This window comes from Dermacentor andersoni, chromosome 5 (genome assembly GCF_023375885.2).
Source record: "Dermacentor andersoni chromosome 5, qqDerAnde1_hic_scaffold, whole genome shotgun sequence".
Lineage (NCBI taxonomy): Eukaryota > Metazoa > Arthropoda > Arachnida > Ixodida > Ixodidae > Dermacentor > Dermacentor andersoni.
Genome location: NC_092818.1, coordinates 51,168,855 through 51,457,212, shown reverse-complemented (window position 1 = coordinate 51,457,212; position 288,358 = coordinate 51,168,855). Strand labels below are relative to the sequence as shown.

At 48.6% G+C, this 288,358-nt stretch overlaps 1 protein-coding gene and 2 pseudogenes across 1 annotated transcript; 2 read left to right on the top strand and 1 right to left on the bottom strand.

Moving 5' to 3' along the window:
• Positions 1–72,126: 72,126 nt before the first annotated feature.
• Positions 72,127–285,343, bottom strand: Vang (Strabismus domain-containing protein Vang). The gene is made up of 6 exons (XM_050177609.3): positions 284,266–285,343; positions 162,848–162,919; positions 108,443–109,506; positions 101,064–101,144; positions 98,685–98,883; positions 72,127–79,274 (listed from the first exon to the last, which is right to left on the bottom strand). Exons 3-6 carry the CDS (start codon positions 109,445–109,447, stop codon positions 78,847–78,849), a joined length of 1,713 nt encoding a protein of 570 aa, XP_050033566.1. The 5' UTR covers positions 109,448–109,506; positions 162,848–162,919; positions 284,266–285,343; the 3' UTR covers positions 72,127–78,846.
• LOC140218388 (uncharacterized) lies at positions 85,181–88,238 on the top strand (annotated as a pseudogene).
• LOC140218465 (uncharacterized) lies at positions 88,532–90,540 on the top strand (annotated as a pseudogene).
• Positions 285,344–288,358: the final 3,015 nt, after the last annotated feature.

Here is a 288,358-nt window from a genome sequence, read left to right as displayed (position 1 = left end):
AATCGCAAAATGAGGCACTTGGCGCCGAAGCGTACGGGACGCTGGAACTTTCGACGTATCCGAGAGAAGGTCGAGCAGAGATGCAGTCCAGGGATCATTACGCTGTACAGCAGCGATAGTGTCAACGTCCAGAGAGGATAATGTGCACTCCCAGGGGGAGTCATGACTGGCCTTCGGGGGAAGCGGTGGTCGGGATAGCGCGTCAGCGTCGGAGTGCTTTCGGCCGGAACGGTGCACCACGCGGATGTCGTATTCTTGGATTCGCAATGCCCAGCGGGCAAGGCGGCCCGATGGATCTTTGAGCGTCGACAGCCAACATAGTGCGTAATGGTCGGTCACTACGTCAAACGATCGGCCGTATAAATATGGGCGAAACTTGCCAAGCGCCCACACAATGGCCAAACACTCCTTTTCTGTAACGCTGTAATTGGTCTCCGCCTTGGTTAACATGCGACTCGCGTATGCGACGACGTATTCTGGGTGGCCAGGTTGACGCTGGGCCAACACAGCGCCAAGGCCTACACCGCTTGCATCGGTATGGATTTCGGTTGGCGCTTGTGGGTCAAAATGGCGAAGAATGGGTGGCGTCGTGAGAAGACGGCGCAAGGTTGTGAAGGCGTCGTCACACTCTGGAGACCATGATGAGAGATCTCTAGCGCCACCAAGGAGCTGCGTGAGAGGCGATATAATTGGCGCAAAATTTCGAACGAATCGCCGGAAGTAAGAGCAGAGGCCGATAAAACTGCGTAGCTCTTCATAGCAGTAGGTTTTGGGAACGCAGTAACAGCACGTAGCTTCTCGGGATCCGGGCGAATGCCCTCCTTTGACACGACATGGCCAAAAATTGTTAGCTGACGAACAGCAAATCTACACTTCTTCAAGTTAAGTTGCAACCCGGCGTTGGTCAAGCAAGTGAGTACGCGCTGGAGGTGTGTTGGGAAATCAGGGGCGAACACCACAATGTCGTCAAGATAGCAAAGACATATTTTCCATTTGATGCCACGCAGAACATTATCCATCATTCTTTCGAACGTAGCAGGTGCGTTGCAAAGTCCGAAAGGCATGACGGTGAATTCATACAAGCCGTCTGGTGTAACAAAGGCAGTTTTCGGGTGATCGGCCTCTCCCATCGGAACCTGCCAGTAGCCTGACCACAAATCCAGCGAAGAAAAGAACTCGGCTCCCTGCAAACAGTCCAGAGCATCATCGATGCGTGGTAATGGGTAGACGACCTTCAACGTGATCTTGTTCAACCGCTGAAAGTCAACACAGAAGCGGATGGAAACGTCTTTCTTTGTGACGAGGACCACGGGAGAGGCCCATGGGCTTTGGGCAGGTTGAATGACGCCTCGACGGAGCATGTCATCGACCTGGTCTGCAATGACGCGACGTTCCGTAGCGGACACGCGATATGGTCTTTGTCGCAGGGGTGAGTGAGTGCCAGTGTCGATGTAATGCTTGACTGTCGATGCACGGCCAAGAGAGGTTTGCGCAACGTCGAAAGAAAGGCGGAAGTGCTGAAGGATTGCGCCAAGTTGAGATCGCTGCGAAGGCGTCAGATCTTCGGCGATGAATGGGCTGAACACACCAGTCGATGTTGAGTCTGGTACGGAGAGGGCACTCAGTTCATGGGCGGCAGTAGAAGACACTTCGTTGAGGACGGAGACAATTCGTGTTGAGTCGACCGACTCGACGTAACCAAGGCATTCGCGGCGGAGCAGTGATAGCGGCAATGAAAGATGATTGTAAATGGGCGTCGTGCTCACACCCGCGGCAAGGTCAAGAGCTGCAAAGGGCAAAGGAAGCGCTTTTCGGGTAACAAAGTGATGAGAGGGCATGAGGAAGACCGTCCCATCGAATATGGTACTACAGAAGACTGGTACGAATGCTGACGAGCACGGGGGGATACAGGTGTCTTCTTTCACGACAATTTTAGCGGCAGGATGAGCATCGACGGAGGCCAGGTCACCAAGGTGGAAAAGTTCAATCTCAGCCCGAGCGCAATTGATGATGGCATTGTGGCGTGACAGAAAATCCCATCCTAGAATAACGGCGTGGGAGCACGATGAAAGAACTATGAATTCAATCGTGTACAAAACGTCCTGTATGATCACACGGCCAGTACAAGCCGCGGTAGGGTGAATGGGTTGAGCACTCGCCGTTCGGAGCGACAATCCAGTCAGAGACGTCGTCACTTTACGTAGCGAACGGCAAAACCTGGCATCCATAAATGAAATAGCGGCACCGGTATCGACTAAGGCGACTGTAGCGACATCTTCGATAAGCACATCAATGACATTGGCAGGTAAAGGAGGAGGACTTCGGCATGTCGACACTTGCGCAGTTCTTGCCTCAGGAACTGCGTCGTCTAGTTTCCCTCTTCGTTAGAGACGGGTCGTCGACGCATAGGGGAAAGCGATCGACGACGTGGGGAGGGTGACCGGAGGCGTTCGAAGCGAGGACGGCGATCAGTCTGGGAGCGAGCTGGTGATGGGTCGAAAGGTCCGTAAGGCGCATTTGAATCAGGCGGCACGTAGGGCTCTCGGCGATCGTCATCGAACGCCTGCGAGCAGCGGCGGCAGAACCTTGCGACATGACCAGGACACCTACATGCGAAGCATATAGGGCGATTGTCCGGCGTACGCCACGGGTTAGCGACGGCAGTGGTGGCCCAGGGGACGGGAGGTGGAGGGCGGTGCACAGGTTGCTGAAAGCGACGCACGGGCAAAGTGCGAGGGGCCATTGCAGCAACCGTAGCATAGGTGACTGGTGTAGCCACGGCATCCTGCTGGTGAACAGCCGGCAGCGCTCCCGCGACCTCTTCATGGATCACGTTACGGATATGAGACGGCAAAGTGCTGGCAGACTCCTGAGTGACGGACACCAGAGATAGCTGTCGTGCGACTTCTTCGCGGACGAAATCCTTGATTTGCGTTATCAGGGAGGCTTGTTCTGGGCCGGTGGTAAGGCTGCAGAGTGATGCCGCATTTGGTGTGGGATGTCGCCTTGTCAGAGCTCGCTCCTTACGCAATTCATCATAGCTCTGGCACAAGCTGATGACGTCGCCAACAGTGCGCGGGTCCTTGGCCAGAAGCATTTCGAACGCGTCATCGTCGATTCCCGTCATGACGTGCTTGATCTTTTCTGCTTCCGTCATGGCAGCGTTCACGCGCCTGCACAAATCGAGAACGTCTTCTATATAGCTGGTGAATGTCTCACCCGTGTCCTGTGCGCGTGTACGCAAACGCTGCTCGGCTCGGAGTTTCCTGACGGCGGGTCGGTCAAACACTTCTGTAATCGACGTCTTGAGCGCCGACCACGTTCGGATATCCCTTTCATGATTTCTGAACCAGAGACTGGCCACGCCCGCGAGGTAGAATGAGACGTAAGCCAGCTCGTCCGAGTCATTCCATTTGTTGTGAACGCTCACCCGTTCGTAGGACGACAGCCACTCTTCAATGTCTTTGTCGTCGGTTCCGCTGAAGATGGGAGGCTCCCGCTGGCAAACGGTGCCAGCGCAAGGGACGGGTGGCGATGGAAGAGTCTGCTGGTCGGCGTCCGGCATGGCAGAGGGTAGCGTCCGAGAACGGAGTTCCAGGATGGTAGAGTGGAACGTTACCCCGCACCTCCACCACTTATAAAGGAGGTTTATTGGGGTTCGTAGCGACCGCTGGTTCTACGGTGCACCGAGCACAGTCCCCGAGCTCGAGCCCCTGCTGCGCGCTTGATGCTGCCGATGCTGCTGACTGCGCGCACGTTCCTCATCTTCCTTACAGTATGTATGTATGTATGTATGTACGTATGTATGTATGTATGTATGTATGTATGTATGTATGTATGTATGTATGTATGTATGTATGTATGTATGCTTGTTTGTATGCATCCGTTATCTGGCTTGCCTGTGTAACTGGGTAGATCGGTGTCAAAATGGTAGCGCATCGGTTTGCTGTGCTGATGTAAGTAGGTTCGAAACGAACCACCGCACAAACTGGAGCACTGAGTATGTGGCAAAGTTTACATACGTGCAGCTCAACGATCCTTATCACACCGACATGGGTCCCTGTGGACGCAAGAGTGGGTAGGTACCGCTGTTCTAAGAAAATCTTTGACGCCAACTTGGAGTACTGAGTATGTGCCACTCGGTCTGCATTGGTCTCCGATGAACCCCTTTTATACGAACTTGAGTCACCGGGTATGTGGGAATAGGCTTGTGTCGCTCTTTATTGAACGTCTTTGACGTTCATTAAAGATCTTGGGTAACTAGTTATGGGTCACTGCGAATGTGCCTCTCTACAATGACAACAAAGATACCTCCGATTTCTTAGATGTAGAGTAAAATCGAACCTACGTCATAAATGCTCCTGAAGGTCAGCAATCCGACGCATTAGCAGGCTGCACCGCAAGTGCACTGGCTACGTAGCGCTTTTCAATTAACGCCTTTCACGCCAACACGCTAGCAAGCAGCACCATGAATGTGCTGGGCATGCACTGCTCTTCAACGAGTCTCTCCTCAACTTGAGTTACTCAGTATGGGCCACTGAGTGAGCGGCCGCGTTTGCAGGCAGCGGCGCGCCAGTGTTCTCGTCTCGGATGCCACGCGCGGACATCCAGGCAGTGCCACGAGATAAAAGAGTGAGAGAGAGAGAGAGAGAGAGAGTGGGAGAGAGAGAGAGTGGGAGAGAAGAACCAGGTTGCGCGTCGCGCGTTTCGCAGCATTCGCACAGCACACACTGGCGCGCTATGCATTTCGGTGGCATGGCGCAGGCTTCGTGGCGAGGCCGATAGGTGGCGCCCAATGTTCATAGGGAAGCGCGAAAGAGATGTCCCGCTGCATTAGAGGCCTCATACGTAATTCGTTTCGAAGGTGGCAGCACTATGTGTCGCTAGATTGGTTCAATGCGAACGCATTCCCGTTGACTACCGCCGTGAGATGAGTTCTGCTATTTCTTTTTCTGGTTATTTACCAATAAAGCGCGTACTAGAAAGTGATTTCTTAACGGTTCGAAATGTTTTACGTATGCGCCCGGTTTCAGTCAATCACTTGAACATTTTATCAAACTCAAGTAACATTTCTTGAAAAATGTTAAAATCATGCAAGTCTACTCATTCTAAGTGCTTCCCATCTTTCTGCAAAATATTTAGAGCGCTCTACTCTGGCCGGTGCCTGGAACATTGGGAGCGATCTTCGTTTCTAAAACATGCAACCACTGTTCACCCACGAATACCCTCGTATGTTACTTACAAGAACTCTAAATAAAATTGCAGACTACATTATATAGACCTCATTAATTGAATTTCGGCAGAACAGTTCATTCGTTAATATTTAATGACCACAAACATGGGGCGTTATAACGTAAAGCTATTCCAAACTTTTCTATTCCAATTCTGCAATCAGCCCTCCGCGATTGGTCAAAAACTTTTTTGAAACACCTTCCACTTCGCCTGTCTTACACGCGACGTCACGAAAACCGCAATAGCTCCCCTTCTAATATGACGTGTACGCACTGATTATGCATGATTTGACCGAACAAAGGAAAAATTGTTAGTTCTGATTCGACGCCTTTTCGCCATTAGCCCTCGGCTATTGGTAAAAGCTTTCGGGCTGCACCCACTTGACCAGCCTGTCACGCGACGTCACAAAACCGCAAAAACTCACACGTCAAAGTGACGTGAATGCGTTAAAGATGCATTATTATGCTGAACAAAACTGAAATTTCTTCTGAATAGCCCCAGGCTGCCCCGATCCGAAAGGAATAAAAGATGGCTGCCGCCGATCGCTCAGGCACTGGCTACTCGCACCTGCCGGAGAGCATGGGTTTATTTGCGTACAATAAAACTTCTTGCGTGGCCGTGTCACGTTCTCGAGCTCTTTCATCAAGTTTATGACCTCACTCTTCCAACTCTTCTTTGCTTACGATCCGTTTTAGCGGCATTCTTAAGCTTTAGTTGCATGCCGCCGCGATTTTCGAACAGCCACCGCAAGCTAAGTAAGGGAAAGCGGACCAATCGAAAACACCGGCGCCACCTTCTTTATGCGGTTATCGATTTTCAGTGCACTGGCTTGGCCCCATGGAATCCCGCTCCCCTTGAGCGTTCTCCTCGCCTGTTGTCAGCCAACTAGATAAGACAAGCCGCTCAGTGCAGGCAATGTTATTTGTTTTTAAAGCAAACAAAAGTGTCGTCCTATAAATGAGGAGAGCGTTGGATTGGTTTGTTCAGACAAAAAAAAATTAAATATGGGGTTTTACGTGCCAAAACCACTTTCTGATTATGAGGCACTCCGTAGTGGAGGATTCCGGAAATATCGACCATCTGGGGTTCTTTAACGTGCACCTAAATCTAAGTTCACGGGTGTTTTCGCATTTCCCCCCATCGAAATGCGGCCGCCGTGGCCGGGATTCGATCCTGCGACCTCGTGCTCAGCCGCCTAACACCATAGCCACTGAGCAACCACGGTTGGTCCGTGTTGAGACAACCCTGCGGGTCACCGCCCGATGCTTGCGTCGGCAGTTAGCAAATTTGACGTCAGGAGATTGGAATAAAAGCATATTGTAATAGTTTTACGTTATAGGGCCCATGGTTTCAGAAAGAAGATTCCTTGTGCAACACAACAGCTCTCTTTTACGAACAATCGTTTAAACCAGTTTGACCAGGTGTGCCACATTGAACGAATATTGCTCAACTTCTCCAAAGGCATCAACATGTTATTGAACTGCGAAGCTACTGTCAATCATACTGTGTCCCACAAGGATCGTTCCTTGGACACCTGCTTTTCCTTATTTGTAGCATCAATCTCCCCATCTGTAAAACTCGAACATCTAATAAATGTTGTGGCAATGACTGTAATTCAACCTAAGGTGGATAACATAGCTGATTACCACAGACTGCAAGAACACCCTAAACATACGTCCTTTTGTTTTATCAGATCACTCATCTACCTAAATATCACAAAGTGCGAAGGAATCCCAAGGAATATTTTACCGTAACAGTTCCAAGAACTGCACACTTTTTCCTAATGCTCTTACATCGTTACACAAAAAAGCTTAAGTGTTGTTATTTTAAAGGAACCTATTTGACGTCTGCAAATTTGCAATGTTATCGATAGCAGAAACTGCATGCTTGCTTATTTATGCTGTAATTTTTCTGAAACACCTTCGTCAGTAGAGCTAAAACTCTACAAAGCACTTGTCGGCACTTAAGTTGAATGCGCGTTGCGTTTTTTTTTTTTTCGTCTACTCACGCAATATTTGTGTTTCATATTTGAAATACGCTATTTGATTGCCCGAGCTATCATCGCACCGTAAAGGCCTCCGTCTTTGTTTGTGTCATTAAATTCTTGGATGCAACACCGGTATAAAAGAATACTTTTTTTCCACTCCCCATCAAAGCCTCGTCTTTCTCTGATGGCGCGTTTAGTATAGGTGTGCTCTCCATGCCCCACTAACTTATACTAACTCTCGTACTTGTTCATGTTTTTTTTTTTCAGTTGCCGTTCTCTTCAGGCTCACAAATGTTATAAAGCTACCGCTCAGTGCAACACGCGCCTTCTTGTATCGCAATTTCCTCTGATGCTCTCGCTGAATCTACAGCGAGGCAACCGCCTCTAATGAGACGCTGGCGTGACTGGCATAGTTTTGTAAATTTGGAACGCACGCGAGCACCAGCGATAGTGCAGGAATCTACGGCGATTGTCGTGGAAATAGCCGAGTAACTCGAGCTGTAGCTTGAATTTCGTAGACCGATGACTGTGCTCGCCACTATCTTTGTGCTTTAGGTGTCTCTTGCATTCCGAGCACAAGCCCTTCCAATAAGGCGTTAAATTTGTAACTCGCAGTTGTGCTACTGCCTCGCTATTCATGGTTACTGCAATGCAACAAAATACTCTTTTATTCCGAAAGCCAGCATGCTATGGAACCACCTACTGGCTTCGATCATAGCCATTACTGACAGTGAGCAATTCATAAGAGCCCATACGCGATGCGAACTGTCTGTTGTATTTTTCCTCTTGCTTTTATTGCACTGCGTAGAGTTGTTCCTCACTCCACCCTTTAATCGTTCCGGACCTTGCAAGTGTCCTTCTTAAAGAAAATAAATAACTGAAGCGCTAAGTTTTCAAATAGTGCTTGGTATTTTTGCTGGATAATCACGCAATTCATATTCCTTATCGCTCGATTGTTCTTGTGAAATAATGTTTAACTTTGTTTTTGCTTCGAAGTTAAGATGCTCGCCCTCGGCAGCTTATAACGAGCTCGAGTTTGCCTGATGCATGTTCAGACAGCAGACATGGTCCTACTTTGGAACTTTGGGTATTTACATATCTGTACGTGACAATGGTCGAGGCTTGGGCTCGTTGGTTGTTCGTAATTAAAACCACGTACAGTGCGAAGGACTTAACGACGGGTACTGCGCTGTATGTCGTCACTATTTGTTCTCGTCCTTCGCGCTGTACGTAGTTTTATGTCTGTGTGTTAGACAGTGGCATCACTTTCCTCTTTTGATTTGCCACTGAAGCTGTTACAAGCAGCCCTTTACACATGTTTGTTGTTAGAATCACGTTGCTACGCGACCACGCAAGTCTGAGAAATATTTATACTGTCATTGCATCTTCGTGTTTTATCATTTTAAGAAATCTGCCCCAGCTCTACTCTCAGCCAAAAACGATTTCTTTTTTCTCATTATAATCTGAAAGGCTACAAAAATTGTTTTCTCCGATACATCTTGCTCAGCGTTTGTTGACAACATGCTGACATATACTTAATGAAACACGGGGGCGTGTATGCGATGAAAGATCTTGAAAAATCTAAGTTTGCAGTTCGATTTGGGCAAGCGTCGCTCCCATTCTGTTTTGTTTTGGTACTCAACTTGAGAATAGAGTGGCGCCAGCTTTGTTTTCAAATTTCTGCTTCCGTAATCGCGTTGCTACGTGACCGCTGGGAAAAACATGGCTCCAAGGATCAATCAAACAATCTTCATTTATTCAGAAAATCTGGATGGCCTTGAGGGCTAGAAGCCGCTCAAGGCAGCTTGACTGTGTCCCCGAAGACCGTTACATTGGCAGCAAGCGACGTTCCTTCTACAATTATACAGCCGGGAAAATGAAAGTAAACATGCCACAACTACTATGGATGGATGTTGGCACTTACGACGATAGCATATTTAAAAAAAGAAGCACACCAAATGTTAACGAAGCACAAATAAATTGACCATCCTAATATACGTACTCTCAACGAACGAAAAGTATTTGTAGCTGAAAATAACCAAGCAAAATTAACTATGAAGCATACAAGAACGGAAATTCAGGAGACATATCGCGAAAAATTGGATCAGACAGACTAATTAATATCTACTCAGGCAAAAAAGGTAAAAACAGTACATAAATAAGGCGTAAATGTCTCATTCCAATAATCGCAACGTGAAAGCTATTGTCCACGACATGTAACAAACATTCGGCCCAATTGTCGGTGCGTAGTAGTCGTTTCTGGAAATTCATTCAAAATTAATGGTAAGTTGACATGAAGTGCTTGTAAACAGTAGTTAATTCGGAAACGAGGTACGAAACATGAGGAAGTTTGTCGCCTACGCGTATTAGTGTTATTAGCTTTCAAGCATGCTATCGTCGCAACGAATTTTTTATAAGTCTTTTTAAAAGATCTTAAACCCGAAATTTATACAGGTATGTAAAATTCAGTATGTCTTTCGAATCCAGAAATGACGCAGTTTGGAGAGGTGAATGAAATTTATTTTCTGCGGCTGTTCAACATTTTCTATTTTGGCAATGACCGAGTGCACTTTCGGCTGGAAACAGAAAACTTTTCTGGAGTTCACTAAACCATTTCAAATCAGAAAATATGAGGCGAAATGTGCTTGTCTGCGTTACATCATTTGCTTCAGATTGACTGACTATCTGTATATTCAAATACTGGTTGAGTAATCGCTACGCATCTTCATAGTAAAGTGTAACGGTGGTGGTGGTGGTAACAACTCTATTGACAATCCGGCAAATTCGTGGCCTGGGCCTAGGCCACCCCCGAGGAGGTCCGGAGATCCTGTCTCCTCACCGCCTCACGGGCTTGCTGGATGACCCATAGTTGATTTTCTAGGTTTGAGCTGCGCAACGCGGCCGTCCATCGCGCCGCAGCTTCATCTGGGGAAACTGCCTTTTCTCTGAATATAAACTCACATTCCCAGAGAATGTGTCTAAGAGATGCGTGAGCCCTGCCGCATAGTTTGCAGTTATCGTCTGAGTAGATGTCCAGATATATCCTCCTGAGATGGACGGGGTTGGGGAAGGTCTTTGTTTGTAGCTGCCTCCAGTCTACCGCTTGGGCCCTGTCGAGTTTGGGGTTAGAGGGCGGATAAACACGCCTGAAGTTTTGATAAAATTTTGTAATATCACAGTACCTGGTCATTCTGTCCCTCTCTGTCCATGCCTCCGTTGGATTTCCAACCCCAATAGAGGATCCTTCTACGCAGGCGCGGAATGTGAGACCTCGCGCTACGCGGTGGACCTCCTCGTTGAGGTGGGTACGGGGGTGTCGGGGGACGTGTGAGCCGGGAACCATATAATGTGTCGTTCGTCCGTCTCCTCGGAGGTGACATAGTTCGCGTTGGCTTTGAGTATAGCCTCAACCTTCGGCGAAATTCTGCCTTGTACATAGTTTCTGACCGCCATCTGCGAGTCACTGAGTACGTATCTGCAACTGGGGTTAACGATGGCTAGGGCTATCGCCACCTCTTCCGCTACCTCAGGGTTTTTGCCACGTATACTACAAGAACTGACCAATTGTTTGTCGTTTGTCGTATTGGGGACGGCCACTGCGAAAGCACGTCGATCCTCGTATTCTGCAGCGTCTACGTACAGCGCTTCCTTGTCCCTACCGAAGGCTTGGAGTAAAGCCTTGGCTCTACTCTCTCTTCGACCCTTATTGGATTCGGGGCTTATGTTCTTGGGTATATTAGCCACCTGCAGCTTTTCCCTGATCGCGCTTGGAAGGAATGTCTTGTCGTCGTGCTGCTTGTAATAACTTATCCTGGGTTTGTCCAGGACGCTCCTGCCCGTTCGTGTCTTCGCTAGTCTCTCGAGTTGCGAGATTTGGTGTGCCTCAATTAACTCTTCGAGCGTGTTGTGGACGCCCAGCTGTAGCAGAAGTTCCGTGCTGGTGCTGTCTGGAAGGCCCCGTGCCATCGTGTGTGCTCGTCTAATGAGGGTGTTCAGTTTGCCATATTCGGCCGCGTACCAGTTGTGGTAGGCGGCCACATAGGTAATGTGGCTAATAACGAAGGAGTGTATGAATCTGACGACGTTTGCCTCCCTCATATCCTGATTGATGTCTGTTGGTGATTCTTCTGATGAGCCTCATCGCGTTCTTGATTTTAGTCTCCAAATGCCTGACCGTTTCTCCGTTGTTGCCGTGCGATTCTATGATGAGTCCGAGCAGCACCTGAATCTGCTTAACCCTGGGTATTTCTTGTCCGTCTTTGGTGCGTACGCAAATTTCTTCGTATGCAGCATGCTGGATGTAAGTCTTGGGGGGTCTTCCCCTAAGCGTCGGGCGGTAGAGGAGGAGTTCTGATCTTTCTAGCGAGTAGACGAGACCGGTTCCGACGAGGTACTCTTCCACCACCTCGGCCGTGGTCTGTAATCGCTGTTCGATTTCTCCGTCGCTTCCCTCGGACACCCAGATCGTAATATGTCGTCAGCGTATATTGTGTGATGCACTCCCTCGATGACGCTGAGGCGCTCGGGGAGGCCGATCATAATGAGATTAAAGAGCATCGGTCAGATGACCGAGCCTTGAGGGGTGCCGACGCTGCCTGTGTTCCTGTCTTTGGATGCGAGTTTGCCCAGTGATATGGAGACTTTCCTGTTTGTGAGGAAATCCTGAACATAGCTGTACGCTCGGTTTCCTAGATAGAGTGCGGCAATTCTGCGTAGTATGGCTGCGTGAGCCGCGTTGTCGAAGGCTTTCTTGAGGTCTAATCCTAGAATGGCCCTGGCACCTCTTGTCTTGTTGTCGAGTATCTGGTGCTTGATTTGCAACAGTGCATCCTGCGTGGAGAGATGAGCTCGAAACCCAAGCATGGTGTCCGGATACGCTTCCACGTCGTCCAAGTGTTCGTTGATCCGGGTGAGGAAGGCGTGCTCCATCAACTTGCCGACGCACGACGTAAGGGATATTGGTCGAAGGTTGGCCAGGTCTGGGGGTTTCGCTGGTTTGGGGATGAGCACCATTTTTGCTCTTTTCCACTGGTCGCGGATGCGTCCTCGGGTCCAGCAATCGTTAATGTACTTGGTCAGTTCGAAGATGGTCTTGTTGTCCAAGTTACGAAGGGTCTTATTAGTTGCGTCGTCCGGTTCCGGGGCCGACTTGCTGTTTAGCTTTTGCAAAGCGGCCCGGATTTCCGCCTCGCCAAAGTCTCTGTCCAGAGTTAAATTGGGTTTTCCCGCGTATTCCCCGTGTTGAATAGTCGGGCTATGCGGGGCGTATCTGTCGCAGAGTTCAGAAAGGATTTCTTCCTCGTCCTTGGCGTGTGTGTGTATTAGCTTGCGCATGGCTTCTCTATGTGTTGCCTGGGTCTTGGTCGGGTATAGCAGCTGTCGGAGCAGGCGCCATCTGTGACCGGTGCCAATCCGTCCGTCCATCTCGTTGCCGATCTCATCCCATTGTTGTTTACTAAGAGTTTCGCAGTGTTCTTCTATTTGTTTATTGAGTAAAGCTATGCGTTTTCTCAACTTCCTATTGTGTGTTTGTTTCTGCCACCTGGCTTGAAGCGATCGTTCGGCCTCCCACCTGTGCACCAGGCGGCTGTCGATCTTTTCGACGGGATGTTCTGGCGTCACGGTCTTTGTTACTTTATTGACGTCAGCCATCACTTTTTCGGCCCATTGTTGAATGTCTCTGATAGGCGCGTGCGTCATTCCGGCTCGATTCTTGCGGAACTGGTCCCAGTCCATCCATTTGAAGGTTTTGTTGGGTTCGATCTTTAAATTCTCCAATAATTTTGTTTCGAGAATTCTGTGGTCAATACCAAGGTCTTCGAACGTGTTATTCCACTTCGCTCCTCTCGCCCTGTTCCCATTCTGGTGGGGGAGTTGTGGTCGGTGATGAGGGTCAGGCCTGTCTCCTGTATATCCTGCCATAAAGCCTTGCCTTTGGCTCTCCTATAGGCATAGCCCCACGCTCCGTGCGGGGCGTTAAAATCTCCCCCGATTAGTAGGGGATGGGAGCCCGCAATATCGGTGGCCCTCCTAAAGAGAGTTAGGAAGCGCTGTCGTATGTGCGCAGGGTTGCTGTATAGATTGAGGATAAGCGTGCTGCATTATCTCTTGCTTTTGAGTATAATTTCTACAAATACTTGTTCAATCTGCGCCACCTTAATGTCGTGATGAACGACCAGTAAGCCTTTCCTGACCAAAGTAGTTACCGCTTGGTTCTCCCCCGATGGGGGACCGATGGCTTGGTAACCAGGTAGTTTTGCTAATTCGTGTGTCTTTTGTAGCATTATTACATCGGGTTTCGATTTGCTTTTAAGGTGTTGTTGCAGGATCGCTTCTTTTGCGGCGTAACTCCTGCAATTCCACTGACATATCGTAAGCGCGCCTCTTTTACCGTGCTTGCCTATTTTGATCTTGTCGTGAGGTGGAGGTCTGAACGACCCCAGATGCTGCTGCAGTGTTTACAGTGGTGTCGTGGAATTGATTAGATGCGACCCCAGTTATGGGGACCCCTGCGGTAGTAACTGGCTGCAGTTTGGCTACCCTAAGACTTAAGTTGGCCACGTTGCTTTCGAATTTGTCAAGTCTCGACATTATGGTCGAGACCGCCAGCGTGAGGCTGCCGACGGCTTCCGCTTGTTCTTTGAGTACATTTTGCATTTCTGTTAATTTCTGCCCTAGGTCTGCCAGTTGTGATCCGGTTTGGCTGCTAACGGTTGGAGCCTTTCTGTTAGGTGGCGGAGGGTTGTTGTCCTCCTCCATGCTATTATTAAGGGTTACTGCAGCTGCACCTGCACTACAAGTACTCAGACGGGGAGATATCTCCACCCTTCGACTATTCTTAAGATCCTGAATTTCTCTCGTGAGGTGTGAGATTAATTCTCTCAACTGCGCATTTTCCCGTCTCATTTCTGCTATTTCCATAGAAGCTGCAGTCTCCTCAGTTCCACCGCGGCGCGACGAGCCTTTGACCGCGTCTGCCCAGCTCACCTTGTTGGTGGCCTCTTCTACCGCCGGGCCGGCTCCGCTGCGGCGGGACCGCGAACGCGTATGGCTCCTGGATCTGGTTCGGGCCGGTGCGGGTGTGCGGCTCCGTGATCTGGACTTTCTGGTTCTCGAGCGGGCCTTCGAGCGTGAACGGGGCCTGGTCTCTCGGGAAGGGCATCCAACTCATTCCCTCGTAGCCTCCGATGCTAGGAATTCTTCCTGTTGTCGTTGTCTTTCCCAACGTCGTCTCTTGACTATATATGGCGTCTTGAAGCGAGCCTTGCAATTCTTATCGGCCGTTAAGTGCTCACCCTCACAAAGTTGGCAAAGGGGGTTGCACAGGTGGTCAAGACCTGGGTTGGCCATGCCGCAACCTCTACAGATGCGGTCCTGCGGACTGGGGCACCCGTCCATGCGGTGGCCCAATCTGCCGCATTGGAAGCACAGCTCAAGTTTTCATTTCATTTTCATTTTATTTCCTTAAAGTTGAAGGGGTATTACATAAGGGGTGGGTACATACATACATAAAAAATTGAAGGCCATATTTTTATTACAGGGTAAGATAATTTGTTACGGTGTTTAAAAATGTGCTAGGACAGGTTATGACTGTGATTTCGTTGGAAAGGCCGTTCCAGTCTGTTGCTGCTCGAAAAAAGAATGAAGACGAAAACGTGACAGTGCGTGTAGGTGGGCGCGCGACTTGTTGCGGGTGACCGGTGCGGCTGGATATGCGTGCCGGGGGGAGAATGTATGGTGCTTTGCCAAGTGAGCTGTAAAAGAACTTGTGAAAAAGACAAAGACTAGCAATGCGGCGGCGAGATGCGAGCAATGATAAGCCATATTCTTTTTTTAGTGCCGATATACTGATGTTGTAGGAGTACTTAGAATGAATAAATCTTGCAGCTCGATTTTGAAGCGATTCCAGTTGATTGATGAGATATACTTGACGAGGGTGCCAAATGGGGGATGCATATTCTAATTTCGCCCTGACGAGAGACTGATAGGCTAGTAATTTTACATGTTGAGGGGCGTGGCGCAAGTGGCGTTTTAAAAACCCGAGTGTTTTGTTAGCAGATGAAATGATGTTCATAATGTGCGTTTCCCAGGTTAAATCACTACAAAGGGTTACTCCGAGATATTTGTAAGAAGGAACTAATTCAAGGTTAACGCCAGCAATTTTGTACGAGAAAACAAGTGGATTTCTGCGGCGGTGGAAGGAGACAGTCTTACATTTGTTAGGGTTTAGTTCCATTAGCCAAAGGTTACACCATTCCTGTACACTTCGCAGGTCGTTTTGAAGGGAGGTGTTATCGGAAACGCTGTTAATTTTACGATAAATTACACAATCGTCTGCAAACATACGGATGTTAGAAGATACATGCATTGGTAGGTCATTAATGTAAATTAGAAATAGTAGTGGACCAAGGACTGACCCTTGGGGTACGCCTGAGGTTACAGGGGTAGAGTTAGATGCTTGATTGTTGACAAAGACTGATTGTGAACGGTTACTTAAGAATTCTTTAATCCATGCTAAGATATTGGTATTCAGATGTAATGCGGCAAGTTTTAGTAGTAGACGCTCATGAGGAACTTTGTCAAAAGCTTTGGCGAAATCTAGGAAGATGGCGTCAGTCTGGAAGTTAGAGTCAAGGTTTACATGCAGGTCGTGTACGAACATAGCTAGCTGCGTTTCGCAGGAAAAACCTTTTCTGAAGCCATGCTGCGCAGGATGAAAAAAAATGGTTGGCATCAAGGAAGTCCATGATATGTGTGTAGATGATATGTTCAAGGATTTTGCAGGGTACACCGGTTAATGAGACGGGGCGATAATTTAATGGGGAGTGTTTGTTGCCCGATTTGTGAACTGGAACGACCTTTCCGTGCTTCCAACCTGGAGGCAGCAGGCCTGTTGAAACTGACTGTGAAAATAGAAGACAGAGATATCCTGCACAAATATGTTCAGTGTTTTTTAGAAGTTTAGACGTAATGTCGTCCACACCAGCTGCCGATGAAAGTTTGATATTGTCTATGAGGGATGTAATGCCGGATGGAAAAAATGTAATAGGTGGCATGGTACATTGAAAGTTCGCATGAGGAATAGAAAATGACATTTCAGTTTCTTGTGTAAATACTGACGCAAAGGTTGCGTTAAACAAGTGAGCGCATTCAGCGTCGTTTAGGGAATCACCTGATTCACTTGATAAGGTAATAGATCGCGTGTCGTGTGGGCTTAAGACTTGCCAGAATTTTTTTGGGTCGTTCTTAAGCATGTTCGGCACATCAGAATAAAAGAATGAGCGTTTGGCATGAAGTATGGCTTCCAGATAGGCAGTTTCAGCGGCTTTGTATTTTTTCCATGCTTCAGGGGTGTTACGGGACTTAGCTGCTCGGAAGAGACGTTTTTTCTTGTTTTCTAATCGCTTCAGTGCTTTATTGAACCAGGGTTGGGCTGAATTGGAATGAATGCTAATTTGGAGAATGCATTTGCCAACTAAATTGTTTAGTTTCTCTTTGAAAATTTGCCACTTTTCGCCCATGGTATGACAAGGAAAGGCACTTGCAAAACTGGGGTAAAATTGCGTTAGTTCATGATTAATTGCTTCATAATTGCCCTTTTCATACAAGCGAATAGTCTTTTTAACAGTCGGGGTGAAAACGGGTTTAAACGGGAAGTTGTTTTCTGTACAACGCGCACCTGATGAGTGCGCCTCCGTAGCGGACGAAGGAGGGAACTTTCAGTCCGGAAAACAGCACGATAACCGTGATGGTATTGCTGAGTCGTTTCGCAGCGATTGCCGCAGGATTCTTGGGGGTAACGACTTGGGCGGTGATGTCCCGGGGTCAATCTTCGAGAGGTATACCCCTGATGACTCCTTTGGAAGTTAAGTCGGGTGCCGATTCATATGCGTTGGTCTCATAGGCCTGGCCGTTGACCACAAGGCGCTCGACTCTTCGGTATCGGTCTGCGTTGGCTTCACTGGGGGTACTCACTACGATAATGTTCTGTTGTACGTTGAGGCACACAGTGTCGTCTTCCCAGTGCTCCCCGGGTATGCCAGCAGCTTGGTAGACGCACGAAGCTACTCGGGCCACCCCTAATACGCCAATCTTGAGGCCTTCTTTGGACGGATGATAATCTTGAAATTATCCTTCGGTAGATATGGCATGCGGCTGGCCTTGATTAACTGCTGTTTCAGCTTCTGCTCGCGCTTCTGCTTCCTTCCGCCGGTGCCGAGGGGGGGGGGGGGGGGGGGGGGGAGACTGCTCGGCTTGCTTTTTCGAGCCGCCGGTTCTCCAGCCCGTGTCGGCCTCGAATTCTTCTGGAGAAATGTTCTACCCTTGCACGAGAACCTCCATTTCTTCCGTCTGCGAGCGAGCGTGGGCGCGCGCCACGTGTACTCTTTTTTTCGCAGATGCGCCTATAGGCCTAGGCTCGCGGCAGCCACCGCCGTGGCTGCCGGTGTGGCACAGACGAAAATTTGGCGTAGAAGTTCAAAAAATGGAATTCCCACCTTGAAGTTGGTATCGGAAGAATATTGGTAAATTTCTGCATGAGATGGTAGCAAAAACTGCGTGATTTTCGGTGACTTCCCTGCGAAATCATTGAACGAAGACGGAGCCGACGTGAAGTGCATCTGCTTTCTTCGGCCACCTCTTCTTCTTCCGAATGTAAAGGAAGAAAAATTTTTTTTTTTCATTGTGATAAGCTCCTCCAAGCTCTCTGGACAAGCTGACGGCGCACTATCAAAGTAAACACATCGAGCCTTCAACGTTATTTTTCTTGGTAAAGAAACCTCAGTTTCTTTACCACACCTTGCGTCGATCCCAATATTTAGTTTCTGAGGCGTCCTTATTCAAGGACCCTCCCTTACCGTACGCCAGACGCGAAGCTACCTTCACGATTTCTTCCTGAATTCCTTGTGTATACACAAACACGTTACCTCACTACACCCCAATGAGGTGAAGCAACAGTGATTCAGCAACGTATATTCCCACGTGATACTTTCAGTGAGCAGTATCTATGACGTGACGATCGTCAGTGCCATCGATGTCAGCCCGAACTTGGCGCCGGCTCAGAAGGAGCATCTCTTGTGTTATTTGGGCTTGTTCAAAGATTTTTTTGCTTGAATACACAGAGTACAACCGACTTCGCTCACGAACCACCGAATCTTCGCTGATCCGACAGTGATACCTGTGCACCGACCTGCCTGACGGGTTTGCCAAAAGGAACAAGATGGCATTCGTAGCCAAGTCAAGCAATTGCTCGAAGACGACTTTATACAACCTTCAACTAGACCACGGGCATCAGCGGTTGTGTTTGTGAAAAAGAAAGACGGTAACCTGCACTTATCTGTGGAGTACAGCATACATAAACACGTCACAAAAAAGGCGTTTAACCATTGCCCCGCATCGAGACTCCATAGATATTCTCCGGAATGCCTTCTATTCTTCGTGCATGGACTTGCGAAGCGACTATTGGTAGATTGAAATGGATGAGCGCGACCGTGAAACGACTGTCTTTATTACACGAGGCGGACCACCCAAGTTGAAGGTCCTGCCATTCTGCCTATGTCCAGCGCCCGCAACTTTGACGAATCATGAACACTGTCTTATCTGGCCTGAAGTGACGATCTTGCCTCGTGTATCTAGACGACGTCGTAGTCTCGTCTACGATGTTTGAAGAGCACATCGAGCGAATTAAAACGTCTGAAACGACTTTACTAAACTGCCTGTGGGTGGTGTCACTTCATGTTGGCAGGCCGCTATACGGGAGCGCGGTGCGATGGTATGGACGCCGTTTCGCGAAACTAGAGAGGTTTAGAATAGAACGACAAAAAGCTGAGCTAGTTGGTAGGGATTCATTATGCAAAAAGTTGAGGCGTTCAGACAGGACACAAGAGAAGAGAAGTGGACAACACGAACGCCGACTATCAACTGAAGGGAGCACTGAGACCAAAGAAGAAAGAAGACACAAAACTCATCTGCGCAAGCTCTGGAATGGTATCACCACGTGTCAGTCGAGTACATGTGCCGGTCTACGTGAGAGATAGCTGTTAAGGCACTTAATCTCTTCCTTATGTAAAGTAATCAAAGGCTGACTCACGCACAGACTTCCACCATTATAGATATGCCATGCCTCTACCATAAGACGCGTATCTTCATTCTTGTGCCTGTACAATATCGTGCATTCATCTAACTCTGGCGTGCAGTTACAATCTACGCAATGTAGGGAAAGATTAGAAGATCCACCAGTTAACGAGCTTTTATGTTCCATTAGCCTCTGACTGATCCTGCATGCACAAAATGAGCTCCATTTTTAATGCACAGGTCCGGCACCTATTAGAAGCCGGTTACACTAGCGTAGCAGTGGCCACTGTGGCTAAACGCCTAAAGAAGTTGGTATCGAGGGGGACGGACGTGATTACAGAAAGCAGTAATTGCAAAAAATAGTAGCGGCTATTCCGTACATTCATTCAGTATCGCACAGGCTTAAAAACGTTGCGAGTACATATGATGTTAAAGGGACACTAAAGTTTACCAGAAAGTCAAGTTAAAGTGATAAAGCAATAGAACGTCTAAGGCGTCAATATAATCGCGAACAGAGCTTTAGTAACCGAGAAATTTAGGTAAATGCATGACACGATTTGAGACCCCTCAGCGACATCCGGTACTAGCCCGATGACGAAAGCACTCCTCATCATAATTTATGTCACTAGTACTCAGCTACTCGTATTAAGAAGATCATTTCATTAGATTATGAGACGGAAGAAAATGCTACTTGTCTACTTCTATTCGATTGTAAGAAAAAATAACAGTTTGACGTTACCCTTGAGTAGTATGGGTGATCGAAAGGTTTTGTTTTTGCTCGACTCTGCGCGCTCGACTTTGCACCGCGCGCGCTTCGGAGTTTCAGTTGTTTCTTTAACGCGTCGTGCTGCGGTGGTCCTGCTGGCTCGCGAAACTTGCATTTGGAACAAGCAGTGAGAATGCCACGTCCATGTGACGTCGTGGGATACGCGAACGGTCTGCGGAACTTGACCAAGGGCAGTTGCAACGGCGAATCCAACGTTACTTATCACTGTGTGCCAACGAGTGAACCTCTCCGTTCGAAGTGGTTAAGTGCCGTGCCTCTGCCACAGCGCGCTGGCAAAGAGCCGAGAAATCACGTAGTGTGCTCGCTGCACTTTCGTCCAGAGGATTACGAGTTCAACGCCGACATACTGAAGTCGCGTGAAGTGCCTTTCAAAGCAGACCGTCGTCGTTGTAGTACGTAACGACGCCGGCAGCGCGAGCCCTCAACAGCAGGTCACGTTCATCAGTGCTTAAATCGCTGAACTCGAGCCCAGCATCGCGAGCTAATGTGTCGTTGTCAGGGTCATCCATTGCAACGAGCGTCGAAGTTGGCGTCAGGGAATAAAGAACCAGCTTATCGTCGTGCGCTTTCCCTTCCGCTAGCCACCACAGTTCCGCTTTCGCGCTACTGTCGGCTCTGTCTTGGCTCTGTTTCTGGCCGCGCGTTTGCGTTTTGTGCAGAAAAGCCGTAGCGCCGTATGCGGGAGCCGTTTTTCTATGGTTCACGGAGGAAGGAAACTAAGGAGAGGCCCCGACGTCACTCTTTGTGAAGCTAAAGTGAAACCGGAAGTTGGCGTTGCTCATGGCGTTGCTCCGCCTATCGGGCCAGCTCTCCTCGCTTGTTTACATTTCTCGCGAAACCGTACCGCGCTGCGCGCAACCCTGCTGCTCAGACCCGCGCGCTCCACAGCAATACTAAGCAATCGTTAGCACGTTAGCATGATTCCGCCAAGGAGGGCAAAATTTCCCGCGGATATTCCTTCGTCCGTAGCCATTGCCGTGGCGCGGTACATTGCGTACAGCGTTGCATGCGCGTTCATTTCACGAACTTTAGTTCCTCCTGTCCCACTTGGCCACAACAGCATCCGGTAGAGTACGGTCCAGATAACGCAGCGCCACAAAACACGGAGACCAACGCAAACATGCCCGCACGGCACCTCTGCCACGGTACGAAACCTACGGAGCAACACGTGTGAGCGCACAGAACAATAACAAAGCCGCCATTGTGGCCCGAAAGGCGGGGCCACTACAGCAAAGAAATAAAAAACAGCAAAAAAGAGGAGAGCCTACTACGTCATTTCCTCCACACTTTTCTCCTAGCGCGCGGAGGGGGTAGGGCCTCTCCTCAGTTTCCTTCCTCCATGCTATGGTTTTACTCACCGGCGGCTCAACGTCACTATGAGACCATGACGTCAATACTCCTCGATCGGAGGGCGGGGGATTTGAACTGTGCTAGAGGTACGCGGACGCTTCAGAACGCATTTTCTCTTAAAATAAGTCTCTTCTTCGCACGAAACAAGAGTTTCGAGGCTTCTGGGATTGTATTTCAACAGTCCACGTAGACAATATTAACCTTTAGTGTCCCTTTAATGTTCCTTTCACTGCTCCCAATAAGCTAGGTAAGATATGCGCTGCCGTGCAGACGAAAAAGGAGCAGGTAAAAGGCAAAAAAGGAACAGATATTTGTCCTGTGAAGCAAAGAACAACACTTTTAGTGACTGTCGTATGCGTGTCGTTTATAAAGTTCCCTTTAGCTGTGGCCAGTTCTACGTAGGGCGAACCGGGCGATGTATCAATCAAAGGCTAACGGAACTTAAAAGGTGGTTAACCGTTGGATCGCCTTCTAATCTTTTCTTACATTGCCAAGATTGTAACCGCATGTCAGAATTATATGAATGCGCGATATTGTACAGGCACAAGAATGAAGATACGCGTCTTATGGTAGAATCATGACATATCTATAATGGTGGAAGTGCGTGCGTGAGTCAGCCTTCGATTACTTTACATAAGGAAGAGATTAAGTGCCTTAACAGCTATCTCTCACGTAGAACGGCACATGTACCCGACTGACACGTGGTGGTACCATTCCAAAGCTTGCGCAAATGAGTTTTGTGTCTTTTCTTCTTTTCGCCTCAGTGCTCCCTTCAGTTGATAGTTGGCGTTCGTGTTGTCCACTTCTCTTGTGTCCTGTTTGTACGCCTCACCTTTTTGCATAAGGTTTAGAACAACGCAAAATGATAGTTTTAGTACAGCGCGAGGTCCTTGCGTTAGGTTTAGCTTGCGACGCTACCCTAGACCTATGGCGCACTGCAGAGCTAGTGCCTTGAAATGAGGGAAGCTAGTGGAATACTGTACCATAAGGGCAAGTGACTGCGCTGCCGCCTAAAGTGTGAAGCTGCATGTTTAAGTGCCTTTCTGCCAAGTGTCGTAAGTGATTATTCGTGTTTATAAAATGTTCGCCTGAGGTATTGTTTGGCAAACAGCACGCACCGCACCAACAAGACGCTGCTCTTCCGGGATATGCTGATCATCAAACGTCTGTTCTGGTGCTAGGTATGCGAAATACATATTACGAGTATGGCTGCATTCTCTTTAGATTTGTGTCGAAATGCTTCCACAGTAAGACATAAGTGACCACTCGTAGCTGGTTCTGAGAACCATTCCTGATTTTCCGGCGCTGAAGGCCCCAAAAAATCAGAGTACGCGTAACAGAGTACGCTACAATAGCTTTTCTCCGAGGTACTCGGCGACCAACGACTGTCACAACTCCTTCACCGGTTGCGTCATCGGTTGGGTGGTCACTCCGCAAGCAAAAGCCAGCTTCCAATTTTGCGGGAGCTGTTCTAGTAACGACTCCCACACTTTGCCCGCATGTTACTGGCGAGTTGCGTCCAGTATAATATCGATCGGCTAGCTGCACTCTCTGCCCGCATATCCGTCTGCTCGTCTTCGGCACAGCTACCTATCGCCGCTGCGAAAGCCTCAAAGCAAGGAGACCGGCTCTCGCCCCTAGAGGAAGCAGTTGACCACCTTACCAGTGCACTGTCCAAGCTGACGACTGGGAGCAACATTGACGATCAACTTCGGCGCAAGCATTCGGCTTCGCAGTCTCACAGTGCACCTAGAGACTCGCAACGGCAGTTCTGCCGGTACCAGCGCTGCTTTCGCGAACAAGCAAGTCACTGCACACAGCCCTTTTCATGGACGAAAAAAGCACCGGCCAGTCACTAAAGGTGACATGCGACGTCGTCCCTCGCGCAATACGCCTATTCTTCGTATTCGACCGCATCAACGGCACCTGCCTCCTCGTCGACACCGTAGCCGAGCTGTCTATCGTTCCCACCACGGCCGCATATCGCTAACATGGCAAGTCCACACCCACGCTCCACGCAGTGAACAACACAACACGATAGCATGGGCTGCAGGCTGCTGGGCTTCTTAAAGCGCCTCAAACCGGGAGAAGCTCGCTACAGCATATTCGGGTGGAAAATGTTGGTAATGTATTGCGCTGTCAAGCATTTCTGTTTTGCCCCTCAAGAGGGTTGCAATGTCGGCTTGTTGGTAATGCATCTTCAAGGGGGGTATGGTAGCGCGATTGAAAGACGGGACAAAAGAAGACACAAAGGGACACACACAGCGCTGTGTGTGTCCCTTTGTGTCTTCTTTTGTCCCGTCTTTGAATTGCGCTACCATACCCCCCTTGAAGTTGCCCTTCAAGGCTGTAGCTTTCACATTACAATCGACCAGAACCCGTTAACCTTCGTTTTCAAGAACCACAGTTCCTTGTACTTAGAACTTGAACTATGCAACTTTCTTTTATCTCCGAATTTTCCAGAGACATCCGCCATACCTGTGGGTCCAAAAATCAGGCAGCTGACGCACTGTCGCGGATCGGTACTGGGCCGGCTGGCCCTGTGGATTTGCAAACTCTAGCCTTCGAGAACTGCGGGTGTAAGGATTCTGTCGGAAATCACAGTGCCTCCGTTTGGCGAAAGTAGGGAGGCCGCTTCAACCTCTCTTGCATCCCCTATGTATTCAGAGGATCTAGCTACTCCAACTAACCCACCAACGCCGATTTCACAGCCAGTCCCCATGGAGATACCAGAGCCTACTGAAGCTGATCCTATGCCTAGTTTAGCGACGCGCGTCACCCGGCTGGAGCAACTTCTTCACACTTTCACCCCATTACTCGAGCAACAGATTGTGCATCCGGCCTCTACTGGGGATCGTCTTACACGCCTTGAAGTTTGAAGAGACAATTACAAAACTGACAGACACTCTAGCCGAACTCGTATCTCACCGATTAAAACGGGGGCAACGCCTTCCTTTAGCGAGGTGCAGATCAATTGCATCACGCCAGGTTAGCCCAAGTTTTAGTGATGGCGAAGTGTCATTCGCAGGTACCTGCCACGCCAAGCGCCTATTCGGAACTGACAGCGTGGCAGTGGATTAGCCGTAGCTTAAGGAAGAAGCATGGCAGCCCCATACACTTTCTTAAAACGCACGTTTCTCCACCATACGTCATATTTATTCTGGAACCCCGCCCCCTTCCTAGTATACCGGGAGATGCAGTATATGCTGCATATAGAGATCCCAATTACGACCACCTTGTGGCTATGCTAGCCAGTCGTGCACATGCGGTGGTAGACTTTTTATTGGATAACCAACGTATTCTACATGTCCTGCTTTAGCTTCCAACCTGCGCCCGCCAGCGCAGAACGCGGCTTTTCCACCTGCTTAATGTCTATAGCCGCCCCCAAGAACGCCATGCACGTTTCGACACATAGTATGAAGCAACGCAGTGTAAGGATCGAGGCACACTAATTGCGGATTATTCCTACACCCCTCATACCACTTGATGATATCCTCATGACACATCCAACGCTTCAAGCTCTACACTTTGATCGAGCAGCACAATCTGACTTACTGATTCGTCGGCACCAACTCGTCTTGGCACAAGCATTTCTCCAGACACGTGCGAAGATCTTACCTTTTATCAGAGCCATCACTCCGGCGCTTTCCACATCTTTGGCGAGCACTTAGGAAGTAAGAACTAAATCACTGCTACCTGAAATAATCAAAAGACTTTGTGGGGGAGGCCCGCCAGATCGAACAACCGCACTGACCTGCCTTCCTTGAATCCTCTTGTACCACTTCAGCAACCGACACGCTCACCCATTGGGTGCACCCACTGCAATCTAGCCGAGATCTTCACACGCGCAGCCTCACCAAAACGCCAGATGCACCAGACATAGATGGCCACCTTGCCCACTTATTGGAAGCGCGCCGTAGCTTAACGAAATGGTGGCGCAGCCAGCATCATAACAGGAAACTGAGGTGGCGCATCACACAGCTTTCTGCCGAGGCAGTCCGTTACCTGGGGAGCCTTACCAGTCAAAAGTGGCACTCACTTTGTGAAAAACTACATGGCAATCTCAGTACTGCGCGTACCTGGTCTCTGCTACGCCACCTAATAGAGCCCGGCCAAGCAAAATCAGAGAAATCCAGGATGATTACACAATTTCTCCACACAGCTGACATTCCAGACTCAGAATGCCGCGTCAGTTTCGACGTCGTTATTTCCCGCCACCAGACATGCCCCGATATGCGGACTAAACAGGTCCTCCCAACTCACGCGCTTATCTAAACGCGTCTCTAAGTGTCACTGAGATTCGCGCAGTGCTCACCGGCATTCGCCGTAACACATCCCCTCGTCCCGACCGGATCCGGAATTTGTTACTCTATAGCACTCTGATTCTGACATAAATGAACTTACGACTTAATTGCATGAGGTATGGAATCTGGTATCTTACCAAAAGAGTGAAAAGAGGCCACAGTCGTTCTGATTCCCAAGACCGGAAAACCCCTCTCCTTAGAGAACATGCACCCGATTCCTCTCGCCTTGAGCATCGGCAAGCCGCTCGAGAAAATTGTGCAGCTCCGCCTACAAAGACTTCACTCTGACACCTGCGCGCTTCCCGACACCCTTTTTGGCTATCGTGGTCCACCTCAAACACGATGTCGTAGACTTAACAAGTTCTGCACAATACCTGGCCGTATTAGCAATAGACCTCAAGGCGGCATTGGATATCCTCCCACGATTTGATATTTAGCAGTTAGCAGCTAGTGGCTGTGGTGCGAATGAGTACAACTATAACCAAAACATTCTTCGTGATCGAAATGCCTACCTTGCACTCGGTGATCTCCGCTCCCCTACTGAACCTGTATCAAATCGCGGCACTTGGCAAGGCTCCAGCTATCTACACTTCCATTCAACCTTGCCGTGCGAGGTCACCCTCTCCTCCTCGATCGGATCTCGGATGTTCGTCATGCGCTTTACGCAGACGATATTACAGTCTGTGCTACAACAAGCTCCTTGTGACAAACTGAAACCCAACTGCAGGAATCGCCTGCCACCATCGAGCAATACGTCCGGCGTGGTCTCACATGTTCCCTGCCAAGTCGAAGCTGCTTGTCGTCCCAAAACACGCTCGCGGACAGACAGACTTGTCGCTTAATATTACCTTTAATGCGAAACTCGTTCCACATAAATCATTCATAAGGGTGCTTGGTTTCACTTTACAAGCCAACGCCAAAACAACACATACCCTCTGCCAACTCACCATCAAATGCAACCAAATCATGCGTATGCTTCGGTGGGTGTCTAACCCCCGTGATGTGTTTAAACAGGCTGATGCCTTACACAATGTACAAGCCTTAATACACTCATGCCTACTTTACCACCTAATTTATCGCAACCTAACTCGCGCTGAACGGAAACAACTGCCTAACCTACAAAGGAAAATGCAGAAACTTGCAAGTGGTCTCCCTTCGCACACGGCTATTATTAACCTCGAATGACTAAGGGGCCACTAACACTTTAGACAAACTTATACAAGCTCTCCAGGCCTCCGAACTGACACGCTTGGGTTTCACAACCCGGGGAAGGAATCTCCCTATTTCACTAGGTTACCCACCCAGTACTGCTGTCGTTACATCCATCACTCTTTCCCCTGCAGCTCTTGACAAGTTTACGGTATCTCCTATACCCTAACATATGCACCCTACTGGCCATACTGACCGCTGCGACCATCAGTCGCGTTACTTTCGGCGCGAATAACCCGTGGGCTGCATCGCTGCTCGTTCGCTCTTCACTGATTCCAGCCCAGCGGATGAACCTGGAGGAGTCATAGTAGTACTGGACTCGGGTCTCATTACCGTATTCGAAGTCTGTGAACGTAACTTGACCGATGTCTCTCTCCTGGAAGAACGCGCGATTGCTAGGCCAATCCTTTCCACCTCTTTTCTCCCTCCTTCTATACCCAATAATATTCTCACAGACTCCCAAACACTTTGTGGGCGTTTTCCTGCTAACACTTTGCCTTCTACCACCACGTTCATGCTCGAACCCTTCCTATCATCCACCTCGCACACTTTTCAGTCGGTCTGGGTGTCTGCGCATGCAGCGATCCCTGGTAATGAGCGCGCTAATGGGCTGGGCCGAGAACTCGCACGCCGAGCCGCTGGGTATCGCTATGCCGTCATCCCACCGTAACCTTACTCGTATGCATCCCAACTTGCTGAGATACGCTTAACTCGCCAACGCTACCCCTACCTCATTCTTCCCTTACTTGCCATAGTCTGCCTGTTGGCGACAACTACAGACGAATAGTTTCCCGGCGCCCCTTTTCTACTCCTACCTCTACCCATCCCGTGGCCTAGCTAAATGCCCGAAGTGTGACGACCACCCCAGCCTACTACGCCGTAATAATGTTCACACACTTAAGCGTGTTTTCTTGTCACACTGGTAACATCCTTACCCTTAGGGCCTTACGAAAATTCATAGAGAGCAACAACGGACCTCAAACTAGACGGGCAATGATAAAAGACGTAGTCGAAAACATGTAATCATTCTGACAGCCTTGGGTGCACAGAATTATTCGACAGGAGAGTTTCATATTTCTCCCTGAGAAATTCACTTGTCGGATATTTCTGTGTGCCCAAGGCTGTCAGAATAATTAGATAGTTTTCAACTACGTCTTTTGTCATCGCACTTCAAGTTAGAGCTCCGTGGTCGGCCTCTATAAATGTTTATAAGGCCCTAACAGTGAAGGTGACCAGTGCGACAAGACACCCTGAATAGATATGCTCTGGCTTTGCCAAGACATTCCCAACGTTCCTCCCACCCTACCTCCTGGGAGGAGCGGCTCACCGACACGAGGGTGACTGACTGGCCAGCAATGGCTGGCCGACCGTGCCCGTGCCGTGCCTGGTACCTAAGGGGCCCCGGACTAAGGGCTCCATCTTCGAGGTACAACTGGTCTCCAAGATCTTGCAGGAAAGTTTATTCATTCGAACACAACGTCTTTCTTGTTTGGGCTCTGTCGTGAGCACCCATACTTATCTTTTATGTAGTAGTCCATGGCGCTTTGCACATCCTGAGGACTTAAACGAGGCTTCTTATGTGAATCAGTGGTTGTCCACACGCCGTGCTTCTTACGCGAACTTCGTGCCATGTGATTCATGTACTTTGACAAACTTGGCATGACGGCCTGGATATCTTGCGGATCAATGTACGCAGGCAGAAATGTCAACATTTGTAGGTGCTCTTGATAAAATGTAGACACTGCGTAGGCTTTCCTCAAGCTTCCCAACCATTTAAGGCAATCATCACAATCGTTCCTTGAGGGTTCAGGCCTGTCGGCTCTCCTTAAAAGAGCGCGGACCTCTCTCTGATCGAATGTTGATGCATACAGCGCTTTCAATTTCCCTCTGCCCCTTTATTTTAGCGCAATCATTTCTTTGTCTTTAAAAAACACGACTTGGGGGCCTCAAGGATGAAACGTCAGCGAACTATATGTGCGTGTTAAGCTCGCCGACCGTCTCGTCGTCGGGGACGAAGACGTCACTGGTGCTTGTTGCAAATGTGCTCGCTGCCAATTCACGAGGAATATCAGCCGCTGTACAAAAGTGACAAACTACGCGAGTGTATGTCGTTCAGTTCTTTTTTTTTTCTTTCCGGAAGCACTGTTCACCGACAGCAGATACCTAATTATTGCCATTAGGCAGAACTCAGAAGAGAAGGAGGCATGTCCTGGTCTTACAGTTTCTCAAGAAATTCTCATTTCTGTACGGTGTATCACTCTCCCAAAACACAGTATTTTGACATTTGTAACACTGTTCCCATAAAAATCATGGTACATGCTTTGTCGTGATATTTTTCCTCGGTCCTCAGGGAACAAATTGGGTTATGCTAAATGAGATGGAGAGGGTGTCCTTTTTATACATATTTTGCTACAAAGTAACCTTTTTCTAACCTGCATGTTCTGAATAAAATGAATTATACTTTAAAAACACCTTCGTCATCCGGCTGTCGTCACGCCGTTGTCGGCCAACATTCATCGCCACACCATTAGTCTCATGTCGCCGTCATCACACTGTCGGTGTTATACCATCGTCATCATTTAACAATTGCCATTGCATTGTCGTCATGCCGCCTTTATCCTTTTTTTGACGTCATTCCTTTTACGTCATTTCATCATCGTCACTGCATCGGTGTCATAGAGTCGCCGTCATGCTTTCATGCCCAGGGGTGGTTTTGGCAAACAAATGTCATAGCGAAGTAGGATGATACCATAGTATGTCGCATACAGCCGAAGCAACAGAATTATTACAATGACCTCTACTCGAGAAAGTGACTTTAGTGACTTGAGAAATACGGTGCGTCGCTACATTGTTCGAATGCTAATTGTATTGCCCTCGACTGTTATAGTAAGACGAGGCCTGCTGTAATTCTTCATACCTTCACGTGACCATATACCTGGTCTCCATTGCCCAGACATGGAGCCGCCCAAGACGAAAAGGAAAGTGCTCAACTTCGAAGGAAGGGTGGACATAATTCAAGCTGTGAGAAGTGGACGCCAGACATGCGAACGCAGCCGCCCAACATGTCCCGGCCAGCCCTCTTTAAACTATATTAAAAGGAAAGCACGCCAAGGTGCCGCTTCGTCTGGGAGCGTATCCAAGAAAGACAACTGGAAGACCACGCCACACGAGAAGCTGAATGAACCCCTCTTTACGTGGTTTATGGATAGGCGAGCGAAGAAAGTTCCGCTGACTTAAGAAGTGGTGCAACAGAAACCACGTAGTTTTGCCTGCTTGCACGGGTACCAGGAGTTCAAAGCGAATCCAGGCTGGTTCTCAGGGTTTAAAAATTATACACTATTGTCGGAAAACTCTAATTGGGCGAGTTCAGCAGTGTGAACCGGGCGGGAGACGGTGAGCGGTTATCGGAGAACGTGCCAGAGATTGTACGAAGCTATGCCCCTGAAGCCAAATGCAGTGCCGACGAGAGCAGCTTTCTTCATCAAATGCTGCCTAGTAAGACATTCTCATGGAAAGGGGAAACTTGCCACGGTGGCAAAGAGAGCGAACAAAGACTGACGCTCTTGGTGTGCGTTCACATGGATGCGCACGGTAAGGGCTTGATCATCGGCAAAAGCGCGAAGCTACGGTGCCTTAAAGCTTTAAAGGAGCTTTTCGCGGAGTACGCCTCGAACACCAAAGCGCGGATGATCCGCACTATTTCTTCAAAGTGGCTGAAAGAATTCGACGACAATGTGCACGGCCCGGAAAGGAAGGTGTGCCTTCTGCTGGACAATTGCAAGGCGCACCATGTCTTGGAGGGGCAGTTGAACCAGTGCAGTGCTACGCTACTCTCCCCCAAGCAAGCCTCCGTCATGGAGCTCCTGGACCAAGGGATCATTAGCAGTCGTTTGTGCACCGACAAACGCACGGTGATAGACATACTGCTCATCTTGGAGCTGAAGCGAGACAAAAATCGAAGTTTTTATGGCGATCGACATGGTGGAGGCATCCTGGAGACTAACAAGGCATTCGATCATCGTCGATTGCTTCAGGCATGCCGGATTCGAAGCGACCACTGCCGCGCTCCCCCCCCCCCCCCACCCCAATCCCTATAAGACGGCTTCCAGTTCCTGGAAACAGCTTCGCCAGCTGGACGAGGTGGCTGCAGACTTGAGCTTCGAAGACTTTCTAAGGGCAGATACCGACGCAGGCGTGAACACAATGGAAGGCTCAGATGACGAAAATATTGTCCAGCTCATCACCGGTGCACCAGAGTAGTCGAAACATGTAGACGATGCGGAAGACCCCGAATATCCTGTGCTCACTCCAAGCGAAGTGACTGACGGCATCAATCTCTTGAGGCGGTTTGCTGGGACTCACGTGGGAACCGAGGACGCATTGCAAGCACTTGGGGGCTATGAGAATTGAATGCAAGGTAGGTAATATTTGATGATCGACGCATTGATAATGCACAACACTGCATGGTTCTAACAACAAACCAACGAAGCAAATACAATCAGACACACGCAGGACGATGCATGCGCACACTTACAATCATGTTATTCAGAATGAGAAAACAATGGACGCTTATGTCGAGAAGGAATGAAAAAGAAAACTATGAAACACGAATGCTTCCTTTATAAAAACGTCAGTTATAGAAAAGCCCGCCTCTATAAGAAAAAAATTGAGTCGCCATCCTGGCCCTGCGGAAGTGGGCATCCAGTGAAGCTGTTGAAAACCATCACTACAACTGCTGAAGGGGTTATGCAGTCCTTTAATGCCCAATTCCTGCTCTGGTGCATTATGCAGCCACAGGAGAATGTGGATGTGCGGACTTCCCCTGTGCTGGAATTCCACGGCACTGCGACCAGCGGCAGGCCGCCGCCGCTGGTCGCACTGGCATTCTTTTTCCCCTCTGTCACTCCTCGCCTTCACACTACTGCTCGAAAGTTCTAACTATGCGTCGCCTGTCCATAGTGGTGCTAAAACAATAATGAAATCAGTTGCCAGGCTGGTTTGTTCTAAATACGAGAGGCTAGTGACGCCACTTTCCACGTCGCACGCTGCCGTAGCGTGCCAGCTTGCGCAACAGAAATCTTTATTGGGAAACGTATGCGGGAAGCGCTACGTGCTTCGCGATGTTAGCTGGAGAGCCTTACCAACAATTATGTGTGGATGCTTGTTTCATGCTTGTTCTTTATTGAAACGAACGCTGTTCTGTATGTTGTGTGCGTGACACGGAAGAAAAAAAAATTAAATAATGGAGTTTCACGTGCCAAAACCACCATCTGATTATGAGACGTGCTGTAGTGGGGAACTCCGGATATTTTGACCACCTGGCGTTCTTTAACGTGCACCTAAATCTAAGCACACGGGTGTTTTCGCCCTCTCGAAATGTAGCCGCCGTGGCCGGGATTCTATCCCGCGACTTTGTGCTTAGCAGCCCAACACCACAGCCACAAGGCAACCATGGTGGTGGCGTGATACGAACTAGTCTGTGCACTTATCATTTAAGTGCTGGAGGGATTTTTTTTTTTCCTGTGAAGACGCAGCGAAAAAATTCCGACCAACTCGAAGCTAACAGCTTCGCTGCAAAATGTAAAAGCGTGTGCTTTCGCGTGACGGTGGCAGTCAAATCGGAAAGCGAAACGGCTGGCGGAGGGTGCGGGTAAGGCAGAAAAGCGGAGACCTCATGCGGCGGCTGAAAAGTTCAATGCATGGCACTACTTTAAAAGGCTGAGGGATTGTGAGATGTTCTACTTCAACGGTGGCTGCATTTGACTTGGCTGAGCGCGGCCACGCGGGCCCCATGTTTAAGTATAGGAGTACAGCGTCTAGGTGCTCCGATGGCTGATAGCTTCGTGTACACTGTGTTCTCGACACTTAGGTCATGTTGATGCGAGAGGCAGCGCTAGGGTAAAGTCACTCGCTGCTGCTGCCGCTCTTCCTCACGCCAACTTTTTAACAGCGAGTGTCCGTGCTCATCGAGTGCAGTGTATTTGTTTTGCCTGTGCGCGCGGAAACTATACTTGGTAATTTACTTGGTAAAGAATTGTTTATGAGTTTACGCGGCTGATGAAAGCTACTATTTTTACTTCATGTAGCTGTCTATCAATTTGCTATCGCAGTCGATGCTCCACGTTTCTGATAAAACTGCGACCTTTTATTTTTTAGGCGGAGTATGCATTTTCTAGTGTTCTAAATTAAAACCTTCGTAGAGAACAGTAATTTTGCAGATCTTCGCTTGATCTTTGCGCACAAATAAGTATATATCGCGTCTTTTGAATGTGGATGAAATAGTCGGTACAAAGAGCGATGTGCGTGTCGGATTGTGTTTTCATTGAACGCACCTTGCTAGTAGCGTGGCAGCGCCGAGTTCGCATCCATAAGCAGCACTTGTTTTTTGGAAAGTGATTCTATTTAGAGGTATGCACGTTCTAGGCAAAATTGCACGTAAATGAGTCACAGTTCTACAACAAGACGCATTGAAAGATATGGTGTTTTAGGAACAAGAAGCACCAACTTTTTGCCATTGGCCAATTCTAGATTATACGAAAGCAGAGGATTGTGCTGACATTTGTTTTCGGCCCTCTGAATACAAAAATAAAAACTAGGTTTGCACGGATCATGCATGTGTGCCAATCGGGTCACAAGATTTGATGCACCCAGAGGAAACTAGAAATATCACAAAACATATTGAAGACTGCGCATCGCCTACAGCGTGCCCACTATGCTGACGGCTACGAAGAAATTTTCGAGCGAGCCGAATGACATCAAGCTTAAATAAACAATGACTCCTTCAGAAAGACATGCGCTTGTTCAGGATGAGCACCGTGCTTCTGATCCCATAGTAAAGCTTCGCGCTGTTTTTGCAGATTTCTGCACTGGAACAAGTGATGATGAAGTTCGTTATATGCGTTAGGCTACGTCACACATGGTGCGAATCTGACTGCATTTTCGCACTTGCGACTTCGCAGATGCGGCAAATGGGCTGTCAGACCCTTCGTGCGTGCGATTTTTCTATGTTCGTAGTGCTAAACTTGTACGTGAAAGCGCACATGCGGACTACGGGGAACCAATCACAACGACCATCGGAGATACTTCACTGTGGCCTTCTTACTTAATTTTGTTTTGATAAAGTATAGCTCTCAAACACAAACAAACGAAAGCAGTTTCTAAGTTGCTTTATTTTTTTCTTACCGAAGCAAACTGACACCAAGAATAATTCAGTACTCCGCTAGGTACTCGAAAATGCGAAAATCGCAGCTGCCGCCCTGGGTCCATATGAAACGATAATGCAAAGTTCGCATTTGCGGAAATCGTAGCTGCGCAAAAGGCAGTGTAAAATCACACCACGTGGCGCGGGCTTAACAGAAGACAATGCCACGTAGATCTACTTCATTTCGCGGTGGTCTGTCTTCACCGCGCCACTCGTGTCAAATTAGGTCACTAGGAGAATTCGCATGAACCTAGCCTGCGTCGCCTGAGTGAATGGCAGGGCCTTGTGCTTCTGTGTAGGAGGGCGAGATTACCGCTTCCTGCGGTTGCATGCCGGTGGCCGAATGTAATAACACTTTAAGAAAGATCGATAATGGGCCAAAATTGGTTGTCAGATGCACTCGCATAGCTGGCGCTAAGAATACAAATACGAAACATCGACTTTTTTTCGTTCCTGTAGTCCTTGTGTTGTCTGCAACACAACAAAAACGCTCGTGTAAGGTGGTTCATGTACATGGCAAAGAACCGGATGTGGCCGAAATTATTCTGCAGTCTGCATCTGCAGCGCCGCTAAAAGCCCACTTTGCAGTTGCGTGATGCTCTAACTTACAGTTTAGTATATAATGAGTTTTAATGAGAAAGCATTATATGTCCTATGAGGCAGAAAATCCGGCGGGATCAAGCGATGTTACCAAAGATTGCCGGCGACGTAAACAGTTAAATGACGTAAAACATTCGTCGGATGGGCGGCAAATTTCGCAGGGAGGTTCCTGTCAGCAGGAGAAATTAAGAGCTTTGAAAAGAAAATTTGGCACATCGGGGTAAAGGTGGGAATCGAACCCAGGCCTGCAGGGCGCGAGACGAGCACGATGCCCTTATACCACGGCGGCTATGTAGATCTGACTGACTGAAATTGTGCGTAGTACGTGCGTCATTGCATACGTCCGGTCGCAGCCATCAGGATGCGAAGTTAGAGTAAGGTGACTTAGGGTGAAGTAAACTGGCATGAAGGGGAATTAAAGTGGATCAAGGTTGAATAAAGTGAATTAAGGTTGGTCCCAATTAGAGCAAGGTGGATTAACGTAAAATTGTTAAGGACACGTGAAATTGATGACGTCAAATACCATTGTCACGTGATAATTAAAAATGAAATTACTTCCCAGGTGCTCATGTGTAACGTCACACCATGTGTCACGTTATGATGCACATCAAGAAGCAATCACAATGTCGATGAGTTCTGATTGGTTGTGGTCCGGTTATTAATGAACGGGGCGAAAGGAAAGCGAAGAATGGAGCGCAAACACGTTGTAGTACTTCAGAAATCTTTCACGATGATGACTTAGAGAAGACACGATGCATTTGCATTGGAATCAGATAAGAATACTTTGGTGACTGTCAATTCTCAGTTGTAGCTCGGAGCAGCCTATAGATGGACGGTAACACAAGCGTACAGCGGCAAGCTCCCGAGTTCTAGATACGCGCACCAGTGATAAGCGATGGCGGTCCGCCGACCTGCATGTCTGGCCGCTTCACTAAAAGTGAAATAACTTGCATAACTAAAAGAAGGCTTGCATGCAGACCAGCAGCTCTTGGTTGCGCAAGAAGCCGTCAACGCCTTTGTGTACTTGCGATCATGCTTGCTTCAATTTATTCGAACGTATGAGGTGTGTAGTTGTCATTATAAGCGCGCAAAACAGTTTTCCTTAATTTCCTGCTTGAAAACTTCCTTTGACCGTTTTTTTCTTTTTCAGGATTAAGTGATCACAGTATGTGGATGAAGCGCATACCTTCTGGCCGTAAACAGCGGTGCAAGCGAATAAAAATTGACAGTAGTCGTTTTGCAATGGTGGTACATCCACAAGTAAGCACAGTGCTAAGCGAATCATGCGTCAACGAACAGAAAGCGTGTTCGTCTACATCCTTTCAGTGCCCGTCGGGCGATGAAGTTGTTTATTTCCGAAAGGAAATTCCGGTGCGAATAATGCCGTGTTCACGATTCCGACATTTCACACCGGTTCCGTCGGTCTCCTTGTATACGTGGTGGATTGTCGCTTGTCGATTGGTCGATGTGAGCACGTGGCACCTGCGGTAAGTCGTATCTCCCGCTGGCGCATTGCCACGCGTTCACCTGTGGTGATAGCGCATCCGTGACGTCAGAGCCCTTCCCCATAACTCGGCCAGCATGGAGCGGTCAACACATATATAAGCTTTTCCTGTAGCATCGATGGCGCAGTTTGCTCTCTGCATGTGCGTGGCGTCCATTCCAACGGGTACGATGATCACCCTGGGTGTCGGCAGGGTTCGCTGCCACGCGTTCGCTGCCATGACAGTGTTCCTGGTGCTAGCCGCAGTGACGGGAGTGCAAGCTCGCTGCCCTCCCAGGTCGGGTCTCTTGAGTACCTGCGACTACACCGTATGCTCCCCCGCGGGGTGCGCTGCCCAGGGTATGGAGTGCTGCCCGAAACCGTGCGGTGGAAGCTGGTGCGTCAAAGGTACGGTCAACTGTTTACTGAACCACGATTGACTGATCCACTGGGTTTAGCATTTCAAAACATAGTGTGTTATGAGCGATGGCATATCGAGGGCTTTATATTAACTTTGAAGGATTGATACTCTTGAGCGTTCACTTAGACTTAAGCGCACGAATGTTTTCTGTGCCGTTTACATCGGAATTTGGCCGGCGAATCGAGCCTGCGCGTCGCTCAGCTGCAGAGCGCCGCAGCCAATGAGCTAACGTAGCGCTTGGTACGGTGCATTGTGGGAAGCTATTGCGAAGGCCTAGAGAGGTACGTCTATTCCGATGAATTGTGCCTGCTGTTACGGAAGTGATCCGGACTGAAATAACGATCACTTCCTGTGACACCGTTTTAATGTGTTAGCGAGCGCTGCTTCGGGCACCACGGCTTGCCTTGGCGCCTTAGTGAACTTCGAAATTCAGCGTCGAATCGTCCTTGCGCATGTCACTATAGTTTGGAGTTGTAAGCATTGCCTATTGCACGTAATATTGACGCGTGTACTTATCTTTATCGGGCGACGACGTTTCGCCGCCTAACAAGTGTTATCGCACAGCGCGGGACGCGCCTGCATGTATCCGAAGTTTCTGGCAAGTTATCGATGCTTCTATTCGCTGTCTGTTGTCGCCGAACCTTGCGTTATCTGATTTCATCGCCTGCCGCGAATGGTGTAGAACTTTGTGGAAGGCACGCGGGTCCCAACGATTAGTCTGGAACGTTCGATGACTGTTGTATAAAAGCAGCCGACGCGCTTGACCCGCTGATCAGATTTTCGACGATCGCCGACTGTGTTCGCCGCTATCATTGTGCTATAAGTGTAGCCTGTTTTGAGGGCACAGGTTCGCCCAATAAAATTTAGTTTTGTCGTTCACAGTATTGCTACTGTGTTCTTCAGCGTCACCACCACGTGACAATATTCCAAACGCTTTGAATCCACACTGCCTTGCATTCGGCGTTAGCGTTGTGACGTGCACTCTTTTTATAACTTTAGTTGAAAAATATGTCCCCTGTAGGTGGCGCAGTGCCATCAGATAAAACTGATTTTCATGTTGCACTGATAGAAACCTTTCGATGCCAAAGCATCACATGTCCCATGAAGCGTCAAATCCGGCGTCTGTAGCAGTGAATCTTCACCTGAATTCCTACTGCCTGCGGCGCCACGTCAGCTGCGCGCCTCGACGGATCAGAACAGGGCAAATGAAACAGCTGCCGCCGTAGGGTGTTGCGTGAGGGGAGCAGACGTCGCAGGGACGCCACGGCACCTTCACTCGCGGAAGTCTGCCTTATCCGCACACGCTCTGGTTTACGTTCAAACTTTGCCTCGGTAATTCCTATGAAGAAATTGATGTGTGATGATAGCCGAAAGGAAATATTGGCTGAGGTTTAACGCCTGTAAACATAGTTATAACGGCTCAAGGGCTGTGCACACAGTGTTTCATTAAAGATAGGCCACAACCTTTTACACACGCCGCTAAGCGGGTTGTCCGTGAAATCGCGGCGAAGCCTGGCCGTCGCAGTCGAACTTGCCAGAGCCGAAGGGTGCGGTTCGTCAAACGTTTATTGTGGGTGCCCTTGCTTGTATCCACGGCTTCGTCTCCTTCTCCTTGTTGTTCATGTTTGTGAACGACGGCGGTGGTTGCAGCAGCTTGGATCTTGGCACGCTTCCGCGTTTGGTAAGCGTCTCTATAACGTGCTGACCTCGCCTCCCTTTGCTGCGGTTTTCTGCAGGCAACTTTGCCTTTGCTTGAGTTTTCGCAGCCTGCCATCTAGCTATATCTAGCGGATGGCCGCACTCAGCCTGTCGCTTGCGGTGAAGCGCCCGCAAAGACGGCCCAGACGGCACGCCATCCATGGCAAGACAGCCCACTGAGTGAGCAAGCGCCGGCGAAGCAGCTAAACTCTCGCTTGTCGCGTGGTGCCGCAGCGGCAAGGCTCCGCAAGGTTGCCACCCATCTTCTCAGCGGATCACGTGGCGTGACGTCACACCTGCCACACTTGCGCTTCGGCGGCTCAAGGTCATTGCGACACGATGAATTATTTTGTGAGACATGGCGTAGTGGAGCTTTTGCTGTCAGAGGTTGGCGGTGGTGAGTTTCGAACTTACGACCCCACCCTCAGAAGGCGAGTGTCTTACCCACTGGGTTAAATTAGCGCCTCCTAGACTTGGGTGTCTCCCATTATATTCTATGGCAGTTCGTCAAAGTAGAATGGCGTCACAGATTAGAATCTATGGCAGTTAATCAAAGTAGAACGACGTCTAAGATCGCAGTGCCCCGGCCTTGGCCAAACGTCTCAACGCACTCGTTTGCCCGCGAGGAGTTCATATTTAGAAGCAACGTTCAACGGCGTTCAATACGACATTAACTTTCGCATTCACGCAAAGCTAAGCAGGTTACAGCTAAATTCATATAGTCTAGCATAACTACATATGCGTTGCCAGAACTTGCAGCTATCCATGCCGCTGACGTACGTCACCGAAAAGTCGACACAGAAATCGGTCATATTTTGTAACTCTAAGGCAGCTCTTCACAGTATAAAGTCTGCATTACATCGCCGAATTTACGAGTAGATGGTATCCGACATCAGGGAAGTACACCACCATGCTCCGGAAATGGGGCACATCATCTTTTAGTGAATTCCTGCTCAATGTGGCATCGTTTGGCAATGACTTTGCTGACAGCGCTGGCCGGTCTGCCCACGCACACACCCAGACATGTCCAATACTTTTGGCGAGGTCGCGCACTGCCAGGGAACTTCGCCACCTTGCACGCAAAGGCCACAAGCTTTCTGTAGTGCAATTGTCGATTGCATAAGCTGAACCGCTCGCTACTGCTACAACTCCCATCTAGCCTTTCCCGTGGCGAAATAACCTTTGATTTGCCGCTTGTGGCTGGGCGTGCATTCACGTGCACTCCCTCCTATCGTATGGGAATGACCTAGAGCGCAGTGTACGACTCCTGTAGGTGCGAGGAAACCATCGAGCACCTATTATGCACGTACCCTCGCTACGACGTCCAACGCCTCTCTCTCATTCCAACTTTAAACCGACTCTACTCGAGACTGTTCTCTGAGTCAAAGATACTCGCACGGTGCCAGCACCCGTCACTGGCCCAAAAAGTGATTCCTGCACTAGTACACTGCTTGAAGTGCACCGGCTAAGAGACCGCTTATAGTGTCCCTGCGCATCCTCCCATGTGCACTCTGTGCTCACTCGCCCCCTCTTCCCCTCTTTCTATTCCCCTTTTACTAATCCCCAGTGTAGGGTAGCAAACCGGGCGCTCGTCTGGTTGACCTCCCTGCCTTTCCTCTCCTTGCTCTATCTGTCCGTATGTAGACTCTTAGCCATACTCAGTGATCCAAGTTGTATGCTAGCTTATCTCACTAGGTATTCAAGGTACGCACTGGCTGCTGTGTTGCCGAGCGTACAATGTGATCTAGAATTTGCTGCTGGCCACCGTCTGGCCTCTTGAGAACTTGTCAGTTGGTTTGTGCCAACTGGGTATGTACCCGAACAGACAACTTCGATACTGCCTGCATTATATTGGCATCTGGTCATCCTTAACCAATCACCCAGAATGGACGTCGTGAGGCAACACAGGGGGCATGCAGACTTAATATATTAAAGCGATAGCGCCCAATGCACGTCGAAAGTGGCCAATTGTTAAATCGCCATTTAAATACGTATCCGCAGCGGCGTCTTCGCTAGATGGCGCAGCATGCTCAGAGCGAATCGCGATCGAGGAGCCTGGCTCCAGTACGCTCCTCATACCTGATGGCGCTCCATGTGCCTCATTCGACGAACCATCTTACTGTGCCCATACTTCGCCCAAAGAAGCCACTCTCCGCCCAGGAGTTTTAAGAACGCAAACACAGCCGTCGATATGCGATGGAGCCGGCGAAGGCCCGCGTCACTCGCTTGCGGCAAATGTGGTCGAGCAACCATCAGCGTCAGGGTGCCGAATCGAGCAAAGGTCTCAATTATGTAACACAAAAACAAAATTGTAACGCATTCATCATTAGAAAGATTTTAATCGCATTAACGTGGCCAACCGTCTCCGAATAATGGGTACGTGCCCAACTTCTTTAGCGAGTACCCCGGCCAATTTTGATAGCAAAATCATGTCTGTAGCGCAAAAAGCGTGAGACCATTCCCATAGGAATGCATGTGGCTCCATAGAATACACATAGGGTTGGGATGGGCCAACTTTAATTTGGGAACGAGTCAACGAAAATTTGGGGATTAGATGGGTGTGGACGAACTTGAAATTGCGGAAACAAAACCAGCAACTAAGTATCAGCAGAGCCAAATAATGCTGCACATTAGGAAACAATAGTCCGAATTTCTGTAGGTTTTTATTTACACATGACGATAAACATACAATTCTGCATCTGGGTCATCGTTTCCTTTTTCTGTATTTGTGACTAAGAAAGGATCGATTCTCTCGTATTCCTTCGTTCTCGGCTTTCACGAAATTGATGCAGAGCGCGGAATTCTTTCGAAAAAGATTAGTGCTTAGTTTCAATGTAGGAGTTGGTGTTACTCTGAGCCGCTTTTAAATAAATCAATATTATGGCTTTCTAATTAGGTAATAGGTCACTTTATCTTCTACAAGCACCACCCGTCTTTTTGTTTTCTAGAATTATTTCTTTCGACTAAAAATGTGGTTGAGCTCTCTTCAGGTTTCGATAAGAATGTTTTCGATTCTGCTTTACCTTTGGCTGCAAAAATGTTCAATACGTCGTCTCTAGTGGAGCGCAAGGGCTTTAATATTTCATTATTGAGCAGGCCGTAATGACGGACGTAATAAACTCGCGGATGGCAAATATTTGACCGGAAGATCCGCCAAGCTTCTCGAAGAGCCAGCCAGGCTGAATCAGCTCATGCATATCGTAAATGTGGTCAGGGCTCTCTTTATTGCAATTCTTTTATCGTTTCTAGGTCGCTTTTCTTAGTTGTACACAATAGGAAGCAGTATTTCCACGCGAAAACATTTTTTTTTTCTTGTTGACGTAGGAAATTTTACAGCAAAAATACTGGATCCTGCCCTAGATAAATACAAACTACAAAAAGAACGTTTTAGCAATGACGGGCATCGTGTCAAGTAAAAGTGGCACATGCGAACTGGGCCAGGTGCATGCAGCGTTTTACAGCAAAAATACTGGATCCTGCCCTAGATAAATACAAACTACAAAAAGAACGTTTTAGCAATGACGGGCATCGTGTCAAGTAAAAGTGGCACATGCGAACTGGGCCAGGTGCATGCAGCGTGCATGCACGTGAGGTTGACATCCTTCACAAGACGATCCGAAATGCGCATTACGCTGCTCCACCCACGCCAAATGAAACGTTTGTGCGATGCTACGGGTGAGCCACGTATAACAAGTTCTGTGCTTTAAACCGAAGGTCTTGCGAGTGACTTCTGGAAAATTGCGCGTTGGAACTAATGTAAATGCTCTTCCGCATAAGATGGGCACAAGAACAAACTGGTGGCTGCACGGTAAACGGGTGCCACTACTCAGATTCTACGCTACACGTGCAAAATACGCTCACCCAGCATAACAAACATCTTGGTAACAATGTTCTTGACGCAAGAAACAGCCAAATCATCTCTGCAGAGAAAAGGAAACAAATTACCCCACGAGCGAGCCGGCGCGTGGAAAAGCGTGGAGGGGGGGAGCGTAACCAGATGCGCATGAGCGGCCCAGCATTAACGTCTCTATGGAAATGGGATGCGTGGACACAACCCCGTAGATGTATGATAAGCTGCCTTTGAGGTGCAAATCGCTACGCCACCTGGCGGGTGGTCAGACCCATGCTTGCTTGGCCACGAAATGGCTCGATTGTCCGCTCTTTACGTAGGTATGTTCCTCTATGCTTTATACCCTTCAGACAAGTAGGTGAAATTGTTCGCACTGTGAGTCTTTTCTTTTTCGTCGGTGAGTATACTTAGCTGCTTGAACTTTGACTGGCGAACTGCCACATTGCCTAGGCTGTCACCGCTTGGGCCTAGGTGCCACAAACCATGGCACGCAAACCATTACGTTAAAGTGATGTCTAGTACATCGTTTGGACCTAGCACTAGATGTACCACTGCGTAAAAAAAATACACAGCAATGCCTCTATCCCATAATAAAATGTACTGCGGTGATAGGAAAGCTTTTGTAACTTTCTGATTGCGCACAAGCCCAGACACCACAACCTTTACCTAATAGCTGAACTTTGCTTCCTTCAATAGAACGCAAGTTGGTGAAGGATTTTTCAAAGTGTAACATTAGACAACCTTACGGTATAATATTGTTGAAATGATATTCGTTTTCCCCTCATTTCGCACTATTCCAGGTATAGGTCCGCCACCCGAATTCTCCGAGATCTGTCCACCAGTGTTTACTTGGGCCCAGGACTGCCTTGAGCCGAGGAATAACACTACTTGTGAACAACTGAACTGCCTCAAGGTGGGATCCATCTGCTGCCGCAATGGCTGCAAGGAAAACTACTGCTACCTCGTTCCTGGGAGTTCCAAGTGAGGCCCTCGGTTACCGCTAGCCACGCCAAGCTCCTTCTCGACACTTTATCAGAATAAACAACCGTTTGACACGCTCGTCAATCTTCCGCTTGCCAGGCATGTTCTGTGGCAATGTGTATGCGTTTACTTGTGCTGAAATCTCGGTACACTATAGGTTGCGTTTCGTTATCACAGGGCTCCTTGGTTGATAACTCTAGCCTTTGCACACTTCTCAAGGAACCTTCGAAGTCATTCTGCATTGATGCGGCCGCCATATAATTTATTCTTCATGAATCTTGCCTACTAGGCGATCGCGCGTGTACATTCAGCTAGTGACTTGGGGCTCCATTCTTGACAACGTCACATTTTTTTCCACGCGTGACGTAGGCGCAACGTGTTCGAAATGGCGCTGATGTCGCCATTTTGCTTCGTTACGTGACACAAACAAGACGTTTCGCCTAAGAAACTGAAATGGGGGCACTAAGTCTAACTTTCTTGATCAAGCAAAACGGTTTCTCTCGTTAAAACTCGGATAGCTGAAAGCCTATGAATATTCTGTCGAAAACGCTTCTCACTTCCGTCGTCTGCTTCGTACAAGCCGTCGTCTGCTTCATGAGCGAGAATGCGTGTCGCTGAGAAACGGAATGAATAATCGAATATTGGCGCCAACGCGCTCGTGTTCTACCTTGAGACGGCATACGCGACCGACCATGGTGATGAGCGCACGTTCGAGGCATCATTACACAGCTTTAGTTTAGCGTTTGCAACCGAACGTAAACGCATTACGTACGTAATGAAAAAGCGTCGTCCTCACTGCGCATGCTCCGCACGTTATTGGGTTTCTGTAGTTTACGAATGATATGGTAACCTACGTTATTTGGTGAATTTAACGTGCGTAATCTTTACGGACGATAAGAAATGGCGTTGTCGAACCGGGCGGCACCCATGGCTCCCACTTCACCGTGAATTCTCGTGATGGCTGCGCTCTCACTCGTTCATTGCCACTAACTGTTTAAATGAGCTTTCGCTTCCTCTAAACTCGCCTTAAGCGCTACTCATGAGTACATAGGGCGTCCAACTTCTGAAACCGTTGGGCAATTCCAGCGTCTGTTAGCCTGACGAGATGCGTCATGAGAACGACTGGATGCGTGCTAATTGATTGTCTTGTCTTGAGTGGGTTTGACAAAACTGAAAGTAGCTGGCGTCGCAATGGTAACGTGATTTTCTTGTTGGCAAACAGTTTAGAAATGAAGCCTGTACTAGCAACAGGTGTGGCACGCTTGAGGTTCACTGAGAAAGACGATTTAGCTCTTTGCCGTGGAGTGAATGGTTCCAGCCCGCTTCGAAATCCATCAAAAAGAGAAGACATTGCGAGAAGCATGGAACTTGAGATGAAGAAGGTGCCCAGCGGAAGACCCCTACGTGAAAGATGCAAGCTTCTGCTATGACATTTCACCAAGAACGACCGCTCATATCTTCGAAAGTAAGTGGCAACTTTAATTCTGCAGTATATAAACACCCACAAAAAACGTGTTTATTCGCGTCCCATGTGTTCTTCTGATCAAGTGAAAACTGTGCATGTTAAAAAGTTCTAGGTCAGGCTCTGAGGAATAATATGCGGAGAAAGAGTAGCTACTGCAAGGAATTTCCGAGCTTGCCGCCGAAATAGGTCTAGTAACTGGAGAACGGAGATTATCGAATGCGTCACAGCGCTAAAAAGCGGCTGCGGTCAAGCATGGTGTGGCCGCAGCTTTGCAGTCATCTCAATGACTTGCGCGTACGTATTTCTTGGTTTACAGTGCTTGTAAAATCATTAGTGAGCAGCTTTTTTCGAAATCTCGCAGATAGAATGGCTACAGAAACCAGGCCCACGTATCGGAATCTCCCAACCGCTACAGTCGGCACAGACGGCACAGCTGCGAACCACGATGGAACTTCACCTGTACAGTTTGACAATTGGTGTATGTAATTCTCCTTGTCAGCGCTTAGCTTAATAAGCGAGGTGGTTTCCAGAGTTTTAAAGGATGCATTATGAATTTTTTTGTTAGCGTGGGCGCAATATGCATGAACCGTGCACGCGCACTTAGCTTGGCTCTAAAGCTACAAAAGAGCCAAACGAATGTACCGTCGCATCCCACTGAGTCGCCTTGACAACGGAACAAGAGCTGTGTTCCGCTTTCCTCTACCCCTAATATCATTGTGTGCAAGAACACTGGCGTTCCCTCTGAGCGACTGTTCGCTACTTGTTAGAGTGCACTTGCTTGAGGCCGACTGTAAACGCTTCGCTTACGGGTGGCCGAAGATAAACTTAACCTTAAGCAAGTAAACAACTGATATCGAGTAAGGTGATATTAATACGCGAAACGTCATTCTTCCGGCGTCCGTTGCTGTGTCGTCATACACTGATAACCTCACGTTAATCGTACAATATCATCTCACAGTTCATGTTTTTCTTTACTTGGTTTGGGCTCGGTTTATCTTGCGCTGCACTACATAACTGTGTATTTTGTGTTCTTAGACTTAAGCAATTAAAATGCAGATACTTTTTATGACTTAAGAGTCCTACTTCATCGGTAAATTAGTAATTTGTGCTGTGCGGGAGGTGCATGACTTAGTGAAGCACACAAAGGTACATACGGGCTTTCCTGTATGTGTTTGTCTGCCTCACTGAGTCCTGGGATTCTAGCGTATCCAGCTGTCTTTTCTATGCTGAATATTTATTCCACCACCTGTAAGCCTCTTGGACACCTGCGCCAGCTCCTATTGCCGGGACCGAGCAGAATGGGCCCTCCGATCTCGCATTCAGAAACACAGTGAGAGTGTGGCTACGTATGTGGAAGACATAGTGCGTCTCTTCAAGCGAGTTGACCCTACCATGTCTGAAGACGAGAAGCTGCGTCACTTGATGCGAGGTGTGAAAGAGAAGCTTTTTGGTGGTCTCATTCGTAGCCCGCCCAAAACGGTTGCAGAGTTTCTCTCTGAAGCCGTCACCATGGAGAAGGCCCTGCACCAGCGCTCTCACCAGTACGATCTGCAAGTGAACCTCTCCTCTGCTACCAGTGGACTAGGAGCTCTCACGACTGACGTTGAGTCACTTCGCGATATTCATCATCATCATCAGCCTAGTTACGCCCACTGTAGGGCAAAGGCCTCTCCCATACTTCTCCAACTACCCCAGTCATGTACTAATTGTGGCCACGTTGTCCCTGCAAACGTCTTAATGTCATCCGCCCACCTAACTTTCTGCCGCCCCCTACTACTCTTCCCTTCCCTTGGAATCCAGTCCGTAACCCTTATGGTGCATCCAGACGAAGGACCGAATCCGGATTTTTAGCGGAGGCGGACGACTATGCCACGGACCGTCCGGATGCAAGCGCATCCACACGGCGGACGAGGCCCTAGCTGACGACAGCGCCACAGAGCCGGATTACTCTCGACCGCAGCCTCTGCGCTGGCTAGCAGCAGTCTGGTCTGAGAGTTTCTTCCGCGAATTGTGAGAGTGTTCGACAAAATGGAGGCCGGCAGAAAGCGACGTTTGGCCGCGATGGCTGTTGTTGTCAGAGATTGACGAGGACTTTGATTTGCTTCCACGAAAACGGCGTTGTTGGCGGAAAGACTGGGTGGGAAGGAAAAAATTGGGGATCCAGAACCTGCTCTACGAAGAGCTCCTGAAGTCTGACCTCGACGAATACCGGAGGCTACTTCGTGTAAGCAGAGAGCAGTTTCTGCAACTGCTGTCACGCGTGGGACCCCGCATACGAAGGGAGGATACCGTTATGCGCCGTACTATATCGGCGGAAACACGGCTGCAGGTGCCGACACTGCGGTACCTTGCTTCAGGTAAGTGTCACACGTTTCGAAGTTATTACGGAGAGCGCCGTGGTAAATGTATATCGGTTGAAAACTGAGCTTGGTGCTGATCGAAGGCCGCTACACAAGTGTGTTGAAGCGCGCTCGTGTGGTAGCGTACGAGCTGAATCGCACCCGAAATATCCAATGCAGATCCAGAGGGTTCGCGTGGAAGGGGTATCACGAGTAAACACAAGTTTTGTACGGCCGTGCTGTCCGCACCGACTTTTTGCATAAACATGCATGAGCTAATATTGACCTGTTTAAACTTAACTACGCCAGTGAGCGCGATTGCTTTTGGCTGATACTGTATTCATTTACTGCTCTGAAACAGCCAGATATCATATGTATTTGTTGTACACTTCCTACTTTTTTTGTAGTCTGCTCGCGAACAGTTCACTGGGATTTCTTTTTTATTTTTTTAATTACAGGAGAGAGTCACTATTCCCTGAGCCGACAGTTTAGGCTCGGTCATTCAAGTGTGAATGACATTATACATGAAACATGTATTGCCATTTACGAGGAACTGGGAAGCAACTTTATAAGAACACCCCGCACGGAGGAGGAATGGAAATATGTGAAATAAAAGGCGGCGTCATCGCACAAGTTCATTGTTCAATAGACGTGAACGGCACCAGGAGCTACGAACCACTGAAACCACGCGCCAGCAAACGGACTGATGTTTACTGCAATGCGGCTGTCCTCGAGCAGGAGAGAAGTGTACTGGTTGCCAGACACTTTTCTCCTGGCCAGTTCAAGCTGCAGCTTTACCCCGCCAGAATCTGGATGTGAAAAACGGGTTGGCGTTATCCGTCCGCGCCGCTCACGGAAGAGGCGCGGACGAAGCACATCGCTGATGTGAGGTCACGTGACGCGCCCTCCGGCCCTGCACATCCGGATTCGGTCCTTCGTCTGGATGCACCATTAATAACCATCGGTTATCTTCCCTCCTCATTACATGTCCGGCTCATGCCCATATCTTTTTCTCGATTTCAACTAAGATGTCATTTACCCGCGTTTGTTCCCTCACCCAATCTGCTCTTTTCTTATCCCTTAACGTTACACCTATCATTCTTCTTTCCATAGCTCGTTGCGTCGTCCTCAATTTGAGCAGAACCCTTTTCGTAAGCTTCCAGGTTTCTGCCCCATAGGTGAGCACTGGTAAGACACAGCTGTTAAACACTTTCCTCTTGAGGGATAGTGGCAACCTGCTGTTCACGATTTGAGAATGCCTGCAAAATGCACCCCAGCCCATTCTTATTCTTCTGGTTATTTCAGTCTCATGATCCGGATCCGTGGTCACTACCTGCCCTAAGTAGATGTATTCCCTTACCATTTCCAGTGCTTCGCTACCTATCGTAAACTGCTGTTCTCTTCCGAGACTGTTAAACATTACTTTAGTTTTCTGCAGATTAATTTTCAGACCCACCCTTCTGCTTTGCCTCTCCAGGTCAGTGAGCATGCATTGCAATTGGTCTCCTGAGTTACTAAGCAAGGCAATATCATCAGTGAATCGCAAGTTGCTAAGGTATTCTCCATCAACTTTTATCCCCAATTCTTCCCACTCCAGGTCTCTGAATACCTCCTGTAAACATGCTGTGAATAGCATTGGAGGTATCGTATCTCCCTGTCTGACGCCTTTCTTTATTGCGATTTTGTTGCTTTCTTTGTGGAGGATTACGGTGGCTGTGGAACCGCTATAGATATCTTCCAGTATCTTTACATATGGCTCATCTACACCCTGATTTCGTAGTGCCTTCATGACTGCTGAGGTTTCGACTGAATCAAATGCTTTTTCGTAATCAATGAAGGCTATATATAAGGGTTGGTTATATTCCGCACATTTCTCTACACCTGATTGATAGTGTGAATATGGTCTATTGTTGAGTAGCCTTTACGGAATCCTGCCTGGTCCTTTGGTTGACAGCAGTCTAAGGTATTCCTGATTCTATTTGCGATTACCTTAGTAAATACTTTGCAGGCAACGGACAGTAAGCTGATCGGTCTATAATTTTTCAAGTCTTTGGCGTCCCCTTTCTTATGGATTAGGATTATGTTAGCGTTGTTCCAAGATTCCGGTACGTTCGAGGTCATGAGGCATTGTGTATATAGGGCGGCCAATCTTTCTAGGACAGTGTTCCCACCATCCTTCAACAAATCTGCTGTTACCTGATCCTCCCCAGCTGCCTTCCCCCTTTGCATAGCTCCCAATGCGTTCTTTACCTCTTCCGGTCTTACTTGTGGGATTTCAAGTTCCTCTAGACTATTCTCTCTCACCTTATCGTCGTTGGTGTTACTGGTACTGTATAAATCTATAAAACTCTTCAGCCACTTGAACTATCTCATCCATATTAGTAACGATATTGCCGGCTTTGTCTCTTAACGCACACATCTGATTCTTGCCTATTCCTAGTTTCTTCTTCACTGCTTTTAGGCTTCCTCCGTTCCTGAGAGCCTGTTCAATTCTATTCATATTATAGTTCCTTATGTCGGCTGTCTTACGCTTGTTGATTAACTTAGAAAGTTCTGCCAGTTCTATTCTAGCTGTAGGGTTAGAGGCTTTCATACATTGGCGTTTCTTGATCAGATCTTTCGTCTCCTGCGATAGCTTACTGGTTTCCTGTTTAACGGCGTGACCACCGACTTCTATTGCGCGCTCCTTAATGATGCCCATAAGATTGTCGTTCATTCCTTCAACACTATGGTCCTCTTCCTGGGTTAAAGCCGAATACCTGTTCTGTAGCTTGATCCGGAATTCCTCTAGTTTCCCTCTTACCGCTAACTCATTGATTGGCTTCTTATGTACCAGTTTCTTCCGTTCCCTCCTCAAATCAAGGCTAATTCGAGTTCTTACCATCCTATGGTCACTGCAGCGCACCTTGCCGAGCACGTCTACATCTTGTATGATGCCAGGGTTCGCGCAGAGTATGAAGTCGATTTCATTTCTAGTCTCACCATTCGGGCTCCTCCACGTCCACTTTCGGCTAACCCGCTTGCGGGAAAAGGTATTCATTATCCGCATATTATTCTGTTCTGCAAACTCTACTAATAACTCTCCTCTGCTATTCCTAGAGCCTATGCCATTTTCCCCCACTGACTTGTTTCCGGCCTGCTTCTTGCCTACCCTGGCATTGAAATCGCCCATCAGTATACTGTATTTTGTTTTGACTGTACCCATCGCCGATTCCACGTCTTCATAGAAGCTTTCGACTTCCTGGTCATCATGACTACATGTAGGGGCGTAGACCTGTACAACCTTCATTTTGTACCTCTTATTAAGTTTCACAACAAGACATGCCACCCTCTCGTTAATGCTATAGAATTCCTGTATGTTACCAGCTATGTTCTTATTAATCAGGAATCCGACTCCTATCTCGTCTCTCTGCTAAGCCCCGGTAGCACAGGACGTGCCCACTTTTTAGCACTGTATATGCTTCTTTTGGCCTCCTAACTTCACTGAGCCCTATTATATCCCATTTACTGCCCTCTAATTCCTCCAATAGCACTGCTAGACTCGCCTCACTAGATAACGTTCTAGCGTTAAACGTTGCCAGGTTCATATTCCAATGGCGGCCTGTCCGGAGCCAGGGATTCTTAGCACCCTCTGCAGCGTCGTAGGTCTGACCACCGCCGTGGTCAGTTGCTTCGCAGCTGCTGGGGACTGAGGGCCGGGGTTTGATTGTTGTGTTCCTATAGAAGGTTGTGGCCAAGTACTGCACCAGGGTGGCCAATCCTGCTCTGGTGAGAGAGTACGTTACCGGTCCTGGTCACCGGGATCAGGCCGCACTCCAGGCCTGTTTGTGCAATTTTCTCAACACACGGTTTTTTTTTTGTATTTTCCGGTGGAGAATTGTGCGGCCCGGGATTTGAATCACGGTCCTCTTGCACGGGAGGCGGATACTCTACCGTCCCCGCAGGAGTTAAATTAAAAATTAAATTATGGGATTTTACGTGACAAAACCACTTTCTGATTATGAGGCACGCCGTAGTGGAGGACTCCGGAAATTTCGACCACCTGGGGTTCTTTAACGTGCACCTAAATCTAGGTACACGGGTGTTTTCGCATTTCGCCCCTATCGAAATGCGGCCGTCGTGGCCGGGATCCGATCCCGCGACCTCGTGCTCAGCAGTCTAACACCGTAGCTACTGAGTAACCACTGCGGGTCCCGCAGGAGTTGTACGCCTCATTTAACCTACAGTGGTGCCCTATTTGATCAGTCAAGGTGGACTAATCTGAGCTCGGTTATACCGCACGGATGGCACTCGGCTAGAGAACCTGGTATTTATGCCCTGCACATGTGTGGCCATACATAACTGAAGATATATATCTTTCTTTTTTTATTTTAGGAGAACAAATGTTTACGTAAATGTATGTAAATGTATGTAAACATTTACATACAAATGCGATTCAAGCTGGCCATAGCCTGAATGTTTTTTGTGGTTGCCATCGCATGTCACAAAGAACCAGCCGGTTCAGTGAACTTTATGCAGCCAAAGCAGCTTGGTGTTGAAACTTGACATTTATTGGAACACTTGCAGCTTGTGTTTAGCGATGAAACATCTTGAATGCTCCCTTGAAGACCTGGCACACGTTTACACATTTTGTAGCTCTTGCACATCACCATCTGAAAGAAATATTTATATGCATTCAGTAAAAAAAGCCATCACTACTTCATACAAGCAATGCTACTTCTACATCATACAGATACTGGTGTATCAGTAGTTTCGATACACATAATACAGCGTGACCTGATGTAAAGCCAAAACTTCCCTTGAGCAGAAGCTATCGGCCGCATAAAGAGTATGCAATGACAAATAACTCCTGCTTAGCACTAACTACGGCTTTTAGTATGAGTAGATCACGACACAACTGACCACTGAGATAGCAGTGTTATATATCAAAAACCTCGCAAGGTACATTTTTCTGGTCAAGTATTCAGAAGTCAGATCCTATTTCATGTACCCTTGTATGTGGTCAACGTTTTGTGCAAATTTGAATGCCTACGTAAGAAAGTGGCGAACAAGTTTCATTATGAGCACGACTTGATCGAATGTGCCTGTAACAGTGGGCGTAGCTACATGTACACACAAATGTCCATTAATTGTCATATTTACGACTGAACCGAAAATCTTGCACCGATATCTTTTTAATTCAGATCATGTTTTATCCGAAGCTCATCTTCTGAATTCTGCATCACTAACACTATCAGCAGAGTTCGTGCTCTAATCTTTTCTAATAAAAAAAATTTCAGACTTATAACGTATGAGCTGTCTCATGTTTTGTAGCTCTTGTACATCATCTAATCTTTATGCCTACATATGGCTATTATGACAGAGCTTTTTTTTTAATTTTGTTGCCTTAATATAGCCTCCATACGGAACAAGTTTGGGAATATGCACTTGCAGTGCAAGCACGCCCTGTATGCGTTTCTGTTACACGTTAGGCAGAGCTACAGATGCCTGCTAGTACACGCTTCGTACTTCTATGTGCTATTCAATGCACAAGTCTTGCACGACACTGGTTCATCATATTGGCAGGTGTACTCGTTTATCCTTTTCTCGGTAACTACACCCACCCGCTAGCAACTTAAATATATAGCTCAGCGCAAGACGCGCCTGCGTGATTGTAACTTACTCGAATGTTATCATTGGTTCTATTTGTTGTGTATATATGTTCTCGCTGAACCTAGAGTAATCAGATTGTATGCGCGATATGAATTGTGTAGTACTTTCTGGAAGTAATGCGGGCACCAACGATTACGACTGAACCTTCGGCAAGTGATGTAAAAAGAACGAAGCATTTGACTCGCAGATAATGGGGCTCAAAAACAAGCACCAAACTCGCAAACATTGATGTGTACAAACGTCGATCACGTAGAACACTTGAGTCAATGACACTGTGCTGCAGTATTGACACCTTTGTGATAAAGAACCACTTGCACTCGAAACATAACTAAGTTAGATATATAATCACCTCCAAATGGTAGAATCAAGACCAGGGAAAACGGCGCACGTCAATCCACACACGATGGGTCCACAAAGCCGCGTAGTCGGTGTTAAAAACAGGTGCCATCCGTTGGCCTGTAATCCTGCCGCCTTCGAAAGGTGAAAATGTCCAACACTAATACTACATAAATGAGGTTACCAATGACACCACAGGTTCCTTTTGAAAAATCTTCACAACTGTGCACGCCTCGCTCCATGCCTCGCTCGACTAGCTAGCTGTTAAGAGCGTTTTGGTTGAACGTGTTTATGCTCAGCAGCTGAGCGGAACGTAAGTGGGCTAGTGGAGCGACGAACACGGTCCGCTTAAAAGCTGCCCGAGCGGAGCATGCTGCGCAGCGCTTTGGTTAACGTTGGCATCAGAAAGGATTGGATTGGTTGCAGAAAGCAAGCTTGCTGGCTATCACGTGGCGTTCCCCTAGACGGCGCTTTATTTCCAATTCGATAAAATGGACCGGTAACGCCTTACAAGCGCACGTCTAGATACTTCATGGACAAATAAGTTATATATATATACATATAAATTATATATATATATATATATATATATATATATATATATATATATATATATATATATATATATATATATATATATATATATATAAGGAAAATATAAACGCCTATTGATCACTTTTATGCAGTAAAACGTGTGTATATATATAGTAAGGTGCCTGGTGGTGGTCTCGTGCGGACGATGCCCTCTAGGTAAGCGCATATTCCCCCACATATTTTAAGAGGTTCAATACTTACAACCATCTGTCTCGCAAACCATATTTATTTCAAGGGAATTTTCCACGTCTCAGTAATTTCTCTCGTCGTATTCGAGTGCTGATTGCCGTGTTATAGTTCGTTAACGAAGCTTTCCCCTCAAGTCTAAATATTTTAAGGCAGTTTGTCGTGTGCGTATCATGGCCACGCACGCTTATATCGCCTTCCGTTTCTCTACCACGGTTGCGCTTTAAAACCACGGCGCTGCAAGTTTGCTTCAGAGACTTTCCTTTCCTTCCCACTTCTCCGCCCTTAAACTGGCTCTCTCAACTACTACACGCAGAGACAAAGCAACAGCGCACGCATTAGATCCCATAGATGAGATGAATATTTAAAATTATTATTAGGGTTATCATTATATTCGAGTGCTGATTGCCGTGCTATCGTTTGCTAACGAAGCTTTCCCTCAAGTCTAAATATTTTAAGGCAGTTTGTCGTGTGCGTATCATGGCCACGCACGCTTATATCGCCTTCCGTTTCTCTACCACGGGATGCGCTTTAAAACCACGGCGCTGTAATTTTGCTTCAGAGACTTTCCTTCCCTCCCTTCTTCTCCGCCCTTAAACTGGCTCTCTTAACTACTACACACAGAACAAAGCAACAGCGCGCGCATTAGATCCCATAGATGAGATGAATATTTACAATTAGTATTAGGGTTATAATTATATTCGAGTGCTGATTGCTGTGCTATCGTTTGTTACCGAAGCTTTCCCTCAAGTCTAAATATTTTAAGGCAGTTTGTCGTGTGCGTATCATGGCTACGCACGCTTATATCGCATTCCGTTTCTCTACCACGGGTGCGCTTTAAAACCACGGCGCTGCAGTTTTTGCTTTTCTTTTCTTTCTTCTTCTCCGCCCTTAAACTGGCTCTCTTAACTATACTACACGCAGAGACAAAGCAACAGCGCGCGCATGCGATCCCATAGATGAGATGAATATATATATATATATATAGAAAACTATCAGTCATAGCTCTCGTAGTATAGCCCTCTGGGCCGTTTCTTTTTTTTTTCGAAAGTAGTCCTATTAGGTTTATTATAATTACACGAAGGTATTTCGCCCTCATCAGCAGCAGTCCTTGGTATAGTTATTCTGGCGGCTAGCTTCCCACGCTATGCGTGCCGCCATCGCACCTGGTTAAGCTTTTCCTAGACGCTAGAGTTATGCTTTGTCCGCGCAACCTTGAGCGATCGGAAAGCGTGTTTCCCCCTCTTGGCCGGCGGAGAAGGGAGGCTTCGTTCCGGCCGCGAAGCTCTCCACATCTCTGTAAGGTGCCTTGTGGATGTCTCGTGCTGACGATGCCCTCTCGGTGAGCGCATATTTCCCCCCTCATCTTTTAAGAGGTTCAATACATACAAGCATTTGTCTCGCACACCAGATTTTTTTCAAGGGAATTTTCCACGTCTCAGTAATTTCTCTCGTCGTATTCGAGTGCTGATTGCCGTGTTATAGTTTGTTAACGAAGCTTTCCCCTCAAGTCTAAATATTTTAAGGCAGTTTGTCGTGTGCGTATCATGGCCACGCACGCTTATGTCGCCTTCCGTTTCTCTACCACGGTTGCGCTTTAAAACCACGACGCTGCAAGTTTGCTTCACAGACTTTCCTTTCCTTCCCACTTCTCCGCCCTTAAACTGGCTCTCTCAACTACTACACGCAGAGACAAAGCAACAGCGTGCGCATTAGATCCCATAGATGAGATGAATATTTACAATTATTATTAGGGTTATAATTATATTCGAGTGCTGATTGCCGTGCTATGGTTTGCTAACGAAGCTTTCCCTCAAGTCTAAATATTCTAAGGCAGTTTGTCGTGTGCGTATCATGGCCACGCACGCTTATATCGCCTTCCGTTTCTCTACCACGGGATGCGCTTTAAAACCACGGCGCTGTAATTTTGCTTCGGAGACTTTCCTTCCCTCCCTTCTTCTCCGCCCTTAAACTGGCTCTCTTAACTACTACACACAGAACAAAGCAACAGCGCGCGCATTAGATCCCATAGATGAGATGAATATTTACAATTAGTATTAGGGTTATAATTATATTCGAGTGCTGATTGCTGTGATATCGTTTGTTACCGAAGCTTTCCCTCAAGTCTAAATATTTTAAGGCAGTTTGTCGTGTGCGTATCATGGCTACGCACGCTTATATCGCATTCCGTTTCTCTACCACGGGTGCGCTTTAAAACCACGGCGCTGCAGTTTTTGCTTTTCTTTTCTTTCTTCTTCTCCGCCCTTAAACTGGCTCTCTTAACTATACTACACGCAGAGACAAAGCAACAGCGCGCGCATGCGATCCCATAGATGAGATGAATATATATATATATATATATAGAAAACTATCAGTCATAGCTCTCGTAGTATAGCCCTATGGGCCGTTTCTTTTTTTTTTTTTTTCGAAAGTAGTCCTATTAGGTTTACTATAATTACACGAAGGTATTTCGCCCTCATCAGCAGCAGTCCTTGGTATAGTTATTCTGGCGGCTAGCTTCCCACGCTATGCGTGCCGCCATCGCACCTGGTTAAGCTTTTCCTAGACGCTAGAGTTATGCTTTGTCCGCGCAACCTTGAGCGATCGGAAAGCGCGTTTCCCCCTCTTGGCCGGCGGAGAAGGGAGGCTTCGTTCCGGCCGCGAAGCTCTCCACATCTCTGTAAGGTGCCTTGTGGATGTCTCGTTCTGACGATGCCCTCTCGGTGAGCGCATATTTCCCCCCTCATCTTTTAAGAGGTTCAATACATACAAGCATTTGTCTCGCACACCAGATTTTTTTCAAGGGAATTTTCCACGTCTCAGTAATTTCTCTCGTCGTATTCGAGTGCTGATTGCCGTGTTATAGTTTGTTAACGAAGCTTTCCCCTCAAGTCTAAATATTTTAAGGCAGTTTGTCGTGTGCGTATCATGGCCACGCACGCTTATGTCGCCTTCCGTTTCTCTACCACGGTTGCGCTTTAAAACCACGACGCTGCAAGTTTGCTTCACAGACTTTCCTTTCCTTCCCACTTCTCCGCCCTTAAACTGGCTCTCTCAACTACTACACGCAGAGACAAAGCAACAGCGTGCGCATTAGATCCCATAGATGAGATGAATATTTACAATTATTATTAGGGTTATAATTATATTCGAGTGCTGATTGCCGTGCTATGGTTTGCTAACGAAGCTTTCCCTCAAGTCTAAATATTCTAAGGCAGTTTGTCGTGTGCGTATCATGGCCACGCACGCTTATATCGCCTTCCGTTTCTCTACCACGGGATGCGCTTTAAAACCACGGCGCTGTAATTTTGCTTCGGAGACTTTCCTTCCCTCCCTTCTTCTCCGCCCTTAAACTGGCTCTCTTAACTACTACACACAGAACAAAGCAACAGCGCGCGCATTAGATCCCATAGATGAGATGAATATTTACAATTAGTATTAGGGTTATAATTATATTCGAGTGCTGATTGCTGTGATATCGTTTGTTACCGAAGCTTTCCCTCAAGTCTAAATATTTTAAGGCAGTTTGTCGTGTGCGTATCATGGCTACGCACGCTTATATCGCATTCCGTTTCTCTACCACGGGTGCGCTTTAAAACCACGGCGCTGCAGTTTTTGCTTTTCTTTTCTTTCTTCTTCTCCGCCCTTAAACTGGCTCTCTTAACTATACTACACGCAGAGACAAAGCAACAGCGCGCGCATGCGATCCCATAGATGAGATGAATATATATATATATATATATAGAAAACTATCAGTCATAGCTCTCGTAGTATAGCCCTATGGGCCGTTTCTTTTTTTTTTTTTTTTCGAAAGTAGTCCTATTAGGTTTACTATAATTACACGAAGGTATTTCGCCCTCATCAGCAGCAGTCCTTGGTATAGTTATTCTGGCGGCTAGCTTCCCACGCTATGCGTGCCGCCATCGCACCTGGTTAAGCTTTTCCTAGACGCTAGAGTTATGCTTTGTCCGCGCAACCTTGAGCGATCGGAAAGCGCGTTTCCCCCTCTTGGCCGGCGGAGAAGGGAGGCTTCGTTCCGGCCGCGAAGCTCTCCACATCTCTGTAAGGTGCCTTGTGGATGTCTCGTGCTGACGATGCCCTCTCGGTGAGCGCATATTTCCCCCCTCATCTTTTAAGAGGTTCAATACATACAAGCATTTGTCTCGCAAACCAGATTTATTTCAAGGGAATTTTCCACGTCTCAGTAATTTCTCTCGTCGTATTCGAGTGCTGATTGCCGTGTTATAGTTTGTTAACGAAGCTTTCCCCTCAAGTCTAAATATTTTAAGGCAGTTTGTCGTGCGCGTATCATGGCCACGCACGCTTATGTCGCCTTCCGTTTCTCTACCACGGTTGCGCTTTAAAACCACGACGCTGCATGTTTGTTTCACAGACTTTCCTTTCCTTCCCACTTCTCCGCCCTTAAACTGGCTCTCTCAACTACTACACGCAGAGACAAAGCAACAGCGTGCGCATTAGATCCCATAGATGAGATGAATATTTACAATTATTATTAGGGTTATAATTATATTCGAGTGCTGATTGCCGTGCTATCGTTAGCTAACGAAGCTTTCCCTCAAGTCTAAATATTCTAAGGCAGTTTGTCGTGTGCGTATCATGGCCACGCACGCTTATATCGCCTTCAGTTTCTCTACCACGGGATGCGCTTTAAAACCACGGCGCTGTAATTTTGCTTCGGAGACTTTCCTTCCCTCCCTTCTTCTCCGCCCTTAAACTGGCTCTCTTAACTACTACACACAGAACAAAGCAACAGCGCGCGCATTAGATCCCATAGATGAGATGAATATTTACAATTAGTATTAGGGTTATAATTATATTCGAGTGCTTATTGCTGTGCTATCGTTTGTTACCGAAGCTTTCCCTCAAGTCTAAATATTTTAAGGCAGTTTGTCGTGTGCGTATCATGGCTACGCACGCTTATATCGCATTCCGTTTCTCTACCACGGGTGCGCTTTAAAACCACGGCGCTGCAGTTTTTGCTTTTCTTTTCTTTCTTCTTCTCCGCCCTTAAACTGGCTCTCTTAACTATACTACACGCAGAGACAAAGCAACAGCGCGCGCATGCGATCCCATAGATGAGATGAATATATATATATATATATATATATATATAGAAAACTATCAGTCATAGCTCTCGTAGTATAGCCCTATGGGCCGTTTCTTTTTTTTTTTTTTTCGAAAGTAGTCCTATTAGGTTTATTATAATTACACGAAGGTATTTCGCCCTCATCAGCAGCAGTCCTTGGTATAGTTATTCTGGCGGCTAGCTTCCCACGCTATGCGTGCCGCCATCGCACCTGGTTAAGCTTTTCCTAGACGCTAGAGTTATGCTTTGTCCGCGCAACCTTGAGCGATCGGAAAGCGCGTTTCCCCCTCTTGGCCGGCGGAGAAGGGAGGCTTCGTTCCGGCCGCGAAGCTCTCCACATCTCTGTAAGGTGCCTTGTGGATGTCTCGTGCTGACGATGCCCTCTCGGTGAGCGCATATTTCCCCCCTCATCTTTTAAGAGGTTCAATACATACAAGCATTTGTCTCGCAAACCAGATTTTTTTCAAGGGAATTTTCCACGTCTCAGTAATTTCTCTCGTCGTATTCGAGTGCTGATTGCCGTGTTATAGTTTGTTAACGAAGCTTTCCCTCAAGTCTAAATATTCTAAGGCAGTTTGTCGTGTGCGTATCATGGCCACGCACGCTTATATCGCCTTCCGTTTCTCTACCACGGGATGCGCTTTAAAACCACGGCGCTGTAATTTTGCTTCGGAGACTTTCCTTCCCTCCCTTCTTCTCCGCCCTTAAACTGGCTCTCTCAACTACTACACACAGAACAAAGCAACAGCGCGCGCATTAGATCCCATAGATGAGATGAATATTTACAATTAGTATTAGGGTTATAATTATATTCGAGTGCTGATTGCTGTGCTATCGTTTGTTACCGAAGCTTTCCCTCAAGTCTAAATATTTTAAGGCAGTTTGTCGTGTGCGTATCATGGCTACGCACGCTTATATCGCATTCCGTTTCTCTACCACGGGTGCGCTTTAAAACCACGGCGCTGCAGTTTTTGCTTTTCTTTTCGTTCTTCTTCTCCGCCCTTAAACTGGCTCTCTTAACTATACTACACGCAGAGACAAAGCAACAGCGCGCGCATGCGATCCCATAGATGAGATGAATATATATATATATATATATATATATATATATATATATAGAAAACTATCAGTCATAGCTCTCGTAGTATAGCCCTCTGGGCCGTTTCTTTTTTTTTCGAAAGTAGTCCTATTAGGGTTATTATAATTACACGAAGGTATTTCGCCCTCATCAGCAGCAGTCCTTGGTATAGTTATTCTGGCGGCTAGCTTCCCACGCTATGCGTGCCGCCATCGCACCTGGTTGAGCTTTTCCTAGACGCTAGAGTTATGCTTTGTCCGCGCAACCTTGAGCGATCGGAAAGCGCGTTTCCCCCTCTTGGCCGGCGGAGAAGGGAGGCGTCGTTCCGGCCGCGAAGCTCTCCACATCTCTGTAAGGTGCCTTGTGGATGTCTCGTGCTGACGATGCCCTCTCGGTGAGCGCATATTTCCCCCCTCATCTTTTAAGAGGTTCAATACATACAAGCATTTGTCTCGCAAACCAGATTTTTTTCAAGGGAATTTTCCACGTCTGAGTAATTTCTCTCGTCGTATTCGAGTGCTGATTGCCGTGTTATAGTTTGTTAACGAAGCTTTCCCTCAAGTCTAAATATTTTAAGGCAGTTTGTCGTGTGCGTATCATGGCCACGCACGCTTATGTCGCCTTCCCTTTTTCTTTCTTTTTTTTTCTTTCTTTTAATGTCTTTTCCTTTATTTTATCACTGTACGGGAACCTTCCTAAAAAAAAAAAAAGAGCAAGATATATATCTTCAAATATGTATGGCCTCACACTCACATGTGCAGGTCATAAATACCAGGTTCTCTAGCCGAGTGCCATCCATGCGGTATAACCGAGCTCAGATTGGTCCACCTTGACTGACCAAATAGGGCACCACTGTAGGTTAAATGAGGCGTACAACTCCTGCGGGACCCGCCGTGGTTGCTCAGTGGTTATGGTGTTAGACTGCTGAGCACGAGGTCGCGGGATCGGACCCCGACCACGGCGGCCGCATTTCGATGGGGGCGAAATGCGAAAACACCCGTGTACTTAGAATTGGGTGCACGTTAAAGAACCCCAGGTGGTCGAAATTTTCGGAGTCCTCCACTACGGCGTGCATAATCAGAAAGTGGTTTTGTCACGTAAAACCCCATAAATTAATTTTTAATTTAACTCCTACGGGGACGGTAGAGTATCCGTCTCCAGTGCAAGAGGACTGTGATTCAAATCCCGGTGCCGCGCTATTCTCCACCGGAAAATACAAAAAAAAAATACCGTGTGTTGAGAAAATTGCACAAACAGGCCTGGAGTGCGGCCTGATCCCGGTGACCAGAACCGGTAACGCACTCTCTCACCAGAGCAGGATTGGCCACCCTGGTACAGTACTTGGCCACAACCTCCTATATGAATACAACAATCGAACCCCGGCCCTCAGTCCCCAGCAGCCGCGAAGCAACTGACCACGGCGGCGGTCAGATCTGTGACGCTGCAGAGGGTGCTAAGAATACCTGGCTCCGGACAGGCCGCCATTGGAATCTGAACCTGGCAACGTTTAACGTTAGAACGCTATCTAGTGAGGCGAGTCTAGCAGTGTTATTGGAGGAATTAGAGGGTAGTAAATGGGATATAATAGGGCTCAGTGAGGTTAGGAGGACAAAAGAAGCATATACAGTGCTAAAAAGCGGGCATGTACTGTCTTACCGGGGCTTAGCGGAGAGACGAGAACTAGGAGTCGGATTCCTGATTAATAAGGAAATAGCTGGTAACATACAGGAATTCTATAGCATTAACGAGAGGGTGGCATGTCTTGTTGTGAAACTTAATAAGAGGTACAAAATAAAGGTTGTACAGGTCTACGCTCCTACATCTAGTCATGATGACCAGTAAGTCGAAAGCTTTTATGAAGACGTAGAATCGGCGATGGGTAAAGTCAAAACAAAATACACTATACTGATGGGCGACTTCAATGCCAGGGTAGGCAAGAAGCAGGCTGGAGACAAGTCAGTGGGGGAATATGGCATAGGCTCTAGGAATAGCAGAGGAGAATTATTAGTAGAGTTTGCAGAACAGAATAATATGCGGATAATGAATACCTTTTTCCGCAAGCGGGTTAGCCGAAAGTGGACGTGGAGGAGCCCGAATGGTGAGACTAGAAATGAAATCGACTTCATACTCTGCGCGAACCCTGGCATCATTCAAAATGTAGACGTGGTCGGCAAGGTACGCTGCAGTGACCACAGGATGGTAAGAACTCGAATTAGCCTAGACTTGAGGAGGGAACGAAAGAAACTGGTACACAAGAAGCCAATCAATGAGTTAGCGGTAAGAGGGAAACTAGAGGAATTCCGGATCAAACTACAGAACAGGTATTCGGCTTTAACTCAGGAAGAGGACCTTAGTGTTGAAGCAATGAACGACAATCTCATGGGCATCATTAAGGAGTGCGCAATAGAAGTCGGTGGTAACGCCGTTAGACAGGAAACCAGTAAGCTATCGCAGGAGACGAAAGATCTGATCAAGAAACGCCAATGTATGAAAGCCTCTAATCCTACAGCTAGAATAGAACTGGCAGAACTTTCTAAGTTAATCAACAAGCGTAAGACAGCGGACATCAGGAACTATAATATGGATAGAATTGAACAGGCTCTCAGGAACGGAGGAAGCCTAAAAACAGTGAAGAAGAAACTAGGAATAGGCAAGAATCAGATGTGTGCGTTAAGAGACAAAGCCGGCAATATCGTTACTAATATAGATGAGATAGTTCAAGTGGCTGAGGAGTTCTATAGAGATTTATACAGTACCAGTGGCACCCACGACGATAGTGGAAGAGAGAATAGCCTAGAGGAATTCGAAATCCCACAGGTAACGCCAGAAGAAGTAAAGAAAGCCTTAGGAGCTATGCAAAGGGGGAAGGCAGCTGTGGAGGATCAGGTAACAGCAGATTTGTTGAAGGATGGTGGTCAGATTGTTCTAGAGAAACTGGCCGCCCTGTATACGCAATGCCTCATAACCTCGAGCGTACCGGAATCTTGGAAGAACGCTAACATAATCCTAATCCATAAGAAAGGGGACGCCAAAGACTTGAAAAATTATAGACCGATCAGCTTACTGTCCGTTGCCTACAAAGTATTTACTAAGGTAATCGCAAATAGAATCAGGAACACCTTAGACTTCTGTCAACCAAAGGACCAGGCAGGATTCCGTAAAGGCTACTCAACAATAGACCATATTCACACTATCAATCAAGTGATAGAGAAATGTGCAGAATATAACCAACCCTTATATATAGCTTTCATTGATTACGAGAAAGCGTTTGATTCAGTCGAAACCTCAGCAGTCATGGAGGCATTACGGAATCAGGGTGTAGATGAGCCATATGTAAAAATACTGGAAGATATCTATAGCGGCTCCACAGCCACCGTAGTCCTCCGCAAAGCAACAAAATCCCTATAAAGAAAGGCGTCAGACAGGGAGATACGATATCTCCAATGCTATTCACAGCATGTTTACAGGAGGTATTCAGAGGCCTTGAGTGGGAAGAATTGGGGATAAATGTTGATGGAGAATACCTTAGCAACTTGCGATTCGCTGATGATATTGCCTTGCTTAGTAACTCAGGAGACCAATTGCAATGCATGCTCACTGACCTGGAGAGGCAAAGCAGAAGGGTGGGTCTGAAAATTAATCTGCAGAAAACTAAAGTACTGTTTAACAGTCTCGGAAGAGAACAGCAGTTTACGATAGGTAGCGAAACACTGGAAGTGGTAAGGGAATACATCTACTTAGGGCAGATAGTGACCACGGATCCGGATCATGAGACTGAAATAACCAGAAGAATAAGAATGGGTTGGGGTGCGTTTGGCAGGCATTCTCAAATCATGAACAGTAGGTTGCCCCTATCCCTCAAAAGGAAAGTGTACAACAGCTGTGTGTTACCAGTACTCACATATGGGGCAGAAACCTGGAGGCTTACGAAAAGGGTTCTGCTGAAATTGAGGACGACGCAACGAGCTATGGAAAGAAGAATGATGGGTGTAACGTTAAGGGATAAGAAAAGAGCAGATTGGGTGAGGCAACAAACGCGGGTAAACGACATCTTAGTTGAAATCAGGAAAAAGAAATGGGCATGGGCCGGACATGTAATGAGGAGGGAAGATAACCGATGGTCACTAAGAGCAACGGACTGGATTCCAAGGGAAGGGAAGCGTAGCAGGGGGCGGCAGAAAGTTAGGTGGGCAGATGGCATTAAGACGTTTGCAGGGACAACATGGCCACAATTAGTACATGACCGGGGTAGTTTGAGAAGTATGGGAGAGGCCTTTGCCCTGCAGTGGGCGTAACTAGGCTGATGATGATGATGAAAACAGTAACCGTCCTACGAATCTTTTAAACTGTTTGCTATTAGGAGAGATGTAAACCAGTATCGTTACCTTTGTTCTTGTTTTTTTCTTCAGTGACCTTGTTATGATTTCTTTATCTTTAATAAGTGCTTTGCAATTACCCATAATGACTGAATTTTTTTAACTACTGTTTTGCATGCTACATAATGACTCATCATCATCATCATCAGCCTAGTTACGCCCACTGCAGGGCAAAGGCCTCTCCCATACTTCTCCAACTACCCCGGTCATGTACTAATTTTTGCCATGTTGTCCCTGCAAACGTCTTAATGTCATCCGCCCACCTAACTTTCTGCCGCCCCCTACTACGCTTCCCTTCCCTTGGAATCCAGTCCGTAACCCTTAATGACCATCGGTTATCTTCCCTCCTCATTACATGTCCGGCCCATGCCCATTTCTTTTTCTTGATTTCAACTAAGATGTCATTTATCCGCGTTTGTTCCCTCACCCAATCTGCTCTTTTCTTATCCCTTAACGTTACACCTATTACTAAAATGTATTTTAGCTTCGTACATATGTATTTTTATTAGTTATTATTACGTGTGACTTGGAAATTGTTTGACTTCTACTTCGTGACTTTGTAAGCATCGAGTAACGTTTTTGTAAATCATATTGCAATTGCATGTGCTTGAATTCTACTGAAGGTAGGCTGGGCTTTTGTCAGGTGTTGCGAAACACCTTTGGCCCAATCTTCGTCGGTCTGCAGTGTATACTGTGTACTGAAATAACAATTAACAAGCACTGATATTCTGTATGCATACAAGTTTAAAGAAGTACGGAGGTGCCACTTTCACCTTCCTCTCATTTTGCTCTTCGTCTTGAATTTCCATCTCCCACCTTCCCCATAATGTAACGAGGAACACAACAGCTGTTGTGGCATCTGCTTTGTATTGTTTTGTCCATTTTCATTCACACACTGTTGCTTCAACGTGCCAAGCAACTAGCCCATCAACTTGTGTTGTAGTACTTATTATCTTTTGTGGTGCTATGCAACTGTAGAACGGTATGGTAGTGCCATCTGTCGTACTTATCGTGAAACATGGCAGATGCCTTGCTTTGCCTTAACGGTAACAGACAGGTACCACTATGTTTCTGAAGAAATCTACGTCTCTTGCTTAGCATCGATGCAGACGATGTGCACTTCTAGTTGGTTCCCTGATGAAAAAGTGCAAGTGCTGCAACTAACCCACCGGGGCGTCTGCGTCAGCAGGCATTTGGTGTGTTGCGACACAACGTACCCGAGCACACGAGCATTGGACCCTCCCACGTGTAGGTGTGCGTGGCTTAGCTGTGTTTGCTGAGGAAAGGGAGATCCTGGGGGTGGAGCCAACACACACTCTGGCCTCTGCTTCACATAGACAGCACCTCCAGACTGACCCACCTGGAGGAAATCGCCAGTCGCCTTTTCCTATCCCCCTCTTCAATCTTTTGCTTTCTCTCTCACTGTTTCTTCTTTCCTTTCTTCTTATCACTTCTCAATTCTGTATTCACTTCTGGCGGCAAGGGTTAACCTGGTGTAATTATCCAACCTTGGATATTTTATATTAGGTTATATGGCGATGCATGGCTGGCATCTGCAGGTATTCTCCAGAACTTGTAGTGTCTCCTTATTGGGCTCGGTGGTAGGTCACCACCATCGTCGCCGAATTTTACAACTTAGTATGGCAAACACTTTTCCCCCACTACCTGATCATTCCCTGAAGAGGGGGCGCACCGATGAGCCATTCAACATTTTTATGCAACCGAAAGAGTCCTTTCCCAAATACCATGTTTGCACTCAGCAGGAAACTAAGGCAGTCCGAATGATCTCACCGTTTCTTGTAGCCAAATCTCTCACTGAAGCAATAGGCCCAGGTTATAAAGTAACAATGATGGGAAGTGGCGAACTTCTCATAGTTCGCGACAAGCCACAATTCGACAAGCTCTCTAAACTTGTAGCGTCTGGGGACATTCCTGTTTCAGCAGGCCCACACAGTTCGATGAACACAGTGCGCGGTGTCATCTCGGAAAATGACCTTCTCAAACTTAGCGAAAGTTAATTACAAGAAGGATGGCAAGAACAGAATGTTGTCAAGGTGCAAAGGATTGAAATAAGGCGAGGTGACAAAGAAATATTAACTAGGCATAATTACTTTTGGAACCAGCATTCTTCCTTAATCAGTTGAGACCGGTTACTTTAAGCTTCGTGTTAGACCATACATCCCAAATCCGCATCGATGTTTCAAGTGTCAGCGTTCTGGGCATGGGTCATAAACCTGCAGAGGACGTGCTACTTGTGCTAATTATAGCTCCGTTGAACACTCTTCTGACGTTTCCACCTCAGCAACCCACTGTGCCAACTGTGAAGGAGACCACCCTGCTTACTCGCGATCCTGCCCCTCACGGGAAAAAGAAAAACAAATAGAACTGAAGGTGAAACCGAATCTGTCTTTCCCAGAGGCACCATAAGCGTTTCTATTCCAACAATCAGTCCAGTCCTTCGTATACACTGATGTAGCGCGCCAGGCGGCAGCACTACATCATTCGGCGGCCAACCAAGTCACACGAAGAGTGACGCCATCAGCCCCCCTGACTGAAACAGCCAGCGCTGTTCCGTCCCCACAAAGGAGGACCAGCAGACCCTCAGGCCTGTTGAACCCAGGGCCACTGTCCATGCAGATTGGCCCAAAACTCCCGCGAATGTGCAAGCTGCACAGGTAGTACCCACCGCCTCAGATGAGGTGATGGATATGAGCACAACTCCGGTGTCTCAAACACCCACGCAATGGCGCAGCTTTCTCGAGCACGCCACGAAGAAAACAATCCCATATCACAGGGTCTGGAAAGGTCTTGTGAGCTAATCTAATCCAATCTCTTAGACATACAGCACAAAACACATATATTATGGATACACATATATTACAGTGGAATGTCAAGGACTTACTCCTCAACCTAGACGATATTAAGGGACTCTTACACAAGTACTGTCCAAAGGTGATTTGCATCCAAGAACCATATCTTAATCCTTCACGCACGAATTTACTCCGGCAGTATGCCATTTATCGAAAAGATCGCAACGAGACTCTTGCTTCGTCGGGCGATGTAGCAGTAGTAGTAGGTAAGGGTGTTGCTTGCCGGCAATTACAGCTTAAAACGCCCCTAGAAGCAGTTTCAGTTCGTACGGTGCTGTTTAATAAATTGGTAACAATTACCTCTGTATACGTCCCCCAAACTACCACCTTTGAAAAACAGAATTTCACAGCTTTATCTATGAACTGCCTGAACTTTGTATAGTTGTAGGAGATTTACTACACACAACACCCTTTGGGGAGGTTGTCGTTGTGATGCCAGGGGACGTAATAGAAAACTTCCTCTTCACTACAGGTGCATGCTTACTCAGTAATAAAGAGCCTACATTCTATAGAGTGGCAAATAAAACATTCTCATCGATCAATTTAAGCACTGCATCTGGTACACTCATACCACATCTACAGTGGAACGTGATTAAGAATACATATGGGAGCGACCATTTTCGAGTCAGTCGACTGGAAACGTTATAAAGAACTCACGCGCATGACCTGGGAAGACAGCTCTACACTTCCTACTGATGACGCAGTGGTATATTTGACAGCATTATTGTTGATGCGACATCACCATGTATCCGGGAATGAAATGAATCACCTCCAGGCGATGTGTTCCCTGGTGGAAGATGGAGTGTAAGGAAGCTCGTAAAAATCAAAATAAGGCTTGAAGTCAGCTTCACGACTCTCCAACTGCCGAGAACTTGATCAGTTTCAAGAAAATAAAGTCACAAGGTAGGAGAACATGCCACCGTGCTAAACGGGAATGTTGGGAAAAATACATTGGTAGCATCAATACATGTACAGACGAACGAAAAGCCTGGAATAGGGTGAACAAAATAAAAGGCCGTGAAACTCATCCTCTACCTTTAGTAAACCCACAAGGAGACGCTATTGATGACCAAGCTGGTTCTCTAGGGGCACATTTTCAGTACCTCTCTAGTTCATCCCATTACTCCGAAATATTCTTAAGATACCAGCGACAAGCGGAGTGACAGCTTCTGGATCAAAAAGGAAATAAAGATGAACCTTGCAACCGTCCGTTTAACATGGTGGAATTTCAGGCTGCACTAAGTTGTTGCAATAAATAGGCTCTTGGAAACGATGGAATAGTTTATGAGATGATCGAATACTTAACACACAAAACACTGCTATCACTTTTTAATGTCATATTCTCTGCCACTTATATTCCATCTGCCTGGAAGCAAGCAGTCATAATTCCTATTCTCAAAGAGGGCCTATTTCGGCCAGCAGCTACAGGCCTGTATAGCTCTGACTAGCTGCCTATGCAAACTCTTTGAGAAAATGGTGAACAGATACCTAATCCATTATCTTGAAAGCAACAAAATACTAGACCCCTTGCAGTGTGGTTTTAGGAAGGGTAGATCCACAACAGATCACCTTGTCTGTGTCGAGGCGAATATCCAAGATGCCTTCGTGCAAAAGCTGTTCTTATTGGTATTTTTAGATATGGAGAAGGCATACGACACAACTTGGCGTTTTGGAATTCTTCGTAATCTGGCTGGTATGGGTGTCCGAGGCAACCTCTTGAACGTGATTCACAGCTACCTCTCTAATCATACGTTCCCTGTCAAGGTTGGTAATGTGCTACCTCGTCCATATCCACAGGAAATCGGTGTGCCACAAGGTGGTATGCTGAGCTGCACCCTATTCATTGTAAAAATGAATTCCCTATGTACGGTCATACCAAGCACAATGTTTTATTCTGTTTATGTGGATGGCGTACAAATGGGGTTTAAGTCATGCAATATTTATATCTGTGAGCGACATGTACAGCTCGGGCTAAAGAAATTGTCTAAGTGGGCTGACAAGAATGTATTTAAGTTAAACCCCCCAAAAAGCATGTGCGTTCTATTCTCGAAAAAGAGAGGTATAATACCTGACCCTGCTATCTATATTAATGGACAACGGCTGTCAGCCACGAACACAAATATTTAAGAATTATCTTAGACTCCAAACTAACATTTGTCGCTCACCTTAGGTATCTGAGAGCGATATTAAGACAATGAATTTACTGAAGCTCTTGTCCCGCACATCTTGGGTAAGTGACAGGCGGTGCCTTTTGAGCCTCTACAAAAGCGTTATATGGTCCCATCTCTACTATGGAGCTATAGTATATAGCTCAGCTTCACCTAGTGTGTTGAATATGCTAGATCCCATTCACCACTTGGGCATACGCCTGACTATAGGTGCTTTTAGGACAAGTCCCGTAGAAAGCCTGTATGTGTAATCTAATAAATGGTCATTACATTTCCAAAGGACATATCTAAGTTTTTTCCTATGCTCTCAAGGTTAAATCAGACGTGGAGCATCCATGTCACTCATCTATTCGTGACGTGTCTACTGCCAGGCTATTTCATAACCGCCCAGCTATTAGGGCTCCGTTGAACCTTCGTTTCATAGCACTGGCAAAAGAAACAGGTGTTTTAGTTCCAGAGAGTGTCCTAATAGCTCCCACTCACCTGCCCCCACTGTGGAAATGGCAGACCATTCAATGCGACATCTCTTTCGTAGAAATATCAAAGCATGCACCAGAAGCACATACACAATCCCATTTTTCCGAACTTCAGGAGAAGTACTCCTGTACAGAATACTATACAGATGCTTCCAAGTTCTCCAATGGAGTTTCTTATGCACCTCCTGGACCTTCGTTTTCAATATCCAGGGCACTAAACCCACACACAAGTATCTTCACAGCAGAAGCCTGTGCTATGCTCTCTGCTGTCCAACACATACAGCTCACAAGTCTCGCCAGGGCTGTCGTGTTTACAGATTCATTAAGTGTAGTCAGAGCCCTACTTAGTCCAAGAAAACATAAGAACTCAGTTTTTAGTGAGCTGTACAGTCTGTTGTGCTCCGCATATATGTGCAATCAAATTAATGTCATATGTCGGGTACCTGGTCACAAAGGTATAAAAAGCAGTGAGGCTGTTGACAAAAGCGTTACGTCAGTAACTTTTAACGACACAGATGCAACCATCCCTATCGCTTCTACAGACCTCAAGTCTTTTCTACGCCGTAAGCTAAGGAAACATTGGCAAGGACAGTGGAATACCCAAGTATTGAACAAGCTGCACATGATAAAACCAAAACTAGGAAACTGGACAAGTGGAAAAACAGCATAAGGAAGTACTTCTTTGTTGATGAAGAATAGGACCCACTTACAGTACTCACTCTTACCTTTTGACTGGCAGCGATCCTCTGACTTGTAGTAAGTACGGCGATAATCTCACAGTTCTCCATGTTCTTATTCAATGTCCTGCAATGGAAGCAGAGAGGAAAAAATATTTCCCTTCTGCATATCGTGAAAATATACCCATACACCCGGCATTTCTTCTTAGCAATGAACCGCTTTTTAATCTGCAAATTGTCTTGGAGTTCTTGGCTGAAATGGACACCCTGAAAATCATTTGGCCAGTTAATTTTAGCACACGATTAACAGCCCCTGTATGCAAGAGCTCTGTTGAAGTTCTTGTGTCACTCTTATGCTTTGTAGCATCATGTTCTTAACAAAAACCTGTTGCCACAGCCAACATCACTAACTAATCAGTGTAATTATTTCAGTACCTATATGGTTTGCGCAATTGACAGCGAGTGCTTTCTGGCCCTTTTAGAGCCATGTCACATCCACCATGATAATTCATTGTCTCTACTATCCGCAATATATAGTTAATATCACCATGCGTCATGGCGCTCTTTGGCCATAACTGGCCCTCGCGCCATAAAGCACCACATCATCAAGCGCTGCAACTAAACATGGAACGGAACAAAAAACAGTGAGAATTGTAAACTCTACGTGAACTTTTTATGGAAAAGCTAGTTATGGAAAAGCTAAGCTAGTTGCTTAGTGATGGCTTTTTTTATTTATGCAACACACTCGTCATATTCATTCGATTCGATGGGACAGCATTTACATAAGGAAATAAATGAGACAGCTAGCTAAGGCTCCATCCATGAGGCATGTGTTGAAAACATTATTGGGACAGCATTGCTTTGGCATTGCATGTGATGAAGGTGCTTTTGTCTTAACCAAATTTTGAAGAATTTACTCAGTTTGCCATATCCCTTCTGTTAGAGTTTATTTTCTAACTTCGTTTCGTTTTGTCCTTCTTTCATTGATCAGTGTTTCTGCTCTCCTTTATATTTATTTAATCTTTCAGCTGTAATTATCTGCAATACCATGTCAAGCATTTTGCTAAGCTAACATATGTTAATGGACATGACATTTTCTACTTCTCTCCCTTTTCTTTTTTTGAGCTAGATGAAGATCCAAACCCTCTAAACTCCAGAAAATATGCTGGAAAGTGCCACAGCACCCTAAATAACTTACTATAATACTTGTTCCTGCAAAGCAGTGTTTCGGTATCCAAACATGAGAAGAAACACGTCAGCACTTTTGTTTATGAGCAACATCATCATACCCTGCCTTATTGCTACATTACTGGAGCAAATTTTGCTTTGGGTCATGATGACACAATGATGTTGATGACACTAAGTTCAGCAATTCGAGGCCAACTTTAGCACCAACTTAAAATATTATGAAGTGCTGCATAACCTTCGTGCCACTTGTAAAATGTCATCTTGTTATGTCTGAGAAGTATGCAAAACTTTCTATACCTGCTAAAATATGTCAGTGCTCCTCTAATGTTCTTCTCACTCACACATACGAGTGACATCTCATGGTCCTCAAAAACTATTGCTCTCCAAATCCTTGCTGTTTCACCAGCAGAGAAAAAAGTAATGTAGGTCAGTACATATGTCAAGAATAATCATATCCATTTATTGCATCCTTTCCAAGAGGCAGTGTGTTTTCTACACCTGAATGGCTGCAGAATGTAGATGTTCGTACCAGAGACATGCAATACAACAGGTTGGGAGCTGGGAACATCACACTACAGGAGGTGATTGCCTACATGCGGGAGAAATTGCTTGCATCTTTTAAGAGAAAGTTTTAACATCTTAACTGCCCTTCCAATCTGAAAGCATGTGAGACACGGATACACACGATCTTCATTTGGAAACTGCTGAACTGATTTAAATAATTCATTTCTGCAACACTCTAGTGACTGTTCAGAGCTGATCTTTTAATCCACGCTTTGAGAAATAAAATTCACAAACCGAAAATTACTTAAAAGGGCAAATTACACTAATGTTTACAACTTCAGAAAGCCACAAGCATCGCAGATGCTGCAACATTGCAAATAACATGTTTAGAGCATCCAAAGTAGACAGAATTTATGTTCACATGATCATGCGAAGTGCTCCATTTTTCCTAATAAAACACTTGCAAAAGTCGCATAAGCAAAGTTGAAGTTTACAAAGATAGGCAAAGCAAAGCAATGTTCGAATGAACATTTTGATTTTGACCACTCTAAATGCTCAGTCAACTGTTGTTCACAAAATTATGATATGCGTTTCCACTATAACACAAATAGGTACACATTATGATGCAGCTTTCTATTTGTTTCTTTGATTTACCAATTGTTGTGAGTTTTTGCAAAACATCTGACTATCAAAATAACCTGCTAACAACGACCACCAGAATTTATAACACTTTCTTTTAAATGCAGTAAATTTCAGTCATTTTGGTTCAGTGACAGCATAAATGGGGCAGTTCTGAATTTTGTGTGTCGTTGAAAATTAAAATCACAGTTGACTTTCACCGTACTTTCAAGTTTTCACCATACCATTACATACTTTTAAGTTTTCGTGCAGTAATGCTTCTTGCAACACTGCCAAATATGAACTTGTGCAACTCATGCTGAAGTTCCAGCACTTGAGGAACAAGGAGGTGACACAGAACACTGGCACACAGTGACAACCTAAAAATTCAGGACAAATTCTGCCCACAAAGCTGCACAATACCTGTCGTACGTGCCTCCACGCTTCTATAGACATAGCTCCTGAGAGATGCCAATATTAAAAGAAGTCTGCCCCCATCGTGATGTCAAGGGAATGAGAAAATGCAACTGGCTGGGGCACGCATCTATACAAATTTTCTGGTTTGAACAGCAGCGCATTTGCCACAGCATTTTTAGGTTGCCATTGACCATATTCCTTTATATGAAGAAATGAATGGAAATACCTTGCTACGTTATATGTACATATTGCTATCTTCAAATCACTACGTTCCTGCAGTTACATGTTCTACCGTAACATGGCATTTTGCTTTTGCTATCGCTACAGTTGAAATCTGTAGAGTACAAAAGAATCGTAAACTTTTACCCATGGCAGCCTGTACACCAACGTTTGCAAGTCGTCATTCATGTGACACCCCAAGAGTAAAATTTACAAACTGTGCACCACTGATATCATATGTGCGCATTTAATTAGGCCTAACTGTGCTAGACATCAATATGGCAATTGCACTGACACAGCAAAACTACTGTTGTCAGAGCAGACATATCCCTGAAACGGTGTGGCCAGTGAGCCTTAAAAGAAAGGAAGAAAAAAAGTTCAAAAGAACAAGTGGGAAAAATAAAATTGTGGCACATACTGAGTATTCGGGGAAAAATAGTGTGACCTAAACATAGTGGCTCCACCTTAGTCAAACATGAATGACTTCGCTGTCCACACAAGACGGCATGATGCAACTTCCAAGAATTGATACGATGCCCACTTACAATGCACGCATTTCGTGCTACCAGTTTCAAACATAATTAGCAATGCTGAAAAATATTAGAAATCATATGCATACTTTACAGCGTCTTTACGTGTCTTATGTTTAAAATGCCACATGACTGGATCCCTGATTTTCTCTAGGATTAAAGATGCATGATATTGGTGCTTTTCTTAAGCATGGCACAGGAGCTGCATTCGTAAAAAATTCCACAAGCATAATCACTGACACACGGGGTCAGAGATTGCTGATTTGACTTACGATGCAATTAATCTCAAAAATTCCTTTTTAGTGCACTTGCAAGGGCTTTAAGAAATATGCTTTTTACTCTCTCATTGGATGTTTAACATGCAAAAGGAAGCGAGATGTGTAGAATTTGCTTTTTGCAATTTTTATCAAGCATATGGAAACTCAAAATTTTTCTTCTGGCTTTCCTTCTCCTACACCTTTAGTTTTACTCTATATTTCAATAACGGCCACAAAGAAGACAAACAGAAATGGAGCATCAGCATTACCATTGCATGTTGAATTTGTAAATGCGAAATAAATAAACATGGCATTGCTGTGGAGCAGCTGCGTAGGGCAATTTGGCATTGCATGAACTGAAAGCAATTCACAGGAAAAAGAAAGGCGGCCGGATGTTATGGGCCACCTTTCTGCCGAGATGGCGTTATTGCCAACTGCTCACTACATTTCACTTCTGCATTCTAAGCACTTCGTTGCTCCGTGGCGAGGAAAGCAATCCTTTGGCTATATATATACATACATGTGCGCTTTCATAATATACATTCACGTCACTCACATGTACTCCACACTGGCAAATAGCACAACGCACAAAGACAGCTGCCACACAGAACTACTTATACGTCATGTAAAGACTGACAGGCCATGAGTGCAAGTGTCACTTGAGCTTGCATGAAACGTGCCTGCAACATGGCTAAATGCGGGCAGTTTGAAAGCCCGCAGTTACGTGGCATGAATAGCTCTGTTCACTACTGCTACAAAGAGCTACCTTTATCACACACTTATAAAACTGAAGTGATGAACTTACTATACTCTGCTGGAAGCTGGGCTACCTGATTACTGCGTTATGAAACAGGGTTACAGCGCTAAGAAAGACAAAGACAGACACAACCAGGGCCCATTCTGTGCAGTTCGTGTTTTATTTTCGTCTTCCTTTAACACTGTAACCATATTACTAAGCTCCATTTCATGCTTAGCAGGCAATGTCACAGAAGCTACACAAGTAGTGTAGTCACAGAAATCTTAGCCCATGCATTTCGCAGTGCAGTCGTTTTTTATAATCGGCAGTTCATGTGGAATAACTACTTTATATACATTACAACTTGTGGCAGTAATGTTATGTGAAATTGTAAATTATTTGTGCCTCCTTGCACTTATAGTATGCGGCATACTATTCAGTAGAAACGTATCACACTGTTCATTCGTTGGGAAATAGTTTCATATCTGCAATGCCTTTCCTGTAATAGCTAAATCATATCTTGTGAAAAAAGAGTACTTAAGTTATAACTATATCTTTTCTTTGTATGTGACAAAATAAATTTTGCTTGCGAATCAGGAATGCGAGCATGGAGAGATATCTATCTAGCCTTCGTAGCACTGCATGCTATGTATGCAACAGATAATTGTTCAATACAAAGGAGATATAATTTCCTCAGGTGTGTTCAGAGGCATACTATAACAGCTTATCGCAGTCGCAGAGCATTGTGATGCATGTTCTGTTGCTTGAAAAATTGAAAAAGTTGTTTAACTCCCATTGAAAAGATTGTCGCTGTACCAGCTGTAACAATCAGGGGAGAAGATGACACAACACATTCTGCTGAGAAATGTAGCAAGACTGATGCTGATGAATGATACCATTACAAAGCATTGCATTAAATTTTTTTTTTGTTGTCAGCTAATGTAAGCCATCACATCACATGCCAAAATAACACTGCACCTTGACAGCTGATCAAACCTGTAAGAGCAATAGGTACATGAACAAATCAAATATATGCCTTGAAATTCACAACTGTATCTTCTAGAACTATAGAAAGGCCTTGGTCCACAATATCAGTTTGTTTTTGAGCAGCATTAAACATAATTTTGCTACTTAAGTAGCTTTAGGTAGTCCCAGTTGTGCTTTTTTTTTTTTCCTCTGCAATTTATGTGCAACTAAGGCAAGTAGGGGTGTGCAAATAGTGATTTTTGAGATCGAATTGAATAGAGCCTGAAGCCAATGAAATCAAATTGATTAGTTTCTGAATGGTTTCTGAATAATGAACAGCCATTATCACAATTACAGTCGAATCGCGTCAATCTGAAGATGTTTAATTCAAACTTTCAGTTTATTCGAACTGAAGCTGTAGTGCCGTCAAAGTTATGTGTATTCCAATGAGTGAAAATGCCCGGTAATTCGTACGTGCAGACATTTGTGATGGTTAATTCGAACATGCTACACTCCGACAGTGCTCACGTATAGCAGCGTGTCAAATCATGCAGTGGCACCTCCCACCGGCGTCCTTCTGACCCCACCATAGAGGAAAAGCTTATAAGAGACCCCTCAATGCTGCACATGAAGAAAAAAAAGAATGTGGCGGAAATTTGTGCGCGGGTGTCTGCAGGTGCGCATCACCAATTACTTTTGTTAGTGACGGGTGTCCTGTACAGTCCACGATTTTCCGGACGCCAAATTTTTCGGACATGCCCGATAATTCGGATGCCTTCGCGGAACCGCCATGTACATCACAGAGTCAGTGTATGAGAACGTCTGACATTTAGAACGTAAAAAAACCTTCGACGTCCGATTTTCCTGACTTTTTGCCATGACCGCTGATCCGAAACGGCATTTATCGAGGCCACCACCACCGCCATGTTGATTATCTCGCCACCTCAAGCCGGTGTTCTCACAAGCAGCCACACTGTGGCAATGCTAGGCCTAGCTACTTCGACGTTCGCTACATCAAGCTTCGTGCTATATGGTGCCGTGTGTTTCATTGAAACGATTCGCCGCTCTTATCAGAGGCGCTGACTCCGGCTTCGTAATCCTCGCCAATGGCTTGGGAGCGTGGAAAGCCTAGCGCTTGGGAGCGTGGAAAGCCTAGCGCGTTGCATAATACCGGTTTTTGAAAGTCAGCTTCGCCCCAATACAGCTGCGTTAAGCGGTGAAGCATACCAAAAGTTAGAAGGGGCAATCGTAACTGGAAATATGTTTCCTTTAATTATACACGCGTACACCCGCCGTCTCCTATCACAATACGAGCACTGACACGCCTAATAAATGTACTGGCAGGCCTTCAGAACTATTTTGGACGTACCTGTGGCGATTTGAGCTCTTTGGGGCCGTAAAAGGCATGCATTTATTTTTTCCCGTCTTTTCTGACATTTTCGCAGCCTCTAGGGAGCCCGAAAAATTCGATGTTGACTGTAATTTGTAAATACGTGTGAATAAATCTTCTGGAACTTCCCACCCATGTGTTATCTCAGTGCACATGCGTCTATTCAGGCAAGTCCTCCATTCAATTAGAATTAACTTCCTTTAATTCCAACAAATTTTCGGGCCCCATCGAGTTCAAGTTATCGAGATTCGACTGTAGTATAAAACAATGTTCACATCCTAGTGTTCTTAAAGTTAGCAAGTTTCTCTCATTACGTGGTATGTTCTGAAGCGTTGTTTAGTAAAAGCACAAATGGAGCATCAGCAGAAAACAAGTACTTTTATTGCATGCGCAGGACTCTCTAGAGAGTGCGAATGATTGCTGTACACCCTTAAGGTATGGCTACCTAAGCAACGTAGCCTGCTCCATTACGCAAGTTCTCGTGTTTTATGTCTATACTTTGTCCGCTGGCATGAAAATTTGCCATACTTTTGCTTCAATTTTATGTTAATTGGGTGCAGTTAACATTTTCAAATGTTCAAAAACTATTTGAAAAATGTTTGCATTTACAAATAGTGACAATTCAATTCACAGACCGAATTGGTCACTATTCAATTCATCATTCAAAAGTTTCGAATATTTGCATACCCCAAAATGCAAGCGTCCTTATCTATCATGTTGTTACATAAGAGTGCAGTGACGACTGCGAAAGCATGTGGTTCAAAAAATTCCAAATCCAGCCTACATGTCTGATTTAAGTGGTTCCCTTTACAACTGCCTTGAAAATTTAAAATTAGGAAAGCATGTTAACAAAACACAAAACTAAGAGCGCTCACAGGTGCCCTATTAGCGGCTTTTACAGCATTCTTCGGCAGAAAACAGTAATTACAAATAAAAAAATCTAATATATATATTTTTTTGCAAAATGATGCACACTTCGTGTAATTGTTCTGAGCCAGCTGGGTAGTTTTTCTGGCCTGACATTCTACAGTGCAATTCCAAACTGCAACAAGTTTACCAAGATGGCTTGATATGCAATAGTGTTGTAAACCATCCAGGCTGGTTCGATACTTTCACCAGGAAACATACATTTTAGGGTCAAGCAGGCGTCCAATTTTTAGGAAAGAGATCACAGGCTGAACAGCAACACGTTACATCGGCATGCAACACTTTCAGCCTGGTCACCCGCACAAACAACACACGGCACCATCTCTCTGGCGCTCGTCCCTCGGACATTGGTGCCAGAGTGTTTCTTACAAAAAATCTCTGATTGACCAGGGCACGTGTCTGTCACAAACATCACACCGACGTCTCTTAGCTGACAAACACTGCTGCTCAAGCCTTTCTTGCAGAGCATCTGGTCGACCTGGGCACGTCTGTCGTGCCTAGCGTCACAAGGTCTCGGAGTTGACGTCTGCTCGAGTCTTTTTTTTTTTTCTCTCAGATAAGCTGACTGACCAGGGCACGTCAGTCACATCTGGCGTCACACTGAGGTCTCCGAGTTCAGCCGAAGCACAAAGCGGTTGGACTTTGGGTCCACAATCTCCTCAGTGACATTGAAGTGGGGCAGGGCGTGAATGCTGACCAGCAAGGACACTTCGCCCTGCCTGAGGAGGAACGTGACACCTGGCTTCAGAGGCCGCGAGAGGAGCACATCACAGACGAGCGCCCATGTCTGGACTGGGCGCAGCTCCCGGTCATCCTGGAGCACGGGAGTCGACTGGAGGTACTTTTCGAGGAAGGCCTTCGGGCTGAGGTCGTAGTGAAGGCACTGAGACAGGTGCTCCAGGATCCCCTGCATAGTGTGGCGGGGTTGCTGGCGGGTGATACGCAGGTACTTCTGCAGAGCACGGGCCATGGATGGAAAGATGGCCTGTGCAGCCTCTGTTGGGTCCATCGGAATGGCTGGCCCTGCACGCAAGAAGAGAGGTCAACACTGAACACTCTAGTTGATTCACGAATTTGAAGCTCATTCTAGGTCCAGCATGAAGGTACAAGCGACGAAGAAGGATTATGTAACATGTACAGTTTTGTGAGCAACGTGAGAGGGAACACCGAATTAGGTTTTAAGCAATGGTTACTTGCCACGCATGAATAAAAATCTGACAACTTAAAAATATGTAAGAAGTAGTTTTCCCTTTGAACATTTACTCTCATCAAACACTTTTATGCATGACAAGTGTTTAACCACTGCAGCCTATAAAAGAACAATTTGCGTGTTTCCTTCCATATTTCTTGAAAGGGTAGAGAGTGCTAATTAATGTTTTCAATCTAACCTTTAATTGTTTATACAGTTCAATAAAGAAAGTGGTTATTTCCGCCTGTGCTTTCCTTGACATGATTGTCTGTTGATTTCTCATGGTTGCAACTAACTAAAAGCTCAGCTCCTTTGTCCTCTTTATTCTTCCCATTCACTGTATAGCGGGGATCTTGACTGGGCCAGTCTTAGCACGTGAGGGCTTATTTGCAAGTTGCCTGTTCCTAAGAATGCATACACTATATGTGATGCCTGTGGTTTAATGGGTGTTCCATATGAGCTGCCGTGGCTGTACATGAATGGTACATGCATGTATATACCAAAGATATGTGGACAGAGAGATCACTGACACCGTAGCTCAAGTGGTAGAAAATCACATACATCAGGGGGAGATTGTGTGGCTCCCACCAGCAGCAACATTCCTTTTTCTTACCCATTCATTTCCCTTTTCCTTTTAAAAATATTACTTCATTGTCGATTTAACTCTCACCATTACTTTATTATCTAGTTCAATAATTGAGCAGTCCATTTCCTTTATGTTCTCTTGGCTTCATGTAGAAGTACCAGAGGGTCAGATTGGCAATGGAAACTGCAATCGTTTGACTTGGGAAAGGATTGGCTCAATGGTGCCAAAGAATGGCAGCTTTGGTGCAAGTGCCAACCATAGGCCGAGAGTTTTCATTTTTCTGGGGGGGGGGGAGGGAGGGGGTGTGAGCCACCTCTCCAAACCCCATATATATATATATATAAATATTCCTTTTTCTTGCGCTTGAAGAAACTTCGTGTGAACTCTAAGAATTAAGCACTGAAGTGACTGCGTTATACGAGTATATACAAGACCGTCTACGTAGTAGGAGACAGTTCAATTTCACAACCCGAGTCCTCTCGTGGTGTAATCTTCCTTCGTGTAATTGTCGCATACTTGGCTATCACTATTACTGCTTCGCCTTTCCGCCAAAACTGCAGCCTCCCTCTCTCTCTCTCTCTTTCTTTTCGTGCGAGTCCCAAGTATAAGCGCTGCTGCGGATGATTGCTGTTGATTCTTTTTTCGATAGAGTTCGGCTTGGCCTCATTTCGGTTACTGAGTGCACCTTAACTCTCATGCACCAAGACTTAAAAAAAGAGCCGTTGCATTACTCAAAGAAAACCTAGTGCGCATTGTTTCCAGTACAATGGAGTAGCCGCCAGTAATTCTTTCATTATCGAGATTTTGAAATCCAGCCCGAGTTCGCAATGTTCATGGTCAAATGTCTTTTCGAGCGTGAAAAAGGCATTCTTGACAAAATCCAGAATGATTTCCGGTGCCAGGGGTTGCTTCGGTTGGCGGTGCAAGGACAGCACCAAAAAATTTCGGGGGGGGGGGGGGAGCTGAGGCCCCATAAGCCCCCCCCCCCTTGGCTACGCCCCTGCCGGTGACAACATAGTTAAAGCCATGAAAATGCTCAAAAACAATTTGCGTACCAACAGAACAAATGCGGAAATCACCCTGACAACAGTACTTTCCAGGATCGCAAAAAAACACAGGTTACTTACTCAACGATCAGAGACACCCCTAGCTCATGCACTAGGGACACATAAGCTCAAAAATTTTCTTCTGGACATTGGAAACCAACAGGAAAACAACCATGTCATCCACCAAGCTAAAATACACCAGGATCCCGACATTCTGCTCGCCCGGGACTGACTACACCCCAATTTTTGTGGCGTCAAGATAATTGCTAACAACATGAAGTACAGGCTCAGGAACTCTTTTAAATCGATGCCACCAAGAACACTAGTAAAGCCTGCATCCCAGTTAGCTTCAACACAGACACACAGGCCTGAAATCTTCAACACGAGCTCACATGCACATTCCACCAAAGCTAGAACCCAAGAAGCATCTATACAGATGGTGGACGTGGAACCAACACCACCTAAACAACACCCGCTCACACGGAAGCCCACAACCACCCACGAAGCCTTCACACAAACAGCTACATACACTAATAAGCAGACAGACACACAGACAGACATTGGTGCAGGCCTTCACAAGAAAATAAAGCGTAAAAAAACATCACCTGAAGATGTTTCATCCCGGAGGTCTGCCTGAACCAAACAGAAATGGCTATCACTCACTATGGACAGCACATGCAACAAATCTCGCCCTTTCCTCCAATCCCGCAAGCTCATCGCCAAACAAATTACAGATTTCACCTAAAAATTTACACTAGCTGCATTAACAGAGGAAAATCCCAAGAGGTGTCAGAATTAAGGTTAGATGCACCCTCGGTTCTTTACCCTTCAGGCTATTATGAAAGTGGAATGCTGTCCTAGAAAGTGCATCGCTCTCTTTAATTGATATTCTCGAAGAACACTGCAAGGAACAACTTACGATAATTACTAATCAACTTGACAGCATAAATTTATCTGAACCGGAAGAAAGACAACTTGAACAATTTGTCCAAACTAGGGAGGAAAAATTACTAAATAAATACCAGCACAAAGGTATTAGAGCTGCAGATCCACCCAAGAAAACTAATGTAACCTCTACGGCACATAGCTCCACTGATAGTGCTACAGGCGTGCATCCAGAGCACTGCAGCAATGTAGTAGACACATTCCAGAGTCTAAGCCCCAATGAAGTTGATCTCCTGAAATGTGGTCTAACATTTTGTCCCATGAACAACTCAATAAACGAATAGAAACTCCACAAAGATATAACAGTTTTCAAGATGCATGCACATCAAGAAGTTCTTTTTCCTTATGAAAAAAGGCGTTCGTGTTGTCCACTTCTCTTCTCTCGTGTCCTGTATGCACGCCTCCCCTTTTTGCATAATGAATCCTTACCAACTAGCTCAGCTTTCTGTCGTACTAAGTTCTTTTTCGATAGACCGGACGTAGGAAAACAAGATAGAGACTCTCTTAGACCACCTAGCACATGGACACCGGAAGCCGAACAGTACCCAGACCTGGATTTATACATAAAGCTAATCTCAAAGGAAATTCTAGAGTCGGTGTGGCATTGCCGGAAATGAAAAAATTTGTTCCCTGCTCAGCACCAAATCCTTAACCCTTTGATGGTCAATGACATAAATATATGGCGCCGCGAACAAGCCCAAAATGGTCGATGCCGTATATTTGCGGCGCCGTCTGTACGGTTAAAAAGCGCGCATATTTCCTAACTTTTTCATTTCTGGCATGTGCTGCCACTATGTGGGAATACAGGGAATTTTTCTTTTCTCGCGCCTCCCTCTCTCGGTTTTCGTTGCATGGTTTGTTTTAGAGTTAGTTTGCTCTGGCGCGTCTCTATACTACCGCTTGCGTGCTGCCGCACGCGGAGGCAGGCGGCGGTTTGGCTTTTGTTCCACGGGCGGTTTCGTCTCCTTGCACTCGCAAAACTGAGGCTATCTCGTTACTAATCGCTCAAAGGGCAACCGCCTGTTTCTCGCTTGTTTAGTGCTCACAGGGGTGCGCATAGGAAGGATGCCACCGTGCACGCATTTTCTTTTTCTTCTTTTCTTTTTTGGAGATGGTGCGAAAACTAATTGCCTCTGGTTGGCGATAAGATGAAGATTAGCAGAAGTTTGTCACACGTTTTGCTGGTTTGACGGGAACGCAACCACACAGTTTTCTTGAGTGCACTCACCTACACATTTCAATTACGCTATGTACATAACCATTAATGTAAGAGCAGGAACATTTCAGAGTTGCGAAATATTCTCGTGAGCGCAATTTCTACGCTTTGAACTATGCGTATAACAATGCATCAAATTTTTTATTATTATAAGCTTATTTCCTTTTTTATTGTTGTTATTCATGAATAAACAGTACATATACCAACACAAAATATTTTTTTCTCACTTTACGGTCACCCTAAAAAAATTACATAAATTTTTTTAGAAATAGGAGCTAAATAGGTTCCTCAGAAGAATTCGAATCTGCAATAAGTAAATCGACCCTGGACGGTCGCATATGGCGAAAAAAATTGGCCCTCAGAGGGTTAAAGCACTTGCAGAAAGGAATGATATTGTAATAAAACCAGCAGACAAAGGCAGCAGTACTGTAATCTGGTCTATAGAAAAGTACAAGAATGAGGCCTCCAAACAACTCAGCAACCACACCCATTACATAAAACTCTGCTAACCCAACTTCAGACTACAGCAATACTGTGCAAAACACAATAGCAGAGCTCCTGTCAAGGGAACTAATTACATAATCTGAATATCGCGTCATGATGCCCAAGAACAAAGAAGCAGGCCGCTTTTATCTTCTTCCTAAAATACATAAAGTTTCTGTCTAAAAAATGTTTACAGCAGAAATACCAGGTCGGCCTATTGTGTCTAATAACACACCTACCGAGTCACTATCTAAATTCTTAAATCACTACTTGTCAAACATCCCCACCACCCTCCCATCTTTTGTTCAAGACATGCCGCACTTGCTTCGAATTATCGACGGCATCAACGCCAACCACATCCTTTCCGACCGTGCTATTCTAGTCCCTTTGCATGTTTCTGCCTTTTACGCTTATATACCCATGAGTGAAGGAATGGGACCCATATCAAAATCCCTCACAATCAATCTTCATGCGCACAATCCTGAAGTTTACTTGTTGCTCCTTGGGTTAGTTCTCATGCTCAACTATTTCGAATTCGATTCTATTCACTACCTGAAAACTTTCGGCACTAGCATGGGAACACCATTCGCTCCCACGTACGCAAACATTTTTATGGGACAGCTTGAAGCATACCTGTTGAAATCCTACCCTTTAAAACCCCGCACCTGTCTTCGTTACATTGACGACACATTTATAATATAGGAACACAGCACCAGTGTGTTAACAGACATAATTAGCCATTTAAATCGCTTTGACCCAAGTATTAAATTTACTGCTCACCACTCTCCTAATCAAATCAACTTCCTTGACATGACGGTCTATGTAGAAAACGGAAAACTGAGAACGACACTTTACTGAAAGCCTACGGATAGCCAGCAATATTCAGACTACAGCAGTCATCACCCGCGACAGTGCAAGCAAGGAATTTTTGTCAGACAAGCGAAGCAAATAAGAAGAATCTGCAGCGAAGACAACGATTATATCCACCACCTAAATTACTTTAAACCACCCTAGCAGAAAGAAACTATCCACAAGTTGCTCTCGATAGAGCTTATGATGTCGTGTCAAGATTGGAGAAAGAGCCAGAATTGACCAGAATCTGACAGACCGCCAGCCTTTATAACAAAATATTCTAATGCACTTCTAATATTCTAATGACAACGAAGAAGAAGCGCTCGTCCCTAGTCAGAGATCGGCTCCGTGATTGCTAGCCAATTACGCAGTGCTAATTACCTCGAACCAAAGTTTTGCTTGCACCAATGTGTCTGTGAAGGCGAGTGGCATCGACCGATACCAGCTGACCCCAGAGGTGCGTTTTTCTTTGCCACATTTCGTGACTACTTCTACTGCCACTGTGCGAAGGATTGCTAGGCTTAGGCGTGTTCCACGGACACTCGGCCCAACACCGTCGCACCGACAGCAGCCTGCCGTACATCCCGGCGGCTGCCGCTCGTCAGCTCCGAGATGGAGGCGCCCTCTCAAACAACGATGATCGTAGACAACCACATGTGCGTTCAAGTTCAAGGAAAATAGATATCACCCGAGGAATACCACAACGACGCCAGATGGACGCTCGCGGGGGAACGCATGTCAAGGCCGCGCCAGCGGACCCCCCCCAGCGGCAAGCCCGACGGACCCGGCGGGAGTCAAACAAGCACGAGGTCGAAATTCTACAAGAACGTCAGAGCCTTGGCCATCAAGGCAGCACGCATGCCAGCCATGCCACTAGAAGAAAGCAAGATAGTTGTCAGACCCAGAGGGGGACTGGACATCGTCAAGACCGGCACCACCACCGTCGCTGCGGCCATACTCGCTGCGGCCAAGATCACGAGCGAGGAAAGCGCCACGGACACCATCTGCCCCAACACACAACAGAACATCATGGTCGTAAGTACACCGAACGAAGACAACGCGGCAAGGTACGCTAAAATCCAGGAAATATCTATTCAAGGCAAACCCTACGAGGTCAGCGCATATCGCACGGCACCTCACGACACCGTAAAGGGCGTCATCAGAGGCATCCCCATCGACGCGAGCGCCGAAGAGCTCGATAGAAACATCGTCAACGAGAGGAACCCGCTAGCAGTGGCCGCAAAAAGGATTGGAAGCACGACCACTGTGATTGTGGTGTTCCAGGGGCCCAAGGTACCGAACTTCGTCCGATACGGAGTCACCCTGATACCGTGCCGCATCTACAAGAAACAGATCGACGTCTGCCAGCAGTGCGGCCGAGTGGGACACCGCAAGGACGTGTGCCCGACCCCCACAATCAAGACGTGCCTGGCCTGCGGACTCGCGAACCATACAGAAGACCATCGCTCTACCCCAAAATGTCAGTTGTGCGGAGGGGAACACCCGACCGGAGACCGAACGTGCAAGGCGAAATACAAGATCCCCTACGTAGTGCGCAAGCGACAATGGGAGCGCCGACAGGCCGAACGCCAGCTGCTGTCGGAGAGCGATTTCCCGCCACTCGACAAGCCAGCAGATGCGCGAAAGTCAAGGACCTCATCGGAAAACCGCGCGCCCAAATCCAGAGACAGCAGCTGCTGCAAGAGAAGCCTCAGCAGGAAAACATCACCATCACGTGAGCGAGTGAGCTGGGTCGACGCAGCGAAAGGAAACAATATAAGGAACGCACAGAAAATCACCGAAACCACGAAGAAAGAAGATATGAATAAGGTGCGGGAGGCAAATGAGATCCTAAGACAAGAAAACGCGGTGTTGCGAGCGACCATCAACAACCTCACGAAAGAGATCGCCGAGATCTGTCAGTTGCTGCTATGCAACAACGAGCCTCTACAGAGACCCACGCCAAGCACAAGCAAGAGCGAGGAAACGACAACGAACATCCAGCAGAAAGCCATAGAGGAACCAGCACCGAAGAAGCGAGCCGTCGAGGCCACGCGCACGCAAACAGAAAACGATCACATCGACAGACTCGAAGCGAAATTCGAAGCGACATTCAGCAAACTCGAACAGCTAATCACGACAAACATCGCAGCTGTGACAGCACTGAAACAAACAATGGAGACCTACCAAGCCGAGAACAGGAACAGATTCGCCTGCATCGAAAGAACCCTACAGCCAATGGTAAGCCACCCGACGTTTGCGCCCCTCTTCACGCAACATCCACCCAACCAGGGAGCCCCGTACACGCCAACGCAATCATGGCCGCCAACGCAACACCAGCAGCAGCAGGTGTAACCGTGTGGCAGTGGAACTGTCGCGGCTTCGGAAGGAAGAAGGCAGTCATCCAAAAGCACATCTTACATGCCGCGCGCAAGCCAGACGTTATACTACTACAAGAAACACTAACCTACGCACTGTCCCTCCCCGGCTACAGAGTGCACAAGGGACCGCCCGACGACAGAGGCCTGTGCACCCTGGTCAGGAAGGAACTCACGTTCGTCGAACATGAGCTGCAAAGTAATATCAAGATCGAGCACACACTCACCGAAATCATCCCAGGCAAGAAGAGAAAAGGAAGCATATTTCTGCTCAACGTCTACAGCAACCCATCTCAGAGAAAACAGATTCAAGACATTACTGCACAGAGCCAGCACCGCAGCGGGCCGCAACACGCTGATCGCGTGCGGAGACTTTAACGTGATGAACCCTGCCTGGGGCTACAACAAGTACACAGCAAAGGGCCGCAACCTGTACCAAGACGCCACGGAACTCGACTTCACCCTCATCACGGACCCGACACATCCAACGAGAATTGGTAACTCCGAGTTCCGGGACACCACTCCGGACCTCACGTTCATCAAGAACGACATCCGGGGCACAATCACCTGGAGAAACACAGGGACCGACCTAGGCAGCGACCACACCATCGTGGAAATCGGCATACCGGAACACAACGACACCAGCATCAAAACACACAGATGGATAGACTGGGATGCCTTTCGAGACACCAGAAGCCACAAGAGCGATGGTGACGACGAGATCGAAGACATCGACTCGTGGACGGCCGAAATCACCAAGAGCGTACGCGACGCGACGAAAGAGATTGAAACGGGCATGGAGATCGACAAAGTAGACAGCCGGCTTGCGCATCTCATCGAGGCCAAACAGTCGATACTCAATCGCTGGAAGAAACAACGGCTTAACCGCAGATTGAGAAAGAAGGTGGCAGAGCTGAACCGAGCGATCGAGAATCACTGCCGTGCTCTCTGCACGCAACAGTGGAACGAGATCTGCAACGTGGCAGACGGGCAGATGCATAGCGGGAAGACGTGGAACCTGCTGCAGCACCTGCTTGACGAAACCAAGACCAAGTCGCACCAAAGGGACAGACTCGCCAGGCTCATACATCGGGCGGTCTCAGCACACGGCGTCGACGAAGTCACCAGGCGCATTAACGACAAATACCTACCGACTACACCTACCGAACAACACACGCCGTACAGCGGCCTGCCTAACGCGAAGCTCGATCGTGACATCAACGTCGAGGAGGTATGCGTCGCTCTGCACGACCTCAACAGCCGGTCGGCAGCCGGCCCAGACCTCGTCATGAACAAGGCGATCAAGAACCTCAATGACGGCTCGATTGAAAAGCTCGCAAAATACTACAAGTGCTGGAGAGCGGGCGCGCTGCCAAAGCTGTGGAAGATAGCCAAGACCATCCTGATCCCCAAGCCGGGGAAGCCGCCGGACACGGATAACCCCCGGCCCATCTCGCTCACGTCCTGCGTGGGCAAGGTGCTGGAGCACGTCCTGCTCAACAGGTGGCAAGACTACCTGGAACGAGAAGGGCTGTACTCAGCCACTTTGATCGGCTTCAGACAGCACCTCAGCACGCAGGACGCGATGCTGCAGCTCAAACACCAAATCATCTATGATGGCAGCAGCGCCCGCGACAACAAAGCAATCCTAGGGCTCGACCTGCAGAGCGCCTTCGATAAGGTGAAACACTCGGCGATTCTGTCCCAAGTCTCCAAGCTCAACATGGGCGAAAGATCCTACAACTACATCAAGGACTTCCTCACGGACAGGACCGTCGAACTACGAGCAGGCGACCTACAGACGCAAGAGAAGAAGCTAGGGAGCACCGGCACACCGCAGGGATCGGTCATTTCGCCGATGCTGTTCAACCTGGTAATGATCGGGGTGGCCGAAAAGCTCGGGCACATCGAAGACGTCAGGCACACCATCTACGCGGACGATATCACGATATGGGTGACCGGTGGCAGCGACGCCCACATCGAGAGCGCGCTGCAAGCCGCCGTCGACGCAATAGAAGACCAGCTGGAAGGCACCGGACTGAGATGTTCGCCGAGCAAATCGGAGCTTCTCATACTCCCACCTACCAAAAACAGCAGAGGCAATACCAGACAACGCGAACGCGAAAAAATCAGAATCGTCACCAAATCCGGCAACGTGATCCCCGAGGTCGGAAAAATTAGGATCCTAGGCATGGTCATCGAAAAGCACGGAAGAAACAGCGAAACCATCACCCGTCTCAAGGCCAAAGCAGCCAACACGATTCGACTCCTCAAACGAGTCACTTCCCAAAAGGCTGGCATGAGAGAGGAGAGCCTAATTAGGCTCGTCCAATCTTTCGTCATCAGCCACGTCGCGTATGTTGCAGCCTACCACAGATGGCTGCAACACGAATGAAACAAAATCAACGTGCTCATCAGAAGAGCGTACAAGACGGCGCTGGGCCTGTTCGAGTCCACAAGCACGACCTGCTTGTTACAACTCGGGATACACAATACGCTCGAAGAAATAGCCGAAGCGCAACGGACCTCTCAACTGGAGCGGCTGTCCATGACCAAAGCCGGGAGGAAGATACTGGACGATCTGGGAATTAGACGCTCGAACGAGGTGGAGATGAAGCTCCCCGTCCCCGAAGAGGTCCGACGCCAGACCAGAATCGACCCCATACCGAAGAACATGAATCCCGAGTTCAACAAGGAAAGAAGAGCAGCGAGGGCCAAGGGTCTCATCGACCAGCATGGCAACGACGAACACACGTGGTACGTGGATGCGGCCGAATACCAATGGAACGCCTTCGCAGCGGTCGTCATAGAGGCGTCAACCGGCGCCACGGGGATGGCAGCGAGCGTGAGAAGCGCCGGAGCGGAACAAGCGGAGGAGGTAGTCATCGCCCTGGCCATCGCCGACGCAGACTGCCACACGGTGCTGAGTGACTCAAGACAGGCGGTGCGAAACTTCACCAAAGGCCAAATCTGCAGGGAGGCTGAGCGCGTACTGCGAGCGGTAAAACTAGAAGAACAAAAAGTACGACTCAAATGGTTCCCGGCGCACACGGGCGACGTGTCGGAACGCAATGAGAACCATAATGAGACGGCACACGCAGCGGCACGAGCGCTAACCAACCGCGCCCCGGCGACAGACCGTTTGACGTGGTTCGGAACCAAGGACCGCATGACGGATTACAATGAAATCACGAAGGCCTACCACCTGGCTCGCAGGACTCTCCCACCCGCGCACCCGAGACTGAGTCGAGCGGAGGCGGTAGTACTGAGACAGCTCCAGACCGGATCGCTACCGAGCCCGACACTGATGAATCGCATGTACCCCCAGACATATCCGACAGATATGTGCAGAGTCTGCCGGAGGGAGACCGCAGACTACACGCACATCTTGTGGGACTGCGTTAAATATCCAGAAGACGCTAAATCAAGAACACTCCCACCGCGGCTCGAGGCAGCCGCGAAGAGCTACGACCGAGACGATCAGCTCTGAGCCGTCCAGCAGGTCCTCGAGGCGCTCGAAAGCACGGACCCAGCGAGCCGGCAACGGCGAGCGGAGACCTGCGCCGAGTAACGGCAACATCGAGGATGACGTAGGCTCTCGTCGGGGCGCGCGAGCGCCCAACAGCAGGCATAAATAAAGTTGTCTCCAATCCAATCCAATAATGCACTCCCAAACATAAACATCCTACGAAAATACCACTGTTACGTTTCGCCTACAACGCGCGGTAATGCCGGCGCGGATGCAACGGACGCCGGGGCTTCGTTCAAAGCGGCGGACATTTTGGCCCGTTCGACGCCGCCGCAACGCCTCCCCGCCAAGCGTGTCCAAGCGTGTTTCAGTGCCACGTGTCTTCGTGTGTGCGTGTGTGTGTGTGTGCCCACGCTTGTCAGAGCGCGGCAGCCGGGGAGCGGAGCTCCCCAAGTGAGGAGCCAGCAGGTCTGTCCGTCGGCGGGTTGGCGATGCGTCACTACACTCGGTTCAGCAGGTCTCTCGGCTCGACCGTGCGCGCCGTCGTGGGCTCATGCTCCGCCGTGTCGTGGGCTCATCCCGTGACCTTCCTTCTGGCCCGCGACGCCGAGAGTATAAGAGCAGCTGCCCCCGGACGCCAGGAGGGAGGCTCCGATTTGTACTGTTGAGTTACGTGCTCTCCCGTCTCTCCACTTCAGTCGACCTGACCGGCCGCTCTTTTGCTATGTTAGAATAAACAAGTTGTTCTGTTACCAGTCTTCTCATGCTTTGCCGGGACCTTCGGATGCTTCCAGTGCCCCAGGCCGCCAGGCCAACGCTACCCTTGGGGCTTGCGACCCATTGGCAATAACGGGCGTCAGCACCGAGACCCCAACAGCTGGTTGCCAGCGGTGAGATCGCAACAACGGAGGCCAGCAGCGAAGAGATGCGGTTGACTGTATGCTGAGCAGCACAACGACCATCCGGGAGCAGTGCAACGAGCCCTGTGTGATGACTGGTTGCCTGCAGCGGAACGACTGCGCTGAATTCTTGGCTGCAAGGTTTGGTGAGTGCGGGACTTTCTTCTTCTGAGTTTTGCCAGGCTTTTGTTAGTGTTAGAAACAGAGCTGGTAATTGTGGTTGTCGTTGCTGCCGGGTTAGTTTGCGGCAAGACAATAGTAGGCAGTAGAGAAAGCAGCATTCAGAGCAGCCATGGATTTGAAGTCGTTGCGCAAACCGAAATTGCTGGAGCTTGCAAGAGAGTTGGGTCTGGATGTCTCAAACTCAGAAAACCAGAACTGCTAAGGGCTATTCTTGAGTTAGAAGCTGAGGATGACGAGCTGTCGGAATGCCTTGAGACCATTGAGGAGAGGGAGACGGCAAAAAGACAGGAGCGCGAACTTAAAGAGCAAAAAGAGAAACAGGAGCGCGAACTCAAAGAACAGAAAGAGAAAGATGAGCGTGAACGAAAAGAACAGAAAGAAAAAGAAGAGCGCGAACACGCTTTGGAAATGAAGCGTCTCGAGTTAGAGATGGAACGCGCTCGTAATGGAAGTCAGGCACACGGTGCAGGAGAACGAGTATTGTTCAAAATGACTGACCTGATGCGGCCGTTTAAGCTTGGAGAGGACATTGGTTTGTTCCTGGTTAACTTTGAGCGAACGTGCGAGAAGCAGGGGTTCTCTCGGGAAACGTGGCCACAGCGCTTGCTCACTTTGCTACCCGGCGAGGCGGCCGACGTAGTCGCTCGCTTGAATAGAGAGGAGGCAGAGGATTTCGACAAAGTGAAATCGAGTCTGCTAAAAAAGTACAGGCTGTCAGCGGAGGCGTTCCGTCGGAAGTTTCGGGAAAACGAGAAAGGCAGAAGTGAGTCATATACAGAGTTTGCGTACAGGCTAATGTCAAACATGCAGGAGTGGCTCAAAGAAGAGAAAGCGTTTGGTGACCACGAGAAAGTTCTGCAGTGTTTCGGGCTAGAACAGTTTTATAGTCGGTTACCTGAGAACGTGCGGTACTGGGTCTTGGATAGGCCAGACGTTAGTACGGTGGCTAGAGCCGCTGAGTTAGCCGAGGAGTTTGTGACGCGTCGGGCTCGTGGAGCTAAGGACGGTCAAAAGGGTGAATTTGGCTCCAAGTTTGAGAGGCCGAAGTTCACACCCATGAGAGCAAAGGGGGACACACGTAGTTCGGATGCGAGTGAAAGCAGTCCGACCGAACGTACGGAGACGGCGGCAACCGAAGCCGAACGCAGAAAGCGGTTCGAGACGAGGCAAGCGCGCGTTTGTTATACGTGCCAGAAGCCGGGTCACTTTTCGGCGCAGTGTCCAGAAACAAAAACAAAAGTCGTGTTTTTGTCTTTATGCAGCACTGACGAGAACATGAAGCTTCTCGAGCCTTACATGCGAGACCTCCTCGTGAACGGGAAAGAGTGCCGAGTGCTTCGCGATTCCGCAGCTACAATGGATGTAGTTCACCCCTCTTACGTAGAACCCGATATGTTCACGGGCGAGTGCGCATGGATCAAGCAAGCAGTGGAAGCTCATAGCGTGTGTCTGCCGGTAGCAAAAGTGCTTATTGAAGGACCTTTCGGAGCACTTGAGACGGAGGCCGCAGTGTCATCTATGCTGCCCCCCCAGTACCCGTACTTATTTTCGAACAGGTCCGATCACCTCCTGCGCGAGAAGGGGCTTTTGTTTGGTGAGGCTAGCGTTCAGGCCTTAACCAGATCGAAGGTTCGGGAGCTCGCTGCAAAGGCGGTAGTTGCGGGGCCGACGTTGTTGAACGATGAAAAAGGGTCAGAGGCGCAGCAAGCTGGTATTCAGAGCACGCCCGAACTGAATAAAATTGAGCCTGTAGCGTTAAAGGCACCAGATACTGGAGAGGAAAATCCCAACACGGGAAAGTTAGAAGAGCTGTCTCCAGATTTGCTCATCGCGCCTACGTCAGACGGACTTAACAGGTTGCTAAAAGTCAGCCGGTCGGCTTTGATAGCCGAGCAAAAGAAGGATGGCAGCCTAGAAAACATACGCTGCGTTATCAAGGAAGGTATCGCCAAGAAAAATGCTCGCTTTGTGGAAAGAGGTGGGGTCCTGTACCGGAAGTATCTAGACCGCAGGGGAGTGGAGTTCGATCAGCTGATCGTGCCTCAATGCTATCGTCAGGATCTGTTGCGCTTGTCGCATGGGGGTTCGTGGTCCGGACACCTAGGAGTTAAGAAAACTAAGGACCGTCTCTTGCAAGAGTACTATTGGCCAGGGTGTTTTCGGGACGCAGACCACTTTGTGAAGACATGCGACACCTGTCAGCGGGTGGGCAAGCCAGGGGACAAATCGAGGGCGCCGTTGAAGTTGGTACCTATCATTACGGAGCCTTTTAGACGGCTCGTTATTGATACAGTGGGACCTCTGCCGGTAACAGCCACGGGGTACCGACACATTTTGACTGTGATCTGCCCAGCGACAAAGTTCCCTGAAGCAGTGCCGCTTAAAGAACTCAGCTCAGTTGAGATAGTCAATGCACTACTGTCCATATTTGCGCGAGTTGGTTTTCCTGCAGAAATCCAGTCAGATCAGGGTACAGTGTTTACTAGCGCTTTGACGACAGCCTTTCTCGAAAGGTGCGGGGTAAGGCTGTTACACAGCTCAGTGCACCACCCCCAGTCGAATTCCGTTGAGAAGCTCCACTCCGTCATGAAGCGCGTGTTGAGAGCATTGTGTTTTGAACATCAAACTGACTGGGAGCTGTGTCTGCCTGGAGTGATGTTTGCATTAAGGACCGCGCCGCATGCGGCTACGGGGTTTTCGCCAGCTGAGCTGGTGTACGGTCGCTCGCTGCGATCTCCGCTTCGCATGCTTCGAGAATCATGGGAAGGCAGGGGCGACGACCCAGTCGTGGTAGAGTACGTGCTTAAGCTCCTCGAACGCTTAAGAAGGGCACAGGAGTTGTCAGGTGAAGCAATGGCAGAGGCCCAGCAGAGGGCCAAGGTTTATTATGATCGGACAGCCAGGGCCCGTCGTTTTGAGGTGGGCGATGAGGTCATGATATTGCGCACATCGCCAAAGAACAAACTCGACGTGCAGTGGGAGGGCCCAGCACGGATTGTTCAAAAACTGTCGGACGTTAACTACGTGGTGAGTCTGCCAGGAAAGCGGAAAGCACAGCAAGTTTACCACTGTAATCTGCTCAAACCCTATAAGCAACGGGAAGCAGTGGTGTGCATGATGGTAAACGTTCCCGAAGAGCTTCCGGTCGAGCTTCCGGGACTAGGCTCAGTGACGAACAGGAAAGACACCGATCAAGTCATTAGTGACTTAATAAGTAAAGCATCGCTGTCGCCTGAGCAGAAAACCGAACTACACCAGCTCTTACAAGAGTTTCAAGGTCTGTTCTCTGAGAGGCCTGGTAGGACTTCTGTCCTTACTCATGACATAGAACTTACCTCCCCAGAGCCAGTACGATCCAAGGCGTACCGGGTGTCACCCCGCCAGAGCGATATTATGGAGGCTGAGGTAAAGAAAATGCTACAGCTCGGTGTTATTGAAGCGGGTGAGAGTGATTATACCTCCCCTTTGATTTTAGTTGAGGTACCGGGCAAGGAACCTCGTCCTTGCGTCGACTACCGCAGGCTTAATTCCATCACTAAGGATCAAATTTATCCGATCCCTAACATCGAGGAGCGCCTTGAGAGAGTGAGTAGCGCTCAGTTTATTTCCACCCTAGATCTTGTCAGGGGTTATTGGCAGGTTCCACTTACAGAAGAGGCTAGTAGGTATGCGGCGTTCATTTCACCAATGGGGACATTCCGTCCTAGTTTTGAGTTTTGGTTTGAAGAACGCGCCATACTGCTTTTCAAGCCTCATGGATAAAGTGTTGCGGGGACAGCAAGAATTCGCTTTACCGTATCTAGACGACGTAGCGATATTCTCCGCATCCTGGCCTGAGCATATGGCGCACTTGCGGGCAGTGCTAACCCGCCTGCGCGATGCGGGCTTGACAGTCAAGGCTCCCAAGTGCCAGTTAGCACAGGCCGAGGTTGTCTACCTCGGACACGTGATTGGTCGGGGTCGTCGCCGCCCCTCTGAAATAAAGGTGGCCGCTGTGCGAGACTTCCCGCAACCGCGCACGAAGACCGATATTCGGTCGTTCTTAGGTGTCGCGGGCTACTATCAGAGGTACATCGCCAGGTACTCTGATATCGCGGCTCCCTTGACGGATGCTCTAAGAAAGACAGAGCCGCAAACAGTCGTCTGGGATGAGACGAAGGAAAGAGCTTTTAGCGCCCTAAAGAGCGCCCTAACAAGCCAGCCTGTGCTACGATCGCCCGACTACACAAAAGGGTTCGTTGTTCAGTGTGATGCTAGTGAGCGAGGCATGGGCGTTGTACTGTGCCAACGGGAAAATGGAGAAGTAGAACACCCCGTCCTGTATGCTAGTCGTAAGCTGACGAGTCGTGAGCAGGCGTATAGCGCCACCGAGAAAGAGTGTGCGTGTATCGTGTGGGCCGTTCAGAAATTCTCATGTTACCTAGCCGGCTCGAGGTTTATCATTGAAACGGATCACTGCCCTCTCCAATGGCTGCAGACCATCTCTCCCAAAAATGGCCGCCTCCTGCGCTGGAGCCTCGCTTTGCAACAATATTCCTTTGAGGTGCGTTACAAAAAGGGGAGTCTCAACGGTAACGCCGATGGCTTAAGTCGAAGCCCCTAACGTGGGAATCAGCCTCAAAATTGCTTGTTACTGATGTTTTTCTTCCTGAGGCAGGATTTTTAACCTATTGCTTTCGTGTAGTGTTTCAAAGTGATGATGTGCTTTCTAGTGCAATTTTCCGATTTGTGGATGCGTTCTGAGTGCTGCTAAACTACTGTAAGGAACTAGGCAGCAGTATAAAAGGGGAAAGAGCCTGGCAGGGCTTAGTGAGGGTTGTGCCGTGCTTGCTGACTGAGCGGTTGACTTTCGGCGTAGTTCTAACGCTTGCCGGAAACGAGAACAAAAATGTCAACTCTCCCGAAGTCACTTTGCAGTGTCCTGTGTGAACGTGAACGTGAGAACGAGGCCTTCTCTGTGCGCTGCGCTCAAGAAACGCCAAAGGACGCCCGACTTCGGTTATGAGCATCATCGAGCGACATCCCTCCGGACAGCGGATGCAGTCCCCTGACCTTCGGGATCTCCTTCCCCCGGCGGGGCGGTCTGTTACGTTTCGCCTACAACGCGCGGTAATGCCGGCGCGGATGCAACGGACGCCGGGGCTTCATTCAAAGCGGCGGACATTTTGGCCCGTTCGACGCCGCCGCAACACCTCCCCGCCAAGCGTGTCCAAGCGTGTTTCAGTGCCACGTGTCTTCGTGTGTGCGTGTGTGTGTGTGTGTGCCCACGCTTGTCAGAGCGCGGCAGCCGGGGAGCGGAGCTCCCCAAGTGAGGAGCCAGCAGGTCTGTCCGTCGGCGGGTTGGCGATGCGTCACTACACTCGGTTCAGCAGGTCTCTCGGCTCGACCGTGCGCGCCGTCGTGGGCTCATGCTCTGCCGTGTCGTGGGCTCATCCCGTGACCTTCCTTCTGGCCCGCGACGCCGAGAGTATAAGAGCAGCTGCCCCCGGACGCCAAGAGGGAGGCTCCGATTTGTACTGTTGAGTTACGTGCTCTCCCGTCTCTCCACTTCAGTCGACCTGACCGGCCGCTCTTTTGCTATGTTAGAATAAACAAGTTGTTCTGTTACCAGTCTTCTCATGCTTTGCCGGGACCTCCGGATGCTTCCAGTGCCCCAGGCCGCCAGGCCAACGCTACCCTTGGGGCTTGCGACCCATTGGCAATAACGGGCGTCAGCACCGAGACCCCAACACCACCTAATATTATCAAGTAACGAGCATCTGAGAAAAGCATTCCCGGATGTACCTAGAGTTACCTATCGCTGCAACAGAAACTTTAAAGACATGTTAGTGGACACAAAAGTCAGCCAACAGCATTCCCCGTAATAAAAGCATGTTCTCGCCCCAGGTGCAAAAACCTGCAGACACCTTCATAGTGACACTAAAATTAAAAGCGCCACAAATAGTTATACACAGAAAGTCAAAACTAGCTTTACTTGTACAAGTTCAGAGGTGATTTATATGCTTGTATATTCCTTCCGTAAAAAAACAATATATTAGCGAAATGGGACAATCAATGAACGTCAGATTAAATGAACATTGCACAGACGCAGCTAAAAAGCTTCTCAAAGCCATCACCGAGCATTTCAACCAACCAGGTCATAACTTTGGTGAACTTAAACTCTACATCTTACAGTCAAATTTCTGTTCTGAACGAGAAAGAAAATACAGAGAATCATACCTTACCCAGAAGTTCAGGACGTTGCAACCAATAGGCATAAATGTTTCAAAGGGAGATATTTAGAATCTATTCGCTATGCTAAATTTCAAGCTACAGGCAACAACACTTAGTTTGGTTGCTTAGTGTTTTTTTTCCTTTTCCTGTTTCTTTTTTCCTTTTATTTATTTATTTACTCCATTCCAGTATAATTTTTCAAGATTGTTTTTTTCACAAGCACCGGTTTCTGCTGCTCCTTTTATTATCTCTTTCAGAGACACGATAGGCCACGACCACCAGCGAAGCAGATAATGGAGGGGTGCTGTGCATGCCGTTGACACACCAGCTGACACATGGCCATTGACACGTGGGTGACAGACGGTCACCGGCCTTTTGCACAGCACTTTTTTATTCTCAATTGTACACTCTCGCCACTAACACGCCTTTGCTCTTTGCCACAGCCACCCGCCTTACCTCCTCTACCCTTTAGAAGAGCCCCACCTGTATACATATACTGTGGTGAGGAAAGCACATGTCGCCTTGAAAAAGACAAGTCCACTTGTCGAAACCTTGGCTCACGCTTTCCCCTTGTTCTTGTTTTGCTCATTGTCATGCACACACAATGCCACCTTTCGAGTGGTGGCGTCACAGATGGCACACACCCTGCACAGGCTTGCTGAATGAGCAACTTGAGCAATAGTGCAGTGGCTAACAAGTCTGGCTCCCATTCACACCTTGCCGTGGTAGCATGTCTTCTGCACCGAATAGGTATTAGTGAGTAAGCTCATTTTCCTTGCACATATGGTGAGCAACTTGTACTGTCTTCTGGATTTCCTCTGGTTTCTATCATCTTTACTTTAGATCTTATTACCTTTCTATTCAGTATTTAGGTGTTAACTATGTACCTTGTGCATTCCCCCTTTTAAGTGTGCTTGCGTGGTGAAGTGAAGCTGCCGTGAGTCTCAATGCAAACGAATGTTCTTGGCACGTACCATTTTCATCTTGCATCCGCTTGATGTGAGTAAATGCCTCTTCAGCTGCTGAAATAAGCCTGGCCCTGCGCTTCCGCACCCTCCGCTCATACTCGTACTCCTCGTAAAACCGATCATTGTGGCCTGATCGCCGTCCAGGCAGAACTGTCTGGTTTAGTGGAGCTTGGTCTTCTTCTGCGACACCATCAACATCGTAGACCTGCAAACATGAGAATAACACATTTCATTACAAGTGCTTTTTTTACTCCTGTACAACCACTTGTGGAGACCTAACTGTACATGCTCCCTCTGGCGCTAACAGATTCAGTGTTATTTAAAAATAACTGCATAGCTGAAGTGGTTTCCAAAAACTCATTTCAAGTGCAAACAAGCAAGCAACAGAAAAAGAGGGAAGAGAGAGCAAGAAACATACCTGACAAGATATGCCTAGCTACATCTTTCAAATTTGAACAAATTTGTCAGGGCTGCTAGTCTTCAATGACTTCATTTGGGGGAACTTTGACTTCGGTGTGGGATGACATCTGGTATGATGCCTCACTGGAGTGACAGGAATTCTGTTTTCTCCTTGCCCAATTAATTTAATCATTGCTTCAAGTTGTCAATTATTCTGGCCTTGCTCTGCAATCTCACAGACTCCTGGTTAGCTCACACAGTAGAGTGACGATCTTGGAATAGCATTGGCAACAAGTTCGGTTCCCAGACCAGGATGAATTTTTCTTTAACTGCAAAGCTCTCTGAGAAACCAGCACAGGTTTCCTTTTCTTCTTTGTGCTGCTGACAGGTGGATTACAATTTTTTTCCATAAAACAGTGCTTCTTTACCTTGAGGATTTTTGCTATGATGGTTTGCCTTAGCCAATCAACATCCACCGAAAGCAATTTCAGCAAAAGTAATAAATCAAGAATACATGTATATATGTTCTCTGTCTCTAAAAAATTAAAAGTGCAAACTTTGTGAAAGCAGGAAAACCTGAATCCATGTTACGGAATGTCTGTTTCCAAAGAAATATAGATTGTGTGCTGAGTGGCTAAAGCAATGAAAGCGAACACAGAAGGACTGGAAAGCAGGCAAGTTTGTTGTGGATCCATAGCCGTACTACAGCACATACTATACTTCCACTACTATATTACTACAGTGGACGCCCTATCTTTACATCTCTCTTTTTTCTGTGTTCTGTGGCGCTGCCCACGCACAGTAATGAATGTGAGCGCAATGAGAAATTTGTGAGAGTGATCACAACCTCTGAAAGTTTAATTTCATATTGTGCAAGTGTCAACTGCCTTGATAGAAGGTAATAAACTGAACAATATAATGGAATTCTTTCAAACATTGCAACAAGACACCTTTTCCATTAATCACACAAACTTAAATAAAAAGCAACGTTATAATGACGCTGGATAGGCCTTAACTGCAACCCCAACAAGTTGACATTGTCACACTGCAACATTTTTATATAGTGGCTGATGTACACAAACTCACAGATGGAAGAATTATATTGTTACTTTGAAGATGGGAACAAGTATAAAATTTGGGCAAAATGTTGAAGAAATCGAGCAGCGGTGCGCTGAGGCAACACACAGTGGCATTGGTTTCCAGCAAGACAGAAAGTATAAGTGCTGTAATATTCCGCATGAAATAAATAAATAAATGAATAACATAGACAAAACGAGAAGTTACTCCTTTTTCTCCCCTACACTTGTGGCACTGGAATAGAACATAGTGAATCGTGCTCAAATCAAAACCACAAGCAAAATGAGAATGAAGAGAGAGAGAGAGAGAAGGGAAGACGGAAAGGCAGGGAGGTTAACCAGACTGAGTCCAGTTTGCTACCCTACACGCGGGGAGGGGAATGGGGAGTGAAAGAGGGAGAGAGAGAACTTAGGTGTAGGATGTCTATAGTCGGGCACTCAAGTCTGTTGCCCTCAGGTAGCGAAAAAGCGCTCGAACTGCTTTCCACGATGGCCACTGTGAGGTTCTTGTCACCAACTTCAGCTACGAACACCGGCACCTTTTCCCCGGTACTGTCATCGCCTACACCGACCCAATCGCCGATGTCACTGAGTGTTTTGTTTCCGAGGCAATCGGCACTGCTGAAGCACCTCTACGCAACGTCGACATCGTGGAAGAATGAAGAAGCATAATACACACATGGGCTGCTTGGTTCACGACTTCCAGCGTGTGCCATTCACGACATGGTTCACGAACAAGACTTAAGCAGAAAACAGCACAAACAGGACGCATGGAAGGGATACAGCACGGTGCCGTCGTCTGTCCCTTCCTTAATTATGTCCAGTTCTTTTGCTATGTTTTGTGCTTCATAATGAAGAAGCAGTCTTAATTCCTTTCTGACTTGATGGTGCAAAGGGGAAATTAACTTGCCTTGAAAGCCTGCTGCTGCTGTTGTTGCTTTCGGTGGCGACTTGGAACAGTTTCCAGGTAAGGGTTGTAAATCGGAAAATCCTGCATTATGAAAAGAGAAGCTCAGGTTCCAGAAGTACAACAAAGCACACGGCAAAGTTCAAAATTGTATGTATGTATGTATGTATGTATGTATGCGTGTATGTATGTATGTATGTATGCATGTCCGTGTGCATGCGGGTGTGTGTGTGTGTGTGTGCATGCTTTATTTTCACAAAACAAAATACAGTATTGTAGAGAGAAAATTGAGAAAATAACTGCTCATGGCAGAAGTGCCAGCCCCAAATACCCATAACACAAGAAGAGCAGCAGACCATAAACAATGTTTTTGTAATTGCTTACAATTCAAGCACTATAACATACCATGCATAAATATCACAGATTAGAAAAACAAATCAAGATGCATAAAATAAAGAAGGAAAGAGAAAAAAAAAGCACTTCCTAACCTAAGAAAAGCACTTCCTAACCTAAGTTGTATGCATACAACTCGCATACAAGAGAAAAAAGCAAGAATATCAGGTGGAAAACAAGACACAATATCAATTTCATTAACAAGAAGATCATTTAGAAACTAAGGTAGCCTGGAGCACAACATTTGAAATTCATAGTTAGTGTGTGATTGTGGTATGTGCCGATACTCTGGATTTCTTGTATTGTAGGGAGCTTCATGTTGCTTCAAGTTAGCCATACAAGTAATGTCGTTTATACATTTTTTCTGCTCATTTTTATATGCAAGTACCAAACAATACTTAAAAGGGGCCTTGGCTTTCGGTCTCTTAAGTTCATAAAATAAAGATGCTGAAGAAAAACCATATGGTTTGTTACAAATAGCGTGATAAACCTTCTTTTGCAGAATGTGCAATCTGTTAATTCAGTTCTAGATTGTACCCCGACAAGACAACAATAATTTAAATGGTTCAGAAAAAATGAGTGATGTATTAAGTATTTAGTAGAATGAGAAAAGCAGTTTAAGGAATAAAGAATTTTTGGTATGAGAAAAATGCACCGAGAGATCCTACAATTTATACAATTTCAATTTTAGTGTTGTCCATTATTCAATCTTCCTTGAAAGTAATTTATATGTTCTTAGTGCAAAATAACAGAACTTTAGACTTTTCCAAAATAATAGTCAAACCATTATCAAGTGACCATGTGTGCAGTTTATTCAAAAGTTCATTAGCTCTCGTAACCAATTTGGTAGGGCAGCTAGATGAAAAGAACCATGTAGTGTCATTGGCATAGACTACATAGCACGGATCACCATCAATGTTTGCTGGATCATTAACAAAAATATAGACCTGCATGATCTAGTCAAATCACGGCTTATTTACAAACTACTACAGTTATGTGCAGTTACGTGAATAACCTAACCAAACTTATATACCATAAGCAGCTACTACGCTTCAACAGAATTGCTGACAAACCTTTGTGTAATATTGTACAACTGTGATCAAGAGTCGTCAACCAAGGAAGGTTGCTGGAGCCAACGTTCTGACCAGGGAGTCTCATTTTCGTTAGGTTAGGGCAAGCAACCTGACGAAGACAAGGCCCCTTCTCAAAACATTCGCTCCACTGACATTTATTGTTCTACAAGAGTTGCACATTTAAACCCTCCGCTTTCCTGTTAACTTCTGCCTTGTCTTGGACTGCAAAACTGTGGCAGGTTGCAACTGACAATCAGCCAAACCTTGGCTAACGAGGCCCACATAACTGGGAGATGAGCAAAACAAAAACAAGGTAAACGCGGGAGCCAATGTTACGATAAGTGGGCTTGTCTTTTTCAAGGCCCTGAAGAAGGCAAGTCCACTTGTCGAAACGTTGGCTCTCGCTTTGTTTGGCTCTCGTTTTGCTCATCGTCTTGAATTTGCATCTACCGCCTTCCCCATGTTTTCCCCACATAATTGGGGTTATAGAAATGCATTCAGCTTATCAGATGCTTAGCTTAGCTGAAATTACCCAAAATATAAGGCAATGCAAAGTGAAAGAGTACTGTTTAATAAACCAGGCATGGAGCACACTAAGGTAAAGAAGGAACAGCAAGAAAATAAATTATACAGCACTCCGCAAATAACTTCCTTAATTTACGCACAATGCAGTATCAAAAGGAAGCACCAGCCATTTATATTAGTTGCTGTAGTTTTCATCACTTGTGCAACTGCTCTAAACGGAGTGTGCCTAGTGTTTGTGAAAAAAGGTTAACGGCCCTCATGGTAGCAAGAATTCAAGCCATGACCAGTACATTCTTTTAGCTAAACGTTTGATGTGCAAGTGCTTTTGCAACTCAGTGTTGCCTCTCCAAGTCAGGAGGATTGACTAAATAAGTGGTGAGGTTTAACACATAAAACCAATGCAAGGCTTACAAGCGTCCCTGTGGCAGAGCAGCGTGAATTGATTTTGACTGCTTGGGGTTTTTTACCACGCAGCCAAAGGTCTCGTTACATGAATGCCTTTGCTTTTTGCCCCTGTGGCTTTAAGAAGTGCACTACCCTTGGTTAAACATTTTCATGCCTATTGCCTGCAGCAGTCATTATATTGTACCAACTGTCAAATTCTGATCATTCCTCCCTGAATTCTCAAGAACAAAAGAAACACATTTGTTTGTGCAGTACTGTACTGGTGAGAGAGAGGGTGATTGTGGGGAGGAAGAGGCATTATTTTCTGCAGCCCTTTCAAGAGCACAGATCAGCATGAATGAATTCCATGCAGCATTGTTTTCCACCACCTCGGGGGTGGCTTCCCATACGCAAGAGGCTGACAGATATTTTAGTATAATAGCTCATTTTGAAGAGGGCACAAATGGATTTGAGCATTCTGAATGAACAAGTGATCATAACAATACGCGTCGCACTGGAGTGCATAACAATGCAGGGAACCCAGAAGATTTAAAAAATATAGGTGTGCGTGTGGCTTCCTGCACCATTCTCATTCAAAAGCTGAGATGACTCTCGGCGACCTCACATGTGGAATTTCCCACAATCTCAATATTTCATATGCCAAATTATCAATCATCCATGTGTAGCGACGGTCGAGTAAAAGTCACTCAAATATATATACTGTCGACGACCTCCTTTTCTCTTGCTACATGTCCCGCAAGTTCACGACGGCTTACCACCCACAGACAAACAGACTTACCGAGCATCTCAACTGTACACTCACGGACATGCTCTCAATGCACGTGTCCGACGATCACTGGGATTGGGATTTCACCTTACCCTTCGTGATGTTTGCATACAATTCGTCGCGTCACGATATCACTGGTTTTTCTCCGTTCTATCTACTATATGGCCGTGACCCACTCCTACCTCTTGACTCGCTGCTCCCTTCTGATGCCAATACTACCATGTCCTATGCGCACGACGCCATTGTTCGCGCGGCCACAGCATGTCGCGTTGCCCGTGACCATCTTCTGGCGTCTCGGACTATCCAAAAGCATCGTTACGACAGTCGTCGTCAGGACGTTCATTTCAGCCCTGGGTCACTTGACCTGCTTTGGGTACCCTCCCATTGCATCAGCCTTTGCGAAAAACTGCTGCCGCAATACATCGGGCCATACCGAGTTCTTCGCCAAGTCACCAGCCTCACATATGAGATATCGCCTGTGACTTCGACGTCTTCTACCCCTCCAAGAACTAATATTGTGCACGTTTCGAGACTAAAGCCCTATAACTCGCCCACTGATTCGACACCCTAGGAAGCCTCGACATGATGCTTCTGCCACCGGGGGTTAATGTCACGTACGAGTCTGTGCCGCTGTGAACAAAAGGACATTGGGAGGTGAAGAGGAGGTTGAAGTGTCTCGACGATTGGTAGATGGTGTTACTCTGTGTTGTGACTTCGGGGTGGAGGACAAAAGACGGACTCGTTCCGTAGACGAGGAAGAAACGAAAAACTTTATACAATATTTACAGATAGTGAATAATAGCGTACAGGTAGCAGTAGGAGCGCATCAGACTGACTCGCTGCAAGCGACTCTCTGTCCTTACGCCGGTTCTCCCTTAAATCCCTTCGGTGACCTCTCGTGAGCAGGAACTGGCTTGGGCGAATTCTCGTCGGCAGGAAACAGGTGGGGCAGGGTGATGACCTCGCCCGCATCGTATTCTTGATTCGTCGTGGAGAAATGGGAGCTTTCGTCGCCTCATGGTAGCCATGTGATGCATGTAGTATGGTAGCTCCCGTCGCCTCGTGGTCACAACACCTGGCTACTGAGCTACAACCTTCTAACTGTATATATTGTAAATAGATATATTTTCTCCCCGTAACAATATATGTGTGTGTGTATGTGTGTGTGTGTGTGAGACACGAGCAGGGGATTGCAGACGGAAACAAACATGGTCGCCCGAACACTGCCTTTATTCTTCTCTTCGTCTACCTCTTTCTCTTCTAGTGCACCGTACAGTCTTTACAAACAACATACGAGGGAACTAGGAGATGCTGATAAATAAAAAATAAAGATGGGCAATTAGTCTAATTTCCCACAATATTTCGGTAACCTTATCGACTTCATGGAAAAGTGCTGCTGTCTGACCACGTCTAACACAGTTCTGGTGGGCGAGGCTGGCTGTAGCGTACCGGGCGACATATGAGTGCCCTGCATATGAATACCACTGGTGTCACACCGTGTGCCACTGTCGCAAATGAATGAGGCAGGCGTGCCACGTAGCATCGGTAGATCAGCTTATAGTGGATGACTTTAGGGACCGAATGGTACATGGTGTGACCTATACTTGTGTCATGTCTGTTATTTTGACCTCTGTCCACTTGTCGCAGCTGGTAGACATGTGCTGCTGCTTGGTTCGATGGTTGTTGGACTATCTTAGTCGAAAACAGCCCGTATCCTTTGCATCGTATTGTGTGGCTTCGCCGTTGAAGTTCTCAGCGACACAGTCGTGATCATTGCCAGTCATCTTCGGCGATGTTTATTGCTGGGAAAATGTTCATTGTTCAGTTCTGCTTGGGTTGTGTTGGCTTGCAGACTGACTTCTTTCTTGTTGTCATATCTGTGCTTTCAGTGCCGCTCTTTGTTGTGCTTTCGGCACTGAGGCTGCCGCAACGACATGACAAAAGGGCGCTTCACTAATTACACAGTGCGTGATGCTGCTTTGCCTGTGCGACACTTCTGCACTGGCAGCGTCTTGTTGAAGTGTCGTAGAAGGAGGCTTGAGAGTCGCGAAGCAGCTAGATGTCTAGATGTATATGGCTCTAACTTGTCTTCACCTTGAAAGGTATGTGCATTGGTGCTGGTAGTACTTGTATTCTGATTTCTTCCTGGCAGTAAGCAACTTGGCTTCGTTTCATCAGAATAAGTAACAGCTGTGCTGGATATGGGGCGTTATATGACAGCTGTTAAAGTGTTACATGACAAGAAACCCGGTGGCGGGCCGCGCTTACAAGGCAACGGTGCGAGGGCATCAAATGTCAAGAGTGCAGATGGTGAGGATGGTTCCGCGGACGTAATCACTATGTGGTATGCGTCTACGCCTCTTCTCAGGATAGTTGTCGACGATCTGGTCATATGTGACTTTGGTTGGAACTGATGATGACGGCTACGTGGAAACTGTGTGCGACTGCGGCAACCCAGTTGTAATGTTTCCAGCTGTTGGATAATGAGGGAGTCTGCAGCGTATACCTTAAATCGGCTGGTCATCTCTTCCTTGATTTTCTCTCACGGTTCATCCTTATCAAATATGTGCATTAGGTAGAAGCGAAATGCCTCACCGGTGACGTAGTCATTGAAGTTGTCGACCATATCCTGTTCCAACCATGATACAGCAGATGCGTGGCACTCGAGGAGGCGAAACCAGTCTTCCACGGGCCCATCGTCCACTCATCCGGTGTACTTGGCTATGTCCAAGGCTTGCAATGATGCGGTCATGATGCTGGTCGGTGCCAGTGGTGGAGCTCTCTGTGGGTTCACGCCATGGTGTTGAGTACTTGCATGATGATGTGAGGCCAATGAGATGGCTGCCAGGTCTTTATCCTGTTGACTTGCGTTACGCGAGCAGGAGGTTCCGCACGGAAACAAACATGGTCGCCCGAACACTGCCTTTATTCTTCGTCTACCTCTTTCTCTTCCAGTGCACTGCACTGTCTTTGTGCGGTTCGTTACATATATATATATATATATTTTTTCCAGTAGCTCGTACAGCAAATAAACAAAGTGGGAGACAGAAAATAGCAGCACTTGTAACTTTTTCAGGTCTGGCGCATTAAGTCATGAGCCAGCGGGTGTTCATAGCATCTGCTTTTGTTCTCTGTAAGGAACACATTGTTGGGACCCGCCGCGGTTGCTTAGCGGCTATGGTGCTGTGCTACTAAGCACGAGGTCGTGGGATCAAATCCTGGCTGCAGAGGGTGCATTTTGATGGTCGCAAAATGCAGCAACGCCCGTTTCCCATGCATTGGGGGCACATTAAAGATCCCCTGGTGGTCAAAATTATTTGGGGTTTTGGCATGTAAAACCTCAGAATTCAATTGAATTCAATTCACATTGTTGGGAAAAGGTGGCATCAACTGCACTACTCCAGTTTTGTTGAAGTTGTGAAGCTACACTTTGTCGATTCTGAATATAGCTGCCTAAAGATTTTCACTAAAGAGTGCCTTGTATCCACCAGCATAAAAGATGCTTTTCCTTCCCCAAGTGATTTAAGGCACCTTAAGAAAATGTAATCACGCCAATGCTAGTTGAACTGAAATGACTGTACAGGAAAAACTACAACATACACTCAGAAAAAGTTTACATTATTGCATGACACAGTGGATAAAACCTCCTACTGTCAAACTGCAAGGCCTGTGGAATTATAAGTTCGGATGGCCTATATCATTCATACTTGAAAATGAAAATGGTTATTAGGGGTGTACAAATAGTCCCTCCTGAGACTGAATCGCGTACAAATCGAATAGTGTTAAAAGTGAATCAAATCGAATTTGAATGTTCAATATTTTTCAAATATTGAGTTGACCATTCTTATATATCATCAATATTCACAATGCTAGCAAGTTTCTGTCGTTACACTGCATGCTAATTACGAAGTACTGTTTATTACAAGCACAAATGGAGCATTAGGAGCAAACAAGAGGTTTGTTAGCATACTCATTACTCGTTAGCGAGTGTGAATGATGGCCGCTTAGCCTAAAATGTCTGGCTCCTTGAGTGACATATAATGTGCTTAACTACGTAACTTGTAGTATATGGCTTTTTGGCTGCAACAATGGAATTTATCACCTAGTTGGTGATTGCAAGTATTCAAAAACAATTTTAAAATATTTTCATTTACAAACATAGTGTTATTTGAAAGTTTGAATTATTTGCACACTTCTAAGTGTTATAAGTTGCCACCCACCTGATAGTACTTCTCGAGCATCCACACCGCTGCCCTCTGTATGCTGAGCTGCCCGACCGCGTAGCTCCTGCTCTGCCCGTCGGGAGACCGCACAATCTTCACATAGTACTGCGGCTGCAGCTGCCGTATTTCTACGAGGATGACGGCCATGTAGTGAATAAAGAGGAGTGAGTCCACCAGGGACAGAGCAAACTGCACTATGCTCAGGTACGTCAACTCGTAGTCCTGGTGACGTCGCTCGTAGATGCGGACGCAGAAGAAAAGCCAGTACGAGAAGATGAACACAAAGACAAGGGCCAGCACCACCGCCCTCAGGATGAATATGCGCGGCATTGTCGCCCGAGGCCGTCGAACGAACAGGGCCCAAGTGGCGACCGCAAGGATGAGAAGCTTGAAGGCGAAGCTGATGAGGAGGCCGTCGCACTCTGGTCCGCACTTCTGCACTTTCCACTCTAGCATCTCGATTCGTGGTAGTGCCACCATCACTATAGGGGAGAGGAATGCCGCTAAGGACAGGATGCTCGTCAGCACGGTCCCCGCCCACATATGACAGCGAAAGAAGCCTCCGGGTGTGCCTTCAGGTTCCCGGCCGAGTCTTGACACGTCTTCAGCGCTGATTGAGCGCTCGCTCGTGTTTCCCGTGATGGCCGTCGTGTTGTCGCCCCAGTTGTCATCCTGTGGAAGGATCTGTACCTCGATGACCTCATCCCTGCGGTCCCCACCAACCTTAACCTGCGTGGGACATGACCTAGTGGAGCGATGCGAATGCCTTCGGCTGGCACGGTACGAATGCTGCGGGCCGTCGTCTTGTTTCTGCTGCTGCCGCTGTTGGTGGTGCTGCTGGTGGTGGTTCTGGATGTTGTTGCTGTGGTTGTGGTGCCGGGAGGACGAGGACCTCCGCGACCGCTCACTAGGGCCTGATTTGACGGATTCGTTGTCGTGTGACATCTTGTAGTTTGGTGGCAGCTGGATCCCACCATGGACGTCCCCCGACCAGAGGGACATGGCCAGGCCACCGGGCCGTCGCTGTCAGCCCAGCCGCTACTGCAGCCTCAGCTGCACTCCTGCAGAGGTTGAACAAGTGAAATTTTGTAGCTTCTCCTTCACATACTTTAGGCGTTGTGCTTTACAAACAAGGACATGCTGTAGGTGCAAGACCTTGCAGCAATGAATTGCAATAGCACTTCATTTTAAGAGAATACAAAGGTTATGATGGTAACTGCACAAGTCACAAAAGCAACAAGTCACAAATCACAGATGTGTTGGGACAGGTGTGCACAATGTAATTGTTATAGCTGCATACTACAAGAACATTGCACATAAGATGAAATATTTGCAAGAAGTGGACTGAGAAATTGTTCTTGTGCATTCTCTTTCTGTTTCTTTTTTATAGAAACAAATGAACTAACATTCCAATTATTACGAACAACATTTGTTCACCATAAAATTGGAAAATTTATTTATGACGAGCCCTGGGCAGTCAATCAAATACCTTGCCCTACTGACGTCATTAGGGCAATTTGCGCCAAATGGGTAGGGGAGGCTGAAAATTCAGCTGAGCAGTGTGCTGCGATTGGCAGCGATGTACATTTTTAAACCCTTATAATAAATTACATGCTTTACACGGAGCACTTAGATGTGTCAATAAATGATCAGAAGGACCTACTCTAACAACTCAGTACGTTTGTACAAAATAGTCAAAATCGATTCAGGGTCCCCTTAAGCTTTGCATTTAAGAGTGGAACGCCCACATTATTCAAAGATACCTGACTGCTTCTCATGCTTTCCCGCAATTGCCGCTTATGTAACCGTAATGTTTACTGGGAAACGCTGGCGGCGAACGCTGTGCACGGAGGAGAGCTCAGAAATGTGGCCTCCTGCGTGGGCCAATCCTGGAGGTAGTGCACAGCCTCACCAAGAAATTTACATCATTTTCAAGTTTCCGTTATTGCTCCACACTTTCAATATTTCAGTCTGAGAAGATTTAACATAAAAGGCATGCACTGTCGATGCTTTGTTTCATGACATTTCTTTGTGGGCTGACATTCTCAAAATTCCGAGGAATAACTTTGTCAAGAATGTGAGACAAGGTATCAGCAACCTTAGTGATAAAATGTGTGCCAGTATAACGCACATATCCTGTATATCATATAGCAAGGCATGGCATTTACATATACCTATATTTACACGAATTTTCGCTCACAGGACACTGATGCTGGACGCCGACACAGGACTTTCTGCAACATGGGGCTTTAACGCTATCGCATTAATACAGAGCTTTCATGTTCGATATTCTTGCTCACCAGCTCAAGTTTTCTTGTCTGAAGTGAACCTTCTTTACCATATGAGAACAGAACCAGCAGATTTAATTTTTGTTCACTCTGAAGGTAGGCATTAGCTAAATCTTTTATTTGCTTTTTTGCACACAACAAATGTCCTACCCTGAAGGCTCTGTACATTTATGTACATGCCTGCAACGCTAACGAACGAGTGAGTTCAGTGATAGATGCCACATAGTTGGACGAAATGGGCATAGCTGCGGCAGAGATTATTAAAAGGTGGGTGCATGATTAACAGTTTAAAGGCAGCGAACATAAGATGAAAAGAACGTGACTTTTTCAGAGCAACAACATAGATTAAGATTCAACGGCTCATCAGCATAAATTATTGAAAGGGCCAATTGAAGCTGCCTCACCTCAAGAGGGGTGCACGCAAAAGTACATTCTTCCATAGACTGATATATATATATATGCATGGCACGTACACACCAACGTGTTGACCGTGAGAAATGTGTCATGAGCAAATGAGCAATTCAGTCAACAAATGAAGACATGACATAAAAATTGTTACAGCGCAATCACATGCAACCACAAGTATGAAGGACGGGACACAAGCGCTTGTGTCCCGTCCTTCATACTTGTGGTTGCATGTGATTGCACTGTAACAATTTTTATGTCAAGTATGCACCAACTCACCCAGAAAGAAGTTTTAATGAAATGAAGACATCATCTGATCTGTCCCTACTTCATATAAACATTCGCAGCCTGCAGAACCACTATGACGCACTGCTTCATTTGAATGCGTCTCTAAAGTGCGCATTCCATGTGATTGCATTATTCGAAACTTGGCTCAGTAACTGCTCTGACATTTTTCATCCTAAACTAGGCTACTAACTTGAAATGACAAACTGATCGAACTTGTTCTCAGATAAGGTGTGCACTGTGCCGTTGCGTGGAGGTGTAGCACTTTATATCAAAGCATCAATATCTTATTTTGACAGGTGCAACATTGCCATTATGTCAGACTTATGTGAAACTTTGTTTATTAAAATTCAACCTGATCGTACCACAAAAGGTTTACTACCATACAAGACTAAAAAATTATGATAGGTGTCATATATAGGCCACCTCTTAACAAAACAGATCTTCACAAGAACTCAGAAAGCTACTCGAGACCTGCAATGAGACTAACACACGTCATTTTATTGGGCGATATCAATACTGACGTCACTGAAAACAACTCTACTAAATATTTTTACACTGATTTACTTGCTTGCGAGGCCTGTTGCAACTAATAACATCTGCCACTTGTATAACAAGCTCGCAAAAAAGTACACTTGATCACATCATAAATAGTCATCCATCAGCAATATTTGTAACAGGCACCATCTCACGTGACATTACTGATCATTTGCCAGTATTTACAATATAAAATTCTACTAATCAAACAACAAAATCTAAAGGCAAATGCAAAATTTACAACAAGAAAAAGATTTTCCACTCTTTAGCATGCACAAACTGGCAAGAAATGTATTCTGCAGGATGAAACTGAGGATAAATATAGTGTACTCGAAAACATTTTGCAACGTCACGGGACAGTTAGAGAGACCACCATCATAATTATCGGAACTAATTACAAACACAAACAATGGATAACTACTGGCCTTTTGCACTAATCACAAGAATGACATGTATAAACAGTTAAAGCGACAACTGCATAACACTAACCTCGAAGCTAGGTAAGCTAGGTATAATCATTACAACAACCACCTTACTAAAATTTCTAAATTTCGAAACAATTCAATGACAAGCAAATAATGACAGTAAGGCAACGTGGAAAGTTATTGATGAAGCCCTCAATAAAAGAAAGACAGACAACACTGTGCCAAGAATTCCTGATGATGTTACATTTACAGCTAATAATATTGCTATAAGCAATGGTTTTAATGACTGATTTGATAACATAGGTACTAGCAAAAACGCAATTTTTTGCAGCAACACGTGTACTTTCAGGCGCAAAAAATCTTAATTTTTCCTTCACCCTGCAACTAACAATGAAATTAAAAAATAATTCTAGGATTGAACAAAAAAAAAAAAAAACGAAGTCTGTAGGTGACGAAGGCACATCAGTTGAACTTGCAAATAACTTCTCTACACCTTTAACTCAACTCTTAGCACATGTATCAATTATATTGTTGAAATTGGTTGGTTTCCTTCAAAATTAAAGATTTCCAAAATAATTCCAGCCTTTAAAAAAGGTGGCAAGATAAAACTCACAAATTACCAACCAATTGCCATTCTGTGAGCATTCGTCAAAGTTGTCGAAAGAGCATTGTATTGTAGGCTAGATAACTTTTTCGAGAAACATAGTTTATACACACTTGAGCAATACGGCTGTAGGATGGCGAAATTAACAGAACATGCCCTACTTAATGTTGAAAAAAACAAATTAAAAATACAAAATAAATTACTTACAATAGGTACTTTTGTTGACCTCACGAAGGAATTCGATATGCTTAACCATGGCATATTGCTAACCAACTTAGAACACTACGGAATATGCAGGATGCTAACACTCTTGTCTAAGTACATAACTAATAGAGAGCAATACATACATGTAAGCAGCGTGTCATCATTACAATGTACAATGAATAGTGGTATTCTACGAGGACCAATTCTAGGGTCATTTTTGTTCTTAACTTGCATTAATGATCCACCATCTGTTATATCTGAAGAATGCATCCTTTATGCAGACAATACTAACATATTTATAACAGTGAGAAAGGAAAATGTACTATACGATAAAGCTACAATAACCCTAAAAAGTTATCATATGGCTTCATGCAAATAAACTTCTTGCTAACACTGTCAAAAGTAACTATGTTACCTTTGCCCCTAAAGACACTAATTTTATGTCTAATAACTCGCCTGTAATGAATAACACGCCATTAGAAAGAGTCAGTAGTACAACGTTATTGTGTCCACTTGGACAGGCAGCTTTCGTGCACACACGTGTGCATGAAACAACACTTTAAGATTTAGAGGAATGTACCTTATCTTTATAATTACATTACATTTTCCTATTAAGGAGATTGTTAATATCATATTATTCTTTCATACCTTCACACATTACATATGCTATGGCAATTTAAGGATTAACCTACCCGACAATGGTGAAAACCCTTAGAGCAGCATAGAACACAGCACAATGTGCTCTTCTTATAAAGAAAAAACAGATTGTTTCATATGCTTATGGATTACTAAACATACAAACCACAACAGTTTGAATCAATTATCATGTTTTACTACTTCCTTATAAACTTTTAAGTAACACTGTTCTATGCCCGTCAATAACGTTAACATATCACAAAACCCATATATTCACTATGTTCTACCTCGACGGTACCATTATGCTTACCCTACATATGGACTAGCTACGGATTATATTCATTTTCTTACATTGTTGCGAAACTGTGGAACACATTGCCATATAACATCACATCATTCACATCAGCTTTATTCATAAGAGCAACTTCTTTGAGTTCATCATCTTAATTTACAATAGTAACCATGTTAATGAAGAAAAAAAATTTTCACCCACATTTGTAATAAAGCCATTGTAATATTTGTATTTGTTTTGCCTTGTAATTCACTTGTAATCATTAAAGAAGGCAAGGCAGGTAGACACGGACACAAGAGAACCAGACAACACACACGGTGTTTGTGTAGCTCAAATGTCTGTGGTTCTAAGCTTCACTTGTAATCACTTATGTTAAAAAAGGAACAGACCCCTGCTACAATCCTTTAATGGGCTCTGGGACCTTGCCTGTATAATTATACGTATCAGAAACAATAACAACTGATTGATTGATTGATTCATTCATTCATTGATGCTATGGTGCCTTCAGCATTTGTGCGAGCGCCTGGTTTGCCCTGCCAGAACCAATATGCCACAACTGCAATACATGTACATGTGCGAGAGACATAGTGGCTTAAAGGTAGCACTATAGCACCGCTATGTTCACGTGCGGCATGTCTTTGGCTTTGAAATGCTGAAAGGCCCTTGCTGGTAGCCTTGATTTGTTTCAGCGCAAAATTGGTTGCTAATCACAATAATGACAGCAGTGTCATCAGCAGCAGCATATTTTATGTTCACTGCATGACGAAGGCTTCTCCCTGCAATCTCCAATTACCCCTGTCGTGCACCAACCGATTCCAACTAGCACCCGCAAATTTCCTCATTTCATCACACCACCTAGTCTTCTGCCATCCTCTGCTGCCCTTCCCTTAGCTTGATACCCATTTTGTAACCCTGTAGGCCCAACAGTTATCTAACCTGCACATTATATGACCTGCCCATCGCCATTTTTTTTCTTTTAATGTCAATTACAATATTGACTATACCCGTTTGCTCTCTGATCCAAACTGCTCTCTTTCTGTCTCTCAACATTATGCCTAGCATTCTTCCATCGCTTTTTGGGTGGTCCTTAATATGTTCTCAAGCTTCTTTGTCAGTCTCCATGTCTCTGCCCCATATGTCATCTACAGTAAAAAGCACTGATTGTAGACCATCCTTTTCAGTGATAGCCCAAGTAACCACGGATATCTGGGCAACGTCCGACAGACGTCCTTTCTTGATATTCAGGATGTTCAGGATATTCAGGATGTTCTGATATTCTTGATATTCAGGATGAGGGACGTCCCTGGGAAATCCAAAGGTAACCGCTTTGTTCCTTCGTAGTACGTCCAATGCGGACATCCAGCATGGATATTCAGGGGACGTTCAGAATATATAGATATATATATCCGGGGATATTCCAGATATACACATACCCTGAAGCGACAATAGTGGCCAGGACACATTCAAGCACTCGACCGCTATATATATTACGTTGGTCGAGTGCTTGAATGCATTCTGCTATAGTGGCTCTGCTTTAAATAAACAAAAAATGAACCTATACCAACTTCCGAAAACAATTAAAATTTTATTGTCACCTTATACATATAAAGACCAAAAAGCACATATATGCATATTGTTCAAAGAACAAATATATACACTGATAAAAAAGGAATATTTGCAATTCCAATAGCATAACAGAACAGAACAGCAGAACGAAAATTCTTATTGCCACCCTGCTCGGACAATTGAGTTTACAGCATGGAATAAAAAAAATAATGAAGCAAAAGAAGATATGAATTAGCATTATTAAACTGCGAAACCAACAGAAATGACATGAAGGAATTAACCTTGACCACATCACTTCAATATCACTGAAAACGCCTGCGATTAAGACGTGTAGCTATAGAATTGTAACAAATTTGCAAAAGTTTCCAGTCAGGAGCTGACAATGTCTTTTATATGCGATCCAACCCATTTTTGTTAAAGCAAAGCTTCCTTTGCCTCTTCCTTCAACTTACTGCTGTAGCGCACACCACCTTGGGGGGTGGTTCATAATGTGTATATACATGACAGGCACGAGTAAGAGAGGAAAGGCGATGGGAGAAACTCGTTTTCACCCCGCCTCGTCGAATGTGAACAATGTCCTCTGGAGCTCCCTGGCCATTGCCACATTAGCCACTAGACACCTGTAATTATCCGTGACTCAACCTCAGAAGCATTGCAGAAATTGCGGCGCTTCCCTTTCTACTAATGTGCAAGGCCAGAGGGGATGCAGATAGAACTGTAGAGGGAAGAGGAAAAGAAAGAGATGGAGGGAGAAGAGCAGGTTCCCATATAAGAGATGGGAGAGTTGATGTGAGAAGGAAAAACACCCCACTACTATACGACAGCAGTTGCGGGGAAACAGAATAAACTTAAGTTCAAGGTATGGTACAGTACGTTGCTGCTATTTCTGAAAAATAAGCACCACGCAAATATGTCAAGTGGGCAAATGGCGCAGGGCGTGCAGAAGCGGAGCCGCACCGCAGGGTCCAGGAGACACTATGGAAGCAGTCAACCGTCAAATCAACACTTCTGTGTCCGCCACATTAGCTTTGCGGCTATGGAATTGCTAGAGGCCATGGATTTGATCTCAACCGCAGCAGCCGCATTTCAGCAGGGGCAAAATAGAAAACGCTCATGCACTTAGATATTGGGACACGTTAAAGGACATCACAGTGTCACCATTAATCCGCAGTCCACCACTACGGCTTGCCTCATAATCCGAGTGTTTAATACTTCTGCCACAATGCGATGTGCAATGTGAGGAAATGACAACGATCAACCCTTTAAGAGGTTATAAAATATGGCACACAACAACACCTCAAGCAAACACCTCTCCCTGTGTGTTCTGTGTACTACGCAGACAAACAGCAGTGGTGCACGCAAGGTAACATTTAACATCAACTCACCACTCTCGTATTAGCCTAAACGTTGAAGAAATTAAGCTTTAGCTGCCAACACTGCCACTAATTATTGTCAATCAAAGCATCCAGCATGGAAAGCTTCACTTCCATCAATTCTCACAGTGCGTGGGATCTGCATATTTTTCTTCTATGAATTTCCTTCTCATGATCAGGGTTCCCTGTGATTAATTGACCTAGCTAAATGTACTCCTCCGCAGACTCTAGAGGCTGACTGACGATCCTGAACTCTTGTTCCCTTGCCTGGTTATTCATCATTATCTTTGTCTTCTGCCTATAAATCTTAAACCCCACTCTAACACTCTCTATGTTAAAATCCTCAATCATTTGTTGCAACTCAACTGCAGTGTTGCTGAATAGAGCAATGTCATCGGCAAGCCAAAGGTTGCTAAGGTATTCGCCATCGATGCTTACTCCTAAGCCTTCCCAGTTTAATAGCTTGAATACTTCTTCCAAGCACGCAGTGAATAGCATTGGAGAGATTGTGTCTCCTTGTCTGATGCCTTTCTTTATAGGTATCTTCCGACTTTTCTTGTGTGGAATTAAGGTAGCTGTGGAATCTCTGTAGACATTTTCCAAGATATCTACGTAAGCGGTCTATACTCTTTGATTACGTGATGCCTCTATGACTGCTGGTATCTCTACTGAATCAAATGGCTTTTCGCAATCTATGAAAACCATATAGAGAGGCTGATTGTAATCTGTGGATTTCTCGATTACCTGATTGATGACAAGGATATGATCCATTGTATAGCATCCGTTCCTGAAACCTGCCTGTTCCCTTGGTTGACTACAGCCCAGTGTTGCTCTTATTCTATTGGAGAGTATATTGATGAATATTTTATATACTGGGAGTAATCTAATGGGCCTATAATATTTCAATTCTTTAACGTCTCCCTTTTTGTGGATTAGTATAATGTTTGCATTCTTCCAGATTTCTGGGACCGTTGCAGTCGATAGAAGCTCCACAGAGAGAGCCGCCAGTTTTCCAAGCATTATGTCTCCTCCATCTTTGATTAAAACGACGCTTGTTCCATCTTCTCCTGCCACTCTTCCTCGTTTCATGTCTTGCGAGGCCCTTCAAACCTGATCGCTAGTTATAGGAGGAGTTTCTGTATCCTGTTCATTACTGTTTCTAATGGAGGTGTCCCGACTCCTCTGGGTATTGTACAGGACAGTATAGAATTCTTCCACTTCATTTACTATATCTTCGAGATTGCTGATGATATTACCCTGCTTATCTTTTAGTGCATACATCTTGGTTTGTCCTATGCAAAGTTTCTTTCTCACTGATTTCAGGTTGTGTGCATTTTTTATGGTTTCTTCAGTTTTTCTCACATTATAGTTTTGAATATCACTTACTTTTGCCTTGTTGATCAGTTTTGACAGTTCTGCAAATTCTATCTTATCTCTTGAGTTGGACACTTTCAATCTTTGTCGTTTCTTTATTAGGTCCTTTGTTACTTGGGAGAGCTTGCCTACTGGTTGCCTTGGTGCCTGGCCTCCCATTTCAATTGCTGCCTCTGAAGCCAATCTAGTTACAGTTTCATTCATTAGCTCTATGTCAGCATCATCTCTCTGTTCTAAGGCTGCATATTTGTTTGCAAGTACCAGCCTGAATTTGTCTGCTTTTACCCTTACTGCCTCAAGGTTGACCTGTTCCCTCTTGATCAATTTTGCTTATTCTCTCTTCAAATTGAGGTGAATCCTAGCCCTCATTAACCTATGATCACTGCGCTTTACCCTACCTATCACTTCTACATCCTGCACTATGCTGGGATCAGCAGAAAGTATGAAGTCAATTTCATTTCTTGTTTCACCATTAGGGCTTTTCCAGGTCCACTTTCTGTTGCTATGCTTCTTGAAAAAGGTGTTCATTATTCGAAGCTTATTCCTTTTTGTGAATTCTACCAGCATCTCTTCTCTTGCGTTCCTAGAATCGACGCCGTGGTTGCCAATTGCTTGTTCCCCAGCCTACCTTTTCTCCACTTTTGCATTGGAGTCACCCATTACTATAGTATACTGAGTTTGCACTTTTCTTATTGCTAATTCAACATCTTCATAAAACTGATCTACTTCCTCATCGTCGTGACTAGAGGTTGGAGCATAGGCTTGTACTACTTTTGATCTTATGAAGTTCGATTACTACAGCTACCCTTCATTAATGCTGTAGAGTTCATCAATGTTGCCTTCTATGTCCTTATGGATCAGGAACCCTACCCCATATAGCCTCTATAGCAGAGGACATGTCCGTTATTTAGCAAGCAATGTATAAGCCTCACCAGTTCTTCTAATCTCACTAAGGCCAATGATATCCCAAACAATGCCTGATATAGTTCCTCAAAGAGTCCTGCTAAGCTAGCCTCACTCGACAGACTTTGGATGTTAAAGGTTGCCAGCTAGCCTCACTCGACAGAGTTCGGCTGTTAAAGGTTGCCAAGGTCAATTTCTATTAACATCAGCATGCTCACACATAAAGCTCCCAGAATATTAAATAAGATTGTATTTCTCTGCACACCCTCACATACTTTTCTGAACCTGGCTACCTCACCTTGGAGCTGCACCAGTGCAAAAAAAAAAAAAAAAAGATCGGAGGATCCCGCACATGCTGTACTGTATAGTTGTCTATTCGCGCATATATCCAGTGTAGGGGTTGAGGACGGACGTCGGGATGAAACAAAACTTGGGAGGTTTATTTTACATTATATACAGTGAGATGAGAGTCAAGTAACAGTCGTACAGTCATTACGGGCCGGCAGCAACTCGGACGCTGCGGCCCGCGGCAAGAAGTTCGAGAGAGGTCAATCAGGGAATGCTCTAGGAATCTCTCGGTCTGCTTCTTTTAAACCCTTCGAGGACTGGAAGTCGCGTCATGTTCAGCCAATGGGAGAGCCGGCTCCGATGACGCCACCTTCGGCCCCCGTGCGGTGATGTCACACCTGGCGGCTCCCCGCGGTCTTGCCTTGCTGTTGTGCAATGCTCTCTTCAAAGGCGGAGAAGGGGGACGATTGGCCTCCATTGTGCGAGGGCTCACCTGCTCCCGGTGGTACGGCCCCGCTGTGGTGGCAAATGCCTTCTTCAAAGGCGAAGAAGGGGGACGCTTGGGCCTTCCCGGTACATCACAGCCGTCCGGTTGTCACGGCGCATTATCGCCGTCACGCCGTCCCGGCACAATACCGCCGTCTTGCTTCGGGACCCAATTTACTTGCAACAATGCCGGGCTATCCCTTCGCTTTTCTGGAAGAGTTAAGCAGTGAATAGCTACCGTGGGGCACACGAAGTGCGGGCCGCCAACTTGTTTGCACTTGTCGTGCCTCAGGAATGTGTCATCCATGCTTCTGCATTCCTTACGTAGCAGTGGCGCGATTCGATGTGGTCTGGGGAACTCGAAGTAGGCTCAGGAAACAGCCCCATATCTAACAGCTCGTCCTCGCCCCGGATGTTCTGAATGGCCGGTGAACTCAATTCGCTGGCCATGAGGAACGCTGAAAGAACTTGCAGGGTGTTGGTGTCGAGCCTCGTTTGACGAACTTCGGGATCCTGGGCCCTGGAGAACATACGTCAAACAAACAAAACACAGCGCTGCACCACGCGTAAGCACAGGCTCTTCACCCCTGACTCGCCAGGCTATTACTGCGTCAAAATGAACCCTGATCTTTTATTTCCCCAATTTTGACTAAACAGTTCCAACCACCCTTCCAAACCGCTATCCATTTCTCCCCGAATGCCGACAAGACCAGAGTACTATTGTTGTTGCAAAACAAAAGGGTCGTTGACGTTGCAAACAACAAATGAAAACAGCCAAACATACCTTAAGTGGCTTAACTACACGAACAGCATGTTTCCAACCCTACCGCAGTGGCGTACTTATCTCACGTGCCGGTGCCACTGAACAAACTGGTCAACCTCACAAGCACGTAATCACAAGCGCGCTAGCCTTGCGGTCACTAATCAGAACGCGTACTTGCGTCGTAGGCAAACGTTTCATTACGCTTACTCGCGTTTCTTCCCTGAAAGTCCTACAGGACACGTGACTTAAACGAACAATTAAACTTGCAGGACTTACACACTCCGCAGAACCCTTAAAATAATGCGTCTTCTAATAACTAGTTCCAGGCACGCTCACTAAAGAAGTCAGAATACGGCTGCCCTCAACACACACGAGCAACCCAGTCATAAATATGCTTCCTTCCGTCCACACAGGACACGCGCTAATGGAACTAAGGACGCTTCTCCGTGCAAATCATGCACTCACTGAAAACCCACGCGGTTAACCCTAGAAAATAAAAAAACACATAAAGAAAAGAAGGTTAACTAAAACACACGCGCGTTACGATAGGCCTCTCACCGATAACCTTGACGCTCAGGTTACTCACACACAAAAAAAGAAAGCCTAGTATTTACTCATTAACTAACACTTGCGAGACTACATGTTTACACAAACCTCATCTTTCAAATCTCGGAGCTTCTCAAACGAAAACACAAACAAAGCTCACACCTTACATATTGAAAGAAATCCTAGTCTCAAATCGCGAAAACTTTCCGATGCTCAAAACAAAACACTCCATTTCTACGGAAGGGCTCTCGGCCTCCCTTTCCAAACGCTTACGTCTGACTCATACTTTGAGTCGTACCCGAGGTGGTCGCAGTTTGAAAGCTACTCTGCCTGCCGAGGAACAACAAAAGGGCTGACTCACTATCAGCTCCCCCAAGACGTTACGGTCTCCTGCCAATTTGCGTCCTGGCGCCCCGCTTTCCTCACAAACTCGATTGACCGCGTCGCTACTCCCCACCTGGTCTCGTCTTGCCACATTGCGCTTCTTCGTACTGCACACTGAGCTATAAAAAGAACTACGGAACGACGAGGAGTTTAACAGCCCCATGCCCTTTGTCCGCGTCCGTGCAGAGCATGCTTCTCGGTCTCCTTTTGACCGGTGGCTCGAACGTTTTCGATGCGTCAACATCGTCAGTGACGACCGCACCTTTTTCCTCGCGCCCTGCCCTCTTGGGTCTCTCGCCATCTTTGGCGGCGCTACATTAGTTACCGCCTTTCGGTCTTTACCGCGCTTCTTTTTACGGCGCTTTCTCTTCGAACTCACTTTCATGTCGCCTTCTCGTGCCTCGTGCTGGCCGGTACACATTTCGTCGGCCCGGATCGGTCTCTTACCCGCACCGTCTGAGTGATTTACATTTAAATCTACTCTCACTTTGCCTCGACTGGCGGACAGCCCAACCGACTCTGGAACAATGCAGCAGGCTTTACTCGAGTTATGCAACTCGCACTCTTGCGAACTGCCCTCTACTGCACTGCCCAGCTCACGCTGTGCATCTGCACACAGCCCGTCGGTATCGATCGCTGTCTCACGCGCACAGTCCGAATGATTAACAACTGAATCATCCCTATCTAGGCTATCTAGACTGGCAGAGAGCCGCACCGATCCCTGAACAATGCAGTTGTTCTCTCGTGAGCTACGGAGCTCGCCACCCCGAGAGCTATTCTCAACTGCATCGTCCAGTTCGCACTTCACTTCTGCACGCAGATCTGGCTCTACATGGGTGCTCGCGTCTGTCGGGTCAGCAGTACCCTTTTCTTCGCTAGCAACCTCGCTAACATAACCAGCGACGCACACGCGTGGTAACTGTGCCAATTTGTTCGCAGCTGGCCTAGCTGTCTCTACAGTCATCTGTTGGCACAGCACCTCGTCGCTCTCCCTGCGGCCTTTAACGGCCTCTGTCGCCACTAAGGCATCGTTAGCAGCTAGCTTTTTCCCTTCACTTATGAATCTGCAGCCAATCTCACAGGCACTACTCTTCTCGTCGGCTTCTGGCGAAAATCCGCTCGATGCTGCCTCATTCTTTCGCTCTGTACTACCTACAGAATTCTCAGACAGCCGTTGTCTCTGTGCCATTAACTGATCACAATACTGTATCTCTTTGATCAGTGCTGCCTTCTCTCTCTCATACTTTTGCTCACGCTCACGCTTACGTTCCTTCTCACGTTCGTGATGCTCACACCTAAGAGTAAGTTCTTGAAGCTCATGCTTCCGTTCATTCTCGCGTTCTTCACGCTTACGCTCACTCTCACGTTCACGACGCTCTCGCACACGTTCACGACGCTCACGCTCCCGTGGCTCCTGTATCACCTCCCAAGCAAGCTCAATGCTTTTGTCATCATTGCCACTATCGTTAATCGCCTTTATAATAGCTGGCGTTTTCATCCGTTCGTCCGCCTCAACTCGCAAATCGTCACACACCAACAACAAGTTTAACCTCGTCAACCTTCTAAGATCCATGGCAGCTGCCCCGACAGGTGGTTAGAACTGTTTTCCTTAATTAATTTGTGCAAACACACAATGCAACAAACTCCTGATTCCCAGAACTATCAAAATGAACACACAACATTTGAGTCTGGCGAATCAAAAGGAAAAAAACCACGCGCTCACTTACGGTTGCAGCACCCTGCCATCCGGTTCATTTGTCCGCTGTTCCCGGTTCCTCCGGACTCCCTGGGTCGAAGGCTCGCTCTTCTTCGGCACTCCCAGTTTCCTCGGACCTCTTTCGACGAAGGCTCTCTCTTCTTCGCTCTTCCCGGTTCCTTAGGATCTCTCTCGACGAAGGTTGATCCGTAGCGCTGCCACCATCTGTTGCATTCGGAGGTGATCCCACCTCTGCCACCAGTCGTAGGGGTTGAGGACGGACGTCGGGATGAAACAAAACTTGGGAGGTTTATTTTACATTATATACAGTGAGATGAGAGTCAAGTAACAGTCGTACAGTCATTACGGGCCGGCAGCAACTCGGACGCTGCGGCCCGCGGCAAGAAGTTCGAGAGAGGTCAATCAGGGAATGCTCTAGGAATCTCTCGGTCTGCTTCTTTTAAACCCTTCGAGGACTGGAAGTCGCGTCATGTTCGGCCAATGGGAGAGCCCGCTCCGATGACGCCACCTTCGGCCAATGGTAGGCCCCCGTGCGGTGATGTCACACCCGGCGGCTCCCCGCGGTCTTGCCTTGCTGTTGTGCAATGCTCTCTTCAAAGGCGGAGAAGGGGGACGATTGGGCTCCATTGTGCGAGGGCTCACCTGCTCCTGGTGGTACGGCCCCGCTGTGGTGGCAAATGCCTTCTTCAAAGGCGAAGAAGGGGGACGCTTGGGCCTTCCCGGTACATCACAGCCGTCCGGTTGTCACGGCGCATTACCGCCGTCAGGCCGTCCCGGCACAATACCGCCGTCTTGCTTCAGGACCCAATTTACTTGCAACAATGCCGGGCTATCCCTTCGCTTTTCTGGAAGAGTCAAGCAGTGAATAGCTACCGCGGGGCACACGAAGTGGAGGCCACCAACTTGTTTGCTCTTGTCGTGCCTCAGGAATGTGTCATCCATGCTTCTGCATTCCTTACGTAGCAGTGGCGCGATTCGATGTGGTCTGGGGAACTCGAAGTAGGCTCAGGAAACAGCCCCATATCTAACACCAGTGGCCCAAGTATACTCGGCAAGACAGCAGCCACCAACACCAACAAAGTGGGGCTGAAGAGCAAAGAATATACCGTTCGTTAGTTTTCAACTAAGAATTCCGTAGCACTTTACAGGCTTCTACCACGTTTCGCAAAAAAGGAGTGCTATAATGGTACTCTTTTTGAAGTTCACAAAATGGTTCGATCTGGTTACATTACCAGTAGTAAGCGTCCAAAAAATATAAAATTCGTTCTTGCATGATGTATGTACCTTTTAGGTCTTACAAGTAATTGATCACGCTAATATTGGTGAGATAGGGTATATCATCCCCTACCTATATATGTATTGTCATCGCCCTACATGTCCTCACAATAAACACACATTCTTCTACACACACAGTGATATCATATTTTCATAGAGAGACACAACTTTTTTTACCGCTGCGTGAGCACAGATTTTTGTTCTTCCAGGTGACTTTACTGAACTTCGCACACCCGCGTGATGTGAAGATCAGCCTCGCACACGTAATGCCAATATGTGGGATCACCCCTAATCTGCGGCAAGTTGATTTTTCATCCACTTTCATTGCCATTAATGTATCATTTCTTTCAATTCGATTAGTAAGTACAAGTAATTTCCCCTATGTTTTCCTTGGTGTCTTTGTTTGTCGGCTTCTCATGATATGATTAATAAAAATCGGGCCCCTCGGTTAACCCCCCTTCTCGTCCTTACTGAACTACGCAGAACAAGAGACGCGAGAATGTAGCCACAGTTCTTGGCCTCAAAGCTTCCACAAGGAGCAGTGCGGCGGTAATGCGGCGTCACTGTCGCTGTGTTTGGCCCGGATAGCGGTAAAAGCCAACAATCCGGAATTTGTAACAGCGGTGTTGTGGGGACGGGGTATCGAACACGGGACCTCACGCTCCACAGCGCAGCACGCTACTGATGTAGCTACGGAGTAAACTTCGTCTCAGCCTCACAATCGAAGGAGTGACCCTTCGTGCATGAACTTGTCAAACAAAAGCTGCAACTCAGATTTACATACTGTGCGCGCATGTCATGACCAGCAGTATGAGCACGGGCACAAACTCGATACAACGCGCCGAGTTGGAGCACCGTGCTCGGCATGACATCAAACCATGACCTCCAAGACGTGCGCGCCAATCACATTCGAGACTGGGCGGTGCAGGATCTCGGAAGCCGCGATGCACGTACGATAGTTCTGTAGGCTGTCAGCAGACGGCGCTAGCTCCCTGACGCCGTCTGCTGACAATTGCTGCGGTAAAGCTAGGGAAACGATGGAGCAAGTTTTATTAGAATGTGGAGACGTCTACCCAGCGGTTCATTTATGCACTACTGGCCTCCTTTCCGCGAGAGCAGTGGAAAAGTAAACGTGTCCACAATAGGGATTAGTAAGAGGCGATTGGAGGATTGGTGGAAGAAAAGTAGGGAAACGGCAAAAAAACTTGGTTGTGGGAGTTCACAGTGTTTATTTATTTTTATTTTTTTTTACCTAAGTAGGTCATCAGGCAGTATAATAGCAACTGCTTGGTGGCGCGACCCACCGCCCCGTTCCAAAAGGGACGCTCATAACATCCATTCATCCATCCATAAACGAACGGGCTTTGCACACCTCGTGAACTCGCTCGGGTGGTGCAGGCGAATCGAACGTACCTGTGGTACGCTGGGCTGCACGCACTCACTGCAAGGTTCAGGGGAGCATAGGCGAAAAATTTTCATTTTTCTGAGAGGGGGCTGGGGCCCGACTAGTTTTCCGAACTATATATATATATATATATATATCACCCTTTATAAAAGTTGCACGTGATCAAACTTCGCGTGACGTCGAATAATTGTTCACTGAAGTGACGGCCTCATATGAGAATTTATATACAAGACCTCATAGTAGAAGACGGTTCAATTTCACAGCCTGAGTCCCCTCGCACCACCAAGAATCTGGCGTCTCTCGGTGGTGTAACCTTCATTCGTATAATTGTCTTATACTTCCCTATTGCTTCGCTGTCATGATTGCCATGATTACACTGATTACTTAGCAATCATGCGCGGCTGCTATTGACTGTGATTTCGAGTGAATCTGGCTTGGCCTCACTTCAGTTACTGAGTAAATTATATATATTTATGGCCTCTGCATGCAAGTGGCGACGTTTCCCTTCCTAATAAATGTTGCAAATTATTACAAGAGTTTTTCTTCTTTTTTTTTTTTCATGAGTCGTTAGCATTGCTTAGTGTGAAGAGAATTAAGCGACACTGAGACACATATCAGTCACGTGTATTTCACACGACGTTGATAAAATACTCTGCTGGAGGGGTCACTGAAGTTTGCAGGTTTTTTTTTTTTTTTTTTCATTGTCAAATAAGAAGGGGGGGGGGGACGCAAAGCAATTTGAAGTAAGATATTCATTCGCTAGGCATAGGATATCCATTGTATAAGAAATAAATGTTACTTGGCTACCCCCTTCTCTTTAAAAAAATATAATAAACTTTGTCCTTTGTATATATTTAAATATATTGTGTTTGTGCATGATGTTTACAGTAGAAATTAAGAGAAAAAATGTTGAAGTGAAAAAATACGGATGAGGGAGCCACCGCTGGTGCTTCTGATACGCTAGCCCTATTGTCAGGATTCGCAGAAATAAAGCGAAAGTATCAATTAAAAGCCATGTACGTCCGCGCCAACAATGATGCAGTAAGCTTTTAGCCACAAAAAAAAATTTTAAGCGAAGAGGTAGAGGCAACTAAAAAGAAAACTCAAATGACGTGGGAGACCGAACTCTGGTAATGATACTGTTACGGTGCATTTGGACAGCACCATGCGTGCATGTGGGAAACGAAGAGGATGTTCCTGTTCTGGTTCCGCAATGAAATGGTGCAACCCACTTTGAGGGATCGGCGATGAATCGGGCGGTGAAAGAACTGTTACCATTTTTAAAAAATAAATCAGCGTGAAATGAAATAAGCATCTTGCAAAGAGGATTCAAAGTGTCTGTTACAGAGGAAGTTGTGTAGACTGTCTTCTGGAGCTATGACCTTTGTCTCTTACGTCTCCCTCTTGCGCGCACGGACCTGTCCGAATTCACCGTAACAATACTTAAGGGGGCGGGGGCGGGGGGAGTGCACAACAACGACAGACAACGACGAGTGCAGTCCGCTGCTTCGCGTTAATCTACCATGGTCAGAACTGCAAGAACTAACCCAGCATTGAGCCCTCCACAAGTACTCTGAATGAGCTCGTTTGTTACAAGGGGCCAACACTGGACGAGCATGGAAGCACCGGCCTAACGTATCGTCGTCAACGCGAAGTTAGCTGCGGCTTGCCTTATTCGCTTACTCTTCATCAGCTGAGGTCCCCATCGTCTCTCGATCCAAATTGCCTGAACCCAAAGTTCTTTGAATAAGTTCGGTCGCAAATTGTTTACAGTACATATATATATATATATATATATATATATATATATATATATATATATATATATATATATATATATATATATATATACCATAGCCAGTTGACCACCACGGCGGGTAAGCGCGCGCAGTAAACGCAGACGGATAACTGCGTACTTTCGCAGTCGACCAAACATCGTGGCCGTACTATTTTTCGCCTGTACCCGTGTCCCACTGATCACCTCCTTCCTTCCTATTTGTTTCGCTTAAACTGTGCCGCGCCTCTCAAGTTTATGGACCGTGACCTCAAACTTGCCTTGTCCGCACGAGCGGTCAAACGGCACTCGCCCCTGGGGAAAGAAAGCTGTGCGCTCTGAACTCGAATTGTTTCGTTATCACGATGGCAATCGCGCAGATGTATGATTATCTAGACGGTAAACGCTGAAGAAGCCCTTTATGTCGAACGGGATATTCTTTTCCACGTTCGCGCCCATGCTAGCTATATTGTGTGAGAGCACGGTATAAGTATATATGCGCAGGCACTGGGCGGTAATCAACTTCGAGATTGGGCAACGTGGTCATGATGCCAAAGAACTGGGAAGGGAAAAAAACGGAAAGGAAAAGACCACATGCAAGTAGACAAAACAAGCAAAAATGAGAGAGAGAGAGAGAGAGAGAGAGAGAGAGAGTGAGAGAGAGAGAGAGAGAGCAGACGCAGCAAGTTCAGAATATACCGAAGCTTTCAGCGCTACTGCGAATAAGTTAGAAATAACCATGCCCCCCCCCCCCTCCTCATACGTTTCACATTACTAACGCACACATGTCAACCGAAATAAACAAATTAATAAATAAAAATTAGGAAAGGGATATTAGTAAGATATAATGAACTTTATAGATAAAAAGAAAGTACTCGATGTCCGTAATCCAGCCCGCAAAAGAATTACTCGATCAGCTGCAAACTGCCACAAGTGTAATTAATTACAAGCAAATAATTACACGTAATTGGGAACGCTTAGGAGTAAGGATCAACGGCGAATATCTCAGCAACCTTCGGTTTGCAGATGACACTGTTCTATTCAGCAACACCGAAGACAGTTACAACAAATAACTCATGACCTTAACAAAGAGTGTAACAGTGGGGTTGAAGATTAATATGCAGAATTCAAAGATAATTATCACTAGTCGGGCAAGGGAACAAGAGTTCAGGATTTCCAGTCAGCCTCTAGAGTCTGTGAAGGAGTATACGTTTATCTATACGTCAATTAATCACAGGGAACCCTGATCATGAGAAGGAAATTAATAGAAAAATAAAAATGGGTTGGATGGCACACGACAGCTCCCGACTGGACGCTTACCGTTATCATTGAAAAGGAAAGTGTACAATCAGTGCAGTTTACCGGTGCTGAAATATGGGGCAGAGATTTGGAGACTGACAAAGCTTGAGAACAAGTGAAGGACCGCACAAAGAGCGATGGGACGAAGAATGCTGGGCGTAACGTTAAGAAACAGACAGAGAGCGGTTTGGATCAGAGAGCAACCGGGTATAGCCGACATTATAATTGACATTAAGAGAAAGATTTTTAAAAAAAATAGAGCTGGGCAGGTCATGTAATGCGCAGGTTAGGTAACCGTTGGACTATTAATGTTACAGAATGGGTACCAAGAGAAGGGAAGCGCAGTCGAGGACGGTGGAAGACTAGGTGGGGCGATGAAATCAGGAAATTCGCGGGCGCTATAGTTGGAATCGGTTGGCACAGGAGAGGGTTATTGGAGATAGCAGAGAGAGGCCTTCGTCTTGCAGTGGACATAAAATAGGCCAATGATGATGATGAATTACGCGTAATTCATCATCAGAATTAGGCTTTCACCGTTGCACTATAATATACGAGTGAAAACGTGTAACATTACGCGCTAATAATTTTATTTTTGTGGTTACCGCCTTACTTAGGTTACAGGGAAAATTTTGACGTACGAACTATTTGCAGCCTCACGAAGCAACAGTGGCTGGCGGTAATGAGGGCGTGGGCAGGGCTTCACTACAGACTTAAGTTGTATCCGACTAGCAGCAAACAATTCTTTGCGATTAGTTTTGAGTAACCATCCTTACGTGCCTTCACCAGCCAAGTTAAGCCGCGTTAGGTCTACGAGCCATAAAATCGACAATCAACTTCAGAACCAGTGGCGTCTAATGAATCAATCTTCATTGCACACGTTAGTTGAGAGAAAGCGTTAACCGCATTCACTTGTCATAGCTCACGAACTTCACACGGTACCACGCATCGAACCCCGTTTGGCGCTAGGTTAGAGGCGTCGCTTCGATGGGTGCCGCCATGTTTGTTCACGCAAAGCTCTCGGGACAGCTTTTGGGGCTCCCGCTAAGTCAGCGAAAAAGCGTGTCCGACGCAAAACTCAAACGCAGTTTGCGTCTCGCGCATGCGCAGTGACCTCGACGCGATTTATTCGGGACCCCTATTCTAAAACTCTCTGTTATCGACATCCGAAACCAGATTTCCGCTTACTTCACGCTGTTTGTTAAACTTCGTGAGTCACACATACACAGTCACAGTAGGTAATAAGCGCACTGATACAAACACCCATTTCATAGACGTCAGCTATTGGCCAATAGCAGCCGCGTATGGAAATCCGCTATATCACGACATAAAGCGCCCGAAAAGAGTGATAGCAGGCTTCTGTTGAAAAGAGGCCGTTTGAAAGAAAAGGTGACTTCGCGTTCCGCTTGTGAGGTCCCCGCGCTGTGTACGACTGCAAAACATGGCTGATATGTTCGCAGCAGCGTATGCTATCCGCGGACTATGCCTTGTCACCATGCTCGAGGGGTGGTTGAAGACCCCTTAAATTGGCTTTCCCAAAATAATGTTATGTTTCTTTTTTTTTATGTTTCCCAGTTGACTTCGCCATAATGATAACAAGCGCCTTCCCTGACAAAACGGTTAGTGGCGTCTGGCCTCACCCAAGGATACTCGATGCGTTAAAGTCAGATGGTTGAAACTTCTATGTATGTATTTCTAGAGTCTATAGGGCTATAGATGAACATGGAGCTGCGGTGCGAATTATGGCTGCGGTGCGAATGAACGGTAGCAAAACAACAAAATGGTGACATGACTAGGTCACTTAATCTGGCTTTGTCTAGCTCCTCGATGGAAACGGTGATTTGAAGAAGCCTGCCATTGTTGACTGTGGACATGTCCCATTGCAATCGTTTAGCGACACTCTCAAAAGAAAATATCTAGGATTGTTTCTCTACAGACACTGTCCATGGTATAGGTCCCATGCGGAGTTTGTTACTTTGAATGGTAAAAAGTCGCCCCATGCAACCCCATTTTTCCAGGAATTCAAGGAGCACATTTATTTTCAAGGATGTTTTAAGGGCCTCTGAATCTCTATTTCTAAATCCAAGGGTTTTCTTTGATTTCAAGGAGATGTACGAACCCTGGGACGTACAAGTCTAGTTTACTCATACTTTGTGAACTTTTGGATCGAGGTGGCGTAGCAGCCACTTGCGGCCCACTAATGCAATTTACGTTAGAATAAAATTACGCTGGACTAAAGTTTCCTAATGTCTGCTTCTTCCAGAAATGACCGTGAAAGGGCGGGAGAACGTCACGGGCGATTAAAAACATTCGCCCAAAATTAAAAAAAAAAATTGTAGGCGACCCTAATATTTGACTTAGGTACTTAGGTGTCTCTTAGTGGCACTCGGACCTCGCCGTTGGTGTTCTTCAGGTTGGCTACAGGCGAACGCAACGCACGAACCGATCTCGGAGGGAACTGTTTTCCATTAATTAGGCGGTTAAATATCATGCCACCATCTCGTGTAAGACGTCATTGCTTCCGCTTTATATACTTCCGGGTTTCCAAGAATATCGCCTAAGTATTGCTCACGTGGCGGGTCTCTGAAGTCTACGATTCTGTGCTTTTTTGCGCATAATCAGTTATTTCTACTTAACTCTAATTATTCCAGACACTTCAGCAACTCAACTTGAAACTGAACTTATGCTCTTATATCATATCTGTAACGAAATACCTGATTATTGCACTGTACTCATGTTTTCTTCTTTCTTTTCTGATTTATTTTGCATTTCCTGCCCGGTCGTCTCAGGAGGTGAACCGGAAGTGCTGCGCAAGAAAAAAGAGTGTCACTCGATGCTCGTGCCACTAAACAAGCAAGAATAGGCGGTAGACCGCGCACGCTACGCTTGCTCACGCTGATTTGATCACGCACAAACTGCTCAGACTGCTCGCGCACGTACCGCACCGTGTAGACGGACCACGACGTGCGTACAAAGCAAACACGCGAAAATGTTTACATTCGCGACGAGGAGTTCACACTGCCAAGCGTACGCGCGTTGCTGTTACTGTTATTTTTTTTTCTAAGTGACGACGGCAGTTGATTTAACCGCAAAGTGCGGCCGAACGGTTCTTCGAAACACGTGTGCGGTACGGTACGCACGCTTGCCATGTTCATCCGCGACCGAAGGTCATTGTTCATCTCCCTCGTACACACGCACATACGTGTACTGCGCGCGAGACGGCAACGCGCCAGCGGACCGTTCCATTTGGAGTAAATCGCCCGGCTCGGCGAGAGACGAAGCACCGGGAAGAAGATCTGACGCCGCTGAAACGAAGCGGTTTCGGCGCGTCTACCATAGAATAAAGAACCTGCGTCTACTCTAGGCGCGTCCGACCCCGACCGCACACGCGAGACCATGGCGCGCGAGCCAGCGATGCACGCCCCCCCACGGATGGACGACGAGATTGCGCGAGGCCGCCACTCTCTTGTACCAGAGATCATCGTTCGCCGAGGCGAGGGGAGTCCCGCGCTACGTTGAGAGCACGGCCTCTGCTCGCTGGCCTCTGAGCGGCGCTACTATCGCGCCGCCGGTGAAGCCTCGGCAACCATGCTCGGCAATCTCTTCGCGCCTTGCGAAATGGCGGCGATGCTCACCCAAAACATTGCAGCGCCGACCGCACCTACGCTTCTCGCCGTGTCTCGGTGGCAGCCTCTCTTGTTTTACTTTGAAGAGTAGTTATCAGCTGGGAAATAGGCCGATCATGTTCGTTCGTCACAATTTGGTTCAGGAGTACAGGGCGCGTTGAACGAAAGAAAAGGTATCCGCACAAGGGGGTGTGCCGATCGAGCAGACGATGCGAAGGCCGGCATTCTAACCGTTACGCCATGGGCGCTTCTTTTTCCTTTTCTGCATTATAAGGAACCAAAACCGAAGAACTTACAATAGCACACACATATGCGAAAGAACAGAAAAAAGAAAAGGAAAAGGAAAAGAAACCTGCATAATGTAATGGTCAGAAAAATTAAAATAGAAGTCTAAGAGAAAACAAAAACAAGCAAACAAAACAAGACCGTCGTTAGAATCATTGTATACATTAAAATGTGAATTATCTGTTCCTGGAAGACCCTCTTGATTGTTCGCGCTGTTCCGGCGTTACTAACAACCAGGTCCCATTCTTGCCCTCCAATTACTATGAAATATTAAATCAATAAATAAATAAATAGATAAATAAATAAATAAATAAACTCAGTGCCGTTTCACCATGTGAAGAAGGATGACCAGCTAAGCTGTGTACGTGGGCCCCTTAATGGCGAACTACACCTCCGTAGCGGGTCGGCCTGATATTGCAGTATCTTCGGTATCGGCGCACGTATGGGAAGTGCTTAACGCCTGCTTCACCTCCGCCGCGGGTCGGCCCGGTATTGCGCTATCTTTGGGATCGACCCACGCGTGGGGAGTTTTGCGTCTGCACACGGACACTATCCTGAGGGAACCAGACTTAAACAGCTTCGCTGTAAAATTGGTTACATCTTTGTCTTTCTTAATGAATTAATTACGACGACGAACGCGGGAGCTGTGACACGAGCGCGTTCGCGCGGTAGCGCCGTGGGGCGCCAACGAGCCAGCTGTGGAAGACGACGATGACGCTGGAGCCGATCCTGATGATGATAGTTTTGTATCTACACACGGACAGGATCCTGAGGGAACCAGACCTTAACAGCTTTGCTGTAAAATGTATAAATAGCTCATGCGCAAGGTTCTTTTTTTTTTTTGTTGTTGTTGTTACATGAAGGTACCTGATGTCGACTGGATTAGTTTCTACGTCGTTTCGCCATGTTCGCTGTAAAACATTCCCAAAGTACTGCTTCCAAACAATCGATAAAGCAATGATCAATCTACTTTTTCGATAATCTGCGGTTTCTGTCCCAGAAAACAGATTGCCTCGGTCTTTTGCCTCGTCTTAACAAGAGGTGTCGACTTATGAAGTTTAAAGAAAATATCTGCTTCCGGATACACACATTTTCTCAATGAAATTCAAGAGCAAAACATCAGATAAGTGATAATTTCCCAATTTCACACGGTATACCAGTTGGGATGGGAAAACATGCATCAATAACAACACTGGCGAACTATACTAGGAAAATACGCCATTGAAGACCTCGGTTGAAGAAATAAAGCAGCATCAACTACTTCCTTTTGGAATGCGTACAGCATGCACTTTTCCATAAAGGAGGATACAAAGGGAGGACGCAAATGAAATGAGATACGGTGCTGAATAATTTCGCATGGCAATGGGTTAGTGTAACATCGCCAAAGCATCAAAAGGTCGAGGCTGCTGCCTCGTCTATGTAAACAAATGTGCTAAGCTAATTCACTACTCTTGTCACATAAACTGGTTCGGCTGATAAAAAAAAAAAAAAACTCGCCACGGCTGCTTCACAAAAGGAACGGCTGCTTTACAAAGTGACAGTCGCGGCTAATGAGCGTCGACTGGCTCAACAGCACCTTCCGTTTCCTCAGTGAATTTCCGTGGCCATTGTGGAAGGATCGCGGCGATCTACATGTAACACAGAGAAAAGAAAAAAAAAGGAAAAAGGAAAGACCATCATGCAATGAGAGAGAGAGAGAGAAAGAGGAAAGAGAAGAGGTGGGCAGCTTAATTTCCAAATGGCATATGCATAAATAAAAGTCGCAAACAGTCCGTATGCATTCTAAAGCATTAAAAAACGGTTTATGCACATCAACGGCACTATAAACCAGCACAAAAATCTCCGCGGGTCGGCCCGGTATTGCCTAGACTCGAGAACTGACCCATGCACCTTGGAGCTGTGTGGGCAGTTCCCTTGACAACCACCACCTGAAGCTGCAGGTGGTGGCTTCGTTGACGTTGCCTTTAGGAGCGGGCGTTAGTTCCCTGCACTGCGCTCTGTCTTCGTGCACGCAAAGGGCGTAGAAGAGGCATTGAAAACAGCGCGCTTGCTGGACTAGTTCTACGCATTAACACCTCGCATCGGCAATTGTGTCGTTGCGATTGGTTTTGCATGACAGCGCACGTATAGCTTTGTGTGTACAGTCGCACAGCACTGTACATGGCTCTGAAGATAGAGCCGTATATAGTTTCACAGCGCTCACCGGCTCCGCACAGGACATGCACGCCGTTCGGGAGTAGGTACAGTGTGAAAACATGCGTAGTAGTTTCTTTACCGGGAGTATAGTCACAAAGCTCACAAGCGCGATTTAACAGCGTGAAGCCAAGAGCAACCACAATACCTTCGCGAATTGTCGGGCTCCACAGCCTGACACCGCAGGGTCAACGCCGAGTGCGGCGACATCGTGCTTTGTAGCACGCAAGACCGAGGAAGACCTACGGTGCGCATCGCTTACATCGTTTCCCAGTTGCGGCGCGCGGGCTATGTCGGCGGTGAGCTAGGCCGCAAAACGACGCGTCGGAGATACTGACGTCCCGGCGCTGGCGCAGAGTTCCTCGTGGCCTTAATTCGCAGTGCTCCGTCTCCGCGCTAAGCCCGTGACGGATCTCTTAGCGCGAGTCCCTTTGCAGCACGAAGGCGACGGCGCTGTTTACGATCACCTGTCTCCGTATATCACAGGCCATTCACTGCTCAGGACACACACACACACCACACACACACCACACACACACACACACACACACACACACACACACACACACACACACACACACACACACACACACACACACACGTAGACAAAGTTAAAAGACCTCCCTTCGTGTTTTGGTTTATATGCTATGGTGACATGACTCGAACTTTCAGACAGCGTTTTCGCGTAATTCTATGCTTCACCTTCATTCCTTGGCCGGGTAGTTAGGCGTGCCTGAAAAATGGAACTGTAATAAAAAACAACCGGGTGTTTCAAATTTGCAGACGGACGCAATTTGCACACAAAGGAGGTCTTCACACATGGTGCGGCACTTGCGAACCATGAGCGAGTGTGGTTTTCTTTCGTATTCTAGTTTTTGCGGACGCCACAACTAGGGACGGCAATGCAGCGTTGAGCACGCGAGCTTTGTTCGCCGCGTATATGGTCTCTGCGCTTACGACTGACGTCACTATGGCTAAACATCGGCAGTTTTCTTTCACTGGGCATTCAGGACAAAAGAAGCCTATCGCTCAAACGATTCACGAAATTTCAGCATCATCGTTATTCCTATAGACGAGCTTCATATTTGTAAATTTAAAAAATTGACTCGCCATCGCAGCCCTGCGAAATTTGAGGTCCAGCGAAGCTGTTGAAAACCCCCACTACAAGTGCTGAGGGGGGGGGGGGGGGCGGGGGCATATGCAATGCTCTCACGCTGCGCCTCGGGAGTCCTAACTATGCGTTGCTTACTCATAGCGTTGCTGCAACAGCGAAATCAGTTGCTAGGCTGGTTCTTTTATGTACGAAAGGCTAGTGATGTCACCGCCCACGTCGCAAGCTGCCGTCGCCGCGGCAGTTGCGCGTCGGTAATCTTTACCGGGAAACGTATGCGGGGAGCGCTACGTGCTTCGCATTGTTGTCAGGCTCGAGCGCCTTATAATCAATTATGCGGTTCGGACGTTTGTTTTGTGCTTGTTCTTTATTGAAACGAATGCTGTTCTGCATGTTGTATGCGTGATTCCCAAGAATGTATGCACTTTTTGTCCCACTTTGCTGAATGCTTGAAACTTGCTTCACCTCCGCCGCGGGTCGCCCCGGTATTGCACCACCTCCGGGATCGGCCCACATTTTTGCCCACAGGACATGGACACGAAAAATGCCGACCAACGAGGGGCTAACAGCTTCGCTATAAAACCTATCACATCTCTAAAGTGCGCAGGCAAGTGGGGATGTGAATAAAAAATAAATACCTTTTCGTATTTCTCGTCGAGCCACTTTAATTGACTACCGCAGTAATTTGTGGCTTCCTGTACGACGATAAAAGGCTCAGGACCAGTACAATCACGCGCGTCTATACCAGAATCGACAAGGTCACGACGGGCAGCGGTAGGCAACTACCTGTATGATGGCATGGCCTATATAGAGCAGGTCTATTGGACCCTTTTCGCGGAGCAATTTGCTCCGGAAAAACGAGATGGCGCTTTCGGCGCGCCATACGTCGGCGAAAGCGGACGAATACGAAACCATTATCGCCTTTGCCTCGCGTTTGTGCCATCAGCTGTCGGAAGTGCAACTGGATGTTCTCTAATGAGCCGAGCTCCATTCATGCTGCAAAATGTGGAGAGGTAGAGCGAATACGTGTGCTGTAGTTGGCTGCAAGAATGGTGAATGGCATATTAAGGAATGCAATGAATCTGTGTGACCAAGTTGACGGACCACTGCTGAGTAAGCACTGCTTGTGTTGCGGACCCTGGCGATGCACGGCTTTCCCCAATGATTAAAAAAAAAATCACTCATCCGCCAGCGTACTATCGCTAACCTCCAAAAGAAAAAGACTTCAACGCCGCAACGTCATCAAGAGTAATTAGGGCTCGTTACACAGTCACAAAGGAATTGACGTCGCTTAGTGGTATAGTACGTTTCTCGCACGTTATCTACCCCAACTTTCACGCAACCTTACGCCCACTCTATCTCCAATGTATCAAGAATAAGTGAGTGGGCGCATATTTGAATCAATGCGCCAAAGAATGGATGACGGCGAATACAACGACAGCACATGAATGCACATGTTCGATTACAACGACAGCACATGAATGCACATGTTCGAAAATGAGAGTTTCGTGAAGGTTCACAGAGTAAGCGAGTGACTAGCGATAATACGTCTTTGCTACAAGCTATTACAAATTACAGAACGTCTATGTTGCAAGCCTTATGCACAGCCAGAACAATTCTACAGCGACCTGAACACTACCGCGAGTGATTAGGCAAAAAATAAACAGTGAGATAGTGATCGCACCGGGGATCTTTACTGAGCCAAAAACGTGACAAGCCGCTGCTTCAAAGTGTTTGCCAAATAAAGAACGAAGGGCAAAACACACTGATCCTGATTTAATTCATAACCGGAAAGTTTGCACAGCCTGGAATACATTTCTAGCACTGCTTTTAGTACAAGCATAGCATATACGTTGCTCGCGCCTTTTGGGCAAGGTGCAATGAGCTCCGAAAGCGCTTACGTGTCCTCTGAAGCTGGGGCCAAATCTTCGTGTCGTCCATCCAGTCATCATCAATACGGTATCCGCCGAAACAGAGTTTTCCTCAGCCGCACCCGCGTTATGCATATCCATTGCAATAAAGGAACAGAGGCAGCTGAGGCAAGCAATGGACGCGTCACCACGTGATCAATCATGGACGCGCCCATAGGCTCGCTGCGAAAAGGGTCAGTAGAACAGATCAGCCTGATATTTCAAACTTTCTTTTAGCAGGCGGCGCTGTCGTGTCCCACTGCTCACCTCCTTTGCAAGAATGGGAAGAAAGAAATTGGAAGAGATAATCTGTACGAAAACATAAGCGGGAGTGTGCCTTGTTATTTGGGGCTCGAGCTATAGTTGCCCGAGGACAAAACCCATACCGGTGCAAATATACTTGCAACAAGATGAGGCATGCGTATACGCTGCAGCGAAAATCCGGAGACTGCTCAGCATATCCTAATGAATGCGAAGGGATTCACCGAGCGGGACACCCGTAGGCAACGTACACCTTCCAGAAGCGCTTGTATTTAAAGTGGACGGAAGCATCAACCGGTCAGCAGTTGGGATAAGCAAGAGACGTTTGGAGTATCGGGGAAAAAAAAATGCAGGGAAGAGGTTGATACGACCGGATCTGTTACAGGCATATGTGGCGATACAAGGTAGAGAGAAAAGTTTTGAGCAAGAGAAAAAAGATCGAGATGTATGCAAGAATGCTGGAATGAAAAGCATGTCTAGCACACCTCATTAGCTCAAGTAGGCTAATTGACTATTCGTCACCGCCCCCCGTTACAAAGAGGATGCCAACGAGCCATCAACCTCATCGTCACCTAAATTTTTGTTCGCATAGACCAGCGCCTAATTCACAAAGCTCTTCGTTCATATGGGCTGTTGGCCATGGGCCGACCACGTTCAGTAAAAATAGGACCAACGCTACGATTGGCCAGCGCCTGCTCTTACGAACTGTTCAGTGCAAGAACATTTATGCGAATGCGAAAACTGGATTGGCATTACCACTCCTGTGTTTTACATGCATACAAATGACACCGTTTGATAACATTTCTTTTTCTTCAATCCTGCCGGAGGCTTTCCACTAAATGAACGCGGCTTCTATAGGAGGTCCCTTTCGTAGTGCATTATGTTTATGTTGACCCGGGGCGCGTATCCAGAAAACGAACTTTCGTTATAAGAGCTCGATATTTAGAGCACAGTGCCAGCCAGTCGCGGTCAATCCATGGCAAACAGCTCTTATTAACAAAGAACATAGGGAATTCGGCCCCTGTTGTGTCCTGCCCTGCCTTGGGGCGTTGGCGCTGAACTTTAGCAAGAGGAAAATTTGACGAGTCATCATGATTACCACGAGCTGGAGCAGCTCAACGGCTTCGGAACTGCGCTGCTCAGTCGAGGTCATGAGTTCGACCCCGGTCGGGCCGGCCGCATTTCAAATGGGGCGAAAAAAAAAATCGCTCGTGTACTTCGATTTCGGTGTACGTTAAAGAACCCAGGTGAATAAAATTAATGCAGAGTTGCCGACTATGGCGTGCCTGATAATCGTATCCTCATTTGGCACGGAAAACCTCAGAATTTAATTAATTTAACCACGATTACCTCTGCGAAACAAAAAAAAAATTACCGTGTCAATGGTTCCCGATTTTGATTCCCGATTGGGGACTCTAGAATAATCGCCACGGTTCCTTTCTTGTTCCCAGTGTTCTAAAATTCTAACTATATACAGAAACATAAATTCAGAATTTTGCATTCAACATCTGCGAGATTCTCTTTTTATTACATTAACTCCTTTTCATTCCAATAATTTTTACTTACTTTGCTTTTACAAGGCAGACGGCTCTATTGCACGTTCCTTTACTACACACAGATGGTCGGTTTCCTTTACATTTTATTCATCTTTTCCGTCTTTCTATTATCGCTCGATTCTCGGCCGACCGTACGCACCTACAGTGCGCCTTGTGACCGTTTCTGGATATCATCACAACGGGCATCGAGCGTGTGCAGCCTGCCGCCGCTCGTCTTGGTTCTTACACGACTGCGTCGGTCCTCCTCCATGCAGGGGATGTACCGCGGGTGAGTCAGCGCCGGGGGGGGGAGGAGGGGGGGTTCTAGCAACCCGTCTCTCCATTCCAGACATTGCGGAGAAGCACCTTCCCTCCCTGCGGGAGATGCAAGCGGCTGCAAGGTCCAGACCGGAGGAAGGTATACGTAATTGCGTTGCTCACCGTCGGTCCGGCGCGGATCGATACGGCAGAGCGCCGTGTGGGTGAAACCGCCGACGGGGGGCACTCACTGCCACGCGGAGAAACTTGGCGCACGCGTATATAGTGGTGCGAGCTCGTCGCTTTGCGCGCTGCCATGCAGAGTGAGCGGTGCTGAAACGCTGTAGGCCTTAAAAGAGTTGTCGTAAACCTAAATACGTGCTTCTCATCGCTCAAGCTGCGTGTGACAAAATTTTGGCGCAGTCACAAGCACACAATCACGCACGCACGCACAAAGAAACGAGCAAACAAACACATGGGCAAACAAAAACACACAAAGCAGATTCTAGCGGAATTTAAGCGGCGTCTCGGAGGAGTCGTAACACGATAGCGCTACTGATGCTGTACGATAAGGGTGCCACGACGATGAAGGTACGAGAAAAATTATAGAAGCAAAAGCCGTAATTAGCGAAGGTTCCAATGTGTGTTGATGCACCAGTTGTTTTGTTGTCGAAAAAAAAAATACCTGCTTCCTATAAACGGCATGTGAAATAGACAAGTGGGCGTCACGTGGCATGGAACAAACTTCACTTTGTAATGCGCTTCCGTATATGTATTTGTGTCTCACTCACAGTCCGCGTCTTTCAGAGAGCGATCATCATCATCATCATCATCATCATCAGCCTGATTACGCCCACTGCAGGGCAAAGGCCTCTCCCATACTTCTCCAACTACCCCGGTCATGTACTAATTGTGGCCATGTTGTCCCTGCAAACTTCTTAATCTCATCCGCCCACCTAACTTTCTGCCGCCCCCTGCTACGCTTTCCTTCCCTTGGAATCCAGTCCGTAACCCTTAATGACCATCGGTTATCTTCCCTCCTCATTACATGTCCAGCCCATGCCCATGTCCAGCCCATGCCCAGAGAGCGATAGAGGGTCTCTAATATGAACTGTAGAGGCTTGCCAGGTGGTCATATCGCATCCCTGCACTGCATCCAAGCTGTGTGTGTAAGAAGCAGGGCCCAAACTGACAAAACTTCTCGTATTAAATGCCCGAAAGTTCGTAAGCACTGTTTTTATTGGCTCACCACCTTCGTTAACGATATGTCCAGTCTCACGATTGGCGTGCCTGAACAATTCAATACGTTTTAAATTCTCAAGCCTAAAGCCTTTGAAGCTTTGAAATCAGTTCCGCGGACGCTCGCAGAACGATTCCTTTTTGTGTATGTGTTTTCTTTCTTTTTTTTTTGCGTAAGAACTCTTTTGTAGATACGGGCCCCCGTTCCTAAGCGAAGTTCGACATTCGCAGGTCACCTTCGATAAAGGATCTCCAGTGTTAGGATTGGCTGGATTTTTTTTCTTACAAACAATGCTAGCGTAAGTGCTTTTTCTGAATTTTTCTGAATCGCAAGTGTACGAATACAGATCGCATAGGGATTTTTCTGAATACGGACAACCTTACCCCTTCCCCACTGCAGTGTAGGAAACTTGATATTTACCTTGCGGTTAATTCCTCCCCGCTTTTCGCATCTCGCTTATTTCTATAGCACTATATTATATGAACAATAGGTGAGCGCCACGATATTTACACAATCTTCGTTCGCTCTTTCTCTCGCATAACCGTCCTCCGCAACATTTGTGCTTCAGAAGCTGCAGAACTTGGACGTTTGCCCGGGACTGCAATACCTTAATCCTCGGAGACAAAGGAAACAAACAGGACGAGTAAGCAAGGGCGCACCCGCGCCGTGACAGCCAGGCGGTGCCACATCGCGGTTCCAGTTCCGATGTATGCGACACGAGACTGAACCATTCGCGCGTGCAATACATACAGACGCGCGTTTGTCCCTACATATACGCAAGCGCGATCCAAAACGAGACCGCGTCGCTGGGACAACACGCTGACGTCCCCCTCTGTGGACGAGCAACAATTACGCCATTATTGTCGTAATAACCGGTGCGTGTGCTCGGCTTACGCGATTTAGCCCGCCGGCCTTCGAAGGCGCACCGACGCAGGGAGCGGGGCCAGCGCGACCGGCACGAGGCGGCGCCTTCGGATTCGGAGCACGAGCTTCCTTGTTTTCGTCTCTCGGCGTGTGCGTGTGTGTCTTTGCGACGCGTGGTCTCTAGGCAGGTCGCCAGACGAGTAGAGGGAAAGAAAAAAAAAGGCGACGAGGGCTGACAGAGAGAAAGAGAGGAAGTGGAGGGGAGCATCTTCAAAACGGTCGTCTTACCGGCGGCAGCGCAGGCTGCGCTGACCGACACACTCGCCAACGGCGACAACTTTCCGCCCGGCTCCGAGCCGAGGAGGTGAGCGTCGCGCTTTTTCGCGTGGTCGTCGTCGTCTGCGACGCGTACGTCTCCAGTCTCTCGCCGGCGAGTCAAAACGCGCGCCTCGGGACAATGGCCGCCAGTGTCCCAGCGTGTCGTATAGCGTGCGTGTGTCACGTCGTGGACACGCAATGCGACGTTTTTTTTTTTTAGAGCGAGCGCGGCGGCTCGCTGGAAACCGTGACGACCAGCTTCGCGCGCAACGCGACAACCTGGTCGCTTAGCCCAACGACGCGCGAAATAGCGCGCGCAGTTGAGAAACGCATTCGCAAGACGGCCGCGCCTTGGACGTGCGCGGCTGCATGTTTTTTGCGTGCCATTAAGGAACAACTGATTTGCGCCTGGGGCTCCGACGGCATCCGTAACGACGCTGTCGTCACCACTGAAACATATTGGGACAGGCTGACGAAGAAGACGTTTTAAGATTAGTCCGGCGAAGAAGACGCTGTTAACACCGCGCGCCGTCTGTCATCTTGTCTGCTGCTACGTACAGTTATTGTAAATATCTTGTAAATATTTTTTCTTACTTACCCCCGTAACATTTTTGGTGGAGGTGCGGGGTAAAAGAAGCAAGAAATATATTTACGAATATTCAAGAATATGTTCCAGACGTGACGACGATTCGATAATATTTAGGGCCGGCTATGCAAATAATCGAAATTTCGCATGCGAACCTATTGCTGTTTTTTGAATCGAAGCACTTATTGTGTAACTCGCTGCAAAGGATCGCTGGTTATGACGCTGCGCTTCTGAGCCCGAGGTCGCAGGTTCAATACCAGGCCGCGGTGGCGTTTTACACCTATTGTGCTGAAGGTTGTGCAAGAACGCTCGCATACCGTGGTTCGGGCGCACTGTAAAGAACACGAGCTGGTCAAAATTACTCCGTAGCCCTCGGCTATGGCGTCCCATATACACACGGTGCACCTGCGAGACGTTAAGTTAACTTAATAAAAACACATTTTAACAATCCTGTAGATTGCCTATATAGAATACTTGCAGATCGCTTTGCCTTCTTACAGAATTGTCGTTATAGCTATATATACATAAAGTCTATGTACTGTTCGCAGAGATGAGAGGGTCCTCCAATACATCGGCCTCATGTGGTCCATTTCCTTCGGAACAGATTCTTTGCTCAGAAGTCTACAGAAATTAGGAGGAGGAGGAGCGCGAGGAGGAGGAGGAAAGGAAGGGAAAAATAACGGGAGGTCAACAATACGCGCGTCCGATTTGCTACCCTACGCATGGGGAAGGCGTTAGATTAATCGACAAAATGTGGAGACAGAGAGAAATATGAAATGTTAAATGAAAGGCAAGGAGGTTCACCAGGTCTACGCTCGGTCGGCTACCCTGCAGTAGGCGAACGGGCAGGGGAAAAGAGGAGAGTATAAGTCAAGAGCATGTTCGAGAGTCACCGACGTAACAAAACTTCTCAGCGCTTGTCACAGGCTGCCTATGGATAATCTAAACAAATTTCACAGAAGGCTCTAAACGCGATGCTGATCGGCGGCATGGTTCGATGAACAGGCCAGAAGGCCTGTATTCTCTGAATACCGCGGACCAAGGGCTGCAATTCTGTGTACATGTGAAGTTAGCGCGAAGCTTTCTTTCACCGTTTGCCGGCTTCGTGCTATACACTACAAGCAGTTTCTTTTCGAAATTCTTCACGCAAACCGCGAGAACTGTGCGTGCGGAAAGGAGGACGAGGAAAGGGTCCACGTGCTGCTGGACTGCCGCTAATGTGCAAGGCGACAGCAGGGTTCATACGTAAACCTCCTTTAAATCCTTGAGGAACTCTTTATTTCGATAAAAGTGATTGAAGGTCCCTTTAAACTCTTTGAATATCAATACGCTCCACGAATTCTGTGAAAACTGGGGTTATAGGGGCGACTTTTGAACATTAAAAGTGACAAACTCCGCGTCAGGACTATGCCATGAAAACTGTCTATCGGGAAACGATCCCAGATACTTTCATGTCACCGTGTCGCTAAGCGATGCAATATGGCGTGTCCACAGTCACCACTGACAGGCGTGTTTAAATTAGCATTGCCCCCATGGAGCTAGACAAAGCCAGACCAAGCGACCAAGTCCGTACCACTATTTTTGTTGTTTTGCTGGTTGGTTCACAAAGCAGCCATCACGGCTCCATTTTCGAGCCCTAGGCTCTAGAATTGCCTGGAGTAGAGTTTCTGCCATTTGGCTTTATTATCAATTATCATCTTTGGCTGAAGCCGGACGCCACTCACTAGCCATCATGCTAGGAGCCGATTGACATCATTACAACGGGAAAGCCATCTTCGAAAAGCGACCTGAAGAGCCTGAAGCATGTGTCCGACTCAGCAGCTGCTTAGCTGCAAGAAATTTCAGCTAGGAAGGAAGAGATTTCACTATGTTCTAGCGTATGTGTACGAAGAAAGTTTGTTTCCCGCTCCTTGAAATTTGTCATTTGTCATCCTTGAAATCGTTAAATTGTGCTTGTATCTTGAGCCGAATGTTGTGTACGAAACCTGAAACAGCTACACCACAAATTTAAGGTGCTAGGCAACCATCCTTTGTCATTTGGGACAATACTTGGACCATGGCCCGTTAGCGGTCTTGAAAAGACAGGTTTGATCGCAATGAAAGACTTCAGTATTAGTGTGGACATGCGCGCGAAATATTAGGAACGAAATTATGCATGTGCAGTGAGTAGCGTTCGTTGTTGTTATTGTGTTTTTTCCCACCCTCTTTCGTAAGTGGCAGTGTCCCCGCCCCTCCCCCTTTTCCTGTCATAAATTTTCTTATCTTATTTTTTTTATAAGAAGTTTCGTGTCCAGGAATTTTGCACATTCACAGTGGCGCAACACAGCAATGCACCAGGGTAGCTGTATACATAAATTTTGTAATTCATTTAATGCCTAAATAAAACAACATCTGACTCTGAATGACTCTTTTGACTGTGACTCAAGTGAACGGATAAACTTGAGTGCGTGATCAAATCGCCCATCATATTGTGGGTGCAATCTTGTTTCGGTCTTCTGCGTTTCGTTACAGCTATGCAGGGCGACTTGGCATCTATGTCCGGCGTGACTGAATGGGCGGCTAGCGTTTCAAAAAAAAAGAAGGGAAGAAACGCTATTTCAGAAGATCGGCCGAACTTTACCAACTTTCAGTTGGCAACGTCGACGGGGCAGCCCCTTCTAATAACATGTGCAGTTACGGCGGTTTGTCGTAACTTCCCTGCTGGGTTCATTATAGTAGTGTTTCAATCCTGACCGAAACGATACTACGTTAGTTACGACTGACTGCCGCAAATACGCATGTTATTAGAAGGGAGTGCCCTTCTGGACATTGCCAATTGAAAGTTGTGAAAATTGTTTTTAAATAATATGGTGCCCATTGAGCTGCGCATCAATCAGTGCGGTTAAGTTGGACAAATGGCCGAAAAGCCAACTCCTAACTGCACAGGGACATGCCTAATACTCCGATAAAAAATTTAAAAAAAATAAAAGACGGAAAGATCTTGCGCTTACCCCTGCTATGCTCTGGTTCAAATATTGCAGCAAGATCGAATTTTAAGAATCCTCGTGTTACGATGAATTTTTTTTTTTCGGCCCGTTTTTATTTGCCCCATGAGGAGGTCGGTGGTGAGGAGCCGCGCCTTCGGGCCGAGTTTGGGCCGGCACGCTATACGAAAATTAGTGGACTCGGCGACTCCAAAGCTGTTTGCACCACGCGCAACGGGTGACGACGCTGTTTCTTTGGGCCTCCCATTCTAGATCACTCTTAATAACCGTTCGGGAAACGAGAGACACGCGCACTGACGTTACGTGTTCTCGCACCAAGTTCCCCCGCCTCCGCCCTCCCCCTTTTTTTTTTCCATCTCTAGTTCTCGAACCAGAGCGTCCGATCAAAGATGTTTTCTCATCAATACAGACAATGACATCACGCAATTTAACACCGCGTGGGCATCAACACGAATATAACTCAAGTCCTTAAAACAGCCTGCAAATCACCGCGGGCTGAATTCACGAAGCTTCTCGTTCGTCAGTGCAAAACTGGCCGCGGTAACCTTCGAGCATCCAGAATCCGTGACCATCTGACTAATCCAGACCGGACCAGCTTTCGTCAAAAAAAAAAAAAAACGAAGGGAAGAAATCTCAACCTCATCTACAAGTTTTCTTATCTTCTATTCAAAGTCTAAATCCATTAATGGCAGCGAGCAGCGCGGCCCATGCGCCATACAGCTGGCGCAAGCTTGCAACGGCCGCGCTCAGCAGCGCACGTCATTAGCGACTGCGCCAACACGCAGTGGATCAGCAGAGAGAGACTGCACCCGAATTACACTCGCCCCAGACACGGGCTGCACTGCTCGCCACCCAGAGTCGTTCCTCCGGCCTTCCGCGAGCGCGGTAATGCTGCTGCCGCGTCGTCTAAATTATGCGAGCCATTATAAACAGGAGTGACGACCGGAAAGGCAGCCGGCCATGGCAGCCCCGAGACCCGGCTTGTACGCACAAAGTATATTCCTCTCGGGGCGCCATGTACACGTGCGCGTGTCTGCGCGTGCGCGGTCGCGAAGGGACGCCGGCACATTAGGAGCACGGCGCACCCTTCTCAATCACGAGCGAGAGGAAGAACGCAGCACGACACACCCATAGGGCGCGCGTTCGTACGTACCCGCTCGGACGCGATAACGGACAAAGCGATGCATCACTGTCCCATTCGTGGACCACAGTCAGCGCGCACATACGTGTGTCCGATGGCGGTCGATAGAGGGACGCGGCGCGGCTTACGAACTGGGCGCCCCCGTGCGGTTTTCTACAGCAGTGCGCACTCGGCACCCGTACAAGTGCGTACGTTCCACCCCGTTACAGTACCGTGCAGTGTAGTGGAAGGTGTAGGGCCGACGTGTCCCACTCGGGGGCCGAATCCGCGAGGCTGTTGTGACATGTGCGTTTACGAAGTCGCCATGACACCAGCCCCAGCGTATTCATAGCTTTAAGGCTGGCTTCTTCCCTCCCTCTCTTTTCTTTATGTACATCCATTAAACCCCTTCCCCGTGTAGGGCAGCAAACCGGACGTGCGTCTGGTTGACCACCCTACCTTTCCTTGTCCTCCACCGCTGGCTGCTTTTATATAGGGCGGCAACACGCTCATAACTTTCACAAACAATTACTTTCTACAGATCTAGACTTTCACCTGCGTATAAGGTCTGCAGGTTGTCTGTATAGAATCTCCGTAGAATTCAGCCAAGCGGCTTTGGCGTTGCGGGATCGAATCCCGGCCGCGGCGGCCACATTACGATGCGAGCGAAATGCAGAAACGCCTGCGTACTGTGGATTGGGTGCACGTTAAAGGAACCCCGGCTAGTCAAAATTAATCCAGAGTCCGCAACTATACTGCGTGCCTCATAAACGTACGGTGGTTTCAGCCGCGTAAAGCCACATAATTTAATTTTGTATTTCGAAGACAGTTACGTGCCGTCTATCAACCTCTTCCGCCCCTTTCTCCGTTAGGTCACAGGGTATACTTCGCATACTGGTAGCACGAAGGTTCGCTAATTTGACGTGATTTGACGCACCCATAGTCCGCAAGTTGTTGTTTTTTCATTACGTGTGACGCAGTTATATCCCGTGGGAATTAAGCGTCGCCGAACAAAACCAACTTCACCGCGAAGAGCGCGGAATTAGACTTCTACGACGGCATACACTATAGCACGTAGCTTCCTCAGCGTCACCTGCTAAGTATGAGATGGAGTGCAGCTCTCGCAATGCAGCACGCTTTTAAGCAATGAGGCGCATACACGGTGCGAACGCGCACAGCGTAGTAGTCGAGGAGCCGGGCCGGCAATTAGCGCGGCACCCCCCCCCCCCCCCCCCCCCCTGGGGAGCTCATCAAGCAGCCATCGCTCACGGGTCCCACGAGTTCGGCGCGCCCGCTCGCTGAACGGAGGGGAGGTAACACCCTGTGACAAAGCACCACTCGAATCCAAACACGGCCCGAGTCCGCTATACGGACGAGCACCGCGTAGGCAGCGTTTCCGCGGGTATACTCTTCCACGTTCCGCGACTATATACTAGCTGTAGAGAGAGCGCATAAACCGCGAACGGGGACGTCAAGAGTATAATACTGCTTGAGGAGAGAACACGGTTAGGCCCTCTAGAGGTACAAAGAATGATGGCGCGCGACTCTCTTCCCGCATGAATCCACGCGTGAAAAAGAAATACAAATGAAAATTCAGTGGCATGAAATGAAATGAGTGGAATGAGTGGAATGAAATTCAGTGTGGTAAATCGGAGAGAAGTGCGCTAGCGTTAAGCCCCGCCCCTTTGAGGAGCCCGGATCCATGGCTGAAACCGCGTTCACCATGCTGCACTCAGGATCATTAGACACACGTCCTGCCTCCTGGAGGAGCGAAGCTCAACTGGCGGTGCTGAGAAGAACGACCACCGTCCGTGCTAGAACGGACATGCTATAACGAATGTTATATACGTACAGCTATAGAACGAATGTTGTGCGATAACGAACTCCGACGGTCGCACCGGTTTCGACATACGCATGCGCTGTCAAACGCGCCAAAATGTACTGTTGTTCGAGTTGCTCTTTGTTAAGAAAACGCTTTTTTTTAAAGCAGGAAAGTAACTGGAATGCCAATGCATTTTTCGGGCAGATTCAAAACTAATACCTCGAAACTGACCTAGTTATGTTAATTCGTTTTAAGGCATGAATGAATAGAATTTATTGATAGGAAAGACAGAGAGGTCGACCTGAGCTAGTGCGATCTAGTCTGCTACTCTGCACTGGGGAAGAGGGAAGGGGAGTGAAAGTATTGGGATGGATGATGATGATAAGAGAAGTGGTGAGTGCTTATGTACATGAGACAGTTGCCTCGCTAGAGCCGCTCGTCGAGCTTGGTGTCCTGCAGGAACTTCAACAATACTTTTGTTGCACGCATTGAAATTGCAGTGTCAGGCCATGGGCCGAGGCAAGGCAATATTCCTTGCATACTCACTAGCTACAATTCGTAAACCCGAATATGTGCCGTAATGCAATTAATTAAACGATTAATTAGCATAAGTATGTTAATTGTTGAATTAGGCACGTCGACTTCTCGTGAAGGTAATGGGCCGCCTCATCAAGTAAGTTATTCAAGGGTTAGAATTGCATGTGCTACTTGTTGCAGGCACCTTTTCAAGAAATCTGGTGCATCAAAAAAAAATAATAAAAATAAAACACCCTCTATGTGATATACACATACACACATACAGACTCTTCTAAGCTCTCCCATCCCTATTCTACTTCTAGCACGTGACCGGCTTCCCACACTTAACACAGACAGACAGACAGACAGACAGGCAGACACACACACACACACACACACACACACACACACATATATATATATATATATATATATATATATATATATATATATATATATATATATATATTAGAGCGCTGGTCTTACGCGCCCGTTCCTGCGATGAGCGTCGGCGTACCTCGGAGTAACCGAGGGAACGACCACAGCGAAGGATAAAAGAGCGAACGCGGAGCGCAGCGTAGGATGAAAGAGTGCGATAGCGAAGAGAGCGCGAGGAGGCAAGCGGAGGAAGCCACCTTGAAACACCACCAGATGGCGCTCACGTCAGCGCATCCACGGCAGCGGCGGGAAAGAAAATTCGCGGTGCCGCAACATTCACGTGGGGACGGATTAGCAGTGAAGCTGTTGAGGCTGCATATACGTGGCCTGCATGCATTACGAAACCGTACACTTTCTTTTTTTTTCGTACGTCACCATACTACGCCGACGCAAGCACCGCCGCGGTCACCGCGCCTCCGCAATGCATCTGCCGCTACCGCTGCTGCAGCCGCACCGGCAACCTCTGACGCGCGTGACGGTAGAACCACAGAGCCGTAGGAGCGTGCACAGGCGCCGTCGCCAGACCCTTTCCCCCTCTCATTGCTCGTCAAACAGGATTTAAAACAAATAAAGCGCACAAAGATATATATATATATATATATATATATATATATATATACGTGTGTGTGTGTGTGTGTATACCGGCCCGGTATTGCACTATCTCCGGGATCGGTGCACGCATTCCTGTCCACGAACAGTGATACCGCCTCTGGGAACGCGTGCGGGGGATGCATACTGGGCCTAGAGGTAAACAGCTTCGCCGTACATTAAAAAAGAAAGAACCAGGAAGCTCGCCTTCGCGCATAGCGTTCGCCGCAAGAGTTACCCGGTAAAGATTACGCTTGCATAAGCTGCAGTTGTCGGGCAGCGGCAACTGTGTGGTCTGTCTGAATGCAGGGTGTCCCAACTATCGTGCGCCACACTTCAAAAATATGCAAATGGCACATAGCTGGACAGAACCAAGGTAATGTTGATTGCCGTCACTTGGAGACACCCAAATTATTTCTCGCATTCCGCCTAATTGCATAACTAATATGGACTAATTAGCTTCTCAAATATTATAATCAGATGAAAAGTGCAAATGAGAAAATTGTAGAGCGACAGGAAAAACTCCCGATACAGGTTTCTGCAGCTCAACACGTGCTACATAAAAGTATTTTTCCGGGCGTGAAAGAATCCCGCGAATACGGCTATGTTTACGCTAGCAGCACAACAACTAGCGTTATGCCAGATATACTTTCGATACCCTGGGTATATTCACGCTTACACAGATGGTTCTTGCCGAACAAATTCTTCTACAGGTGCCTTTGTCATTCGAGAATAGAACTAGATACAGACGTTTAAAATACCTCAACGACATTGTCAACAGCAGCAGAGATTTTAACAATATTGTTTTTGTTACGACACACAAATTCAATGCAAAAAGGGGAACAATGGGTCGTCCTTTGTGACTCGCAGGTAGCTTTGTCTTCACTTCATGGTGGCATTTGCAATTCGCAAAACATGGCATTAGTTTACTAGACACTAAAGGAACTCGCAAAAGCAAGTGAAGGGAATCTCACAATAAGGTTCTAGTGGATAGCTGGCCACTGCAATATCCCTGGCAATGTTACAGCAGACAAGGCGGCTGGACAAGCGCGTTTTAACAACGACACAAATGGTCTCCCTATAACGCAAGGCGAATTGCGGCACACACATTAAGACAGATCTCAGTCCGCGGTTGCAAAGCGACACGGTTTGATCAGAACTCGAAATCTTCACATTTATTTCACACTGACCCAGTGCTTCAATTTAAAGTCCCGTCCACATTAGATGCAACCTAGAGCCTTCGAACCGCCTTCGGCTCTGTACCGCGTACACAAAACGCTTCCTACATAACATTTCAAGAACTGATAGTCCGAAGTGCACTTGTGGCCATGCGGATGAGGACGTATAGCATCTTCTAGTAGAATGTCCGCGACACGACACTCACAGACAAAGTTTAGCACGTGACTTAGCTGCATTAGATCACAGGTCCTTCAGCGTTAGGTCCTTGGCCAACATATTTATTGCAAGAACAAGCGTTACTGGTCCTTCAAAGATTTCTAGAAGCGAGCAATATTCTCGGAAACTATTCAGTCGAGCTTTTAAATGCGATAAGCTCATTCCGTGCTGTTTCTTTCTTTCTTTGTTCTTCTTTTTTACCCTACTTTTACCAATCCGGAGCCTGGATTCATGTACTTTCATTTGAATCTAATCCGTGCTTTCCTATGTGCCCTGAATTTAATGTAGTTATGTGACCGGACTTTGTGTTGATGTGTTTGTGAGCTGACTTTCAGCTTTAATGTGGAATTAGTGCACTTATGTGACTGGACTTTAGGTTATCATCATTTGGAGTATACATTTAGCTTTAATGCGTTTGAGTTAATTCTAAGATGCAGTTGCCAATTGAAGGCAACTGCATCTCCTAAGTACCACATTTAAATAAAGAAAAAGCCCTCGAATACACGCAAAATTGCCGCTCAAGGCACTTTGCATGTCGTGACTCTGCGCCAGTCGGTGCGGTGATCGGTGCGATGTCTCAATATATCGCGAAATGAAAACGCCCAAGAGATGCCGCTCAAATTTAGCATTAGGGAGTATCGTAATCGTCGGAGATATCTTTTCTTGCCAACTTTACACTCGAAATGCTAACGCATTAGAAGAAAGGAAGTAAGACGATGACACGAGCTCTATGCAGCACACGGTCCACTCTTAAGTAGAACGGCTCATTCGCAGTGATGCTCGAGTAAAAAAAAAAAGTTTGCGAATCGAATCGATTACGGCGGTGAAGCTGACGTGCCCTGCGGTTTCGGTGTCACGTTGGAGAAGGAGTTGACGACCCGTGCCGTGACTGTGTGGCAGCCCCGTGTTGCTTGCTGACACTGAAGTGTTTTTCAGGAGTTATCGTCGTGGAGGGCAAGCCTTCTCTCAAATACCAATATTCGAGAAGAAACAAAATGACCTCCGCATATTGAATCCACTATCCATGTCTTTCACATTTCTCAAGAAAGTGAAATTAAAGGTCTCGTGCAGTCCGTTTGCAAGAGAGAGAGAGAGAGAGAGAGAGAGAGAGAGAGAAGGGAGAGACGCTTATACGTATTACTCGATACATTCACGTAATTCCATTCGCAACTGACCGCCTAGTCGAGTGAGGAGCTTGTAATTGAGAAAAGTGGTAGTTTCGCATGAAGTGCGAAGCACTGACTGCGATAGCAGGGTTGAACTCCTCAGACTCGACTGGAACGACTCAGAACGAGTCGACTCGACTCCTCAAACTTGAACTCCTCACAAGGTCCGACTAGCACGGACGCAATATATACGGGTGGTGGTAACAACTTAATTGACAATCCGGCAAATTCGTGGCCTGGGCCTAGGCCGCCCCCGAGGAGGTCCGGAGATCCTGTCTCCTCACCGCCTCACGGGCTTGCTGGATGGCCCATAGTCGATTTTCTAGGTTTGAGCTGCGCAACGCGGCCGTCCATCGCGCCGCAGCTTCATCTGGGGAAACTGCATTTTCTCTGATTATAGCCTCACATTCCCAGAGAATGTGTCTAAGAGATGCGTGAGCCCTGCCGCATAGTTTGCAGTTATCGTGTGAGTAGATGTCTGGATATATCCTCCTGAGATGGACGGGGTTGGGGATCGTCTTGGTTTGTAACTGCCTCCAGTCTACCGCTTGGGCCCTCTCGAGTTTGGGGTTAGGGGGCGGATAAACACGCCTGGAGTTTTGATAAAATTTGGTAATATCAGAGTACCTGGTCATTCTGTCCCTCTGTGCTATGCCTCCGTTGGACTTCCAACCCCAAGAGAGGATCCTTCTACGCGGGCGCGGAATGTGAGACCTCGCGCTACGCGGTGGACCTCCTCGTCGAGGTTGGGTACGGGGGTGTCGGGGGACGTGTGAGCCGGGAACCATATAATGTGTCGTCCCTCCGTCTCCTCGGAGGTGACATAGTTCGCGTTGGCTTTGAGTATAGCCTCAACCTTCGGCGAAATTCTGCCTTGTACATAGTTGCTGACCGCCATCTGCGAGTCACTGAGTACGTATCTGCAACTGGGGTTAACGATGGCTAGGGCTATCGCCACCTCTTCCGCTACCTCAGGGTTTTTGCCACGTATACTGCAAGAACTGACCAATTGTTTTTTGGTATTGAGGACGGCCACTGTGAAAGCACGTCGATCCTCGTATTCTGCAGCGTCTACGTACAGCGCTTCCTTGTCCCTACCGAAGGCTTGGAGTAAAGCCTTGGCTCTACTCTCTCTTCGACCCTGATTGAATGCGGGGTTCATGTTCTTGGGTAGATTAGCCACCTGCAGCTTTTCCCTGATCCGGCTTGGAATGGATGTCTTGTCGCCGTGCTTCTTGTGATAACTTATCCCAGGATACGGGTGCGCCAAAATTTCTGGCCCCCTTAAAAAGCTTCAAGACGCCGTGTATCCCGCAATGACATCGCACAGGCGCCACTATACGCCTCCACTCAAGAGCCACGCAAGGAAAACGACGTCACTCACAGGTTTGAGGACGTTATATTGCTTTACACTTTTTTTTTTTCGCACATAACTTGAACGCTTCGTGAGCTTCGTAGGGAAATAAACTGCTTGAAGTTACGCGTACCGGTAAAAAAATATTGTCAGGCACTTCTTGTTAAAACTGTCAAGCTGTAATAAGTTCCGCGATACTGATTTCGTGTTTCCTTGAAACAGCTGACCGTACTTATACAAAGAGAGGGAGAGCGTTTGAGCGCGTTGGGCGGACACTGACAAGCATATAATCAAACGGAGCTGATCGATATAGAAGAAAAGCCTGTCATAACACCGCATTTTGCTAGCAATAACTGATGAGGCTGTATGATAAGGAGGCTGAGAAAGATTACGCAAGACGACGCAGGGAAGTGATGGAGAGGAAAATGACAGGCTTGGCCACAACGGATATAGTATGGCTTTAGATCAAACTGGATCAGGTGATATTTCATAGTACAGTCAAGACTGGGAGGAAGGAACATGTCAAGTTGGGCTGGCCACGTAATTCACGGAATGAACAGCTGGGCTACGAGCAACAATGTGCACCCAGGAAACTGCAGTCGAGCGCTGGCTGTGGTGACCTCACCATGGAGTTCGATAGACGCGCCGACAAGGGATGGGTAAGGCCTTTGCAGTCGACTTGAGATCGCGACGGTGATTCCTTATGAACTGCGCCAAAATAAAAAAAAACAAGAGAGACGATTTGGCGATTGTGTGCCACAGCTATCGGGACGGTAAACACAAACATCCTTGCCGAAAAAAAAAAACACTTTGCCACGTAAATCCCAATTCGAGTGATTCCAGATAATTTAGGGAACGTACGAGTCTTTATGTTCGCTGTTTCACCTAACATAAGCGGAACATTTAAACAAAAGTAGTGCACCTCATGCGATTGAGAGTACGCAGTAGTCTCGAGTTACTCCAGCTACTTTTTGATGTGCGGTTATCGTTATCAGATTACTTGGGCTGAACTATATATATATATATATATATATATATATATATATATATATATATATATAACACTTATAATGCCTAGCACGTGCCTGTATATATATATAATTCAGCCCAAGTAATCTGGCTGGGGGGCCCGGCCCCCCAGCCCCCCCCCCCCCCCTTTGTACGCGCCTGTATATACATATATATATATATATATATATATATATATATATATATATATATATATATATATATATATATATACGTATGTATGTATATACAGGCGCGTACAAAGGGGGGGCTGGGGGGCCGGGCCCCCCCTCCCCGAAATTAAGCAGCATACCACCCCCACCCCCCATCTACCCACGTCACCACTCCTCACACACATTTCTGAAGCGCCGGCAAATCAATCTACTCGGCGGTCAACATTTTGCTGCCTTTTACAGCGCAAACAGTATATGACTAACTTTCGTAGTTTTTTTTTGTGTGTGTGTGTCCGTTAACAGAAAAAATCATCATGTGGGCCGATCCTGGTGATCGTGCAAAAAAGGGTCCAAGATCAATGGCACATACCCCTGTGGACTCGGGAACCTGTAACGTGCCCTTCGGAATCTTAGGGATGGGCTCACGTATGGGGAGCGCTTAACGCCTGCTTCACCTCCGCCGCGGGTGGGCCCGGTAGTGCAATATCTTCGGCATCGGCCTACGTATAAGGTGTTGTTAATGCCTGCTTCACCTCCACCGCGGGTCGGCCTGACATTTCACTACCTTCGGGATGGATCCACGTATGGCGAGCGCTTAACGCCTGCTTTACCTCCGGTGCGGGTGGGCCTGGCATTGCAATATCTTCGTGATCGGCCTACGTACGGGGAGTTCTTAATGCCTGCTTCACCTCCGCCGGGGGTCGGCCCGATGTTGCACTATCTTCGGGAGCGGCCCACGTATGGGGAGTGCTTAACACCTGCTTCACCTTTGCCACGGGTCGGCACGATATTGCACTATCTTCAGGCCGACCCGCAGCGGATGTGAAACACCTTGCTTTTCGTTTGAGAGCTTTGACTGTCAGCTTTCGCTGCCATTCCATCTTCACGGAGTAGAATAGTCAATTTTTTCACTCCTTCTCGATAGCGGTAGTTATCGGCATGTTCTTGGGTGTCGAGGCCAGTTTTCTCATCGATTCGGTGAGAACTCAAGATCAATTCAGTTGTCCCCATCTATTGCAGCAGGCATGGCGTAGTTTAATGTTTTAATTATAGTATTTTATTTATAATGCCTAACACAATTTTTATTTCACCATCTATTCAACGATCACGCATCACGCAATGCTGTTGCTTCGTTAGTTCAATCTTCTTTGTTTAGACTGATCCAGGGGCCAGGAAAGGGATTCGGTTCATAGTCAGCTGGTCTGTATGCTTGTGGAACGAGTTGTGGCCGTAGAAAACGACAATTGCGTTTAACTTTTCCTTTTGCTTCATTATGTCCTCGAGTGACGACTCGCCGCGACGCTGGCAGAGCCTCGGAACCATATACCCACGATATGGGTTAGATAAGGTGGAAAATAAAATATTGCGAAACAGCGTCCAACTTCAGGCATTGCAATAACCGTTCAAACCATAAGCAATATGACTGTCACCCCTTACCTCGTCTGGTTCTTCCCTAATTGTACAGCACTTTTCGAGCAAAATTGGCAACTGGCAACAAGAGTCGCAAGGAGATGAGAAATTAAGCTATCTACTAAGGGAGAAAGCCAAGGTGACAGCCAAACAGGGAGGAAAAGCGAAAACTGTTCGTAAAAATGTTTATTAATCAACATCTTTTTATTTAAAAAGGAAGTAGAGAAAACGCCGCCGGATGTGGAGAATAATACCGTGTGTTCTGAATGACGCTTCTAAAGGTATCAATCGAGCCGCCTGACGTAGCCACTTCCCTGCTGTGCTAATGGGGGTGTTTTTCTAACCTTCCGTGGTGGGGCGCAGTACGTCTAGAACCGCAGCGTCCTGCTCTCTACGCGGTTTTACGGGACTCGTGACCACGCATCGTTACGTAACTTCGCAAATAACAGCACGAGTCGGTTTTGGCACTTGGTAGAGCAGTAAACGAGGGATCCAAAACAACTGTGACTGTTGCAAAAATAATAATTTCTCTGTAATTCTTCCAGAGCTAATTCAAAAAACGCTACTAGAAATCTTTATTTTGCACTTTCGCTTGTTAACTTGTTCTTGGCAAGGTTCTTCCTGCCCATCTTTCATGCACGAGTTCATTTGATGTTGTTCGCTGTTTGCCAAGTAAAGAAGAGGTGTATCTCACAGGCGTACCTGTGAGATAGATACACATTATTTCAATTCTCTTTTGCGGGTTTACTGGTATTTATGGCGAATGGTGGGATTATTCACATTTGTACTAGTAAAAGTACCCTCCCCCTCATTTGCATAGAAAAGTTACTTTGGATTGGGCCCCGCCCGAATAAAGATCCTGCGTACGTGCCTGTATATATATATATATATATATATATATATATATATATATATATATATATATATATATATATATATATATGGTATAAGTTGGTATACGTTGTGCTAGAATATCTGCAGGGCGTGCTCAGAAACAGCCAATCGAGAGGTTTCGATGACTTTATATCTTACGTTATTTTTTAATTTTTCCGGTTCTGAATAGACTTCACTAAATGTATTTTTAAAAAAAATATATTCCTGCACGCTTGCGCATCTGAATTTCAGTGCTTCCAGTCGGTCTGCCCCACCGTTGTGGCCAGATGTGGAAACAGAATTCGCTGAGCTTAAGCGGTAAACGAAACTTACAGATTTTTAATCACTTCTAGGGATTCAAACTTTTCCAAAGCCTCAAAAATTGCCTTTCGATATTCACTCGTTTTCAATGATATTAAGAATAAACACAACTGTTTATCAGGAGCGATATAAGCCGCGCCGTCATTAGAGCGATCAGCTCTAAACGTTTTAACTTTCTTCAGAAGTGACACTGTATCGCTGTATTAAGACTTTGCTATGTCCTTGTCCTTTACTGAAAGAGATATTGTATCTGTGTATGAAAATTTCCCATGTGCGCGTGCGCTTACTTACTTATTTTACATTACTCGAATTGACTCGATTGACTGAGTTGCGTTTAACTGCAGAAAGTGTAGCTGCTTTTTTCCTTTTTTTTTCTTCGATATTCACTGTTTAAGAACGCTTCCGAATAGACCTCATCGCTGAAACGTTCATTACACGACCTCATATTATCGACATTTGATCAACGAAGGATTTATTATTTGGGGAGAAACGGGCGACCCAATCGATGCCTTTGTTTCCAATTTCATCCGAATAAATCACTCACTGCGTCGCCATTCGCTAACTCACGGAGCACGACACGGACGCGCCGCTGCCAGGAACGGTTCTTCCGGTGGTCTGGCAGGACATCGCGCACTGTTTTCTCTGCAGCACAGTGCTCGGTGATCGTAGCGATTACAGGCCCGGCGAGGCTATACATGGGCCGTGGCTTATCCGATCGAGCTGAGCCTTTAAGCTGGCGGTCTGAGGCACATTCCTTCACGATCGGCGCGAATGGCGTCCATATCCCTGCGAACCAGCTGCGTTACGGAGACACTGGCATAAAACAAGGTGATGTGCATATAAGAACGGGGGGGAAGCCAACCGAAAGAAAGGCCTGGCCTCTAACTATAGCACACGCTCAACGAGGTGCGCCGACGTTTGAATGCTAACTAGTCAGACGCAGCGGGGATCGATCAGCGGTAACGCTCTTATCGTCGGTCGAGACAAACAAACCGAAGACCGGCGGTCTCAATTGGGAGCTCCGAGCAAGGCATGCGGAAGAAGGTCGACGTTGCAGCGTCGATATCGGACGGACCCGCTCGGCTATCGCGACTATATATAGCAGAGAGAGAGCGCAAATCACCAGCGGTTCACCGTTCGGTAAATACACAGGCGCACACGTACCGGTTGCACGGCTCGGGCGCAGAACCGAGTTCCCTGGGGTCATTCGGAACTGCACCGGTTGCACACCCGCACCCGGTGGCCGAGGAATGCAGGGCCATGGTATTGCGGCAAAGCGTTCAATACTGCAGTGCATGCTTTAAAAAAAAGAAGGAAAAAACACAATAAAGGTGGCGCGAAGTGAAAATTACGCGAACGACTGCGAGTCGGTCCCGAAGGTAAAAGTTTCACACCACCGGAAGTCGGCTACTAAGCCGCGTGTCGGAGTGAAGCATGCTGCTATCCCTCACTTCGCACTGGCACCGCACAACATTGGAGTGTCGTTGCTCTATACAAACGCGTTCCACAGCGACCGATGCAAAGGAGACGCGATGGATGCTCGGTGATGACGCTCGTCCGCTGTATGACCACTTCCTTCTCTACTCAAAGTAGGTCTCAAAAGTTCTAGGATCCAGGGATGCATGGGATCCGAGAAAAAAGCTAAACATTTTCTCGGCCTGGGGCAAACAGCCTGGATTTTCGGTTTGCAATCAGCATGCATGCAACAGTTACACGACGAACATAGTGTCGCATAGTTTTACATGTTGCAGCCTGAAACTGGGCTCCGAAATTTGGCTTGTTCCCGATACCTGGGGCGCTATAACCTAAAACTATTCCAAACTTTTCTATTCCAATCCTGCAATCAGCCCTACACGATTGGTCAAACACTTTTTTGGACCATCCCCACTTAACCTGTCTGTCACGCGACGTCACGAAAACTGTGATAGCTCCCCATCTGATATGCCATGTACACGCTGATTATGCATGATTTGACCGAACAAAAGAAAGACAGTTATTTCTGATTCGATGCCTTTTCGCCATTAGCCCTCGGCTATTGGCCAAAGTTTTCGGGCTGCACCCACTTCTCCTGCTTGTCACGCGAGGTCACAAAACCGTAAAAAACTCACACGTCAAAGTGACGTGTAAGCGATAAATATGCTTTAATATAGCGAACAAACCTGAATTTTCTTCTGAATAGCCGCACGCTGCCCCGTTCCGAAAGGAATAAAAAATGGCTGCCGCCAATCGCTCAGGCACTGGCGACTCGCACCTGCCGAGAGCATGGGTTTAATAGCGTATAATAAAACTTTTTGCGTGGCCGCGTAACATTTTCGAGACCTTTCGGCACGTTTATGACCTCGTTCTGCCAACTCTTCTTTGCTGAGGATCCGTTTTAGCGCCATTCTTAAGCTTCCGTTGCATGACGGCGCGATTTTCGACGAGCCACCGCAAGCTAAGTAAGGGAAAGCGAACCAACCACAGACGCCGGCACCACCCTTTTGATCCTGTTATATATTTTCAGTGCACTGGCTCGGGCCCATCGAATCCCTCTCCACTTGAGCGTGCTCCTCGCCTCTTGTCAGCCAATTAGATAAGACAAGCCGCCCAGTGTAGGCAATTTTATTCGCTTTTCAAGCAAACAAAAGTGGCCTCCTATGAACGAGAAGAGCGTTTGATTGCTCTGTTCGGACAACCCTGCAGGTGACCGCGTGATCCTTGCGTCGGTGGTTGCGCAAATTTGACGTCTGGAGATCGGAATAAAATATACTGGAATAGCTTTACGTTATAGGGCCCCTGCATTCGGGAAACTTTCACACCGACTATACACGTTCGTTCCGTTCTTACGACAGGGCATATTTATTCGCCAAGCACAAGCACCTAACACGCATCGGCTAAACACCTTTTTACAAGGACAGGTAGCATAGCCTCCACCCTCAGTGAGGGGTCTGTGGCTGTCACCCAAATACTCCGCACATACTGCGGCATTGCGGCCGCCCGTGGCCCCCAACACTTGCCAATGGCTCCACATTTTCCCGACCCCCAACTACATCAGAAACGACACACCTTAACAGATCGTGCTAATCTAAAGGCTAACACATACAGTTACACTTTGAGAAACCAAGAATTTTTTACGTATACCATTTTGTCGGACGGAAATTGCTAGACAAAGAATCAGCTATAATACAAACGACTTGTGAACACACTAAGAACCAACAACGTTGTTGTAGAAGATTGCAGTATACGGTATATTTAACGCCATTTATTATTTTTCTGATTTTTTAAGATTTCTTGCAGTCTACAGATATATGTGTATTGTCTATATATATTGTTTTATAAGAAGCCAACAAACAACGACACCAAAAACTGGGCCCTTCGGTTCCCTTTCTTCTTGTATATATTGTGTGTATTTCGTATGATATTTGCATTGAGCTGTTGACGAAGTTTGTTGGATCAGTGTTGTAAGAATGTGTTTTATTTTTTTGCACTTGTTTTGTATGCATAGTACTGTACACATTTATTGCTGTATATAGACATATTTTAGCGTGTGCTTTTGCTGTATGCCGTGTACAAGGATTGTACTAGGATGTACAAGGTTGCACAAGGACTTAGGATTCCTTCAAGCGAATTTGTCGCTTTTCGCCAAGGCCATCCAGCATCTTCCTGATGCAAACAAACAAAACAAACCACTGAGTGGCTCACTGCAGCCCCCACGCAAGTTCGGCAGGCGACCAGCGGGCACCTGGGCACCTGACTCAAGCGCCCCCATACAGCGCGTACTTCCTTTCTCATAACTGAAGTTTACTACTACTACTACTACTATTACTGCTACTACTACTACTACTACTACTACTACTGCTACTACTACTACTACTACTACTACTACCACTACTACTACTACTACTACTACTACTACCACTAGATGGGGGCGAAATACGAAAACACCCATGTGCTTAGATTTAGGTGCACGTTAAAGAACCCCAGGTGGTCGAAATTTCCGGAGTTCTCCACTGCGGCGTGACTCATAATCACAAAGTGATTTTGGCACGTAAAACCCCATAATTTAATTTTTTACTACTACTACTACTACTACTACTACTACTACTACTACTACTACTACTACTACTACTACTACTACTAACTGATTCGAGGCAACAAGCACACCCACAGGCATGTGCGCTTGTGGGTGTGCCGTGCGAAAAGCGATGCAGCACGCCGTGTATCGCATGCGAGCATTCTCACCTCACGTAAGTCTAAACGGAGGCGCCTCGTCCTCCATCAGCAGCTGGCGCGTCATCCGCTCCATACTCGGTCCTGGAAAAGCGGAACGGAACAATGAATGAGATCGCGGTTACCAAACGCTGTCGGTTTTACGAAGTTAACCGCAACATCTTGCTGGCTTGCGAAACGCGGGGTGGCAAGCACTGCGTACACACAGAACTAAAGCAAACGGCTCATCAAACATTTGTAAAGTAGCAACATCTTTCGACATACTGTAAGCAAACCGTCATGCAAATTTCTCGTGCCTGCGAAACGAGCGCTAACTATACCGACCGCAATGAAGTATATCCGGATACCGGTACGCGCAAAACGTCTTCCGTGCTTCCTGCAACATGGCCAGACGGCCAGCGCTGTAGTCTTCGGGAGCGTGTCACTCGCGACTACAGTGACGACTTGTATATGGTGATATGGCCAATCAGGCTGATATGCGATGGAGCCAGCTGACGGAAAGACAGGTTTAATTATCGGAGATCGCCAGCAAAGGCCTTGCAGTGGACATAATATTTTATGTCCACTGCTGACGATGATGGCGATCATAATCAGTTCCTTGCTGCTCGCGTCGGCGCCCATATCGCTGCGCTCCACCATACAAACCGTGCAGAGTTTGCACGCGCAAAGCGCAGCCAGGCGATCAAGTCTTTTAACGTTTTTCGGTCCATTCGGCAGGTATAAGTCGAGCAAGAGGTAAAAACCGAGTCGTTTTGTTCCCAATATCGTTCACGGTCCAATGCGGGGCGACAGCAGACTCGCGAGTCGCGCAAGTCGCGCGTCCACTACAATGAGCGCGGCGCGATTTGTTCCATTTTGCTTCTCGGCACAGCGTTGGTTTGTCTCTGCGCGGAATATAGCCGCTCCCCGGTATAGCGTGCGGCGTCCGCGAGCGAGTCATTTGTTTACCTAATGGGCAAAGTCGCGAGTCGGACTGATTGCGAGCGCGACTATCGGAGCGGAGAAGCCAGTGGACCATGCACGACCGAACGAAGTCTCCATTACACGCTCCCGAGCAACGAACGGACCGCACGCGTGCTCCGTGTCCCCCCACGGGCGACGCCTTATTTAGGGCCGCGCCCGCGGATACAGGGAATTAAGACGGGAGCGGCAAGAAGAACCGCCGGGATTAAAGTTAATCAGCCTGACGTATATACATGGGTGCGCGCCAGAGATATCTATCTCTCCTTCAAGAAGACCGACTTGAAGGCGCGGCCGGCTTTTTAGTAAGCTTAAAGATTTCGCTCGAAATGGCTCGGCCCACTGGAAACTATGTTTTGCAAAGGCAGTACCTAAAATGGCGCGCACTTAGAGACACCACCGTGACGTCACCGGCCGTGAGAAGACGATCGCTCAACCGAGCCAAAGCCGATCGTCTGCCGGTTCCTCGGCTTCCCTCGCGGTTTCTCACCGGCTTTTAGCAGCAGTTTATATTTTATCCGATGTATCGATATATCATTGCCTGCGAACACGAATTATGACCGATGGTTGCTTAATCTTTCAAATTCGCGTATCAGCTTCTTCTATCTATTTATCTCTCTCTTCAGGAAACAAAGTGGAGACCTCAAAGCAAGAATTACGCGGATCCCACGCACTGTGGCAGCTTGTCGGCGCGAAGCTTGTTCGATGTTTTGTGTTAATGCTAAATGTGTGACATTATGCGAATTTCGATTACAGAATATCGGTGACTGACCCAGCCTCGACAACACCATTTCCGGGATCGGCTCAGTCTACACGCACGACGAATAACCCGGCTACGCCCAAATCCCGGGGTAGGCAAACAAAGCTTCGGTTTAATAGATTCGAGCTCTTAGCGCGAATAATTAGGTTAGCGTATAGCCATGTATGATCGTCATAACTGCGGAAATGTAACCGATTTAGGGTGTTGGCGCTCTCATGCACAGGTCATCCATTGTCTCACGAAACAAGTAGATATATTTGCTATAAGTATAAGCGCTCCAGTTAGTAACAAGTTTAGCGACCTTCTGTTTTGAGAACTAAGAGTTCTTATCGATACTGACGCAGGGTAATGCACCGACCTACTCGTCAAGTATAACAATGTCCTTGTCAAAATAGAAGTTTCTCATTACTATCCTCAGTCAAGCGCCTTTATCAAGCTGCTTGCGGCTAGCAAAGGAGTGACATTCACATTAGGCGATATATTCAAAATTTTTTGCCCGTCATCGCATTTAGAACGCACAAAAATAACTTGCGTGTCCTCGCTCACATACATACACCGTCGCTAAACGGGACATAGTGCCACAGCCGAGACGATACGAACGGAATTTGTCCCTGGTTAAGCTTAACCGACGTTATACGCTGAAACAGGGGCGTACCGCGCGTTCACGCTGAAGCGCCCAGCTTATACTATAGTGTACCGAGAGTTCGAGAACTAGAACGGCGTAATGGCAGCATGCAAACACGAGAATAGAACATTGCGTCTCTGTCAGCCGCGCCGTGCCGACAGCCAATTTTTGTCGGGAGACCAGTGATTTATGGATTCCATAATGTCTCCAAAACACACCCACCGCCGGCCCGCCACGTCTGGCTTGAAGGCACCGCCTACGATGTTATAATCTCGCCAGGAGGCGACGAGATCTGATCTTTGGACGCTCGAGCTGTTCGGCTTCGGTGGATAACCACGCGTGCATGCTCACACACACGTGCACGAATTGTCGTATCGCATCTCCAAACCTTTTTGATTTCCTGCTTAGTATGTTTGCGGTCGCAGGTGTTTACTTTGATGCCCCCCCCCCCACCCACCCCTATGTTTCCTCGGGTCTTTAAGGTATTGAAATAAACAAATAAATAATGATAAATAGTGATAATAATGATAAACAAGTGAGATAATACGGAAGGCCGTACAACGGTCATCGAGAACTTCCTCTTATGTGCAACAACGTTATTTATCTACGCTTACTCAGCTTCTACCGTCACCGGGCGCACGTAGGAGTAACCTTTACCATTTCCTTTTCTTTTTGGTTTGTGTGTACGCCTGGTGGGATAGGGGACACACCTTCGAGTCGCATGTGACGTTCCCGCATGCAGCGACTTCATGCACGAGTGGCTTCGGCTCTACCAGTTCAGCAGATCGCGAACGCCGTCTGCGGCGCCGCAGGCACATGCAGAGCACGCGGTGGTTCGGCAGGCACGGAATCCTTTCCTACGCTCGCCCAGCAGAGACACCGCCACTTAGCCAAGATGGATCGTTCTTGACGACGTATACCGCCGCTCTCAACTCCCCACTGGCCTTATTTCTTTTCTTCTCTCTTTTTCTTTTTTTTTTTTTTCATGCCGTGAGTGTGCGCACTAAACGGAGACGGGCTGGCCCGAAGCGACCGACCATGCGAAGACCGCTATCAGGAGCGCTCAAGTTTTGGGCGGCATTGGAGTCCGAGTGTCTCGGCTATGTCGTCGCAGCGTGAGCAATCCGAAACTTCACGCGTAACGCCTTCTCATTGCAGGGCACGAGTCTGCAGAGGCGCGTCCTATCTTATCGTGCCTTTGGGATGCGGTTCTCCAGTCGAGCCGGACTATCGGTGACAGAAGCCTCACGGAACGAGCATCAAAGTTGCTTCCTCGTTGGTAAGCTGAAGTGGTGAAGCAGGCACGTGCGACAGCCCGACAGTGAATGAACAAACGAACCTTTAGTCAGTTATACAGGGCAGCACAAGTACCATAAGTTTCTTTATTTCTTTATTCATTTATTCAAGACATTCCTTACAGAAATGCCTTGGGGGACGCGACAAAAGGCACTGAACGTGCCTGACTGGACACCATCCACCGGACACCATCCAGCTATACTAGCGCACACTCAACATAGCATTTGTTTCTTTGGCACCATCTCATCAGGCTACGGACTTTATATGAGGGCGGAAACGTTATCCCCAACGACAGATTGCAGCCGCGCACGCACGCACGCACATACACCAGACGTGAGACAGAAGAAAGAGCAAGGTCCGAAGTCGCCCACCAGCTGCACCTGATTCTCCGCGCTTGCCTCATCGCGATGACAGCTCGGACATAACTTCACGGGAAACATTCCCTGTCAAACCCGCGGCATTACAAAACGAGCGAATAGCAGCGCCGTCGAAAGTGACCCATACGTAGGCAACAGATTCGTCGCCAGGTGGTGCGTCGGTCTCGTCTGGCTGAGAATGCAGACCCAGAACGTATGTCAAATTTAAGCACTCGAAATACGTACACTCGACACGTACTAAGAGTAAAAAAAAAAGAAACCCACGAACACGTGTCCTTGATATGGTGCTTCCTGGTCTCGCACGTGACCACAGCCACCAGCGGAACCACAGCACCCGAAGCTTCGCCCGGGTTCTCTCCCGGAACAGCGCGCGAGCGCCCCATCTAAGCGTCGCCTAACGAGCGATGCTCCCGTGCACCGCGAATCGTTGAGATGTTTGACCCAGCGTCATCATGGCCAGGGCTCATTTAACAACTTAATGTCTTAAGCTACCAGGCGCCTCGCCCGAGGCGCTCGCGCTGCTGCAAACGAGACTGGCCATTCCTACAGGGTTCAACTTCGGGCCCCCGGTTACACACGCACAGACAGACGCACATACACGCACACACATGCACACATACGCAACACACAGTGTCGCTCGCCGCAACGACGTCGAGACCTGCTCGATACCGGGGCACGGTCGTTGTCAATTGTAAACAGCGCAAATGCTCGAATACCTGAACAGGTAGTGTCATTAGGCGCGTGAGGACGAGCGACTGGGAGACGAAAGAAAACAAAAGTACGAAAATTACACGGGAGAACCACAAACGACTGCCACTTTGTAGCGGCTCTTTAGTGGGCGTGGAAAGCAAACAAGACAATAGCGAGTTCGCAACGATGCGCGCCATTAACAACCAGTTATCGCACGAGCGAACTTGTCCCCTGTGCTTCCTCTTTCAGCCTACTTGTTTTTTGTCTCGTCATGTCGCGTTCGTCAGGCATCCTCGCAAGCTCGTTAAGGACGAGCCCACCTCTACTGACTACGTGCACGCTCTTGTTATTCAAATTACTGTGCCCTGCTTTCAGACGGTCGCTGAAGGTACGCAGAGGACGCCATCGCTTGCGCGAATTGCTGATTACCCGAGACACTACATTTTTACCAGGACGTAGAAGCGTCAAAGCTCTAACGTGCGTCGCGATTTGCTTGCAAACCATTCTCTCTTTGTCTCTAACATTTACTCGGGACGCGCTCGTTAGATCAGAAGGTTCCTCGCCGCTCATTAGCCTAACGTTACACTGCCTTCAGTACGAGCGAACTATACTACACAGCTCTGTTAAGAGGAAGCTTTAGCTCGGATGCTCCTGTCTAAATACATGTAAAAGGTGAATTCCTTTTTCTCGGGAACCACTGCACCAAATTTGACCAGGTTTACTGCATTTAAAAGAAAAACTTAAAATGTAGTGATTCTTGATTTCGAATTTTCGATTTATGTCGTCAATTTTTTTTTTTAAATTGGCGAAAATGAAAATTTTCTGAAAACGATACTATCAAGTTTAAACGCTGTAACTCTGCAAGGAAAAATGATGTCACAATTCTGTGAATTGTATATCATAGTACTTCTAAAGCGGACAAAATTGGTGTCCTACACCTGAATCTAAAAGGGTTCAGTAATATGGAAATACAGCTTTTGCAGAATCCTTGTAAACAACGTAACAAATTCACGTAAACTACTAATTGACATATCGAATTTGCCCGCTTTGAATGATCTAATGAATGCCGTTTACAGAACCACGTTATCTGTTCTTGATGCAGGCCAGTTAAGCTGTGAACTTCATGCTTCTATTTTTTTTTTTTCAAACTTTTGTATTTTTGAACGTAGTTTCAACAAAATTCAGGACCTAAATCGAAATTCCGTTTCCAACAGTCACTAGAATTTAACTTTTTCTCTCAAATGCAACAAATTTCATTAAAATCGGTCCAGGAATTATCTCACAAAAACGTCTTTGCGTTTTACATCTGTTTGAATAGGCCGTGTCGGAGTTGGGCCCGAGCTAAAACTTCCTCTTAAGTGGTGTCCTCGTGTTGCAGCGATTGTCAATAAAGTAGCTGCTACCTGACGCAAAGGTGACCAGTGTATACAGAGCTCGACGATGCCGCCAACTGGCTAATCTAAGTGTGTGGAAACGTTTAGGCTTTCATAAACCAAGCACAATATGTCCATAAGCGGCGACCAGTACGACGCCGTTGCACTACACCTCCCATATCGAAGTCCAATTAGGCCACGAGTGCTTTGGTCTAGAAACTTTTGCGACCAAAAGGCACAATCTTATTTCTTTTCTTTTTTTGTATTGAGAAAAAATAAACAGAGAAGTGTTGTTTACTGGCGACGGCTACCCTTTTCTGCTTGATCGATAATATCGGATCAAAAATAAAGTAAATATAAATGCTTGCATACACTAAGAGTCAAAGTCTCCTTCGAATAGTTCTAATTAACAACAAAGTGAGTGCATGTTTGGTATATACGCGTGTTCCAAATGCAAAAGTGAGAGAATTACTCACGACGCAGTAGAGTCAATAACCACTCAGCAAATGACGGCTGTCAATTGGTTCCGATATTTCAGTGATACTCCTTCGCGTTATTATTGCGGCAGCAATTTCACAGACGCTCAAAGGCGGCGTTTGCGCCGTCGCCGTTGTCGTGCTGTCGCTGTATCGCGACGCGCATGCCTTGCCCGCACGTGGAGGGTAAGAGAGAGAGAGACCCGCAGTGCGTTTGGCCGTAAAAAACGAGGAGGCCAAGTGCACGCACTGTGTCAAATCGGTTGTTCAAGGTGGGGGGGGGGGGGAGAGAGGGGGGGCATCGTTCTGGCTTCCGCTGCTGGCACGAGATGCCTCACAAGTTACCCTTCCTGCTGAGCAGCTGTGCGGGAACCGCACAGCGTGGTGCACACATGCACTGATGCGAGCGGCACGGACCGTAAACGTCGATGCAAATCTATCTAATCCTTTTCCTTTTTTTCTTCTTTCCTATTCGGGGGGGGGGGGGGGGGGGGTCGCTGACGAACGCCGATGGTTTGCCTATGGGTCTCATTTCGTGCGCGCCATGGAGGTGCGACGCCTACATCGTCCCCCTGGCGGTGCTCCTTACCCCGCCAGTTATATATGAGATGCCTTCGGCGTTGCAAGGCACCTTGCAATCCCTTTCAATGATTATTCGCCTTCGGGAGAAATTGCGATTGTTTTTCCACTTTCTGCCTACCTATATTATTCTTTTTTTCTTTTCGCGCGATCATACGTACGACACACAAGAGGCTTCAGGCAAAGTGGCCCGAACCAGCGCGGGCGCTAAGTATAAGCTGATATCACAAGTAAAACTGGCGCGGCCGGCGTGAATCCGTATGTGACCAAGCAGTCCAGACCTTGCGAGCGGTATGCACTGATCCCGACCTGACCGAGACCTCGTGTATATCACAGGTGATTATCCAGTGCACTCGCTGTGTCGAAAGCAGAGAGCGACTTACACAGAGTACAGCGACGTTGCAGCTTTCAGCACTAACGGGCGCATACACTGCTGGGAGCTGATTACATAAATGGTGGTAAGAAACAGATAGAAAAAAACGCATTATTATTATTATTACTATTATTATAATCATCATCATCATCATCATCGTCGTCGTCGTCGTTGTTAACTTGTGTGTATTCATACTGAAGAGAAACAAGCCGTCTAGACTTTTCAGTTCATGGGCGTGGTTAAACTGCACGTTGCTAAAGTGGGCGCTGAAACACTCGCAAATAAAAATTAGAAAAAAAAACGATGAAGCTGCACGATCGACGGCGAAGAACAATAGAATCCCCCGTCAGATGTTTTGCAGCCACTTCAATAGCGCTATCATCTGGTGCCCTTCCCGGCTACAGGTCACTTGCGATCCTCAATCGGGGGAGCTAGAGTATCCCAGTCTCCCACAGCTCTCGGTGTTTAGTGCGACTTTTCACGAGCACCACTGCACCCCGTATTAACGTCCGTGCCAACGACGAAGGGCGAAACGATCTAAAAAATTAAACGCATCGATACAAAATGTGCTTGCTGGATTCAATGCCAGGGACAGTGCAGTTTTAGTTCTGCTATATCCACGTGATAAAAAAAAAAAACATTGTGCAGAAACCATCCACGACGGTAGTCAATGTAAGCGAATGGCCGGAACTATACCACAGGAAGCAACCGGAGAGCAACCGATACCGCGGGGAGCACTGGTACCACGGGTACCGTACGGTGGTACCACCGGCAGAAAATCTATTTTTCGAAACAGGCTATATAGAAACATACCTACCGCATGCAAAAAAGTGGGGGCAACTCGGCAAAGAAGGCTTTGTCTTTAAAAACAAATTACGTGGTTTCACGAGCCAAAAACGCGATGCGATTATGAGGCACGCATTAGTGGAAGACTGCGGAATAGTTTTGACCACCTGGATTTCTTCAACGTGCACCTAAACCTAATAACAGAGCGCTTTTGCATTTCACTCCCATCGATATGCGGACCGCGGCGCGGCAGGGATTCGAACCCGCAACCTCAGCCACAGCCGCTGCATGGGCCACCGCGACAGGTATCACGTGATCCCGTCGAAACGCCCAAGAGCCGCAAGCGGCAGCGCGGGAAGGAGGAGCACTCTCACGGCTCGATCATTATCAGTCGATAACTTCGCTGTGCCGCGTTTAAGGCCGCGAACTGCGCTCGGGGCTAAAATAAAGGCGTGTGTTTGTGGCGCGTCTTACCGCACCTCTTTGTCCACCTGCTCTGTCACTTAAACATACGCCGGAGAACTAAGTGCGTCTGAAGAAGCCAACCGCGTAAAAGTGCTCCGAATTCCTTCAGTATGCGTCTGGCTCGCCGGGCTTCTATAGCTGCAGCCTCTCGAACCGGTGAAATCGCCTCATCTCGGACGACCTGCGCGAAATGCCGAGCACGACGACAGGCAGCGCACTTTCGAGGTGCAGTTTACGCGCCCACTTGGCACTTAGCGCGCACTCGAGACAGCAATAAAGCGAGGGGGAAAAAACGCCCATACCTGAATCCGCGCTTTATATATCTATATACACATATCGTAGGGTAGCTTTTACCACGTACTAGTGAGCCGCCCCTTAAGTACATTTAATGATGGAGAAATAAGAGTCATTACCTTATTTTCCAAGCCCATTTATGCCTTACTTCTTTTTCCATCTTCACACATGTTGAGCACGATGTCTTACGTAACACGCTAATTATTGTTTTTGTACATATCTATTTCCTTCAGCATCGACATTTTTTTTTTTTTTTTGCAGACGCCACGTGTCGTTTCTGTTTAGCCGACTGCACTTAATTTACCCAAATTATGTTGACGTCTACCTCTGTTGACCATTATCAGCTGCAGCTATTTTTCATTTGCTATTAGTGTGTGCGTGCGTACGTGTTCGCGTAATTGCAGTAACAATGCAGGTACAGTGCCCTGATACCAACTCCGATTATCCGGAGGGATGGTATGACAAATGAAGGCACGTTATACCATAACATAAGGTCTAGTACAAAGCTCATACGGTCATCATATAAGCGGGTTATCGAACGTGCGAGGGCCCTAAACGGGGCAGCGTCAGAAAGCACGAGAAAACGGCCCATCATCATCTTTGCCGTTAAATCTAAACGGCGAAGCGGGCAGAATTCCTAAGACGATCATTTCCTTGAAAAAAAAAAAAAAAAAACGAACCGCCAACTCAAGTGACGCCCGACGCCGTGCCTGTATACGTATAGCCTACGCAGAATACGTTCAGTCGCGAGTACACATCTGCAGCCTCGGATAGAGTTGGCTACTTATTTCTTCTCGGTACCCGAATTCTGATCTCCGTCCCCACACCTCATTCATCCGTCGGCAGCAAAGCACAGCCCCAGTTCGCAGGAATAGCGGCATCGACAAGGAAACAACCACCCGCATTGTTCGTCTGCCCCTGTCTTTCCCCTAATCACCGTTTTCGAGACAAGTCGTTCTCGGAACCCTTCTTTACGGAGAAGCCGCTTTCTTTTTTTTTTTTTTTTCACGCCGCAGAAGTACGCAAGCGGACCCGTTATTGTCGATGATAGTGCAGCTGAAACAGAATATGCCCGTACACGGCCGGTCATATCCTTCTCAGATCCAGTGTCCAACGTCGCGGACGTCACCTCTGGTTCCTTTAAGTAATAAACCTGAAAGAAAACAAAATTCTTTGCGACCTGCTGAGGGGTTCCTGAGCGAGGGGAAAAAAAAGAGGGAGGGAAGGGTATCGGAGTAGTCTCTCGACACTGGTACACAGCCCGAGAATTCAGTACAGGCTCCGTAAAACACACACGCACACACACACAATGCATATTCTATCTGTGCCTTCGCACTTCACAGCATAGTGCCTGTTCTGCGGAAGCCCGCAAGGTAGCGGAAGTTTCGTGAAAGGGGAAAACTGGCATCCAATCTGGACAGTAGCAAGGAGTGAAAAAGCTGAGTTTCGAGGTGAATCAGTGCAGTCTCGCCCTTCCACCAGCTAGCCCCCTGGTTAGCTCAGATGCTGGAGCGACAGTCCCGGAAAGGCGTCGGTCCCGGGTTCGACTGCCCGGACCAGGATGAATTTTTCTGCAACTTCGAAGCCTCCTTTCTGAGAAATACTCGTGGGTTTCCTTAATAGCTTTGTGCAGGTGGACTCGAATTTTATCCTTTCACGACACAAACATTGCGAGAAGTTTATCTCCACGGTGACGTCATAGACATGAGCGGACGGAATTGGCTGGCGCTTCTACATACGTTATTTTCGAGTTGAGCACCGGTGCACTTTCCGTCGCACCTTTAGGCCGCTCACGACAACATGCAACGTCACTTAAAGGACGGTGAAGGCCGACTGTCCTATACTTCTTCCTGGGGGAATGCAGTCCTGGCGCTGCAAGCAACAAGTACGCGTTCAGCGCTTAACGGGCACGAATGACATTTAGCCAGTCGCACAAGGCGCGCGCCATTCTCCTGACGAGTACACCGCGCACGGGCATCGCATGCCGGTCAGGTCTATAAACCCCTCCAGTAGCTAGCCAATTCTTCATTCCGCTTTCTGTAGACCACCAGGGCCACAGGCTACACACTGAAGACAGGAGAAGCGAGGACCAGCCTGACGGCGCGCGCGTATGTCGCCCAGATCGAAGCCGAAAAGCGCGGGCGGTTGGCTGCGGCCAGGCGAGTTACGAGACGAGAGAGGCGAGGGGACGAACGGCGGCGATCACTCAGTTCTGGGAAAGAGGAGAAACACACTCCGGTCGGTGAGAGGGCCGCAAATTACAGCTTTGCGAACGGGACGCCCTCAGGCGGCCGGGGGGGGGGGGTATAATGACCTCCTCGCCACTGCATCTGCAACTCCCTCCTTCTCGGCACAGGCTGCATCCGCAGTGTCGGCGTAAGAAATAAGCCCCTCCGTTGTGCAAAAGCAGCGCAGAAAGGAACGAGAACTCCACACGAAAAAAGGCTGAGAGAGAGAGAGAGAGAGAGCAAACTCAGCGTTTCTAGCTTGTTTTTGCTGCTTGCCCTGCTCCCTACGTTGGTAACGACGCGCGCACGAAGCGAACTTGCGAAGCGTACTCCAGTGCAGAGCGTGGTGCTTGCCCGAGTCATTTCCCTTCGAAAAATTTTTCGACAGGTGCGCGGTCAGGTTAGGCAGGCAGGCTCACTTCGCCGGCCACCGCGCATGCGCACTAGCGGAGGAGGAGGAGCGCGTGGAGACACCAGGCGGCAGTACGCTCGCGAGCATTAGCGCGGTTACTGTGCTATGCATGGTACGGCACGTATAATGAGCGGATGGCGGGGCACGGGAATATCGCTGGAGGCGGCATGTGTGAGCGTCTAATCACCCGCGGACCCCCCCCCCCCCCCTTCCATATCGGTAATGTCTTTTTCCCCCTCCCTCTCTCGCCAAATTACGAACGTGCGCGCGCACGACTTCTCTTTACCTTTTTTACTTTACCTTCCTCTCTCTTCTTCGCTCGCTAGCCGAGCTGCGGTGGGCGTAGCGCAGTCAGTGGGCCCCGTGTCATTGCGCGGTACCGTTGAAACAGCCATATAAGCTGCCAGCGTACTACATCCGCCCATCACGAAATCGAGTTTTCTTGCGCTCCGTTCGGCCGCCTTAACCACAGGGGACGATCCGTGTCTCCCGACACCTCGCCGACTCGTCGTAGCCGCAGCCATTGCTTGCTATGGTACGAGAGACGCCGGGTGAAAGAGAAAGTAGCCGAGAGTGAGAAAGGGCAACGGGTGGTAATGGCTAATGGTACGTCGTCCGCGACTTACTTTTCGAGTCCACGGCGCCATCAGCGCCTCTGTACATTTATTATTTCGCTTGGACGCGGATCATGCGGCGGCGAGCAGTTGCGGGCTGCGTGACTCGGCTTTCCCATCGCACATGAACGGGCGCCCGTGAACGCGGCAGCTCATCGCGAAGCGCGTAATAAATGCAATTCACGGTCTCGCGACACTTATACGCTCGTGGCGACTGCGAGACAGGATCGTGCGAGCTAGAAGAAGAGGCGGCCGGGCTTCTCGACACCTCAGTTGAGTGCGGCCTCACTGGAGCGCTGGAAGAAGCTCACCGGATAACAAAGTGAGCGAGACCGCGAATGATCCATCGAGAAGAGCACTCGGCAAGAAACTGGACTTTCCACGTAGGGAATGCGGTGGAATAAATCAAGCACAGCCCGCTTTTTCGCAAGGGACATAGAGCAGGGCAAGACTTCACTGACTCGAGAGAGCTCAGGTCGTGGCCGGCACTGTGCAGGAGCAGCGAAGAAGTGTTATGGGTCTGCCCACGACGGATACTTCTGAGGACTTCCGTACGGCAGAAACTTGGGCCTTGGTGTAGCACAGTTCAAATAGCGGAAAACCAGCGCTTAGACGAAATACACTGAGAAGAACGCGATGCGTGTGTAGTTCCTGTTTGCGCATTTCGTCTAAGCGCTATACCCTTCCAGAATTTGAACTTCTAAAGACCTCCTGCTTTCCGAGAGCAACTTTTAGCATTATTTTAGAATAAGTACCTCTTTTTTCTTTCTTTCTTTTAAAATCAGGCCCGAAGTGAAATGACAAGATAAGTTACTGAGGCTTATGACATCGCCAAAATGGCAGAGAAGTGCGTGAGAATGCCTTCGGTTTCGCTATGAAAAATTTTCTAATGAAGATTTGAAGGTTTTACGTGCCAAAAACCCAGATGCGATTATGAGGCACGCCGTGTTTGTGTGGGGAGAAAGGGACTCTGGATTATTTTTTACCACTAGTGGTTAAAAAAAAAACGGGAGCGCTTTCGCATTTCCCCCCCATCGGAATGCGGCCGCAGCAGCTAGGCATCGATCCGGCGACCTCAACGACCGCAAGACCGCAACGACAAGCGAACAAGCCACTGAGGCGGGTGACCAGAAAGAGCGATGTGGTTTTTTTGACTTAGCGCTATAGCTCTTTGAAATTCTATGTTTTGATTATACTGCGGACATGGGTATACGGTTCTTCGATGTGCATCTTTGAAAGTTGACATTCTTTTGTTCGTCCGGCATGCAATATATCGAGCACCTGCGAAACTAAATATATGTAGTGGTATTGTGTACGCGTGTCGCTTTCTTTCACTGCCTTCATCCAATCGCACTGCACGTTGTAATCATACGAACAGAAGTCGACTGCTCAAAGTCATATTGGAGCAATTTTTTGGAGCAAGTAAAATTGCGTTTGAAGCACTTTGGAGCACCCAAAATTGAATTTGGAAGCAGCTTGAAGCAGGCTAAATTTCATTTTGGACCAATTTGGAGCAGATAAAATTTCATTTCGAAGCAGTTTGGAGCGGGCAAATGTAAATTATGGTGGAATAATTGAATACGGCAGCGCACTTGGAAACCACGACGAAGAACAGAATAAACCAACAGGAAGCGCGTAGTAGAAGCGTGCTTTATAGCTATAGCGTATACTAGAATATGGAGGAATAATTTGGTCACCTTTCCTGCAAAGCCGCAAACGTCGGTGGCACTACGATCAAACTGGATATTCCTGCCCCGACGGCCATGATGATATATAGGAAAATGTCCCGAAATTACGCCGTTCAATCGGTACTCAAATATGACACCGCAGACTTAGAGAGCCGCAATCAAGCCTGGACTGGCATAACGTAATACTATTCCAATCTGTTTTTATTGCGATAGCAATTAATATAATAATAATAATAATAACTTTATTTGCATCCGAAATACACGATGCCGGAGGCCTACAGAAAAAGCTGTCGCATTGCAGCTTGGCAAGGCCGCAGGCCCCCGCACTGGCAACTTCACGTAGCAGTCAGCAAATTATAAAATATATGTGAGTTATGATCAGCCCTCACTGAAATCCATACATACAAAAAGATAAAACTCATTCCATATTCAGACATCGTTATACAAATTATGTTATACAATTTGAAGTTATACAATTAATACAGTTACAATTGCAATACAATTAATACAATACAATTTGAAGTTATACAATTATGAAGTGCAAACATTCAGCTTTCAAGACACTGTTTATCCATACAAGAACGCCACCAGAGACCAGCGCACACAAAATGAACCGCGGAAGGCGCAGATAACTCCGCAGTAAAAGTGCAGCAAAATTATGCACTAACTATACTATTCTTTTTTCCCTTTTTGTTTTCTTCTTCTACGCACTAAAGTATTTTCGAAGGTCCGCAAAAGTAATTTTGTCAGGCTCTATATTTTTTTTCTGTAGCGTATTCAATAACCTTGGCAGCCAGTTCTTCAACATTTGTAAGCCATATGTTGTCCTACAAGTATCTATTGCCCATGTTTCAGAATTTCGCGTATTATATGTAGTAGAGTGATGTTTCAACTTCGCTAACTGACGCAAGAAACAAGTATTATTTTTTATCTCTTGTTTATATCGCTTGTACAGGCAATCATAAATATTTGTTACTGGCATTATGTTGTAGCTGCGAAAAAAGGGCTCAGATGGATGGTACCTGGGAACATCTGCAATAACTCGAAGAAACTTTTTTTGCAAAACATGGATTTTTTGCAGATTGGTTTGCGTCGTAGAGGCCCAAACTAGGTGACAATAATTAAGTCTGAAACAAAATAAAGTATTGTAAATTAGCATCATTACACTGCGTGGTAGTATGCTTGCGTTCCGATATATGAGGCCGATTACTTGGGAGAGTTTTGTTGTTAACTGATCTATGTGCTCGTCCCAAGACAAGGTATTGTGGAAGACAACACCCAGTGTTTTAATAGAAGGCTCTATTTCAATTGGAGTTGAGTTAAGCAGAACCCTTTGATTTAATGTTATCTTCTTGTTTCTAGCGTGAAACAAAACTGCCTTTGTTTTCTGTACATTTATTTTTAAGGCATTTTCTTCTGTCCACTTTTCAAGTTTACCCAGGATTTCGTTGGCGTTGCGAACTATTTGGTTGGTTTCTTTTGCTGACAAAAATATACTAGTATCATCTGCATAAATGACGAATTTTACTTCTGGACATATACTTACAATGTCATTTAGATAGAGATTGAAAAGAAATGGTCCCAAGATGCTGCCTTGAGGCACACCGCAAGAAACTGCTAATGGATCCGAGTGAAAGCCTTCTATGTCTACAATTTGTTGCCTATTTCTTAAATATGAATAGATTAGAGAAGCAGCAACACGTCGCATACCGTATCGTTCTAGCTTCCTAATAAGCAGTTCATGATTAATAAGGTCAAAGGCCCTTGAAAAATCTATAAAAATGCCCAGTATTACATTTTCTTTTTCGATTTGATCTAGTGTATACTCTTTTTGTGCAAGAAGTGCCGATTCAGTGCTCAAACCCTCACGGAAACCATACTGGCAGTCAATCAAGATGTTGTGTTTCTGTTCGAATTTTTTCAGTCTCCTGAGGATTACCTTTTCAAAGGCCTTTGAAAACACGGGCAATATAGAAACAGGCCGGTAATTGCCCACATCGTTCTTGTCACCCTTCTTATAGAGTACCTTAACACGAGCAACTTGCATTTGGGGTGGAAATATGGCTTGCTCGAGGCATAAGTTAAATATGTACCGTATGCATGGAGCAAGCAAAGAGGCAGCATGCTTCAAAGGCTTCGCTTGCATCCCGTCAACATCCAACGCACTGCTGTTATTTAGGCTTATTATTACCTCTGTCACTTCAGCTTCAGTGACAGGGTCAAGGAACACTGAACTGTTATTGTAGTAAACATTTTTTAAATCACTCGTTGCTGCCATTTGACCCGCGGTGTTCACAATATGCTCATTGAAAGCATTGGCTAACGCCTTCCCTGACAACTCGTTGCCATTGTATTTTATTTCACGAACTGATTGGTTTTTAACATTATATTGTAACACTGAGTTCAACTTCTTCCAGAGAGCATTTGAGCAGCCAGAAAGGGAAGTAAATAAATTATTAAAATGATGTTTTCTTGCTCTTTTTAACTCTTTGTTTAAACTGTTACGGAAAGTTTTAAACTTCTTCAGTGCGTCTGGATCTCTGTTCTTAATAAATTTGCTAAACATTGTATTTTTCTCCCGAATTTTTGCTGCCAGGTCAGAGGTTATCCAGGGCTTACGAATTTTTCTCTTTTGTTTTAGGCGTACAAAAGGAAAGTTCTCTGTATATATAGGTTTAAGGATTTTAAGGAATTCTTCGTAAGCTGCGCAAGCATCTGTAATATTATACACAGTGTCCCATGGTACCAACGAAAGTTTGTCTACAAATTAGGAAAGATTTTGCGGCGTAATACGCTGTATTAAATTTGCAGGCGAATTTTGTTTCATGTTCACCTTTTTACTACAGCATAAAAAAATTGGCAAATGATCACTCAACTCAGCCGCGATAACTCCAGGTCTGATTCTCTCCGGCATTACATTTGTAAGAAAAATATCAATCAATGTAGACGTATTCAGTGTCACTCTTGTTGGAAGATTAATAACATTTGTAAGGCCATTGGATTTTAATAGAACATCCAGCTTAACCTTTGACGGATCACTGCTCAACATGTTAATATTCACATCACCACCAAAAATGAGATCGAAATGGTAATCATTTACAAATGCAAAGAAACCTTCTAGGTATTCTAAAAATGGTGTCATCATTCCGTTCGGAGGTCGATAAACAACAGCGATTACAATCCTTTGCAAATTCAACGAAATAAACTCATAGTCACTTGTGCTTACGCAGAATGTCTGAAGTAACTCACACGAGAAAGTATTTTTTACCAAGATGCATACACCACCACCGTGACCACTGGTCCGGTTAGCATAGAAAGTTTGATAAGAAGGAAGACGGAATACAGTTGAGTCATCTGTGCTCCATGTTTCTGTAAGCATTATCACGTCAAACACGTGATCAAGCTGCTGGAAAAAAAGAGTAAGTTCGGGTACTTTATGCTTTACTGATGGTATGTTTAGAGAAAACACTTCAGTGATTTTGTGCAAACTCTAGGTGCATTTCTGCCGTCGCCGTCATGTTCCGTATAAGGTCCAGGGGCGATAACATCGTCGGCGCGCGTCGTATGCTGTATGTGCGCGTGAAAACGCGCGAGGATGAGCCCACGACGGCGACTCAATTTCGTGCACTCAAGGGAAAAAAGCGGAATTGGGGGGGGGGGGTTCTTCTTACTGCGGCGGCTGCTGCATATGGAGCGGCCGCGCGGGCCCTACCTTGAAAGCGATCTGCGATAGGGACAGACTGTACCGAGTGCTGATAGCTTCGTGTGCGCTGTGTTTTCGCCGCTTAGTTCGCGTCGAAGCGAGAGGTAGCACGAAGGTCAATTAGCTCGCTGCTGCTGCTGCAGCGCACGGCTCCCTAATATTTAGTTCGCTCGCAGCGACCTCAGCCTACTTTTCGTTGTTTTGCGCCTGAGCTAGAGGGAGCGCCGCGCCGCTCGGCCCACTTATAGCCGTATCCTAAAACACGCTAAAATACAGCCGCCCCGCGCCGCCCTGGCTGTTCCCACAACAGCGACAACAGCCGGGATTTGCCGTAAGCGCCGAAAAATCCAGTATTATAAGGTCGAGAATTGCGAGAAACTGTACGGGAGGCGCCGTCATGCAGTGTGCAGAATGTGAACGGCTGCACTCTTTCTTTTTCTTTCTTCTTTATTCTTTTTTTTTTTTTTTTTAGAAGGAATCAGCTCGCTGTTTGCGGCCACTGCCGGAGTACACATGCCGAATCCGTTCTGGCGCAGCGTGGCCCACTTCGGGTTGGTGTTCTCTGTTTGGCGCAGGAATATTTGCGTTTGTATCAAAATGGCGCAATTGGCACAGTATAGTCCCACCCTCGTATGAATGAAATCAAGCTTTATTTGTTTTCCGTTTAAACAAAATAAATGGATGTGGTTGAGAGAAAAGTTGCTAACAGACCATCAGGAATTCTTACCCTCCAAGAACAACTTTGGAAACAGCATAGGAAACATCAAATTCGTATATGCAAGCAAAATTATAAAACGGGCATACAACTTATAAAATCAGAACGAAAAAAAGAAAGAAAGGAACCTAGCCAGCCAATATGCTTTATTCAAGTTCCAGGGGCCCATATTGGCCCCCTAAATTTACTCAGGCTGCCATGCAATGAGCCGACGGTTCTTCGCCCATTGCGAACCTGCTGTCCGGATTGGAGCCACCACAGAGTGCCGAACTGCTCAGGCTAATTACACCTAATCACAACAGAGCCACAATCTTAGTTGACTTCAGCCCATCCTGCCAAATTTTCGGGGATGTAGGCCATACTATTTCTTCGCGTATACCATGGGTACACATGCTATTAGGGTGCTATTCATAAGTAGAAAGATTTGCGGCTAATTAAGCTTTCGACAGCCGTCCAAACACTACGTACCGTTTCCGGGCTACGGGTGCTATAGGTATTACAAGTCACGTGTTCAAATAACTTTCGACATTGAGTGCAAGTGTCATATTTGCTTCATCGGTCCATCCATCCATCCATCCATCCATCCATCCATCCATCCATCCATCCATCCATCCATCCATCCATCCATCCATCCGTCCGTCCGTCCGTCCGTCCGTCCATCCATCCATCCATCCGTCCGTCCATCCATCCATCCATCCATCCATCCATCCATCCATCCATCCATCCATCCATCCATCCATCCGTCCGTCCGTCCGTCCGTCACTCCGTCCGTCCGTCCGTCCGTCCGTCCATCCATCCATCCATCCATCCATCCATCCATCCATCCATCCATGTAGAGTTTGCTCAGCGCGCACCTTGTGGACTGTGAGTGACATGGCGCGATAGCCTCACGGGTGCGTTAAAACCTGTTTCACAAGGTTCAAGTAAAACTCTTGCTTGGGCTAGTTGGTTCATGCTTGAATGAGTAAAGAGCAAGGCGCAATAGACCAGGACTGAAGAAGAACACAAACGACAGGACCGTCTCTCTCTCTCTCTCTCTCTCTCACCCGCACTCCAACTCACACGCAAACTTACGCCTGCAGTCTATCGCTAACGTATAAAGAATAAGTGAACTGGCACACACTTGAATCAATGTGCCGATACACGGGTGACTGCGACTGCACCGACAGCAAACGCATGTTCGAAGCTATAGGTTTGCCACAAGCTATTGCAAAGTATAGAACATCTACGTTACTTTATAAAGCAGTCACTGCTACGTTGGTGAGGTCGGCTACAACTACCGTAAAAGCTCATCAATGAATGAATCCAAACGCGTCTCGCAGAGTGCGTGCGCACAGCCTCTGTAAGGGCCTGACCTCGCGATGCGATATCGAGGATGGTCGACGAGCTCCTACGCGCCTGCGCACGGCACCACGATGGACACGCGAACGATTAGCGACTAACGGCGAAAGACCAGCGTCACCCACCGTATAGGGGACGGTCCTCCCCCTGGTGTCGCGCGCGTGGAATGCGACGTTGGACGGCAGAACGACTGCCAGCACGCGAGCAACGCCGAACAGCGCGTGTTCTCTCACAAAGCTTAGAGGGCGAGTCGATACGAGCTCCATTCTCATGAAGCCATCGAACGACAGAAGAGGATAGAAAACAAAAGATAAAACAAACAAAGGAGGACCAGAGGAAGGGACAAGCGGCGAATAAAGGGAGACCGAGGGGACAGCACCCAGATATAAATAAGGGGGGGGGGGGGGCGCAGAAGAGGGATGGGAGGCGCGCCTAATGAAGTCCAAATTGCAGAGGCGACCCCTCCCCTTCTGTCGGAACGTGCGACCCGAAAGAAGCGCGCGCAATTTCGATCCTTCCCTCCTCCTCTCTCTCAGCCTCTCCTGCACTGCCCCGTTTGACGACGACCTGGATGGACTCAATAGACGTGCGCGATCGCGTCCGCACATTATAGCCATCGAAGGAGAGTTTGCTGTTCTCTGGATGCGTTTGCTGCTGCGATATACTTCATTGGCGACCCGCTTAGGTAACTTCAGTGGTTCTGCTGCTGTGCCACGATGTCGCGGGTTCGTTTCCCAGCCGCAGCGGTCACGTACATTCGGATATGAGGAGAAAAGGAGCTCGTGTACCGCGCTTTAGAAGCCCGTTGAATAAACCCAGGTGGTCTTCTCAGAAAATTAATGTGCATTTCATTTATCTGCCCCTGCAATTATATATATATTCTCTGCAATATTTTTTTGACACAGACTACAAAACAATAGTGATAATGATAAATTTTCACAATGAAATGGATGCTGTCTTATTTTCAATGTTTCTTGTGCTCCCATAATGTTTGTAATTTTAGGAGCTGTATTTCTGGTTTCTCCTACTGTATGCCTTGTAATGGGGGCCCGAACGTCTGCGAAGTGAATTAATTTGTACTTTAGGTTCGGGCTTTCCCCCCGTCAACGTGGAAATAAATTCAATTTAATTCAATCCAGAGCCACCCAGTGAGGCGACTCTCAAATCAAAGCCCGCCATAGTCACCTTGAGACACCAAATTACGTAATGAAATTAATAAATAATCGAAATGCGGCGTCGAACACTAAAGACTGGGAAGCGCACAACCATCTACCGGGGTTCCAATTCTGAAAATCCGCAACGGGCGATCCTGAGAGATCCTCGAGAAATCGACCAGGGACTAAAGCAGCGCCCTCACGCGTAGTCTACATACAGAATGTATCTTCACTCCACATTTCACCTCCATTTCAGAAATTGGATGGCAATGGCGCCTCACGACTGAAGTGGTCCGCTTCAGTGACTGGCCACACAACTGTTCCCGAGCGAGAAATTCCTTAACGAGGCGCTGTTGCCGCTTACACTCTAATGCACTGCATCGAAGGTGTTCCTCTTAACTAGCTCCTCGTCGTAAGGCAATCGCCGAGGAGTGTTAGTGAAGATAAGTGCCTTCTCCAATCGAAATGCGGCCCTGTGTTCCACTCGAAGGTACTATAGGATGAATCAGGGCCCGTTTGTAAGCACGGGGGTGTAAGATGCATGCGCAGCGGAGTAAAAGCGGCGGCAGCAAGCACGCACATAAAGAGTGGCAGAGGGGGAGGGGGGACGTGGAGAGGAGGCAGCGACGGGCCATATCTCATAATTAGCGAAGACAAGCTCGGCGCTTCCGGCACGTCGTTGGCTCGAGAGGGAAGCTGGGAGCGCTCGCATCGGACGGCGCCGCTTGAGGTCCCTCTAGCGCCGCTCTGCGCGCCGCGCCCTCCGGTAACCTCCCGTCGACCTGCTCGCCCCGTCCAACGTCGCCATAGGGTCACCGGCGACGCGTCCTTTGGCAGACGGTTGCGTCGACGTCCACCCAGAAACTGGCAGAGCCGGCTGCCTCCTCCTGTAACCTCGCGTCTGGTGTAGCTTTCGCAGCTGCGTATAGTACATCGTGCAGCCGCCGTCGCCGCCTGCGTTGCGTCTGACCACCACCGCAACCACTAGCAATCCAACGACCTCCCCTCTCCAACACCGCTTCGGCAAGCTGTTCTCTCTCTCTCTATCACGTATCATTCTCGCCATTCCACTCTCACTCGCGAGACGGGAAGCAGATACATCTCCCGCGAGGGAAAATATGGAGAGAGTCGGTCCACCGGTCCCCGAAGGTCGTGGCTCCAGGAGCACACGAAGACGACAGAAAGAGCGATTGAAAGGAAGAAGGAACGAAGAAGTCAAAAGGAAGGAAGGAAGAAGAGAAAGAATGAATGCAGTAATTGAGAAAAGAAAGAAGGACGTACGAAGGAGAGAAAGAAGGAATAGAAGACGAACGCAAATGAAGAAGGCAAAAGGGACGACTCGTGGACGAATGAAAACCGTGTTGGTGGCCTAACGCAATATAACGCATCATCAGAATATTACGCCGCAAGACGAACGCGAAACGACCGAGTTGGCATTTGAAAAAAAAAGAACAGCAGAACAAAATGAAAGGACGCAGAAGAGCGGCAGATGCTTTTCTCCGGACAGAAACCAGTTCCTCGGCTCCCTCGCACAGCTCCGTCCAGGCGGCTGCAGCGAACCGTCTCGAGACGGGCCAGCCAGCCCTCGCGACAGAAAGCAAACACGCGCGCTCGGGCCGCTGCTCTCCCTTTCGGTGCGACGCGCACTGATGCAAGACGGCCGCGAGTTAAAGACTAGCAGGACCAGCCAGGGGGGAAGCACCGCCCGTTTCATCTTTCGCAGCAGCACAGCAGCACTGGCCGTCGGAATCGATTCACCGCTCCTTGAGAGTGCCACTGGGCTTGGACTGCACTAGTGTATCGGATTTGAACCGTGGACACCACTTTCTCAGACACACTGCTGCTGCTGCTGCTGGTGGTGGTGGTCAGTATTTCCAAGCGTAGGGACACGTCCCTGAACGTGCGAAGTTTCGACAATACCTTGCGACTAGCATTTCTAGGATATCAAATGATGGTCCGAAATTTTCCGTTCGTTCGGTGCCTTCGTCCGATCGTTTTTTCATTTGTTAGCTCTTTCGCAACCATCCCATGCCCTCTGTGCGGCGAGTTCGGTAGGCCTAACGCTCGGGCTCGTGACGCTCATGCGATGGCTCCATCTTCACCAGCGCTGTTCTGCATATATGCAGCGTCTTCGCCGCATCACAACACGCTCTGCAGTGAAGATGTGAATCTGAACAAAAGTGGGAACCCAAACTTGGCTCTACCGCGAAGGCCAGTTACGAACTAAACGATGGCCTGAACGCATCCGGTCGTCCGTCCGTTCGCAACAATCCACCTGCGCAGCCGCGCCGAGATTCGTGACGTCATAGGCGTGCCACTCGCAGCACGAGGCTTCGCCGCGTGCTGCGCAGAACGATGCGCAGTAGCCCCGGGTGCGTGTCACCTAGAATGCAGCAAGCCCGGCAGGCGGATATGATAGCTCATCAAAACTCAACAACCTTGCAGTACATTTCAAAACGGTCAATCTATACCGACTTGCCTTGTTTTCAGTACTGCAAAAACGAAACAAAATATGATGGTGTAGTCGCAGAATCACGAAACTAACGACATGGGTTTATCGAAGAGAATGGGTTGAAAGCATGAAGCTTCGAAGCAACGAGCTAGAAGTGAGCATCACGTAGCAAAATTGAAGCTGTGAAAAGCCGGCCCAACACGTGACCACGTCGCGGTAAGTTTTAGCGTCATCGGCCGCCGATCTACCTGCGCTTAGCACACTCAAGAGTCTTGCGACAAGACAACGAGTGCGACGGCAACGTGAGGCTTCCGCCCGTTGCGACAAAGGCGACAACTTGCAATAAACGGCCGAAGCTGCACCACTGTACGGTGTGTGGCTGCGCTGGTAACGGGGCACACACAAAGACGTTGTTGACACGCAAAACACGAAAGGAACACGGACCTTGCGATACAGTCGTGCCATACCAACTGTACTTCATCTCACGAGTCTTATGAAACATGGTTTTACCGCGGAATTTTAGACGTGACACAGCGAGACACACAGGGCAAACGGCAAACTTCAACTGATCTTTGCTGCACAACTTTCAAGACGCAGCAGTTGTTGTGCACGAGAGAAGGAGGGTTACGAGTGAGCTTACCAGAGAGACGCGGCCATCAACGAGCGGAAGCTAAAACTTCCAAGCGTCGTCATCGGTCGCCTGAAACGTGACTCAAAAAGGTGCCCGCCGGGGACGCTGTATTTTTGTCTTTGTTTACTTAATCGTTCGTTCGTGTGCCGCTAACCGTAAGATCGGCATGTACACCCGCTCACGAGTAATCGATGCACACGCATTCCACAGGCGTGAGATTGAACGTCGCTCGGTGACGAAGTGTGTGAGTGGACGTTCGCACGAACGGGAGTGAAGCTGGCGAGTTTGAGAGGACGCGAGTATATGTGCACAAACCGGTTAACGTGTGTTCGAAACGAAAGTCAGTGCCGGTGTGCTTGAGTGGAGCTGAGCATGGATCCTAGTGAGTGCTGGTGAATCGCAGCTGCAGCGAGTATGAGCGTCTGTGGATGCAAGCACGGTGTTCATTGAAGCAACTATGAACGATAGTGAGTGCTGGTGAGCACTCGCGACATCGTGATAGAGTGGAGACAAGTGCGAGCACATATGACTGGGAGTGAGTACGCGCTTATTCTGCCTTGCTGTTTACTAAGCCTCTGAGCGCGTATATATATATATATATATATCATTCCTTGCGTGTATATAGCGTAGCCGCTGTCGCGTAATTTTGCTCGCGGAAGCGCAATTTCTCATATACGGCGCTTTACTTGTCAACGGGAGAGATCTTCGAACTTTCGGGCAATCAATGCCAGACCAGCAGAAACACGAGCCTTGCGAGGTGCGGCATGATCAAACAGATTTGAGTGCGCAGACTAGTCGTGCACATCAGTGATGGACGGGTTTTGCGCGACGGAGCCAAAAGGCGCAGAACTGGTTAAAACGGTCTTTATTCCGACCCGACCATCATGTATATGTGCGCTTACACACGCACTTCGACTATATACTACTACAGCGATTATATGGCCGATCCCCCGGCGCCATTGCATTCGCCGCACCCGCTGCGTGGGGTTCCCTCGTCGTCACCGAGCCGGGAGAACCGCGCGTTCCCAAATGGGCGGCGCGAACGCTCTGTAATTTGCGTTTGTGTGCGAGCCTAACCACCGTAATTGCTGAATGAGCTCATCACGGCCGCCCGTTAGGCGGGCGGTGCGTCTTCCCGAACGCACGAGATGCGGACTCGGGGTCTCCGAAAGAGCCAAATAAAGTTCGCTTGCATTCTGCCCTCCACGAGCAGGTTTCGAGACGGTCGGTGCGGGAGGAGCCCGCGGCGACTGCGAGGTCCACTCCACGTGGTCACCCACGAAACGAAAGACGGCGCAGCAGTCGCGCGTATACCAGTCCGCGTAATTTCTGTCAAGATCGATGGAACGCCGCGTCGCTGAAAGAAGCACATTAACGAAGCGTAAATAAACGCGTATGTGAGGGCAGGTTCAAGGTTTCGGGTGTAGTGCTATAGACCTAAAGAATTATCGTAGGAATCCACTACCGAACAATCAAACAATGTATCGCTCAATTAAATCGTTATTATAATGCCCACGAACTAATACGGAGCATTCGTACTGGCGCACTATTGTAAAAGGTAATACGCGAGGCAAGATGTACAGAAAGAACAAATGTGGGAAACAAAACAATGTGAGATCGAGAAAAAAAACGTAGAGGCGGACGTAAAAGAGAGTTAAGCCCACTACGTGACTACAGTCGAACCTTAGGACAGTGTTTAATGCAACAAGGCCGCACAGAAAACGCGGAATGCTGCCCGATATACATCGTGGCACTGAAAATTGCACGTGATCAAGAAGCTTTGGTAAACCTTTAATATTATATGGACCACCTATAGGAGTACCAAAGGTCTGATTTAACACGTTTTCATTTTATAGCTGTGATTTCGGGTAAATTTGAGAGAGCTGGACGATTGTCGATAGAACGGCAAAAGCGGTGCTTGAATATAGATATCAATTTATCCGGGGTGCGTTCAGTGCACTTACGATTAGGCTTGCACGTTACGCTTCAAACTAGAAAGGCATAACTCTCGTAGTGCGATGTAGAATGCAATTTCAAAAAAGAGACAACAGGGCAGTGGAAGTCAAGCGATATACGACAAATAATAATAATAATAATAATAATAATAATAATAATAATAATAATAATAATAATAATAATAATACAGTATTTACTCACGCATATGCACACAACTGTATAAACGAGCCCGCTAAACTTCCGAAGGAATGTGGCTCGACGGATAAGGGTTCGGGGAGGGGGGCTAGATTTCTCGTTAGTCGCAACCATACGAAGAAACACACTGAAGCCAGAGAAAGCACGGGGAAAGTTTACCGTCACGTTTCTTTGCAATGTAGAAATAATTGGGCAAATTGAAATGAAAGTGGGCGACAACATAACTGGCACTACAGGTGGGAGCCGGAGCCTCGTCCTCTGCATTACGCGTGGGTTTCTCTACACCAATTACGCTTCCGCGTGACAATCCATCCATCCATCAGCCCAATCTCTCGGGCATTCGCGCATGCGTACTATACAGATAAGCCATGGGAGTGTTAGCCAGTGCCACTCACGGTCAGCGCTTGTGAGAGCGCAAGTGCAAGAGATGCTGAGAGATTGCGCTTTCATTTTCCTTTCCAGCCCCAGGGATAGCTATACAGGGTGTCCCAGCTAACCTTAGCGAGAGTTTTAAAATGTGCGAACGCCACGTAGCTGGACAGCACCAAGGTAATGTTGTTTGCCGTCGCTTGGACATACTCAAAATATATATTTTATTCTTTTTCATTCCGCCTAATTAGATAACCAGTCTGAATTCTTCAACTTCTCAAGTATTATAATTAGACGAAAAGTGTCAATGAGAAAATTTTAGAGCGACATGAAAAACTCCCGACACAGCTATGTGTTGCTCGATACCTGCTACGTAAAAGTGTTTTTCCGAGCGTGAAAGAAGCCCGCAAATGCACGCAATATTGCCGCGCGACTGGCCGCTCGAGGCACTCGCGGGCTTCTTTCACGCTCGGAAAAACACTTTTACGTAGCAGGTATCGAGCAACACATAGCTGTGTCGGGAGTTTTTCATGTCGCTCTAAAATTTTCTCATTGACACTATTCCCCTAATAATATATGAGAAGTTGATTAATTATTTAAGACTAATTATCTAAGTAGGCGAAATGAAAAAAAAGTGTTTCAGTATCCCCAAGCAACGGCAAACGACATTACATCGGTTCTGTCCAGCTTCTACGTGGCATTCACATATCTTTAAACTCTGGCTAAAGTCCGCTGGGACATCCTGTATATATAGACAGCCACGACGGAGGCTTAAGCGCACGGGCGTGCCGCCGGTTGGCACGTTGTTGGCAGCAAGAGATTTCCGATTTCAATCGTCGTCTCGCAAACTTTCTCGGTTGCAGCGAGCAACTTGCCGCTTACAGCACACCGCACTCTAGAGAGAGAAAACAATACAGAGAAAGGCAAGGAGGTTAACCAGAGGTAGTTCCGGTTGGCTACCCTGCAAGGGGGGAAGGGTTAAGGGGAATAAAAAGAGAAAGAGAGTGCAATGGGGAAATAGAGAGAAAGGGGGACGAGCACGAACAAAGCGCGTACACTATAGAGCGGTAGGGGGCGGCATTCTTAAAGTCTATCGTGAAGCCCCGTATAGACCGCAGGAACCTCAATAACGCGAGTAAGGCCTTCAACGCAAGCACGCGCTGAATTCAAGGGCGACCGAATCGAGCGAGTTGCGCCCCTCTGAAAACAACAGGCACGCAGTGACAAGCGAGTGCGCTAAAATCGGCGCAACCGAATCGAACGCACGACTGGGCGGTTTGTGGTGCAAGAAATCGCAGGTTCGATGCCCGCGGCTCCAGCAGTCGCATTTCGATGGAACCTCAATAACAAAGTGCTCACATACGGAGCTCCGCTTGCACGCCGAGAAACCCCGGGTGCTAAATAATACCCCCCCCCCCCCCCCCCCCCCCCCCCGGTGCAGGGCAGCCAATCGGGCTCAGTCCAGTTAACCTCCCTGCCTTTCATTTATCCTTTTCTCTCTCGGAGGGTAACTCACTGCGGTGTCTCTCCATGCTCAGTGCCTTTGGGCTTAGAACCTCGTAACTTAGAAGCTCGTTTAGTGCATCTATCTCGGGACACAAACGTTGCCTAAAGCGCCTCGCGCGCGAATGCCAATTCTTTATCGCGCTGCTTCGGGGCGAGGCTATGTCTAACGACGCCAACTGACTCTCCCGATTTAATAGCACGCACCGTCATGTAGGGCAACGCCGATAAGATTCACGAGCGAAGGAACTGTTTACGCAGCCGTTTCGCTCCATAAGGCGTTAGATAGCGATAAATTGAAGGTGGAGACCCGGGTCCGTCGCGATATATATATACTTCCCCTTCTCTCACTGCCATCGCTCTCAACGGCGCGTGCCTTTTTTCCCAGCTCGGCAGCTCAGGGTGGCATGAGCCCACCTCGAGTGCTCGCCCATCACATTCAGCCGTTCCGATCTTGGGGGCCACTACACGTAACAACGGTGGCTCGGGCGGGCCAGAGGTTGCTGAACCGAAGAAGCACCACCGCATGCCTCGGCGTACTCTTCTGCCTCCTCGCTTCGGCTTGCGCATTAGTCTTACGCACCTCCCTCCCCCTCTTCACCAGGCCAGCGGCCGTTCTCTCTCCCCCCTCCCCCTCGTCCCCTCTTAATTTCCCGCGTCTGGCGTAATTATCGCCAGTTGGCCCCCGCGTGCCGCCGCCGAAACCTGCGCGCAGCATGTCTTCCCTTTTTCTTTCTTCCCCCCCCCCCCCCACCCGACGCAATCGCAAGCGCACTGCGACGCGCCGCCGAGGAGGAAGCCGCGCTGCGTCTCGTGCGCGCTTTATTACGGCAACGGAAGGGCGGCCGCCGCGGCCACTGCAATGCAAACGCGCGCTCCCTCGATAGTTGTGTGCAGTGCTCAGTGCGAACGTGCAGTGCTGCGCACCATGGAAGCCGATCGGCAAGCGAAATGGCTTCGAACGTCCGGTGATCGGTCACGTCACTGCTGATATGCGCCTTTAGCGGAAGACAACGGCACGCGTATCTCTCCACAAGAAGCGATGAATGAATGAATGAATGAATGAATGAATGAATGAATGAATGAATGAATGAATGGATGCTTTACGCAGTTGAAATAGTATGTATACAACCTAACTGAGTGTTTCACATGAGCCCTTGGTATGGCTGCAAGCGATGGCATCGTGCTACTCGTACACAACTGACTAATGATAAGTCCTAGTCGTCATTACCTGTTTAGGCAATGTGGGAAAATGCGAGACTCGGGGGGGGGGGGGGGGGGGGATATAACTCCGGGAACTCAGGAATTGTGGTGGAGCCGAGCACAAAACCGGATTGTTCGTATTTAAAGAAAAATCGAGAAAGGAAAGTTAGGACGAAATGCAAACCAGTGCAATAACGTCCGGATTAGATGAGCTCGGAGTCAGCAGACTGCTTTCAGTATAAGTCGGAGTGCATTTCCAATGCGCACGGCAGCAAGCTTCGGGTTTTTCTAATGCACATGGCACACCTAGGCCGCCACAAAACAGACACTGCCTTAGGATCACACACTGATCGTGCGTGAAGCCATGCGGTGCATTTTTCCCTCTTCACAAGTCGGAATGACCTCAATGTACAAGCACACTGCTTCCAAATACGTTTGTCGTAATTTGTCGTTTCATTTTTGGTCGCATTGATTGCCGGACTTGATATGAGCATGTCATACACAATATCCTTATCGCACGCTGCCTTCATAACGCCGCGCTACAGTGGTTACACAAACAGGGATGAGGGGGGTGTAGTCTAACCGCGCCCGTAATCCTTAAGCTGCCACATATGATTGGCGCCAGAATTCCCCAATAATTTCTCATATAAAAAGACTGGTGCGTCATTTTACTGAGCCATAGCGAAAAAAAAAATAAAACGTTACGTTGTTCTTGTGCTTATCCAAACAGGGATGAGGGGGGTGTAGTCTAACAGCACCCGAAATCCTTAAGCTGCCACATATGATTCGCGCCAGAATTCTGCAATAGTTTCTCACATAAGAAGACTGGTACGTCACTATAGTAAGCCATATAAAAGAAAAAAATCGTTACGCTGTTCTTAGTTTACTTTTCACCATAAACAATTACATTCATAGGCAGCCTTGCACAGTCCAAAGGACGCTACGAGGCTTTCTTTTTTTTTCGTCCCAGTATCGCCGACACCGGCTGCTAGAGAGGCGACGGAAATGACGCGCCATTCCTAACGACAGTGGCTTACTTTTCCACATTGCTCGCCTGAATGTTACGCACTGCGCTTTGACCAGATCGAGCTTCGCAATTATTCGAGCATCTGATATCGATCGCGAACGTGCGCAGCCACACGCAGAGCCCGCGCACTTCGACGTTTTCAAAACTCGGACAAGTGTTGTCACGTGATAAGCGATCGAAAGTACACGCGGCGAACGTGTACAGCGTCTCTCCAGTTTTGCTTGCGCCACTCGCTGCGCATGCGCTGTGTGTTCTGGCGCTGCTGTCAACTATGAAAAAGGCTTCAGCGCAAGGCTATGGTGGCTAAAAGGCCACCATAACCTTCAAGACCGAGACCACCATAACCTACGGTGGCTAGAAGGCCACCATAACCTTCTAGACACCATAGCAAGGCTGGCACGCCGCAGAGTTTCAATTGTAGATGGCGTGCAGGCCTCGTTTAAACTAGCTCAAACTGCGCTGTGGGGTGCTGCCTATTCTACGCATCCGTTTAACGACGCGCCGCGCAGGCTGATTCAAAGCGATTTAGGCCCAGCGCCGCGGCAAGGTACGAACTGCGCATGCGCACTCGGGCTCCCCTGGAGCGGGGTAAAGATCGCTGCAATAAGACTACGAGAATGCAGTCGCTGCCGACGACACTTACGCGGCAAGGACAGAGAGCCGAACAGAAACGAAACGTACAAGACCGTCGCGTGACAGCAGGCGCAACCTCGGAATGCGTAAAAGCGCGTCTGCAGGCGTGCAGGACTCGTCGCTCGTTCCGTGACTCGACCGCACTGTACGTAACTGTGTCGAGACGGAAAGGGCAGCGACTCCCCACTGGCCGCGGCTCATTTGTAAGGGAGCGCTTCTTCTTCCTGGGGGGGCCCTGCGGCAGAGGGCGTCGCAACTTATGGCCTCACACCCGCCGGCGGACAGCGGTACTTTGTTTTGCCAGTTATGGGCAAAAAAGAGCAGAACGCGACACTGCTGCGACTGCGCGCGCGGGAGAATATTAACCGCACCACGCGGGAAAAACGGGGGGGGGGGGGGGGGCGGAGGGAGAGACCACGCGCGAGGCCGTCTTACCAGTTCCGAGCCAGACAGGCGTGCAATCCGCGCGGTTGCAACTCCCACCCCTCGCCCTCCCCGAAGTTTGCGGCCCCATCCGTCATTACTGCGAGATGAGCGCAGGAAATGAAATTGTGCGCCGTCGCGATTTACGTATAGGCGCGCGCTTTACGTTGTATGAGACGCGTTTTAATGAGACGAGCGGCGATGGATACGAGACGGAGAGAGAGAAACAATCGCTGGACATTTCTGCTTCCTTCTTTCCACGCCCTGTCGTGCGATTCGCGCGAACCACTCGTCCGTCTCGTCGGAGCCTCAATTATATACGCTGCTCGACGTGAACGTGATTGCCTATGAGGACTGAAAGTTAGCTGCAGTGACAGCGTCGCCCGTCACAGGCACCGAAAGCGAGTCAGCCGCCGAGCACTTCGCCGTAATAGCGTATTTATCCCAGGCAATCAGCGCAGAGAGCGCACAAACCACAAAGGAACGTGCACATAGGGTTGTTCCTTCAGTTAGTGCATCTTCACTGATTGTCCGACATCGATTAGCTATTAGAATTCCAGCATATCATCCCCATGTTAAAGACTACCATCGTCTTGAGCAGACCAGAAGATGACAACTCCAGGGCCGGCCATTTCTCCCGTCTCGTTACGCGTGTTTTTACGACGCTGTCTACTCATGGCGCATATTTTTATATATAGTCAGCGTCGGTTGCGTATTCGCCATCCGATGCTACATACAAAAGGCCTCAACAAGAGTCCGCGAACAGAGGAAAGAAAGAAAGCTACAGGCTCTTCGCACAAAACTGACCTGAAAGGTTTCGCGATTGCAACCTCCGGTATTTCTTGCGCACCGGATGACCCGCCACGGTGGCCTATAGTGGCTATGGTGTTGAGCTGCTAAGTACGACGGTCGCAAGATCCAGTACCGGCCGCGGCGGCCGCATTTCGATGGGGGCGAAATGCAAGAACGTCGCGTGAACACGCATCGGGTGCGCGTTAAAGAACCCCAGGAGGTCAAAACTAATCCAGAGACCCCCAGGAGGAGCTTCGGCGTGTCTCACAATCAGACTGTGGTTTTGACAAGCACGTGCTCTCGCTCACCAATCGCCGTTTCTGGTGCACGGTGACGAACTTAACACCCGCAAGGCACAGACACTATACTTGATGAAGCCGCTGTCTCTGCTGCGTCAAAGTGTCGTGGCTCCATCTAGCATGCGCACGGCGAATGATGGTTGTGGCCGCCAGGATTTTTTATTCAACATATGACACACAAGACGCTTCAGACAATTCCCGGCCGCGGCGCTCGCATTTCGATGGGGGGGCAAAGTGCGAAAATCCCTCATGTGCTTAGGCTTCGACCTAAGCCTACTAAGACTTAGACTCTAAGACAGACTCTAGGCGGTCGAAGTTAATCCGAAGACCACCACTGCGGCGTCCCTCATAACCGACTGGGCAGCTTCGGGACGTTAAAATCTAATTTTAGAAGGGATCACACGAACCAGTGCAAGCACTACGTAAAACTAGCAGCAATCTTGCGTGATCACAAAGCTCCGAGGCACGTGTGACACGCAGAAAGCTTCACACAAGATCCTTCACGAATCTGAGCAAATATGAAGCTTAACTTGCTATTGCGGTAGCTGCCAGCTGCTTTCCGGCAGCTGAGCAGATTACCTAGCAGGGCAAGCGCCAATCCCGCGGTAGAGCTTCCTGCCTTGTTGCCTCTCTCCCATGGTTGCTTCTAAAAGCGTCGATCAATTCTCGCGTACCGGCCCAGCCTTAAGCGGTTCGATAATGCCCTACGCTTCCCATTGAAATTCAAAAGTGGCGTGCTCTGTCAATGTATTCAATCTCACGCATGATGGAAAGCTGGGTAAAAAAAAATGGCTTCGTAATTAACGGTACAAAGCAAACGCGCAGGCGAACTAACTGCACATACAATTGGAATTGTGCCTGTCATTCGTGGCCCCACGTTTACGTCGTGCAATAAGTTGGTCCTCAAGCCATGAGTGCTTCCGATTTCGAAAACTTAGCGCGCCCTCACTCACAAGTGAACGAACAACATGTAAGACTGAAATGATGACATTGTGAGCCAAACGCTTTCTTTTTTTTTTAATAAGCGGATTTCGGCGCTCACTTCATCTTTGAATTCATTTGCTTCGGTAGCCGCAGGATTCACAGAGCGCACACAACCTCCTCAAAGCCACGTTGGCGACGCACGCGACTTCGTCTGCTACATTGCCTGCAATAGCGTCCGAAATATAAAAAGCACAGACGCCGAAACTCTCAAGCGTCTGCGCGGCAGACAAACATTCACGAAAAAAGGTGGCGTCCAAATTGCAGCCCTAGCGACGGCTCCCTCGAAGTAACGAAAGCCAATCTCGGAAGTCGCGCTCTTGTGTGCTGCAAAGTACAGAAGCCGTTTCAGGAGACCGAAACGTGTCATGGTCCCCATGTTTTGCACCCCACCTGTATAGTGTCCGGAACAGGGCGTCTATAACGTGCTTCCAGCTCCGCAATTGCAAGCAGTTAAGTTAGCAAGAGCGTGGCCTTCGAAATCCGTTTTTGTTACTCAGAGGCAAACACCGCTGGGGCACAGACTTGGATGTATACCACATATTGCTACGCGACAATTCAACATCTCCTAGAACCATCTTTTATGCTCTGGGAGGTATTGGACAGACGGTCGGGAATCTGCAGTCACATACATTGTGGCTTCAACACGTGGATTGAAGATCACTCATTTCGGAGCCTTACTGGATTTTCCTGCACTATGCAGGATTGAATCCATTTTCATTATTTTTTGCATGTTATGACGTGTTATGCTTTAAGCAGCTCACCTGAAAAAAAGAAAACAAGCTATACGTCAATTTTGCGCTGCAGTGGTCAAGACGCAGGGCTGCGAATTGCATTTTGCCGCAGTGGCATGATACATGCTACCGGTATATCGGTTACAAAAGAAAACGTTCTTTTTTGCGACGCATGATCGCGGTAGAGCTGCGGATTAGAAGGCATACTTTGGCCATGGCGAGATCACGAGACCTGGATCACGTGAAGAAAATTTACACAATGAAAATGCGTTCAAGCCTATACTTCAGGCATTACAAGGTCATGAGCGGCTGCTTACCGCTATCCTTGAAAAGAAAATTGCAAAATCATTGCATTCTGCCGGCATACTAATATACGGAGCCGAAAGCTTGAGATGAACAATTCGGTTTGAAAAGTAAGAATAGTTAAGGACAGCGCAAAGAGCGATGGAACAAAAAAACGTTAGGCATAACGTTAAGAGAGAGACAGGAAGACGGCGGTGCGCTGCAAATAACAGGGATATAGGCAATATTCTATATCTGACGCTACGAGGGAAAAATTCGAGCCGCGCAGGCCGTGTAATGCGTAGGGCAGATAACCGGTGGTCTATTGGAGTTATACGGAATGGATGACCAAGGGAAGGGATGCGCAGTCGAGGACGGCAGAGGAATACGCGGTGCGACGAAATTAGGCAATTTGTAGGCATAGCATGACGCCAGGTGGCTCAAAACCGGGTTATAATTGAAGATCGCTGGGAGAGGCATCCATCCTGTGGCGCACATGAAATAGGATGATGATAATGATCACGATTATGATGACGACGACGACGATGATGATGACTACGAGGACGTCGTAATGGATAAGACGGACGGACAACGCGAGCCCAGTCTCGAGCTTCTAACAGCCCGTCGGAACGAAAACGGCGCACCGCGGCAGGGTCGCTCACCGACGGGACGGAAACAAGTGTCCACCCCCCTGGAATGACCGCGATTCTCGTGGTAGTTGACGGCCGCCGGCTTATCGCCCGGAATGTCGAGGAGGGGGGGGGGGGGGGGGCGCAGTAGCCAGTGAGCACGGGGGCGGTCTCCGGCCACGCACAGTCCATTACGCATTCCGGTCACGGTTCTCCGACGCCGACGCAGAAGACCGCGCGGCCGTCGTCGACCGGTGCATGGCGTCTCTCCCTGTTGCCGCCGTTTCGCATCGCGGTCGGAGCCACCGCTGCCACCGAAATGGCGACCGGTGCGTCCTGCCGGAGCCCCGCTTTTAGTGGCCAATGGAAATTCAAAAATGTCACCTTCGCTAAGTTTGGTTATCAGTGAGTAGTATATTATATGCGCTATTACAACAGATTTGGCAAAGCTGGTGCTGGTAGCTGTCTAGTTTTCTTACCGACAGTTTTCAAGTATAGCACCCAAGCAGACGACGCGGCCAGTTGGCGGTTAATGGATATCAAAACAAATCGCAGAACATGGCCTCCGAGATTTTCAGCACGCCGTGCGCGTCACCCGATTTCGGAGTTCATGCCCAGGCGCCGCGCTGCCTCACGACGTTGCGTCATTTCGGTCAACGGTTACGGTGGCGGCGGTCTCTTTTTTTTTTTTTTTTTTTTTGCAGTCTCTTCGAATGCCCGTGGAAGGAAGGCAGCCAAATGCCACCAGAAACGGACGCAAAACGAGCACAACAAGCAAACCACCTATTCGAAACGGGAGTGGGGGGCAAGCTAACCCTCGGGGACCTGGAAGACCAACGACAACTAGTCGCCAGGGCCAAGGGGGCCGTTGAAGCCAGAGGGTGCCTGGACTAAGGAGCCTTCCCACCTTAGGGTGATACCGGGCCTCGCTCGGGACACTGCTTCGTATAATAAACGTTTCTTTCTCTCTGTGCAGTTTCTGTATAAAAACAGAAACGCCTATTTTTGCGATGTTTTAGTGACGCGAATATCAAACGCGATATTTCGCACGGACGTTGTTTAATACATACGGTTTCGATAACTAGACTTTTCACGTGCATACTCTAAAACTTCGCTGCAGTTGGCTTTTCATTTGCGGACGGCTGCGCACGTTCAAGTACGCCCGCGCGCGCGCAATAGCTTTGCTTACTGCACCGAAATCATTCCCTATAGATACACGATGAAAGGATGCAGACGTTCCACAGTGTAGCCCTTGAGGGGCTTTCGTGGCCTATTACTCGCGTTCGAGACAACACGCAAGGCATACCGTAAAAAAGACCAACGCTGCAAAACGAAAATGTTACGGCAGGCAGCAAGTACTAGCGAGGCGCGTAACAATTACTCTTTCTTTGCATACATCCCCTTCCCACTTTCTACTTCGTCCCGTTTATTAACACTGGTAGTATGTTCCGTAACACCAACAAACCAGCTCAGTTTTTCGTCATTAGCATTTGAGGAGTGCATATTTTCTTATCCATATCATTTTCCTTTGCCCCTTCCCAGGGTTGATAACCGGGCTCGTCCTCGTTTCTATGTTTACTTCTTCAATTATTTATGTCTACTGAAAAGACTGTGCAGCAGCCTGGCTCACACAACATTGTCGCAGTGTTCCGATTATAACGAAAAAGTGCTCCATCGTGTCTTTCTTAGCCGTCGTCGGCGCAGATTGGGCGCACTCTATATACATAAATGTATGCATCCCTCTCCGTTTAACTCACCTCGAAATCAAAGCGAAGCACTGCGCCAGGCGGCCATCGGCTGCGTGTACTGCACCGAATTCGCGACCGCCGGTCGCATCATATGTGTACGCTATACGGTAGTCTAACCGGTCGCTCACAGTGGTCTTCAGAATATGCGCGGCTGGCGCACAGTCTTGACCCGCCACGCAAGCTTCGTGATTCCACCACGGGACTGCCGCGCGAACAAGCGCGCGGACCAGCCTTGCGCGTTCGAATGAATTATGCGGCTGCCGGCGCACAGCAAGCTCGACAACGTGCGCGCGATCGTCGGGCGCAGTGGTCGACCGCGGTGCGAATATGCCCTGCGCGGGCGCGCAGTCCTTCACCCATTGGCACGTCATGAATGCAGGTATATACCGCGGCGCCGTTGCAGGGGAAGCGGGATAAGGAGCTGTCAAATTGTTCTCGGCCGACTGTAAATGAGCAGGCTGCCGGGAGAGGCCCCGCGCGGCGCGATGCTAGAACGGGGGCCGCGGTCGTGGTGCGTGGCATATATGCATGCCGCTTCTTCCTGCGCAACGCACTCCCTCGCAGGTCAGCGTAATATAGGGAGGAGAAAGAAAAAAAAAGCGAGAACAGCCATCCCATAAACTACTGAAGCGCCGACGGGCTGTGCACAAGCTCTCATACGTCGTCTAGCGCGTTTATCTGCATACAGAAGGCGCTACAAACCGACTATAGGCGCGGGAACACTTCCTGAAATGGAAATTGCGGGCCTCTGGCCACATTCGTCGCTGGTGCGCAAAGCTGCCTGCGTAAACACGACCCTTCGATCGCTACAGCTATAGAAGTCCCAGCAAGCCTCTGCCGCTTCGAATGAAAGTCGCTGTACCACTTATGATTGTGAGCGGCGTTTGCGGACGCTTACTGCCGCCGTTTATTGGAACGGCCGACTGCCCGATATGTGCGACTCCTTGACATAAAAATTGTTACAGCGCAATCACATGCAACCACAAGTATGAAGGACGGGACACAACTTGTGGTTGCATGTGATTGCGCTGTAACAATTTTTATGTCAAGTATGCACCAACTCGCCCAGAAAGAAGTTTTAATGAAGTGCGACTCCTGCAGGTGCGCGGAAACCGTGGAGCACCTGTCGTGCAGTTGTCCTCGGCGCAACGTCCAACGCCTTCTTCAAACGACCTTTAAAGCGCATGTATGCGCTAGACCGTATGCTGAGTGAAAGATACTGGCACCGTGGCCACCTCCGTCGCAGGTCGAAAAAGATATCCGCGCACTATAGTCGGATGCAACTTAAGTCTGCAGTGAAGCCCCGCCCACGCCCTCATAACCGCCAGCCACGGTTCCTCCGCGAGGCTGCCAATATAGTTCGTACTTCAAACTTTCCCAGCTACCTAAATAAGGCGGTAACCACAAGAATGAAATTATAAGCTCGTAATTTTATACGTTCTCTCTCGTTTATAATAGTGGAACGGTGAAAATCTAATTCTTCATTCAGCTGAAATGAAACGCTTGCTTCGCTGCAACTATATATTTATTATCAAGTTTCACTTCAGTTGGCAGTGAAATTTCTTAAGTGAAACGGGCTCAGCAGTGACATGAACCGTACTGCGGACTTTTGAAGAGTGAAATATATGTTCAGACGCCATACACTTTGTGCATGTCTGTTGCACACCTCATCGCTTCCGCCGATGAAAAGGCTCTTCAAGAACAGCGGACGCTCCGGAGGTATATCAAGTACGACGCCATCTTGAAAAGGTAGCACGACGACGATCTTGTTTGCTTTTTTGATTGGCTGGCGGAGTAACACAAACCCCGCGCGGTTCGTATGCCTTGGTTGCCAACTGCTGTATTTTTTTTTAAGTTGTATCCTATTACAGTACAGTTCATGAAGTGCACCGGCGTGAGTGACTGTTTATAATCACTCCTGTGTATCCTCCCACGTGCACGCAGGGTTCACTCTCTCCCTCTACAATCTCCCCTTACCCCCAGTGTAGGATAGCAAAACGGACAGTCGTCTGATTGGTCTCAATCCGTGTCTTTCCTGTCCTCGCTCGCTCTCTCTCTCTCTCTCTCTATTCTTCCATCGAGGAAAGTTCTTGTTGAGGATCAGGGAACGCGAAACCAAAATGGCACCGCAGAGGTTAGTCGCCTCACATTAAAGTGCTATCGCGATTCTCCGAAAGGCCACAGCTTGGAACTCAAACAAGCAAAAATGGACAGTGTATTAGTTGTTTATAGCGAGAGGAACAATTAGCAAAGTTCTAAACACCCTGGAATTAGCATTCTGTTTGTAGCGTGCCTCTTGAAAAACTACACGAACTTGCAACGAAAGTACAGCACCTATCTTCGAACTAGAACAAACTTGCGGCGTTCGTTTCTAATCCGCCTCTCCTGCTAAATTTTCATTATTTTAATCGTTACTTCGTTATTGGCCCTATTTTTCATGCCAGTCAACCTTTACGATTCTATCGCAAGATGTTAGATCTTTAAAGCTCGTTAAAGGCTGGCGTATGCACACTAATAAATTTACGATTTTTCATTTGTGTCCAGTTTACATTTATTAAAATATCAAGACAGTCCCCGATCGATTTCTTAGGCTGATTATTCGGACCTGCTGGATTAATCAGACCTACACAGGTCTGTTACTGGTGCAGAAGTGAATACCAGATATATATATATTTTTTTTTTTTTTTTTGCGCTGGGTCAACATGGTGGCTTTTTATTTCCGCTTCCACGGGAATGTACTTTCACACATTCTCATGGTATACGGATGGCATTGCAATTGTAAATATGGCATTGTAAATATGGCATTGCCATATTTGTTTTAGGGACATTCTGTCTCTCTCTCTCTCTCTCTCTCTCTTTCTTAGCGCTATCAGGACATGCAGAAATAAACAAACATACACACACAAATAAATAAATAAATAAATGGCGCAGTGCAAAGCGGGCAAGGGAAACAATGCCGTGGACCTCGCTCGCCCTCATCCATCAGGCGCGGCCGCTGCTGCACTTTGTACTGGAGACGAATTGCCGTTTCCTCCTTTCCCCCTTCAGGGGAAAGGAGGAAACGGCGCTGTGTATCCGTGCCGTGCGAAGCCACGGCACGGATACACAGCGCCGCAGGAAGCGCTTTCACAAGGGGCGCGACGACGTATACCGAGCAAGCGAGTTGCCGGCCGAAAACACGCCGCCGGATACTGCGCTGTTCCCCTTTTCGTTACGGCGCCTTCGCTTTTCTTCTCGGACAAAGTAAAGATGAGGAGCAAGAACTAGATAGACAACAAGAATCGAAGCAGGAAAAGCGCGACAACCTCGGGTAATGTTCCTCCCAACGACCATCGCGGAACATCGAGACACAATTGAGCTCGCCCGATCGGTAGAGAAACAACGGATACGCCGAACAAAACATGACGAGCCATAGCAGAAACAAGTACGCATGCTACACCGCAAAGCCTTAAGGCGTTCTCTTTTCTCTTTCCTCTTTTTTTTTTCTTTTTGTTGTGTAGCGGCATCGTATCACTCCGGCGTCGTCACGCCGCCGTGGCCCGCGCGATTCGCTCTCCTTTCCCTACGGGCGGATTGAGCAGTTGGCAACAGGGGGCGAGCTCAATCGGCGATAGAGCGATTCCCTTTCCACGTTGCAGCGCTGTGGCATTCTGTCGGCCCAGTCGTGCGAAACCGCGGCTTTTTCTCTCCCGGGGAGGATTGAACCGATGATGAATGAACGTCGAGCGGGTGACGGACCCGGAGTCCTTTCCTTCGTTTGTTATTTGTATTTTTTTCCCCTCTTTGCCCAGAGCCAACGCAGTCGCGCATCGACACGCTCTCCCTCCTTTCGCTCTCGCTTCATGACGACGAGCGCGCAATCACCCGCGCGCACGGATTTTCTCTCTCTCGGTGAAGCAGCCGCCGCGCATCGTTGCCACGCCAGTGAAAACTTCGGGCTGACGCCGTAAGCCGGCGAACATTGGAGATGCGGCCTCTTTATTTTTCCACAGACGCCAAACCTTCCCTCTCCTTATTATTTCGCGCGTGCGCATGCGCGTGTGGTTTGCTAAAATGCGAGGCACCAGGAGAGGGAGGAGGAGAAAGCAGCCGCTACAGTTACCGTAAGGGCTGCTCAATGGCGGCGCGAGAAGTCGTCGAAAAGAAATGCGACCTCTTTGTAGACTGTTATTCCTGTCTTTCCTTTTCTTCCTCTTCCCGTTATTGCTATTATTAATAGTAGCAGTAGTATCACGTGATTGTCAGAAGGTGTTGGCTCCTGGAACTAGAGTCAGATGCTTCCACTAGCTGACAATGAATGGATACAGAAGATCGACGAGAGACTCGTCCATACCTAACTAAACCAATTTGTGTCACATCATAGACAAACCAGTCATGCAATTTATTTGGAAAAAGAATTTGGAAGAAATTACTCGGGAGTACCCGGGAGGAGTATATACTCTTGGGTGAAACAAAGTGCAACTTGCACACATGCTGTGGAGAAACTAAGCTAGAAAAAGAAAAGTACGCATGGGTTCGGGCAAGAACAGACACATAACGTCCTCGTCTGTCATTTTTTATGTCCTCTTTTTCAACCGTCTCATCTGTCCATGACATGAGCCAACTAGCGATACGTCGCACATCTCTTTGTCACGTTTAAGAGACTCCGCAGAGTTTCGAGTCTAGCTGTTTATGAGACCACGAAAAGACTAAAAAGAAAATATGGGAAGACTACCTCCTCTCCACTGACATGCAACAGACCAGCGCGAAGCGCCGACTGAAGAATGAATGCGGAAGCCCGTTAACAGCTTTATCTTTCTTTGCGCATTCTGCTGGCTGTGCACCTCGTTAGCCGCATTGCGCACGCTGGCGTCAACTGGGACAGCTATACATGCGCCAGCGAGTAGGAACTATAGGAGACTTTAAGGTTAAATTGCCGGAGTGTTCACGACAGATCGGCATTCCAATCGCACACCGCCATTTTCGAGACAGCCCCGCACACCTCTTTGAGGCCATCGCTTTTAGACGACTATCGCTTCCAAAACGCCTACCCCCCCCCCCCCCCCCCCCCCGTCACTCGCGCAAAGTTGTTCTCGAACTCGTTTGGCGGCGCTGTGACGCGTGCAGGACCTTTCTTCTTTTTCTTTCTTTCTTTTTGGCCGCCGTTCCAGCCGACTGTTTGTATGCAGAGCGCGCGTCCACCGATCGCGGAACCCCAGAGGGCCCGCGCGATGTCTGTACGTGCGTCTCCAGCTGCGAAATCGCGCCCGCGACCTTTGGGCCAGGCACCGCTAAATCTCCGCGGTAAAGCACGGCGTACACCCGACCGTGGATACTCATAAATCCTGTCGATCGCCGAGGAAACGCAGGTAAAGTGTTCTTTTCTTTTCTATTTTTCCCTGAACGACCGAAAGGCCTCGCTCAGGGCTGTTTCGCACGTTGTCGTCCCGCAGTGTTGTAGTGTGTACTATAGAGGTATTCCAGGCTCGTACTTCACGCACCTCTGTCGCCGCTCGGGGGAACCAGTAAGAGCGCGTCGTTATGGGGGCGGCGTGAATACGGACGGGGATGTCGCGATGCATGCATTCGCGAGTTTGTTCAATGTGCTCAGTGTGCGAGCTGCTTACGAAGTCCACGGGCATGTGCGCCTTTGCGCAAAAACACGGGCGACGCTTTTTCTCACCGAGAAAACAGAGCGCCGTGAGAATAAGAAGGAAAAATGGCACAGAGACCAAGCGCTCGCGTACAGTGTTGTACACAGTCGCAGATTAGCGAGACGCGCGCAAGCAATCGCAATGTCGAACACCTTTCGCAGGGCAATAAATAACTGTGCGACCGCGCCATGTGCTGAACTACCGGCGACGCACGGTCCCCTTCTTCGCGACCGTCAGCAACAGAGCAACCGATCGGTGCACTAGAAATTGATCGAGCGTGAATGACGCCCCGCGTGAGAGTGAGGGTGAAGTCTGGCGTCACTTGGGGCACTCTCGCCGTCAGCGCGCGGAGCGCGATAGCAGCGCCCCGGTGTGGCCGCGCAGCCGCGCCGGCCACTTGAGCCGTGGTCCACTTACTTTTTTGGCCGACAGTACATAAGATCCTTTCGTGCGTGTCATATACGTGCGTCTCGTCGCAACGTTGTTTTCCCCGTAATGTTATACAAACTATAGTCTAATTACGTATCCCACTTCGGACGCTTATCCGCCGCCCCTTAAAAATTTCCGCTGCCTTCGGCTTACAGCTGCTCCTATCGTCCGACCAGAACGTGAAAACAAAACCGGGGGAAGGAAAGCCCGACGAATGGACGGCCGCACGGAGGCGGCCGCGCGCAAGTCTCGAGTGGGGCGCCCACGCTGGCCCCAGTAGTGCGCTTTCCCTTTCTTCTTCTCTTCCTCTGCACGCACCCTTTGCCCCCTGCGCACAACGCAGCCCTCCCGCACCGAGAGTCCGCAAAGGGTGCGGCATGATGCGGCGGGAGCCAACCGACATCGCAAGCTGCGCGACGCACACGAGCCTCCTAACGGCTACATGTATTGCTCCCCCATCTCTGCAGTTCCCTTCGTTGTTGCGATGCGCAGCGCTCCTATTTTACAGGGTACATGAAGTGTTGGGTGCACCGCTTTGCCTGGTTTGGTCGTTTGTTTGTTTGTTATTTCACTCGTTTAAAATTATTAATTGTAAACTTAGCATGTTTGTGCGTTTGCGAAACGTGTCTGTGAGCGTATTTCTCGAATATCTGTTGTGGATAGGCTACTCTCCGATCGGTGTAAAGTTATTAAACAAAGACAGGCAGCCTCAACCGATCAGAAATGCGAGCGCTTGCTCGAGCAGGACGCCGCACGTAGTCGTCCGCTTACCCTCGTGCAATGACTAATGCCAAGCGCACATGCGTCGATATCTGCGAGAAACGATATATGGGCTCCGATATCGCGACAACTCGGTTGCAATCGCTTTTTTTTTTTTTTCTCGCATTTCCTTAGTGGCCCGAGCAGGGCTCCGTTCTACGCTATCACCGAGACATGTTGGTCGTGAACGGTGAGGGGCAAGGAAGGAATACAATCTTGCAAAGAAACGTTTCATTTACAACTGGCCCCACTTCCTCGCCAGCCTTTTTCCAACGGCATTGTACATTTACAGGTGGGCCCGTTATATACATTGAAGTTGGGCAACAGCACGAAGTCGCAGTTTCGCGATTCACAGTTGCTCACCACATCTTGTCTGATAGCCCGCGAGTTGCTTTTGGAGGTTAAAACCCACATATGTTTTTTAAGGTTACGAAGTAGCTGCAGTGGCGACCGCGGTGCTGCACTGCCGATCGCGAGGTCGTGCGTTCGGTTCCCGAAACTGGCGGTCGCGTTTCGATGGGGCGAGACGAAAAAATAAACAAATAAATAAAACGATCGTGCACTTCGGTTTAGATGCGTGTTAAAAAACCCCAGGTGGTCGCAATTCATCAGGAGCCATCCACCGAAGTGCGAGTCTGATAGCCCAAAATGTGCAGCTTCGAGTACGTTAAATGACACGATTTATATTACGCCACGCTGAAACGCCTTAGTAATCGCACTCGGTTCGGGCGCGGCAGAACGCACCGGCGCAGACACGCGCTCGCACGCATAGCCTCGGCAGCGGTGAAAGCAACCATACCGACGATGCGGCGGCGAAGAAGGCACCGTATCGTCCCACGCGGAGGCCGACAACGCACACAGAGCCCAGGAGGGCAGGCATGCAAGCGGCCGTAAATATAGGCGCCGCCGGATGCAGGGAGCCCGCCGCTGGCATGTGCGGCCAAGCTGGGCGGCTGCCCCTCCCGGCCGTCCGACGTGGCTTCTTTATTCGCGGCTGGAACGGCAGCGTTCTCGGGCGCGGAGTATACTTCGTTGCAGGAATGCCGCGAAGCGCAGCCAGGACTGCTGTTGCAACGAAACTTTGGTAAGGTCTAGTTGGTTCATTATTCGGAGGTTACGTGAAGTTGGGGCTCCGGGTTCTCTAAAATCCGTGAAAGAGCAAAGAAAGGAAGACGTGTAAACAAAGACTGGCGCACACTTCTGGGGCCCGTATCGACAAAGAAGCCTCTTACGATCAAATTGTTCCCTAGAGCAAATTCCATTCAATCCTGGGGCTCGACTTCGCCAGCCCTTTTTTTTTTTTTTTTTTTGTTCGTATAAGGGGGTCCTCCGTTGGCCGGCTGCCTTCGCTAATGATCTTTCCAGCACCAACAGCGAATAAAATTTTACGAACAATTATAACGCAACGCTTTCAGCGAATGCGGGTCCTGATGTCGCGTTGACAGCGAAGGTAGCCAGCCTATGGCAAAAAAGCGCTTACGAAAGAAAAGCTGCGCGAATTCTGCCCCTGATTATATTTCAGAAAAGGCGTCACTTAGATGTATACATCTGTCTAACATCATACCCGTTGCCACGTGAATGGCGACGCATCTTGTGCCTGCAGCACGTAGCTTAACAGCCTCTGCAGCTGACAGAATTTAAATACGGCATATATTTGGCGTAGCTGCGCTTCGGTTTTTTCTTTTTTTTTTCCATCGTGTCCTTGTAATCGGCATCGCGTGGCATCACGCGTGATATATGTGGCACCTGTGTGGCTTCGTTGACAAAATGGCAGGCAAAGCTGCGACGATCACAGTGTCGCGCAAGGACGGTCAGTAAAGGTAAAGAGTAAAGGAGCAGCGGGTCCGACCCAGGCTGTTATTCTGCAGCCTAAAAAGGCGAGCCCCTCCGCAGACTGAAGCGGGCAAACGGTCCTGCGAATCTGCAGCAGCGCTACTTACTCCAAGCCGCCGCCCTCCACATCGCTCAAGTAATATTCGCGCTATAGAAGCTGCCGGCAATTCAATTACGCTCGACACCTCGTCCATTGCTCCGGAGCGAGCTAACCGATTACGCTGCGCCGCTTCTCTGGCAAAGCGACCCCGCGGGACTGCTTTTCCCACTGCCTCAGACGAGGCACCCCGCTGAGCGCATATACACACTCTAGCAGTGTTACATATTCGCGCACCCACTGCACGGCGAACCGCCTGCACTGCCGACGGTGGTATCACACGGCCCCGATAATACCTCGTCGATTATGCATCTCGGCAAAGTACAAACGGACGAGCAGCGACAGCCTATAGTATAGTAAGGCAAGCGACAACGCGCCGATCTTATAGCCTATAGGGTATACACTGCTTGTAAGGAATATAATCGCATGGAAAAGCTTCGTTATAGAAGTCGGCGTAAGCCGGCTGGCCAATACCTTCGCTTGCACAAGCCCTACGAGAGGGGCTCGAGTGGGAAGTCGAGCTGTCCTATAGACCAACCTGCGCATTTGCAACGCACCGATCTTTAACTGAAGTGTTGTCCGTACACGTACCTACACCTTCTCTCTCCCTTCTTTCTCTTACCCTTCTCCCTTCCCCCAGTGTAGGGTAGCCAACCAGACTATTGACTGGCTAACATCCCTGCCTTCCTGTATTCTTCTCTCTCTCTCTCTCTCTCTCTTGCAACGCACGTCCTTGCCAAGCGTGTTAACGAGTCGACGCGCCGGGCAAACAGAACTCGCGCATTGACGCACCCGTTCGGTGCGACTAGATAGCGTTTATCGTAAATCCGACGACCGGATATCAGCGCGGCATCCAAGCCGACTCCACCCGAGTGTATCGGTTTCGCGTTAAGGTATACCTCGTGCTAACGTGCAACTTGTGTTAGGGGGAAAATTCGTATTCGGGCAAAAACTGTATCCTCGCGAGCGTGCTGCTTCAGGGTCGAAATCCCGCAGCGACCGCAGACTCGAGTTGCATTGGCTTGTTGCCGAGCTGGAGTTTAGAACATTAGCGCGGTATAGAGCCCGAGCAGCTTACTATAGACCGGGCAACGCCACACGGTGTGTTTCATCGCGTGGCACGCAAGCCAAAGCAGGGCATGCTACATAGCGGCGGCATCCACGTTCCGCTGCAGCAGATTACCGAGACGACTTGTGTGTGCACCGTACTTGGCTAAGTCTTCAAGTAAGCGCTGCACCAGCTTTCGCAGTGTGAATTGCGAGCTGGAGAAACAGCGCACACCCAGCGTACGCTAGGTACCCTTCGTACGAAGGAATCCAAAATACGAGCACATTGCAGAAGAGTCGCGATCTGCGTGGGTCAGTCGGTACATCATATGCTTGCGCGATACAAAGCAGTCAAAAGACGAAAGAACAGAGGAACACAACTAGATCGTTGTGCGTGCCACGTATCTCCTCTGTTCTTCTGTGTGTGTGCGTGTGTGTGTGTTTACTGATTTAAATCTCGCAGAAGACAAGTTTCGGTTTGTGTAATCTACTTTATAACTAGGTTAAATATTCGAACTCAAGACGCGACGCTCCCGGCGCGCGCCCGGCAGGATGCTCGACGGATGGATGGATGATAGGCAGGATTCACTTTGAAACAGGGTGGCGTGTGGTGCCACCGAGCTCACTATTGTAACTTTTTTTTCTTCTGCGTTTACTATAGGTGCATGTGAGGCACACGATTCGCGTTAATAGGCTATCGAGCATGATAGAAACTGGCTGCCCCTTTACACTGTGTACAGTTCCCCCGTTCTTGCGCTACCAATACGCCGTCTTTTACTATTCTGCAGCGATGCTTATCGATTAACCTTTCCTCTATCATTCTTAAAGTCCTAGGCCACGAGCAGGCTAACTGTGCGTCCCCATTTACACCTGGATGGATACTCCGGCACAACTCTCGAAGCAGATAGATGCTGGAAGCCCTCCACCGGCAGCAGCGTCGCTGCTACGTGAGGGCGCGGCGACCGCGCCGAGCGAAGTACACCGGCCAGTCGTCGTGGGACGGGGGCAGTCGCTCCCGAAAAACGAGGTCGACGCCAGATTAACTGCGGGGTCTCGCCCGTCACCGAGGGTGCCGAGCCGGCGGGGCGACCTGCCCCCGACGACACCCCCTATAGCGCGCGCGCGCGAGAGAGAGAGAGAGAGAGAGAGAGAGAGAGAGAGAGAGGAGGCAAGAGACGGCCACGGAGGCCAGTTGCTGCGACCAAGATGCCGAGGAGGCCACGTGCTTCGAGAAAATTCAAACACCCCCTCCCCTCCCCCATCCTAACTGTGAATGCGAACGCAGTCTCCTACAAAAATCGCTAGAGAGAATTCGGGCACTGGGAGTAAGTAATAAGCTACCACGGTAATGATCGGTAGCTCGTATTGTGATAAGTTTGTTTTCCCGCAGGACAAAGAGCCAGAGATCGGCGACTTAGAACAGCGCGCTGTTTCCCACAGCTTCAGCGTGAGTCTTGCGCAAAGCGTTGTCGATGCTGCTGTTGTAGGCGTTGATCTTCTTCGTCAAAGACGGATTAGCATGATCTTTGTACTTGCGGAGTTAGAGCTTCTTAATTGCCGTGTGATTTACTACTCCAGATTTCCAACAAATCATATATATATATATATATATATATATATATATATATATATATATATATATACACTCACGAGGTATTGTAACGCGACAATTTGGTGAAAATACGATCAGCTTCCATAGTCACGAATCCGTTCGAAGCCACAATGACGAAGTTGAGGTAAATCTGTGTAACCACCCACCGTTCCCAGTGTCGGCACGAGCCGCAGGCACTGGCGCCAGAGTTGGCTCTAGTGATTTTTTACCTGCGCCCGTTGCGGCACAAACACACGCTATAGGCTCACGCGGTCATTGACGACACCCTGGGACTCAGCTTGTGTCGAGGAGATTCCATTGTAACCGTGGGACTCTGTCAGCGACCCCGAACACCACTGGTACTCTCCTTTGCCCTCTCTCAAACGCCCACAGGCCACTCTTCATTTGAAATAAAGATTCACTCGTTCCTTTATGTTCGTACTGCTTTGCGCCTTACCCGCCGTGGTTGCTCAGTGGCTATGGTGTTGGGCTGCTCAGCACGAGGTCGCGGGATCGAATCCCGGCCACGGCGGCCGCATTTCGATGGGGGCGAAATGCGAAAACACCCGTGTGCTTAGATTTAGGTGCACGTTAAAGAACCCCAGGTGGTCGAAATTTCCGGAGTCCTCCACTACGGCGTGCCTCATAATCAGAAAGTGGTTTTGGCACGTAAAACCCCATAATCTAATTTTTTTTTTTGCTTTGCGCCTTCTATTACACTGAAAAAAGATTACCGAAACAAATGATAAAAGAACAAAAGTATTCTCTTTATTTAGACTGTTCATAGATGGTCTACGGACATCTTGCTGCGAAGTGTGCGCGTGTGGACTTTATTTCAATCACTTTCTCGAGTAGTGTTTAAAGACATTCTGCGAGCGCCCGATCGAAAGTCCATACGAACTACAACAGACACGACAGATGCTCGTTAATGACATTTTTCTATAGATATTCCGTCATTGTATAGCCAAAAAGAAAGCTATATAAAGTGTATCGAAATAGGAATCGGATTTCAAAGGTAGGGAGGCTAATTTATTGGGGAACGGCGGCACAGATAACTGAATAAACACTACGCGAGACGCAAAGCCAGACACGGTGAACGCGAACGCCGGCTATCAAACTCAAGCTCCAAAGAACTGGCAAAGTATACAGGGTGTTTCAGCGAACACTAAAAAATCTTTAAAGGTTGCCTGTAGCAGATATCACAATTCTAGTTCATGAGCTGGTCTACTCGAAGCGGCGACATTACTTGCACAAAAAAAATAATATCCAGAATCGACTAATTAATAAATATTCACTAATTACATTTCTAACTAATCACATTATGGCCCACATTGCAATGTTCAAATTCTAGCCCTACGGTTCAAGGCGGATTCACTTGGAACGAATTTTCAAGATGACGCCAGTTTCGAGATATAAATTCGCGAACTATGCGGAGAAATGCATTGGCGTTCCAGTTAATTTGTTAACAAAACGTCGTTTCATGCACTGAAGCGCACAAGTAACTCGAACGCCAATGCGTTTCTCCGCAAAGTTCGGGAATTTATATCTCGAAACTGGTGTCGTCCTGAGAATTGGCTCCAAGTGGATCCGCCCTGCGTAGTCCACTGCTAGAATTTGTAAATTGCAATATGGGCCGTAATGTAATTAGCTAAAAAGTCAATTTGTGAATTTTTGTTAATTCGTCGATATTGCATTTCATTTTCTTTTTTTTCTTTTGCAAGTAGTGTCCGCCGCTTCGAGTAGACCGGCTCATAAACTAGAATTGAGCTATCTGCTACAGGCAACGTTTAAAAAATTTTGAAAGCGTTCGCTGAGACAACCTGTATAGCAACACGTGGACACATTGAAGCTCGTGCACGCCGTGCCTTCCTTTTTCATCTCGTGTTTCATATGTGGCGCCGTAACCCAGAAACGAACCCGCACTTTCTAACCATACTGTTCGAACTTATCATACGGTGGTTAAACTGAATAAACATCCGGTTGGACACACCGTACTGGTGGAATGGAAAACGATAGAAAAAAAAATGAGGGGAGAGGAAACGAGTATGGGAAAAAAAGAAAAGGGAAATGTCCCCGCCAAAGAGCGATTAATTAGGAAGTGTGTGAACGCTGCTAGAAGCCAGGTGGTTCTACAGTAAGTCAACAGGCAATATACTATAAACTGCGTAAACCCATATCTTTACTGAGCGACGGTAAAGTGGCGCTGTGAGTTCGAACCCACCCGTGCAGGCGATATGACTGAAGCGCTACAGAGCACTGCCATGTCCAGCCAGCTAGGACGACGGTTTGGGCTTTGTGATCACGTGCGACGCACTTTTACAGGCATACCCCAAGTCCCATTTGCAGAGGGATATGCGTAAAGATGGAAGCAGGCTTTTCCGCACTACTGGGTTGCCCCGCACAATATGGCCGACCTCCCGCTCGCGGGACCATTGAGCCGAAGGTACGACTGAAAACAGTGAGGATTGGTGGGTGGCACAGTGGCAACTGCTCGTGAGCTCACGCTCTACGACCACTCCTGCACGGCAGCGTCCGCCATGTTGTGTCGGTCAAACAAGATGTGTGGAGATATCTATCCATCTGCAGAAGGATTTAAAATCGCGGGCGAGCTGGATATCTCCTTATTACATTATTACAAATGACATGAAGTTTTGTTTGAGTTCTGTCTAGCGATGCGTATTGCCTCCTCTCTTTATGACGTTAACATTTTTTTTTTTTTTAGAGCTAGAGACTGCGTCGTGGCAGAAGCAACAGCGCCTACTATTGCCCAACTGTGCTCTTTGGTTATGCTCCCTATTAACTTAACATTCTCTCCGATGACTCAAAAAACAAAAGGAAGGAAAGAAAGGAAAAGAACAACAAACACATGGCAATGAAGCGCCCTTCCAAGCGTCAAATGGAAATTTACCTGTGTACAAAGCCTGTTATGGGCTTTATGGTCTATCATCTCACGGACGAATAGCTTTAAGTACTTGCGGCACTCTCTCGCGACCCTCAATGCCCTGTGTGCCAACTTTTAGCAAAAATTCTTTCCGAAACAAACAAACAAACTTCGCAGATGTGCTTAGATTTGCAGGGCAATTCGTTTCCTAGATGACAATGCAGGAAGGGATGGTTTTGTTAAGCAAACGGCGTCGTTGCGGATGGGAGGCTGTGGCGATCGATCGATGGGGTCGCAGAGCGACAGACGGTCAATGAACGAGACACGGCTAAAGCAGGGGGCTCAGAATAAATTTGGGCCACCTGGGGTACTAATCTATATTTATTCTTGAGTACAGATCTACAAGGGCGCAGGAGCCAAAGGGATGCAACGACTGACAACGCCAAACCTTTTAAACACCAGAAAGCCCTAACACCAGTCCACATCAAGTAAGATGACAACACTTGATAACCTTTACTTCTGACCATAAAGAGTACATTCATACAAACAAACAAACAACTGCTACTTGCGTAAATTGATAAGAAGTATAACGAATCATTTAGTAAGTGCTTTGCTGAGCTATCCCCAACTGCAAATTTAGAGGTTGTTAAAGAAACACTAGTACAGATTTCGCGTTAGCATTAACGCACCTAAATCAGCATTACGAGGTATCGAACTCAGCGTATCAAATATGATACGAAAGCTTTTTCGGGTAAACCAAAGCCCAATGGAGTATGCAGACTCGTTCATACAGTTTCCGCCCTCATAGGAATGCGGCCGCCGCAGCCGGCAAACGAACATGTGACCTCGTACTCGGCAGCAGAACCATGGCCTCCGAGATCGCACCGGAAAAGGCGTGCAAATGCGGTCTCGGAAGCCGCGTCACACAGCGCCATAACGCACTTTCGCTCGCTGATTTGCAGAAGCCCCATTGGCTCGGTCCTTCATAGCAGCGGTGCTTGTTCGTAAACGAGACTACCACGCTACTCAGGCTCCTTTAAAATTCCACGCAATGCGAACGGCACGAAAACCGTGTTGATCGCTTCGGCTGGAGAGGGGTAAAAACAAAAAAAAATAAGAAGGAAACAGCGTAGCGAAGAGCGATCACAATAATCAAGAGAGTGGTTGGTCGTCTTTTCGCACCCCGGCTGGGTTTATCGCCCCCACCCCCTCCCCCCTCCTTTATTGTTGTTACTTTTCTCGACTTCATTTTCCGTTCTAATTTCATTGTCTCCCCCCCCCAAAAAAAAAAAATGGATCAACGTGACCATAATTTCTCCAGGAAATACGAATTCCCTCGTTCATTCATCTTTCCTTTTTTATTGCCGAGAAAGAAGCGCGCGTGAAGCGTTATATGCCGCGGGTCAACAACGTCCACAACAAAAGCTGCACGGAGAAAGGTAAACGGCCGGCTGCAAGCACGAACCCACAATGGATCCTCGACGAGGGCGAAGAAAAGAAACAACAGGTGTACGACGAGGGCGAGGAGGCTTAAGTGTGCGTGTGTGTGAGAGAGAGGCCGCATCGCGGACAGTGCCGGAGATAAACGAAAGAAGCCACCGAAGGAGAAGACCGCGGAATGCAAATAAAAACGCCCCGTCCTCCAAGGGGCAGCACCGTGTGACCGGCCGGTGCGGTTTGCGGCAACGAGAACCGCGCGGACGTGCGCGGCCTTTCGCAAGCACGTATGTATACGCGCATAAAAAAAAAACGAAATGCGCGGGAAATTTATACTTATACGGCAGGACGCGCATGCGTATATGGGAAGGCGTTTCACCCCCTTCCCCCTATGCGCTCCTTATCGCGGACTCCTTGCGGCCATTATTATATCTTGCCAACGTAAAGCGGGAGACGTCGCAGTGTGGACGACCGGCGAGCTTCTTCTTCTACTCTGGACCCAGCACGACGAGCCAACTGCGTACCGTACCGGCTACCAGCTTCCTCTTTTCTTTCCGCTACACATCGGGTCTGCGCCGTGTCGGGCCAACCCGCCTTAACGAAGGACGTCGGCTTTCATTGCGCGGGGACGAGCGGCTCGCGCTTACATCGAAGGTTTATTTGTGTGCGCACGGTAATCGCTTTATATATACATAGGAGCGCTACTTCAGGTGACCGCCGACCCACCCTCCGATGAGCGCGAGATTGTGTTGCGCGCGTAATATTCACGGCCCGTCGTCTTTTATTACGCGCAGCGTAAGGTACGGGCCATGCGTTATCGTACGATCGCCCGCTAAACGGTGTCACCGTGCGACTCCAACGTGCAACGCGCGCGTAAGCGAGCTCGCGCTTAACGCAATGTAACAAGCACAAAGGACGCCATTTTGAATGCGTGAGTACATGCATACGGCGAGGCAACCGCTGGGAGCGCCACCTGTAGCTCCGGTCTCGCGCGGTAATTGGCAGTGGCGCGGCGGTTAACGGAAGGTTCGACGAATGCGCAAGCAGGCCTATAAATTTTTTATGAGGCGCACTACAGGCTGGGTAACGGCATTGCGTTGCAGAGCGTAGAATGAATATATATATATATATATATATATATATATATATATATATATATATATATATATATATATAGGAGGCGCGGCTGTGAACGGGAGCGCCTCGAAGTCGCAGTAAAAAACGGGCCCCTCGAGCTCTACCCATAAAGTTGTCGCTGCGCACGGTTGGAAGAAGCGTGTCGGCGGGAAATGGAAAAAAAAGAAAGAAATAAGACGAGCGACGCTCGGCCCAAGCAGCGGGTATTAAAGTCTGCGAGTGTTCACGCAAAGATTCCACGCGTGCTCAGTGCCTGACCGCGGCACGAACACTCGGTGAAGCCATCCCACGAACGAAGCTTTGTAAAAGCACTGGTAAGTAGCACTAAGTAAACTAAATAAATAAACGCTATAATTCTGGTGAAGCTTCATTTTTTTTTTTTTTTTGATGGTCGATCGGTAAATTTCTGGGCGGGACAGATTTTGTTATTAGCGGATAAAAGAGATGCAATGTTCGCGCATGTCTATATAAAGAGGAGCAGCCGGCACCAATTTAATAATAATAATAATAATAATAATAATAAATATAATAATAATTTTAAAATATGCAAAGCCTCCTTTAAAACTATTTCCCTTGACAACAACCGCCAGTCAATTGGTATACGACTTGTAAAGAACAGATGAGAAGCGAAGGAGAGGAGTTAAGGAAAGAAGTGGAAAGGTCGAGCGCTGCTTACGACGATACCAGGCAGGGGGTGGGGTGAGGAGGCACTAGTACGCCAGCTCCCAGCACCCCCCTCCCCCCCCCCACCCGCTTCCCCGGTCAATGACTTTCTAGAGAAAGAGTTCTTAAGACTCACTATGTTTATTCTGTCTTCCTCTTAGAATGCTGTCCAATCTTTGTTTATTCGATTAACTACTAACTAGCCTCAAGCAGATGCTGTACAACTCTCACGACGACTCACGAGATTTAGCGCGGAAGCTAATTCAGGTCCCGTTCGTCGTATACGAGTTTTTATTTTCTATCTTGCTTACCGAAACTCGCATCCTGATAAGACCCGCGTTCTTTGCACTCCGGAAACGTAATTTACCAGTCCTTCAATGTCTTGATCAAGCGCCGATCCGCCGTCAAGTGAGCAATAAGAGAAAACTTCCAACTTTACCGCCACAGTGCGAAAAAAAAGAAGAAGAAAGAAATGGACAAGAATAAGGAGGAGAAAAAGAAAGATAGAACGAGATAAAGAGAGATCACATCTTAAAACGGACACTTACGTCCACTGCCGTTAAAGCTTAAGACCAGTTTGCGATAAACGAGCGAGCGTAACTTGGAGAAGCCGCACTTCCTATGCAACTTAATCGTTTGCAGCTCATTCCACTTAGATTTTACACAGGAAACGCGACTGCTATCAACGGGTGGCAGTAAAGAGCTCCGGTACACGTTGCTTTGAAACAAACGCTTTCGGCGTCCATGCAGAGGCGACCGGTCCGTTAACTGCGTATACTCCAGTCGCAGAACGAACACCCTGACAGCACACCGCCTCCCTGAATTTGCCGAACGTCATCCGACAGCTCGCTCTCTTTTGTACGCGGTATATCGTGCATTATACGGACGGGCTTCCGCAAAGAAAGACAATCCGCAAAATACGGCAGGTACGTACGTAGTACACAGCGTACATACATATACTTGTATACGCATGCACATACATGGCCGACGCCGCGCCAGGTGGTTGCAGTTGCTAGCCGCACCTAAGTTCGCGACGTTAATGTGCCTTAGCATCTTATCAACACCTCCGGCTGGCGCAATCCCTTCCTGTTTCGTCTTTGTTTTCTTGTTGTATTTCATCTCCCTCTGCGTTTCCTTTTTTTTTTTTTCAACGCGTCAGCAGTAAAATATACGGCATACGTAAACTGAACGATTGTTTTAGAGCCGGATAGGTTGGCATGCATAATGTAAACGTTCTTTTTTCGCGCGACTCTATTCCGTGTTTATGTCCGTCGTTCCGATTCGGCCGATTCCTGTATAGGCGGGGCCTTTTCTTGGATTTCTCGAAGCCGAAGTAAAGGAAATGATAAAAAACGAAGATATATGCCAATGTTGAGAGATTTGCCGCCCCAGCGACGACGGCGCACTTGAAGCGAATTATAAAATTCTTAAAAGTGGTTTAAAGCAGCTTCAACGCCTCGTTAACTTCGGCCCCGCGTTCGAAACCCTTTACAGTACCTTCAACTTGCCGGATATTTCACCGAACTCATCGCAACCCGATCTTAATTGCACCATGCAAGCTCGGACCTCAACAAGCGGTAAGAGCTCGCCGAAAGATTAATAAGGGTTTTTGTTTTCTTTGATTTTGCTATATTCCGCGTTAAATTAACCAAAGAGGTACGATTCGGTAATTAAAGTGGCGCTCCGCGATTATACTGAACGGCGGGCAAGGGTTGCTTCAGCCCCTATACTAAATACGCGCCACAAATTGGCGGTGATGTGACGCACAATAATCACGCTGGCGACGTTTCGCTAAATCACAGAAGGAGAAGGGCAGACGTTGGGGGACGAGGGCGGGAATTAACGCAGCCGCGGCGAACTACACCCGAGCGCGAACGCGCGTGCGACGCCGTACACATTGTCAGACGATCGAATCCCTGTTATCTCACCCGTAGCCCAAGAGCAACGAGATTACGTACTCCGGTTCTAGCGACCGACCAACCGGTTGGTGGCGCGTCCCTTTCCGCAAATGCGCATGCGCACATGGCCCGCAGCGAAGGGGCAGCTTTGAAACCGCCCAACCATTCCTCAAAAAAAAAAAAAAAATAAATCAATTTCCCACTTTGGAGGACTCCTACGACGCCGCCTGGAAAGAACGAAAGCCTCGGGAGACGCGCGCGGTATTACGTTCAAGGCCTGCGCAAGCACGCTCCCAAAACGCGCCGCCAGCGCCGGTTTCGAAACCGATTCTGTCGAACGAAGATCTGCAAGCCTCTGAGCGTGGCGCACTGTCGACACGTAGCATTTTCTTCTCCGAGTTGTGGCATTCCTGGAAAAGTAGTAATACACAACATGTAAACCGGCAGACCGCGTTCTCGTGTAAATGCGTCTCCTCGTCTAAGTATACGTATACCCTCGGTCTCTCATTACGTGACTCTAATGAGGTAATTTTCGGAGACTTAATATTCGAAAATTACGATCATATGTCGATGAGCTATTAGATACCCTGGCGAGCTTTAATGCGGCGTTCGACCGATAGCCCGCAGCTTCAACGTTCTCCATTTTTGCGCAATTCGCGTGTTATATATAAGCCACGCTTGCAGTTTGAGTGGTGTCGAAGCGTACAGGAAGATGAATGAACCGAGAACATTGATATCTCGAGCTGATTAAATCCGCCCTTGCTGCTGACGGAAGTTCTGCCCGGGGACAAAGAATACTTCTACCGTTATCTCCGAGATCTCCAAAAACGCGCTCGGGAAACCTCGCGCCAGCGACCGGATCTCGGAAGACGCCCGCCCGAGATCGGGCACGGCCTCCGCGACCAGTTACTCGCTGCAATCACGCTAAACGTGGCCTGCCATAATGCGGGAAGACTCAGACGCTCTCTCTGCTTCCGGTTCTTCGTCCCAGCGGTGTTTTTGTTCATATGCGGCGATCAGTTCGACTGTTCAAGTGAAACGGCAAGCTCATTTCCCAAAACAGACGGTCGCTATTATACTTCGCGAACCCCCGTTTCTCGTTAATCATTGTTGCGTTATCACTATCCGATTGTTGGCGCTATCCCAGGCTACAAAGCTATAGCCAGCTCAGGTAACGCCCGAGGGGGTGCAACCTTAGAAATTCCTCGTCTTCCACTGTGTTCTAACTCTACTCGCGGCAAAGCGAAGTTAGAAGATGAGTCCACAGTGCATCACGGAGTGCAAATAAATGCGATTTGGGGTGTAGGGGGGCTGGGTTAAATAAATGCGCCATTGTCTCTCGAATGTTCTCAAGACCGCGCAGCCACCGCTTCCTTGCGCAGAAGGGATGCTGTTGCCAGAGGTGGAGTGACCGAAGGAAGCAGAGCGCCTGCGGGCGTCTATAGAAGCGTCCGTATAGGCGCAACGTTATCTGCAGATCTATGCCCGGTCCAGGTTGAATCGCTCTAGCCCGGCAGCCTTTTGCGACAGGCAGTGCGTGCAACGCATATAATACTCATACATCAGGGCGTTCCCTCAATTCGCCGCTCTTTCTCTTTTAGGCGTGTTTATTGGTCGCCCATTACACTTAGTTCGGAAGGAAATTTATCATCATCGTTATAACAATGACGTCTTCAGTCCGCTGCGGAATGAACGCCTCTCTCGCATTGTGTATGTGTATATATATATATATATATATATATATATATATATATATATGTAATGTTCTGTACCTGTTTCCGGACAGAACTGCGTAGATTGCTGCACCCATATAATCGCACAGAATGTCATGTACACGAATAACTCGACACAAAGTTATCTGTTTGTCGACCGTCCCGCGGGCGACAGAACTCCACCGTAGCGCCATCTACGCGGTCGCCCCGTGTCGATGCCCGCGCGCTCGACTATAGGTGGAGGCAGGCCAGAACTTACGACAGGGGCGGTTCCCCGATTCATCACGTGACGGCCACCGCGGAGGAGGCATAAAAGGATTACGAGGGGGCTCCATCGCGCACTTCTCGAACAAAAGGTGCAGGCATGCACCGCAGGTGGTAGTAAAATTAATTACAGTCGCTCGGGCTCTCTCGGACGTGGATTCTGTCTTCTAATTGATGGCTAGGCCGCCCTTAATGACCACCCTTCCGCGAGAGCGCGTTCCGGGATATAAAAGACTGTGCGAGGGAGAGGAGGGTAGTATTATTCAACGCGGACTGCAAAGGGTCAGCTGGTGTAAATTTAAAGAAAAAAAAAAGAAAGAATGCAACGACTAGAGCAGGCGCGTTAAGTCGTCTATTTAAGTAATAAACAGTTTATCAGATACACAAGGTTGTTAACCTTCACTGTACCCACTCGCTAGTATATATACATAGACATGCATATGTGTATTCTTTTGCAATTCATGAGCACGAAACCGTCATTTGATTCCTCTCTGCTGTGGTTTTTGATGGCGGGGAAAAAAAAAAAGCGAGGTGAAGAAAAAAGATAAAATATCGTTCCTTTTCCCGCCGTCCAAGCATCCCGCAGTACAGAAAGAAAAGTTCGTCCACATTAATCAGCAGCTCAGTCTTTCCGCCACGACGTCCCTAATGGCACGCTTATATATAGTATAGGCCAGGCCTAAAAACCCGGAAGGGGAGGAGACGGGGGAGCGGTGCCCTGCTTAAGCGAAATAAACTATCCTAGCTCGTAGCACATACGGCAAAACAGCGCCAGCTCAGCGTTAAAAGCGGCGACGGTGATCAAGGCTATAAAAGTCAGTTCAGACTGGTGCATGCAGTGCGGATTGAAAATTACGTTCTAGCGCCAAAGCATTCATTACGAGTGAGGGAAGGATTTCCTGCATTTCACACCGATGCCGATAAGCGCCGATGCGTGAGTGTGACGTCACAGATTTCAGTCTCCCCTTATTTCTCTAGCGAGTGAGTCGTTCTTGTGGAGCAATATCCATCAAAAGCAACACGAGGCGGTGGAATGTAGTTGTGATTGATTGATTGATTGATTGATTGATTGATTGATTGATTGATTGATTGATTGATTGATTGATTGATTGATTGATTGATTGATTGATTGATTGATTTTTACACCCCAAAGCAACAGTGGGGCTATGAGAGGCATGCCGCAGACGAGGGCACCGGGTTCATTTTGACCACACGATTTTCTATTTCGCCCCCATTGAAATGCGGCACGTGGATATATATATATATATATAAATTACTCGTACTCTATACGTTTGTCGACAGTCGGTGCTAAGAGCGTGGCCTGAAAGGGGATATACTACGATGCTTCGGTCATGTTGTAGTCCATTTATGTTTATGCGCATTGACATGAATGAACTACAACACGACCAAAGCCTCGTAATACATCCCCTTCAGGCCTCCCTCTTAGCATCGACTGTCGACAAATGTCTGCAGTACGCGTAATTTTGTTCCAATTAAGGTGCGGCAGACTGCACTGAAACAAAGTCAAAGTTGACGTATTACATCGGTATAAGAACACACTACTTAAATCTCGCGAACTTTGTGCACGGTCACTTGCGTCGCGATTTTCATTCAAAACTTGAATGAACTCGTGACAAAGCACAGCACAAGTTAATTGTTTGTCATGGGTGTTGTGACAAAGACAAAAAAAAATTGCTGGCTCTTCTGAAATCGAGGGTAGATGTAAGCACCCTATGGCAACCGGCAAAGCAGATTGGTTTGAGATGATACTGGCCACAATATTAAAATGGGCGCAGTGCATGTTCCCAAAGGCACACCCCACCACACCACACCGCAGCGAGCCATATTGTGCACTGGCCCATATGGACGCTGCCCAGCTAGAAGAAAACCGGCGAAAGGCCGCATACGACAGGAAGCGAAAGATGCCAGGGAGACAGAGCGCACTGCCAAGCTAGACGAAGAATGAACTGAATGCTGGTCTTCTTTTTTGTGTATGTGTGGCAAAACTACGATTTTTTTATGAGGCACGCCGTGGTGGGGGACTCCGGATTAATCTCGACCACCAGGTGATCTATAGCATTCCCCCAATTCATGGGACACGGGCGTTTTTGCATTTTGCCTCCATCAGAATGCGGCCGCCGCGGCTGGGACTTGGTGCGACGACCTCGTCCTTAGCAGCGCAACACCATAACCGCTAAGCCACTGCGACGAATAGAACCGCCTGTAGGAGTCGCCACGCAGCGTGGCGACATCTCTCGAGGCGACACAAAACCCGCGCCGCGGAACTCTCGGGCCGGTGGCGTTCAGCGCTAAGCGCCAAAAGATGACACGGAAGTGTGTAGTGCCCTCTATCTGCCCTTTGAACCTCGCTATTGGAAATGACAAACGCAGTTCAGCGTACGAGAAGTTGCAACTTGAGAGATATAGCGAACGAACATTAGGAATAACTTTCTAACTTGTTTGGGCAGTAACTAGCGTATGTAATGCGGTCTTGTACAAAGGGTTGTTTGCCAGAGACTGCAACCAGTTTAAAACTGGTGGCCGAAATGATCTCGCTTTCTTCTCACAACTTGCCGCGATGTGCTCGTTTGAGCGCCCGTATAACTACTGTAGATTTTGGCTCAAGGTGACTTGAAGATCACCGACACCGACAAGCACTTCATGGTTTTCTTTAAGAAAAACTAATCTTTCATCATTGCTAACGGAACGCGGCACGTCGAACGGGGTCCCCCCTTAAGTATGCTACATACAGCCCCTCACACAATGGGGTCGTGTGCATAAGTATACACTCGGCAGAGTGCAACCAAATTGGACCACACTGGGTCATCGATCGGGTTCAGTTTACCCGCGCCTTAATGCGCGCGGTTCCATTTCTCGCTACTGCTGGACAGGAGAGGCGCAACCTAGTAGCGCGTGTGCGCCGTGACTGAAGGGGGATATACCTATCGATGGCCACCAGTGTGTTCCTTTTCTTCGGCAAAATAAATAGAAATTCTCCTAATCGAATAGCGGGTATACGCCCAGTGCGTTGCGGCAAAGGTCACTCGGTGAACCTTCCTCACGGTGTTGCCTACGTGCATGGTTTCGGAGCTTCTGAAGATGCCGGCGCAGACGACGCGCGCATTTCCTCGGGGCTGCGAAATGAATTGCCAATTAAAGACTGAGGACTCGCGCCCATGCAATGTTCAATTAGCTGCGAAAAAAAAAAGAATGAGATAAAGAAAGAAGTAGGACCAGAGGGCTCTCCCTCTGAGAGGGGGGGGATAGTGATTAAAAGGGAAGCAAGATGAAAAGGGACGCGCGATTAGTAGAGGAATTCGTGTCTCGGAGGCAAGCGATCGGTAAAAATAAAACACAGTCGCCCGAAGCAATTTTCTTTTTTCGTGCGATCGTGTACCTACGCAGAGGTGGGGGGGATTCATTTAGGGTGCACGCAGAAAGGCACGCGATACGTAATGATAAACCGTCACCCTAATGCCGAAAAGAGAAGCCGCCCGTTGGCGCCAGCCAAGGACCTCGACTGGCTCGCACGACGAATACGCACCAGAGTGTGTACACATACGTACACTGGATCGCGCTGCCGGCCGGTAGCGCGCGCTTCTGCGCACGGCACAGCGGGTGCGCGAGGCTTAGTCGAGTCACGCAGGCGGGCGCGCTCTGACAACCACGAGAAGAAAGAGGAGGACGGCTGCAGCTTCCGTGCGTGTAACGCACGTGCGGGGCCCTTCTTCACATACGCGGGCGCTGGTTTCCGGCTGCGCGTCGCAGTCCTACAGAAAGGACCCGTACTCGTTTTTTGCAGCACGGCCGCAAACTGCGCGCTTGAAGGAAGCACGCTGCGCGCGGCGTTACATTCAATTCCTTGCGCGCGTGCTCACGAATTCCGGCAGCGCCGCGGTGACGGCATAAACAGAAAAAGAAAAATGAAAAGCCAGGGGTGGAGGGATGCGAGTTGGGGTGTATATACTACGCTGGCCCCTGGAAGCCTTTCTCTGCTTCGACGCCGTCGTTTCATCTGGCTTATGCCGCGCCACAGGTGCCGGCCGAAAGAAACAAGCAGAAGTCGTGACTCGCCCGCCTGGGTTAAGTGGTTGCACGGGAGAAACAAAAGGAGGGGGGAGGGGGCGCCCTCTTACAGGCAAGCACCAGCGATATGCTTCGTTTCGGTGCCGTGTTTGTACGCACGCCCTGAGCTTTACTTACGCTTCGTTTTACTTTTCTTTCATCTCGCGTATGCCTTATTAGCGTAATAGAGAGAGGGAGAAAAAAAAAAGGCTGTTAGGAAGCCGACGGTCACGCGGTCCACGAACGCGCGGCGTTAAGAGACGAGCGCCCTTCGCATATGAGTGCGATCTTACACTGTGTTTTTTTTTTTTTTCGTAGCTACGATTTCCGCAAATGCGAACTTCGCATTTACCGTTTCACATGCACCGTGCGCGGCAGGTGCGATTTTTGCATTTGCGAGCGGCTACCGGAGGACTGAATTGTTCTTCACGTCCGTCCGCTTCGGCGTAAACAAAGTAAGACAACTTAGAAACTCTTCGCTTGACAATTGTTTGCGTTTGAGTGCGGTACTTTACCAAAGCAAAAAGTAGACAGGCCACAACGGCGTGTCTAGGATCCACGTTGTGACTGGTTCGCTGTCTTTGCCGCATGTGCGCTTTCGCAGAGAAGTTCAGCACTCCGAACATAGCAAAAATCCGACGCACGTAGGGTCTGTTACGTTTCGCCTACAACGCGCGGTAATGCCGGCGCGGATGCAACGGACGCCGGGGCTTTGTTCAAAGCGGCGGACATTTTGGCCCATTCGACGCCGCCGCAGCGCCTACCCGCCAAGCGTGTCCAGGCGTGTTTCAGTGCCACGTGTCTTCGTGTGTGCGTGTGTGTGTGTGTGCCCTCGCTTGTCAAAGCGCGGCAGCCGGGGAGCGGAGTTCCCCGAATGAGGAGCCTGGAGGTCTCTCGGCTCAACCGTTCGCGCCGTCGTGTGGGCGGGTTGGCGATGCGTCACTGCACTCGGTTCAGCAGGTCTCTCGGCTCGACCGTGCGCGCCGTCGTGGGCTCATGCTCCGCCGTCCCGTGACCTTCATCCCGTGACCTTCATCCCGTGACCTTCCCTTTTGGACCGCGACGCCGAGAGTATAAGAGCAGCTGCCCCCGGACGCCAGGAGAGAGGCTCCGATTTGTACTGTTGAGTTACGTGCTCTCCCGTCTCTCCACTTCGGTCGAACTGACCGGCCGCTCTTTTGCTATGTTAGAATAAACAAGTTGTTCTGTTACCAGTCTTCTCATGCTTTGCCGGGACCTTCGGATGCTTCCAGTGCCCCAGGCCGCCAGGCCAACGCTACCCTTGGGGCTTGCGACCCATTGGCAATAACGGGCGTCAGCACCGAGACCCCAACAACTCGTGCCAGCGGGGCGGTTCCAACAACTGGTTGGCAGCGGAGAGATCGCGACAACGGAGGCCAGCAGCGAAGAGATGCGGTTGACTGTATGCTGAGCAGCACAACGACCATCCGGGAGCAGCGCAACGAGCCCTGTGTGATGACTGGTTGCCTGCAGCGGAACGACTGCGCTGAAGTCTTGGCTGCGAGGTTTGGTGAGTGCGGGACTTTCTTCTTCTGAGTTTTGCCAGGCTTTTGTTAGTGTCAGAAACAGAGCTGGTAATTGTGGTTGTCGTTGCTGCCGGGTTAGTTGCGGCAAGACAATAGTAGGCAGTAGAGAAAGCAGCATTCAGAGCAGCCATGGATTTGAAGTCGTTGCGCAAACCGAAATTGCTGGAGCTTGCAAGAGAGTTGGGTCTGGATGTCTCAGACAAACTCAGAAAACCAGAACTGCTAAGGGCTATTCTTGAGTTAGAAGCTGAGGATGACGAGCTGTCGGAATGCCTTGAGACCATTGAGGAGAGGGAGACGGCAAAAAGACAGGAGCGTGAACTTAAAGAACAGAAAGAGAAAGATGAGCGTGAACGAAAAGAACAGAAAGAAAAAGAAGAGCGCGAACACGCTTTGGAAATGAAGCGTCTCGAGGTAGAGATGGAACGCGCTCGTAATGGAAGTCAGGCACACGGTGCAGGAGAACGAGTATTGTTCAAAATGACTGACCTGATGCGGCCGTTTAAGCTTGGAGAGGACATTGGTTTGTTCCTGGTTAACTTTGAGCGAACGTGCGAGAAGCAGGGGTTCTCTCGGGAAACGTGGCCACAGCGCTTGCTCACTTTGCTACCCGGCGAGGCGGCCGACGTAGTCGCTCGCTTGGAGAGAGAGGAGGCAGAGGATTTCGACAAAGTGAAATCGAGTCTGCTAAAAAAGTACAGGCTGTCAGCGGAGGCGTTCCGTCGGAAGTTTCGGGAAAATGAGAAAGGCAAAAGTGAGTCATATACAGAGTTTGCGTACAGGCTTATGTCAAACATGCAGGAGTGGCTCAAAGAAGAGAAAGCGTTTGGTGACCACGAGAAAGTTCTGCAGTGTTTCGGGCTAGAACAGTTTTATAGTCGGTTACCTGAGAACGTGCGGTACTGGGTCTTGGATAGGCCAGACGTTAGTACGGTGGCTAGAGCCGCTGAGTTAGCCGAGGAGTTTGTGACGCGTCGGGCTCGTGGAGCTAAGGACGGTCAAAAGGGTGAATTTGGCTCTAAGTTTGAGAGGCCGAAGTTCACGCCCATGAGAAAGCGGTTCGAGACGAGGCAAGCGCGCATGTGTTATACGTGCCAGAAGCCGGGTCACTTTTCGGCGCAGTGTCCGACCGAACGTGAGGAGACGGCGGCAGCCGAAGCCGAACGCGGAAAGCGGTTCGAGATGAGGCAAGTGCGCGTGTGTTATACGTGCCAGAAGCCGGGACACTTTTCGGCGCAGTGCCCAGAAACAAAACCAAAAGTCGTGTTTTTTTCATTAGGCAGCACTGACGAGAACATGAAGCTTCTCGAGCCTTACATGCGAGACCTCCTCGTGAACGGGAAAGAGTGCCGAGTGCTTCGCGATACCGCAGCTACGATGGATGTCGTTCACCCCTCTTACGTAGAACCCGATATGTTCACGGGCGAGTGCGCATGGATCAAGCAAGCAGTGGAAGCTCATAGCGTGTGTCTGCCGGTAGCAAAAGTGCTTATTGAAGGACCTTTCGGAGCACTTGAGACGGAGGCCGCAGTGTCATCTATGCTGCCCCCCCAGTACCCGTACTTATTTTCGAACAGGTCCGATCACCTCCTGCGCGAGAAGGGGCTTTTGTTTGGTGAGGCTAGCGTTCAGGCCTTAACCAGATCGAAGGTTCGGGAGCTCGCTGCAAAGGCGGTAGTTGCGGGGCCGACGTTGTTGAACGATGAAAAAGGGTCAGAGGCGCAGCAAGCTGGTATTCAGAGCACGCCCGAACTGAATAAAATTGAGCCTGTAGCGTTAAAGGCACCAGATACTGGAGAGGAAATTCCCGATGCGGGAAAGTTAGAAGAGCTTCCGGTCGAGCTTCCGGGACTAGGCTCAGTGACGAACAGGAAAGACACCGATCAAGTCATTAGTGACTTAATAAGTAAAGCATCGCTGTCGCCTGAGCAGAAAACCGAACTACACCAGCTCTTACAAGAGTTTCAAGGTCTGTTCTCTGAGAGGCCTGGTAGGACTTCTGTCCTTACTCATGACATAGAACTTACCTCCCCAGAGCCAGTACGATCCAAGGCGTACCGGGTGTCACCCCGCCAGAGCGATATTATGGAGGCTGAGGTAAAGAAAATGCTACAGCTCGGTGTTATTGAAGCGGGTGAGAGTGATTATACCTCCCCTTTGATTTTAGTTGAGGTACCGGGCAAGGAACCTCGTCCTTGCGTCGACTACCGCAGGCTTAATTCCATCACTAAGGATCAAATTTATCCGATCCCTAACATCGAGGAGCGCCTTGAGAGAGTGAGTAGCGCTCAGTTTATTTCCACCCTAGATCTCGTCAGGGGCTATTGGCAGGTTCCACTTACAGAAGAGGCTAGTAGGTATGCGGCGTTCATTTCACCAATGGGGACATTCCGTCCTAAAGTTTTGAGTTTTGGTTTGAAGAACGCGCCATACTGCTTTTCAAGCCTCATGGATAAAGTGTTGCGGGGACAGCAAGAATTCGCTTTACCGTATCTAGACGACGTAGCGATATTCTCCGCATCCTGGCCTGAGCATATGGCGCACTTGCGGGCAGTGCTAACCCGCCTGCGCGATGCGGGCTTGACAGTCAAGGCTCCCAAGTGCCAGTTAGCACAGGCCGAGGTTGTCTACCTCGGACACGTGATTGGTCGGGGTCGTCGCCGCCCCTCTGAAATAAAGGTGGCCGCTGTGCGAGACTTCCCGCAACCGCGCACGAAGACCGATATTCGGTCGTTCTTAGGTGTCGCCGGCTACTATCAGAGGTACATCCCCAGGTACTCTGATATCGCGTCTCCCCTAACGAATGCTCTAAGAAAGACAGAGCCGCAAACAGTCGTCTGGGATGAGACGAAGGAAAGAGCTTTTAGCGCCCTAAAGAGCGCCCTAACAAGCCAGCCTGTGCTACGATCGCCCGACTACACAAAAGGGTTCGTTGTTCAGTGTGATGCTAGTGAGCGAGGCATGGGCGTTGTACTGTGCCAACGGGAAAATGGAAAAGTAGAACACCCCGTCCTGTATGCTAGTCGTAAGCTGACCAGTCGTGAGCAGGCGTATAGCGCCACCGAGAAAGAGTGTGCGTGTATCGTGTGGGCCGTTCAGAAATTGTCATGTTACCTAGCCGGCTCGAGGTTTATCATTGAAACGGATCACTGCCCTCTCCAATGGCTGCAGACCATCTCTCCCAAAAATGGCCGCCTCCTGCGCTGGAGCCTCGCTTTGCAACAATATTCCTTTGAGGTGCGTTACAAAAAGGGGAGTCTCAACGGTAACGCCGATGGCTTAAGTCGAAGCCCCTAACGTGGGAATCAGCCTCAAAATTGCTTGTTACTGATGTTTTTCTTCCTGAGGCAGGTTTTTTGTTAACTTATTGCTTTTGTGTAGTGTTTCAAAGTGATGATGTGCTTTCTAGTGCAATTTTCCGATTTGTGGACGCGTTCTGAGTGCTGCTAAACTACTGTAAGGAACTAGGCAGCAGTATAAAAGGGGAAAGAGCCTGGCAGGGCTTAGTGAGGGTTGTGCCGTGCTTGCTGACTGAGCGGTTGACTTTCGGCGTAGTTCTAACGCTTGCCGGAAACGAGAACAAAAATGTCAACTCTCCCGAAGTCACTTTGCAGTGTCCTGTGTGCACCTGAACGTGAGAACGAGGCCCTCTCTGTGCGCTGCGCTCAAGAAACACCAAAGGACGCCCAACTTCGGTTATGAGCATCATCGAGCGACATCCCTCCGGACAGCGGATGCAGTCCCCTGACCATCGGGATCTCCTTCCCCCGGCGGGGCGGTCTGTTACGTTTCGCCTACAACGCGCGGTAATGCCGGCGCGGATGCAACGGACGCCGGGGCTTTGTTCAAAGCGGCGGACATTTTGGCCCATTCGACGCCGCCGCAGCGCCTACCCGCCAAGCGTGTCCAGGCGTGTTTCAGTGCCACGTGTCTTCGTGTGTGCGTGTGTGTGTGTGTGCCCTCGCTTGTCAAAGCGCGGCAGCCGGGGAGCGGAGTTCCCCGAATGAGGAGCCTGGAGGTCTCTCGGCTCAACCGTTCGCGCCGTCGTGTGGGCGGGTTGGCGATGCGTCACTGCACTCGGTTCAGCAGGTCTCTCGGCTCGACCGTGCGCGCCGTCGTGGGCTCATGCTCCGCCGTCCCGTGACCTTCATCCCGTGACCTTCATCCCGTGACCTTCCCTTTTGGACCGCGACGCCGAGAGTATAAGAGCAGCTGCCCCCGGACGCCAGGAGAGAGGCTCCGATTTGTACTGTTGAGTTACGTGCTCTCCCGTCTCTCCACTTCGGTCGAACTGACCGGCCGCTCTTTTGCTATGTTAGAATAAACAAGTTGTTCTGTTACCAGTCTTCTCATGCTTTGCCGGGACCTTCGGATGCTTCCAGTGCCCCAGGCCGCCAGGCCAACGCTACCCTTGGGGCTTGCGACCCATTGGCAATAACGGGCGTCAGCACCGAGACCCCAACAACTCGTGCCAGCGGTGCGATTCTAACAGGTCCGACAACTCATTTGCCGCAACTGCGAATTCGCAAGTGTGAAAACGCAGTCAAATTCGCGCCCTGTGAAATGGGCTTGAGAACGACGACACATTGCCCCCGAGATCGGGCGGTGCGCGTGGCCCCTGATCTCAGAGACAAATATCGAGCGTGCAACTCTCACGGCGTACGTACGTGGGAGCCGTGTGGCACCCATGCACCACCGGTGTGGAGTCATTTTGGTGCCCATGTCGCTGGCAAACTTTGGTACTTCTGTAAGGCAGGAAGTACTATTTGGCTGTTTATACTGCGCATGGGTAGTGATGAGATCTGAATAGCGAAAACTTAGCTGTTGTCATTGTCTCTCTTTGCATCCCTAAACATCTTAGGCTAAAAAAGATCAAGAAAGAAAGTCACCGATGATTACGATACCCTCTAATAGAAATTTCAGCGCAGCTCTATGGGTGTTTTCGGCGCGTTGTAAACGGAGCGAAGTGTGGCGCGACTGCCTCGCTGATCGGGAGATTGCGAGAGGCAGCGCGTGTGTGACGCGTTGGCCCGATTGACAGCAGCCATCGCAGACAGACCTCCGCTCATGCAGCGCTTCATTTCCGTATATGGTATCGATGGACGCGCTCGCCGCACGCCTTATCTCTGGCGTCATCGGTGTACAGACGACAACGCGCTACTCTGGCGACATCTCGTACCGGTCGTCACCGCAGAGCCCGTCTTGCGCGGCACTACGCTTTTCTTCTCACGCTTTCGCCATACCCTACTACGCTTTTCTTCTCACGCTTTCGCCATACCGTCCTCCTCCGCTTTCCTCCTCGCACTCTTTGTTATCGCTGCCTTTCATCCGCCGCTGCGCTCCGCGGTCGCTCTTTCATCCTTCGATGTGCTCGTTCGCTCGGTTACGCCGAGGACGCCGATGCTCCACGCAAGAACGGGCGCCTAAGAGCTGCGCTCTAAAGAAAGAAAGGAAAGACAGGAAGTTCTTTTCCGATTCTAACACGATACCAGATCGAAGTTAAACGAACCCCACTTGTAAGAGCAATGTGCGTCTAAGACAAGTGTAGAAACATTTACTAAAATTCTCCAGACTCAAAAAGCACTAGTTACGAGTTGCCGTTTAACTGAATAAGATGTTTATCAGGCAGTCGCACTGGGTAGCATTACTCACTGTTCCGCACCGGAAAAACATTCAGAAGGGTAAAGTCTCCACTTCTAATTAAAGTATTTATATCTCTCACTCAAGTTGATCACGGCGAGTAACTACATACGACAGCCATTTGTCCGCAAGCACAACGGCAACGGATATATTACGTGCTGGTCCACAAGTCGTCTACAACGAACCCTAAGGTGATGTGGTGGCTGCTTCAATAAGCAATACTGCGTCATATAATCGCATAGAAGTATAATCATTGCATTCTACCGATGCTAACCTATGGGGTAGAAACTTAGAAATGTTAGCGGTAACAGTAAGAGACAGGAAGAGAGCGGTGTGGATCAGAGATCAAACTGGTATAGCCGATATTCTAGCTGACAGAAAGAGAAAAAAAATGCAGATGGGCAGGTTATGTAATGTGTAGGGCAGATAACTGGTGGGCCAATTAGAGCTACAGGACGGCTGCCAAGGGAAGGGAAGCGTAGTCAAGGACAGCAGGAAATTAGGTGGGGTGATGAAATGAGGAAAGTATAGCAGGCACAAGTTGGGATCAGCTAGCGCAAGACATCTCTGGGAGTGGCCTTCCTTCTGCGGTGAACATAAAGATAGGCTGGAGAAAAAGGTGATGATAATAGTAATAGTAATAATAATAATACCAATAATAACAATAATACTAATCGTATAGAAGTACCGAGAACGTAGACGTTCCTCCGCTCGTGCAAAGCTCGAAGCCCGCCCGCGCGGCACACAGCCGCGCACACACGAACGCACGCTCCAAAGAAAACACGACAAGGAGAGCCTTTCAGCGCCGCTTTCGGCATTGCAGGGGAGGAAATGCCGCTGACGGCTTTCAAAGCGCCCCACTGAAGTCTGAGAAAAAAACTTTTTTGGCCCCCGTGTAACTCATAGCAGGGACCGCCATTCATCTGCGCGTGCGTTGCTAAGGTGCTGGAAGCTCCTTGCGAGTTCGGACAGCGAAGTATACGGAGGTTGACGACCCTGAGGGAAAACTTTAAAAGCCGTCTATTTTTTCCCGTCGCTTCCTTCGATCGTTCGGGCTATACCCTTCGAGGCGACGAGCGTTGACGCGTCGCACGGACGGCTTGTGACACGGCAAGCAGCAAAAGCACTGACGAGAGTGAAAAATACAAGAAACGAGAAATAACGAGATGGCGAATGAAACAGTCACGAAACTGGAATAGTGGCAGAGGTGCCGGAAGACGGCCATGACGGTGGTGAGGCGGTGCGGACTGTCGCCACCCAGGGTTGCGGGCGGGATAGACAGAAAACGGCGCCGTAAAGAGGAGAGAGTTAACCGGAGGCAACGGCAGCACCTATTAAGGCGCTTCGAGCCGGCGTCAGAGCCCCGCGCTACGAGACGGGTCTGGAAAGTTAATTTCGGGCGCCGCTCCGCGAACTTTCGGGCGGTCCTCCAGCCCTCCCGAGAGTGACGAGCGTCAGGCCGCAGAAGCGCAGCACTACTGAAAGCTGCTCGTCGCCACGGGGGTGGGCCCGCGGCGGGCGGGCGGCCCGCGACACCGTCTAGGCGGAGACGGAGGCCATCGCTCGCGAGTCGCTGAACGTCGGGCTGCTACACGCAGTAGTGACTACACACACACACTGCAGGGCTAGGTTGAGTATAGATGCTATTCGGGAAACCGTCGAATTCCGCCTAGTCGCCGAGTTACGCCACGTTTGCGTTTTGAGCCAATCGGGCGGGGGGCGTGTATAGCCACCCTGTCGTCCAATCAGAGCCTATGAGACGGCGAGTGCGGGGCTGCTGTATGTCTCGCGGAGGCTGTCGTCGGCGTTCTTGCGAGCTACAGTGATGGAGCCCTCACGATTTTCGAACCACGCGCGAGCGTAGTCATCAAGGGCAAAGTACGCGTAGCGCAGTTTCCTAGAGTCACCCCATTCGTTGACTGCGGCGACTCGGTCGAAGTGTGCGAGCCAAACCTCCGCGTCCTCGAACACGTCGCCATGAAATGGCTTCGGAAGGGGCGCTGCGCAGACGACATTCGGGGTAAAAGTGGATTGGACTGCCCGTCGCCCTCTTGAGTATCACGTACTTCTGTGGTGGACATTCTTTTTTACTGGGCTCATTGGGCCGTATTCAGGAGGTAGTACTTGCAAACGGCGACTGTGGCGAAATGGCCGGTTTTCCTCCGGAACTGTGGAAATGCTGGCGGGAACTTGACGCGTCGGGAGGTCAGATTAGTGCAGAGGATGGCACCCGGCACCTCCACCAGTTTAGCCGCGGTAATAGCACAACAAGCAACAGCCGGCCACCCAGCAGAACAGCTCAGATCGAGCAGAACGTCTCTTTCGTCGTCCTCGTCTCTCTTCACCGAATGCTCCGCGGCGTGCAAAATAAAGCTCAATCAAACCGTAACCGCACGACAAACGGAAATGCACTGAACGTACGTGTCAATACGGAGGAATTCGGAGCAGTGTCCAGAGTAGCAACATTGTCGTTCAATACGACAGCAAGTGGTAGGCCGGCCGATGATGACAGGCATGCACACACTGACTCAATCTCTTATATTTAGTTGCGCGTTTCCCTTTGCCGAGCCTAGGGTAGCGAACTGGGCCCGACCATCCTAAGCTTCCTTACTATTCTTTATTTTCCTTTCTTTCTTTCTGTGTTTTATCTCTCTCTCTCTCTCTCTCTCTCTCTCTCTCCAGAGAGGCCTGTATCAACCCTCCTCTCTCTCAGCCTCGATCGAGCAAATGAACAAAGGCGGCTCCTCAATCTGCAGCGAAGGGCGGTGAGAATCACGAAGAGTAATGATGGCCACTTTTGGCCCCAAGTAGCCCCAAGGCTTCGAAGGATGCACAGGCCAGCCAGAACGGTCGCGGGCGGCACTTTTAACGGTTTGCGTTACAGCTTCCTTGCGCGTGTACGTATGTCCCACCTGCACTCCGACATGACGGAGTAGGTAGGTGCTCAAGAAGAACTATAGTGCGCTATAGAGCATACAGCGTAAACTCAAACTCGCTACAGAGTCCTCTTTTTTTTTTTTTTTTTTGCCTGCATGATCAAACGTGCTACGTACCCATAATCAATTACGGAAAAATATGACACATCGTGTAGACGCGCGCAGGACAACACATTATTACGTCCTATTTCACACCGCGGCTTGTGCTTAACCGTTCACGATCAGTAAGCCGAAATCACTGGCTGTCATAGACGCTGGCCTAACTGTATAATCACTAATGTCACGCACCGACGCCACCGCGCTGTACACAATCATCGACAGCCATAACGTGCCGTACGCGCTGCAGAATGAAGGCCTCACCTAACTATCCCCGTGTACTAACCTGACACGGCGGACCACCCTTTAATCCAGAGGGCGCACCCGTTTTATAAAGGTGTTCATACCCGGTAGCCCACGAGAAATATACCTCGTTCTGGACAGCGCTCACTCACCAAAGAGAGAAAGAAAAAATCGGAGGTAATGATTTGCCAGCACCGACCGCCTCGGCCGTATATACTTGCGGAACTTAAGACATCACCGACGGACCGCCTTCGCTATCTGTACCTGTGTTCGCTATCGTGATTGGACGACGCATACTCTTACTAGCCATTCTAACGCACGAACTGCTTCGCGATTGCGAACTATATATTACAATAAGAACCGCACTCTACTTCAGTATAGCTCGAGCCCTCGCCACCATTCCTCTCTATTGATACGGGGTCTTGACGTGCAGTACTGTTGTCCTCGCAGTTCAGTTCCCTGTACAAAAAAAATTACAAAAGAGAACCCGGCGTTGCGAGGGTTCACCTATACCATGGGAGTTGGTGCATGCGCACATGGATTCGTCCAATATTGGCGCTCGCTGCTTCAAGCGTTTATGTGACCTAATATATCACGCTTTGCCTTCTAAATTTGCAAGCACCCATATTTTTTTCTAAAAACAGAACAATGCAATTAATGCAAAGTTTATGCGCGCACGCGCCATAATTGCCGACTGTTGTACTTTTAACGCAAAACGGTCGAACGCCTCTATACAGCGAAATGACCTGTACAACGAAGGGTTGATTATTGTCCCGGCCGAATTCGATCTCCTACCTTTGATACGCATTGTGAACGAATCTACAACCAAGACCTCTAGAACAAATTTGCCTCTACAACGAAGGAATGTAAGTGTCCCAGAGGGCTGATCAGTTGGTTTGAACGAACGCCACGTATGGCGGCGCCTCCACTGCCTTTCGCAGACGTCATCGAAGTGCGCTGTGCGCTATAGCGCTAACGGCACCTTTATAGCGACACATTTGGCGAACGTGTGACATAGTCCTGCCGAACTGCTCCAGGCCGGAGCCGCTCAGATCGCACGCTGCTTGTCGTAGCGCGTCAACGGATATGCGATGGCTGCCGAATGCGTCGCAGTTGCAATGACGACGGGATGAGGTCGTCGCGACTGACGACCGACGACGTCTTCAAAGCCAGCAGCTGTATAGGGCGGCAAGGACGCCAATGTCAACGAATGTAAAAGTGACAAAGATCCTCTAAACGAACCAAGAACTTTGACGGCAAGCGAGGCGCGATAGCGGTGGCCCTCCTCTTTACTTTGCGTAGCTCCTGCATTTGGCCGCGGAACATGCAGGGTCCGCTGCAGTCGCTGAATTAACGAGCTAACTGTTCTATCAGACGAAATTAGCAGAAAAGGAAGAAAATAAATTCGCGACTTACTTCACTAAGTCTCGATTGAATTCACGTTAGATAAAGGCTTTCTTTTTTGACCGTGCTAAGCGAGCTTTATTGCGAGTGCTACGGTGCGCGACCTTTACAACGAAGTGACCTGTTTAACGAAGCATTTCGGAGGTCCCGAGCACTTCGTTATAAAGGCGTTTGAGTATAATGTGAAAAATTATCGATTTGCAAAGTCATAAACAGATATAATTTACTTATACAGCTTAATTTTTTTTACATTATTAACCATTTCACCGGCGACTGTGCTATGTGAACGCGCAACTGTCACACCCGGAGCTAACAGGACGGCTTTCCGCTGCAAGTGCTTTTAAATTTTTCAAGCACGATAGCTCTTTTATAGGAGAAAAATTAACATTAAGACTTGTCAGACACCGAAAAAAGACGTTTGCATAAGAACATCAGCATATATAGAGTTCCGCATCTTCTTTTCTGTCCCGTTCTTTACTGCTGCGCTAGTACTCAAGCAAAGATGAATCTACAGAACCTAGGTCGGAGGTCTGTTTCACTGGGCCACAGTGACGTCATTCCATTTAGCCCTCCCTCACTCCCTCCCTCCTGGATCCTCCAAAGTGACCATATACCATTTCTTCCTCTTAACGTCCACCAGAATATGGGCTTGTTCTCGTTCGTTCTTTAGTCCACGCCGCTGTGTTCCCGTCTCTTGAAGTTACAACGAATTTGGGACAGGTGGTCCAAACAACGGATTTGGGACAGGCGGTCCTAAAGATACCCAGCTTCGCATTTTTCTTCACTTAATAATACTAGACCAGCGGATATCAGAGGATGCCGGCGGAGCCCACAAAGTGACCGCCGTCGCATGCAGCTGCTGGGGCTTCCTCTGTGCAATATCAGGCTGCCCTCTCGGCTTACGAAGCAGCGAAGCCTATATACATACGCCCACTCGGTCCACAGATCTGCTCGGAACAATCGCCCGACGAGGACAAACGCGCCATTGCGAACACCGCAGCATCCACTAGTGTGCAGATAATCCCCGACAAACCCCTCCGAACAGGAAAAAAAAAAAAACTCCTAAAGTAATACGTTGCATAAGCCGCCTTTTTACAGGCCGTCAGGTTCATCAGTGGATTAGGCTTTCCGGACAATACAGTATGCGTCAAGAGAGGCTTCAAGGATGTTGCCAAGCCAGTAGGGGATCGGCGGATTTGTCGCTGAAATAGGGGCTTGAAAGAGCTCGGCGGCCTCCAGACCACAACTCTATAATACCCGACGTATACAAACATTATCTGCAACGTGATTAAGTGCACAGTGATCCTTCTAGCTGTGCATAAGGCTGCCAAAGAGAAAGCAATTGCACCTCAGACATCGAAGAAATGGATGGAGGCAAAAAAAGAAAGAAAATACGTTCACAGATGTATGTGACGCCCTGACAAGTGATACATCAAAGACAGCGAAGCCGCACACACGTATAAGCGAGTTCTCACATTATTAGGAAGTGCTAGGGTTCTGCTTGCTGGCTCACGGCTTCGCGCGAACGCAGTAGCAGTTCTCGTGGCTGATGGTTCTTACTGACGGCTTCCACGCAGGCTTTCGGCCACCTGGATTTCGTGCACTGGAGTCTGAGTGCACAAGCGTGTTCTCCATCGACACGCACCGCTCCTCCCCCTCGAGGCCGGCAATCGAACCCGCGACCTGGTTCTCAGCAGCAGCAAGCCATAGCCAGCAGGCGTACATCCCGGTGGGTGCCATCAGATGACGTATATGTTTGAAAGAATGTTAGCGTGCATGGAGTACGCGAACATATTAAAATTAAATTATGGGGTTTTACGTGCCAAAACCACTTTCTGATTATGAGGCACGCCGTAGTGGGGGACTCCGGAAATTTCGACCACCTGGGGTTCTTTAACGTGCACCTAAATCTAAGTACACGGGTGTTTTCGCATTTCGCCCCCATCGAAATGCGGCCGCCGTGGCCGGGATTCGATCCCGCGACCTCGTGCTCAGCAGCCTAACACCATAGCCACTGAGCAACCACGGCGGGTTACGCGAACATATAACGATCGCCCATGGCTACACATTGATCGCCGTGGCTCCGCGTCGATGACCGAACCATCTCGGTATGTCGGCCTCACCAGCCATCGCAGAAGTACGTCATACAAAAGCATCGCCGTACATTTCTGGAAGGCAACGAGCCCGCACAGACGACTTTACTTAACTGGTACCACGTGCTGCGAACGTGCGCTGTGAACGGTTATACGATCGGCGTGCCAGCGCGCGTGTGCGCGGCGTTTCTCTCTACGCGAGTCTTTTATCTCTCTACCATCCACCAGCGTCGGGTAGCAAACCGGATATTTTTTTGTTTTGATTCTGATTGACCTGCCCGCCTTTGTCCTTTCTTTCGTCTTTCCCTCTGCACACACATATAACGCGCACCGACAGCGCCGCGGTTAGGGGGAAAATAAATGGCGGCCAACTTTTCTTTTTTTTTTCTTTTTTTTGCGCGATGACGCGCCGTGCAGCGCGCGTGCGTGCATGCCCACACGCGCAGACACGCTAATCATCGAAGCGGCGCGAGCGAACATTGTTTTTCTGCGCGTCGTCTATTGCATACGCAGTGCACACCCCGTGGTGCATACACGTGCATTCGCACCCACCGTCGGATGCGCGCGTCCCGCGATGTGCCTCCGGACACGCCCCCTTATGCCTGCGCTGCCGACTGTACGCCTCTAAGCCCGACGCGCAGCTTGCTCTCAGTTATACGGTAAAACTGAACAGGCGCTGTGCGAAAGGTGGAGGCACCCGACGCAGAGAGCCCGGTGGCCTACGTCGTCGCGCTGCTGGGCTCGAATTCGCGGGTTCAGGCCCCAACTGCGACGGCCGCGATTCCGGTGGGTGGCAGACGGCACGATAAGAGCTCGTGTATACATATATGGCTGCATCGAGTGCGCGTTAAAGAAACCCCCAGCTGGTCGAGATTAATCGGGAGCTGTCCGGCGTGCCTCGTAATCAGATGGTGGTTTTGCTACGTAAAACCCCAGATTTTTAACTGTAAACAGCTGGAGTCGGTCAGACGGACCAGTGTTCCATGCGCCGTATACACCCACGCATTCCCGAACTCGTACAGAGCGCAGCCATTTTCGCTCACGCACAGTGGTCACACAGGCGCCGCGGTTTGAGCGAGAAATGCGAGCAAGTATGGCCTTCCGATTCTGCGTTAGTAAACTTCCTGCCAGACAAGGTGACAACAAATAAAACGTTCCGCTTGGAATGTGGCAGGAATAGAACAATGAGATCGAGTGATCGACTGTTAAAAAAAGGACCCATTATATGTACACAGCACGCACAAATTTATTTCTTTGCCATATATGGCTTTACCGCAAACTGTTTAGCGCAAACACTAAATTTACATCGCCCGGTTTTGCCGCACGTGATCCGCACGTAGTCGGCTGTGGTGGTGGCGCCTCCCTTTACGCACGCCTGTGCATTGCACGTGACGTAAGTTCAGCCTGCACGTTGAAGCATGAATCCAAAGCGAGCGCCGCACATCAACGGCGCTTCCTTTAACGGTGCATACTGCACTGTACGCATATAGAACCGTCCACCTTCCAAGAGGGCTGAGGTTCAAATCTAGTGGGACTTATAAGAGGCTGGCAGTCAAGGCATTAGCAAGAAACAGGCGTTTAGAGTATTAGTGAAGAAAAAAATAAAACAAGGAAAGTCGAGGACAGATGAGGGCGGGGATCACAGGTATACGTGGTTTTACGAAACAATACGGACATATAGCGAATGCTGGTGAGAGAGAGAGAGAGAGAGACAAAGGAAAGGAGGGGGTTAACCAGAAAAAGTACGGTTTGCTACCCTGCACCAGGGAAAAGGGGTTCAGAGAGACATGGTTATAGAGGGAGAAAGGCGAGCACAGAAACGCTAATCGGCACACAAAATTAAAGCGGCACGCGTCACCACACCGCAGCCTAAACTCGCAGGCCCGTGTAGACCGCAGGAAGCAAACCAGTGCCCTGGCTGCCTTTAGCGCGAACGTCCGTGGGGACCACTGTCCAAGTACGTTTCTTCGATATGGGACAGTGGTCGTCCGTGCAGCGTGCCTAACGCGGTACCCATCACCTGCATCTCCGTACTACAACGTGCTAGATTATGCGCAAGATCGCGCGACACGGTGTGCAACGTATGTAGCTCACACAGCAGGCTATGTGATTATCTTTCCACACCCTTATTCAAAGTGGGTGTGCAATTAACGCTTATCATCATCGCGGAGCGAAGGAGAAGCTTCGAATCGGGGCCCGTTCCTCGCACTGCACGGTATTAAACGGACCGAACGCAGGGGGGCGCGAAGCCTCGACGACAACTGCGCGCCGGCGAGCAATGTGGGCCGCAACAAAAAAAAAAACGGCGACCCGAGTAAAACTGCAAATTCAATAATTGCCGGAGCGCTCGCGGCGCGTGGGGTGTAACATTGTTCTCGACAACTAGCGCCGGCCTGCTCGAACGAGGGCGCGAAGCTTATCTCGGGACCAGACCTCGTCAGTTTTCATCACGGGCTCGGGCCCGCGGCGACAAATGCGCCGGTGCAGATATGAATGAGGCGCTCGCGCCAGGCGCGTACAAGCCCGCACGCACACAGCCCGACCGGACGCTTCAGATCTGTCGATTACGCGTACGTCGGGCTGCGTTGTTGGCTAACGCGAATTAAAGGCACGTTCGCGACTGGGACCCACCGAGAATTTCAGTGGGCGGGCTGCACTTATTACTTCCCATCACGTGATCCCTGTAGCTCCATGTAGTGGCAGTGCGCTTCGCGGCGCCACCTTCTTCTTTTTCTTTTTTTTCTTTTTTTTTTTGTAAGTTTCCCGTCTTCCTCGTTCACCGCGATCCGTCATCCGCATCGGACAACCAGCATTCTTCACAAAGAGCGACTGCGCGACAGAAATTGTCCTCAGGCGCAAGCAAGCGCACACGCTAGACGTGCCTCGTCGCGGGTACAGAAAGCGGGCACTGGTTGCGCATACAGGTGTATCCATCAGTATTTTTTCACGATCGCGCGAAAAACGCCGTGTCGCGCAAGCGGATTTTTTTAAAGGGGGAGAGAGGGAAGGGGGAGGGCACGGCATCACGCACGATTTGCGGGCAAACGAACGACTCTTCCGCGCGCTGCGGTCGTTTGTTCCACAACGCGTGCGACCGTACACGCGCCCGATATATGACGTATACGACTGCCACGTCGTGCCTATTATTACGAGTGTCCCATTAGATGTACGAGCTCAGCATTTCCCACTGCAGCCACAGCTGATCAGTCTTCGCACTCGTATAGGCTCATCGATATTGGGATGCGCCGCCGTGCCGGGGTGCTAAACAACCTATAGCTCCCGTCGTGGCCTCCGAGATGGCAAAGTCGCACAGGTACGACCTCGCAGGCCACGTTTCCGTTATAGAGCTTCTCTCCCAATCTGTCTCTCTCTCTCTTTCGTGTTCACCTCTTTCCGCCTGGCACATGTCCCGAACAGGGACAGGAGGAATAAGCAGCTACACCGTAATAAGTGGCCCAAAGTGGCAGCGATATAGCTCGCTCGGTTAAGACTCGTAGCGTTTTGCGCAAGCGATCGGTTGAGCAGAAGATTCGCGCAGATGCGCGAACAACTCGCTCTGGAGAACGGTTTACGAGTGTGCTGCTAGAGTGCAGACTTATATCTCAGACTTATATCTAAGACTTATATCTTATAATCCGCACCGTGCGATGTCTGCACATGCCGTTGCGATCTTTCTGCCGATGAATACATGTGGCATCACCGAATAAGTGCTGCCGAAGTCGCCTCAAGAAGAGTAATTGCGAATTTATTGATGGAAACGCGTGCACTTGTCAACGAAGTCACCAAGCGCACGGGTTAATAACAGCGCGTATTAGCGACCGCCGATGTAATTCTGCTGCATACGCCGATGAACTGCCGTTCCCGCTGCAGGTATTGCAATTTTAAGTTCCCCAAGGCAGCTACTTGGAAACGTACAAAGCTAAAGACTGACTAACTTATCAGTACTTTTTTATATTACTAGAGAGAGGTGCCACATGATATATTTAAAGGCAGAGCAGCGCCAGTCAAAGTAGATGAGCGCTGGCGGCAAGGCCGGTTTAAGTCCTCCGCGGCGTAAGCATAAGAAAGAATTGAATTGAGTACAAAATTCACATGCAAGAAGCGACTACATTGTGAAACAAACAAATCACTCGGCGCGTTAAGTCTGCTCAGACAGCATCGAAGTGTGATGGCTTCCCAAACGTGACCCGAACTTTTCAGCGAAAATGAACAAAAATACCATATGCAGCAACTATTAGCAATTCTCGCCCTGAACTACCTATCTTCTAAACATATTTCCCAAAAAAACCACAGCATATATGATGCCCTCGACCGAAAAGAATAAAGATGTTAAAAGAGCACTTGCTTGGTATCATTCCGATAAGACACAGCGTGATTTAGACCTTTTACAAACGAGGCAGGGTGAAAACCTCGCACATAAGAAAAATCAACAAGAGTTATGCATGAAGCAACTAGCAACAGTTCAACATGCACGAAGCCACACATAAAATAATTGCGAAAACATGAAGTGCGCGACAGCTGGTACGAGGATTTACCAGGCCGCATAACACCAACAATTTCAGTTCTTGCAAGCTTCATTAGCTTTAACATAGAACACAATGCGCTCGTGCAGTCGTGCTGCCTAGCTAGCGCAACGTGGTGAAGAAGCGGCAAACGGTAGAAGTGGCAAACGGCATTCCGAACTTTAGCGAAATGCCTTAATTTAAACCGCATGCTGCACTGCAGACGAACTTTGTCGCTTACCAGACTAAATATGACCGAGTGGAAAAAACACCGACACGACAAAGCAAAGGATGAGAACAAGAAATTTCCCGCCGAACGGCGGCGATCCATTGCTACCGTTGCTGCCGCTGATGAGGCTTTGCGAGGAATTATTAGAACCGTATCACCGGCACGTTTTTGCCGGTATTTGAGCACCCCCACATGCAACAATTCTTCTTCGACATTCCTTGAAGCTTTGCTCACCCACACATGCTAAGGGTGTTGCTTATTTCACTTTGAAAACGAGAATAAGACGGAGAAGCACGATCAACGACTCAGCAAACTACGGCGCGCGGCTGGCTCCTTTCCCGAGTGTTCTGCGCAAGGCCGCCACCAGTGGCGCGTCCATCGTGCGCGCACTACGCGAATACGGGTAAGGCAGTGTGATAAGGGGAGCGCCAGCCGCAACACTTTAGTGCCCCGAATAGCCACGTCCCAAAGCATGCTAAACCCATTCTCGGATAGCAACAGGGCCTGGATCATCGCATACCTTTAAAATTATATAGCTTGGGCATGTTGAAATGCGCTTAGAGGAAACGCCAATTGCGCGGACAATGATGGCCGCCCGACCTCTCGCTCGACCCCTATCGGTTGCGATAACGCACGCCCGAACGCGGTAATGGACCTCGCGATCGGCAGTTTGCAGCCTGCAGAGCACGTGACGAACCGCGAACCGATCCGTTTGTCTACAGAAACGCTCAAGTGCGACCAGATAGACACGCTTGCGGTCTCGCTTGCGCTGTGCTCGGTTGGCAACGCTGGCAACGTGCTAGCGTCTGTCACGCACCGGGAGTATGTAGGCCACCGATCGGCACGCCAAAAAAACTTTCGCTGCTCGAACACACGGTGCGGGGGAGTCCCGATTCGAGCACCACCTGCCCGACGTCGGCGACCTCTGGCGTCCGCACGCGGCGCAGCAGAGGGCGCGCAAAGTGCAAAGGTCCCGCTGTTCCCTCCGCCGGCCCGTTGCTTCGAACTTTCCCCCGTCACGTGCACACGATTTGCGGCGGCTGCAACGGCACCGCAGGATCGTCTCGACGACGAGCGATCGCTTTCACCAACCTCCGTACGAACAGGTGTGCGCCCCGTGATAAACGGGCAGCGGCCGGCACAAATGCCCACCGCTGTCCGCACTGGCCACGCGTCTCCTTGAGAGAGAAAGCGCGGCCGATCCGGTGAAAACACACCGCCTGAGCACGGGGGGAAGATTGTTTAGTCATGCATGCGGAAATCATTGCCGTAAAGAACCCCGTGACGAACGTGACGACTGGGGTCAACATTTCAACCTAAGGCGCCTGTGAAGCGAGACGGGATGCTTTATTGTAGCGGCACAAAACGCAGTACGGACCGCGGTGGCGATGCAGCTACACATATATAACGCATTAAGAGGAGCCGAAAACCGGGCACTGCTTAATGCGAGCCTCTTTCCAAGTACAGTGGGAAGGTCCGCTTAAATAACCACGCATATGCCGAGCAAACATGCTGTGCGAGGCCGAAACATGCTCTATATACCGCCAGTCAAGACGAACCTCGATTCACTCCTTTTGATAACGAAACACAGCCATCGCGCCATCGTCTACGCCGTCTGGACGACAGAGCGTCCTCGGAAAAAAGAAAACAAACATTGGGACCATGGACGCGACCGCCATCCCCCCGAAAAGCAAGAACAACCTCGCGGCACTTTTTAAAGACGACTTTGCTATGCAACCGCGTTTTGAATGCGCAGCGTTCACTCGAGCGACGACCACCGCAGACAAGGTGCTTGCATTATGCAGGCGGAATGCGCAAAACAAATCCAGCCACTCATATATATGTATAGTGTCTGAAACACACGCGGTCTCAGACAGCGCGCTGCCGTCAAGGGCTTCCCCGAAAGCGCCCCCTCTCTGGGCCACGAGGCCGACTCCGGTTGGTGAGTTCTCTCGTTTCAGCTGCGTGGCGCATGTCTTCGCGCCATTTCTTCCCGCCGTGATGTCCCGGTTGCCTGCTTACAATGATACTAGATTTTCCTCCCCGCGTCCCCCGCAGGCACACCTTCCCGACGCAAGCATACGGGCCCGACGGAGAAAGCAGCTGCATACAACGGCAGGCCACCCGTTGCATGACGATGAGGCGCACGCACGTGCGTCTGAGAGGGTTCTGCCGGCTTTCGGCGAGACCCTATACTATGGCCCGCGCCGTCATCCTTCAACGGCCAAACCTCGACGCCGAGGCGACACTTATCCTTCTCTCTCAAAAGCTGCACAGAAGACTATGTAGCAGAGAAAGGCCTTCAGGCAGCAGAGGACGCCGCGCACTGCAAGCTTCATGCGCTCGCCACTTGAGCGAAGAGCATCCAAACATGCTCGGCGACGACTACGCGTGCTCCAGTGGCGAGTAGTCACGGCGCATGCTCAGTCGCCGATAATAAAAAAAGAAAGGCCGCACTCTAGCTAGTAGCCCTGGCTGTTAAGTTTTATGTAGGTCCGTATGGGAACCGTACTCTCGAACCACGTTTGCCATCGTAACTGAGCAAAGCAAGCAAGCCAGTAGTGCGTGTATAGCAGCAGCGTCTGACAGTTCGCGTCCCCTCAAACAGCAAAGGAAGCGTCTTAGCGGAGGAGGCACACTGTATAACAGAAGATCGAGTTCGACGACACGGCGAACGCGTCGCCGAAACCGAGCGTTAATTCGCCGCTCACACAGGGGGAGAGAGCGAGCAAAATTCAGCGGCTGTCGGGGACTATGTACAAGGTCTGGCAAGCTGTACTCTGCTTTAGAGGCGCAAAGTGATACGGAGTGTAAATGATCGCGACGATGAGGTTGAAAATGACAGGGCTTCTATATATTGGCCCGCCTTCGTCTTCTTCCTCATTCTTCAGCTTCTCTTTGCCGCTCTTAGGGCGCGCACCATTTATGTTAACTCGAGCGACTGGTCGCACCGGTTGGCATGCGCTTAGCCTTGCGGCAGATTTTTAAGCTGTATAGGACCTACACCGCCCGTCCCTGTAGGGCTCATACGCACACGCGGTGCGAGGGCAACTTCATGCTGCTACGTGGGGTTATAAGTCCACCCTCTTGCGAGAGCTTTGCACACAGTCGTCAAGCGCTGGCCAGGGTCTAGCCAAGGGCCCCAAATATGCAATTTCAATTACAAAATTTCCACTGTCTGTCCAACAGCGTGCCAAATAGGTACATCAGCAACATGCACGTAGCACGTCTTCTACACCATCGCGAAAGCACGAGTTAAGTCAAGATTTGCCAAAGGTATTCGAGCCCGCTTGCTTTATTTATTCTTGTTTCTTTACATGCTGAGCTGTTTTTTTGACAGCATCCTTATTTTTTCTTCGACAATTTCTAGCCTCGTCGTTAGTACGAATGACTGTATTTATTAAACGGGCTGGCACATCTACTGGCGCTTAGAGGCAAATAAACTTCGACTTAAGAGGAAAATGAAAGGAACAATAAGTGATGCGCGCACCCACACAACAGCGCGTTCCTCTCGCAATCAAAAGCACTGGTCGCAGAGCTCGGAAAAAAGTGACGCAGCGCTCTAGTGGCACTTGCGTGCGGATGACGGTTGTGCGTGGTGCGCAATTTATCCGAAATCAAGAACGACCGACGGCCTCCAGTCGGAAGACAGAAGAGGCCACGCGCACGAAACGGCCGGAGGACAACTCGAAGGAGCAGAAGCGCACAGCGGAGTGGAAGAGAGAGAGAAAGGCTGACCGACCGGAAAAAGTTGCAAAACGGGAAGCGCGGCCATAAACAAGAGACGAGACGGGGCGCGGCCGACTGCGCGGGGACACCGCCACCGTACGGTCGCCACTGCCGTGCGGTGGTGCAGCATGCATTGCGCCCACGGGGGGTGGTGAGCGTGCATTATCATGAGGCCGAGCGAGCAGCGGGTGCAATGACACCACGACGACGAAGAGGCGCTCGCTGCCACGCCGCTCCCGTATAAGCTGGCCGCGAAGGAGATTCTCGGGCACTCCGCGATTTGCAACTTATTATGCACGCACTCCGCGCGTAATACGTATATACTACGCGCATAGTGCCACGCTGTATGTGCGCTCGGCGCATAGCGTCGACGGGCCGCGCCCGCGCACGTTGAAGACAGACATCGCCAGAAGCGCGGCTTCCGAGAAGACGAGCGCTTATAGCCGAAGCGCCTATAGCCGAAGGGGAGCTGGTGCTCGCTAGCGCGATGCGTGCAGGACTTCCGTTTCGTATGTATACACCGCGTACGACGCAGGCTTAGCTAAGTGCAGGTGTACGGCGGCGGGTGTAGCCGGTTATGAAAGCCGACTGCATATGGTATCGTGCGAAAGGTTTCAACCAAATGATAAAAAAAGCCGGCAGGACCCACGCCCTGTGGGAATCTATGTTAGGCAAAACAGTATGCGGGGAGCCTACCAAGTTAACGAAACGACCACGAGAGCACCAAGACGTAGGCGGCTGTTTCCTGACCCACGTGACAGGCATGTCGTGACATTCCTGTCGCGACCTATCACCCTTATCATACTATCCCAATTTTGGTACATGTCAAGATAACGAAGCGACCATGACAGGACTAAGACGTAAGTGGCTGGATAGATACATACTGTCAAGCGGCACATGTTGGCCAAGAAATGTTTCGCGTTTAAAAGGTGACGCTGTAGTGAGAGGCTCCGGATTAATGTCGGTCGCGTGAATTTCTTTCAAAATAAAGAAAGTTTCCCATGCACCCAAGTATGTACGGCAAACGTTCGCACAGGTATAAATGCACGAGCGTTTTTGCATTCCGGCCCCATGGAGTACGCGGCCGGGAATCGAACCTGCAACCTCGAGCTCAGCCGCACAACGCCATAGCGGCTGAGCTAATGCGGCCGGTGGAGGAAGGAAAGAAAACAAGCACGCGAGCTAAGGTCGCACTTAGTATCTCGAACCGCTAACCAACCGCGCACGCTAATTGACCGACGATGTCCGCCCAGAGTGAATGGATGCCGCCGCCCGTCGAACAATGAGCTGCGGAACGATATGTGGAACGCAGAACGACTTCTTTCATATGCAGTCTATCTGCGCGCCGATAAAAAAGAGGAAAGAAACCGAGGCGCATTGTGTGTTCCGTTCCACAACAGCGGTCTATAGCCTTTCGGCTAGATGTCAAAGATAAAAACACGCAGGCCCGTCCCAAGCGCGCTTGAAAAGAAAAAAAAAAGGGGGGGGGGTGGGGTCGGGAAGAGGTACTTCTCACCGCGCAACGTCAATGCAAACAGCGCGCACTCGCCAAGTTTAAGAGCCAAGAGCAACGACCACAGCGCAGCAGCACAAACGGAACTCGAGGAGCCATCTGATCTCGGACGCGCCTGCAGGGAACGGGCGATGCGCGCGCATCGTCATCATCAGCGTACGAGCTTCCTAAACCGGTGCGCGCGCGCGGATGACGCCTTATCGGCGGGCGCAGCGGACCAGCGCTGTGGCCTATATCTTTTATAGACGCGCGATTCCCACGCGCCCAGAAGGCGTGCTGCCATGCACGAGAGGCGCGCGGGAAGCGGTGCAGTACTGCGCGTACGGGAACGCGCGAGAGCAGCCTCTTTTGTTTCGCACAATGCGCGGCCGATGCCCACGGGGAGCAGTCGTGCTGGCCCGCATCGCGAAGGGCCTCGGCCACGAACAGAGTACCTGTCAACCGTGCGCGTCAGTGCTCCGGCCTGTTGCGGGTCCGCGCGGGTTGTGCAAACAGAAAATCCCCTCGGCGACGTGCACCGACAGAGGACGCCAGGCAGCGCGCCGACGCGTCACGTGGGACGCAGAGAGAGCGACACCCGTTTGCGCACGTCACGCTCCACCGGCGTTCAAGTCCTGCACACGCCAACCGTCGGCACTCCCTCAAATGGCAGCAGTAGACCTCTTCGCATGCCGTGAGACCGTAGCCAGGAATTCAGCGTACGTATGCGGGCCACTCGAGTGAGAGTATACGAGACAGGGAGCCCCGCACCGTAGTGGGCTGGCCGCCGGATACAATATAGGATACATCCCGATCGATATGAAAATGTGGTCAACATGGTACACGACAGCCAGTGAAGTAGGCTTTTTTACGAGAAATAGTTCAGAGGGGAACTGCAGCCCCCCCCGGATGAATTAGAGGCGCGGTGGAGATCCGCACTGACTAGCTCAGATCAGGACCAAATGTGGGCCATCCAGCAAGCCAGGGAAGCTACCGAGAGACAGGGTCTCTCTGCTGACCCAGGCCATCAATTTGCAGGATATCTAATAAAGTTGTCACGCACACACAGGAAAGAGGGGCTGGGCAGACCGCATACTAATCTCTACTCCACTACTGGCTACGCCTATGACAACAGGGGTAAGGCGTTTTTGTCGAAACCCGTCAACCCAGCCTAATTAAATGGCGTGGTTTGCGCTGTTTGCAGTATATGGGTAAATGTTCTCCAATGCAAGGCTACAGCTAGAGGCATTGCTAGCTTTTCAGAAGCATTATGGTATATGCTATAGCTTTAGAGGCCCTGTGATATCATACAGGACAGCACCGCATGTTTAACTTATACGCAGCACAACCCGACTGTATAGGCCAAACCCCTGTCCATTTTTTCTGTATAATAACGCTTACCTCTACGGTTTCTAGCTTGGCTCCACCGCACTCGGTCGGGCATTGACAACCTTCGAGAAAAATTAACGACACACAGAACGCAAGCAAACTGCGGCCAGCCCGCAAATGGCTGTTCCAAATCTGAAACATTCGCTTTCTCAAGTAGCACTGTAAAGTCAACCAGCGCTGTAGGCCTAACGGAGGGACAACGTGAACCTGTGTAATGCCAATGTGGCCCCAAGAATTAGCCGCCTACGATTGGCCCTTCTTTCAGTGCTGTAAGGGACGTGACGTAGCGGTGAGCCAATGGCAGTGGCGGCTCGTCTAGCGCGAACGTCTCGTCAAGTGTGTGCATGCATCGGAATTTCAGCGCCACCTGGTGCTCTTACGCTACTCGCGTTAAGTTCTCCTTTAGCTAAAATGTCGCAAACACAACGGGCGGGAGAGAGAGAGAGAGAGAGAGGGGAGGGAGGGAAAGCAAGACAGGTTAATCAGACTCAAATTTCCGGTTTGCTACCCTGCACTGTGTGGCGGAAACAGGGGTTGGAAAGAGCACAAAGAGAGAGAGAAAGAGAACATTGAACTGTGCACGCGCAATCACCTCTGCAACAAGTGAAACGTATACGGAAACACAACCGAACAATTACAGAAAGAATAATAAACTGAATAAAGAAACAGAACGAAAGAAAGAAAGAAAGAAATAAGCTCGTGCGGCCCCTTCGACGGCGGCCATGCGGCCTAACCACAGGGTGGGGCCTGAAAGCCCCCTTCCGGGCCGTTCTGCGCGCAGTTGACGAGTTTGTCGCACTGCCTGCCGGTCAGCGCTCCTTATCTCCGCATGCGAGCGTGCCCACACCATAGGCCACCGCGACCTCATTACCCGGCCATTTGGACCGTCGCCAGCAATAGCCCCGGCAAAAGTGGCGCGCGACAAAAAGGTCCCGCGCGGGACAACGCCTCCCGACGTCGTCGAGACACGAGACGCACGTGACGCTGGATCGCTGTCGCAGGCGCGCAGTTGCGCTCGCTATACGGAGCACCATAATATACCGGCCATTCAGCCGCCGACCATTGTGCGCCGACGGCAGAGGGCGCCACGACAGATCGGACGGCTGAGCCGTCGCCATTGTGTTGCGCCTGCGAGACGCTGAGTGTATGTGAATGAGAAGTCGGAAAGCGAGCGAGGCGACCCCCTCGCTGTTCTGGCCCTGAGAAATTCCGAAAGCCAGACAACGACGTCGCTATAGCGAGGTGGGGCGGCGCAGCGCTTCGCTATACCGAGCAAGCGAGCAACCAGTGAAGGCAGGCATAACCGTACAAACGTATACGTTCATACTGTCAAGGCTGTCGTGAAGCTGAAAGGTAGAAATTAGGGCTTCATACCTACGTAGAGAAGTCAGCCGCGAACAATCGCAAACTAAACTTGCAGCAATTTGTTTTTTGGTTCTGGCAGCATTAACTGAAGTGACAGCTAGTGCAGAACGACACTTAACCCGCTAATATAGGTTTATCTGCTTTTTATAAGCTGAATTTATAAGGCCGGAATATGTTGCAATGGTTACTAACGGAATGCAGATTAAACATTGCATCTTTGAATATTACGCGCGCAAACCGCAGCGACACTGTGACGTCACACATTTCGCGCGTGAACTGGCCGTTCTTGTGCAGAAAATTTTCTCAGAGCTCGCTGGCGTCAGTCTTCGATTCTTTCAGTATGCAGGTTAATCGCTGCTATCGACAAATGATTAAACTCTTCACAGCCAATGCTTCTAAAGTAACGCGGTGCACGGAGCATGCAGATATAGTGCGCAAACTTCACGGTGGCGTCGCCACGCGTCCTCCATTCCTGCGTCTTTTCTGACTCAAGAAGCCTGCGTTCACGGAAAGCTTCATACGTTTGGTATTTCGGAAGCGTTCTTTTACAAATGCCCTTTCACTTTTTACTGCTTTTGATCGTCCATTTAACAGTTTTGACGGAGCTAGCCGGAATTAACTGCATCGCCTTTCGTCATGAATAACTGTCACCAATAAACGATTGCTATGTCACGTCGCTACCTCGCTCGCCCTTCATAAAGCTGGCGGCCTCTCTGTAATAAAGAAAACGCTGCGTCATCTAGTGTCGTTGAGCGGAAATACGGGCGGGAAGAAACGGAGTGGGCAGGACAGACGCTCAAACGGCACAACGACACAACGACACTACATGACGCACCAACTGGCCCAACAGTCTACGCTTCTGAACTGCGTTACTTTACTACGTGTTAGAACAAGTCGAGAGACGAAGGCGTCAGTGTCAGCGACCTCCGATCGACCGAGTCACGAAGACCAGCACTGAAAGATCTCCGCTGCTTTGCCAAGAAGACGCAGATGCAAATGCATAGTATTGCACAGGAAAAGGACCGGTCCAGATGAAAAAAAAAAAAAGATCGGAGACTGAAACAAGAAAAAAAAAACGTGTATTTTTGTTTTTGAATTTCGTTTATACAATTTATTTCTGTCTCCGGGTTATTCGTGAATTCCTCGTACTAAGAACGCGTCATGTCTGAACAACAGCGCAATGTCAACGACTGCAGTGGGTAAAGGGTACATACGTGGCACTAAATAGAATCACCACAGGTGCCGGCTTCGAGCGTTCCTATACAGATGGCGCGCACGGCGCGAGGGCGACTCGTACGCCACCTCGCGGAACAAAGCTGTCTCCCTCCGCGGAAGTCTTCGCATCCGTCCCGCATGGCGTGACGCCGCGGGGCGTGTGGCAGTGTGGCAGGTTGATTACGGGGAGCATGGAGCCAGCAGGAGAAGCACCATCCCTGCCGGCGAGCGCATGACCCCGGAAAGCGGGCGCTTTTCTTGTTTTTGTTGATGCTGCTGCTGCTGTGCTTGTGCGTACGAGCACATACCGCCGACCCCGTATCGGACCAATCGGGGAGGGTGCGAACTCCTTCCGCGGCGCGCGTGTCATCTCGAGAGCCGGAATCCAAGACGCCCGCTCGAAAACAGAGACTCGTGTGCGTGGCATGCATGTATAGGGAGAGCGTGCATGGCCCAGAACGAAGTGACGCATACAGCGTGGTCCCTCGTTAAAGGGAACACCTTGATGTGCGGTTCTCACTTTGCTGCAGGCGCTCTCGTTGTCAATGCCGGCTGAATTCGTATCAATCCACTGCACGCGGCCGCTGTGAAAGGCGGACAACAGCCGGAGGGGGAAAATCGAGCATGGTACACAACACTCGCGCGTTCCGTTTAACAGTGGAGCTCGCGGTACAGCCTTTGGCAAAAATACCGCGAAGACACAGCGCGAACGATGACGGCCTGTCGCAGGGTCTCCAGTGCATAACACTCTGGAACGCCAAAAATAAAGGAGCTCTCCACGCACTAACGCGGCAACAAAGAGCACACTGGCTGCAAGTGCCACTTCAATATTTCTGCCCTTCCGCACAGAACAAACCTAAGAGAACCGACTGAGCGCCACGTGTAAGTGGCCTTGTACTGCAATGTACTTAAATGTCCTCAATTGCGAACAACGTCCTCGCCTTGGCAGGCTTGTGTTTTGCTTTTTCTCTCAGTCTCACATTTTTTCGCACAGAGCGCGCTGCTTTCTGAAGCCACGTATACTGTATGTAGCGAATCCTTCGCCTCCTCCATTTTCTTGTTTGACGTCATAATCGTGTAGGAAGAGAAGGCAGCATTACACGCCAAACAACGCCACACCCCAGTATTCAGAAATGCGCCTTAACTTCGAGCCCTTGTTTGATTTGCTCGAAATAACGTCTCGCATGGACGCGCCGAAGGAAACGCAACGAGCGTCTAGGGCAGGCTCCACACATAGCAGTCAAAGCTGTGGAGACTAGAGAGACTTCGTTCAGCAGCTTCGTTCGCACTTCGATATAGTTCGATGTTTCTTTTTCTTTTCTTTTATTTAGCGCAATTGTGCGCAACTGTTTATGTAGGCTCAGTATCGAGTGAAACAAGTTTGAACCCTTAGAAACAAACACCCTGCGGTATACTGCTGGTAATGCGTCGTTAGATAATTTTAATTGTTGTTGTTGTTCTTCTCGGGTTTTTTATTTGCAACCCGTCGCGAGGAGCCTCAGGTGCATGTTCGCGCGAGCGAACGCTGTTTGGCGCGCATCGAAGCATGGACGGAACGCGCGGAGTGATAACTTTTCTTGACCAAACTTCTTTCGTAGCTTCGACAGCGTTGACTGCTATGTATGGAAGGGAGTATAGATCAAGTCTCCAGAAAGTCACGACTATAACTGAAAAAAAAAGGAAAAAATTTTGTGGGATGGCAGAGGACTTGATGAAGCACTGAAATTATGAAATTTGAAGTCGAATGGGGTGTCGTTATTAGGGGGCTCGCGAAGAGAAAGAGAGAGAGAGGGTGTGTGTCTGTGTCTGTGTGTCTGCGTGCGTGCGTGCGTGCGTGCGTGCGCGCGCGTACCCGTCAGGGGGGAAGGGGGCGTAGGGCCAGCAAATGCGCCTCATTTCACGCACGCATACTTTTTGTTGTCATTGCCAAATCCAGGCCTTACTTTAGATACAAGAGGAGGAGGTGGTCCGACGTCCTAACCGTGCAACACCGGGAAAAATTATGCAACCAGGATCACCTCGTTGCCGTTGAGAAACCGAATAATGTCGATATTCTCCACCAATTCTCAAGCCCCCTTTTGCATGCATCTACTTATTCCGTACTGTTCCGCCCCTGCATGGGAGGATTCAATATCATGGTGAATGTCGCATTTCTTTGCTCGCCTCGTCCACTTGTGGGCGGCCCAAAGGAATTCGGCTCGCCGCATCGTGACCGGGCAACAGCGGCACGTAACCGTTGCCCGGAAGAGGCTTGGCTTTCACACAGACCACGCGCCACCTCGCCATGGGGGCAATACGTGGCGAAGTGCGTGTATACACGGGTGCAGCACAACCTCCGTGCCAGCGGCGTGCCCCGTTGCGAGTCCGCGGCTCTCAATCCCGTCACGGGAGCCGCGAGGGAGTGTGATACAGGGGCCTCCAAAAATACACGCTCCACGCACGCCCATCACAGCGCGCTAACACACGATGAGATGACCCCGACGTGTCATCCGCGCGTGTGAGTGTGCAAGAGGGAAAAAAAAAAAAAAAAGAGCGAGAAAGACCAAGAAATACAACTGCTCGCTACGGGCGAAGACCGATGCGCCGAAGGGTAACAATCAGAGGCCCAGTCAAAAAACGTCGGCCCGCTAGTCGAACAGTCCACGGCGTGTCGAGTGTTCGTGCACGTGCGTGGAGCCCACGTTGACCCCTTCCGAGATTTTACTGTGCGCGAAACTGCTGCTCCGCAACGACTATCGCACAAACCCATAAATTTCGCACGACGCCTACATATCGGCGGTCTGCGATAAAAAAAAAAAAAGATAGAAACGAGGAGGGCGCGGGGCCGCTGCGAACGCGCCCACTGAAAGACGTGAGGCGTGAAAGCCGCGACGCGGCTATAAACCGTATATACACCGACGAACCGGGAGGGTTTGTACACGACGCGAGCATATGTTTGCTAACGGCGTATGTGGGTTCGTCCGCCGAAAGTATTCTTTTGTTACGCCTTTCTACTTAACCGTTTCTGGTCCGATCGAATGTTATTGTACTGAAGTGCGAACTTTGCATGCCGTGCTTACACCACCTGTATTTCTATAACGCGCGCTTACAAGTTGAGGTTTACGGATATTTTATTTATTTTTTTCTTCTAAATCCACCTCCACTGGAGTGGCAGGTAATCGAACCCGAGACTTCGTGCTCGGGAGCAGAATGAACCACTACGCCACGGCAGCGAGTGCTTCTAGGCTCCTTCGTGCCTTCATAAATACTAATAGCGTCATTTCTAAACGATGTGGTCATGTAAGAATAAGCGAACAGCGCAATGCGTCATTCTTTATTTCATTCGTCCATTGTTATTATTTCCATTATCGGCCTGTGGCCATTATTATTATTATTAGTGGCCATTATCGGCCACTGTTAATCCGCACGAGCGTGGGCCATTGAGGAAATGTACGTCCTTCTATAAGTAGACGTTGCCCGTGTCCCGATGCGGTCCGTGAAGCCTGGAACAGCCGTGGGGACGATAAATGCGATCACGAAATTATGCGGTACTTAAGATACACGACTGCACCAATCCTTAATGCTCGTCTTCCTTGTATATATCTACCTATATAGTGCATGTAGATATACAAGTGGGGGTTTGAAGATCTGATGGCATCATCTATTTGAAACTGAAGTGCATTGTTTAGACTTCGTTAAAAGATATCCCATATCGTTTGCCTCGTTCGCATTTAGAACCGGTAAATGCCGCGAACCCCTCGTTATAACGAAGTCACCGGTATACGAAACTGACTTCTTCATAGGCGGCATTTCGTTAAAGGTGGGGGGGGGGGGGGGGCTGTTAAAGTGACACGGTACAATGGCGTGTACACTTCAACAGGGCGTGGGCTCGTAAAACGAATGCTGAAATAAAGCAACGCTCAACAACAGCGGCGACTTCGCACGATGGCACAATTTTGCTGGAGCCCGCGAACAGCTGTTTGGTCTCTCAGTTATCAACCACGTGACAAAGTTAGTCGCAAGGAGCTGCCATCACGTGCTGAAGCGACCTTCGCAGTGCTCGTTCCCTCGGCAGCTTCACACATAACGAAAAACTGCAAATCTATGCTGCACCAGGCCGTCCCATGCGTAATTACCTCTCCGCACGTCGGAACCTGGAGATACTGCACTTCGAATAATCAAGCCTAAAACGCACGCAACTGCGGCGGGGTCCGCGAGAAGTTTTCGTACGAAGCGACATTCGAAATAGAGCGATTTCATCATAACGAGGGTTTTACTGTGGGTTTTTTCTTTTTTTTTTTTTTAATTCAGAGGGGACGCCACATCAACAGTCAATGCCGCCGAATACCAGAGTGCACTCGCTCGAGTCTCATCCGGGGCATTCCCGAGTCAAGCACCGGGACGGCGCATCCGACCGCCTGACGAGGCGGCGGCCAGCAGCGTGCCTCTCGAATCGGCGTTACGCAGGAGAAAAGGCGCACATCAAGGCAGCAGGAGGCCCCGACGTCGGCCGCCACTCGCACGGGCTCAGCCGTGCGTGGCGGTGGTGCTCGCCGAACAGTGGCCAACAGCGCGCTCACCGGCCGCGCCTACCCGCGGCGAGGGGAACAAAGAGTCCCCTTCCCCACCCCGCCATCACCTCCACGCTTCGAAGCGGCTTGCCGATATGCACACAGGCGCGCACATAAAACACGCGCCGCTGAGCACGTCGACAAGTCTGCCTGCGCGAGAGCTCCGGAGGGGGGGCTCGAGTGTTCCGATAGGAATCGAAAGGTGAAAGCCTCGCCGTTGAACTTTTTTAACGCGCTTCTCTTCACCGGCATTGACTTTGCCTCGCGCATCGAAGTCGCTTGTCGAGCCGAGAGGCTGGACGACACCGACCGTTAATCTTTGGCCAGGTGGCCCGCCTCTTGAATATACCAAACAGGAAATATTGGAACTCAAAAAAAGATAAATGTTTCACGATGGAAGCCGCGTCACACGACAGTCGATGCCCCTGGCCGCGTGTCTGCTTCTATCCCTGTGACCCATTCGGACGAAGTATTCCCTCGGGGAGCTGCAGTGATCCTGGCATTACTCGGACGACAACAGGTCCAGGCCCATAGGACGTGTCCCAAGTGCCCAGCTCCAGTGGCGACGGCACATTCTGGACAGTTCCTGGGACCTGTGCAGTCAGGCTGGAAAAGATGCGAAGGCCAGATTCCAGCGGAACGTACCGGACCAATATACAACCGTTCGCACAGAGTGGGTATGTGCCACCAACGTCTAGGCACTGAAACCGTGGAATGACAGACTGTCTGCAAAGTTGTTTACCGAAACAACAGCTTTTCAGAAACACTGCTACACTTCTTGTGTTATTTTGAACTGCGCGCTGTTGTCCGTTTTTTTTTTTTTCCACATCAAAATCCTGTAAATTGAAAAGGGGACAGAATGGTACCGGGCCTTGCTTTCAGGGTTATACACGGTTAGTTGATAATAAAGTATCCAGCAAAAAAATAAAACACGACGACAGCAACGAAGAATAGAGAAGCCCCAAGAGACAATCCAATCAATTATGGTAGTATCCCTGAAGCTCGCACGTCGCTCAACAGAAAACCGTGAATGTCAAGAGATGGAGAGAGAGAGACCTCAGTCGCAGGAATTCAGTGACAAAAAGCGGCAGCAGGCCCGTTACACTCGCTAGCCTATCAAGCCTCACGCAGTGACAATTCCAATATAGCGCAAACACCCTCGGCAAACACCTGCCCCCTCTTCACGCAAGCGGAAGAAGAACGGTGACTTTCTTTTCATCTCCCATACGTTTCTCGAGCTTCTTCATTTCCTCCTCGGCGGCAGCCAGGCCACATTAAAGGGACCGCCGCAACAAAGCCATCGTCTTGAAAGGTTTCGCCGCGGGCCATCGTATTCTCTTTCTTTCCGGGAAGAATGAGCTTCGGGGGGGGGGGGGGAGAGGGGGGGGGGGGCTCACTCTTGTGGCAGCGGCGGGGTCCTCGAACGTTTCGCGAGGCGTTCCCTGGCGCTGAGAGATCCGCGAGACGAAGGGAGACAAACGAGCCGGCAGGCGGCGGCGGCGTCTTGCTGCGACAGCTCTGACAACCCCCGGTTCAGCTTTGACGAAAGCCGACTCCCCGGCGACACTAATCCGCGGAAAAACAGCCGCCCGGAAGAAGAAAGGATGATGGGGAGGGTTAAGCGGCGTACAGGGAGTTCCGGAAGGGGGACACACGACCGGCAGCGGCAGAGCCCTCCTACGCTGGTGAAGGAGGAAGCTTCAAGAGAGCTTGCAAAATGCGCGTGATAAAAGACACCATGGAACAAAGGCGATGATAACGATGTAAAACAGTGACACTTTAGTAAATCATAGCGCTGCGAAACACACACACACACACCACACACACAGTAATACGTAACAAATAAATAACACGTGGGAGAGAGGATTTGACGTGAGGTACGTGTTAGATGGGCATTAGTAAACATGGTGCGAAATCGATGAGAGTTGGTGATGTTTATTCCAACCTGGACATGTTCTTGGCAGGATCCAATTACCTTACGTCACCGTTCTATATCAGGCAATGCCTACTTTATGCTGATGATCAGTTCGAGAAGAAGCATGAGAAGCAGAAGAGATGCATGTAATGTTGCGGTAGTAGATGTGCAAGAGGCAAGGACGAGACAGTTTCCTGCGAGACATCGCACACTAAGGTGAAGTTTCATGTTGGTTACGCTGGCGGTGCGATCGTACTTCGATATAATGAAACGGGCTGAACGGCTCTTTACGCTTTCAAGTGAGTTTGTTAATGTATCGTGACCAGGATCTCAGATCTAAGAGGCATATTCCAGGCTGGGTCGTACGTATGTGAGATACAAATGATTTTTAATAGAAGTTGCTGCAAGAGAAACATAGAGCTTTAGGTAATCAAGCATGCGATTAGCTTTGGCTGTTATGCATTTGAAGTGCTTATTCCGTGTGAAGTCATTAGTAATGTTTAAACTCAGGTATTTATAACTAATTCAAGAAAGGTGTCGTTAATGGAGTAGTCGAGCAAGGTGCGTTAGTACTGAGTTAGCTCGTGAGATTAAAAATTTTAGTGAATCCCTAGTTTCTGACGTCTATCGGGCAATGCTAATGCCGCTAATTAAGGTATGCGTCTTTCCGTTTGCCCAAGCCGTGATGTTGTTGTACATTCCACCACTGTTCTGGGTATGCTCTATTATGTTGTCAGAACAAGTACGACAACACCAATCAACGTCCATGACCGACCCCTCATAAAGCCGTGTTGAACTAGGGCTTGTGTGCGTGCGTATATATATATATATATATATATATATATATATATAAATAATTCAAGCCGTGCCGTCGGCATCGCGTCCACCCTTCAAAGCTGGACGTGCACACCTAAAAAAAAGTGGGGAGGGACAGAGAGACCCCCTCCCCACCTCATTTATAAAGGAATACTCTTTTTTACGAATAGAGCCGCCCTTCTGATGGAAAATAATCGAGCCATCCTCTCTGTCTCTATGCACGGGTTATTGGCTGAACTTACGGCTGCCAACGACTTTCCCTCGCCTGAATCGCCAACACGGAAGCGGCGATAGAATAATGAATCGGGCAACGACGTCTCCGCTGGGGTTATACGCATGCAAGCTCTACCTTTCTCTCTCCCTCTGTTTTCGGCGCACTCCTTTGTCGGCCTGTGGAGAGAACGCGAGACGCGAAAGGGGCCGCCGCGTATTCTGTGCGCATGAGCAGCTGCCATTATTATTAAGATTATTATTATTGTGTTGTTGATGGAATTTAAGTCCCTACAGCCTCAAGAACGGAGACCTGCTGCGTTTGTATTAGTAGATTTCCTTATATATATATATATATATATATATATATATATATATATATACGCACACTATTAATTAGCCACTATCGTGTCCGCGTGTGGGAAAAAACTATCGTCATCAGCAATGGCTCCAGCGTCATTGTTTTTCGTTGTGATCGCTTGTGAAACTTGTAATTTCGTAATGATGTTTTAGCGCACAGTCCGTGTACCAGTACAACTCTTATTGCGGCGCCGAAATCCGTCCGGTAGAATGCTGTCCTCTCGTCAATATCCTGATAAGTTCTTCTCTGCCTGCGTTCAAGTAGCACTTGGCGTCGTCACCTTTCCGCCTCAGCGCCGGGGCAATCATGCATTCATGCAACGCCAAATAAACGTGTTGTCGTTCTCATGATTATCACTACATCTTCGTGCCGCTTGTTTTCTCAGTATACATCGTACTGACGGAGTTATTTTACCACGCCCTCTACAAAGGCATCCCAACAGTGGGCCAGAACGAAGGCCTAACGTCTATTTAGAGTGCAACGCGCAGCACTAACCAGCACAGGGGAGCGGCTGGGAGGCATACGGGGCACACGGGTGCAAGCGAGAGTTCCAGTGGTACCAGTACCAACTGGCCCAAACTGCCACCCGGTGCAAACCTCGGGGCAGCGTCACCCCCTGCACGTCGAAGGCCTTGCGTCTTTTTCCAGCCTTAACGAGCTTCCGCGCTAGTTTGAGCTACTATCGGTCAGTCATATAATATCGGAAGGGAACAGGCGCGGTGCCAGACAGCAACGTGACAGCAACGCGCAGTGACAAAAAGTCCGTCCCGTTCCTCTGCGTTCCTGTTCCGGTCGTTGCTCTGCGTCGCTTGTTCCCGCCGTGAGCTCGAGGTCACGGGCTCGATCCCGTGACTGTGCGATCCCGTGCGCTCCGCGGAATGCCAAAACGTGCCTTGGGTACAGTGGAGTTCGGCGTTGTTAGTGCGGACGGCTGCATGCAAGGGTCGCGCGGGGTGGTCAAAAGAGACGCGCGGTTCGACACCAAGACGGCGGCGATTTATAGCCATCGGGGGTGGGGGACCCGCGGTCTACGAAGAGCGCGTAAGCGGGGTGACTGTGTGTCGGGCTTCCGCCAGTCGGTTCGCGGAAGCAGTGCCCTGGCCTTGAAGTCAACCCCTCGTCGCTGAACCGCTCTAGGCCGAGACATTCGCAAACTGTCCAGATGCCCCAACGGAGCGTGGAAGTGCTTTCTTCGGGGAAGTGTGTCTTTTGCGAGCTTGTGAGACAAAAGGGGACTCGTTGCACTGCAAAGGATTTGTGGCAACGGCCTGGACGTATTGGAACTCCCGATAGTGTCACCTTGGAGCCCCGTTGTGTGTACACTGCGCGCACCGCAGTGTGATTGGACGAACGATGGGGCGAGGGGGTTGCTGGGGATGCTTTTATGTACGTGCGGGGCCGTTGGAAAGGATTCGGTGGAGATGCGGCTGAGAAAGAAGACCAAAATTCTAACATGTTACTCGTAGTGATGTCCGTGTAAATACTTTCCTTTCTATCGCTTGCCTATTCTATGTTAATAAACAGTTAACCCCATTCCAATCAGCGTCACTGGCTTGCCCACTGTAATGTGACTTCGCGACACCCATAATATCTTCAAGTTTCCCTCACTGACATCGAGGCGAACATCAACTGGCGCAGTCGACAGGATCGCGACGTCTTTCTACTGAAGGCAAGTGACTTGTTGGTTGCTTGGGCGGAGAGCAAGCAGGCGCGGGAGCATTTGGAAGCCCCAAGAAAGGACACGACATCAGCGTCGGAAGGACGGCGCAGAAAGCTACGAGCAAGGCTGCAAGCTGGACAGTCTGCAGCAGGCTCATTGTTGCTGAGCGGAGCTGCAGGAATCTCGGAGACGCACACCACAGTAATGCCGGAGATGCCACAGGTGGAATAGCGACGTAGCGCAGCGGAGTTCGAGTCAGCAAGACTGACAGGGTGAACCGCAGGAGCGCAGAAGACGTCAAGGGTTCCACAGCGACGCAGCGCCGCGGAGTTCGAGTCGGCAAGGCTGACGGGGTGAACCGCGGGAGCGCAGGTGACGTCACAGGTGGCACAGCGACGCAGCGCCGCGGAGTTCGAGTCGGCAAGGCTGACGGGGAGAACCGCAGGAGCGCAGGTGATGTCGAGGGCGGCATAGCGACGGTGGCGGCGTGGAGTTCGAGAGCAGTGAGCAGCCTGGAAAAAGGAACTGGAAGTTTGCGGAATAGTTTCGCACCGGACAACTATCAGCGGTTGCTGCGACAGAGAGCTGTCAGGAGCACCCAGGAGGACCAACACCCCGGAGAGGCAGTCCAGGCGGCGGAGACAGGAATGGTCAAGGTAGGGCACTTTTCTGTTGTCTCTTGGTCCACCTTGTCGGGCTAGCGCTTAAGTGATATTCTCGAGTTAAAGGGAAGTTTGTAGGACATCTCACGATGGCGGAGAGCGACATGGCTGCCGCAGGGGCTGGTCAAGAAGGGGAAGATGTACCCATTCGACAGAGTGAGCAATTGCTCACAAAAGAAGTGTTTGAGCTTGAGAAGCTCAGACTAATGCTAGAGATGGAAAAAATTAAGCTCGCTCAAATGCAGCTACAGCCGCTGGTGGATGCACAGCGCGGGCAAAGGCAGTTGTCGGGTATCAAGCTGGGGGAGTATGCGAAACAATTGAAGGCAGTTCTTGCTCCAATGCCAGAGGCGGATCCCACAGTGCCCGCATGGTTTAAAAGCGTGGACACTCTCTTTGAAACATTGCAAATCCCCGAGGATATTCGTGGAGTGATATTGCTGCCGTTCCTGAATGAGAAGATGAGAGCATTTGTAGCAAGCGAGTCGGACGGTAGTGTAATGCCTTACCCTGAACTGAAAGAAAAAATTCTAAAGGAACTTAAAATGACTCCTAATGAGTATCGGCGCTTATTCCTTTCTGTAAAGAAAGAACAGGATGATTCATGGCATCAGGTGGCGACCAGGTTAGAAACTTTGTTCTCATACTACCTAAAGAGTAGGGATGTCACAACCTTGAAGGATCTAAAAGATTTGGTTATCGCCGATAGGTTTAAACAAATATTATCAGAGGAAGTAAGGACATACGTCATGCAGAATGAAGTCACGCACTGGCTTGTTGCTAGCGAAATTGCCGAGCTAGCCGAGACATATGAGGAAAGCAGACGTGTGGGCTGGATCCGAGAGCGTTCGGATAAGCCACTTTCTGAAGGAGACAGACGCGTGGGGAGGACGAGTGGCCAAACAGGGAATGCAGGCAAGAAACTTCGAACGGGAGCTATCCGATGCTTCCAATGCAAGAAATTTGGACACTACGCTAGCAATTGTCCAGACCCGCGGCACGGTTTCGAGAAGGTGCAGCCCGAGGAAGAGAACAGCAAAATCGTAGCGAGGGCGGAGATAATTGTATCTGACAGTTTTCAGCCGCAGGTGGAGCAGTGTGATAAGGTAAACCACCAAGCCGCGTCGGAGGTGTTAAACTGGGTCGATCTGGAAGTTGGGGGGAATTCCGTCAGGGCTTGTCTCGATTCAGGTGCAGAGATAACTGTGTTGAGGACAGAGACGGTACCCGAGGCTTGTAAGGGCAAGAGTTCAGGTAAAATTAAGTTAAAGGGCGCATTTGGTCAGGTTGTTGACGCGGACCTGCTTTATCTACCACTATCCCTAGCCGGAGAGGAGGGATGCAGACACCAACAGGTGCTGATTCTGTGTGCAGTCACTGATGTGTTGTCAAAAGGCATAGGTGCATTGTTAACGCCAGAGGCACACGAACTTCTGGAAAGTGCGAAAATGGAGCTGGATGAAGAAGCGCAGGATAGAGCCACTCTCGAGCAGGCGTTTATCACCACAGAAAATGCAGTCGCACACTGGCCAGAAGGGGGTCCAGAGCTCGATGACGACGAAGAGGCGGAGGAGGATGTTATGATTGCGTCCGTCGGCCTGGCTGGAAACGAAGCTATGGGTTCGGATGATGCATCTCCTGCTGCCAGCTTCAGGGTCGAGCAGAAAGAGGACTACTCGCTGTGTGAAGCATGGAAGCAAGCAGCAGACGGTACGCATGGAATGAAAGTACAAGATGGTATGCTTTTTCATGACGAGAGGATTAACGGCCAACTGCACAGGCAATTAGTGTTGCCCGAATCAAAAAGGAAAGAAGTTTTAGAGCTTGCGCATGATAGACCCAGTGGCGGCCACTTCTCTCAGAAAAAGACGAAGCAAAGGCTTAGGAGCGCATTCTTTTGGCCTACTATAGTTGCGGATGTAAAGCGCCACTGTCGAACTTGTCATACTTGCCAGACATTTGCACGACCGTCATTTAAAGACAACGTGCCTATTACCCCATTGACGAGGCCTGAGCGACCCTTTGAGGTTGTATACATTGACTGTATAGGGCCACTTGACCCGGCATCGATGCGCGGGCACCGCTATGCCTTGAGTGTGGTGGACTTATGCACAAGGTGGGCGGAAGTGATTCCCTTAAGGAGCCTCACTGCGAAAGTGACGTGTCAGGCGTTGATAGAAGTGTTCTCGCGGTACGGGACGCCTGAACTGATTTGCTGTGATCAAGGCACCAACTTTGTGTCAAGGTTAACACAGGAACTCATGGAGCGGTTAGGGGTGAAGATGCGGTTTTCCACTCCAGAGCACCCGCAAAGCAACGGAATTGTTGAAAGGTGGAATGGCACCTTTAAGGCAATGCTCCGACACGTTGTCCATGATCACAAAGGGGACTGGGACCGCTACGTTCCGTGCGTGTTATGGGCGTATAGGGAAGTGCCTCATGATATAACAGGAATTTCGCCATTCGAATTGATGTTTGGCCGAGCACCGCGTGGGCCGCTTGACATCCTTCGGCAAACATGGACTGGAGAGTGGACACTACCTACGGGGTTGAACAAGCCAGCGGCGCAGTACTTGAGGGATCTCAGGACTAAGATGGCAGAAGCATCGGCTAAGGTTAATGAACATTCTGAGCCGATTCAAAGAAGGTACGCTGAGAAGTACAATTTGAGGGCGAGGGAAAAGCAATTTGTCATAGGTGATAAGGTTCTAGTGTTGGATGGTGGTCAAATAGGCAAACTGCAGCCAAAATGGAAAGGGCCAGCGGTAATAAAGGAGAAGAAGCGGGACAACAGTTATGTTGTGCAGTTTGAAGAGGGAACGAAGTGGGTGCATGCGAATCGCCTGCGGCCATACATGGCGAGATCCTATAATGTAGGCGTAGTGTTTGAATCGGACGAAGAGTTCGGTGCAGTAACGCATGCCCCCTGTCCTGCAGTGAAGGAAGAAAACGTACAGTTCCAAGTGGAGAATGAGACATTAACGGCGCGACAGTGTGACGAGCTACTTAGAGTTTTAGGAGAAGCTCAGGAGGTATTCTCTCAACGACCAGGTAAATGCTTGGTAGGTTCACATAGAATTGCACTGCTTCCAAATGCAGCACGGGAGAAAGCACACCTGTACAGGGTGCCAGTGGCATTCCGCAAGGAGATTGAGCGACAGGTTGCTGAACTGCAAGACTGGGGCTTCGTGTATCCGGTAGACAGCTCCTTCGTACACCCAGTAGTGTGTGTAGCCAAGAAAGACGGCTCATTAAGGATGTGTGTTGACTACAGGAAATTAAATGCAGTGACAGAGCCTGACAGCTTTCCTATGTCGAATATGACTGAGTTGTTGTACGAGGTAGCGCGTGCCAGCTACATATCTGTGCTAGATATGACTAGGGGGTATTGGCAGATAGCTCTAGAGGAGGAGTCGCAGCGACTCACCGCTTTTGCTACACCTAAAGGTTTGTATGCTTGGAGAGTCATGCCGTACGGGTTGAGAAACTCGGCCGCAACTTTTCAGAGAATTATGAATGATGTCTTACGTGAGCATTCAGAATATGCCATGGCATATATTGACGACGTGGCTGTATTTTCTACAACCTGGGCAGACCACATGCTGCATTTGGGAAAGGTGTTGGCCACTCTCAGGCAGGTGGGTCTGACGGCGAATCCTGCTAAGTGCAAGTTCGCACAGACAAAGGTGAAATACCTTGGTCATGTCGTCGGATCCGGGACGCATTCCCCCGATCCAGATAGGGTGAGTGCCATCTTCAAACTGCAGGCGCCGAAAACCAAGAGGGATCTTAGGAGTGTGCTGGGCCTTTTTAACTATTACCGTGAATATGTTCCCGAATATTCTAAGGTGGTGCGCCCGCTAACTGACTTGACAGGCCGTAGGATACCTAAGGTGATCCCGTGGAATGAGGAGGCAGAGAATGCATTTTGCGCTGTAAAGAACGTATTAGCATCGCTGCCGCAGTTAGTGGCGCCTGATCATGATAATGAGTTTCTGTTGACAACCGATGCCTCCGAGATAGCGGTAGGGGCTTGCCTATCGCAGCTTGTGGAGGGAGAACAAAAGCCAGTCGCATTCTTGAGTAAAAAGCTAACAGCATCACAGGCAAAGTGGTCAGCCATAGAGAGAGAGGCGTTTGCGGTCGTGTGGGCGCTGGGGAGGCTGGACACCTGGCTATTTGGAGCAAAAATAAAGGTGGCCACCGACCATAATCCGCTAACGTTTTTGGCCGGCTCCGCATCCACCAGCCCAAGGCTGATGCGCTGGTCACTTGCGCTACAGAAGTATGAATTAGAGATAGTTCACATAAAAGGCACGGCAAATCGATGTGCAGATGCGCTGTCGCGATTAGATGATGGTGAGGGGGAGTAAAAGCCTGATACGGGAAGTGCGCAGCCACTGTGGCTTTGCTAAGTGCTTGTGTGTATAGGCTTGTGTGTATAGGCTTGTGTGTGAGTGCATGCGGGTTAGGAAGCACGTGCCCAATTCTAGTGTTCGCGGGTGCTGCTGTCGACAGACCTCACGGTCGACAGCGAAGCTATTTTTGTTGTTTCTACCGCGGATGCATGGTGGACCTGACAGCAGATTTGTGCCCTTCCATTGTTAATTGCAAGGACCATTCGTGATGTGCTGTGTGGTGTGTGCGGGTGGTGTGTGTGTGAAATGTCACGCTGACAACAAGTATCCCCGTGACATTCTTGGTGGGGAGGAGTGGAGTTCGGCGTTGTTAGTGCGGACGGCTGCATGCAAGGGTCGCGCGGGGTGGTCAAAAGAGACGCGCGGTTCGACACCAAGACGGCGGCGATTTATAGCCATCGGGGGTGGGTGACCCGCGGTCTACGAAGAGCGCGTAAGCGGGGTGACTGTGTGTCGGGCTTCCGCCAGTCGGTTCGCGGAAGCAGTGCCCTGGCCTTGAAGTCAACCCCTCGTCGCTGAACCGCTCTAGGCCGAGACATTCGCAAACTGTCCAGATGCCCCAACGGAGCGTGGAAGTGCTTTCTTCGGGGAAGTGTGTCTTTTGCGAGCTTGTGAGACAAAAGGGGACTCGTTGCACTGCAAAGGATTTGTGGCAACGGCCTGGACGTATTGGAACTCCCGATAGTGTCACCTTGGAGCCCCGTTGTGTGTACACTGCGCGCACCGCAGTGTGATTGGACGAACGATGGGGCGAGGGGGTTGCTGGGGATGCTTTTATGTACGTGCGGGGCCGTTGGAAAGGATTCGGTGGAGATGCGGCTGAGAAAGAAGACCAAAATTCTAACATGTTACTCGTAGTGATGTCCGTGTAAATACTTTCCTTTCTATCGCTTGCCTATTCTATGTTAATAAACAGTTAACCCCATTCCAATCAGCGTCACTGGCTTGCCCACTGTAATGTGACTTCGCGACACCCATAATATCTTCAAGTTTCCCTCACTGACATCGAGGCGAACATCAACTGGTACCGTGCGTCAGAGGTTCACGCTAACTAGAGAAACCCGAGGTAAATAAAAAAAATAATCCGGGGCCCCGCACTACGGCGTGCCTCATAATGAGACCGCGGTTTTGGTACGTCAAGCGGCAGAATTTAATCATTTTCTTGTCGCCCTGCTACTATACAAGCGTGATTTATTCATAGAACATTAACGTAACGCTCTTCCTTAGTTTCGCTTTATTGTAGAGCATTGGGTGTGTTTTTGTTTATTTGTTGTTTGTTTTTTAACTATAACTAACCAAACGATTAAAAAAGAAAAGAAAAAGCACAACCTACTCCACCGCCCAATACTCGTCGCTGGGATCCTCACCCTTGCGGAAGCGACACAGCCGCAACTACACACGCAACAGAAGTGAGAACCGAACACATGCCGGGAGATAAACAAATAGTAAGCGCAAGACCTGGACATTGATTCGGTAGCCGCGCGAAGAAAGAAATAGAGGGGAGAGAGCTGCCAATCAACCGCTGCCAGAGTGCCGTGAGAAGAAATGGCCGCGAAAGCGAGCGAAATCTCGGGATACATCTGGCAACAGACCAGCTTCTGCGCGCCGCATGCCCTGACAACGGGTGGCCGTCACTGCATTATAGCCTAGCGCGCACGCTCCAAGCCTATCGTAACATTCGAATTCTCCCTCTTCTTTCTTCTCTTCATTTTTTTTTTCTCTTTTCCCTCTCTTACTCCGGCTGCTCCGATACGAAGGTCATGACCCTGACGTTCCTAGCACACGCCCGCTGCGGAGGTCTAACTATACAGGACGGCTCGAGAAAGGAACGGCACTGCAAAAGGACAGCGATAGCCGAGAGAAAAAAAAAAAAAAAAACGAAATGCCTAGGTACGGCACATTGGTCGGTCATCAATCAAAACTTGGGGGACGGCCGCTCGTTTTCTTTTCTCTCTTTTCCCTGTTTTCTCTTCCGGCTTCTCCGACGACTGCGCGGTCGCGCGTGCCCCGTAGAGCACACGACCACCGGCAGGTGAGGAAGGAAGCGAGCGAGTAGAGCCCGAGACGTGGCTCGTACGGAGAGATGTATCCAGAACGAGCGAGGCTGGCGGAGGGAAAGGCCGCGCATGCAGGCCAGCGAGTGAGCAAACAAACAAAGCGAAACCGTAAGGGGAAGACCCGCTGGTGAAGGCGGCGGGGGGGGGGGGGGGGTCGGAGGAGTGAACGAGACCTTTGGCCCCGGCGCCGTGCCTTCCACGAAAGGCGGCAAAACACACACAGCGGGGCCCGCAAGAATGGAAGGAGGTGGACACGGAGACTCAGCGGGAAGCGTTAAGGCCCAGGGAAAACGAGACGAAGAGGACGGGCAGATTACGGTGCGGTCGGTCCGCCTGGCTGCTTACTTTAGCCGCAGGCGCGCGCGGTCGCCTCCTTTGCCGCGGTCGTTTACCCCTTTCTCTCCCTCTATTGCCCGTTTTTCTGTCCAAATAGTCCGCACGGACTCTCCGGGGACGCGCGAACCCCTCTCACGACGGAGACACAAACACACGCCGTCGCAGTGTGACGGAAGAGCGGCGGAGTCGTGACGACGACGGAGTCGGGCGCGGATAAAACAAACAAACGCACACATCGTGGCCACCTCGCGCGGAGACGGGGTGGAAAGGTCAACGCGACGGGCGTTGAGCCGGCGCACAAATTGCGCGAAGGCCCGGTCGACGACTCCGAGTGCCCAGACAGAAAACGCGACGTGTCGCCTCTGTTCGCGCCGACGGAGAAAGATTCAGCGACGCCCATCAGCTTCGCCGGACGGCTTCGGACGCCGGACAGAGCAGGTCTCGCACCTACGGTCTCTCCGTAGGTCTCGCATAATCAACTACCCCCGCGACTTCTCCAACTCGTTATTTTCACCAACGCTGTGCGGAACGAGCCGGCCGACAATTTGCGACGGCAAGCACAGTGCAGCCTGCAAAAGACACGGGGCCATCGAACCCTTACGAGCAACTTCTGTCCTCGTCACTAAGTCGGCAGATCTGCTGCCGAAATCGGAATACCAGGGGCTAGAACTCAGCAAGAGCCCGTGCGCTGTCAGACGTGTGGCTCTCGCCGGTAGACCTAGTTCAACGCGCAATGCACGTAGCATGTATAGAGCGCCGTCCGTCATCGGACTTGTCCGGCAACGCCTCCCGCCCATGCATATTCAGAGCACGTCCGCTGCAAGCTTTCTTGCATTCAGTGCTCGTAATTCATAACTCCCGGAGATGTATTGCTTGAAGAGACCACACAGAGATACATGTTTAGATAACGCGCATTAGTGAATTACGGTTCTGCAATATCTGGAAGGGAAATAGACTAAAGTTTATCGAATAAAAGAAAGAAAGCTCGTATCTTGGTGGGTCCGTCAGTCCAGGGACCTGCTGGTTGCATGCGCGAAGGAGGCGTCGATATAAGCGGCCAGTCCTTGATATTGTAGTTAACGTCGGTCACTTGGCGGTTGGGGTGAGGTTAGATGCCCGGAGGAAGGAATGAGGGCGGTGTTCCACAATGCCCGAGTATGTGCAGCGTGTCTGTGTATTGGCCGCAGTTCCCCCACCGAAGTGGGGCCTCTACATCTGGATGTTGGATAGGAAGATAGCGAGAAGACCACTCTTACCGCAATGGAAGGTTCGGTAAGCCAGAAAATATGCCGAAACGGACTTGCGGAGTCACCTTGTTATAGTGCTCCCTCCCGAGCTGTCTGTGACGCCGTAGATTTTGACAGCACCAGCTTCAGTCGTCTGTCCGCAAAGAAGGACTGTACCACCATTCCGAAGGGCAGAAACGTAGCAAGTCTCGAGAATGTTCTGGAGCCGGAACGCCCGAAATAAGAGAAACTATTTGGAAATTAATGGCGCTACACACTGATCTCTGGGTACTGAACTTTCGGCGCCAAATTATATAAAAGTAAATAATTAAGGAGACAGAGGTGGGTAGGGGGGGAGAAGGGGGAGAACGGCTAACCATTTTCACCACTGGTATAACCGATCCCTTTCAGGCCAGATAATTAATATTCAGTTTCCAATGAACGCCTTTTACAATCTAAAGTGATTCAGTGTTCCTCGAAGGCCAGATAGAGGGAAGGGCCCGCATACGTAGGAGCCACGTGACGGCCTTGTCTCGGAACAGGCGCCACGTATTGGTGCGTCGAACAAAGCGCAGCACGCGTTGCAGACGGGACGGCAATAAAGCACGCGCGCGCTCCTGTAGCGGTTCACTGCTAAGGAAGAAGCACCGCAATGAGAAGAAGAGGAAGCACATTTATGCGGGAAAGGGAGGGGGGGGAGGGAGCGGCTCGACGCCATAAACAGCCCGCAGTAAGCAGGCCACGACGACGACGACGTCCAGAGTTCGACCCCGCAGATCCTTACAACAGCAACGCGGCACGCTTCGGGACGGCGGCATGCCCGCGCGTGAGCCAGCGAGGCAGCAGCAGCGCTCGCTCGCTACGGGCCACACAAACAGCAGCTGCCGCAACGCGTGGTCCGCGCTTGTTTTCCGCCTCTCGTTCGCCCGAACCCCCCTTTGTGCGCAGCGTAAAGGTCCACCGCCATCCTTCTTCGAGCAGGGGGGGGGGGGGGGGGGGGGGGGAGGCGAGCCGCGCGAGCCTGGGGCGGACCGCTACGCGCCCTGTGCGGGTACCTCTCGGTTTTCCTTTTATAGCGCGAGCTTTATTTCTCCGGCCGAGGAGCGGGTTTCGGCCGTCAAGACTCCTCCACTCCCCGTTGTATGTAGAACGCTCGCCGGGCACGCACGGGCGTCGGGAGCAGAAGAGAAGGACGCGCGCACGAGGCCGCGATCGGCGGCTTGTTCGCACACGCGAGTCCGCGTGATCCGCCGAGGGGCTCTCGTTCGGACTCGATCCTGGCCCCTGCTTGCTACAACCTGCATCCGCGTGCTGACGGCACGAATGCTGCCATCGTTGCATCCGTGGCCGCGCATTGCAGAAGTGCTCTCGAGTGTTCGATTGATTGATTGATTGATTGATTGATTGATTGATTGATTGATTGATTGATTGATTGATTGATTTCACTAACTGATGCCACAAGGAGGACTCTGCGACGGCTCAGGAGAAGTTTGACCAACCGCGGGTTCTTTAGCCGCGTTTACGTGAATCCGACAGTGTAGAGCGTGTCCCGTTTCCTAGCGAATCGCTGTATTTACGCGACGCGACGGCGTTCGCACGTTGAGCATTCCTCCGCGTCCGACACGAAACAAGCCGGACCCTCCTGCCGGCGATTTGCATTCCGCCTGTGAATGGAGGAGAGAGCTAGCGAACAGCGGCAGCACCCCCACCCCCCTTCTCTCCTTCAAAAAAAAGGAACGTTCGCGTGCGCCGCGTGAGACGACTGTCTCATGGATGCGATTCGCCTTCCGAGCGCATTTTACGCTATAGAAAGGCGATGCGGCGTGGCACATGTTGTTAACATGCACCCAGAACTAGCTACATCGGTTGTTTTCTTTGTCTTTTTGCCACAGTCTGAATCCGAACGAAGCGGCCGGACATTGAAGCAGCGAGCCCGTGCTATAGCCCTAGGCCAATTTGCGCTCACTCCGCAGCCCAACGCCATGGCTACCAAGCCATTAATGTAGAATGTATGGGTCCTCGTCGTGACCACGCCGCAGCAAAAAACAGCTACGAGTGCTATTTGCAGAACATTGGACAAGACTCGATGCTTTAGAGAGACGAGTATGTTATTAAATTGCGTGTACGGATCCCCATTTCCCGGTCCTTATTTTTCACCACTCTTCTTGTGTCCTTTCCTCCTCTCGCTTGTGGATATAATAGCAGGTCAGAAGACACTAAATAAGGCTGACATCTCTGGTTTTACTATACAGGTTTTGCTCACTCTGTAAAAATATGCCCTGCACCTATACGAAATCCATGTCGTCCATCCTCCGCGGTTCTTATACCTAGAAAGAGCCGTTAATATATCGAACCAAATATTAAGGGTTCCTGCCGCGGACAAGTCTATCTACAGTGATTATATATATATATATATATATATATATATATATATATATATATATATATATATATATATATATATATATACACGCATCAAGTTTAGGGAAGCCGTTTCGGGCTCCTCGAGGTTTCACCACACACAAACACTGCGTTATATGCTTCGAGAATTATACAAAAACGGCTTTATGGACAGTACACGCGAGTTTTGCAATCTTATTTTTATTTCTAATAAACAGGACCACACAGGACTTCGTCCTGCGTGGTCCTCTTGCATGCCGCACTTTCAGAAAGCACGCACGGTGAGGTCAATTCCGCGTCGTCAAGGGCAGCCGACCCTCTACCACATACCGTCGAACTTTAAAATTCGTAAAAAACCCCACACAGATGACACCCACGGAGGAGCGGGGAATAACACTCATTTATTTTTTTAAAGCTCACTTTGAGAACGCGCCTTTAGGATGCTACGCACTTTATTAACGATGATTTGCCCTGAGACCACCAGCATGCCAAGCAGCCACAGGCTTAGAACAGCCACGACTGACAAGCAACACAGCTCCCAGCGTACACTTTCGCAGCGAATTTGCCTTAACGGATTTTCCCAGCTTACGGTCGGAGAGAGCTTATTCATAATAATGTGGCGTCGTTCCACCATTAAAATATATCCAACGGTGGGGTTGCATACCGACGAGCGAAAATTTGTCGGGAATAAGATTTGCTTTTCGCACAACTTGACGCAACACTCGCGAAACCGTAGAACGAGCCCGAATTCGCAAATTTTACGGTAATTTTGGGAGAGTTTGGCAGCTATGCTCTACAGCCACAATCCTCTTGCTCGAAGCGTCCGAATTCCCGAATAACGGTCGAGCCACAATTTCCCGCCGTCCCTTCGGCATGCCTCCCATAGCCGGACACAACAAGGCTTTGTTGGATGTTTGGGCACTATCCGAATGTACTTAAGAAAGCGAACAGTCACTCTTACACTGCTTGACTTCAGTACCAGCTTTCCATTTTCATATACTAGTAGGGTAAAATGGTGCTGGATTAAAACGTTCTAGCAGCATCATTCATTATACTTTATAATTTTAATCTCCAAAGCACTCATAGGTCTCTAAACAGAGCAAGCCAATAGGTCTCCGCGCCATATTTATTTATTTATTTATTTATTTATTTATTTATTTATTTATTTATTTACTTATTTATTTATCATTACTGGTATCCCTCTAAGAGGGTTCTTACTCGGAGGGTAAACAAGTGAAAATAAACATGCATTCTAGGTGGACAGAGACATCAAGGGGCATTATAACGCAAAACTATTCGAATATGTTTTTATTCCAATCTCCAGACGTCAAATTTGCGTAAGCGCCAACGCAAGCACCGGGCGGTCACCCGCAGGGTTATCTGAACAGACCAATCAAACGCTCACCTCGTACATAGGAGGTCACTTTTGTTTGCTTGAAAAACGAATAACATTGCCTACATGCACTGAGCGGCTTGTCTTATCTAGTTGGCTGACAAGAGGCGAGGAGCACGCTCAAGTGGAGAGGGATTCAATAGGGCCGGACCACTGCACTGAAAATCGATAACCGGATGAAGAAGGTGGTGCCGGCGTCTGCGATTGGTCCGCTTTCCCTTACTTAGCTTGCGGGGGGCTGGTCGAAAATCGCGGCGGCATGCAACGGAAGCTTAAGAATGACGCCAAAACGGATCCTCAGCAAAAAGAGTTGGCAGAATGAGGTCGCAAACGTGCCGAAAGTGCTCGAAAACGTTACACGGCCACACAAGGAGTTCTATTATACGCAAATGAACCCATGCTCTCCGGCAGGTGCGAGTAGCAAGCGCCTAAGCGATCGGTGGCAGCCATCTTTTGTTCCTTTCCGAGCGGGGCAGCCTGCGGCTATTCAGAAGAAAATTCAGCTTTGTTCGGCATATTAATGCATCTTTAATGCGTACACGTCACTTTGACATGGTGAGTTTTCGAGGTTTTGTGACGTCGCGTGACGGGCAGGTGAAGTGGGTGCAGCCTGAAAACTTTTGACCATTGGCGGGGGCTAATGGCGAGAAGGCGTCGAATCAGAAATAAATATATTTTTCTTTTTCCGGTCAAATCATGCATAAGCAGTATGTTCACGTCATATCAGATGAGGAGCTATCGCGGTTTTCGTGACGTCGCGTGACAGACAGGTGAAATGGGGGTGGTCCAAAAAAGTTTTTGACCAATCGCGGAGGGCTGATTACTGCACTGGAATAGAAAAGTTTGGAATAGTTTTACGTTATAGCGCCCAAGGTGCCGCATAATCTTGCAAGCACAGGACTAAAAGAAGTTAAAGCACACGCGAATTGCCTGTATTCGCTACATAGCTTAAAAACGTGCAACACAGTTCAAATACGGCCGAAAAAAAAGAGAGGAAAATAACAAGAAAAAACGGCGGAATGCATCACTGCGAGGAAGGTAAGACTGTATAATATAACTTTTTAATTTTTTATTATTATTTAGAACATACTGCTGCCAAGTAGACCAAGCAAATGAGGTTGTACATGAGCATGCATTACAACATTGTCCCCATGTTAACACACCGGTAGTACGAATCAAAACGTAAGTAATCGACCACACTCGGGATCAAACCAGTTATCACGGATATTTGCACAACGCTAAAAACGAAAACAATTAAAGAAGGAAACATCATCCATCATACACGCCGGTTTTATAAAAGAAATGTGCAGTTCCTCCAATTTGCGCGTATGCGTAAACGTGCAATAAGCGAAGTACAAAAGAATTACACGTCAAAGAGTGACTCGACTTCCCTCTCAAATATACTGCCACAATTATTTTATTTTATTTATTTGCGATACTTCCAGTCTCATCGAGACCAAAGGAGGTGGGGATTGCATTAGAAAGTTTTACAAAAAGAAACAAGGAGGTGATGCTACATGGTACAGTAAAAGAAAAGAAAACGAAAATAGAAAAAGCTTGCTTAACTGTTGCAGAAATCACCAATGAAGATGTGAAATACACATCGCTAGATGTGTATTTAACATCGATATGAAAGATGCTCATTGCGATTTCACATTAGATATGAAAACATGCTCTGGCAATGCATTCTACTCATTGATCATGCGTGAAAAAAACTACAATAATAATTAATGAACATTGTGATTAACACAGGCACTTCGTTTCCCTAGATGCCTTACATACATTATTTTATCAATTTTTTAGTTGCCCTTGTAGCGCTTGAAAAGCTATGCCTTCAATCGGTACGTTTGTCTACGTGTTCCCGACAGTTACTTCAGCATTCGCGTGACTGAGCCTGTCCATCGGTACCTATAGGAATCGTCCAATTTCTTTTATTGAAGTTACTTTTAACACAGATTACACGAGTAGTCATAGCGAAATGTTGCGCTCATGTTGAAAATGAGCAATCAGTAAACCAACAAAAGCGGTATGAACCGAGAAGAACAAATTGAGGCAAATACACGCTCTGACTGTCGTTCCCATGGTGAAGGGTGAAGGACGAAAACTTGCATTTCGTGTATGTATACACTATATATCCCCACGGTGCCCTAGCTCTGGGGCTACATAGACCAACCGCAGATGGAACTACGGGGCTAGCCCGTCCGTCGTCCTCTTTCCTGCCTTTCTATTGCGCTAATTCGTCTCGAATAAAAAAATACAACCCGCTTGTTCCGAAACACAAGTTCTGATAATTCCTTCCGTCAACCCTTCTATATATGCGGCGCTGACGTCTGGGAAAGTCATAATTTACGACGGTCTCTCTTGCTGCAGCATCGTTTTCTGCGGCAACTCAATCACTCAACCCCCCCCGCCCCCGCCCCCGCCCCGCCCTACCATCGTGCAAAAATATTCAACAAACGCTGGTCGGTGACTGCAAAACGCCGTAAATCCTGAACGGACGAGGGCATGTGCAGGGCATGCCGCAGTCCCATTATGGCACGACACAATGCGTCGCCATACACGCGGGGCGAATCCGTTATAATTATGACGATGTTTCAGCGTTCATTTGTCTTTCTTTCTCTTTTTTTTTTTTTTTGCGAGGCCAATCACTGTCAGTGCGCGTTCGCCAGTCTATCCGCTCCTAGGTATAACAAGCGGTCCCTCCCCCCCCCTCCCCCCGCCCTTGCCGAGGATGCAATAAATAACGAAATGACGACGAGCGCAGCACGCATTCGAGCGGCCTTTTAGGGCAGGCGCCGCACGACTCGTACACACCACACACACACTCGCCATGTACACTCGACAGTAAGGACACCGCAAGAGTGGGCGCGCACGCATCGCGCCCTGGCGACCGCCGCTCGTGTGACCCACATGACCGCTGACCAGTGGCCGTCGACGCGAAAATGGCCCATTGTATATAACGCGCGCGGCCAACGACTCATCGCGAAGCCCTCGCAGCTCTATATTCGCAGGCGCGTCGATTGAGACGTCCACGGAAGGGGCTGACGTCTTCACTCAGCATGCCGCGAGATTGTGGGCGCGGTAAGGGTGCTTGATGGGATTCGTGTATTTAGCGCTAGAGAACACCCACAGCTTTTTTTGTTAGTTCCTTTTCACCAATTCTGGGGTATTATGTGCCAAAAACCACGATCTGCACACGAGGCAGGCCGTGGTGGAGAACTGCGGATTACTCTGTCTGACCACCTGGGTCAAAAAACCACGACTGCAACGGGGTGGCATTATTACATAATAAGGCGAAAAACAACTTCCCGCCGTCCTTAACCTACGCGCCGCTCGGGCAGGCCTACTTTAATACGCCGCGCGCAACCAAGGCAGTGGCGCGGGGGGGTTTGGACTAAGGTCACCGCGTGAGCACGAAGTCAGTGTGCGCGCACGCGGTGCGGCGGGGGAAAACAAAAGACGGCGCCGCTACAGCCGACACACGGGAGCGCCGAACAAGGCCCCGGGCGCCATCGATCAAGTCGCGCCAGGTAACGACGCGCGCCGGCTAGAGAGAGAGAGAGAGAGAGAGAGAGAGAGAGAGGTCGCACCTTGGCGCACAACAAGCGTACGCCGCGGGAGGAGCGGGAACACCGAGAGAGAGAGGGAGAGAGAGACTCGGACGATTAGGAACGGCTGCCACCGCTGGCTGACCAACAGCGGCAGCAGCTGATCGCCACCACCGCCACCATCAGTCTCGTTGCGGCTGCACCGTGCCCCCTTCCCCATCTCGAAGCGGCAGCCGACTTTTCGACGTGCACGACGCGCATATGAGCAACGGTATGGCGCGCCGCGCGCCGTTCCCGGCCCAACCATAACCCAGTTCCCTCGCAGCCGGCGGCGACGCCGTGCTGCTGCCAGTCGTTCGACCACGGAACTGCGGGCTGCGGGTATAAAAGCCCGCCATAGCCGCTATCACAGCCGCCGCGGACTGGTGTAGAACCACTCCGACACCACGATCCGTCCTCGGCCGGCCACCGGCTGACGCGCTAAGTTTGCCGACCAAGCCAGCTTCCAGTTGCGTGTACGGTTGCGCCAACTCCGAGACGCAATTGACTACAATACGGCGATTCCGTCGGCTAGATTCTGGTGCTTTACTTTTATAATCCATCCCCTCACGACCAGCCGATCCCGGCGATAACATAGCTGCTAGAAGGACTGACGAAGCGCAAAAAGGAATCGGGACAAAATCGTTAGGTATCTGCGCCCTCGTGACATCACGGACCTGGATAGGAGAAAGAAATTATTTAAAATGAGTTACTTGGATGTAAGTTATATCCAAGGGGGTCTTTGAAACCTCCTTGGTTGTATTACTTCACACACACACACACACACACACACACACACACACACACACACACACACACACACACACACACACACGCACACTGTCAAAGAAGAATTTTTAGGCAAAATGGAAAGATGCGTCACTTGCGTGGCGTGGTTACTTATAGTCTGATTAGTCAGTATGCTGTGTATGACGTCGACGTTGCTCTCTGCTTTCCAAAAATTAATTTTTTCGCTTCATGCACGAATTATACGTGTCACGATAAAGGACCCGAGGAGGTGAAAATTACTCCAGAGCCCATTGCAGGGACTTTTCCCACTGCACACGGTTTGCTCTGCGACGGAAAATCCCATCGGTTGTCCATGGAATTCAAGTAGCGTGTCTATAAAATTACGGCTTCACGCTTTAGACAGACACAGACTGTGCTTTATATGTATAGGCAAGAAAGAACTTGAACGCAAACTGGACTACATAAGATGCCGCAATGCCTACCCAAAACTAAGCCGCCGTGGTTGCTTACTGGCTATAGCGTTGGGCAGCTAAGCACGAGGTCGGGGAATCGAATCCCGGCAGTGCGAAAACGCCCGTGTACTTCAGGTAGATTAAGGTGCACGTTAACGAACCCCGAGTGGTCCAAATTTTCCGGAGTCCTCTACGACGGCGTGCCTCATAATCAGATCGTGGTTTTGGCACTTAAAACGCCACAACTTAATTTTTATATAAGACTATGTCATAAGGTTGTCGTTAATTCCCCCTGTGCGTATCACTCGAGAGCCTCATCATAAAACATGTTCCACACCGACATGCTCCAAATGCGTTGCTGTGTCGGGACAGCAACGCATTTGGAACATGTCGGGAGAGGAATGTTAGTAAAGAAAGCTTGTTTTTAAAAATTGGAATCGTGCAATATTCGTCGTCTGCGAGGAGACGCTCGCCTCGTCCCAGCTTGTGGAACTCGGTTCCGTCGTGTTTCAAGTTAGTAGACACTTTTAGCCTGTCCGCTATTCCGGTAAACGGGAGCGGTTTGGGCGGATTGCCGGATTTGCGGGGGCGTAGCTAGATCGCTGCAGCCGCCTGGTAGCATAGAGTTCAACCAGACAAACACAGAGCTAAAACTGCAGTAACCCACTATATCCTGCTTCGCTAGTGGTGGAAATTTTTGGCAGCGGCGTAATTGTGAGCACGATTACGCCATTGTCGAATATTTACACCAGCAGCTAAGCAGAATATATTAATTAGCTCTGTGTTTGTGTGGTTGAGCTTTGCACCACCAGCTGGCGCCACCAATCTGGCCGCTCACGTTTACGCCCCCGCTAAACCGGCAAACCGCCCGCACTTGCCGGAATACCGGGCGTAATTCCTGGGCACGAAGGCTGTGGGCGGTGGGGCGCTTCGGCGTTTGGGGCTTACAGTGCATCGTCTGCTCGGTCGATGATGACTTGCGCGAAAAGGAGGGACTGCAGTAAAGTATACTCTGCGCACACCTACGTCACGCACTAGATTTAGCTATTCTGAGAACGCTCGAAGAACATGTGCATTGATCTCGCACAAGAGCAAAGGGTTCGACCGACCCCATCTTGTTATGCAAAGAAAAAAGAAAGGACAGAATAGCGATCTGAGAACTCGGAACTGAACTTGCGAGCCATACGGGGTGGACCGATCACGTATATGGCAAGGACAAGGGCGGATAAAGAACAAAAAGAAAACAAATATCCAATAAAACAACTACCTACTTCCGTTAACGTGCGAACAGCAGATAATGAACTAAAGTTCGTTCGAACTGGCCAATCTCGCCAAGTCGAATGAGCCCGCGGGCCCACGGAAACTGACCGTCGAGAGTCGAAAACCTGCGAGTGCCGTTGCTCATGGTTGGTGGGCGAGACTGCCTTCCCCTGTGTCCTCCTGTTATTGCACAATATGCGAGTGATATAAGCCCTTGACATGCCATTAATGTAATTAGGGCTTCCACCCGCAGAGACAAAAAAAAAGCAAAACAAAGAAACTCTTCACGTTAGTATCTGGTTTCGTCACATAAACAGTTCCTATGCGTGAGAGAGATGAAAAGAGAAAAAGCAGGGGCGTTAGCGGAGACAGAAAATCTTGTTTGCCTCCCTTGACTACGGGGAGGCAGAAAGAAAAAACGAGACTTTCAGAATACGGAACGCAAGCTCGGTCTTGTATCAAAGCAGCCTGTGTACGCAAGCGGCAAGCAAACGTTTTGTGTGCTCTAATATAAATATCTCTAAGCGAAGGAACAGCCGTCGATATATTTCTGTATATCGTCCTTAACTAAGAAGTGTAACAATGCATACCGCAGCACCTTGTACTGCGACGGCCTGGTGAGGTAGTCATTCTAGAAACAGTTCGTTTCGAAAGTGGTTGATCACCTACAGCGAACGAGCTGAATTCTCGCCAGGGCAGGTTTTGATTGGCCTCGTACATGCTTTGTCTTGCCGGACGATAAAAAAAGAAAACATACCATGCAGGGTCAGGCACTTATCCGTACGGTAATACCGCAAGGGGGGAGAGAGAGAGGGAGAGAAAAGAGGACTTGAACGGGGGCTTGCGAAGCTCGGGCGGGAAAGCAAGGCAGCGCGCGTACAAAGAACTCTAACGCTAAAATTGCTAGTAAGAGAAAATTCCAATCAATCCTGGCACTGGTCAAATTATTAGTGAAGGCGGCCGGCAAGTGGTAAACAGCATTTACAAACGAGAATTTCCGCGAATTCCACCAAATACTGCGGAGTGGATTTATGCGTCACCCTCAGCCCTTTCTACACGGGGGCGATCTCGCACGAGATTTCGCACATGCGACGTCGTGGGTGCAGGAAGTATGCTATCGCATTCTTCATGCGTAAGAGAGTTCGGCGTTCTGGAAAGCTGAATTTTCCTGAGAAATCGCACATGCAGTGTGCATGGGGAACGAATAACGATAGGGCTCACGCTCGTCAGGCGCATCACGATGGCGTGCCCACTCGTTTTTGTTTGTTTGTTTGTTTTTGTTTTTTCATAATATAATGAAATCTGAAAATGAAAAACATTTCAGAAAGCCAACTCATTACTCTGCTTTGCGGGATAGGAATTCCGGAGGCCCGTATTCACCGAAGCGTTCTTACGCCAGAATCGCTCGGAACAGCATATGCCATGGGCTACGATTATGTTGGACATGTCATTTGCGAAAGCGGCCAGCCACTGCCCCGAGCAGCACATACGAAAGAAAAAAAATAGTTCAGTTTCACGAGGGCTTTCGTGCGTCGGCAGGAACGTGTGGCGTCGTTGACGTCATCGAGGAAGCAGAGCGGAGCCCGTGCAGCGTACACGAACACGCGGCGGATATAACGCAGTTCGGATATAGTGAATGACTTGAAATGGATAGCGTGAAAGGCTTCTTTTTTTGTTGTTGTTGTTGTTAAAGTCGTGGGTAGATACCGCAATAATTTATTATGCGTACGCAAGACCTCTCGTACAACGAAGGAATACACTACACGTTTATAGTGAAACTTTTCAAACGACCTCACTATAGGAAGTAGCGTCACTGGATACAGTAAAGCGTTTAACCGTGCGGAGGTGTTGCAGGCTACGGCAGCACGCTTCGGATATAGTGGAGGGCATAAGTACTAAGCTAGGAATAGCGAAGCGTGTGAAAATGCCTACGGTATAGCGAAGTGTTCGCATAATATGCAGCGATGCATTCGCAAAGACTGAAGTAGAAGTCAGGGTCGCTATTCACAAATAGCTCTTACGCCAGAGTTCTTCGTAAGAGCTAGTTTCGGCCAATCCTGATGCTGGACATATTACTATCAAAGGCGACCGGCAATTGGCAAAGAACACTTACGAGCAAATAGTTTCGTGAAATCTACCCTAAGGTATTTCCTATAAGGTGTGCAAACCAGACCGCAAGTGCAACTTACGAGTACACTGCATACGACAAAACGCGTCAGTGCATCTCGGGTATGGCGTACGAGTAGCACTGGATATAGTAGAACATCCAGAAGTCGCTTTTGAAGTTTGAAAAGCAGTTAGTAAGATTGCAGGTATGTTTCATTATCATTCTTACTTCATCAGTTTACGCCATATTTCAATAAAATCATCGCACAGTTGCTAAAGAAACCCTTGGATTTTTTTTTCTGGTTGATATAGCTTCGCCGACTTTGTGTATTAGTTGCCAAAAATTTTGCATACACCTGCGAAGGGTTTTCATTGTTTTTTTTTTTTTTTTTGTCGAAGTAGACTGAACTGATTAAGCCTACGACAGGACGGCTTCTCGCTGCAAGCGCTCGCCAACGCGAAAATCGTAAGTGCGCTAATCACAGCTACACGTGCGGCAATCACCAGCACCGAAAAGACGCAGCACAAAGCACCGCCTCACGTGAAACATGCATTAAGCGTCAAACTTTTGTCGGACCTGCGTTAGAGACGAATAATTTGGAGGCCCTCAATGGCTCGGCCAGTGAGGAACAAAAACTATATCTAGGGCACAGCTCGCCCGACGATGATCACGCGCAGAAAGCGTCCGTACACCTGTCTTGCGTCCGGCACGGCAGATGCGAAGCGTGCGCCAAACTGCACGCGCGCTATTACACCGAAAGTACCCGCCAATTGCAGTCCGTGCCGCGCTTGCTAATCTCGTTGGCTGACGCCCACCCCCGTGGAAATGCCCCCCATTCGTATAACTCGTGCAAGTCAGCCATTACGAGTGGCTGCTCAGACAATCTACCAACAGGACGAGACTGGTTAGACAACAAAGTGCGAACCTCGCTTTGAGGAGCGGGCACTAACGAACGCAGGGAAAAGGACATAAAAAGATAGTGTGATTGGACAGCTTAGTCTTTTTTTTTTTTCTTTTTTTTAAGTCTGCGCGCGTTGAGCGCCTAGAAATGTCAGGTTCGGTAGCACGCGGAGCGCTCCGTAAATTAGCGACCAACGGAAGCACAGCGCTTCTTTCAAGAAGCGAACGTCGGGAATCGAAAGCACGCGAACACTGCAGAGAAGGAGTTACAAACTTACCCGCCGGCATCGGGTACTGGCAGTCGGAAGTTCAAATATCACGCCGCTGGACCTCGGAATCGATGCGTCAAAAGCAGACGACGCGCGGACACAACAAATGAAGCCGACTATTCAGCGCACACTCGTAATCCACGGCTGTGCACGCCAAGAGGTGTCGCCGCGCACACACTTGCAGCCGGCGGCCGCAGAGGCTCACGAAATTCTTGCGAGGAGACGCGACGGGCGCAGATCAGACGAAATCCAGAGCACGCTCCGCTCCTAACAACGGCGCCGTCCGGTCGCCAGCGACCATTTTGAAGCCGCGGACGGACGCCGCCGCATCGCCGGCGGTCGCCGGGCGCGCTGCCAAGACTTTCGCCGGCCGCTCAGCCACTTGTTCGCATCCTCCGAGCCCTAACCCCACGGTCGACGCTGACGACACGCTAGGATCACAGCACCGACGCACTACCACAAAGCCAAAACTTGACAGGCAACAACTGCCGATGCAAACTGGACGGTCCACGCTCGACGATCGCTTGCGCGGTGTGCAAGTCTGCGGCGGCGGCGTCTGCGCTTCGCGTTCTTTACCAAAGAGGGCGCGCGCGTCGCAAGCGATGCCGGTGCTTTCTCATTGGTCGCCCTCGTCCGGTTTTTTTTTTTTCGGTTGACGCTCTCTCTGTTTTCTCGAAATGAGCGTCTGCTTTCCCACCAGCTGGCAAGGTGCGCTGTGGAGAAGAAGGCCTGCAGGCGGAAAGGAGGCGGCATCATGAGCGTGATTTTCGGCAGCGGAAAAAGTCCATATGGGTAAGAGCTTGATTTATGGCAGGGATTTGCTCTACTGCGACGTCCACACGGCTGGGCATATGTTTTGCTTTCGTTTCTTTCTTTTATTTTTCTTTGGGGAGGGTGGGGGGAGGGTTGACGGGGGGCGGAAGCAAATGCTGCCGCGTTGTGCTCATATACAGGGGCAGACGTGCACGTTCGCTCAGGTCTTGATTTATGCCCGTCCTGCGCCCTGTCCGACAATTTCTCAGGACTAAGGTGCTGACAGGGTGATAAGTTAGGGGCTACTCTTGAGAAGAAAATTATTATAATAACATCATCGGTTTACGCCCAACGTGGATAGACGAGAATAAGGTTCGTTGGAATTGCGTGACAGATGCCGGTTTTATATCGGAGTTCGCTGATACCGGCGACTTTGGGAAATGGGAGAGTCGCGACGGGCGCTGCATGTGGTCGTAAAGAGCCGCGATACTCGGTGTGCCCTTCCACGGTTTAGACGAGCAGAGGTATAAGTTTCGCAGGGATTATTCTCTACAATGTATGAGCGGGCATTTCTCGAGCGAATTGAGGGAGCGCTCCTTGTGAGTATGAGATCAAGTATCGGGTAAATCTTTCTACACATGCGTGCCTGCCGCAAAGAGTTTCCGGCACAAAAGTCGCCTGGTGTATTACGTGCATTTGTTGCGCAAAATGATCTACGCGACTCGCAAAATGTTCCTAGGACGCTTTGGAGGCACTGCGATACAGTAAGAAAGGTAGTCGTGCTCAACACGCTCGAAAGACTTGTATTCATCGGCAGATAGAGATTTATTTATTTCGGCTATTTAAGATGCCTGAACTGCCCCGGCAAGTTGGGTTTCATGCGAGCGCTGGACGCGTTGCAAAAAGAAATCTTGAAAGATGCAGATGTAACCAAAATAATGTATATAAATAAATACAAAGCAATACAGATCGACTTGAGCGAGAGTATAGGTAAGTCCTCAAGTTCGTGATCACAAGGATGACAATGAACTAAATAGACTAAAGAAATCTGTAAATATAGTCATATAGGTAAGAATTAATGTGAACGTGAACTGCGAAAATAAACAGGATACGCGGTATGTACACATTCGAGAAATGTCTAACGCAGAGCACATCAGCGTCCTGTAAGGAAGTAAAAATAAAATAAAATCAACAATGAAGACGATCAGTGGCACTTTTTTTTTAAGTTACGTGTGGCTGGTAATGAGTTAGATAACGGTAACAGAAATTGCATTCCACTCAGTGGCTGTCTGCAAAACAACAACTACTACTACAACTACTACTACTACTACTACTACTACTACTACTACTACTACTACTACTACTACTACGACTATTATTATTATTATTATTATTATTATTATTATTATTATTATTATTATTATTATTATTATTATTATTATTATTATTATTATTGCCATCTTACAATATTCGTACATCAGAAGGCAGGCCCGTCAAAGCCAAGGAACTGGCTTACGTAACTTGGCCCGGCACGTCGGCAAACAAAGACAAAATTGCAACATGTACAGAAATGAAAAGCTTGTGAATTTCATCACAACAAAATGAAACAGAAACTCAGCTGAAATCAGTGACAACAGAAATACAAGAAACGAGAAAAGGAGAACATCATTTAGTATTATACATATCTAACAGTGCCTTTAACAATTTTTTCAAGTTTCGTTTTGTTGTTGCAGTAAAGATATGATCAGGTAGTTCATTGAATATTCTTGGGACATAAGCATACCTATACTAGCTTTACCAAATCTTGTGTTGCAGTGCGGTACTGTAAAACGCAATGTTTTCCGTAGGGCACAAGGAGCAATATATTCCTGTTTAATATCGGGGTTCCAAAACGTCTTACTCCAACCGTTTGAGTGAACAAAGTTTTAAATGACGGGAGACCCAGACGTATAAACAAGTTCACATTGTCGGCCGAGGAAGAGTTATACGCAATGGATATTATTATTATTATTATTATTATTATTATTATTATTATTATTATTATTAATTACGGCAGATATGGCATTCGCTTGAGTGCGGGACGGGCATGCGAATATACGGAATTTGGAGGAATGCAAGTGGAATAGTCCGTGCTATTCGATCCATATTCGATTCGCGAATCCACTATAGGAATTTGTCGAATATTCGTTTCTTTCGAATACACACGGGATAACAACGCCTATTGGAGCCTCAACGGAGAGAGAACGACGGAAGTGACGTATGTTCCGAGCTGCGGTTACCGCGCAGGAGTACCAGTTCATCAGCGAAAGGACGGGGCAGACAACATCTGCTCGATATTTTTCAGTCATTTATTCTGAATGCCTCACGTTTAGGTAGCCTATTGACCCTTTTCGTGGAGCAGTTTGTTCTAGAAAAAGGAGACGGCGCTATCGGCGGCGCGGTATACTTTCAGCGACAGCGGACGAATACGAAACCAGGACTGCTTCCGCCTTGCTTCTGTGCCAACAGCTGTCGGAAATGCCAGGGGGTTTTCGCTAACGCACTGTGCCCCAATCATGCTAGATTGAATCATGTGGATTGAAGACGTGTGCAGCTGTTGGCTGCAAGAATAGTGACTGGCATATTAAGGAATGGAATGAATCTGTATGGCCAAGTTCGCGGACCGCTGCTGCAACTGTCCGTACGCGTTACCGGCAATACGAGACGTACGGCTTTCCTTGAGGATACAGAAATTTGCTCATCCGCCAGCGTTGTATCGCTAGCCTTCGCAGAAGGCGCTTCGGCCCCGGAACGTGGGCAAAGAGTGAGTACCACTCGTTTAACAATGAGAAAGGGAGTAGCGCCGCTTCCTATCATAGTAAGTTTCGCGCACAGTATCTACACACATCTACCCCAACTGGCACGGATACTTCATTACGCCCACTCTGTCGCCGTCATATCAACGAGTGAATGAGCGCACACTTGAATATATGTGCATCATATACGCAAAATACATGACGGACTACACCGATAGCGCACGAATGGCCGAAGCTGAATGTTTTGTGACGGTCCACAAGGGTAAGCGAGTTACTAGCGATAATACATCTTTGCTACAACGTATTACAATGTACAAAACAGTTACGTTTCAAGCCTTGCGCGCGGCAAGAACAAATCTAGTCAGAAATGTGACAAGCCGCTGCTTTAATATATTTGCCAAATAAAGAACAAAGAGAAAAACACACTAATCCTGATTCAATTCATGAGCGGAAAGTTTAGCTGGGAACACATAATTAGCCCCACTTTTAGAAAAAAAAAATACAATGTGCGCTGCTCGCACCGTTTGGACATGGCTTATACAGCTCCGAAAGCG

Bases quoted from the DNA above. Each gene is read 5' to 3' on its own strand.
- Vang (XM_050177609.3), bottom strand. From the start codon at position 109,447: ATGTCCCTCTGGTCGGGGGACGTCCATGGTGGGATCCAGCTGCCACCA. The intron at 98,884-101,063 runs GCAAGTTAATTT...TCATGTTTGCAG, and splicing joins AGCAGCAGCAGGCTTTCAAG to GTCTACGATGTTGATGGTGT. The intron at 79,275-98,684 runs GTACGTGCCAAG...TCTTGCGTGCAG, and splicing joins GCGGATGCAAGATGAAAATG to GGCCAGCCATTCCGATGGAC.